The 279,003-nt window shown below is 37.6% G+C and overlaps 2 protein-coding genes across 6 annotated transcripts; one reads left to right on the top strand and one right to left on the bottom strand.

Moving 5' to 3' along the window:
• Positions 1–331: 331 nt before the first annotated feature.
• On the bottom strand, positions 332–178,067 carry STK32B (serine/threonine kinase 32B). Of its 3 annotated transcripts, XM_084516685.1 has the most exons (12): positions 177,942–178,067; positions 144,470–144,525; positions 134,828–134,979; positions 80,024–80,197; positions 54,649–54,686; positions 45,832–45,921; positions 31,248–31,351; positions 26,654–26,770; positions 25,411–25,536; positions 20,895–21,026; positions 20,046–20,110; positions 332–1,511 (listed from the first exon to the last, which is right to left on the bottom strand). In XM_084516685.1, exons 1-12 carry the CDS (start codon positions 178,003–178,005, stop codon positions 1,373–1,375), a joined length of 1,257 nt encoding a protein of 418 aa, XP_084372811.1. In that variant the 5' UTR covers positions 178,006–178,067; the 3' UTR covers positions 332–1,372. The 3 variants fall into 3 exon arrangements, with proteins under 3 accessions (XP_084372811.1, XP_084372812.1, XP_084372813.1); XM_084516686.1 differs by lacking the exon at positions 20,046–20,110; XM_084516687.1 differs by lacking the exons at positions 20,046–20,110; positions 20,895–21,026; positions 25,411–25,536; positions 26,654–26,770.
• Positions 178,068–188,554: 10,487 nt separating this feature from the next.
• Positions 188,555–206,192, top strand: CYTL1 (cytokine like 1). 3 transcript variants are annotated; one of them, XM_084517100.1, is made up of 6 exons: positions 188,555–188,655; positions 188,739–188,983; positions 203,605–203,757; positions 203,865–203,909; positions 205,248–205,376; positions 205,537–206,192. In XM_084517100.1, the coding sequence occupies exons 2-6, from the start codon at positions 188,807–188,809 to the stop codon at positions 205,609–205,611; spliced, it is 579 nt and encodes a 192-aa protein (XP_084373226.1). In that variant the 5' UTR covers positions 188,555–188,655; positions 188,739–188,806; the 3' UTR covers positions 205,612–206,192. The 3 variants fall into 3 exon arrangements, with proteins under 3 accessions (XP_084373226.1, XP_084373227.1, XP_084373228.1); XM_084517101.1 differs by lacking the exon at positions 188,555–188,655 and adding an exon at positions 193,075–193,250 and having other exon boundaries at positions 188,857–188,983; positions 203,495–203,757; XM_084517102.1 differs by lacking the exon at positions 188,555–188,655 and adding an exon at positions 193,075–193,250 and having other exon boundaries at positions 188,857–188,983.
• Positions 206,193–279,003: the final 72,811 nt, after the last annotated feature.

The following is a 279,003-nucleotide window of genomic DNA, read 5'->3' on the forward strand; positions in this document are numbered from 1 at the left end:
ACCATGCTCATGACAAAAGTAAAATATGTACCTTAGTGCATTAGTAAACTTCTCTGTTGTTGATAGGAACACCATATCATTTCACGAAGCAATAAAAATCTGTATTTTATGAAAATTTTGTGAAAAAAATTACATATAATGCTAAACCAAATTTAAAAATTGATTCATTTACAAAGAACTTTGTTTTGTAAAAGATAAAATGGAAACAATACAGTAAAAACAGATTACTACAAATAAAATGCTTATCACTTCCAAAAGCCTTATTTGTTTTAAAAAATTGAAATGAAATTTGCTTATGAATGATAACCCTTTACAAATAAAAGCACAATAAGACAGAACAAATAAGCATTTATTATCAAAACGTGGATGTACAAGTTGTAAAATACATAGATGTATGGATACGTGGATGCTCTTAAAACAAACAAACAAACAAACAAACAAAAGCTTTTCAAGTCAGGAATACTTTGGATAAAGTATTTTTCTTTTCAAGACAATCCTCATCCAGAATAGAACCATGAAAACAAAGACACATGTAACTTCTTCACATTTTATAACAACTAGCTATGAGTCTGAGAAAATTCCTAAAGATTTTAGCTCTCCTTTCTAAGTTGCTTTTCAACTCTGGCTCGGTCAGCTTATTCTTACAAATAAAAAGGTCTTTCTTTGTCATAATTATGAAACACTGCTAATGTGTCTAAACTCGCATCCACAAAAGTCACTAGTAAAACGTTGACTTGGCCAGGGTCACATCTCTTACTACAAAGCAGAATGCATGAAGTTAAACAACAAAGTGAAGACATTCACGCTGCAACATTTCCAATGGGTTTCTGGTAGTTAAATGAAATTATTCAGTGTTTAGCCTATTTGACACTACATTCACGTATTTACATCATATACATCTGTTATAAACTCAACAGCAGATGTTCAGAAACAGCTGTGTTTAGCAGTTTCACAGAATTCCATACTGGACCATTTTGATTAACAGAGACAGAGAGGACAATGTAAAGCCTTCAAGATAAAGCTGGCCCCAGGATAACCTTGTCTCTTGCAGGTAGCCAGAAACATGGCAATCTTTGAGAGGCTGCCTAATGAATTGTTTCAAGTTTTCTTCCAGGATTTTGAAAAGGAGAGTCAAGCCTATAAAACTGTATTTTGTTGCTGATGGTCATTTTTTCCAGTGGCAGAGTCAAAAGAGCGGGGTCTTAGGTAGACATTCTCAACCAGTGTGCTCCATGGGCTTGTCCTTGGCTGGGGATCCTGCTGGAGAAGTAAGATTGCTTGGGATCCAACAGGCGAGCATGAAGGCATGCATGGAGAGGACCTTTCCTTGCCCCTCCCCCCGGGGTGAAAGCAAGAATAGGGCTGGAGCTCACTAGCTGCTGCAGCCTCTTGTGCATCCGTGTCCAAGTAAGTTGTTGTTACATCCGTCTTGAAGTTTCCCGTGGCTCTGCAGGGATGCTCTGCTCTCTGTGCTGGAAGTCTGTCCACTTTGATCCTGTTGTCTTCTTAGTCTGCCCAAGGTTAAAAACATCAAAAGGTTTATAGCTGATATGCAGATAACTGCATTAGAATAACAGCCATTGTCTGTTTTATAGTGAACTACATACTCCTGCATATAAAATAGACTCCTGCACCATTCAATCTCTACTAACTTCCCTATCTTTATTCATCTTTTAAACACCGATGAATTCCTCCTCCTAAATATGTGAGGTTGAATCTTGGCTAAATCCTGCTCCCATTAGAGCCTATCACAAAGAGCTAGCAGAGGATTGTGCTTTCCCTGGCTTTGACACCTTTGCCTGGACATAAATTGAAAAAGCTTCCCCCAGAAAAGGAAAAAACATGAGGTGAATGTATAGTCAGTGTTCTTCTTGTTGTTACTTCATATGTGGTCAAAGCTTCCAAGGTGGTTTCAATGGACAACAACAACAAATAAATCCTGCATTGTTTAAGGACTTTGCAAAGTCGTCTTCTGCAGGCATTATTTTCTGGAGAACAGCCACAGCCCTGGTGGCACTTGCAATCCCCAGCTTTAATTTTATCAACAAATTTCTCAGCCTTGCTGTTCAACCCTAGTATCAATGTCTATGATTTTACTGTGGTTCTTGTTCTTACTTAATATTGGTCTCCAAAAACAAAAGGCACAATGTAAGTATTTTCATGAGGAGGAGGAAGTTTCATGGGGAAGCTATGGAGCAGAGGAGAGGCCAGTTTTTGGAAAATTAACAGCTGGGATTTATTTATTTATTTTTAGGAATTTTTCTCCATTTGTTTTCTTAAAATGGGAAACAGCCGGTGATGTATTCCCCAAAAAATGCACAAAGAATTAGCACCAGAGACACTGTGGAAGAAACTGTTTGTAAAAGTGACTATAAGTGGTATGTATGATGTATTGAAAAAAATAAAAATAAAAACACTTTGCAAGTAACATTGAATACATAAAAATTATTCAATAATGAAAAGCATGCAAAAATGAACTGTAAAGGGTCAGTTTAAAAAGGGTAAAATAGATACACAAACTGAAGACTCAGAAGAGAATGTAAAATTCTCTTGAAAATTCTGAAAATTCTGTCATAGGTAAACAGAAGTATTAAGGAGATTATTTAATGTTAAAATAAACAAAATACTATCCAAATAGGTTGTTTAAAAAAGGACATACATTGACATGTTAAATAAAAAAAATAAAGCATACTACAACCAACCAACCAATCCCACCCCCCAAATAAAAATAAAAAAAAAAAACAACAACAAAAATAACACTGTGTTAAAGGAACAAATTGTGCACCACAAATGAAGTCTACCGGTGAGTCTATAGGCCAGTGGATGACTGAGTCATTAGAGGATAGCACAAGAAATATTAGTCCCTAGCTGAAAAGACAATTAATTATCTTCACCAAAACTCATGACAAATGAGCTGAGGGACATTCCTTTCTTTATGAGAAACTTGTCCATCATCTCCAGTCAAACCATCAGCCAAACAGCTTAAAACTGTTTTTTTCAAATGAATGTTGACAAATGATCAAGACAGATTTTCTCCAATGGCTCTAAGAACACTGAAATATATAATTGCACAGCTGAATGGAGTATGTAACTTACTGTTGAAACTGTCTTGGCACTACTGATTGCAAGGCAGCAAATGTGATAGTGTGTTTGTTTGTTTGTTTTTTGTTTGATTTGTTGTCTTTTATTTTATAAGAGTTTCAGAGAAGATCCATGGGACTACCAAGGGAGCAACTGAATCAGACAAAGCCTTGAAGCTCAGGGTCTGAGCTAATGGCCCTTACAAGAGCAAGGTATTTGTAGGTGTTGTGGTTTAACCCGGCCAGCAGCTAAACACCACGCAGCCGTTCGCTCACCCTCCCCCCTCCCTCTCTGGGACAGGGGAGAGAAATGGAAAGTGAAGCCCGTGAGTTGAGATAAAGACAGTTTAATAAGACAGGAAAATAATAATAACAATAATAACAATAATAACAATAATAACAATGATAATAATAATAATAATAATAATAATAATAATACAATGGTGATAATAGGAAAGTAATAATAATATGTACAAACAAGTGATGCACAAAGCAATTGCTCACCACCCGCTGACCAATGCCCAGCCTAACCCAGAGCAGTCCGGCCCCTTTCCCCCAGCTAGCCACCCCTATATATTGTTTAGCATGACGTCAGATGGTATGGAATACCCCTTTGGCTATTTTGGGTCACCTGTCCTGGGTCTGTCCCCTCCCAGCTCTTACTGCACCCCCAGCCTGCCTGTTGGCAGGACAGAGCAAAAGGCTGAGATGTCCTTAACTTGGTATAAGCACTGCTCTGCAACAATTAAAACATCGGGGTGTTATCAGAAGTCTTCTCATCCTAAGCCAAAACACAGCATTCCACCAGCTACTAGGAAGAAAATTAATTCTGTTCTAACTGAAACCAGGACAGTAGGCATTGAGACAAAAGGCTACAGTGCTTGGAAACTAAGAAGTCTCTCAATAACAGCATAAAACAGAAAAACACGTTTATTGGTTTTGTTTGTTGTTGCTTTTTTATTATTATTATTTTTATTTTTTTCCAGATCACTCAAACTGGCTCAAAGGCAGCATGTAAAGGTTCAAAAAACATGACAGACCAGCCTTGAAATTCCCAATCTTCACAGAGAGAGTTTCTATTGTTGTTTTATTTCCATTTGTTTTCTTTTATCCTATCGCTGCTCCCAAGGGTTCTTATTATTTTGCCAATGGCAATTATTATCATAATTGGATTACGGGAGGTTGGAAGTGGTAAAAAAAAAAAAAAAAAAAAAAAAAGTATATTGTTTTAGCAGTGCTTCATTGTATTCTCTTTTCAGACATTTTTTATTTCTGTATCTAGATTCATTACACATATTTATAAACTATCAAAGTAAGCAATAGGCTATCAGATCAAAAGTCAGTCAAAAATTTAACTATTTGGCTATTTAATAATTTATAAATCACTTTATTCAGAGTTTAAAATTATGTTAAAGATTCCGTTATAAGGAATTATTATGGGCATGCTAACAACTACCTACTAGTGTGTCTTGGAGAATCAGGAGATGCTGATTCTACCTCTGTCACCCTGTGGAGAAATTACAGCCCTTTTCTGTTCCTCAGCCTCTCTCCCAACACGTGGAGACAATGTAGGGGAGTGAAGCTGAGACGGAATAATATCTGTCCAGAAATCTCACATGGACAGGAGCTAGCCAGCTTTTGAGCTGGATAAATTGTGGATAAGAACTAGCAAAAAAGCATGTATAGAAATACAAAAGCAAAGAGAACAGACTGGCCAAAGATTTGCATGGGAAATATGAAAAATATGAAAAAAAAAAAAAAAAAAAGATTGAAACAACTATGGCAGGTCAGAGTATCATGTAATGAAACCCAGTAGTAAACTTGGAATCCCCAGGAAAGTGCTTAAGGCTTAGCTTTGTTCACCAGGTGAATAAAAATCTCAAAAGTTTGTATTTAGGCTGTATAATAAGATAAGTTTAATAGAAAAGGAACAGAAGTTGCAGATTCAACATGACAGTCATAATTTCAGATTTGTAAAAGACTAAGGCATGGGAAATTCCAATCATAAACATCTAATTGGTCTCAGAAATGTTAGTGGAGAATATTTTCTTTCCCTTCAAACCGCTGTAGTGAAAAAGTAAAATAAGGCAATTGGTTTGTATTTCCATCTAGCTCTAAAGTGCAAAGAGACTCTGGTCAAGACCTAAACAAATCTCACCACAGTAGGAGTGTGTGAACAAGCAGTCTCTTCAATTAAAAGGTTGGGACATTTTCCATGAGAGTTTCTCATCTTTACAAAAACATGGATAGCTCAACACAGTCCCTGTGATCATTGCAAAATAAATGCACTCTAGTCCATTCGCTTTAAAAATAGCACTAGTGCAATAAAACATTTGTCAGAAACTGCTTTCTAGTGTGTGGCTTTTCTTTCCTTTAAGTTGATGCAGCTACAGCCTGCAATAACTTGATAAAGGACCAGGGAAAATTAATGAGTTGATGGGGATTTAGCTGTTGTGGATCCAAACCAGGTAGCTATTCTTTTGCTGAATGTTATGAAGAGAGGTTAAATAGTGAAATGTCCAGCTGTGGGTGAAAAAAGTGAACAAGTGGCTCTGGTGAATAGTTACGAAGAAAAAACCCACAGAGAAAAGAGGTTGAAAAGGAGTTTGCACAATGTCTATTACATTTATGCCACAAAATTCTGTACAAATAGATAAGTAAGCTCAGAGACAGTTATGCTGGGAATTAAGAATGGTTCTGCTGCATCAATGAATAAATAAGCACAGATTTCCTCGCCTTCACCATAGATTCATGCAATATCAGTAATGTGTGACACTGAGCATAGAGCAACCTCCTCTCTGGCAGCGAGGAAGAAAGAGGCTGTACTAACCACTTGGGAATGCATCAAGAAAAGTAACTGAGCCCTCAGTCCAGTCTTCGGCTTCATCAGCATTTCTGGTTAAGGAAAAGTGTCTCTGTCATGTATGAAAGGTTTTAAAGATTCTTATCTTGATTTCCAGAAATTATAGTGGAGTCCCTGCAGTGCTGGTTTCTAGTGCTGGGTCTTGAATCAGATATTGGTAAGTAGAAGATTCAAAGAAGAGGGAAAAATTATTGGCCCCCCAAAAAAAAAGAACTCTGTAGCAATGCAAAGCAGTGGCATCAGGCTTGCAAAATGTCCTGTTTGAGAGCTTTAAGAAGTCTGTAATGCTGTCTGTCACTTGCTTGTTCTAGCCAAGCCATACCTTGTGTGTGATAACACCTTGGTGCAGCCAGTATACCCATCAGTGAGTGCTGCCCAGCTGCCAGTTTGAAACCAGAGCCTCAGAAGTGTTTCAAAAGGTGGTAATGCACTCAACAACTCAACAAGAAAGGATTTCTATTGACAGAAAGATAATTTAAGCCAGCCAGAAATTCCACTCCATGTGTACCAGGTCCTACAGGACACTCTTTTTATTACAGCAAATTTACAAGTGAGCTTGCTGGTTTTGCAAATCAGTGTCCTGGGTGTGTAAGAAAGAAAATGGTGTGAGTGGGTAGTGGAATTTGCTTTAGCATTTCTAGATTTAGCATTTTACCTTGGCCTATTGATATTTCCACCCCCTTTCCAGTGAAACCAGATGCGTTTGCTTGTGTTTTGGGGAAAAGTTGAGCTTAATAAGTCAAGCTTTAGAAACTGGGAATAGTAAATCAATCTTTAGAAATTGTAGCTTTATTGCAGTAAAAAGAGTTCCACTAAAGGAAACTTCTACATCTCCTGAAAGAAACCCTTAGGAGTAGATAAATCTGTGGAACATTTTATCCCAGTTATTCTTCACAAGGGAGGAGGTCTGAGGTCAGAAAAGAGCAAGCATACCTATGCTAGCTTTTCAAATTCAAATATCCTGGGGGACAGATTGCTAAATAGTTAGAAACACACCTCAGTTCTATGATTTAGTAGCTACATGTAAATAATGCTGATGTCTTCTGCAGATGGCCTTTCTGGAAGGCTAATTACAAACATATCCAAATCAGGAGAAAAAAAAAAAAAAAAAAAAAAGAGAGAGAGAAAAAAAAAAAAAAAAGAAAAGAAAAAAAGGAAAAAGTAATGATGTACTATGAAAAATGACAGTGTTAAGAAAGGCACTATTTCAACTGTATTGTCTCTATGCATATCAGTCTGGTTTGCCTACTGGAGCACAGATACAGATGTTACAAGGGGGATTTCAGAGCAACAATAAAGACACTCCAAATACCATATTTTTAGAATATCTGTCAGTAAACATAAACTCTTTGTAAGTCAGTATCCTCTCAATATACTGAAAAATTTCATTCTCAATAGACAATATCTATCAATGACAATTTGTAAGGAAAAAGAAAGTTACAGACACAGGTGTTGTTTTGTTATATTCTGGTCTTAAAAAAAATAGAAATGTGGAAGTTATGCAATATAACTAAAACTGATGGGTATTCTGGAAACCATCCAGCAGTGCTGCAAAAATCCCAACCAAACTGAAAAAGATTTTTACAGAGTAATATAATAATGTAAAGGTGGACCCCATGAATCATGAAATGTCCTCTTCTCTCTTTTTTCAGTCCCTTATTTAAGCTTTATAGAAGCTGGTACCCTTCACAAAAGTGTACATACTAAAAAATCAGAGCAGTTATTTGGCAGTAATATGTAGATCCTGCAGTGTGCACACGTCTTTTTCAAAAATAATGGGTTTTATGCGTGCGCATCTTATACCCTACTTTGAAAACTTTCCCTGCTATTTTTATGCCATCATTTTAACATCAATTGCAGGCAATGGTTGTAGAAATATTGATAACTGAGCATGATTTCTGGGACAATAAGCAGCTTGGCTTGTCATCTGGCTGCCACTGTGGGAAATAAGAATTGAGTTTGATATATGGACACTTAATAATTTTCTGCCTACACTTTTGAAAGTTTTTCTTAAGAACTGACTCGCTGTTTCTTATTTTTATAAAATTGAAGAAGCTGGCAGTGTTTTGCAATTGTAAATGAGTTATACTCTTTCTCTTATATCTCCATTATTCTGCTTATTAGTTCTCATCTGCCAGTTTTTTTCATTCAACTATATTTTTTAGTGAAAAGATAATAAAGAAATAAATAAAGAAGAAGAAAGAAGTGAGCAAAACAAATTTTTAACTGAATGAGTATATTTGGAAAGAGTACTTTTACTTTCTAAAACAAAGTAGCCACCAAACATATCGGAAAAGTGTTAAAATTCCTGTCTAATTTCTTTTCTGAAAAGCTAACTAAAATGAGTTTGTGAGTAGATTAGAAGTTCAGGAAAGTTGCTTATTTTATACTTTTATGCTTAAAAAGGGAAACACTACCTTTTTCCCAATGTAAATATTAAGGAAACATGTTAACAGAAAAGAGCAAATAGAGCACTTGTGGATTGTCCCCACAGGAAGTCCTGTTGGTGCGAGCTACAGATCCCATTGTAACCTTTCATGCTTAGTTCTGCTTTCCAATGGTGTAGGCTGAAGAGCTGGCATATGACTAGAATACATGAACAGAGATAAGTCCTGGTCTTCAGTCTCTGGTCTGAGTCTTAGAAATTTCTTATTTGTAAAAGAAGAGTTTTGATTTCATTACAATATGTATCAGAACTAATTGATATAATAATCCATCATAAGATTAAGTTAACTGGTAACCCGAGTATCTGCCAAACTATTAATTTATGTCATAACCCCCAGTGATATCCAGGTTCTTATGACAAACTGCAAATAACATTCTGGCTGTAAATGTCATTGATTACATTGACTGCATTCATACCAGAAGACAAAATGGTGGAGAGATAGATCCCTGGAATCCCTGGAAGCTAAGTGGCACAAGGTTGCATCTTTTTGGATAAACTCTCTAATATCCAAAATACTTTTTTTTTTTTTCTTTTTTTTTTTTTCTTTTTTTTTTGGTCTATATTAATCTTTGAAATGTGAAGGAGTTTGCTTCAGGGAATGATTTTGTTCAGGGAAAGAAATATGCCAGGGACCATGGAAGACTGCATATATTCTTATATTGCTTATATTCCTCTTAAATATTTGATAATACCAGTTTAATGATTGTGCTGCCCTTTACCCATTTGGAAGAGACATAGGTAGACATGAAATACATAGGAAAAAATGTAGAATAAAGAAGTAAAAGTAGATAAAATACAACAATGAAGGTATAAAATGAAGAATAAGAAAAAGAAAGGAAGTGGAAGTGGAAGAAGAAGAACTAGACACCTGAAAATGAGAAAGTATTTAAATGAATGCCGGATTTGGAGATCTAATTTGAAACTAACTCCTGAGACAGTTGTAATGTGCTTTTTTATTTAATGAAGTTTTTACACACAGGGATGGTTAATAGTGAGCTCTTTTCTTTAGTCTGCGTACAGCTTGTGTTGTGTTTTCATTAAAACAGAAACATCTGACAAGTACTTGAATTTAGAAAGATTTTCAAATAAACAAAGAAGGTTCAATCTTACTCTGTACCAGAGGAGGTTTGGGACAGACCAGGACAGGCTTAAGGATGGGCTGGGGCAGACTCAACACTCATCATGCAGCAACATCAGTGTTGAGTAACACAACTTCAGACTGGAAAGAAGAGCCTCCAAAGTCAGATAATTTTTCTCCACTCTAGATTTTGTATAGAGGACCGACTAATACACAGCAGCTTTAAGTGAAACACAATAGTATTGTTTGCTTATGTAATAGTGGGCACACATTCTGGGAGATCTGGGTCCAAGAAGTATCCTCATCAAACCAGTAGCAAGGGTGAAAGTCTCATAAGTCTTTAGTTCTACTTTAAAAACATTCACTCTTGTAACTTGCTTGTTCTTGGCCTGCTCACATGGCTAGGTATGTATAGCTCAAATGCAGTTGCCCCAGAAGTGGAGTTTAGTGCCATATGAGATGCCCTCGATTACCTGACCGACAGAGAGCAGATACAACAGCAGACCACAGAAGACCACAGAAGTTGGACTGGCAGCTAGGCATTTATTTTCACATAAACGAACTGAGCCCACAGCTGTGGGATAGATTTTATGCCAGCTAACTGTAGACAACTGAAAGATTAGTTCAGGCTCTCTGTACAAGATAAATAGAGGCTCTGACATAGAATAATGAGTTCCAGCCTAAGTTATCTGATACATGTGTCACAGACCAACCTTGAGAGATACAAGTCTCTCCTCACTGACTACTAAAGGAGCTTAAAATAAATAAATGATTTTAAATTGATTAGTTTAGAAGAATACAGTCCTGTTGCTTCCCCAGAAAAATAGAGATACCCTTCCCTCTCTGAACCACAGACTCAAGTCCCTTCCTGTCTAGCAGCTGTATAAACTCACTGCATGCTGCACTGCTTAGCAGAGGCAATTTGCTTCTGGATTAGAGCTAATTTATACCCACAATGTTCAGGCGAGCAGAAGCTGAATAGTCCCATCAGCCTGGCACATATCACAAGCTGATAAACACTGCCAAGGGCTGGGTAAGGAAGTCACTCTGAAGCACAGGGGTGCAATTACCTGTTCATCCATGCAGACATGCCATCTAATTCCTATTTGTTTCAGATACCTTTGAAAATTTTGCACAAACCCTTTGAAGTAGGAGTTGTTCTGCATCTAACCAATATTTAACGCAGTCTGGTTTTGACCCTAAACATGTCCTCTTGGTTTTGACTGCTTCAGTAGAAACAAGCACATTCTCAGATCTGTTTTCCTAATACACTGTGAGGTATGTGTTTTGATTGCTCAGTAGATTACCACGTAATCATTCAAATAACTCTGTTTTAACTCCATTTAAATTTAAATGACTGAGGCACAGACTAAAAGTTATGCTTTATTACAGCTGAATGTGAAAAGTAAAATTTTGGAGAAGTATCCCTGTGTAGCACAGATGTCTTCTTGCACCATTGACACTCATGACATTTACTTCTACCTTTTCCAAAAATCCTTTGGGAAATATGCTTGCACTATGGGTAATTGATTCAGGTTGATGGTTCCTGCTGAGTAATTACACTCACTAAATGCCTGTGAATATAATTTTCTATCAACCAGCAATTTATAATCAAGCATAATGGGTTCAGGTGCACATATGGAGTGAGTGACATGTGAAATACTAGTATGTGGAAGTCAAGTAACAAATTGTACTGAATGCTGCAGCACGTTGGCCTGAGACGTGTCTTGAGATCTCAGGTTTACCTTGGGAATTGAAAAGCAAAATAAGAGAGAAGAGATGAAGTAAATAAATAAAAACAACAAATGAGATGCAGGCATTTAAGAAAATGAACGTAAAACAACTGATTATCACTAACATTAAAACCTTGCTCAGACTAGAAGCATAGGTGTCTCTTAGAAATGTGCTATTGGCTGTCCAAGACCAGATGCATGTCTTGTTCATTTCAAATTCACATTGCAAAATGTAAAATATTTTAGTTTAGCGGTATCTACAGATCCATATGCACAAGCAACAGGAAAGCAGCTCTGAATTTTCCCAGTAATGTATTGTTTATTAGACTTTGTGGGAACACAAGATTTTTTTTATTTCTTATTTTTATTTATTTATTTATTTTTATTTTCCCCAATTTGTTAGAATCCAGTTTATAAACTGCAAATACTTGCCCATGAATAAGGACATCTCTCAGCTGTGTGAGGAAAAACACATTCTCAAAAAGGACACATGCTTCCTAGCTTGCCTCAGGTGTATCTCCTCAAATACACAGGGTAACCCCGTTGTTAAACTATCAGCAGTTAGGAAGTTCACAGGAGTTGCTTTGACATATTCTCTTATTTTATTCTTTTGATGGAATCTTCTAGGTAGAGTGATCCTTTTGGTAACATCAAAATGCAATGTATGGGGAGAAGGACAATTTCTTGCTGCATCTAGAGGGAGATCTACTTTACAACAACAACCGTCTCCACCACGGCACTGAACATGTTACAGAGGAGTTGGAGTGAATCACAGAATCACAGAATCACAGAATGACAGAATTTCTAGGTTGGAAGAGACCTCAAGATCATCGAGTCCAACCTCTGACCTAACACTAACAGTCCTCCACTAAACCATATCCCTAAGCTCTACATCTAAACGTCTTTTAAAGACCTGCAGGGATGGTGACTCCACCACTTCCCTGGGCAGCCCGTTCCAATGTCTAACAACCTTTTTGGTAAAGAAGTTCTTCCTAACATCCAACCTAAACTCCCCTGGTGCAACTTTAGCCCATTCCCCCTCGTCCTGTCACCAGGCATGTGGGAGAACAGACCAACCCCCACCTCGCTACAGCCTCCTTTAAGGTACCTGTAGAGAGCAATAAGGTCACCCCTGAGCCTCCTGTTAACAAAGAAGATGCCTGTTAACAAAGATGCCTGTTAACAGACTGCAAATCACACCAGTGAGCATAGTTCTACTAACAGACTGAGAACTTAAAGACAAAAGTAATGTGGTGCCTGTGACATGCCTGCTGCCTCTGGAGTGATGGTGTCTGCAGCTCTGTGCCAGTGACTCAGTATGGTCGGTTGCCATCACAAAGCAGGACTGAACAAATGGACAGCCAGCCATCACTGTTATGTTGTCATTCAATCCCTTCTCATTACTTCTCTTTCCCTTTTATCCCTGTCCACTACTGCTGAGGAGAGGACCCTGGTTCAGAGATAAGTGAGGAGTGTCATAGCTATGACATCTTTTATTTTATTTTTTTTTTGCATGGAAGCTCCAATTTCTTTAATTTACAGCTCTAATTAAAACTGCAGCTCCATAAGAGCCATACACTCAATAATTTAAGAATTAAGATATGTGGAAAGCTAGTCTAGCTCTGCCTAATTACTGGGACTTGACAATAAATACTCTCAGACTGGAATAAATGCCTGGGAGGTTGCTGGTTCAGTCATTCACTTCTTCTCTTGCAACAACAAGTTTCCTGGTATCATTCTGTGAGTTTCCAGGGAACAAACCCAGCCTGCACTGACCTCCCTGCTGTCTCATGTCTCCCTATCTATACTTCGTTTCCTCTGCCGAAGTCCAAAACTTAGAATCATAAGAAGTCTAGGCCTTGTGCAGCTTTTTATTCCCTGAAGGAGAGACACCCTCACCAAAAGGAGACTTAGCAGGTAGCTCGCTTGTGATCACACAGCATATCAGCCTTCAGTAATCACCAAACCTCCTTGCACAATGCATGGAAAGTTGTTGCCTAACAGAGGGATCGACAGAAGCCACTGTGTCGAACACAGCTGTCTGAGTTAGTCTTTGAGTTATACCCACCACAACACTATGTATTATGCCCCAGATGGGACACAGGAAAATGATCTCCAGCTGGGTTTCACAACCTTGAGTTCTTCCAAGGTAGTGTGTACCAGACATTCCCTAAAACACAGCAGGAGACAAACTGAATCTTACCTAAATCTCTTACTGTCATAATTTTTCTTTACTTTCCTTATTTCTGAAAAGAATATCTATATATATACACATGCATATATACATCCATTTATATATGTATGTACATTTCACTGTAAAACTTGTGCTAAAATGAAGACTCTATATGAAGATGGAGACATTATAAGCAGTGAGATAACATAAAACACATATTCATCCATCCCATCTAACATAGATTCCTGTCTCAGACTGGCCCCCTTCTCATCTCACAGTGGACAATGTCAAAGAACAAGTCAAATGGAGACAAATGTCTGCTGTGGCATATCCTCCTCTCTGCTGAAATTTCCAGACATTCCAAGCCAATGACCACACTGGTGTGTGTGTGTGTGTGTGCGTGCGTGCATGCGTGCGTCATGGACCTTGACGGATTTTTCACCACGAATTTCTCTATTTCTTTGAATCTTTTCATACTTCTAGTATCAAAAGCACCCCTTGCTGATATGCTGCACTACACTATAATACATGATTTGTATTCTTTTAAACCTGCAGCCTGACAATTTTTTGCCATTGAGTTAATAGAAAAAGTAAATATTAATTTCTTATCCGTCTCATCAATTACTTTCATAACGTATTATTATTTAGCTAGTTTCCTAAACTAGTTTTCAGTTGTCTCTTCTCTTCTCCAAGTTTAAACTACTTTGAGTCTATGAAATTCTGCAGTGTAAGCCCTGACACAATTTTTTAATCCTGTTTTTTTTTTTTTTTTAATCATTCTGTCTACAATATCTTTTTTGAAATAAGGAAGTGAAAATTGTGCAGATATATAGATATATATTTGAACATATACATGTACACAATAGCATTTTGATGTTCACTTGATAGCATCATGATGTTCATTTCTTTACAGCTTTCTTTGCAATTTTGAACAAATTAACAGCTCTCATATGTCCACTAGACATTGGGCTATCCACACATTTTTCAAAATCTCTCCCCTGCATAACTGAAGCTAAGTTATACTCTAAGATTTGCTGACCAACAGTGCTGAGGATCTGTATTGATTATCCTGAACTTTTAATCCTCTCTACTGCTGTGATGGTGAGAATGCTCTGATATATGCAACCTTCCCTGGATGTTCACTTGATAAAGTGTATCTACCACAAAGATGTGCCAACTTTCTTGGGAAAACTTAGGCCATTTTCCTGGGAGGCTTTGAAAATAAGGTTCCAGATATTCATTAACTTTTCTATTTTCCTTGCATGAAGCTGCAAAAGGAAGACAGTATTGAAACAATGGCTTTTGCATGACTCCTGTTTACTCAAAACAGTGAATTTGAATGTACACTTACAGAAAAATAATCAGCTTGGTCTTGCTAATGCTTAAATCTAGGCAGGTTGACTTGCCAAGAAAGGAGGCACATTTGGATTGGTAATTCTAAGCCAGTAAAAATGAGTGGGAATCAAAGGCAGAAGTGAAAAGGTCTGTGTGATCATGCAGAGGTTATTAGCACTGAAAAACAAGTTAAATTTAATCATGTTTAGTAAGGCATCTTTCTAATTAGGTGAGATGGCAGGAGCAATCTCCAAAAGCAGACATATCCATTACAAAAGCGACAAGAAAGACATCAGTGAAGAGTAGCAGAACCACTTGAAATGCTCAGATAGAGATGGATTTAAGTTGAATCAAGGTCAGGAGAAGTGGCAGGAGAAGAGAAGTTGTGCTGTAGCCCCAGCCAAAAAGCATTCATATATTATGGGGACTGAGAAAATATAAATATCTTCAGAGATACTAAATGACATAAAATATCTGTTAAGAAAAGCACACTGAGAGAGGTTTACTGCAAATCATTATGAATATTCTGTTCCAATCAAACTAAAATGAGAGAGGGTTCTCCAGAACTCTGGTTTTGAATCTGACAAGACAATTGAAAGGAAAGAAAAGGAACTACAGGAAAAGATAGAATAATTTTGATCTTATAAGAAAATGCAGAGAATATTATGTCAGTTTTTTGCATGTGATATGGACAAAATCATGCAATGTGATTTTAAACATCATAATATGCTTAAAATTTGGCCCGTCACCTTTTGCTGTTTATTCTGGAAGTAGATTTCTGTCTGTTCACCTAGAGTTGTTCAGCATCTTTTAGGAAAAAAATAGGTATGGCCAAACAGCACGTACTGTGGCTGGAAAAGAGGAGAAATTGTGAAGCAGCCGTCTGGCTGCTTCAGTTTCTGGTATAATTTTTAGTGTGTTTGCTTTGAATTTATATTAAGAAAAATAAGGTGTCCCAGGGGTTTAAGAAAGAGCAAGATTTGAGCAAGACTGCTCAAATCAATGGAAATTAGAAAGATGAATATCATAGCAGTGTTATTACAGGATATTAGTATTAAGTGAAAAACCTCCAACTTTAAAATCATTAGAAAGTTTTTGGAAGTTTCCACTAAGACTGATAAAAATATGGATAGTTTGCTCATCGCTCCATCCCTTTTATTAAAGTGGCTCTGCAGAATTTGAATCCATTTTCACATCCATTTTATATATGAAATGCTTGTTCTGTTCAGTAGAATGTGGCTATATGATTTTGCTTTCATTAGTAGGCTGATAATTTTGATGACAAGTTTGTGAAGCATTCAGCTGAAGGATTATTCCGCCTGAGATGCAGAAATTTCCTGTGTTTTCTCTGCTGTTCTTTGTTTGTTCACCTCTTTAATCTTAAAGACATCTTTCAGGGAGAGGAAGAGGCTCAGGAACCATACAGGGTAAGAAATTTGATTCTACTACAAGCAAATATTGTCTCTATTTCTTCATTTTTGGCTATTTCAGGTTTTGGATGTTCATAAACAAATGTAGTTGTACATGAAGATTTGTTTAGTGCTAACAACACTAAAATAGAAATATAATCTCTGCTCAGCTTTTTAATAAAGCTATGAACAAACATTGTGGCTTTATCTGTGCAATTTTATTTTATTTTATTATTATTTTTTTTAACCCTGAATAAAATATAGCCTACAGATTCTAAAGAAGATCAACTTCTCAAAAAATTGCTGGCAATATTATGGGAATACATGTTCAGATAGTGCAGAACATTCGGTGTGTCATTTCTAGATACAATAAAACATTTATCTGTAGAAATATATTTAAAAACAGATAAATTCCATGTGTCATCAGAAAGAGCCAACCAGGCCCATGAAATCAACATCAGATAATATTCTCCAACTAGGAGCCAGTGCACAGACCATTTTAGATCACAATTTATTTAGTTTACACATTCAAAGTTAAGCAATAGGTTTTACTGACACTCTTGCAGAAGAATAGAAAACATTGGCTCCACCACTTTCAAACTTGTATTGCAAAAGGCTGTTTTTTATATTATTATTTTACTTTGCACTGGGACGTTGTGTAACTCTGTCTTAAAGGTACTACACAATAACACCAGTGTGTACAGATGACATACACTTGTGTTATATCTTAGTTTGTATCTCCCATTTAGTGACATATTGATGTTAATAAGAGTAAAGACTTCCATCTAGAGGTACTTCAGCCACTCAGTTATCTGAAGCACTGGGAAAAATAAAATCAGGATAAAACTGATTTACAGTGTAAGAGATTATATTATGTATGCTTCATGTTTTCCTGCATAAATGCAGATGAAGGTATAAAACTACCTCTTCAGAAAAGCTTTTTACATGAAATAGAAAACATTTGCAAACTATGTACATTGCACACCCCTGAAACTGCTCCTCATCTGCTATTACATTATTTGGAGCTGTAAATAAGTGTCCCAAAAGTAAAGGACAGACATTGGGTTTGGAGGCTGAACATGGCTCAGATTCAGTTTTCATAAGCTTTTTCATTAGAAGAAATGGAGTATCATAGGAATGATTGTTGACTCAATCACAAAAAGACTGGAGTGTTCAGGATCCATTTCACGGAAATGAAGGCTGCATTCCCATCAGATTTCTGTGTCATCAGAAGTTTGTAGGTAAAGGCACACAAATCTAACTTTTGTTACCCACTGATGACAAATACTGACTACACTTTACTCAGGAAGCCATGTACAGTTAAATACAATATATAAAGAAAACAGCTAACATTGTGACTCCAATTCTTTCTTTCTGAGTTCTTATTTTAAGAAAACACACCTATCCTATCATTCTCTAGTGTATGCTTGTGCTTTCTGTCTGTATACAACATCTTACTTTGCAATTCTTCAAATCCTTTCATCCTCTCTCATTAAGTAGTAAAAGCAAAGATATCAGCTACATAGTTAAACCACAGTCCACCCAAATAAATTAAGGTCAAGGACAATTCATGTCTTACTGAGAAGGTATATTACTGAATGCTGCTATCTGGAAAAACATTAGTTCTTTTAACTGTGTACTCATTTGACTGTATGGCTTACTGAAATAGACTCTTCCTTTTGCATTCTCTCATTTTGCTTAAAACATTCCCCAAAATACTCATTACAAATTACCTAACTTCAGAAAGCAATAGGAAAATGAAAATGCACATTCTCTATTTGCCAGTATTAATTTGCATTGTTAAGTTATTTCGTGTGGTCTCTTTTGATTTTTTTTCTGAATTATTTTCAGCATAGTGAGACTTTTCTTTAACCAAAAAGTTCAACTTTTCCTCCTGTACTTCTTTGAAAGGAAATTAATATGGCTTATTCCAAGATTTGTAATATCTGTTGCGGGATGAAAGATACAAAGTTAAAAAGAGACACAGCTTGGGATTATCAACAAAATGTTCAATAAAAACAGAGTCTGCTTTTCACAGGAGACGTTTAGCAAGTACTGCACTGCAAGATGTAGAACTGCAATGGTTAATACTGCACTCTATCAATATGACATTACCACATGACTCTATGTTGCTCAATTAGAAACACCTGATTATTTATTTATTTATTTATTTCCTAGCCTACTTCTAGTTTGGAGTTTCTTTTACATTGAAAGATGAGCTAATTTTTTCCATCTATGATTTCTTACTATTTATGTGCTGTTCTGTGCCACTGAAGTAAACTGAGTGGAAGGCTTAAATCACAATGAAATGTGACTTTTTAAGATGACTGTAATGAATATCTAAGTAAATATGCAGATATTTTCGAACAGCTAGATTATATAACCAATTCTGCTCTGTGTGGAGGAACAGGGACAAATATCAAAACATCCAGCTGTGTTAATCTCAGACTAATTTAAAACTAATCTGAGACTTCTATGCTAATGATATAATCACTTACTAGCTATGGTTTTAATAGGAACAGCTCATGTCTTTGGAAATCCACGTAAATGCATCCTCAACCTGTACACCCAGTCCTAAGCCTGTACTCACAGGAAGCTCTAAGGAAAGCTCTAAGGGTGAGTTTGTACTGGCATACACTGTATAGCCTCTTCTCTCCACTATGATATGTGTATCTGTTGCTCTTGTTTTGCTCCTATTAACTTGAATTTACTTTGTGCTTCAAAAATTTTACCTCTGCTTCTCCCCAAATTTGTTTTTCTTTAACTTTTTTCTTTTTGTCTTTGAAAGATATTACAGACATTTTTCTGTGTCCTTCTTCAGCTCTAAGACAATTTAAATAGATGATAGGGATCTGGCATAAGACAACGCAGGATCTGTTGCGGGTCTATACAAGATATTTTTCCTTTACCTTGTCAATCTAGCAATGCCTGAAACAAATTCTGAATGAAGTGCGTGTGTTTTAGCCTTCTCTTTCATTTTACTGGTACTTCATTTAAACTTATCTCTTATCAGCCTCTTAGAGTCCTTTGCAAGAGAAAAACAGGGTGCTAATTTCTTTTATGACATTGTGTCAACTGTGCAAAGCTGACAATGCCTTTCCCAGTTTTAATTACATAAAACAGTAATTACTTGCATTATAAACATTAAGTAAGATATTTAGAACTTTTACATTAATTTCTAACATTTCACAACTCCATTAGAAAAGCTTGCAGATATAATTAGGTCAAATGAAACCACAGAACATACTAGGATGAAATGGAGAAAAATGATCAAAGACACAAACAACTCTCCTGTTACAAGCTATATCCATAATAAAAACAGGTCCAGAGTGGCTCTAATACAGTAAACAATCTGAAATGTGGTGTATTAATAGGACTAGGAAGATTATTGACATCCCTGGGATTCAGACATGTCTCTACTGATTCTGGCTGATGCCTAAAATATGAAGCATTTTCTCTCTGTCTGATGTAGTTTTAATATTTAGTCCTGTTGAAAAAGCCTATGATGAAATAACTTGTTTCATGGTGATGAAATATGAATAGGGTTTCCAAATCAGAACACTGGAGTTCATATCATTAAAATTTCATGAGGTATCATGACACCTTTGGTGTTGTCTGAATTGTGAAAAAGCAGCCTTGTATATCATTCCCTTTTCTTATTTGTTAATGACTTCTCTGGAGAAGCATTGGTGACATTTACCTTCTCTCTATAACATGCTTTCACCATAAGCACTTCTGCTTGCTTTCAGAGATGGAACTACAAAAGTGTCACACCAGAAACTAAGAGGAAGAAGTCAGTGGAAACCCAGCCTTCTAGTTGTTGGTGCTGTGATCATTAATCACTTTTCTTTACACTGGAAGAAAAAAAAATCACTCTCAAATTAATTTCAGTAGTGAATGCTAAACAGGTGTTTAGAAATGCACTTACTTCTCTCTGTTGAATATGATGAATTCTTTCCTAACGGTTTCCAAGCACTGCTGCAGGTGTACGTTCTTTAAAAGACAGCATGAATAGGTTGATTAAAAGTGACAGAAAATCATAGACAAAATCACAACAACAGAAATGATACTGAACAAAACATCTTATGAATGAATACTACCAAAAGGCATTTTGAAGACTGTTCAAGAGTGGGCCATGATAGCACAATCAATCTTTCTTTCTTTTGGGAGATGTTCCCCACAAAGAATTCCTGAGGATTTTTAAGTCTGATAGCTCTTCGAAGAACAGTTCGTGTGAGCATTCAAAATTATCAGGAGTAGCAACAGAAGTCATTAAAAAAAATCACTGAATTGATATTTAAAGTTTGGAAAAATGGTTATTTTGTAATCTCCTCAGAAGTTTAGGCTGTTTATACAACAGGTCTTTCTATGTGAAACACATTATTCAAGTCCATGAGAGACAGCTTTAAAACATTTATAAATAACAAGCTTTTCACTGCATGCTTTTCATTTTTGGTACTAGCAGTGAATAAATACTCCTAACTATCTGTCCATGTGTGTGGAGCATATTTTCTAACTGGCAATGCTTCTTCATACTTTAAATGAGCATCTGTGAGAATCTTTAAATTGATTATAGCTACAACATACTGTTAATATTTGGCTGAAATAAATGGTTGTTTTTCATCTCGCTTTGGAAATGGTTTATGCAACTATATGTAAAGAGACAAACATGGGGACCAAGACTATTTTCAGAGATGGTAAAATTGAAGTTATATCATTATGCCTATTAGAAAATTAAATTAAATACCACTGTCTGAAGCCACAGCCTACAACTTACCAGTGGGCAGGTTTCCTTAGCTCCATCCTTGGATTTATTTTTGGCAAGTCGTTTTTTCTTTTTATGGAGAGGCTTGGACTCTAAAATCATTTCTTCAAGTTCAAACGTTGGATCACAGTTCAGTCTTCCTTTCTGGTACAAAAGGATTCAAAGTTACACTTTGAAGAGCCATTGTAGTTTTTTTAGTTTGTCTGGCCAGTGTTAATAGCATTAATAATTAGCTGGCTTACCATCCACAACTGTAAAATGAAAACTATCTTTTTTGGGCCTGGAGTCATGGCTGAAGTTTAAATAAAGGCAGTAAGATAAAAAATATATTATAAAGAAAGAATAAAGAGTTAGATCCTCTGAGTGACTAGAATTATGCTATCACAATGAGAGGAATCTGATGCAAGGTCTTCATCAGAATATAAGTTAGTGTCATAGAACTTCAGTGGTAACTATAATGGTGCAGGAAGAATCGGAAGTACCCCTGAGACATGAGTTATAAAAATGTGATTTTCTGAAGAGTTGCAGGTAGATTCTGCTACCTGGATCCTACATATGATGCCTAAGGAAGAACTAGTAGTTTTTTAATTGTTTGGTTTGTTTCTTTGTTTTTCCTGTTAGAAACATTTATATCTCCATAGAGTAAACTCAAAAACTGACTTTATTATTATTATTTTTCATACCTATTACTTACATTACCTAAATATTCTGGACTCTCCATTTTTACATTAATTTATGAAGCTTTAACCATATCTTAAGACTTGTTGTTGTATCAGGGAGTCCTTGATTAAGAAGGGTGATTGGGAATACCACTTCTATATGGTCATTTCCTTCCTTGATTTTGAGATCTGTTCATCACAAAAATTTACAGGAACATAGTTTAGGTCTTGAATTATTATTTCATTATTATTATATTTGTTAATAAAGTATAGCTGTCTTTTCACAGCATTTGGGATGAACATCTCTTATTTAGGGATAAAATCTAGGTTAGGTTCAGAAAATTTACAGAAAGGCTTCAGCAGAACCCTATACACTAGTTGGCATCCAGACTACTGGATCATTGTTTTGTTACTGCTACAATCAGAATAACATGAGCTCCTTTCTTTTCCTCATGCTCTCAGAACATTTCAAAAAATTTGCAAACAACTTGAACTGTGTGATGGATTGCTTCAGGAAGTGGATCTTAAAAGCAGACTGTTTTCCTCTTGAACTTCTGGGAGTTCAAGCACTCTATTTTCACTGTCAAGGTGGAAGGACTAAAACAAGTCACATATATGTGGCAGATATTATTTAGTGATCAAAAATCTTAAACATTAAAATCACATTAGAAACCATTCATAAAATGTGTGGTGTCCTGAACTGAAACATTTGATTTAGAGATTGCTCCATCATTTTTATTCCCAGCTACAACTGTAAAATCAAACTAGAATATTAAGCTCTATGCTTCCTTTTCCTGCATACTACCCAGTAAGATTAAGTCATTTTTTACATCAGTACAAGTTTATAGCTTATTTATATTGATTTATAAATAAATAATTATTTACTTTTGTTCAATCTCAGTTCTTTTTGTGAGCACATACAGTTTTAAGGTTTTGTTTTGTTTTGTTTTTGTTTTTGAACACTTTAAAATTACATTACTTCTGAAGTTTAAAAAATAAAACCAAATTACATTTAAATAATTTCTTGCTTCCTTTATCAAATATTTAACAATACAAAAAGCTATAAATGATTTATGACACCAAGGTGAATATAAAGAAACTAGGTAAGTTATAAAGAAACACATGTAGTAGTTAAACAAGAATGGTGTCTATGGATCAGACTACAGAGGGAAAAATTAATCTATGTGGGCCTTCCTATATGCCCTATATGCTCCTATATGCTCCCCGTATGCCCTGTTGCCAGGCAAGCTCCTGTCTGAAATACCAATCTAATAAAAAGGTATAAAACTCTACCCTGACCACATCACATATTGACTTCAGCTCACCTCTCACCTCAAGACTAGAAACCAAGAAATATTTTGTTGCACGGCCCCAGTTAATCAGTGAATACTTTGCTTGGCCAAAAGAGGGAAATGTTCTTGGAAAATCCCTGTCCAAACCTGATCTCCTGAAATAGCAAAGCATACTATATAAAGATGTGTAATCCTGGAAAAGATACTGACTCTTACCTTGTCACTGATTTTCCTAATATACCTGTTAGATTGCATGGAACAAGTCCTGTAATATCAACCTTGACCCTGAAGTTTCTAGTAGTCTTTTTAATAGGACTTGCAGTTTAATCTGTGTAGATAAAAGTCACTGTTTTGCTATTATTTGCTTTTAGACGTAGAATATTATTTTCCTAGCACCAAGCGAGGTCCAGAGTCTTCCAAACTAAGCCTTAATCTTCAAATTTCTGAACTATTCTGGCTATTAGATTTTACTGGTATAGTTTTCCCTCTTGCGATTCTTCTTCAGTTCTAAAATGAGGAATACAAAAACGAGTAAATCAAAAAATCTTAGGCTTTGAATCCTTTTCCATCTGATTGTCTTTAGTGCCACAAAGTTGTTTGAGCAAATTAACTTTCTCAAGACCTACTTCTGTAATGTCTTCAAAATATAAGTGAGACAAATTCCAATATGACAAGAATATATGTCTTTGGATGCATATTTAGTGGCAGACTGTTCAAAGTATTTCAGGAAAGCTTCCTCTTTTCACAGTCTCCATTATGTTCACCATTGTCAACAACAGCCACAGAGAAAAGCGACTTGGCCAAAAGAGCAGTACCAGACTCATAGGCTCCACAATTCCTTCTGAAATTGTATCTAAAATGACTTTTTTCAGCCTCCTGGTCTGAAAACTTAGCTACACTCTCTCAGGAGTAAAGTACCCTCAAATAAGTCTAAATCCAAGTGGAAAGAACCAAACATCCACATAAGAACTGTGAATTAAGGAGTTTGAGATGTTCCTCCATGGCCAGATAGAGACTGTTGTTTGTGCCCAGACTCTCAGCAGACTGGGCATGAGCCAGCTGTATAGGGAAGAGTTGCAGTAGCACTATTAGTTCCTATTGCTACAGTCAGGCTACCACAACTCACTGTTCAGCAGGCAGGACGAGCAGAGTGGCAGACATCACATTAGTTGTCTGTACACCCATGTCCAGTCCTCAGAAGAAAGTGAAAATGGAGGTTATGGCCCTCAAAAATCAAGCATGAGTTGAAGCAAGAAGACAGGGAACGTTTTGGGGGGGAAGGATAATGCTGGGACAGCATCAAGAGCAGAGAACAGGTTTGTCAAAGACAGGTGTCAGTACCTGATTTTGCTCAAGCAGGTTGAAGTCTTTTCTCTTGATTTTAAACCATAAAATATGTACCTATGCATAAATAGGCTTTGCAGAATCTGGGACTCCCTTCGATCCCCGTGTATGCTGCATATTTGGGTATGAGAAATATATAGGATATGGGAATCCCTATCCTTGCTTGTTGTGCTAGTTACCTGTTATGTTTCTGGTCTTTCCCCACACTCTGTGAGGGAAGCCCTGTTTGTTCGCCTACAGCTCTACTCCTGCAGGATGTTGCTCCAGGAAGGGCTCTGTTTACATGTAGGTGCCAAGAAACACATAAAACAGTTCTAGCATTGCCTTGGCAACCCATCTGGCTCTCTCACCTCTGCTCCATTAGGAAATTCCCTCTCTCACTCAGCTCCTGCAGGGCTGGATCCTGTCCCTATCAGATTTAGCAAGAACTCTAACATGTATCTAAATGAGGATAGGATACAGTTATTCCCCCTTTCTTGTCCTTATTCACAGTTGCATCAAAAGAAAAGAAAAGGAAATCCTTAGTATGCTACATATGTATTGTTTGGAGAAGAATTATGGTGCAATATAGCTTCTATGACTGAACAAAGTGGAGAAACATGTAAACTCCACAGTCATTGCTTTTTATTCATGGCCCTCAAATCCATTCAACTTCCAAAGGGACAAAACCAAAACATTCAGAAAATATAACAAAATGGAATCACGAAAAAAAAAATCCCACAAAATTGTCTCACAGAATCTGAATGCTTTAACATAGGAAACTTGCAGAAAAAAAGTAGGTCACTCTTTTAAAACTTTTTTTTTTCTTTCTTTCTTTTTTTTTTTTTTTAAAAAAAAGTGAAAATGGTCAGAATATTAGGATATTAAAAAGTCTTGTAAATGTTATGTCAGATACCTAAATTTCAGAAAAACAACAATCTTCTTGGTATTCTTTGGCTCAGAGTTAACACTGACAATCTGTTGCTCTAACAGCTGAAATGCAAAGTCTGGAAACTATCTTTTATTTGAAAGAGAACAAAACATGAACCAAGGTTAATTAGTTTTTATTGTGGTCTAATGAAATGGGCCAAATTTTCTTAGCTGTGACTGAGTAAATGAAAGTAGGATCCAAAGTAAAGCTTCTGTGAGAGGTAAATCACTGAAGACCAATAAATGCATGTGTAAACAAGTAAAACAGGAGTGATAATTAAAGTTGGAATTTGCAAACACAGTTCAGCTGGAATATCAACTTACGTTAGGAACAAAGCCTGGGGTCACAGATTTCTCTAGAACAGCATCCCAGTTGACATCAGCTAGATATGGAGAGTTCTGGATATCTGCAAGACTTGAAAGACGGCACTCTGCATCTTTAGTGAGGAGCTGTGATCGAGAACAAGGCAGTTTCTAAGGGACTGGATGCCATATAAAATAGTAAATGTGTCACACCCATAAATTGTATGGTACAAAATTAGAGTGAGCAAATGGTCAAGGGATCCTCTAACAACTCCTAAAAGGCACAATCTAAAAAAAAGTGAAAACAATAACTCATTTGATATTAAGCTAATTTAATTGTCACCAGAGAGCTATTGCAGGCCTGAACTGTGTACAAAAAGTAACAAAAAAGTTTGTTTGCAAATAGACAAGAGCCCAAGTGATATGAAACATCACAGTTCAATGTCACCCCAATTTGCAATTTGTCTTTAATTTATTTGAAGATATAGTTACACTGAACATCCTGGCAGCACTTAAAATTACCCACTTTGTTGCTCCATTTATCAAAAATATATTGCTCATAGCTGCAAAGGAAATTGATCTTTTGTTGCTCTATTCACATATTCACAAACATTTCCTGCTCAAAATCATCATTATGGATGATACGAAATACCTAGAAGATAGATGAACCTTGCAGCATGGCCAAAAAATTAAAACAAACTGGGATTTTAGGAAGAAAGCAACTTGCAGTGTCATGATGCATTCGGAAAGAAGCTTAGTGACATTTCCAGAAAAATGGCTTGACTTTTGTTGTTGCAACTATAGCAACATGGGACAGGGAGAAATTCAACCCTTTTCATTTCTAAACTTAATGTCTGGAAACTGTATCAGAGATTCAAGGGGCATAACAGCCCTTCCTTCCCTCTTTTGCATGCACAGCTGGGGCTGGAGATAATGGGGCTCAGGCAGAGAGTGGGAATTACCCTTTCCCATAGTTTTGTTATCAGTTTTTGTTACCAAATCAGTTTTAAAATAATAATAATAAAATAAAAGCTTTCTATTTTTTCAGGTCATTAAAAGCCTGAGTTTAAGAATAAGAATAATCTAGTTTCTCAGAAGAAAATACAGCACCAACATCTTTCAGAAAAGACTAGGAAAAAACACTCCCTTTTTGTCCTTGAAATTTTGACTATCTAATGAGTGTACTTGCCAGATGACCTGCATTGCTGGAGGGGTTTCTGGGAGAAGAGAGAAAAGAGGATGGAAGATGTTGGTCCTTTCTTACCTTTTTCAGTAATGCTATCATGCCCTTGCACCATGTAGATGAGTAGTGAACTCTTTCTATCTTGAACATGTTGAGTATCTCATCAATGGGGGTGGCTGAATGAATTTCATAGGGCCTCTGGGATAAAGTTAAAGCAATATCAAGTCAGCTAGAATGGATAAAAGACTAAAGATAATTCACATTTCCCTGAGCTCAGTATTGTTTATACTGGAAATACTGAAACACCAAAACATCTTGTAACAATTCTGAGGCTAATCCTTCTTTGTGTGCATGCTTTTCTTTGGTTATAATGAACATAATTACTCATAGATGCATTTCCTCTGCAAATTTTTCTCTTATGCTATTGTGATTTAACCTGGCAGGCAGCTAAGCATAAGCATCACACAGCTGTTTGCTCACACCCCCCCACAGGTTGGGATCAGGGAGAGAATAGTTTAAAAATAAAAATTAAAAAGAAAAAAAAAAAAAAGTAAAACTTGTGGGTTGAGATAAAAACAGTTTAATAGGACAGAAAATAAGGAGAAAATATGATGATGATGATGATGACGATAAAAGAATTTACAAAACAAGTGATGCACAATGCTCACCACCTGCTGACCAATGTCCAGTCCCTGCCCCATCCACTCAACTCCCCCCACTTTTATTGCTGAGCATGGTGCCATGGGATATGGGATACAGGATATCCCTCCTGGCAGTCTGGGCCAGCTGCCTTGGTTCTGTTCCCTCCCAGCACCCCTGGTCTCCTCTCTGGCAGGGCAGCATGAGCAGCTGAAAAGCTCTTGACTTAGCATAAGCACCACTCAGCAACAACTAAAACATCAGTGTGTTATCAGCGTTATTCTCATACTAAATACAAAACACAGCACTATACCAGCTGCTAGGAAGAAAATTAACTCTATTCCAGGTGAAACTAGGACACTTGTTAAGAAGAATCCATTTTAAATTAGGTGGCTGAATAATTTTGTTCCTGTTTCATTTTATATGAAATTGGATTTACTATTTTTTACTTGTAGCACTAGGAAGTCTTGTAATCTAAAGTGACAAAATGCAATACTGCTGGCTAAAGAAAGCTTTATCACCCTGATTTTAATAAGTAGTAGAAAGATAAATTAAGAAATGATGTATAAACATACAAAAACCTGTGTAAGAATTACAGTAAAAATTTAGACCTTCCAAATCCTTCTTCACTGCCCTTTTCAAAATCTAAAATTAATTAATTCACTGCATGAACCTATGGACTATATGCAGTGCCTAAATTCAATTATAGGTAAAGAGAGGCCCTAGACTTCACAGTGCTTTGTAATTTATCTTTTTTTTTTTTTTAATTTATTTTCTTTTTTCTTTTTTTTGTTTGTTTGTTTGTTTGTTTTGTTTTTGTTTTTTCATTTGTTTATTAAACGTACCATTTGTAAATGAAAGTACTACCTATAAACGTATTTTCTTCTTAATTATTACATATGTATTTTTTAAAGGCACGCATTTCCGAAGCAAGTTTTTAGGATGTTACTCTGTTGATGTACTTTTTAAAACTAGGATAGAGTGTGGATTCCTTGTGAATTAAGTTGTAGCCAGTAGGTAACAAATGTGTGATATCTGATATAAAATCTGCAACCAAATGCCATAAGAGCAGCAATGTGAAAATTGATGCATTATATTTCATACAATACACAGAATTACCTTGAAATCCAAGATCCTCAACAGCAGAGAGCTGACACTCATTGCCTTCAATGAGAACTGAATCACCTTGACTTTTTCTATGGGTTATTGGCACATTTCCAGGGATTAGTTATGTAATCTGATAATGAATTATAACAACTCCTCATAAAAGGCCAGCAAATATTTTTATTTTGAGAAGATTCATGTACATGTTTAACTTTGAATAAATGTATGAAACTACATCCAAGTCCAAGAATCCCACCTACTACCTTTTTTCCTTCATCCTCATTTCACTTAGTCTCCACTGAGGACATGGTATATACAGTCATTGTCTATGACATGGGAACAGACTAACGAGTGTTAAGATATGCATCACAGACTTGGGGGAAAAATAGTAAAATTTGATGCCCAGATTTACTTTTTTTTTTTTTTCTTTTCTTTTTTTCTTTTTCTAGCAACTGGCTAAAGAGAGAAATGTGCATGTGACATGAAATGCTCATACTATTATGTATTATCCAAAAAAATAACAAAAAAATAAATAAAATAAAATAAAATATAAAATAAAATAAAATAAAATAAAATAAAATAAAATAAAATAAAATAAAATAAAAAACAGACAGCTTAGTACCAGCTGCAACTGTAGCTGGAATCTCCAGCCTCATTTCCAGCAATGTGTTGCAATGCATTTGGTCAGAGTCTATTCTGATGATTCTTCTATCAACAATATTAAAGGCAAATAAAAACAAAAATTCAGATCAACAAAAAGCAACTCATCTTTTCTTAGCTCCTCTTGAACTCAGGCAGGCAACATAATATGTTATTCACAGCTCAGGGGTGGAAAATGATTTAAAGAACCTCATTCTTTTTGCTTGCTTGCTTGCTTGCTCCTTCCTTCCTTGCTTCCTTCTCTCCCTGTACACCATACTCCAAATAGAGAGAGCCATATCTTCAGGTGGCTCTGCCCATTTCCATGTTCTAATCTTTCCCCAGGGCTGCTATAACAGAAGTGGGTGGGCTGCATGGCAGAGGAGGGGGCTGCTGGCCTGCTATTTTAATTTGGAGCCTTGCATGCGCGAGCTGTCTCTTTGCAGCCATCTGCACAGTGCTACTGCTGCAGATGGAGCTTTGGAACTTGTGTTTGTTGCAGACAGTGATATGTCCCAGGTTAAGCACAGTTCCACAACCTGCCACTATTTCCCTTGTCATCAGCCCTGTCAGTTTAGGTTTCAACTAGACTAAAAAATATTAGAAATATAATTCAGGAAAAATACACCTTTTCCTAGTCTGTACAAATGTATGTGCTGCCACGTCACCCTCTGCCTTGCTCAGTGGGCAATGGCTGCTCTTCAGGAGAAAACAAGCAGCTGGCTTGGTTGACTAGAGCAGGGACAGATGGCAATGTTTTCATTTCAACAAAACATTTTGGTTCGGTCTCAGCTTTGCCTTGTCTCTAGCCAGACAGACTTGTTCAGAGACAACTGTACTGATCTTGGCAAATGGATACCCTTCTAGATGTTTTTTTTATTTATTGAAGTGACTGGGTAGTTTTTGTGATTAGTCTTGCGAGTTCAGCTATCCTTACATGATCACACATTGTGCTCTTTTCTTGAAGACACTCACTGGTGAAAGGATTGATATAAAAACATTGATGTTCTTTCAATGTGTTATATGTCCATCCAGCACTTCCCTCTGTGGCTGGGATTCAGAATGTGTTTTGATTATAATTGCCAGACCTTTGCTCTTCAGTTTAAAATTTTCCATCTTGGGAAGAATATCCGGTAAACACCCAGTAATTGTTTTGTTTGTTTGTTTGTTTGTTTTGTTTGAGAATGATAAAGAAATAATCCAAAGACTTTTGTTGTTGTTGTTTTTAATATGTTTTAAATACACCTAGTGTTTGAGAGCAGGAACTGATATTTGGCATGGAAGAGACCTTTGTATCAGAAGTGTGACTTTTGCCATTCCTATGAAAAGAAAAAAGTTTGGTAAAGATCTAGGTCTTTGAAAAATATACTCTGAAACTTAGTTTACCCTCTACAGATGGAAATAATTGTTCTTTATTCCTAGTTTCCTTTATCTGTTATCCATATGAAACTGTGAGATCTCTGAGGCATGAATTGTCTTCCATTATAAAGTGCTTAGCAGAACTGGGTAGAAGTACTGTGCTAGTGCCGTATAATAATAAATAATCCTCCCTTAAAGACAGCATACTGCAATGCAATGAAATATTTTCTCCAAAGTAGCCAAAGTAGGAATTAAGACTGTTAAAAACAAAAACAAACAACAGAAAACAACAACAACAAGAACAACAAAACCAGCTACTTTACATGTCATTATCCTTAAATGGTACCTAAATTACTGTTTTCCATAGGGAATAGTAAATATTTAAGCAACCAAATTCAGCCCTTTGAACCAAAATGGAAAAGAATTTTCCATTATCTTCTGTGATATTTGACCATGCTCAGGAATATTTTTCATTAAGATTATTCACATAATTGATTAGATAACTAATGGTTGTACTGACAGATAAGCATTTTCTGTAGTTGGGCCAAGCATCTTAGGATATTATATTAGCTCTTTTAAGGTATTAGCCAAGACAATCAAAGATACAGTAAAGACTGAAGTAAACCATTATTTGGAAAAAAATGTCATTGTTTCCAACTCGGCACTTTGAGTAGTCATTAAAACATTTGGCTCTTCCTGAGCACACACTGAAAACCTGCATCCAATTTAGTCAAACTTTATAACATAAATGAGTGTGGGGTGAAACTTTACCAAAAATGTTTTCAGCTGGGAAGAGCTCAGGACTGCATTCCTGAGCACAGCCTCAGCCTTGGTCACTCACGTTTTATCACTAAGTGCATGTTCAGGGACACTGTAAACATTTGGCCTTCTGTCAGGCAATGCACTAAATGACAACAAAATCTATCATTCTTACCCAGCCCCTCAGCAATTCATATGCTGTAATTCCTAGCGACCACCAGTCGACAGGGTATGAGTATCCTGGGCCTCCATCCATAAAGGCCTGGAACACTTCTGGAGCTAAAATAATAAATCAAATCAGATCAAACAAAAAGCTTTATATTAAGGTTAGAGTATGTATCATTCATGCTTGTATTTGAATAATGAACAAGGATACAGTGAAATAGAATTAAATACATTTGCAAACACAACATTGTCAGGATGCATTTTTAGTGCCTTGGTTCACTGGCAATGAGTGCTTTTGTACAACAGGCAGTGGTCTGGGCTTTGTGTGTTTGTTGTTTTGCCGAAACGTTAGAAGGCAGGGAAGGGTCAACTCTGGATGGGTTCTTCTACAATGCAATACTCTCACACAGTATTCCACCAAAGCAAGGTCTCTCTCTGTATACACACACACCAGGTTTTGACCAGCCACACACACTGCTTGAGCTGTGGGTTATTGCATGATTCTTGCCATGTTTCACCTAGTGCTGAGCAGAGCTAGAGCCAGGAGGGTAATCAAGGTGGGTCAGAGCTGGATCCCAGATTACCTTTATGCCTGGCTCTCAAATCAAACCCCATATTTTATCATCTGCATTATATGTTTCTGGGGAATGTTCACTGGCCAGCATTTTTCAATTTCATGTTGTTTCCTGTCTGGTCCTTTTAGATTTAATGTTTTGTGAATAAAAATGAGTTACAGCAGGGGAATTTCTAAACTGAAGTATGACTTGGAATGTTTAGGATAACGTATACATTTTCTGGGACAAATACTTACACGTGAGGTCATTCTTTGTGAGATTGATGGAGATACTGAACATGGTAGATCTCAGCCTCAATTCTACATTTGGGTAGAATTAATCAGAGGGATTTTAAAGATATTTAACACAGGAAAATGGTAATTAAATACAAATCCTGACACTGGTTTAATACCATGAAAAACTCTGTCATGACTGGAAATAAATACCTTATCAATAAAGTAATGGATTCCATAAAAATAACTTTCCTAGGGGGAAAATTTGATCTTTTCAAAACAAGGATCCAGTTAGCTAATTTCAGCAATGAAGACATACTAAATAATGCTGTTGTAGTTCTTTCAGAATACCATATATAAATAAGACAGGATATGAAATGAAATGAAATGAAATGAAATGAAATGAAATGAAATGAAATGAAATGAAAAGTTAGTCATGCTTTTCTAATTATCTCACAGCAGAATCTCAGTACACTTTGTGAAAACAACACTTTCCCTGGGGATTCTCTGAACACTATCACCAACCATAACATCATGCTAGACTGCAATTACCATGGGAGCCTCTTCTGGCCATGATACTGAGTCCAAAGTACCACATTACCACCTGATTACCATCTCATCACTTTCTAATGTGCATATTGTAATGAATAATGTAGTCTGGTCACACTTAGTTCTGACTGGCATTTTGGGATTTGACTATGTACGGCACCTAAACAAGCACCTTTAATTAAGGGAAAGGCTTTCCCTTCAGAGGAGTTTTTGCAGTACGTGCATCATTACAGATGGCAACCTAAAAATATACAACACCAGAGCTGAGTTCATTGTTCTGAAGAGACAAACCCAATAGAGGATTTTGGCATCCGTGAATTTATTGTGACAAAACTCAAATCTGAAGAATAAAAAGCAATGAGAGAATGGGAAAGGTCCTATATTCTTTACCTGGTAGAACCATCTCTAAATAGGTGTGATAGGAGAACTGCAGGTAACATAAGTAAACATTTTTATTTTTATTTTTATTTTTATTTTTTGCTACAATATGAAAAGCTAGAGAATAGATAAAGATTGAATCTCAGCTATATGTAAAGTTGTTTTGTGATCCAGTATGGCATGAGCCAACAAAATCGTAAATGTTGTCTTTCTGAGTTAATTCTGTTTCACCACCAGGTAGCTTAACCTGGCATGTTACATATTCAGATATACTTCAGATTGTTGCATTCTTCTAAGGCTCTGTATAGGCACAGCTTACTTATGTATGTAGTTTACTCTATAGATAGATGTTAAGAGGGCAGACAGGTTTTCTTGTTTTACTTTAGTGGATCAATGCACCTCAATTCTTCCTAAATTTCAAATTAGGCACTAAAGCAATATTTTGAATATCACCATAGACACCCTTTTGTGAAGGTTTGCTTTTTTTGTTTGTTTGTTTGTTTTGCCACATTTGGAATGGCTTTTGTCAGCAGTGCCTAGATGATGCATAATATCTCATTAAAGAAAATAAACTTTGTGGACTTTTTACTCAGCTAAATAGGTATAATATTCGTTTCATTCTTTCTTTTATAGCTTTAGCATTGTAATAATGTGAAGGATCACTATCTGATTTCTGTGAGGTAGAGATGAGAGTACTTTATTGATGTAACCTATGACATTGCCAGAACAGTGCAGCTGTTTTGCTAATTCAGTGACTGAGATCCACTTTTATTTTATTTGCTTGTTCCAAAAGCTTCAGAACCAATTGATTAAGCAGAACAGCAGAAAATGCTTTCTTTTACCCACTAGCCCCAGTGTTTTGAAACTTTGTTTTCTCACCTTAAGCAGATAACAGCATCCTGAGGTCAGAAAATGGGCAGCTGGGCTCTTGCTTCTTAAAGCAGATATCCAGTTTTCCCTGTGTTAGCTGTATTTAGGGTCCAGCTGGACTGACTCTTTGCATTCAGTCAGCTCCAGAGGAACTCCTTGCTTTGCAAGACTAGGAGAGACTGCTGGGAGGTGAAATATGATTTGTGGTTTCCTACACACAAGTTTATTCTCAGGGAGAAATCTCAACCCTACTGAAATCAAAAGACCTTTCCCTAGTTTAGCAAAGCTGAATACTGATCTCACACTAAGCTTGTGCTTAATGAGTCTAAAAACCTTTTGGATCTGAGACATTAGGTCCAAATGAAGGCCTCTAGCCTGTACAGAAAAATTCAGAAGTTTGCCTGCTTCAGGATCCTTGCTCAGGTCAGAAAGACAGCAGATCCTCGAAGTAATATATGTTAGACTAGACCTGAAGAGCTGTAGCTGTGAAATACAGAAATGTGGTGTTTTTGTTTTGTTTTGTTTTATTTTGTTTTGTTTTGTTTTCCTCCTCTAAGAACCAATTCTGAGTATAAACTGTATGGTGGATAAAAGCTAGTAAAAAAAATTCGAAAGTTAAAATTCTACATTGATTTTCTTTAAGATTATCATTGAAATAGTCTATTTGTAATTTTCAAAACTTGAATTTGATATCAGTTTCTGCTTGGACAGCCATCCTGCAGCCTGAAGCCTGATGTGGGTAGGTTCTTAGGTTCTTTACAAGGAACATAAAAGTTGAGCTCACCAGACAGGAGCAAGGGCAACAGCTTTGCTGTGTGCACCCTTTCTGCACGCATCTTCTCATATCAGAACTTTAGTTTCTGGATGAAAAGAATGTCCCTCATACATTGTCTTTTACCCCCATACATCTATCTAAATGCAAGGATACTGCCTGAAAAAGTTCATTCATAGGAACAAAAGTGAGAGAATGCTTGTAAGAACAAGAGTTTTTTTCTCCAAGAAAGTTCTATTGAACAAAGGTGTTTTTTGGGGGGGGAGAAGAATATGTAGTGTTAACATTGTTCTGATCCTGCACATTGTTTTGGTTGAGGTTTGTGGTTATTACCATGTACAGTCAGAGAGAAGGCAGTAGAATGGTGTATGGCACAGCTTATAATTAGTGAATCTAAATCAAATAACAGCCAGTCTAGTAGCAAGAAAGAATTCAAGATAAATGGTGAAGCAATGTAATCAGTAGGTCTTATGGATCTTCATGGCTCCCTAGGTGTCTTTGATGTAACGAAGAACCACTTTACTAGACCCGCCCAAAAGAGCATCTTCAACAGTAGAAACCTGGTCCAGCCTCATTATTCACCCTGCTTTGAACAGGAGATTGGAGTAGAGACTTCTGAGGACTGACAATGTGAATCATCCTGATTGATGCTAATGAAAGTCAAGTGATCATTTTCGTGCTAAGCTTCCTTTAGTGGGGTGATGAAGGGGTCTAAAGCTAGAAATCTCAAAGGGGTCATTATAGCCTGTTCCTCTCAGTAATAACCATAAACTGCATGGCTCTTCACCTCTGCTCAGACACATGGGAAACCTGTCACTGAAAGTACTGGGGACTTTTGAAAACCAGATCTGAGAAGCCACACAATATTTTGGCCTAGGCAGGGAATTCTTTTCACGTGTGGTAGGAGTGTGACCAGTGACCTTTCATAAAAGGCTTCAGTAACTATAAACAGAGAGCACTTCAAAACTATTGCCATTCTAAGGTGACATCTGTGCTAATTTTAACAAAGTAAGCAATATGATCGGGACTGTTCACTTGGCTTCTGTGGTAATGAACAAATGGACACTTAACTTCAGCAACACAATGAGCTAAAAACCCACAGATTTATTTTTCCTTTTCAATTTCCACTCCGTTATTTTCTCTTAGTAATATACTTTCATGTTTTCACTGTTTATCTGCTTTTCTTCTTGAAAAATAATAAAGTGAACTCACACTTTTGTTGCAGTGAATGTGTTTCAGTGCCTGTCATGGCTGTCCCTAATATGTATTTCTAGTTAATGGCACCGTTTTTTTTTTTTTTTTCCCAATATTAAATTAAAATAAAACCCTCTCTAGAGCTTTATCCTGTGATTTTTATTTTTTTTTTCACTGTGTCCTTCTATTAATACCATATCATTGCAGACTCTCTCTATACTAAGCAGATAATTCCAAGGAAGTAAATAAATGATTATTTCACTTTAGAATAAAACCATGTTAGAGAATGGCTATGAAAAAAAAATGAATTTGAAAGCAAACCTAGGGAGTCTACATCCATCTCAGAAACAGCAGTTTCCTGGGATACCCATCCTCTTCTTCTGGGGGTTTTCCCATATTTGGAGCTCAAAATAATTTTGTGAAAAATAGTAATTTCTGACAAATCAGTTCATAGATACAACTACCCATTGCAATTGTCACAGCAGGCAGATGATCTACATTGTAAATGATGTAGAGGATGGATTTCTTATTGTATGCATATTTCCCAAAAGATGAGTTTAAAAAAAAGTTACAAAACTGAAATTTTTGTTAACTGGCTGGTAACACCATACCCCACTTTTGGAAGGTTATCAGTATCAACTGGTATGTTTCATAAGCTTGAAATAAAAGAGAGTATAGCTGTAAATGCAAACACACTGAACCCCATTTTAACTTTTTTCTTGCTATGAAAGATCATTTTGTATATAGAATAAAGTGCTTTTAACTAGGGTTTTTTAAAAACTGCTAGGTATATATCATAGGTATCACTGAACACCATGGTTAAATAGTAAGTGCTCTAGGTCTCTGAAATTCAAGCCATTTTAATTTGGTTTCCAATGGTGAGTTTGAAAAGGCTATCCATGGTAAAATAGTCAATTAGTGGCCCATCACTTATAATGGTTGGCACAGAGAATAGCTGTTATCATTTTTGATGGAGCATACTGGTTTAATCATAAAGACAATTCATCAGGCTAAAACATAAAATAAAAGGCTTGGAGTGGCTCTGATACAAATCCCAAATAGCACAACGTGAAGTTTTTTGTCTGATGAACTGATTTGAGGTTCACTTCCTTAGCAAGAACCTAATCAAAGAGGGCCTGGTGTACTTGCCTGTCACTACACAGGAGACTACTGAGTGTTGATTAAGAAGCTTACAGAGCAGTTATTCTGAAGCATTGCTGACTTCCATGGGCTGCCTTGAAACTTTGCAAAAACGGTGAGAGGGGAAGTGCAGTGAGATGAATGCACAAGTGAACCAGACCTGTCTTCAAGTGGCTTTTGCTACATACTAACAAATCTCCTTGTTTACAGTATATTTAAGCAATAAATTGCAAGTGATTCCTGCAGATCGATTAGCTGTAAGGAGCTAATCGTCCATGCATAAGTAAATGTTGCCAGAAGAGCTGGCTGTAAATTCCCACAAAATGCCCTGTGTCAATGTTATTAATATGACAGACTGAAAATAGATAGACTTATAGATAGACTTTATAGACAGACTTTATTTTTAATAGGCTTAAAAATAAAGGCATGATGGTTTGGCCTCATTTTCTCTCTCTCTCTCTTTTTTTTTTTTTTTTTTTGATGACCAAATTCAGATGTGCATGTCTAAAACATTTATCAAGACTGAAAGCACTGACATTAGTCATCTAGTTGGTTGGATAGAGCTCTCCGTGGCCAAATTGCATCTTAGCAGAGACCCTACATGTCAGTAAGAGGAAGCAGATGTACTTGGTGTGCTTCAGGGGCTGCAAATAAATGCATTCTACCATGTAGCAAATCATACCTCAGTAATGTAAGCTTTAATGTAGTGCCTGAGATTTAATAGATAGGAAAAGCAATTCCAGTGTCATTAACTGAGGTTCAGGGAATACCATGCTGCCAGGTATCATTCTGCTTCCACATATTACTCTCTAGGAATATAAGTAAATATATACACACACTTACAGTGTATACAGTATAAACATTTCCTTTGTCTAACACAGGATAAGCAGCAAAAAGTTTAGAGATTTCCAGTTTAAAAATGTGTGCATGACTTGATGCATATAGCATGGTTATAATTTAGCCACATGCATGTGCTTTGCTGACTTGGGTTTAATGGATGACAGGTTGAGCTGTATAAAAAGTGAACTTGATTTTTAAAATAATATTCCAAAATCCTTAGACTGAGAAGGTACAGTAAAATATTAACACCATAGTAAGAAAAATAAAAACAGAAAAGGTCAGTAATTCTTCCAGGTCACAATTTAAATAGAAAGCAGAAATCAGACTATAGTGATGACAAGTGATATTCTGTTTGCAGAAGATGACTTTTTAAGAGCAAACTGGAAGAAAACTTCTCTCTTCCTGAAACTACACATGGACTTCATAATTGATAGTAAACTATCAATTTACCTCCTAGAATTTACTTTCTCATGGGCTAAAAAGGTCTAAATTATAACGGACAACTTTCTGACTTAGTGCTACAGCCTATCATACTGCTAACTTCTATCATACAAGGTGAAGTGCTGCTTAAAGCCTGACCATGCTGGGCTGGCAATTTCCTGGTATGAAGTCTAGAAGTGTTACAGCAGTGTAACTGATTTTGTACCTTTATTCACATAATACACCTCAATAGTTTTAATACTCATATTTAGTGCAATTATTCAAACAGTTTGAATCAAAATTATTCAAATCAATTTTATATACCACTGTCTGAATATCAATACTGCATTCAGAATGCCTTGTTGGTTTGCTCTGTGGTCAAGCTACCCCACCTGCCCTCACTCATAGAGTGCTGTCCTCATAAAACCCTCTGCTTTACTTACCCACTGAACAGAATCCAATTCTTGTCCTTGTGTTTGTGTAGAGAAATCTGAATTGATTATTTTTGACTAAAATAGTCAAATAAATGATTACATTAGCAGTTTCGCTGGAAGAAAAGAGTAGTAGCAGGTTGGAGAGCACAAAGAGGAAAAAAGTGGCTGGAGACAGGAACATCTTTCCTGATCTCCTAAGGTTTTACAGCTACTTGTGCATCTACATTTAATGCCAGAGCAGAACTAAAACCTGAATACCCACTTGCAGCTCAGTGCTTAATCCCCTCAGTTGTGGTGCTGCTAGCACAAGCTGAAAACTCATCAGCACAGAGGAGTCTTTATTTGAGCACCTCCAAGCCTCATGTCTGCTCTCAGTTCTTGCTTATCAGAAGCAGCAGAAGTTGTGATATTTCTCTGAGATCAAAAGGGCAGGTAGAGACATCACCAGAGAGACTCTGTAGATAGGCAGTCAAACCCTCCACAGGAAAAAAGTTTTTTTTAAAAACCTAAACACTGCCTTTACTGCATGCCAAAAGCAATGACCTGCTAAGCACTGTTTCATTTCAGAGCATTGCTTATTATGAACACAAATAAGCCCAGCGTTGAACAATTTTGAAAATCCATCTCCAAATTTATCCCTGATATACTGCAGCTACCTCAGGAATAAATTTGGCCCTACAGAATATTTTTGCTTTACCTGTATGGTTGTTATCAGAACATCCACTAGTTCTCCTCTGACTCCAAATAGTACTTCCACAAAGCATTAATTAATAGATATAGATGACTCACACATTTTAAAAGCCCAGTGGACCTCTCTGTAAATCCACATTCTTCTGATAATCTCAAACATGCAGCCATTATTCACACTGACAACAACCTATGAAAGCAGCTGTGAAAATCTGAGATAATAAGTCTGTAAGGTAGGAAGGTGTAGCTGAAACTTTTCAAATAATTTACTGCTGATTTTACATGTATTGGCTTTGGTTTATTATTTTTTTTTCCAGGTGTATTGATATCATAAAATGTATTTTATTAGTTTGATTTGAAGTTAAGACATGGTGCATTATTTGGATAACTTCAGTCTCTACTGAAGAAAGCCCCAAAGCCTCTAACTCCCCTACCACCAGAAACAGAACATAATAGAAAAATATGTCACCTGTGAATGGACAGTTTCTGCAACACTCCCAAATAACATACAGATGTAAGGAAATACACCATTCAAAAGGAAACATTTCAATGAGCAAAAATCATACGCTATAGGACTCTAGTACTTCTAAATTACCCAAGTATGAGGAATAAGCAAAAGGTACTATCTGTAATGCTTTCTGGATGTATATTAGTATTTAACATTTTGCTTTGTAGTTTGTCAGCCTGCTCCAGGGTGGAAGGTTCAATATTTCAAGTTGGTGCCCAGTGCTCCATGACACAAGCATATTACTTGCAACTTGTTCTTTTAGGAAGAACTTCTTTACCAAAAGGGTTGTTAGGCATTGGAACAGGCTGCCCAGGGAAGTGGTGGAGTCACCATCCCTGGAGGTCTTTAAAAGATGTTTAGATGTAGAGCTTAGCGATATGGTTTAGTGGGGACTGTTAGCGTTAGGTCAGAGGTTGGACTCGATGATCTTAAGGTCTCTTCCAACTTAGAAATTCTGTGATTCTGTGATTGTATGAGGGGCAATATAAGAAACTTCTTTTTTCGTGATAGTGTTCCAGACAGACAAATGCAGACTTTCTTTAAAACACAACAGCCCTAATGAACAGCCCTAATGAACAGCCTTCTGAAAGAAAGAGCCAAAACATAATATCCCAGGCACAGGCTGATACCAGGGACTTCATCCTGCCCTGTGCTGGCTTTCCTGATCCATGCTACCAGTGCAGATTGGAGGGTGATACACATACTTGTTGGCAATTGTTGATAGAGTGTGCATGTTAAAGGTCAGCTGCATCTCAAAGCACATTTTGCAATGCTTGCTACACAGGAGTATGACAGCCTGAAAACCTACGAGTTTCCAAAGGCTGCTGGTACAATAAAACCTTTGACAGCACCCACAGTCACTAGTGGTGTAGAAGATTTGAGCAGTAAATTTGAAATGATAAAATCAGGCATGGGTGAGACACAAAAGTTTCTTTAGCCCAATTAAGGCACACACTGTATTTTATGGCTGCAGCCATATGAAGAGTATGAAACAGAGAGTTTAAAGACCCCTGAATGTTAAGAAGCTGAATTAACTTCAGCATTTCAAGTCAATGGCTTTGAGAAGTAAAACTGCAGAAGTAGATGGAAATAGCTTGTCTCACCACGCTGTTGGTCTCATTCCTTCCAGATTCACTGTTTCCATGTTTTTGTTGCCTATGTGTGGCAGGTATTTTACTTACCTGGATGAATCAGCTGGAAAGGAGGAACATAGAGAAACCACCAAGGTTTCTGGAGAACTGTTCAGGTTCAGATACATCATGTTCAGTGTAACTATTTAGTAAATAGGTAAATAAGCATGGAAAATTTCAGGCTGAGAAAGACTTAGGGGCAGAAAGGCTAATATGAAGTGGGATTAAGAAAAGGCTATGGGAGCTGACTCATACAATGCTTAGAATTACAAGATAGGTATCTTAATAGGAACAGCTAGTGCATTTTTACAATATCAATTCACTGCATTTTTTCTTGATACCATTATTATGCAGTCATGCTGCATGCAAGTGAATTGCTCCCTAGCAATTTCTCAGCCTATTCCAATCAGATTTCAAACAGGAACAGAGACTTTAAAGATAACATTTTCCTATATATTTCTTTAAATTGACCATAGGAAGAAGTGAGAAATCTTTAAGTACTTCTAGTAAGGAGTGAACCCTCATTTCTGATTAAATGTAATAGGATCCACATGGGAGCAAGACTTCATAAATATCCCAGATGGGGAAACAGCTTTCATCACATCTCATACCCTCATTGCCATAAAAACCAGCACAGAATAAGGCATGTCTTACAGGAACCACTAAATTTCCTTGGTTTTGGTGCTCAGCAAGTGACTTGCCTGAAGGTGACTTTGTCTTCTTGCAGTGAGATTAAAGTATGATTTAACCTCCTTGTAATCTTTTCTCGGGTGCTAAGCGATAGGGAGTGAGGAAGGGGCCTCAAGTTGCATCAGAGGAGGTTTAGACAGGATATTTGGAATAACTTCTTCATGGAGACAGTGGTCAAGCACTGGAATGGGATGCCCAGGAAAGTGGTGGAGTCCCTATCCCTGGAGATATTGAAGAGATGGGTGGACATGACAAGGTTTTGTGATGGGACTTGATAGGTCAGGTTGATGGTTGGACTTGATCTTGAAGGTCTCTTCCAACCTAGATGATTCTATAATGAAAGCTTGTCACCAAACATGGTGCCACACTCCCCATGCCTTTTTTTTCCACCTGTTTTGGTCATTGTCTAAAATGGCTTATGTAAATCCACGTTTAAGTCTGGGATACAGCCTTAAAGCCAGAAATCATATGGACTTAAATGAACATCTTGACTGAAAACAAAGCTTTTCTAATTTAAACACTGTTGTTGAAGAGTACTTGTAGCATTTCACTTAAAGATATAATTATTCACAAAATTAAGAGGAAAATAAAAGAAATCAATGCTTTTAGAGAAAACAGTACCATTGACATGTGTCTAACCATGCCTGTCAAGCTCTTTGCTGATGCTTTGATACCCAACTTGTGCAACAGAAAATCCTCACCCATCACTTTTCACACAAAGCAGAGGAAGTTAACAGTTCTAAAAGCTTTTCTGCATTCTCACAGCTCCAAATAAATGCAAAGATGACTCTTCTGACTCTTTCTGAGTAGCAGAGACTGAACCTGTGACTTCTGCAGTATTTTTACATTTCCAAGAGGTGAGCAAGGTGCATGGGAGAGAAAGTGTGCTGGTGGATGGTGCTATAGTCTCTACAAAAAGGGAAAGAGCATTTTTCTTTTACTGTTTATTTTGTTGTGAGATTGTTGGATATGAGGGAGGAAGGGACAGAATAGCTCCATGAACTGAGGTGAACCTAGATAACACCTCAGCAGCTTGTGAAGGAAAAGTCTTGCTCTTACTCTCATCTCTCCCCCTCTCCAGCTCTGTAACACCTTGGGTCAGCTTGGGATTTCATGGGAATACTCCTCTAGCTCATTTAGCACCTAGGAAAGGCAAAAACCCACCACAACCACTGCCAGGAAAAAGGAGATAGCATTCTGCCATAATAAGTTGCACTGGCTCAGTGAAGGTTTCTGACACACTCTATCAAGAAGGAAGAGGATGAGGCAGTGAGAAAGACAGGTGAAAAGGGAGAATGAATGAGGAGAAGATAGTGGCAACCCTGGCTCAGCTATTGTGGCACTTCAGACTTAGGTCATATAAACTATTTGTCACAATGTTAAGATGGGGAGGTGATTACAAAGCATGTTTCTAAGGACATACCTAAGCCAGAGATTAGCATTTCCTACTGGGTACAAGAACTACTGAATTTTCTAGAAAATGGGCAATACCACAGAGAGGGATCTAAGTGGAGTTTAGGCAGAATGGATGGGGCTTGAGAGTTTCTGCACTGAATAGACACTTTTCTTAAGATGAATCTCAACATTTCCCTTCCTTGTACCATCTCTTTGCAAATATCAACTCAACAAAGAACAGGTTACTCTTCCTCCTTAGGGTGGAGTTGGAGACTTGGAATTCAAAAAGGATGGAGTTATTTCTTGCAATTTTATCTCTAAAATAACAAATTACTTAGCACTTGCTAAAAATTTTTGTGCTTTCAGTTGTTAAAAACTAGGTTTTTCTTTTTCTCTCATGAGAAAAGTCTGCAAAAAAAGGCCACTAATGAACAAAAAGATGGTGTTCACCTATGAATGCAGATGGGCTGAAAGATGCTCCAAAAGATGTTAAGTTTCCTTTTAACTCTCAACAGAATCTTTGAAGAATACTCACATTTTTGTACAGCTGCTTTAACTAATCTGCCTCTGATCATTAGCAGCCAGACGATCCCTTCATTACACACATTCAGACGGTGACAGACAGATGCTAAAATGCTAACTGACCCCTAAGCAAGTACTCAGCTTTCTTCTGCTTTCATAATAATTATGCTTTCTAATGTAAAACTGTGCAATCGCTTCAAGATTAAAAATGTAAGGCCATCAAAACAGTCATTTAATTGACTACCAAATTAAATCTCAGAAAAGACTCTATTGTTATGCCTGCTGTCATCATCACATTTAACTGTGGAAAATGTCTATTCTGAATCTGAGCTGCTGCAAAATGTCTATTATTCAAGACTATTTTTGAATAACCTATGTAATAAGAATTTGCACATCTAATGACTATGTCTACTAGAAGATTGTAGGTAGCTATTTAAGCAGAATGCATGAAACCTTAGACAAACTTTTCATAGAAATGCAAAACTACAATCCTTAAAATTTTTGAAATTTTTAATGTTCCTCTCATCCTACGTGGAAAGGCATTTCAGTGAGTGTAATCAGTTGAACATGTAAATTGTATGGCTATTTGTCTGTAGGTTTTGGGGTAAGGTCTAATTACTTAGAGAGAAAAATTGTTTGTTCTCTGAATATTTTTTTTTGTTTATTTTCCATGAATAAAACCACCACATGCTGGCAAAACCACTCAAGTGAATTCTTTAAAATTAAAGCTCTTGATGTAAGTGAGGTTGCAGCATCTCTCCCCCTCTCATTTCACCACATCCAGTAGGGAACCTGTGGTGCAGCATTGAACACTCAGGTACTGGCACAGATCTGGTCTCCTCACATTCTATATATGATGCCCATGCCATGTTGGCCATCTTTTCTAAGTAAAGGACATCAGACACTCAGCTAGAGCTAACCAGTGCAAAACACAGAAAATTTGTCTGAAGTCTTGTTCTCTGCATCACTTAAATGCTTGAGTCAGGACTACATAAAATATTTCTTGGCATGTTTTAAGTACATTTGTAGAAGTAAGCTGCCCAGCATCAGGTCAGCACTCTGGGCATAGGGGCAAGTGGCCAATTCTGGTCACATGTATGGTGTTGTATCCTATTAATCCCCCAAACAGGAGAGCTATTTCTGAAAAAGACAAGTCTGCTCCAGTGCCTGGGACTGCTTTGACATGTTCACAGCTGGTACAGAGGTGTCCTGAAGCTGCCTGCCTGATTCATCTACATGAAGGTTTACACAGTGCATATTTTGCTGTGAAAATGCACAGTGGATTAATTCCAATTTCTTGGGCAAACACTTTTATTCTATGTTATTATGCATAAGTGAGGTAACACAATGACCTTCATTTCCCTGAATGACATTTTCAGAATATGGTAATTTTCTGATATTTTGCCATTGTGTGGTTTTAACATGTGCTTTGAGCATGCCTGTTAGAGAAAGTCTCTTGTAGACACACATATCTGTTTTCTAGAACCAAAATATGTATAGTTTCTAGCTAATCATCTCCTCATGTTAGAGCAATTCTGCATATAGAAAATTAAAACAGCAGATGTGTAGGAAGTCACAGGTAGGACAAATCACTCCTATTCTTAGTCATGGAAGCTAGTGGACAATTTGGTGGGACAAACAATCTTTAGGAGATGCCTTCTGTCCTTCATCTGCAGGGGAAGTTTGAATCATTAGCTTATCCAAGATGCTTAACTTACAGACACACAAAGACAGATGAACTGCATTTTACTCTCCCAGCCTTCAATCTATGCATTTAAAATATGTTATTAAAATGTATAAAATGCCCCTTAACACCACAGGTCAAACACTTAAGTGGGTAGTTACCTAGGACTCTAATTAAGCAGACAATTTTTTTGAAGAATTCAACAAAGCAATGCAATTAAAGATGTGCCTAAATTCTTTTTAAATGACATGACATGTTCTCTGCTAGATCATAGTGAGAGCAGTGCAAACATAATCATGTATTCTTGTCCCCAGCCGTAGGGGTTTGCACAAAATAACAGATGAGCCTCTCCTGAATTTGCTTCACAAAACCAAACAGAACCTGACTAAAAGCACTGTAGAGACCAAGTCTCTGTCCAGTTCCTTCCTCTCTGATATTTTCCATTGTCAATACACAGGTGCTATAAAAATAAATAAATAAATCACATTTATTATTTATTATGTGGTTTTATAAGTTGAAATCCTTTTAAAATACCATTAGTTCACATTAATATATGAAATTTCTTTTATCTTTTAAATTGTCTTGAAAACTTACCCATATATGGTTTTGTGCCAGCCATAGAAGAAGCCTTTTCTGAGCCTTTCACTATGGTTGCAATGTTGAAGTCAGTGATATGAACGTGTCCTGCAATTACACACAATAAAAACAGAAGACAAAATAGTATATCATACAAACTTTCCTTGCTTTATTCATTGTTTAAGAGACAATAGAAATAAAATAAATTGTCAAATTAAACAAATTACTATTAAACATTGTTCACAGCTAGAAAAAATATAATGACAACAAAATGATGTTATGCTTCTTTTCCTGTGCTGTTCCTATTATTTGTTTGCATGCTGAACCTTATGTGCTGGTCACCCCTGAACCTCCTCCTGCTGTGAACAACAAGGACAGTAACTGCCTTTTCAGAGCAGTAATGTGCAGGAGCAGCACTGAATTTGCTGTAGTGGTGTGTGAAATCTCCCTCACCTTATCTCTAACTAGAGCTATCCCTCACAATCTTATGTACTCGTGACACCTGTCTGCCATCACATTCACTTTGGGTTACAATCAGCCTGGCGTTTCACAGTCTCCTCAGGGCAAAAAAGGAGCTGAGAAGAAAAAGGGTATTTTTATAATACAGTAACTACCAAATTAGATTCATGGTAGCAGAAGAGCATGTATGTAACAACGGCAGGTCCCAAATGATCCTTCATTTGACAACGGATTACTAGATGAAAGTTATGTAACACAAGGCAGCCCATGGGCTTGCTACCTGACCAGCAAGACAGCTGATTTAAACTCAGCTAATCAGGTTGGATAGCCCCAACCTGCCATCATTATTTTTTCTCTAGGGTAGTTTATGACAAGTGTAGGTTAAATTACTCCACCACAGTGAGGCAATAGTTGCTAATCCTGACTTGCCCCAAGCAGGTAAATAAATGCAAATCCACCCTGAAAACGCATCTGCAGACTTTTAGCCTGATAATTCTGCTGGTAGGTTTTGCATCTTCTTAGGGCTAATTTCATTCTGTGGAGAGATGCAGACATTATGCTGCCTGTGCTGCCTGTGATTTCACTTGGCAATGCCATTGTGGAAGGTGGAGTACAGAAAATATGGTTAATGTGGAGCACCAAAGGTGCTCCCTTCCTCAGTTTAACCATGCACTCAGATCAGGATTAAGACATTTTGTCTTTAGCTAGAATCTTGAATGACAGGTTCCTCTGAGTTGTTTTTTTGTTTGTTGTTTTTTTGTTTGTTTGTTTTTGTTTTTGTTTGTTTGTTTGTTTGTTTCTGATCAGGATCTCATCCTCATTCAGTCCACAGAGTGGAGCAGGCTTTGGGTATGATGCAGTTATTGAGTGAAGGAGGTTGTTATCATGTTTGCTGCCAAAGATGAAAACTGTAACAAATGACTTGTTTTTGGTCCTGACACTGCACATTTCCCCAGTGCCTGACTGAAGAACAGCAATCTTAACAGACGATTATGCTGCTCTGACAGTCTAACCTAGAAGTCTGCAGTGTCTACCTGCCAGCCTCTAAGAAACCTGCAGTCACCCATGTGTGAACTTAAATTCCCAGTCCCCTCATTTGGCCAGGTCTGAGCTGGTTTTGAAACTAAAAAATAAGGCACATCCCATTGCCAAAATTATACCTTTTATTCAAATGTGAGATACAGCATGCTTTTTCAGTTTTCTCAAGAGCTTCTTACATTTTGGTGAAGCTTTCCTTCTAAAGACACCCTGCCCAGAATATATTCACACAAGGCAGGCAAAAACTGTGCGAAGATGCAAGCAATCACTTCATAAAGGGCAGAGGGAGTAAGGTTCCCATAACAAAAATTAGTGTGCACAGCCTGGCCTGCCCTCAGGTTTCAAAATGGCATTTCTCCTTACTGGTGGCTGCAATTCATGGCTAGTGAGGAGCATGTCTGCAGACTATTCCTGCAGTAAACACCACAGCAGAAAGCTTCTTGAAAAAGATAATTGAACCACATACAGCCACCTCATGGTAGCAATGTTTTAAGTAATTCCATGTGCATCATACAATGAAAAACTATACGGATCCCAGCAGTCTAATAATTTCTTCTCTCTCTCGCTCTTTTTTTTTTTTTTTTGACAGATAAATATGAAGTTCTGTCATTTAAATGACACCACTGTAAGTGATTCTCCCTATTAGAGTGCCAGCATGATAGCCTGTTGTAAAACACCTATCACATAATATCCGTTCAGACTGATCCAAACAGTTGATTTGCAATGAAAATTGCTTCTCCTGCAGTGCATTGTTTTCTGTCCCTTTTATTAGATTTGTTTTCATTTAGCAAAACCAAAATAGCAGACATGTGAAGTGTTATATATGCCATGTTGATGTTTCTTTGTAAAAAATGCTTTCTGCTGGGCAAGGGGTAGATCCTACAGAGCTCCTCTTCATTCTGCTGCAGATACAGCAGCAATGCTCTGCTCCTGTGCTCATGGCACCGCACAGGAAAACCACATCTATACCGCTGTGGAGGTGGCTGCTGGAAAAAAATCTACCTTTTTTCTTCCATGGCCTATGGGCTGCCTGCAGACAACCTTTGCCTGTGGCTCAGAGGGCTGCTAATTTACTGTGGAGTACAAGCAAGGTGTCCTGTGCTGCCATGGGGACACCAAACAGCACTTGGTGGGAGCTGGGGGAGGGAGAGAAGCTGTGTCTGGGATGAAGCTAGAGCAGGGGCTGAGTGGGAACAAACCCTGGGATAGAGCCAGAGCAAGGGGTGATGGGGAACATTCCCCCTCCTCCACTGCCAAAACCCTGCTGAAGTTTTGGCAGTGGAGGAGGGCTGGAGGGATGGTGAGGCAGAGTTCTGCCCGTCTGCACACAACCTTCAGTAGTTTCAACCTCTTTGAGCCCAGGGATTTGTATTTTAAAAAAAAATAAAAAAAAAAAAAAAAAAAAAATTAATGGTGTAAATATTTCAGGTGACAAGAAAACTCCAGTTTTCTATAGGAGTCTTTCTAATCAGCCTCTAAGACATTTTTACATTGACTGTTGCATGTAGGAAAAAGAAAGATAGCTATTACTGCAGTAAACATGCCACAATACTGGCTACTTCATGCTGTTTCCAGTATTTCAGTTCATGGGAACATTTTCCCATCTGAGCTTCACGTCTTTGTACTTGATCTCCATTTCTGGATATTATCTTGAACAACAAGTGATGACCAAACCCAAGCCCAGTACCCTCACTCTCTCCACAGGTGTCAGGTATTGAATTGGGGAGCACATCAGTACCACTTGGGTTTAGTTGTTAAGGGCTATAAAGACCAGGAGCACACAGCAGGTTCAGCAATACTAACTAAATTCAGATATCACAGGGGAAAAGCTCATTGCTTAATCTCCTTGACTGCATGACCCCTTTTGGTAATAAGAGGCTGGTAGAGAGAAATGAAGACAAAAGACCACATTCTTCTGGTTCTCTGCGGAGTGTTTTTTATAAAATTTCATGTATAACAACGCACACATACTAAGCAGAAAATATATCAATGGCAGTTGTTTTAAGAATTGCATTCATCTAGAGGGAGAATTTGTAAGTTAATACCTACAACAGTGTGTGGCTTTTAGAAGCTTTATGGATGCACCTCAGAAGTGCCGAATGCATATATACCTCACTTCTCCAAATCCCAATATCTGAGCGAAACAACTATTATTATTTTTTGTTAAATGAGAAAAAATCAGAATTACAACTAAAACAGGTCCTTAAAGGTGGCTGAGGCTGGCTGACTAACATTTAGCAGAGAAAAAAAGTACATGATTTCAAACCTTATTGAATTTCCCAGGGTAAGAAATTGAAGGGGTGAATGTGAGGGCAGAGAGAAAAAAATATCAGACTAGAGTTAATACTGCCAGCTCAATATGCATCAGAGCTGATGGCAAATATCAGCATAGAAACGTTTTGGAGCAAATTCAGATCCAGTATGCCCTCAGAGGGTCAAACCTATGAACTATTTAAAAAACACCTCTTTGGGTTCATCTGTACCATGCACAAGAGCATCAGCTTGTATCCTGGTGAACTTGGCATGACTTGGCAGCCTGCCACTTATCATCAGGGAGACTGTTAGAAACCTGATGTTTCTCTTATAGGTGGATTCAGAAAGGCTGTGTGTTTCAAAGGGATAAGCTGCTTAATCGCTGTGTAGGCATGCAAAGCTTTCAAATATATTTCCAAAGTGTAGATAGCTTCAGGTTAAAGAGGTATGCTCAGAACACTCTGTTAATCAACATCAGAGGGTTAAATGAGATAAAGTCCCTGAATATTGTCTGTGGATATGATGAAGATAAACCCTACTGCAGACACACCAGGTACATCTTCAGTAGAGACTTTATGACTCCCAGACAATGCACAATGTTGCCAGTTATGCTGTTCAGAAGTCAGTAGTTCAGAAGTCAGGGATCAAAGTATTGAATTTATGTGTAATGTTGTAATTTTTTTTTTGTTTGTTTTTTTTGTTTGTTTTTGTTTTTTTAATTATTATTTGTTTTTGTTTGTTTGTTTTTGTGTTTTTTTTTGTTTTGTTTTGTTTTGTTTTGTTTTGTTTTGTTTTGTTTTTTTCATCCTATTTCTGGTTTTAAGGCCAAGATTGCTTGTTGGTTGTATTTTTCAGCTTTGCTGTTAACTTTCAAATGAGAGATGAGATTCTTATATAACCAAGGAAATAGAGTTTTAAGGAAAGCTTTGATGATCATAAAATAATATGATCATACATAAAAAGGCACATAAAAATGCCAACTTTAGTCTGCCTTACTCCCTCATATGAGAAATGATTACTAAATAAAATTATCACTATTAGAGATGCAAAAATCCAATCTATAAAAAGAGATTGCTTTTTTTTTTTTTTTTTTTAATATCATGAAGATGGAGAATAAGGTAAATGTAAGATATTATTCATCAAATTCTGCAATTTTAGAAGCAGGAGACACTTTTTAGAAAGTAACATTTCAAAACAGATAAAAGAAAACTCATTTCTTTCATGAAGGATGGTGAACTTCTAGAACTTGTTTCTCCATGTGGTTGGAGCAATAATAGCAGCAACTTCAAATAGGAAGTAGATGACTGCATTAACAAAAGACCATCCAGATTCTAACAGGAATATACAAAGATAAAAAACTATTAACAATGTGGATAATACGGAGTGCTGAATCATTTGATAACTAAAAGTGGCAAAAGGCACTCCCTGTGATGAGTATCTCCTTTTGCCAATGGCTGTGACAGAATGCTGGCTGAGATACTGTGTATGATCCTACAGGGAATTCTTCCTTGGTAAGCCATGCAGGGATCTTACAGGGTTGTGTGAAATAATGCTTTGAAATGCTTGCCCAGGAGGATATAAAACCCTTGCAAATTTTCTGTAAGTAGAGCATAACAATGGTGTGGTCACCCTGCACAATACTAAACCTGGATGCCTAGAGCAGAGCTTTATGATTTCTGCAGGATGACCAGAAATGTTAATATCAATGGTACTACCACGTAGCTATAGAAATAGCAAGTAATCATCACTGGAAAAAAGGCAGTGTACCAATCTGTTTGCCATATTTTTTCCTGTGTTTTAGCCATTCCATGTCTCTTCAGATGACATAATAGCTAATAGATCCTTAAGACATTTTAAGGCATCTTTAATTTCTTTGACAATTCAAGAAAAATACAACATGGATGAGATTTGCCAGCGCTCAGTTCTAAACACTGTCATTTCAGACATATTGATCTAAACCATTAAAGTGAAAGGAGTAGTGGGGGAAGCAGAATACTGTTATTATGAGAATTCTGTAATGTTTTTTTGTACAACAAAACTGTGTTCTGTACAACACAGTAATAATAGCTCTCCTGAACCACAAGCTAGTCCCTTCAGCTATCATGGAATAACTATTTCAGATGCATGTTAGCAGAACAGAGCACTACTACTAAATTCAGAGATTAGTGCTAGTTATAAGAGAGCTTTCTGAGAAAGTAGAGAGGCAAATAAAATAGAAGAGCTTTATGGGTGGTATTTGTTTCCTTAGCGAGGTCTAATTCTGGTTTAGAGAGAGAACTGAAATGAAACACCACACTGCTTCTGCTCCAGCACACTGAAAACATTCTTAATCTCTCTACTCAAGGAAGATTTTTCTATGAGGGAGTAAATCTCTGCAGGAGGTCATCTTCTGGTAGGGGCTGGAACATTATTTTCAGCATCTGTTTTCCCAGTTCTCATATAGCATTACACGTCTTGTGTTCATCACACATTTATATCCATCAATGCAACAGAACCTCTGCTCAGCAATGTTGAGATGTGGCTTTGCTGAAAAGTACATGGGAAAATTCAGGCTTGGTCTAATAGAATGATTTTAAACAAGATACATATATTTCATGATTTTTTGCTTTGATGTTTAGATTAACCTTTTTTATGGATTGAGAAAAATCTCCTGGTTTTGCTACTTTCATATTCCTGAGGTAGGTTTCCTAAGTCATACAGATAAATTGTAGACCAAACTGTAGACCAACTGGTGAACCAGAAATATCTATGATCTTAGTGTAAGTTATGAAAGTCAGTCAGCATAATGTGATTCTGTGATTCTGTAACGGCTTGAAGATGTAAAGCAATGTGAAAGGATCTTCAGCCAAAACAGGTTTCTTTAGTGAGGTCAAAGAAATTTAATTTATTGAGACAAACTCTCAGTCCTAGATTTTATGCATATCCAATTCCATAACACTTTTGGGTAAACATGGTTGTTTTATAAACTGTAAGAAAGAATGAAGAGTACAGTGAAGCATATGGGAAACTGTTATACCATCCTGGAGGCCACAGGCTAAAATAAAGTTCCTGTGCACCTGGTTAGACCTGTATCAAGTGAATATGTTATGCTTCTTATACAGCCTACCATATTTACGGTGCATATATTGAGCACATTTTTCTGTTAAGTGAAAGCTGATGGTTCCTTAAAAAATATGTTATTGTGATATGTTGCAGCGTAATTGAAGTTTTTTGGACTTCAAGGATAGGATTCATCTGGCTAAATGCAAATCTATGAGCTGGTTATCCACACAAAACTTCCTAAGTATTATTCACTGAAGAGAAATACATGCTAGTGTTTAGTTCAGACATCCAAAATAGATCAGGTTTAATCAGATTTAAATCAGATTTAAGTGTGTCTACATATTTCTGTTATCTGTAAAAGAAGCTTAAGATGACTAGCATGGTACAGATGCCTGTCCTATTGGTGTCACATCATATAGTGAGTGCATGAACTCTTACCTAGGTTGGGAGAACTACATTTCCCAGTCACATAATTGGTTTGTGAGCCAAGGATCTGTGAGCTGATTAATTGTGCCAACCTAGGCCTATCTGCAAGCCAGGAGAAGCATGGTTATTACATCACTTGTCTGCAGGTGTGCTATGAGGGAGCAGCAGAATGCTGCTTTGCAAAAAAAAAAGGGGCTATCCATCCCCAAATTTCCAAGCACTCTATAGATATCTTTGCTGATCATTTTATAGTCACCAAAAATGATTTTGCAGCATATTACTGACTCTGGTATTGCTTCTTCTCTACAATACTTGAGCTCCCATAGGAAAACTCTTCCAAGAGGCTGATTTTATGCTGTAATTGATCTTGATGAGGGGCAAGAAGAGATAAGGGTAACAGTACTTCAAAGTCTGTCAATCAGAGATTTAACACTCTCATAGTCATTTCACGTTGCCTTTGACATCTTTAATTCACCCAGGACTTAAAGACAAGAGATTTCTATTTCATGCTTACTTGCTGATATTTGTGTCTAGGGAACATTAACTCTTACGAGTCAAACACTGAATACCCAAAGTCCTAGATGGTTTAAAACTCAAATATGATTTAGCTTTATTGGCTTCAGTATTCCCAGGGACAAACTCCAGCTGTTTGAAATGTTACCTCTTTAATCAATTTTAACTTGTATACCCAGCAGCTCTGCAATAGATTTTGAAAAATAATGGTAACTTTGGCATCATTTCAAGTCTGTATTTTCTCAGAGATTAACTGTTCTTAATCAATTTCTGAGGTGTACAAAGCAAAACAAGGCTTTCCCACAGCAGCAAACACACATCTTTTTTCCATTTTGTCTTCCCCTTGTATTTCTTTTCTAACCGATACAAGGTTAATGTTTTCATTATTTTTATTTTCTCATGTCCCTGTTATGAATAATTGCAAAAAAATGCAAGACATTTTAGAAAAATGCTTCTTATATTGCCTATATGTTTACATTGGAAAAAAAATAGTATTTCATACCACTTATACCCCAAATTTTTAGTTTGAGATCATGGAATTAGTGTTTAAACTTCAAAGCTGATTATGTTGCCTAGTCATTTTTAGACATAATTTGTGCCAAAACAATATATGGTACCTCAAAAATGTTACAGAGACTTTAGATGCACATTTCCAAATTCCATATTTAAATTCAGAAAAATAATTTCAGATACGTACATGAGAAATAATTTGTTATTTTAAATTTTCTAGCCCTTCAGGAGTTCAGACGAAGAGAAAATAAGTACTTAGTACTGTTCTACTGGAAGATCCCTAAACAGTGATTGCAATGACTTTAATTGTGTTATTAAAATATTAACTTTGTTTTGCCAGATGTCCCTTGTGATCTCCAGTCATATTAAATTCCTTCATGTTCAGGTCTTTCAAGTGTCAGATCAGCATTTTTTTGGTTTTCGATAGGAAGGGATATTACAAAAGGTCCAAGATGGACAGAGGGACATGCAGAGAACATCCAGATTTAGATCGGAACCCATCATCTCAGGCTGAATGACAAAGCATGAGCCACCATGTTACAGAGAGCCCACAAATTAGAGATATCTGAAAGAAAACAGTCAAAATGCACTTACCGTGCTCATCCAGTAGTATGTTGTCAGGTTTGATATCCCTATAAAATAAGGAAATTAATACATTATATTTCATACCAAAAGAAGACCTGTAATTTTAAAGGTTTTACCATCTTGTTATGCAGGCCAAGTCATTTAAATTATTATAAAACCAATGAAAGCCATGTCATGCAAAAAGGCAAATGATTTTTATCTGCATCTTTTTACTGGCCTGAAAAAACATGCATACTAAAGAGGTTTTCTAGGTTTCCATTTCATGTGGTTTTGTTTTCATATGGTTAGCATTGACATGGATTTGGTTTTCAAGATAATATACATTATTCGTTATAGCAGTCACAACAATGAAATGGAAGATTTGCATCTTGGAGGTGCCTGATTGCCTCAGGGACTCTGCGTTTGACAGACCCAAGAAATCACTTAATTGGAAACATCAGTGATCTAACCTTTCTGCCAGACCCCACTAATCTGCCATGCTCATGGACATGATCACTCACATTTTGTAGAGTCCAGCTAGCTATTTTATACTGCCTGGGTAAGTCTAGCAGATCCCTTTTTAGCCCTTGAATCCCCGTTTAGTTGTCTATAATGGCAGGTAGCATGTAGGGGAAGGAATGGGTCTAAAAGGAAGGGTGGAGATCATGATTTACAAAACATCAGCTTAACTCCGCAGTTCTTGGCACAAGGAAAATGTATTGCCTTTAAGATCAGTTGACCTACATTCAGGCTGCTCTCAAAAGGGATGGAGACAGCTTTTCTCCACCACTGCTGGGAATTCACACCCTTTCTTGGGCCAGAATTCCCCTTGACATGGAGAAATTCAAGGGAAAGTCATCTCTTCCTTTTGCCAGCCTGGCTTGTTCTCTCATTTGGCTCACCCTGTGGCTTGGTGAGGGTGTTGTGGAGCTGGTACATGGCATTGTCTTTTCACTGCAGCTTGCACCTAATGCGATTTTGGAGCAGTGTTCTTGCTGTGGCACTGCCAGAAGGGGAGATGCATCAGTCCACCTTGAGCAAAACATTTGCCCCTTTGGCTAATTTCTCCACTGATCTCAAAAGACAAGGCACTGCAAACTGCCAAAATCCAACAAATGAGCTTGCAAATGAATTCCAAAGACTTTTTTCAGTGTGTCTTATTTTAGCTAAGGGATGTCTTGATTATTCCAATTTAAACATTTCTCAATAAAACCTCTCCTGACTGAAATATATACTTATATACACCTAGACTTCACTAACAAGTTTTGTCCAATGTTCCCATAAATGGAATAAAATGGACTCTGCACTTCTCACATGGGTAAAAATAATAGAGTCACAGCCAGGTACATTGAGATCTTTCTGTGGCTTAATAATATCAGCGATATGTACAAAATCACTTGAAACTGTTTTCCCCAACTTAAATAAACAACAACAACAAAATAGAATTGGAATAGTAAAATCACTAGTACTTCACTGAGAATAAAACTGAGGAAAAGGAGAAATTCAGCTTTAAGAACTACTATCATATCTATAGCAATGCTATTCCCAGGGATTGGTCATTACAAGCCCATGATTTTTCAATTTTTTTTTTTATTTTTTTTTTTTAGGAAGAGTTTGAACAATATGAATATGTGCTATGATTTTGCATTATAACATAGAGTATATATTTTTATTGCCACCAGAAAAGACATTGACAAATCTACTTGATGACTGCATATAACATCAAATGTATTCTACATGCAGTTGTATCTGCAACATTCAGAAAGTCGAGCAGTAAAATTAGATCCATGCTTGTCTTTCTGTGACTAACTCAGGCAGTAGCTTATACTTGGTACAAATGCACACAGACCATAGAGACTTTCCTAACTAAAGGATCTTTTCCACTACTGATTTTACTCATTTTGCTCTGAGGCAGGTACAGCAGGGTGTATTGCCTTGCAGTGGCAACCTGATAGACTCATAACCATGTCTCAGATCTCAACCTATTTTACACTGCTTTTACAGCAAGCAAATGTCATAGGTTAACTTAAGCCAGAAGGAGAACAAGTTTCCTATGTATGTTTTCCCCCAGAATGTAAGATACTGCTGTTTTCGGATCACGTGCTTGGAGATGCATAGATTTACATGACAAGTGAGAAAGCAAAGCACAGATTAACAGTGAAGAGTGTGCCTGTGTGCCTTCCAATAGCAGTTTGTAATGTGCTTATCATCAGTTTTCTGCTCAGTGCTAGATCAGAGCTCCAGAAGCAGCTTGTTGAAATCTCCATACACTGTAGAGGAACAAGCCCACAGCCACAACTTAGCACTTTTGAGGCCTTTGAGTGGCCAGTGGGAAGGATTCAACAGACTCGGTGTGAATACTTGGCAGGTCTAGGAGCATTGCAATTATAGTTGCTGGATATATTCAGAACTGAGAGCTTGCAGTTTTATCCAGAAGACAGATATTTTCTTTAAATAAACACTTCGGTTAAATTCATTTAAATAGTGAAAACACTGTTTATATACAAAGGTGGATTTAAAAGATAAAAAACTCTTTAGTTAAGCAGTTTAAATTCAAAAATATTAAATAAGTGAAATTCTGTTTTGACTACACACCAAATTTTCAGAAAACATTTCCCATCTTAGCAAGCATGTTCAAACATGCACAAGCAGTATATGAAATCCAGTGCCTTAACTTCAGGGTTTTCCTGCTATGCATATCCCCAGCTGAGAGGATGAATTGAAAGACTTGTTTCATAATCCAAGTATCATGAACTAGCTCACAAGAGAAACCTAATGACCTTTGCAAATAGCAAATTAACTTACATTAGAGATTCAGAAGAGCCCTGGGCTGCCTTCAAACCTTTCATTTACAGCTGTCTTTGACACTGATTTCACAACCACAACTTTCCCAGTCTGTACTGTTGCTACTCCCGCTCTTTTTTTTTTTATACACAGAAAAGTCAGACACTCATAGAAATGGGATTCAAGAGGCCTTCAAAGTCTTCACTCAGTGACAGGACCAAGCAATATAACAGCTGAACCAAAACCTCACAGTTGAAGACAGATGAGAAAAATATTGGGGGGAAAAATTATTCCACTTGTTGCTATTGCCTGTGAAAATTTTTATAGCTTTCTTCAATTGCCCAGCTAAAAATGTCAAATAAAGCTGTCTGGAAGCACATTAAGAAGGTGCTCCATATACTTTCTAAGTAATAAAGAATGATTAATCATCTATTTGTATCTTCTATAATGTCTAGACTGAAGGGAGATTCACTGCTTTAAGACATTCCCTCTACATGGAGGAAAACCAAGAGTGTTGCTCAACTCATATTGTCTGCATATTGCTAATCAGGGTCCCCCGAACTCACTTGAAAGGCTCACAATGATTATAAAGGATTAAGGTTCAAGTATTTTCAGTTTAAATTGCTGCTTCTATCCATGTTCCTTTCTGGTATTACTAGTTGGGGTAGAAGTGACTTTCTAAACTGAGAAATGAAAAGGTTGTACAGTCTCCATCCTTTGAGGTTTTCAAGACCTGACTAGATAAAAGCCAAACAACCAGGTCAGATACAACTGACCCTGTAGTGAGCAGAATTGTGGAGTAGAGGCCTCTGGGCATTCCTTCCAACCTGAATTAGTTTGTGAGACTATGAAACAATGTATCCTATTGTCCATTGTTCTTTTTCCTCCTCCATTTAGCTGCAAGGAAGTTCACGAAAGATATAAAAGGGACTTGGAAAGGGACTATATATATGTATTCAGTGAGTCTTTGATATATTCCAGTGCAATTGGAAGCTAGTCAGAACTCCTACATGTTAAAATTTTTCCTGGGGCTTGAATACTCATGAGGAAAATAATAGGAATAAATAGCCTATCTCCAGAATGAAAGTAATTTAAAATTCAAATAACCTGCAGCTCATTATAGGTGTAACTTAATATTAATTTTTACATGTATCATTTGCCATCCAGATGTGTAGAGATGCGGTCAGGAAAGCCAAGGCACAGATGGAAATGAACGTGGCAAGGGATGCAAAGAATAACAAGAAATTATGTAGGTATATTGGTCAGCAAATAAAGGCCAAGGAGAGTGTACCCCTCTGATAAGTGAGAAGGGAGAATGGTAACAACAAACATGGACAAGACTGAAGGTACTCAGCAACTTCTTGGCCTGTCTTCACTGCCAATCAGGCTTCCCGTGTCTCTCATTTCCCTGAATCTGCAGATGAGGACTGGGGAAGCAAAGTCCCTCCCACTGTAAGCAAAGAGCAGGTTCAAGACCACCTGATGAAAATGAACAAATCCAAGTCCAAGAGGCCTGATGACATGCATCCTGAATGAATTGATGGATGCATGATGACATGCATGTCCTGAATGAATTGGTTGGTGGAGTTGTCATGCCTCTCTCCATCATATTTGAAAAGTCCTGGCAGTCAGGTGAAGTCACTGGTGACTGGAAAAAGGGAAACATCACTCCCATTTTTAAAAAGGTTAGAAAGGAGGACCCATGGGGACTGGCAACCAGTCAGCCTCACCTCTGTGCATGGCAAGATCATAGAACAGATCCTACTGGAAGCAGTATCAAGGAACATGCAAGACAAGGAGGTGATCCATAACAGCTACCACAGCTTCACCAAGGGCAAATCATGCCTGTTCAATCTGGTGGCCTTTTATGTTAGAGTGACTGCATCAGTTGACAAGGGAAGAATGACTGATTTAATCTACTTGGACTTCTATAACGTCTTTGACACAGTCCCACATGACATCTTTTCTCTAAACTGGAGAGAGATGCATTTGAAGGGTGGACCAGATTTGGTGGATAAGAAATTGGCTGGATGGCCACACGAGAGATCAATGGTTCTATGTCCAGGTGGAGCATGGTGGTGAGTGGTGTTCCTTGGGGTTCTGTCTTGGGACCGGTACAGTTTAAGATCCTTACCAGTGACATAGACAATGGGATAGAGTGCACCCTCAGCAAGTTGGCAGATGACACCAAGCTGAGTGGTGTAGCTGATACAACAGAAGGAAGGGATGTCACCCAAAGGGATCTGGGGGCAATCTAGAAAAGTAGGCCCACGTGAACCTAATGAAGTTCAACAAGTCCGAGTGCAATGTGCTGCACTCGTGTCAGGGCAATCACAGATATGAGACTGGGAGAAGTACTCACTGAGGGGGATATGGGGGTTCTGATGGGTGAAAAGCTCAACACGAGCCAGCAGCCCAGAAGGCCAACTGCATCCTGGGCTACAACAGCAGAGTGGCCTGCAGGTGGAGGGAAGGGTTTTCCCCCTCTGCTCTGCCCTTGTGAGGCCCCACTTGGAGTGCTGCAGCCAGGTCTGGGGCCCTGAGCACAAGAAGAGTTTGGAGCTGTTAGAGAAGGTCCAGAAGAGGGCCACAAAGATGATCAGAGGGCTGGAGCACCTGTCCTATGGAGAAAGGCTGAGAGAGCTTGGGATGTTCAGCCTGCAGAAAGGAAGTCTCTGGGGAGACCTCATTGCAGCCTTTCAATATTTAACGGGGGCTTATAAAAAAGACAGAGTGCAAATTTTCGCTTGGGCAGATAGTGATAGGACAAGGAGGAATGGTCTTAAACTAAAAGAGTGTAGATTTAGATTAGATGTAATATGGAAATTCTTCACTCAGAGGATGGTGAGGCACTGGCACAGGCTGCCCAGAGAAGCTGTGGATGCCCCATCTCTGGAGATGTTCAAGGCCAGGTTGGATGAGGCCCTGGGCAACCTGGTCTGGTGGGTGACATCCTTGCGCATGGCAAGGGGGTTGGAATTGGATGATCTTAAAGGTCTCTTCCAACCCAAGCCATTCTGTAATGATTCTGCAAAGACTGCAAAGCATGTGGTGATGGTATGTGCTCTAAAGCTTGAAACCCAGAACAATTTCCAAAACGTTTTACATGTACTGCTACAAAATACCAAACAGGATGTCACTTTTGTTTTCTATTAATCTTGCCTAGACTTCAAATACTGATCTAGAAATGAAAGGCTTGTGGTTGGTGAAATCAATAGTTTCCTGAAAGAAATATTGAAAAAAAATATATTTTGTTGTAATTTAAAACAATGGTAGGTCTTTCAGGTTACCTGATTTCATGTCATTTGAAAGAAAACAGACAAAAAAAAAAAGGTGTGGGGAAAGCAAAACAAAAAAGTCAAACAAACAAACAAACAAAAAAAATGCTGAGATTAAACAACAAATAGACTGAATTGTTTAGTTAACAGAAGAGATCTGTAAGATGTTATGTGACAGGTATATCAAATAATAAATAGTATCTAAATGGTCAGTAGAGCTTTTCTATTTGCTTTTGGAACATGAAAGCAAGGTTCATATTTCATAAAAATGAAGTGAACTAAACAAACAGGGTTTTATTTATACAACTGAGAATTAAACTCAAGTTGATTACTACAAGACATAATTGCATAAAAATGCTTAGGAAGCTTAAACAAAGATTTAGCCATTGATGTGAGTAACAGAAATACCAGCTAGAGCTCCTCCAGCTGAGATTAATCTAATTGATTTAGGAAAGCACTTCTACAGCAAGTACAGATGCTGGCTTCCCCTCACCTTTTTGAAACACATCAATAATAATTCTAAATGCAAGGTCTATGCTTGTTCTTAAACCTGTGAGAATTGAAAAACTAACATTGCCCATCTGTTTTATTCTGCTTTTGTATTTGCAGCAAACATACAGTCACTACAGACTAATTTTCTGCCATTAAAAAAATTATGATTTCCTTCTTCTGCCTATGTTTTCTCTTTATTTCATCAAAAGATTTCATGTATTCTTTTGTTTCCAACAAACGGACAGCTATTCTTTGCCACTCCAGGATACTTTTTAATACAATCAGAGGAGTTATTTTAGCTATAACAGTTCTGGATAGGTCTGAATTTATATGTGTAATAATCTTTAACCCTTTATTTGTATCAGTAAAATGTAAAGTACATTCTTTCAACTTTATTCAACTTTATATCTGGTGGATTTTATTCTTTGTCTTGCTGTCTCAGAGCAAGATTTAATGTATTATCGCATTTCTATTCTCTTGAGCTTCTAAAATCCCATAGTAACATCTATGAGCATTTTGGTTGATAGCAGTTTTACCAGCATGACTCATTAGAAGTATTTTCACTTTTAGTGGTGATTGGTTTTCTCTGAATGTGGAATGTTGAGGTTTCAACTCTTCTCCAACCTAAGATAACTTACAAAGAAAGCTCAGCTGTGTACCAATGCACATGAAGTCTTGGATTTTTTTTTTAAGCCACTCTTAACTGCTTTCATTTGGATAGAGAGAAAACATATTCACTCTTATTCAAAAGACAGAAATTAACATACAAAGAAGAGGTATAATATAAAACAAAAGAGGTTCATTCTGGATATAAAGAAAAAATATTACTCTGAGGGTAGCCAAACAGTGAAACAGGCTGCCCACAAGGGTTGTGCTGTCCGTCTGACATGGCTACATAAAGCCCTGAGAAGCCTGGTCTGATCTCATACCTCATCAAGCTTTGAGCAGGAAGTTGGTCTACAAACCCCTTAAGGTCCCTTCCAACTTGAAATTTCTCTATGCTCCTATATCTATAGGTGAGTTCTGCAGGGAGCAAAGAAGGTTTTCTCTATTCAGGTTGGCAGCAGCAGCTGAGTAGCTTCATGTAAACTACCTTACCCACTTACAAACCTCCTCCAGGAGCACTGAGGATGCCTGCAGCCTACTGACGACAAGCATTAGTTGTACTCTTGGATATAGGGAATGCTAGACAAAGACTTGTAGTCTGCACCATTAGCTATGTGTTAAATTCTAGAGGACAGCTGCTATCATTAAGAAACACAGTAAAGAAACAACAACTTTAACAACCTCAAGTCACGCAGGGATAATACAATAACCTCAGTTTACCGAGTACCTGATTCTCTCAAGTATTAAATTATTCTCAATTATTTTCTTATAACCCTTTTATATGGGTTACAGACTATACCTGAACAAAGCCTGTTATTTTTTCATTTTATTTTATTTTTTAAAGTTCAGTTAGTCACACTAATGTTTCACATTAAATCACAAACATATACCTGCCACATCATGGTAAACTAATATGACATGAGTAATCCTGGACAATTTTCATTAAGATTAGTATTAGCTGTAGAACAGTTCTTAACAGCCATAAAAATTGCAATGACTTGGGAAATATAAGTTTCAGCCATGGAATATTCAAGTCCACATGAGACTTATCATTATATCTGAGATGTGAAGTGAACCATATCAATATATTATAAACGGGCTTCTCCTGATTATAGAAAGAAAAGTGAACAATTTCTGATTTTTCACTGATAAGAACCTCACTTCCTTCTGATTTGATATTTAGATTCATAAATAATACACATGTATAAGGTATGTAGTTAGTAAAGGCAGCGAGTGCATATATAATGATTATATAAGGCAAATTTGTTGAAGCTTTGGATGAAGGAAAACTGAATATTTATGGGCCACTGTACAGAAAAGAGAGGAATTTAGTCAATGACTCTGTTTCTATAAGGGTGGCATAGAAATGATGTATCCTCAGGAGCCAAACCATGCAGAGTTCCTACACAGAGTGCTTGTTCAAAAAGTAGTCTTAATGAAGTCTTCTGTGTCCTTTCTTTCTGTCATCGACACCTTATCACTCATTTATTTTTTTAGCTTTTTGCTTCTGACCAACATCCTTCCTAGTTTCAAGAAACATTAAATTGTATTAAAACAAAATCACAGTAAGTACCTGACAGTTATTTGCTGTGACTTCTATCAGATGTATGGGAATAAAATGCTCCAGATCTCTGATTGCCAGCTCATGTACCCCTCACTTAGCTCTCACTAGTAATTGCTGCTGTGCACTGTCTATAAAATGACCTTCAGAGCCGTCTGTTCTTGCTCTAATGAACACTATGGCATGACATGACTCTGTGAATCACTGTAATTTTGAAATTTAAAGTCTTCAGTATAATTGGAAATTAGCTGAGAACATGTGGTATTAGATTATGAGAGATCTGGACATATATATATATATATATATATATATATATATATATAATCTTGTAGCTGTTTGTAAAAATCAAGATATGCTTTCACAAGGTGCCTGCCACATCTGACACCAAGACCACCAAAATACTTAAGTTCAGAAATGGACATTCCCAGATCAAGGTGTCTGAACAAAACAGGAAGGAAGAAACCATTTCTGTTAATAAAAGGCACTGTTTATATGTGTGGAAATGAAATGCAGAAACAAGCAACTGAGATGCTGAAATCTCAAAGTCCTGCACTTTACATATTTAGACTTAGGCTTATTCACTGACAGCCAGAGACAAGTTGCAGAAGCAGGTTATTTGGTGTTACATGGCTTTTGCTAAGCTGAGCTATTTATAAAGAATCCACCTTTTTAAGCTATTTCTCCCTTGAGAAGGGAGTAAACTCCTCTACAGTTGAGATTCAGTAATTCTGCCTGAAAGCAAAATAAACTGTTATTTATCAACAGGATGTGCATGCATGAATTTATCTTTTAAGAAGCTAAGGGCACAATAGTTCATTCAATCAACTATGCTATTTCCATATGCACCTTCTGGAGCCTGTTATGCAGAGAACTTGCAATGCCAAAGGGCATCACTTGCAGTGTCCCGTTCTAGTTTGAAATATCAAAACGCCTAAAATATTAATTGGTCTAAATTCCACCCAGTAGAACTTACAGTCAGTCCTATTTCCATCCAGGAATAATAATAATAATAATAATAATAATAATAATAATAATTAATATATGTATGATTTTAATACTCCAAATAAGTCACAGAGATAAATTTACATTTTTGCAGTGATTTACCACCAGATATGGTTTCAGAATCATCAAAGTCCAGTTAAAGATTTTTTATATGGATATACACACAGATATGAATATGGATAGATAGATATTAGATGTATTTAAAAGATTAACTCTTTCTTTCCCTGAAGAAAGACTCAGACTAACAAACACTCAACTTTACAAGTTGAAAAATGGTCTATTTTATCACTGTGTTTAAATTCATTCTTTTATGATAATTTAATTAAAAATTGATAGAATCACACAGAATTCTGTGTAAAAAATAAATCAGTAAAGATTTCAGGGTTTAAAAACCATTCCATAAAACTGAAATGTCTTTTCCAAGATTCTATACATTTAGTCACAAACATTTATCACCAAACAGAAATATGTAATTCTGTTATTAAACAATCTGTGTCATATTACTTGTGAACCTGAAGTACCTAAAAATTCAGTTGCCTTTACAAAAATAAACTGATATTTTATTGTGTTTTCCTATTTAAATGCTTCTGCGTTTTTTGAAATCTTTTGTTTTCACTTCAATTCCCACTCCTGGGGCTTTAATGCAGAAAAAAAAAAAAAAAATCCATAACTACTTCCAACTAATTATTTATTAGCATGCAATCATATGACACTAATCAGAATCCTATCACCTAGTCCATTATCACACTTTGGGGCTTCTTCCTTTGTGTGACAACCTGTGTGGCAACATGACAGTTTTCTGGTTCAAATGAAAGATATAATTACTGCAGTAATTATCACAGGATAAGTGAAAAACGCTCACTAGTGAAGGACTCTAAGGACCCTACCTCTCCCTGCACACCTCTAAAGAGAGCATGGGGGATTGGCTGCACGTTTGGAGTTGTATTATGTATGGAAATAAGCTACTCTGATGTTGAGTGTTATGGCACCTGTCATTCCTTTTGGTTTAGTGATATTTTTTAGTAGGTGTCCATGAAGATCTTGAATTTTCTTAGCACTTGTAATAGTCAATTTTTAATAGATCTTAAGATAAATCTAGGAAAGATGCAATCAAAGCATGCTTATTTACAAATATTTCAACTGGAACAAGGTTGTTATTTTCCAATTATATTTCCATTTGAAAAAATGTAATTATGAAAATATGTTCAGTTCTCTACTTGTAACAATAGGTGGCAGTAATGATATCTACATTTGTCTGTTCGGCCAGTGGTCTTGGGAACACTGTATTTGTCAAGTATGATTTAGAGAAATAGCTGTAATAGATATTGTTATCATAGATTGAAGAAAATGGCCTTTTTAAGAACAGGAATTCAATATTGAGACTTCCACTTTTCTGGGCACATATCGGCAGATAGCAATTGTTTTTGGCTAGGTTTGGCATCTGAATTTGCATAGATACTAGATTAAAATAAAAAATAGCAAATACAGAATATTTCATTATATTTTTCCTCCTGAAGATCCAATAAAATTTTATCATAAAGGTAGTTATATTCTTCAGCTGCAAGAAAAATCGATGAAGATTCTTATATGCTGTAAAAACTAGAAAGATTTGACCAAAGGAAAATGCGAACCTGCACTTTGACTCCTTATTTCCTTGAATAATGTCTCAGAAAAGTACCACTGTGGCCATAGAAACTGCGCTTTTACATTACAAAGCCCAGACTATGGTACCCAGGATTCCTCTTGTGGATGCAAATGTTATTTCCCAAGTGAGCATTACCCAGCCTAAATGACTGGCAGGCAATTCAGCAATTAGCATCTTTCATGAAGGACTCAAAGCAATGGCAAATGTGCTGCTTCCTTTGTTAGAACAACTTTCTAGAGCTAACACTGGACATGCCTCACATCTAAAGCTCTTGGGCTTTTAGGTATCTCCGGGAGGAACCTTGAACAACTGTTAGCACTGTTGTGATGCCAAAACATCACCACATTTCAAAACAAAAAATCTTTTCAGTCAAATGTTTCTCCAGTGTGCATGGAGGAGACATGAAGAAAGACCATGTAGCAATAACTTGTTGATAACCTCACTGCCAATGACTGTAACCTTTTCTGTGTTGTAGCTTCAAGCTTTTCTGACACATTCTGTGCATATAGGTATCATACCCTTATGTGTGAATCAGCTTTCAAGAACAGGTGACATCTCTGATAACCATGGGAAGTGCACAGCTCATTAGACATTAACTAGAGAGTGGCATTTAGAAAGAATTATCTGGTCCAGCAGAAAAGTATATACATTCTAATGGGGACAATTCTTTCCTCAGAGATACCATATGAGAGCTTTTGACTGGGAATAAGGGGAAAAATGTCCTCGGCATGTACTCTGCCAGCTGTTGCACAAGTGTTGGTCTGCTTCCAGTAAAAGACGCAGGCTCTCTCCTAATTTATACAGGCAGAAAATCATGTATGAGAGCAAATGAGAGAAGGAATTGATGACATTTGTCCTCTGCCTAAAGATAAATCAGGAGAACATTGTTACTGATAAACACATTTGGCTTTGTCTGTTGTAAAAAGCTAGAGTGAAAACTGGTGTTTTGCAATGACTGAAATACTTATAGCTCTTCCATCATTTTCCACTGCTTGAAATATGGAATAGATACTTTCAGATGTATTAAATCTCCCAGAGTTTGCTCAGCTTATCATTCAAACTCAAAATGAAAACAAATACCAAGCACACTTGCTTAAGAGACTATACCTAAGTCAACCGCTGCTCACAATGTACAACATCTCTAAAATTTGCCTTAAAAACTCTATAGCCATCTCTATATAAAAGTTAATCAGAAGTTGTTTGAACCGCATTATACACAAAAAAAATAATAAAACATTGTTTAACAACTGTTTACTTCATGCATATGAAAGTGCAAAGCAGACTACACAGATTACAGACAATGTGGCTGGTATGTCTTATATTTATTATATATATATATATATATATATATAACATGGTGGACTTCCCGCCTTCCCGCACAGGCCAAGGAAGATCCAATGGTTTCAGGCTGTTATTGAGTGCCTCAGCAGTCATCCCTTTAGTGTAGGTGTGAAGCATCCCACCAAGCACATTTTCTGCTAATCTGAGTTTCAGCACTACAATGTATTGGGGAGAAGGGCTATTGACCAGCAAGCAGAAAACAATATTTCTGTAAGCAATGCTGTCTTGTTCTCCCTGATCCAAAACCCCAAATACTAGCTTGAATGTAAGATACCCCATCACCCTCACCACCACCATCATTTGCTGTTGAGTTGTGCCTATGACAAGAAAAGCATGGATATAAGTAGCTGAGCCTTTATTCCTCAAACTGACCATCTCAGACCCTGTGATACACACGATCAGGAGACACCATAAAGAGAAGGCTGAATATGTTCCACACACAAATAAGTTTTGGCTTCCTTTTCATGGTTCCCCTTCTGAGTGGTTTTATAGATTTAATATATGTAAAAGTGAGCTGCAGTAATACAGGCTGGTAGGTACATGAAAATCATATTTGGTAAATGATTAAAAAACCTGACCTATTACAACCTGAACTGGCAGTTGCAGCTGCCAGGTCTTCTTGTGAAATACACCAACAAATGGATTAATTCTATGGAGTAGAGGGGTTGATATCTGACTTTATGCTGCATTTCCTCCCTCCAACCACTCTAACACATCAAACACAAGTTTCGTGACACTTTTCTGTCTTCAGCCTCACCTATCCTGGGAAGAAATGTAATAAATTATTTCTAAGAATAACTGGATGTTTTTAAGAAGGAAAACTTACTAAGAAACTCCCACAGCAATAAATATGTGTATTCCTGCAGACTGTTGTTTAGGATAGTTGAGGTTTGACAAGAACCATTTGAATCAGTATGCCACCTTTTTAAAAAGCCTCTCTATTCTAAGAGACACAACAAAATGTTGCTTGTAATCAATTACCTAATTATTCCAAGTCTTCTTGATGACTCTAGATAAGGAATGAAAGATCTGCAATATTACTTAAGTTCACAGGCTGTAGTAGCATCATACTATTTAAGACCACTAGGCAAGAATAATATACAAGTGAAGGTACTTTTAAACAAGACTCTGCAAAGAAACGGTTGTTACAGTAACTCCTAGTAGGAACATTACTATGAGGAATATTCTTGCTACTTATTCAACTGAAAATTGAGATGGGAAGCAACCCTTAAATTCAGACACTTGGATTAGGTTCTATTGTGAATTAGGTGTTTACATTCCAATTTTTATTCAATGGATGTCTAGACAATCCAGTCACTGGAGTGTAAAGAATCAGCCAGATGACTAAACGTTTATTTTTGGATAAGCTGAATAGCTTTTTATATTCTGATGGTTGTATTGACTAGGTATCCATTTGCTTGGACAGCCAATTCAAATATAGACTCCTGCATTTAGATCTTGGTGAACTGAGGAATAAGTTTATAAAAACATAAGAAAAATCTTGCATGCAGCACAGGATTATGAAAACAACTAGGAATGTTCTTGAGTCAAATTATTGTAATGTGTTATCACAGAAGCACAGGCAGGTACTTAAGCCTCTTGCAGGAGTCACGCTTCTGGTGCTCATCTCGTTTGACGTCATCTCACACCACAAAGAGCTCAATCCTTCACACATGATAAATTGAGCCATAGCTAAAATAGGTTGTATGGCTAAGAATGTTCTTAACTGGTGCCATCAAATAAAATATCCTCATCATTTGTGGGATGAAAGACTGAGGTTCTGCATGGCTTTCTCCCAGGGTATGGTTAAGAGAGGGATTTCCAAGCCTGCGGGTACCTTGGCTCCGTCCTAGACAGGTGGCCATCACAAGCCCATCCGTGTCATTTCAGGGACCTGGCACTGCTGCACAGAGCTGCTTTCAAACAGTTGGTGACACATTTCAACTCTGAGAGATAAAATCTGGCCTGACGGAAGGAGACTGGTAACCCAGAATTTCTTAGGAGGGAAGAGTAGGCAAAGAGCGAGCACTGCTGTTCTCACTAACTGAAGAGTTACACTAGCTTGATATATATATTCAAAAATCTAGACAGCTAGGGCATAATAATTCAATTTCTCAGCTTTAGATCTCCTATGCTATATCTTTTTGACATTGTTTCTTCCAAAAGAAAACATTAAATAATAATGATTGGAAGAAAGTGTGTTGACTGCAAATGGAGATCTTTGCCTGTATGCTCATAATTCTTAGTTTCAGCAGCTGAGGTACTCTGGGACTCAGGGAAATAAGATGGTACTTTAATTAGTGTTCAACTCTCCATACATATGTAAGTGCATGTGTCTGCATCATGGTCTGTCTGTAGAGCATTTCAGTAGCTGAGTTGGTTTGCATAGAGTTGAAGGAGCACCATCATGGGAAAATTCTGCAGTGTCTCAAATTAAGAGGTAAGCTACAAGTCCCTGTAGATCTTAAAGGCAGAACTCTAGATAGTTAATATATTTAATTAACATGAAAGCTGAAAAATGCAGCTTTCTGGAAAAAAGGTTTTCACCTCAGCATGTCTTGCTAAGTGACATATTAGTATTTGTTATTGATTATTTAGAGTAAGTCTTAATAAGAGTAAGTCTAAATAATCAATGTCTCAATTGTTTATTGACTTGAATTCAAAATAGACCTATAAAACACATTGAGTAGACACAATGATCCGATCTTTTTAAGACCATCTCTTAACTTTTGTATCAACTTGAGAGAGTAACAGCAAATCTAAGACTGTGTTTCCCCACATCAGCACTTTTCCTAAGTATACACATACAATTTTTTTTTCCTATTTTCATGAAGAACTAGAGGCAGGGTTCTTCACAGCTGGCAAATAAAGCTGTTTGACCAAGACGTATTTAAAACCAGTCAACCTTCATTTAGCCTTACTAGAATTCATATACTGATAGGTATTCCCTATTTCACCTGTTATGCATCCCTCCACTTCATAGTAGCTCTTGTACATTCTCCAATCTCCTGGTCACTCCTGAATTGGAGTTTCAAGGACTGTCCCTCTCCCCAGAATGTTTTCCTTGCCCACTTCCTAATCCGTGCTCTGCATTCCCTGATCTCTTCCTTAGACCTCCCAGAGACTGTCTGGCCATCTCCTCCATGCTTAATGCAGAAGTTCCCCCCAGGATATTAATCTTTTATCCACTCTCTGGAAATGCTTCCAAATTGCCTTTTTCTCCTGCCTAGCTGCATCATCAGTGTTCCCCTTATCATTTCCCTGGTTATTTCCCAGCAACTTCCCCAAACTCTTGAACAGGGAGATGACATCCTTTTTCTTCTTGGTAAGCTATCTTACCCCCAATTTTGTCTTTCCTTGTTTTTGACTCTACAAAGAATTGCTGCTCATCTGGTTGAAAACTTGGCCACTTTCACTCTGAGCACATGGGCCAGCCATTCAGAGTTCAGAGCAAGACTGTTTGTCAAGTTTGTTTTTCTGACACTGTTAAAAAATTGATATCTTCTGCCTGTTATTTTCCTTATTTATTTATTTATTTATTTATTTTAATTTCTGAGGTCTTTTGTCATTCCAGTTCTATAGCATATCATTTGATGTTGAATTATAACAAATACAAACAAACAAAAAAGCAGTGCTGCTTTTTACTAAAACTTAACAATTTGAGAACTGTATAAAGCCATATAAAATTATGCTTTGAACCTCAAAAGACGATCTGAACTAAAACTAGCTGTGTATAGATATAGAGACAATCTCTGTGCATAGGAAGAGGGCCACAGTTTTATTATAAGTAACTCATACTTATTTTCTAAAGAACCTGTGCTCAGATGTAAACACCCAAGACAAAAAAAAAAAAAAAAAAAGTGTGAAATATGTTATATGACTGAAATAAACTTAGAGACTTTCATCTGATTAGATGCAGAATAGTCACTGTGAAAGAAAAAAAAAAAAGAGAGAGAGAGAAGCTGAAGCCTTATATTATTTTTATCATTAGACTAGAATAGAAAGCACCTCCTCTGCATCCTGCACCCAGAACTGTGCCAGAGTTCCATATGCATACCAAAATGAACAAATAAATGAGTGAACAAAAAATGATAGCCACTGGGGAGACGTGGTTTCTCGTTCTTGTTAGTCTGACTGTGTACAGATGACCAAATTCAACAAAATCTCATTTGATAAATTTTGGTTCACTAATAAATTTTTGGTGCATCAGTTACTAGCTACCAAGTGCTGTTCTCACTTTACAAGGCCTTCGTTCAGCATCATATTTTAAGGTATTTCCCTTCTGATAACATTTCTGCATACGTGAGAACACCATGGCTGCTGAATCGCAGGCTTGCCTTGTCTCCCCTGCTAGAGGAAAATGTAATTGTTCCCACTGGGTCAATAGGAAATTCCCATGGGTGTGAGCATACATACATGTTGGGAGAAGCAGTCTTGTCAATAAGACTGTCATACAGCATCAAAGCTTTGAGCTTCTGTATATTCTCCTCTGTAAAACTTATCTGGGGAAGTCAGGACAGAAAGTCACAGAGGATATAGGTATGTTTGAAAATAACCTCAAGGGAATTTTCCTGAGGAGCTCCCATGAAATATATGAAGAATAAATACAGGAGAAAAAAAAAAGTCTAGAAGGCAACTTCAGCAGAGCAAAACTCAGAAATCTGTATCTTAATTACAGTCCCTGCCTTTTGTTTTGAAAGGGAAAATTCTACCAGATGATCAGTGTTATAACTTCCACTCTTTCTCAGCCCTCTGGAGGGTGTATCTAAGTCAAAAATTATGCAGTTCAGACCACATCTCACCTGGAATATTAGAGTTGTTCTGAAAGCTCCTGAATGCATTTTTAAGCGAAGAAAGAAGCTAAAATTGGCAATATCCTTTAATGAAATTCTTTCTACTGCACTATGGACAACCTTCTAAATTCCTGAGATATAAAAGACTACAACATTCATGAAGATTTAACCTAAATGTGCATTTTTTGCCTTAAGTCTGTGTTATTTTGCTATATATTAAAATTTTAAGGAAATCTCCAAGGGAATGCTAGAATATTCTATATATGTAATGCTCATCCAAGCTGAAGAAATGATGCAGCCATTAAAGCTGAAACTGGAGAAAGAAGCAATTGTCCATCTGTTGCTATTGGTTTTTACTTTCCTCAACCTGAATTTTACATTCTTTTTCCATATTACCACTCTCCATCTACCTACTTTAATCAAAGATTTTAGATTTCTTCATAGTTTACAAACAAATATAACTGCATGCAAATCTGCCACTATACTGGCAGATTAGTATTATTATATTATATTTAGTAATGTTAGTATTCCAAGACACTAATAGCAAACATATGAGAATACTTTCAATACAACTTTAACACCAAACCTTCCCAAGGAAGAATCAATCAGATTCTTTCTCTGAAAGAATCTATCAGAGAGTTTTGTTTTGTTTTTCCTCTTATGACATCATCCCTTTTATTAAGATCTGAATTCATTCTTAATTTGATCTTGCTGGTAAGAGGAGACTTCATTCCTCTTCCAGCTAGAGCAGGTAGGTTGAAGCAGCAGCACTGCTGTGGGATGGGGTGTGGAGGACCACAAAACCAAGTTAAACCAGGCAGTGCCACATGAGGCAGGTAATTAATATTGTGGATACTGTTATGTCTTTCAGAAGTATTACTTAATCAAAGTTAACTAAATATAGTTATTAGTACTTTTGATTATTATATTTGGAATTATAACAATATGCTATTAAAACAATGACCCTTGCTCGTACACAGCAGTTGTGGATGTTGGCTCACACTTAACTGCAGCAGCAAGCTCTACAGCAAGGTAATTGCTTAGTAGCATTTTGTTGGTCATTTTCAATTGCATTTGTACCTCCTGACATGTCAAAGAGTCTGAATTCACCTGACCCTCAGTTTCTGTATACCCTCAGAGGTGAAACTACTTCAGATTGAATAATCCAGTAGGATTGCATTCTGCTGGGGTGTAAAAGCTTTTCAGCGCTGTCCACAACTGACTCTCCTCTAGTAGTTACTACTTATGGTTCTACTTCTTTCCAAAAGTTTCTGGTTCACAAGATGATTCAGAATTGTAAAAAAGGGTGTAAATGGATGGTGACCTTGAGCAGCTCTAAAAACCTTCAGCTGGCCCTCTTCCACTGACTTAACACTATCTACTTTTCCTGTGTTCTTAGGTAGAAACAGCATAACATACTGATTCCCTCTATGGACTCTGGAATGCTTTATTCAAGGTAGTTGGGTTTTCTGTCAGTAAGGAGTATGGATATACAACTAATAAGAGCAAGTCAGACACAAAGGAGTCCACAATGCCCTAATTATGGTATTGGGATTTTAGAGTTTAAGAAAAAACAGGATTGTTTGTGTTCACTGTATTGGTAGCAGGTAAATGTCAGAGAGGTGAGGCAAGAAGGGATTCAGAAAAAAAACACCAAATGTTTATAAAAAAATAGAATGCAGATAAAATTATTTGAAATTTTTTAGTTGAGTTATAGAAGAATCAGTAAAAATGATACTCAGCATTAATACATAACTTTCTTCTAAATCTAAATCTAGTTCTACATTATATCTGTGCTTGTTTGGATGTCTGTGATTAAGAAGAGAAATAAGCAATAAGAAAACCAACTACAGTGACAAAACAGTTTTATTTTATTTATTTATTTATTTGTTAGTGAAGGACACTTGTTCTCTAGAGCTCTATACAGCACCAAAAAATAAAAATAAAAAAAAAAATCTAGGATTATGTTGGCTTAAGTTGTGTTTGGTCACTGGAAATTTGTCACCTAATGCAAGATAGTTGGCCAGCCTCCATCTGCAGTTCAGGCTTTCCCTAACTTTTTTTGAACAGCCACATTTTAAATGATGTGGTGCTTGTAAGATGAATTTTCTTTGGCTAAGCAAAATATTTCATGTCAGCACATTGTTGCAGCTTCTCAGTAATGAGAATAAGGAGGATGAAAGGACCAACAGTTCTTCATATCTGGTGAATAGACTTAATTTACTCACTTCAAAACTGTAAGGAACCAAACAATCCTCTGTCGACTGTAATGTGAATCTCTCAGCAATGGGGTAAAAAAAGGGTATGATGGTTATCTTCTAGTGTTTGGTGTGAGTGAGGAAGGTAGAGTACACTTATATCCATAATAAAAGGGTATATCAGTGGTGGTGGCAAGACTGGATCACCTGATGTTGCAGCATATATCTCTGCATGCTCCCTCTGTCTCTTTCCTGACACAAGAATTTTTACTTCATTAGTAATGTAGTCTCTGGATATTGAAGTCTCAGAGTGTTTTCAAACCAACTTCTTTTATTTGCAGTATGTCATCTGAGGTATCTAATAATTTATCTTTTACTCATGCCAAACAAGCAATTTATTCTTGTAGGTAAAGAACTCTGTTCAAAAGTTGAAAGGCTTGTTCTCTACATATTCATATCTAGTGATATGTAATATTTTTTTTCTTCCTAAGGACTCAAGTAAAATCCAAACATCTTTTGTGCATAAAATTTGTAAATCACTTTCTTTTTGATCAGTGCTGGTTCATAAGCATTCAGCAGATTTTCTGTGCTCTGTGTTTACGTATCTTTATTTATTTATTTATTTATTAGCTGGTTTTGAAAAATTTTCTGATTTGATTCTCTTACATAACTTGTTGTGCAGTTCCTGCAATTTGTCCTTGGAAATAATGAGGGTTTGCACTTGGTTAGAGGACATAATACAAAGAAATGGAAGAGACATGGGGAGACAAATGAAGAAAATTCAATGGACAGGCCTCTTGACCTGTCATGATCCCTGGGAGTACATGTGAATAATAGTGACATTATGGTTGTTGGGTTTTTCATTATGTCTACTTCAGAATTTTATTCAGCATTTTATTCTTTATCTGCACACTCTTACCAGAAATGAAAAGACTACTATCATGAGCTGAAATTGGTAAGGAATAATGTCCTCTTAACTTGTCCTGGTATACCTCATGTTGTAACTATTCTGCCTGCGACATCTGTGAAAATCAATGAAATGAGAAGTCTCTTGTTCTCAAATAATTTCCAAAACTTATTTACTGATTACATGCTAAATGGACAGCATTATGAAGGGACCATTTTTAATACCAGTTTGTTCTTCTAGGTTGTTAGTTTCACAAGTGAGACTAGGAAGGCCTGTTTTAATGAGAGAGGTTTTTATCATTTGGACACATTATCTTGCTTCACTAGACTGCTGGCCACCTTGAAGAGCTCAATGGCCATGAACAAACTGGAATCTCCTATACCGTAACACAACCTAGCAGGGTTAAATGAGAAGTACCTCTTGCCTAGCTGTTGGTATCAAGACACTCTTACTCTGCAATGGAACACCATGCTCAATTTGTCACTGTTTTCCATTAGTTTTTGTCCCCTCTGCACTGCTGCTGAATAACTGTTCAAAGCTCAAATGACTCCTGGTGCTAGTCTCCATCTCTTGTGGGGATAGAAAGTAGAGCAGTGATCACAGGAACAACACTGCACAGACCTGCCACCTGCACAAATTCTGGTCAAATCATGCTTCAACCAAAGATTTAGATGTATACTTACATACATGGTTTTCCAAACAAACAAACAATAACAACAACAAAAAAACACTGAAATAAAAAAGTCCTAGGCATGTAGATCAAACGGGTAGTCCAGTATCCTAAAATTGGGCTGGAAGGTTCCTGCATTTTCTTTTCCAGACATCTGCCACATCCAGCCTCCTTTCTGACCAGATGAAACCAATAGAACCAAACAATGATGAAAAGTTGTAAGGGAAATGCAGTTAACACTTAGAAAGAAAATGTAGTGTTATCAGCACAAGCATGTTACTTGGGTTGCAGCCGCTGTGTTGCTCCGAGCCAAGGCTCTGGCTGCAAGAGCATCCTGGGAGGGACAACTGCACTGCTACTGCTGGAAGAAATAGCTGAATGAAAATGTGCAGCCTACTTCTGTAAGGAAGCAGGTGGTTTTATTGAAATGTATGAACAGCAACATTTGTGAAAGGAAGAGGTTGTGTTGCTCATGTCTGAAATAAGTTTATTCAGCCTTTGATGGGAAAACTTTTGTCCAATATATTATTCACTGGTATTATACAAGCAGCACTGGGAAGAATACATTTAGTCATACAGTCTTAAAACTTGATGTCAGCTAATGCAGTATGCTGGATTTGATCCAACATTTTGGAGCAAATGAGAGCACATGAATTGTCAGAAGCCTTTCTGTATGTACTGGATCCAAGAGTCCATAAGGGTCCACTCATCCAGATTTTAAAGAAGTATTTTCAATTTTATGTGGATAAGATATTATGGCAGAGCTGTGGGAAAATACAGGTTTGTGATGTAGCTGTTACCAATAAGCAACAGAGATATCTCAATATTAAGTTAGCCATTGTTTAAGGTAAAGTGAAAAATTTGCCCAGAATAGTCTTCAGGTCATAGCCTGAAACTTAGAGCATTTTTTTCTTTTAAAGTGTTTATAATTCTGGCTGTTCATCTAGATAAATGCAGACATTTACAATACAGCTGCAAGTGACAGACACACAGTGCAGCATTTGTTATAATGCTGCCATAAGAAATGAAATCACATTTGCAGGATTGTGTGTGACAAATATGGGTTTATATACAAGTATGTAATTAATAAAAATGGCAGTTTTAATAAACAGCAGAATAGTAGTAGTTTTACACTACAGATTAAGTTGTCCCTGCAGAAACACTATTTGTGTTGCTGAAATGATTGCCACATTCAAAATGCACAAAACTAACCACATCAGCAAATGCAGGAACATTGTATGGCAGCTCTGATGGGAATTGGTATACCACTGACCTAGACACTCCTACACCTATTCACACATGCCTGATAATTCCTGCCTGCCTCATTCCCACCTCCTTTTCTAGTAAAATCCTGGGGCCACAGGTTAATCTTGAAAAATCCCTTCTGTCATGATGCCGGATGTTATAGTAATGGGAACCTGTACATGTTTCACACACATCTGTAAATATTGAGGAGGACTTAAGTTCCTGACTCACACATCATAAATTCAGTTCTTTATAATAGTGTGATTTGAAAATCCACCTACCCAGTCTGATGAATCATTCAACTATTCTTCGTAGAACAGATAAAATCTAGTAGGGGGTTCTCTCAATGACTCTCTGACTCACTAACTTTCTTTTTTTCGTTTTTTTGTTTGTTTGTTTGTTTGTTTGTTTGTTTGTTTGTTTTTTTGCTACCAATATGCTCATTTAAAAGTGAAAGATCTAATACAGTATTGTAGGTTAACATGTGAACGCTGACTAGAAGGGCTCCCTCATAATGATAGTGCTGAGGTCTGCTACCACCAAGCGTAAATACCAGCCAGCTCATTGGTTTAATTTTTGACTAAGATGGGGTGTTTGTGGCAGGAAAGTAATGACAACACATTTCCCTGCTGCGCAATGCTGCTGGCTCAGCTCCTTAGCCAATGTAAATCAGCATTGTGCTTGTGATGTTAATAATGCTGGTGACATTCATGTCAGCTGAAGGCCTGCCCCACAGAGTGCTGCTCCAAGCTGTGGCTGAGGCCTGGTGGACAGCAGAACATGACAGGATAGTCCTGAATAAATAATGCCCTCCATCTGGGGTTTTCTGGTACCTGGTGTGAAAATGAAGGACAAAAGGCTCCTTGTGTCACAGTTGGATGATTTGGGCAGTAAGCAGTGAAGTGGGAGAGCCACATGCAGGCCTCAGGTCTGCTTCTTTCCAATAGCACAGTGGAGTGGGAGAGCCAGATCCTTCATATCCTAAACAACAGTCCTAACACACCAGCCAGTGAGACCAACCACAGGCTAAGAACCAGGTATTTTAATATGTCTGGTTTTGTGGAAACTTCCAATGTACGTTGAATGCAAAATTCCAGTTCCAGACCTTGCCACCAAATGGAACACCAGAACAGCTCCAGCTGCTCCTGGGGTTCCTACACCTCCCACCTGCCTTGGTGCAAATCAACAGCTAATTTTGAAGTCAGTGGTGTTACTACAACCAGTGCAAACCAGAAAATTAAGTAAAATTGTTTACCAGCCATGATAAATTAATACAGAAAAGAACAAAATAGCATTGCCCAATGTCACAGGTGGACCATGGAAATGCATAGTCAGAAAAAAAAAACCCTACAAACTACATTGACTTGAATCCAGTCTTCCATTCTCTTAAGACATCTGCCACCTTTCAAGGGCTTTTCTGTGAAACATTTTTAAGTCACAGGCTTGTAATAAAATACAAGTTTTGATTACAAACTAGATTCTCTCATGAATGTTTTGACAGCCTATTTGCATAAAATGTCTCATCACTAAAATGAGGGTGAGAAAAATGCTCATCAATTTGTTTTTCACAAAGAACATTCCTCAAGGCACAGAAACAAAGGTCAGCTGAAGTTCTGAGCTCAAATTTTAAAATATTCACTGAGAAAGGAAAACGTATGCAGAATATATGAAACTGCACTGAAATAATAACAGTGTGCTGAAGACACAAAAATTCGAAAAATGCTTGCAACATTTGCTGGCATTTAAATTGCAAACAAAACAACTGTTGCAATGTTTGCTTGATTTATTATTTTTTCTTACACAGTTTCAGTAATACAGGACACACAACTACCACTGTACCTCAGATGAAAGAGATTCTCCCTCCCTCTTCATAAAGTTGGATCACACTTTTTTTGTTTGTTTGTTTGTTTTTAACTATAAAACTGTCAATTAATAAATTTGGAGGTGTTTATTTATACCGGCCACTGTAAGATCTATTGCAGTCTAGTTCAGTTTGCTCACTGAAACTCACAGCCAACTTTAGTAACACACAAAACTATTTATTTTTTAATTATACTATTTATTTATTTATTTATTTATGTTTCAGGCCAGTGACCTTTAAATCAGGGAGAAATATCGTGAACTTAGCCTAAAATGAGTAAAATAGAGGAAAAGCCTATCATTTTATAATTTCATAGTTGTGCTAACATAAAAAAGAATTTACTCCACTGTTAGACTTAAATACTCAATTGTTCAACAAAAACAAACAGACCCTGTTTCTTGACACCTTTTTTGACATTAATATTGTGATTGCCATCAGTTAGGCAGTAAAAGTAATAGATTGTTGTAATCTTAGAAGTGTAAAAAGGATACACCACCTATTCCTGTCCCAATTTATTTCTACTATTTCTCTAGTTTCCCCACCTCTTCTCCCTGTGACCTTCATGCAGATTCTGGAAACAAACAAATTATTCCTCATTCCCAGCCTTTGATGTTGTGACCTTTCCCTGATGCTGTGTGAAGTTATTGCCTTGAATTACAATTTTTGTGTGTTCAGGAACATTGTAGCACTGGAGAATTTAAACTAAATTAAAAGCAACCAGGAGGCTCTTACATGTTATACTTAGTGTTTAAAAAATGTACATCATGGTATGAGATAAAAACAAGAACATGAAAAGGACGTATGGAAAGGGAGCTACTGAATGAATGGGGGCAGAAAGAAAACACTTAAAAACATTTTCAGAGTCAAATTCTACCCTAGGACACACCTGTACAACAATGATAAAAACTTTAAAAAGGGGTGCATAGTTCCTGAATAAACAGAGCCATACAATCTGAGATGTGATCAAATTCCTCTAGTCTGTGAAAAGTAAGCAGCCCACCCCTCAAATGAAATTCTCTCACCTGTGAATGATGTGGTATCTCTGCAAATAATCCAGGGAAAGTGCCAGCTCACAGATGTATAGTTTAACAGTTCCTTCGTTAAAGTGGACATTCTGCTGCAAATGGTAGCGCAGGTCTCCTCCAAGTAAGAGATCAACCACCATGAACATGTCTTCTTCATCTTGAAAGGAATACCTGGAAGAAGGAGTTACAGCAGAGATTTCAGGGTCAGTGAAGTAACCACAGTTGTGCCCTAGGGTAGCTCTCAAATGTAGATCTGCTCATTGTAAATCCATGATTTGTTCAAAAGGCAAATCTGATTTCTCCACTGCTGTGGTCCAATCCTACGGCCAAACTTTCTTTGATTGTGATAGAGATTGTATTCAAGGCAAGCAGAGCTTGGACTGCTGCTGTGCTACTAGGAACTGTTTTAACCATAAAATAATACCTGGATGTTGATAAAACAGTGTTAAAAATACCTTTCAGGTTTATACATTTTAAAATAGCTATATAGACATTCACTTGTCAAAATGGCTTACTAAGTAGCAGCAATAAAATGGAAGGCCTTGAAACACTTGGTATTCACACACATATGACTGTGGCTCAGCACCTACAGAAAGTATCCTCACAGAATTGAGAGCTGCTGTCCCAGGGATACATTCCACATTCATTAAACATATGCAGTGTTCTATTAGCTGAGTATTTTCAATAGTTTCCAACATAGTTCCAAATTCAATAAGAAATAACACTGCAACTTTACTGTAACATACATATTTTTTCAGCCTGTAACTTACATCTTACAAAATGACAGAATCTTGGTTACTGACTGAATTCTTCTGGATCCTTTCCCAGAACCGCATGTTGAATACTCTGAGGACCGAATTCTGATCTGATTTAAATCCTGTAAATCCAAAGGTGTAGCCAGCAAATGTATAATGTACATAGTGCTTGGGCAAGCAGGAATTTCCATGTGTTTCTACTTACCTTGGATAAGCTGCCATTACTCTACTTTCTTCTGATCTGAGAAAACTGACAGAAGCTCACTGGATTTCATTTCTGAATGCAACTATCTAAGACACAGTATTTTAGATTTCCCAAATAGGGAATGATGAATACCTTATTTCTAATACAAAGTCAATCTTCTCTGAGAAATGGTTTTAGAATTCATTTAGTTGTGAAGCTTATATCTGTTGTGGATATGAACTACTGAGAAGTGATCCACAACGACAGTGCCTCTTCCATCATCTTTTATCCCATGAGGTGTGTAACGTATGTTGGTTATAGATTAGATTCAGTTGTCCTGAACTGTAGAATATATAAGGAAATTAAAAAGAGTGGATTTCCAGAAAATCTGTACTAAAAAAATAAAAAAAAAGCAGAAAAGTCAATATTAAGTCAATATTAGATTATTTTAATTGACAGTTACATACAGTTTCACTTTCATTCCCAGGTTTGTATTTTCTGAAATGAGGCACTGCTTAGGGGTTGTCACAAATGATTTGTTTTGAATTTAAATGCTTTCTATTCTTTCTGAACACCCTTCTGAGAAGTGAGTGTCTCTATGTACTCTACTCTTCTGTTATGTTTCTGTATGCCTGCCAAATGCCAGGAGGGGAAAGCCATTTTATTTGCATTAAGCTTACTTCTCAATAAGTCAAATCTCTGAAACAAAATCGTAAAGTAGGTGGCACATGGTGTCTGCTCACCTCCAGAGGCTCAGAATTTCATAACACATGCTAAAAAAGAGAAGACTTCAATTATATTCAAATTACATAGAATGTTGCACATTATTAAGCCTGGAGGAATTGCAAAAGAAAGATTAAATATATAACTTTATTATTTTTATTATTGACACCAGTATGTTTTTAAATAGAGTAGTTGTAGCTTTGAGCAGATGTAATGAAAGATGCTTTTTTTTTTTTTTTTCTTCAATTATTACTAAGTGAAGTGTAGATTATGTCTGGTTACCTCTTACAATTAAATATATATATATGTAATGAAAAGTCATGGATTGAAATACTGTGTTTAGTCTGGGACTACAGAGCTCTTATGGTGTCTAGAATCATATGATCACATGCTTGTAGAGATGGTTATGATGATAAGACTCTGATCTCAAGAAAGAAAATGTCCTGAGTCATTTCTTTACTGACTCAGCCATCATGAGGCAGAAGGTGAAGGCAAGGTAAAGAGTGACTGCTGTGAATTGTTTTTAAATGCAACAACTATTCGCATTTCTGAGAGAAAAATGAATATGTTAGTAAGAGTATTCATAAATATTTAGTGCAAATAAAAGAGTCATCAGAACAATCAAGAAATAAATGAAATCTTGTGCATATCCAGGTGAATGGTAACACTTAGTGGAACTGGGTTTGCACTCCAAGCTTGTGGAGCTTGTGGAGATGCTGAGGCTCTTTGGTTTCCTGTGGGAGAAATGTTTCTGGGTGGGAGAATGGTGGTCTTACATTATTTCCCAAGTAGCCTTTTGGCATATCTGTCAATCATGAATGATTTTAAAAAGAGATAAAAAATGAATAAGAGATAACAAATAAAAATAAGAGATAACAAATGAAATAAGAACAAAACCAAACCAGGATTCAGAAACATAGTTAATATTTCCATTCACCAGCCTTCCTGAAACTGTCACAACCTCTAAGTGGTTCAAAGGCCAGTTTTATTTAGACATGAAAGCTAGAATGATGCAGACTCAGACGCATCTCTTAAGGAGTTCTGTATATCCTCTCTTTCACTTGGAGCCAGAATTTTCTTCCATTTTTTGATTATACATTATTGATGTATATGTGTGGTAACTCTGTTGATCCTGTCAGCAGAGTTGTGTATTCATAGTGGTGTAGTAAAAGATGCGAGCTGCATAAGTCCAGTTAGAAAGAACAGATGCTGTAAATGTGTATGTTCAGTATACAGAGCAGACATTTTCACCCATGTTACATTATATTGCACCTGACACACATCTCTATGCTAAACACACAAATACATACTACAGTGATGTTTTCCCCACACAGTAAGTCCAGTTGGCTCAAACCCATGTAGATGGAATTTCTCTGGCTATCTGGATCAGACCAGTGTGAGATAAAAGGTGTTGGAAACAACAGGAGATTTTTTTCCAGGAGATTTTTTTTTGAGGGTAAATGAGTTGATCATAGAGAAATTATATGCCTACAGCCTAGAGAAGAGCTTGGACATGAACAACAGCAGAAGGCCTCTGGAGCCAATGACCACTCCATTAAGTAACTCCTGCAGCTACAAATTGTTAAGCTGATGAATGCACAGAAGGAATTGCTCCAGGTCTTGCTGTGCAGCTGATAGTACCAAATACTGTGGCTCCTGCTCTGTGTTAAGGATTCATAGGACTTGTTGTACCAACTCCTGACTGGTTTTGTTTGTCATGATCACAAGCAGTTTTGTCCTCTGTCTTTCTTCCTTATACAAATCCAATATTCTTTCTTTATACAAGAAATGAAGTATTCCCTTTTAGCGTCTTGCTTTTCAATATTTCAAGAAATAAGTGGGTTTGATTTATTGGTTTAAGAATTGAAATTGACAGCAAGTGAAATATTAGGAACCTGAAAAATGAATCTTTGAAACTATTGCTGTAGTCTAGGGAGGGGCTGGTGGCAAATCGACCCGATGGAGATTAGTTTTTTGAATAAGCACTGTAATTTTACTTATGCAAGCTTCTTATCTGATCAAAGGCAAATGACACACAAAAAGACTGATTGGTTTTGAAGTAAAATCAGAGGTTATTTGGGATCTTTATGTTAACCAGGTAGCTGAGAAATACCTTACTGAATGTATTACAGTTTTGTGTCTCATATTGAATACTACATTACTAAGTTGGTGTAAAACCCAAATTTTAAACCTCAGTGAAGTGAAAGAATAAATGGCTTGGAGTATTTTTTGTTGTTGTTGTTTGTTTGTTTGTTTGTTTTTTAAAGTAGTGTCATGAGCCAGTTGTAGGAAAATTGTTCTAATTACAAAGCTAGACTCTGCTTTCTTTTGCTTGAAGAAAAGTTTTAATACATTAGAAAAAGCTTTCTTCAAATTAAGATAAAATAATAATGCCCCTAGCAAAAGCAAATTGGATTTTTGATTATCTTCAGTCTGGAAGATAAATTACGATTGAACAAAATTCTCCATGGAAACAAATTTAAACAGAGTACTTTCTGAATAAGTTATATCTGTTCTCATATTTATATCTGTATACTTGTTTTAATAATAAATATTTTATATTTATATGTATATTTGTTATTTATATTTCTGTCTCTTCACAAAAGCAGTTACAGATGAGTTATTTAGGTCATTTTTCCCCTTTACACTCCATCATCTTAGTTAGTTAGGGTATTTTTTTGCTGAAGTCCTACCAGATGAGGTACTCACTATCCAGAGCTTTTCTTTCATGTGTATTACCTGGGGAAAAGGAAATCATGATTGATATTCTGTGTATGACTTTAATTTAAGAGTAAAAAATACATTACATAATTTCAATCATTAAGCCCAAGCCAAACTTCATAAATCTGAGTTAATCAGTTAAAGCAAGATATATACAGTTCAGATATTCAGATAACACCTTTGGTCTTTATTGAATATGATAAATGATTAAGGCTGTGTAGCTCCTAACTAGAAATTTAAAAGGGATCATTTTCCATTTTTGTGCTGGTAATATTAAGAGGAGGAGGCAATGTTATCTATTTATTTATTTATTTTTGTGACATGAAGCTGCTAATAAGTGTAGATTTTCCTGTGTGTTAGAAAAGTAAACAAAACATACCAGATCCTGACATTCTCTTTACAGACATTTTACATTCCAGAACATTGCAAAGCAGAGAACTGCAGTAGTGCACTGGTTCCTAACTTTACAGTCAAAACAAGTAATGCAATGGGCTTAGGAAGAACTGGCCTTGTGTCCTGGTGTTTTTTGGATTCTCTCCGTGAGCTCATCTCAATACTTGTTGCAGAGCTGTTCAGTCTTGGTCTGGATTAGCAAGGCCTTGAATAATCTTTCAGACACGTACAAATCCCAATAAGGATAACTCATCTCTAAATTGTGTAAGCCAGCTTGTCCAAGAGGGGGCAGGCAGTTAATGGCTTAACCCTCATTAACTGGTCTCCTTCCAAGAAATCATGTGGCTACATCTGGACTGCCTAGTGAAATCTCATAGAGAATTCTGAGATGGGTCTGAAGAAACCACCTCACCCAGACATACCATTAGTTACAGGACCTTGGTGCTGCCCCTTTTGTGAAAGCAGAATTTATTACCTCTGTCAAAGCATGAGGCTAGTCTAATTAGGCTAGTCTGGCTTCCTGAACCTAAACTGGCACCTCTGTGCAGTGTTGTGTGAACAAAGCAACTTCTCTGGGAAGTCAGCTCTGTTTACCAGTGCTTCACTAATGTTGAAGTGTTTTGAATTGCCTGAGTTACCACTAAACCTGTCCATGAGTAAGAACTTCCCTTCTGTAAGAACCTTCATCACTATGTTAAAAATGGTTCTCATCTTTAGAATGAAAAGAAGAATTTCAAGATTCCCATAGAAGGGAAATTCTGAAGAAAAACTAAATTTTCTAATTTCAAACAGATTGTTCAAAAGCTAATTTTCATGCAAATTTTAGAGCCATTAGCCCAAACCAGGCTCTCACAATTTCTAGCTCTGGGCTAGGAATCTCCAGATGTTTTCAGAGATCTGCAGATCTAATAGCAGCTTTTTTCAGAACCAGTAGAGTGTTGATGTTAATACCATCAACAGGATGTCAGTAAGAAGTGGATCCCAAAGACCTGGAAAAACATCTTGGAAGGTACAGCAAAGCTGAAAACTGGGACCTGACCTTTACTTAAGGACAAGCTCTTTTGAACACTCTTGCTTTCTGCCAGAAAGCCAATGTGAATCCTCACATTACCACTGCTTATTCTGCTTGGTTTTCATATTGGTGAACCAGAATTTTTTACCAGCATAATTGTTACTGACTTTGTTTTTACATTATGAATAATTCTACATGAGTCCTAATGTGAAGAAATCATCTTGCTACACAGCAAAACAGAGGATGTTAATGCTGCAGTTGTATTTGCCTAATAACACAGTGAATGTCATGTGACTACTAAAACAGGACTTTGGCTTCTGCAGAGCTTGCATGAAAGAAGCATGAAATAGAAACAGCCTGCAGATAGAGGACAATAGAAAACACAGGGAATTTGAAACTTCCTGGCTTCCTGGCTGCACTGCCCTTCCTCCCTCCAATGCAAAGGAGCTTTCCCAATTCTTCTACTTGTCCTCCAAGCTTTTGGGGACAGGAGAAATTCTTCTGTACTGTCTGCATGATAGATGGCATAAAGAACACACCAAGGCTAGAGTACCTAGATGTTGGTAACAGAATAATATTCACTAAGATTTGTGTTCTAGGTAACTATGACGCCATATCTAACTGCCTTGTAGTTTGTATTTTGACAGAATAGAAAATACATATTTTATCCTTCCTTTACAAAGTAAAACATGACGCTTTATGTTTGTTTACCTGAAAAAGAGCAAAGAGTTGAACCAAAAAACAGTTGAAACAGAAAGACAACATATCCTGGGCCACATCAAAAGAAACATGTCAGGCAGGTCAAGGGAGGTGAATCTCCCCCTCTACTCTGATCTTGTGAGATCCTACCTGGAATGCTGTGTTCAGCTCTGGGGCACAAGAAGGACATAGACATTAGAATGAGTCCAGAGGGGGGCCATGAAGATGATCAGAGGACTGGAAGGCCTCTCCTACGAATAAAGGCTGAGAGAGCTGGGGCTGTTCAGCCTGGAGAAGAGAAGGCATCAGGGAGACCTTATAGCAACTTTCCAATACATAAAGGGGGTGTACAGGAAAGCTGGAGAAGGATGCTTTGTCAGGGAATGTAATGATAAGACAAGGAATAATGGCTTTTAACTGAAAGAGGGGTGATTTAGATCAGATATTCAGAAGAAATTCGTCACTCAGAGGCACTGGAATAAGTTGCCAAGAGAAGCTGTGGATGACCCATCCCTGGAAATTTTAAGGCCAGGTTGGATGGGGATTTGAGCAACCTGGTCCCTGCCCAAGGGAGGGGGTTGGAATAAGACGATCTTTAATGTCTCTTCCAACCAAAACAGTTCTGTGATTCTGTGATTCTGTGATTCTGAGTATGCAGGTATTATGGAGGCATATTTGAAATGTTCCTTCATAATGTCTGTTTTGCTTACACTTCTGTAGATTTTTTTTTTCTTTTTGGAAACTGGGTAAGCATTGGTTATTAGAATTTGCAATTTCTTCTTGCAGAACATTTAATAGAAGTCTATTGTTGCAAAGAAATTGAAATACATTTATTTTGAAGCACAGAAAAAAAAAGTTATTTCTCCAAATGCTGTTGAGAACAAAGGAAGATTACTTCCTTTATTTCTTTATAAATATGTTAAAAATACCTTTCAAGATTATTAAAAAAAAAAAAAAAAACTTCTGAGAACAGGAAAACAATTCCATTAAAATTAAGTTGTTTATGCTTATTTGAAACACCTTCTCCAATTCTGTTTAGAGCAGATGTGACCAAAGGGGACAGCTAAGAAAAATGACTACATAAAAAATAGCCTGAAATGAAGCTGAAAGTTGCCCTGAATTACTGTCTCAACAATGATAGTAAGAAATAAGTAAGCAGAGTCATTAGAATGGTATATATTCATATAACCAACACCAATTAATATTAGCTCCCAACCAGCTAAGTGTTGTTAATTAGAGACAGTTTAGCATTCATCCACATGTGGAGAAAAGTCTTTTTTTTCCCTCCAGGAGGATGAGGTGAGGTCACAAACCCTCAATAATATGAAAAACAACTGCTTGTCATTCCCATGTGCACTGCCATAACATTTGTCTCAGCTCATTCTCGGCACACTCTCCAACAATACAGCAGACAGACAGCAACAGTGATGAACTGAAGATATACAATCAAAATGCAAAACAAATAACTAGCGTTTACTGCTAGTTATGCGCTTTGGCTTCACCTAATGAAACAAACCTCATTACTCTACTTTCATATACATAAACTACAGGTTATTAATAAATCTGTTTTGAACTGTTCAAGTGTTTTGTAAATCCTGATTATTTGAGATGGTGTACCTCAGAGCTGCTTCTATTTTTGTCCTTCACCTGGCTGTAATCGACTGATAGTTAACTCCCTCTAAAAGTAACTTAATTTCTGCCTCTGATTTTGCACATGCTAGCTGAGGATGAGGTTATTTAAGATGTGAGTTATGGTGATAACTATGGATATTTTGCCTGACCACAATCCTGATGTCCTCTCCAATATGGTAGACAAATCATGTGATCAAAATATTTCTGGTCATGTTCTGTACTAGTGTACATTCTCACTGTTTTCTGTTCCTCTAGACTGGAGGCAAAGAGCTTAAAGCCAGGTATTGCTTAATACCCACAGTCAAGTGAGATACACGTTTTTTTCTATTGTTTTTGAATAGTGTTCACTGAACATTAAAAAAGACTCATACTATAATTTAGATTTGAAAGGTTCTCTGAGGGTCACCAAGTTCAACCTCTTACTGTATTACTCAGGGCTAATTTCAAACTTAGATCAGGTTGCTCAGGGCCTCACCAAAGGAATTTTGGAAATTTCCAAGAAAGGAAGTTCTGCAGCCTCTGCAAGGATACTGTTCTGGCCAGTCACTGAGTTTTGAAGAGATTTTCTTTTATTCTATCCAGCTGGGATTTCCCTTGCTGCACCATGTCACTTTTGCCAATTGTCCTCTCAGCGTACATCTCTAAAAAGGGTTTTTCTCCATCTTTAGATGTTGCTATCTTTATGTCATCACCATCACCCCCATGGGTAGTGAAAGATTCTAATTAGTTTTTCCCCTCATACTCCTGTCCTCTGCTTCTTTGTTCTCCAAGTTTAACAACCTACCTGTATCCATTTGAACATCAAATGCTCCAGCCATCAGTCATTTTAGTGGACCTCCATTGGACTCCCTCCAGTTTGCTGACATCTTGCTTGCACTGGAGGACCCCAATCTTGACACAGTTCTCCAGATGTGACTCACAATTGCCAGAGTTTCCATCATGTGCTGGCTATGATTTTGCTACTGAACCTTAGTATGTGCTGCGTGGTCTTCCCAAAGACCATGAGGACAGGCAGAATCAAAGTCGGAGCTCAGCAGCATCATGTCCCAGCTGTGCTCTCTAATACAAAAGTGACAGTGCTTCTCCAAAACTTAATAATCTTGTAGACAATAACATTTTCCAAGAGACACCCCACAGGAGGTAATTTTTGAGATACACGACATTTTCTGAACCCTTCACAAACATTTATTAGGGGCTTATAAAGTCTCAGACAAATAGAATGAACTTTTGGAACACTGCGAATGACTGAAAATGGAAAAACTACCAAGCGTCCACAATTGACAGCAATTACTACGACTGACAATATTTTTGTGCTCATACACTAAGTGATCCATTTTTTTCAAGTGGTCCATCTCTAAAAGTACTTTCTGATAATTCGTTTTTCAGGAGAAAATTAATTACTTTCTGGCTCATTTGCTCATATACTCGTAGACTTAATGGCACGGTAAAGTCTGATAAAGTCTGTTTTCTCAAATATTATTAGACCCATGATAAAGTAAGACTTGCAAATGAATGCAAAACAGGCTCATGTCTCAGACTATTTGTTTAGGATATTTAAGCAGACTTGGGTGCAATATCTTCAAAGCTCATTTTACTCATTTTAATTGGCCTGTTACAAAGAGCACTGCAGCTTTCACCAAGTTCACTTAGTTTCATTGAGTCCCAGATTAGCTTCATTCTTCATCAAGTTGTTTTGCTTTTGTGTTTGTTTTAATTTTTGTGCCTTTTTTTTTTTCTTTTTTCTTTTTTCCCCAAGTGTTTTATCTTTCATATATATTTTGTTAAGGGGATTAAAGTCTCCCCTATCTTATGTTCTGTGTACAGCATCCTTTAGAGTAGGTACATTATAATTACTCATGAAAGCTCCATTCCAGTTGAGTGAACAAGAGCATATATAGAAGGTACTTTGAATTTGCTGATCTGAACCTAATCTTTAAAATCCATTCAGCTGTGTCAGAGATGTGCTGTGACTAGTTATGCTTGTTGTACTTAGTAAATGTTTGCCAAGTTCTTCGTTATAATTTTGTGTTATTACCACTGTTAATTTATATCACTTCAATATGCACATGACATTGCAGCAGTAGCAATTCTTTGTACAGTACTAGATAGCTGCTCTTGTCTACTGTTTGTCACAAACACACCCAAATAAAGCAAGCAGCAAAGAGCATATATGAAGAACTCAGGAAAAATATTTCTCAGACAATGCTGCATTATCAATGACCCTAAAACCGCACGGAAAACCTGGAGCAAGAATTTACCCTGGGAGGAAAATGACCAGATTAGGAAGCAATTTAACAAACTGGGGATATATAAATGGGTTGCACCCATTATAGCTGAGAGAGCTGGCTGATGTCTTTTCAAGTCTGCTGACAATTATCTTTGGAAGGTCCTGGCACCTGTGAAAGCCTGAGGACTAGAGAAAAGCAAACATCATTCCAATTTCAAGAAAGGCAATGAGGATGATCTGGGGAACTACAGTCTGGTCAGCCTCATCTTTTTACCTAGGAAAGTGGTGGAGCAACTAAACCTGGAAACCATTTCCAAACACATGAAGTGCAGGAAGGTAATTAGTAGTCAACAAAGATTTACAAAGGGGAAATCATGCTTGAATAACCTGATCTTCATTAATGTTGGGACAGGGGTGCACCTCCAGCAAGTTCACAGATGATACAAACCTGTGAAGAATGGCATATACAGCAGCTGGGTGTACTGCCATCAGAAGGACCTGGGTTGGCTGGAGACTGACACCAGAAGACTGACTCTCTAAAGTGGGGCTACATACAAGAAAAGTACTGTCAAAGAATGGAGTTCAAGCACATATTTGTCTCATGGAGCATATCCTTTGCTTCCCTTCCCTCTTTCACACAGCCTCATTATCTGAGGTACGCAATATTTAATTTAATGGAAGACTTTTAAAAATTGCCATATTTCTAAATAGAGATAACTTTTAGTTACTAAACAAGAATGTCAGCAAGATAAATAACCCAAAGTTTCAAAATATTTAAGTTTTAGGTTTAGCTGGGGTAACAGATTTTTTGAAAGTCTGGATTCATACTTTGGAGGAACCCAAGGTTCAGTAAGCAAACTTGTTATAGATTACAATAAATGAATTCTAAACCTTCTCTATTTTTAACTTCAAACACTGTTCTGTTTTGGAAACAATTTTGTAAGATTTTTTTTTCTTTTCCAGGTCTATAAAGAAAAGAAACAACAAAGTTGCCATGCTCACCATTATGCTTCAATCATAACAAAATTTAACCTTCAGCACATGAAAAATGTCATTGAATGAAAAATAAACGAACACATTTTCAAATTAAGAATAGGTATAAGTCCTTGCAGTATATAACCTTAGACACTACAGTGGTTGTACACACACCTGTGTGTGTGGAGCTGCATGGGTTGAGAGACTTAAAATAGTGTTTTTCTTTTTTATTTGTTTAGTCATGAACCACGTTTTCCCTCTGAGCTACATGAAAACCTTCATTTTTCTTTTTATATGACCTAGAAAAAGCACGCTAGGTTTACCTAGCACGCCTTCTGTATCTCACTGGAATTGGCAGATTTCCATTTACAACCCTGACTTTACTGTAGACTAAAACTTCTTTCTGCTACTGCAATGAATGTTTTATCTTCTTTTTCTTTTGTTAGAAACATCCAAACGCTTTTCATCCCGTTTCCAGTAGAAGTCCTCCACTGTGATATTATTGCATTATTGCTGGTGAATAAAACCCACCACTCAAAAGGTTTCACACAAGCAGGGTTTTTTTTGTTTGTGTTTTTTGTTTGTTTGTTTGTTTTTTCCCCTAAAAATTTGTTATTTTAAAACTGAGGTGCTCAAGTGTAAGACTATGAAGCACAAGTAGATGCCCACTAACATTTTCAGTGAAACCAGACATACCTCTTAACAATATATATCTAATTTTTTAATCATGAACATTTCTAAACCATCAAAATAAATTAATGATGGAAACACTGTTCACAATGTTGAATCTGTACTAGCTCATTTCATGCATACTTTCTGAATTGGCATAAAAGATGTTTTGCAAGCTTTCCAGGCCCAAAAGACAGAGTAAAAATCTGAATAGTAATGTGAAGAATATAGAACAGAGAAAATCAAGCTTATTGTCTCACTGTCATTTTAACTGAGGACAGAAAGCTGTTTGTAGTTTCAACTTAAAGATAATTTTTTCTTCAGAAAAAATTTCTTACAATCAAGTCTTCTGGAAAAGACATAAGATAGCAGTGTGATTTGATTCCTCACACAGCACAAGCATACACAAAGCAACCTTTTATTTTATTTTTATCACGTGCACGCCAAATTTAAGAGAAAACTTTGTAAACATAGAAATAAAAAGATTTTGGTTTACTTTTTAGAATGTTAGTCATAAATTCAATGGGACAAGATGGGCTGAACTAAACTAAACTAACTATGATTGAGTACTTTAGACCTAGTTTTGCTTTCAAGCATTTTATTAACATGCTGTGGGTTAGGAGAGTAGTTTCTCTAGGATCACTGCATAGTAAGCACACAGGAAGTGTGTACTGAACTACTCTCTGAAGGGGCCTTTTTTTTTTTTTTTTTTTTTTTTTTTTCTACTGATTACAGAGGTAGCCTAGAAAGATGGGGCTGATATGAGAAGTCAACCAGGAAGAATTCAAGTCCACTAGAGTTTGTCTCTTCTGTTTTGGGAAGTCGCTAATATGAGCAGCACATCACATTCACCTGTACTTTCCACCTGCTAAAGAAAGAAGGGTTGGTAAATGTAACTGACAGTGAACTTTTTTTTTTTTTGCTCAATCAGCAAAAGCAAGACAAAAGACAACATTTCTGATTTATGCAGGTCTTACACATTCTGATTTCCTTCCTTTAACTGTGGTGCATATGTTACTTCTAATCACCTAATTGATTTTACATTTAGCTCCAGGAAAACAGACTTTCATTTATTCACATTAAAAGGAGAGGAAAGGTATTAAGTTACAAATGCAATAAATCAAAATGCATAATCCAGGGAGAAGGAAATGAAAATTTCCCTAATTTTCTGTATCTGTTCATCTTCTGAATCAGTTGTTAGTTCCTGTTCAATCTCATGTAAATGACACCTTCTTCTTTAAGAAGAATGAGATTCACTGGAAGGGGACATGGACATAATGAGGAACCCCTTAGGTTAAGGATCCTGTAGTCAGAAAAAGTGTTTTTTTTTTAAAAAAAAAAAAAATGTTTTTAAGGCAGTTATAAATCTAGAAACAAGTAGAATTTAATGACAGACCTTTTTTTTTTTTTTTTTTTTTTTTTTTTTTTTTTTTTTTTCTGTAAGCAATAGCTCCCTTTAGATTACATAAAAAATTTTGATCTCTTGTATCGCTGCCTCTAACTACAAGCATATCAGTGAAACCTAAAGGAAGAAAAGATGCTGAAAAATCACTTCTCCTTCACACATCTTACTCTTATTCAACTATATGCAACTAAGTTGGCACACAAACCAAAGTGATCAGACACACATTTGGTCACAAAATAACCTTCATCAGGTAGCATAGCTATAAAGACATAGGCTAGAACTCATCTATGGCTATTTCTCAGCCTTCAAAACTAAATTAATTTGAATACAAGCAGCCATATAACCTATTTTATTTTATTTTATTTTTTTTATTTTATTTTATTTTTTGCATTACATTTCATGGTAGTTCTCATGCCATACTTATCACAATAAGAACTAAGGACTTCTGTCAGTACTTGGTGTGACACCACTGCGTATGTGTCATACGTTCATGCCTTCCCCACCTTTTCTTAGCAAGTGAAGTGAAACATCTTCCCTTATCAGAGCTTTTGGGTCTTCTTGTTTTCCTAATTATATAGCATTGTGAGAACTGTGTTAGAAAAGCTCGTTGCTCTGAGAAAAGCTCTTTATTGTTCTCTGCAGAAAGATAAGATGTTTGATATGTCCCTCAGATTGTGGGGAAGTCTATGTCTCTAAAAAAAAAAAAAAAAGGAAAACAAAAAAAAACACTTTTACTGCATTACATTATCCAAATTCAGTGCTATGAATTAACCAAGGCTCTGAGTAAGCCTGAGCACTGTATGGTTATCTAGGTCCTAGGAGAACAACCAGCAGAATGGCAGCTGCTGAGTAGTTAGGTCTTCCTCAACCCATCCTTCAAGCAGAGCACCTGGAACAAATGTATACAGAGCATGACCTGGAGCTTGGATCACTTTGCCTAGGAATAGGATTTTATGATCTCTTCATACTAAAATAATAATGAACTTTAATTAGCTTTAATTCTGACTATTTCCTCTTTTATTTATTTACTTATATATTTTTTCCCTGGGAAATACTGTCAATTACTCACCACTCTTTAATCATTGTTACTACCAAAGTGCAACATTTTTCATATGGCAGAATTTTATTTCAGAATATAAATAATCAGATCTTATTGCCACTCTTAGATTTGGCTTTTTTTTTTTTTCTTTCCCACTTCCAAATTTAATCACAACAACAGGCAAGATTATAAAATTCAGTTACTTCTTACCATCTTAGTTTACAGTTCAGTTTATCAGGTCGATTCAGAGCAATCACAGAGAAGGAACTTCAGTTGTCAACTACAATCATTCTGTCTCGACATTTAAATTTATTCTGCAAGATTGCCTGCCAAGCCTTCAAGGTTTACTCTTTTTTATTAATTTTAACATGGCACAGTGATGTTATTTGTGGTAACAGCAGCTGGCATAACTGAGGTGCAGTGAGGAGGAGCATATCGTACTGTCAGGAACAAGAGAGAGGCCCCAGTGACAGCAAAGATCATCTTCAAAAACAACATTGCATTAAGAAGGGATCATTAACTCTGGGGCTGCACCCTGACCCTATGTCATCAGGCATCTGATCTCTAGCAGCAAACAGGATCAGATACGAAGGAGTAACACTGAAAGCACACTTACTTCCTTCTAAGCACTACTTCCCAGCTTCCACATGTAGACCTTCTTGAGTCATTATTTAAATATGAAGTGGGTATTAATTGTACACAGTAGCTATCAATGGGCTTGCTGGTGTCTTTCAGGAAGAATTCCCTGGCTGTATGGCCTGCACCAGTATAGGTCTTCTGGTAGAGGTAGGTTGTGTTATTGGTTAAGACAGCAAGATGGGGAATAAGTTGGGTGCAATTCCTGTCGGTGCCCCAATCTACAGCTGAAGAGTTACAGTTCTTTTGCTGTATTGATAAACTAAAGGCTGAACAGTTTTTTCTTCAGGTGGCTCATGATATGATACCGTAATACTTCCTTTCATGACCCATCCTATCTCATCACATGTATGGCTGGATCTTACAATGCATGTTTCTCAACCCCTTTCTTTATAAATAAAATAGGAGGAGGAGAGATTCAAGATAAATGCTTCAAAATTTGTACACCAGTGTTCAAAACATACCTGGAAATCTCATTTTTTTAAATCTTTATTATTATTATTTTTCCTTTTAAATCTTATAATTAATTACTGAAAAAGTTGGTAGAAGAACTGCCACAGCCAGAGTATAAGAGTCTTGTATTTAAAAATATTATTATCCTTGATTCTGGATACAAGTGGAGTAGAGGGGGAGAGTTTCTGGGACTATAGCATTCCTAGTGTTTCCTTTGAAGTATTTCCCTGAGGAAAGCTTGCACCAGAAGCTCCTAAGCTTACATGCTGCTACAGAGCTTGTTCCTGTGTGGTACAGAAGAGGTACTAGTGACCTGCAGATGTGTCAGACTCAGAGCTGGATAGTCTAGGCACCAACGCAGGTGGAGATCTTCTGGCTGTATGCAGGGGAAGCAGGCAGAAAGTCCAGCTAAGAGCCCATTCTTGGTCACAAACTAGAACAAGAAAGGAACCTAGATCCTTGTTGTCAAACATTCCTCCAGGCAATATGAGAAGGGTCAAGTTTCCAACAAAATTTTGTCTTAATTAGCATACATCTCCAGACTGTTTGATTCACTTTAATTGAGTTTTTCCTCATAGAAAATCCCCTGGAAAAATTACATTCAGCTCCAATAAGAGCAAATTTATCTTACTGCACAAAAAGAGAAAATAATTATAAGTTGTTTTTCTAGGTTGTATTTATCTTAATTTGGAGTAATAATTGCAGCGGATCTGACTTTTGGTGCCAAGGCTGGCAGCTGTAGCTAAATTGGATAGGACAATGGAAACAATATATTGCTTTAATAAGCTAGTGTGAGACTGAAAAACATCTTGGGTTGGGACTGGGAAAGAAATGCCACTTGTAGACATTAACTAAAGCCTCTAACAGTAGCTGATGGCAGTTTACATACTATAGTAATTGAAAGTAGAAAAATACTTTTAGCATATAGATATGTAGACTGAAATAGTAAACTTATCTTCTGACAGAGGCAAAAAGCTGAAGAAATCATCCTCTGTGAGCACATGGGCTAGTTATGGTCTTTAGTATTGACTCAGAAATACAGCAAAAACAGACAAGAAAGCTGAAATTCTGAGAATGAAGCTGGGTAACAGCCAGCAGAGCAGAGACTTGACAATTTACATCACTTCCTATGGAAAAGTAGACCTAGTCTGGAAAAACACATCTTATATGCAAGTCTTCTCACCTGTTGGGAGGTAGGTCTTTCAAAATGAAGTTCAATATTTTTGAACCAGTATTATCACTGGCTGGCATTTTGTTACTTATAAAATGAGGAAAGAAAATCAGAAATGAATCAGAAGATCTCAAAAGTAATCGCACCTGTAACACGAAATTTGTGATGTGTATATGTGATGAAGGTGCTCAGAAAGATAAGGGCAGAGCAGGAGATAAAAATTCACCTCAAAAGAACTATCAAGGGAGTAATATTTAGCATAAAAGTGTACTAGTGCAATTATTTTCCCACATGCCATACTGTAAATCACCTTGCCTCACAAATTCAAGTCTGCTGTCACAATATGGAAGAGAAATAATCAATTATAAAAATTCACATTACATTCATGGCACAAAACTCTACAGAACTCAACAAAAATGGGCAAAGCAATTACTAGCAAAGTAAAAAGTACCTTTACAAGATCTATTTAAAGTACCTGCAAGGAATTATGAACCATTTGTTTCTTTCTTTGCCACTGTTATAGCCCACTTGTTTTGCTATTGGCACCACTGATGCAGCTGTTCTCAAAGAGACAATCCAGTGGGAAAGGGAAACAGAAGAACATCAGCAATTATTGAAATGCTAAAAGGGTAAAAACTGCACAATCAGCTGATGGCAGCATGGGGCCATCAAGGCATCAGCAGTACTGAAGTTTGGTCTATGTGCCAATGGCATAAATTGTGTATGAAATGAATATTTAAAAGGCAGAGAGGAAGTCCTTTGAAGCACCAGGGTCTCATCAGAGACCACAGAAAAAGGCCACCGGATATCCCTACCTAAATATTTTCAGATCAACAGTTTGACAGCTGGGAAAGTTACACCTTCTGTATTTTCCATAGATCCCCAGCTTTTTTCCAAATCAGCAGCATGATTAACTTCTTTGCATGTGCCCACACATTTGTCAGGCCTGATGATGTGTATGTCTGAATTTTTCAAGGTATGCATTTTTCCCCAGCTACAGCAAGTCTTTTTCCTACTTTTCTAGTTATCCAGATTTCAGATTTGAAGGGAAAGGGAAGGAGAAGGGTAGAATACTCTTTTAGCAAGTTAGCAATTTCACCACTCTTACTAGCGGATTAGTCTTTTCTGGCATTTCTGTGAAACAAAAAAGTTACCAAAGTACAGTTAGACAAGAAATAAGTATTTTATTCTGCTTTTTTTTTTCTTTTTTTTTTTTCTTTTTTTTTTTTGTTTTGTTTTGTTATGACTTCGCCTAAATATACTTAATACACCATACCTAGTGTTTATTTTTTTGATTCCCAACAGAGATTCCATGTGTGTGCTTGCGCATCTGAACAATAATTCACGAAAAGTTATTGATTGATTTGGGTAGCTTTTTGCCCTCATATCTCTTGCATTTTGACATAGTGGCTCAAAATCTGAATTTCGTAGCTTAGGGCAACTCTGAATAATAAGACTTTCTAGCAGCCACCATTTCTCCTCTTTTCCATGGTCATATCAATTACTATTCCTACCAGTACCAAAATGAAGCAGACTAAGAAGTAGAAGAAAGAGATTATATTAGCTGAATCTTTATTTCATGAAGTCAAATTAGTGAGAAGTGTGACTTTAAAAATGCCAGCTCCAATTTCTAATAAATTGGCTTTATCAGCACATTGCTCACTTTCATTTCCAAACTTTATATAAATTTAAGCAATTTCTAAATGCAGTCTAGTCAATTTTGCTATCAACTCCCATTTTAGTTGATCACACTCACTGTCAGGGGTAGTACCAACTCAGGGAATCAATCCCTTGGTTAAAATTAAGACTAAAGTGCTCACAGTTCATTAGTACTTACACTGTCTATTAAATCATGATTGCTGTCACATTTCCCAGAACACCAGGACCTATTTCTTGTCATGGGAGTTATTGTTCCTCACTGCCTCTCATTCCAGAAACTATTTCTTCATCTCAAGCCATATCCTGCTTTTTGTTTGCTTCTGACTATCCAAGTTCAGCTCACCAAGTCACCAGCACCAAGAAGAGGTGCAAGTGCAAACTGCTCCATCCCCTCCTTTTATCTCTCCACATCATAGCCTGCCCACAGAGACAACATGAGGCTGTTTGGGCAGTTATTCATACAGTAATGTCAGGGGTGCTAATTCTAGCAGGGCTGGCCTTTTTTACGTCAGAAGAAGATCTTCCTGTATAAATTCACTGCTTGCTTTGTCTCCCTTTTTCTGTTCTTTTTGTCTACAGTTGTTCCCTCCCATACCTCAGGAGTCATGAGATATAGCAGAACCATACTGAGCTTTTCAAAACAAAAGATATGAGCTTCCTGCAAAAGCAAGTCTTCTTCATTTTTATGCAGAATAGGCCATTAAAGAGAAAGAATATCACATTGATATGAATTAAAAGATTAATACATCTCAAGTGCAATGTTAATTAATGATTACTAATTGCACCATAACATTCCTGTGAATTGTGTGGGCAACATTCATGTCTCCATTCTAGTAATATATATTTAAAACACTCAAATAACCTTAAGTTGCTTTATCTCGTCAGCACAGGAACATGACATTAAAAAAGACAGGATTTCCCAATTCCTATTCCAATTCTGCCATAAGAGTTAAGCTCAGCTCTATCATAAAAAGAAGTAAAGTTCAATGTTGTGGTGTGTATCATTTCACTATGTGAAATAGTGAAAGTAATTTTTTTTTTTCTAATGGACAGTTATAATTATGAACCAATTTGTTAGTATGTCATAGTTACAGTTTTTTCTTGAATAGAAAATTAGGATATTGATATTTCAGATGCTTCAAAAGCAAAAAAAAAAAAAAGCAAAAAAAAAAAAAAGCATATGATCTAAACCTCAGTTTTAATACATGTTGCAGAACAACTACCTGAATATGTGGTATAATGCGATGATTTTTTAATGCGGACATTATGACAAATTCTTAGAAGAAAGATGTAAGAGTCAGGACATTTGGAATTCACCCATGAGAAAAATGACTTGGGAAACAAGTGAGATCAAAAGTCTAACTGAAATTTGCTACTTAATAATGACAATGATGTGGTGCTTCTGTAAGCAAATTACCAGACATTTTAACCACTAGCTGACCAGTTGTCAGCTACTGCTCATAGGAATGTGAGAATGTGAGTGCTGTTCTGCCAGGATGGTTCCTGAGCTATTTAATCTGCAAATATAATTTGCTACTGGTGCTGGGATGTTCAAGTTGAATCAGGAGTGGTCATCTCATGATAGTGGTTAACTAAGATTAGCACATGACCTTGGATGAACAAACATTTGGAGCTATTTCTTAACTCACAACTCATGTGTAAGGGATTTCATAGCACAGAAAACGCAGTGAGTGTTTTTTTTTAATAAAAAAGTGAGGGGGAGGGGAGGAAGAGGAGGAAGGGTTACTCAAGAAAGTTATCCCAAGACAGTGCAAATAAACAACTAGGATAAGATGAGTAAAGAGCATCTGAAAATTTTCCAAAATGTAGAACTTTAGGGGAAGGCGTATAGGAGACCCTGTACGTTTGTCAAAGCAATAAACTATCAGTTCCACTTTTGACCACCATTAATTGAAAGAACAAATATCCATTTGATACACAAATGTCCAATTTATTCAGCCCACAAAAGTCAAAAGTAGTTTTGCATACTTTTGGAGGAGAGTAAGGGTTTAAGAGCAATAAATTAGCTGGACTTTTCTGTGGTACAAGATGCCATTTTCACTTTAAGAAAGGGATAGTTGATAGTACCATGTTCATTCCTTACTTTCTCCCTCTCTCAAAGCTCCATCTGTTTGAAAATACTCATTTAACTGTTGGAATACAATTCAGTATAAAAAGATTTCATGGTTGATTTTGTTAATTAATCAGCAGCATTTTTCTGTTAAGCCTACAGAAAGATAGTGACATTTGGGCAGTAAAGAATACTAATATTGATAAGCCAAATACACTCATGTGCCTCCCAAGCCATAATGTTTGAATAAAAATATGATTTAAAGCCAAACAAATATATTTTTCAGTTTTTTTTTTTTTTAATTAATACATTTGAGTTCTTCATATAATAGCCTCACACTAAGTAATGTGCTTCAGATGTGAATCTGTTTTCAACAGTTTCTCATCTCCAGAAACTAATAAATACATAAAAGTAGCACATGTTAAAAAACAAGCAATCAAACAAACAAAACGTCTTTCAGATTTTCTTAAATACTCCACCAGGGTGAGTCTTTCTTATTCCACTATATTTAATTTCACATCTTATGAACACTCTGATCTTTTGAATTTGCTTCCGAAGGACTCAGGCTACTCATAACTATTTATTCGTTTTGGTGAAAAAAATGCTTTGTCCAAAAAAAAAAAAAAAGTAACCAATTGAAGTCCCTGGACACAATGGGTTTACTTAGACAGAAATTAGAAATGTTGTTGAACTGTATTTGATTGAAGTGATTGCTGGTTTTATGGTGAAATACAACTTTTGCAGCCAAGATGTCAAATTTGCTAGCCACTGATTCCTGAAACTCAGACATGGAAAATGTGTAATGAAGTACTGCATATTCTGCCTTTGATGTGAACATCTAAGCCCTTAATTTGGAAGACATATATGCATGAATCAAAGAAAAGATATACCCCAGAGTTTCAGTTAATTTCAGAGTAGCAGAGTTATAGTTGCACTATTATTTCTGAACTTTTCTACTTGACTATGTACTTAATGGAATGAAAGAGAATTATAGCAGGAGGTGGAATGTGATTTGAGCTCAACTCTGCATTTTGAATTATGGATGGCTGTATTATCTTTGCACAAATAGAAAGGCAAAATAGCAGCTAATAATCTGCATCAGAATCAAGGTAGACAAGAAAAGAGAAGTTAATTTACAAGCTTTTCAATTTGTATGGAAGATTGGAAAACAAAACCTAACAAGCAAGATTGTTTTAATTTATATGTAGAAGAGTAATTTGAAGGGAAATACATGAATATGAATATGAAAATACATGAAGGGAGAGCAATGAGGACAAACCGTATCTCAGCAGAGAATTCCTCACTTATTTGTCAAAACTAGTCAGATAGCACCACACATAACAAGTCAACTATTTCCTAACAATTGGAAGATGTTCCCAAATAAAAACCAAAGTACAAAGCAATGCTGTGGGGAGAACAATATCATATGGCTGCTGAACCAACCACTTTTTCCACCTGTTTCAATGAACTTCAAATATCTCAGGTTATAAATAACACAGAAAACACAGCTTGAAAAGTCTCTTGTACACACACAGCACATATGAGTTGATCTTCATTAAATAGTGCTTACATTCCATATCTCAACCAGTGAGGCTGTGGGTCCTTCACTGAGAGTGTACATTTGCATTTCCTCTGCAGCTCAGAGGAATTGCTTCTGTTCTTTTCTTTACTGCTTTGAGACATGCTCAACGTATCAAAACTCTCAATATTTTGAAACTCTTACAGATCCTTTTGAAGAGGAGAGATGAAGATTGTCTCCTTCAAGAAGACTGTCTTCTTGGTGCTTGGTGCTTAAAAGAGGAAAAAGACACCTATGAGACTTTTTGAGTAGAAAAGAAAATCTCACCAATCTTTGTCTAATCCTGGTGTTACTCTGATATTAGATCTGCCTATGAGAACAGGCATAAAAATGAATGAGATGTGAGGTTCTGATTCATTCAGTACAATGAATATTTCAAAATTATGGCACCTATGTACTGTTAGTAGACAGCAGCTGTTTTACATTAATGGTTAGGAGAGTAGGTGTTGTCTCTTCCTGTAGAAGATAAATAAGCCTACATGGTATTAATGTCCCAAAAGGCCTTTACTATACTAGTGCCTTATACATAAGTTTCATTCATATTTCAGCTACGTTGAAATGACTTTCCACCAATCTCGCTGGCATGCAGGATCATCATGGCAGACCTTCAATGCCCTTCTGAATCTAGTAAGTACATGGTGGTGCCTTTTTAAACGTGACCCTGGGACAGTAGTGGCACCACTGAGTTCATGCCTGAAGGCACATTCATCTAGACTTGAGCTAATATTTGGCAGAAGTTCTAAACTTTTGCTTAGGAGTTTGCCAAGATAGTACAAAAGCCATTGGGTGTTATGGTTAAGAGTCGTTTTGACAAGTACACATGCAAAAGAGCTCAGAGGAACAATGGCACAAAGGAGAGAACTGGGACTGTTCAGCCTGGAGAAGAGGGTATCAATGTGTAAAAACACCTGAAGGAAGGGTGCAAAGAGGACAGAGCCAGGCTCTTTTCAGTGTTCCCCAGTGCCAGGGCAATAGGCAAGGGGCACAAACTGAAACATGAGAGTCTACATCTAAACAGGAGGAAAAACTTTACTATGTGGGTGATGGAGCACTGGCATGAGTTTCCCAGAGAAGTTATATTGTCTCCTCCTTGGAGATCTTCAAAAGCAATCTCAACATGGTCATTTGCAACCTGCTCTGTGTGTCCCTACTTGAGCTGGGGGTTGGAACAGATGACCTTCAGAGTCCTTTCCAGTCTAAACCATTCTAAGAATGAAAATGTTCCCTCACCTGGATGTTTCCAGAACTACCACAAGATCTATCAGCCTCTAGGGCTGCGCACGTTTCCCACCACTATGAGTCTATGGGATAGGCTCTCCAGATCGCTTTTCAGAGTGAACAGAAGAGTTAGTTAGGACTTAGTGGTTATAGGATGTAGGGAAAGTGAGTAGGATAAGCAGACTGGGAGCCAAGTATTGATAGAGTCATAAGTCTGGGCTGGACATAAGCACCTCTGAATGAGACAGCAAGAGTAGCTGACTATGGGAGGGTCCACAAGGTCCTGGACAACTACCAGGGAGACTGGGATAATCTGCAGGCTGACCGAGAGAGCCATTTACAGGTGTGTGTATCTTTGCTTGAGGCACCTGGAGACAAAATGATCCAGGACCCAGGTTCTGGTTAGACTAAAGTCTGCCTCAGGAGTTCATATATCCAGGTACCAGCACCTGGGGAGACTGGGATGCAGGGGAATTTACTAAATAAACCTGAGCATCCAAGCCCAGCTTCCAGAGGGATCCACACAGTGTGCATACATATATATGTATTTCTCACTGGTGGAACTTCATCCTGGATGAGGCCATTGGCGCTTTTTTGTGAGTGCTGTAACTTCTATCTGAGTTCATGTGTGTGGCTAGCCGTGTCTACATGTACATATGTATTGTAGAGTGTGCTTGTGTCTGTCTGCTGAGAATGTGTTCAGCCTTAATGCTCATGGGACCTGGAGGCATATATCCCTACTGGATTACCAGATTCAGCAGCCCATATCTGAAACAGTGATATTTCACCTTCACAGCATGGAAATTATTCCAACTATAGTAACATTTTGTGACAGTCCTCTTTCAAAATTATGTAGTGAAACATAGATGCTTCATAATGCTACTTATTTATATTTTATAGATCTGTTTTTACCATTTCCATTTGCTAATGTTATTTCCATTTCAAAATGTGGATAACAAAAGACAGCTTGTCATTTAACTGTTACTCTCCAGACTCTAGCATATGTTAATATGCCAACAGGTGTTCTGCAAACAAGGTTAGCATCATGTGAGTAGCTCATCTTATTAATTTTTTAATTTCTTATTTTCAATAAAGAATTTTAAAAATATTGCATGCCAGAAACTCTGGTTCTGACAATATTTTACAAATAATGTGATCTCATGAAAGTTTTCCCTTGAATCAAAGGTACTCTGAACAAAACACATTAAAGCTCATGCAAAGTTGAGTCAGAGGATTAGACTCCATCTCACTCATCCACTCAGACTCAGAAAAGAAGATAACCTGATCTAGTAGGCATGCAAAACATGTTACAACTAGAAAAGAAAAACACTGATTCCTTTCACCTTTAATTCTGCAGAGGACACTTATGTTATTCCCTTACCAAAGTGGTAGGAAGACGAAGAAAAAATGATCCCCAATTTCCACAAGGCACAACATGTGTTCTAAATTACTTTAGCATCTTTTGAGCTGTACAGTGCCTAATGAGGATGCCCCTGAACTAACAGATTCTTAATTACAAAACACCTTATTAGGCTGCATCTCATGAAAACTTGTAACATATATCACCATTGAGCCAGCCAACTGAGTGTGAAGGTATGGAACCGCATTCATCAATAGATGACTTCCTACCAATAAAAGGTGATTTTACCTCCCCCTGATATTTTTTTTTTTTTTAGTACCTCTGTCTTTGTAAAAATGATAGTCTTTGCTCTTCAGTCACTCTCATGGACAATTGCTGAGGCTAAATTAACTTCTAAGTTGTACCAATAAGAAAATATAAAAAGGGGAACCACTGACATATACTGAGATAGCAGTTCATATAGTTCATATAACATTACTTGTGTACTTGTTATAAGCAAAAGACTTCTTTTATGAAAAAAAAAAAAAAAAAGAAGAAAAAAAAAAAAACAGATCTGAGCAGTCTTCACATTGCATTAACAGAAATGTGAAGTACTGGTAGTGATCTCTATAAACATGTTGACAACATGATGGATGGAAATTAAACTGTAAATTTTAGATGTCAAGTATTTTATGGGAAGTTAGAAATCTTGTTTTTATTTCCCTGGTCTGAATCATAATGTGTTATACAACTAGCAAAAGATTTCACTTCCCTTGGCCTCTATATGAAGCAACTCTTTTGGTCTTACCTGTTTGGTTCAAAGACCATGTTTTACTGTACGTGTGAGCTGTGCATATGTACTGGGTCTTGCTGGGATAGAGTTAACTTTCCCTGCAGCAGCCCATACAGTGCTGTGCTCTGCACTTATAGCTAGAACAGCAGTGGTATCAAATCAGTATTGTGTCTATTTCTATTGCTGCACAATACTGGCACCACGTCAGGACTCCCTCCAATTCCTCAAGAGCCAGCAGGCTGGGGGTGGGTAAGTGGGGAGGGGACATCACCAGGGCAGCTGACTTAAACCGACCAAAGGGATATTCCATACCACACAGCAATAAATGCTGGGAAAGGTGAAGACGAGGGCGGGGGGGGGGAGGAGGAGGGTGTTGTTCTTGTTATGAAGACATCTGTCCTCCCAAACAACTTCTATGTGCATTGAGGCCCTGCTTCCTGGGACATGGCTGAATATTGCTCATTTATGGGAAGTAAAGAATTTTTTTTTTTCTCTCCATACTTCTGGGTGGCCTTTGCTTTTTTTTTCCCTCTTCTTTTCCAATTAACTAAATTATCCTTATCTCAACCTCTGAGCTCTTTTTTTTTTTCTTCCCAACGTACTTTCTTCTCTCCCTCTTCTTCTGAGGTGGGGGAGTGAGAGGGTAGTTGTGGTAGAGTTCAGCTACCCAGCAAGGTAAAACCACCACAGCATAACATGATAGGATTGTAGTGTGGTTTGTAGCTAGGTGAGATGATTACTAGGGGGTAGATAAAAAACATAGTTTTCTCTGTGTGTGTGTTTGTTTTTTTTTTTATTTTTTTATTTTTATTTTTATTTTCCTCTTTCCTGTGACTGGACTTGCAGTATGCACATTTTGTTTCATTCCTAATCATGGCAAAACCATACATTTTCTCAGCTTCTGCCAAATCAAAAATTGTGCTGAAACCAACACTCCCAATTTCACTGAACACGTGACCAAGCCTCCTGCTCTGCCAGGACTTTCCTGAGCCAGGGACACTAGGACTGCCACATACCTGAGCCATTATTCTGTGGCTTCCCCAGGCAGTCTTCTTGGCCAAAATAACAATCAGGTCCCAGGACCTCTGGGCAGCACTAGCTCTGGTTTTCTGAGAGGAGAAAAAGCAATAATGGTGCAACCTGGTGACTCGCATCCAACTGTAGATTAATTGGTCCTTGCCCCAGGGGCCCCCATTTGTCTGTAAAGATCCAAAGACACAGACTGAGATACAAACAGAGCTGCTAGCAATTTAACAGGAATTCAGGCTGGGTTCCCAAATAATGTAACACTGAGAAAAATCCAGGGCTTCCTGACAGAAAAACTCAGATTTTTAGCAATAAAAATTACTGCACTTACAGCCAATGCTGACTGTAACTTATACCCACAACTGCTCAGGGCACAAAGTTCCTATTTCATTATTGCTGCTCCTTTCTGTAACACATAAAAGTACCAGACCTGGCAAAGTCAGTAGTGATTGCTTTCTACTGCTGTTCTGTGATCTGCATTTAAAACAGGACTAAAATTCTACTTTTTCACATTTTCAGGCCAGATTCAATCAGGAAAACACAACACAATAACTCTTCATGGTACTCTTGCATGTCACATAATATTTATGATAGTATTTTTTAATTTTGTGGGAGAGATATTAAAGCATCTCAGTTTGTCTCCAAGACTACCATTTATGCTTCCCTACATCCTAAAAAACCCAATTCATAAAAATGGTCAGACTTCCTATACAAATGCATATCTTGTGGACTAAATCTCAGAATTTAATTAATTCTGATCATACACAATCACTTCTGAGATTCATTGCAATTTATTGAGATGTGCAAGTGGGAAACAGAACATCCTAGATGCCCAGCTACATATTTTCTTCAGTGCTGCTGAGCATAATTCATTATGCGTGTTCTATTTTCTTTTTTTGACTATGTGTTTAGTCTACATTCAGAAATAACTAGTGACTTATCTCCCCTAGAGTACTGCATGGCACAGGTTAGAAGAATTTCATTCAAGCTCTCATGTATTGAGTTTAGTAATCTGGATTTGACTGCGTAAGGTAGCTTCCAGGCATTAAAGTGAATCAGACTCACTCTAGATGGTTTTGATGAAAGAGTGTAGAAAGTTCTTAGGTGTGTAGAAGCAAGATTAAAATATTAAAATGGAAGTTCTTACAAGATATTTTGTTTGTTTGTTTGTTTGTTTGTTTTCTTTGAATATTAGAAGCATCCTTGTTTGTTTTGTTTCTTAAAAAAAACAAACAAACACACACACAAATGCACATACACACCAAAAAAAAAAAAAAAATCAAAGAACACCACACCACTCTTAGACTATCAGTAATATCAGAGCTGTGCTATGGGATGTGAAAACAGAACACAATGGGTTTCATCCTGCCCTGAAATTGTTCACAAGCCCCACTCCTCCCCCTCTTTTTTTTTTTCAGAATCACAGATCTTTTACAAATTAACAAAACCAAAAATCTAATCTAGAAAACTTAATGAGTAGCAAAAATATTTTTATTCTTGAGTTATGACCGCAATAAAGAAACAGTAATATATAATTATTAACACAGTATTTTACCTGTGATTTGTAGATTGTAAAGTTACAGTAAAGTTACAGAAGTTAAGATTGTAAAACAAACGCCTGCTCAATACGGAATGAAAACATAGTTTATGTTATATGATGCTATATATATTTTATAGAAAGAAAATGAAAAGGTCATTTCAACCAAATTGGTCTTCCTTGAAGTTAGGAATATACAGCAGACAGAGAGAGTTATTCTGGTTGAAGTTAAATTCTCTCTCCAAATTCACTACTGAAACAGCTTTTCATAAGGAGATATATATCAATCTGACCAAAGCTGAGTTTTGAAACCAATTTTCCTAGGCTGTCATTGAGTAACTAAAAAGTAACTTTCAGAAAACCTCAAATTTTTACTGATAGAACAACAACAAAAAAATACATATGCATGCAACAGACTGCATTGAATCATACAGTCTAGTTATATACTGTTCCTCTGTTAAAGTTGAAGTCTATACGATCAACCTCTACATTGGAAACCTAAACCATTATTGATGGAGTTATCTGTTACATTTCACTTTACCCTGTTTTCCTGGTGCTGCTCCAAAGGACTTAAAGCTTTAGAAAACCTGAAATTAAGGGGGGGAAAAGTGACATGACAATAGCAGTGGTAGTTAGTAACACTGTTTAACTAGTTTTTTAACACAGTATCTGAACAAAATCTCTGCACCCTTACCAAAGTAGCTATTAAATAAAGGTGGACAGCTACATCTTTCAAACCACTGTAGGCTCCTAAGGGAGCATAGTGGTCTGTGATCACAGAGCTTCCCAGTGAAAATATGACATTCTTGATCTTCCTCAAAAAAATTAGCTGTGACACCCTTATATCCTGCATAACAATAACACAGTCACAAACATTGCTTGAGGATAGATGTGACAAAATACTAATTAAGGGGCTGCTTAGTTACAACTCCTTCCAGTGAAAGCCAAATACACAAATGTTTTGCACAGAAGCTTTGACAGCAAATATTCCATTTGGGAGGCTGATAAACATCCGTTTCAACAAGACATTCTTTGATTAAACAAGCTTCTCCATTTCTGATTCATTTTGTAAGAAAACATATGCAAAGTGAATAAAACCATTTAATTTATTCATTACATGGGTCATTAGCTTTTCATTTCTAAAAAGCAAATACTGTCACAGTATTTAGCTAGCATTATAATTAAAATACATATAAAGAGACTTTCACTCCTGTGTCCTTTAATTTTGTATTTGAATGGCTAATGAATGAACAGCACGTTTCTAGCAGAGGATATGATAACATTATCCTTTTAGTTTGGTTCAGGACCACGTCTTACATCAGACTGGTCTGGCAGGACACAAGCGAAGTTCTTTTTGGATTAAATTAAAAGTTAAGGCAGAGTACAGTATTGTTTTTCATGTTCTCCAGCCAGTAAATGGCATTCAGTTAGGAGGACCAGACCAGAGTTAGTCCACTGTGAAATTATCACAATGGCTACAACACGGCTGCTGTTCTTCAAGCCTGTCCTGTGGGGCTATCTTAGCTTTTAACACAGACATTGACATATTTATTTCTGCATTTCCATGTATAGATAGCTTCTGGCTGAATGTTCTTTCTCAACAGTCAGAAATGATAGATTTGCCATGTTTTCATAGACAGCTGTGTATTGGTGAGTTAGAGGAAGCTAGGTCAGATATGAGAGTGCCTGGAATGGAAGTGTTGCTTGTATCACAAGCAAAGAGAAGGCTGTGTGACACTGGCTAAAATAATGTCCTTAGAAACAGGAAAGCAGAGACCTACAAGGTGATGGAATATTTCTAGGATTTGTCTCACATGCAATGACCAGCACTTTTAAATCCAAATGACTATTTCAACTGTATAGATTAATTAGTGAATAAAATAAAATAAAATAAAATAAAATAAAATAAAATAAAATAAAATAAAATAAAATAAAATAAAATAAAATAAAATAAAATAAAATAAAATAAAATAAAAAATAAATAAAATAAAACGCCACTCTAGTTTCCAATTGCTCCCATTAACTTTGGCATGAAATGAAGTAGCTGGGCATTTAAAAAACAAGCAAACAATGAAACCAATCTTACACCAAAACAAAAAGCCAACTATGATTCAGAAATACATCTTTAGGCATCTAAGATTAAAAGCGCGTAGGTAGAGTATGTGAGTTTAAATAAATACAAACAGAATTTAACTTTCTTATTTTAATTATATTTAAAAATACACATATCTATGGTCATAGTGGGAATTACTGGATTTTGATCTGGTCAAATTTTGGGAGATTGACAATATTATTTATTTTCTTTCTTTTTTTTTTTTTTAAGTTAAAGATGAAAGCTGATGAAGTTTTAACTGAATGGTGTCATGATGCAATTTTAAATATAGAATAAATAAAAGTGCTCTGATGAACAACTAATGAAAATGGACTTTCCATCTAAGATGTAATATTAAGGTTTTAAAACCATTCCTTATTTTGAAGAAAATGTTAGCATACCTGAATTTTGTGAAATGCTTTAGGAAGCAACTGAAATAAATCACTTTGGTAGTACAATATTTTAGAAATTATTAAAATCCTTTACAACCTGTACATATTATAAACTGTAGCAGGTCTGATGAAACATCTATATCTCTATTTCATTGTCATTAATACTTACATGGTTGTTGTTTTTTTCTTGTTTGTTTGTTTGTTGTTGTTGTTGTTTTTTGTTTTTCGTTTTTCCAGTAATAGACTGAAGAATGTGACAAAACTGACCTGCTTTGGTAAAAAAAAAATGATTTTTTTTTTTTTTTTATAAAATGGGGACTATAAACATTGCTAATGGACTACTTTTTCTTCTGCCAAATTTTGTCATTTACATGGTAATTGGTGCTTTCTTTTCCCAGCAGAATACGTCTTTGTTTGTTGTTGTTGTTGTTTTGTTTTCTGAAAATATTTTATATCGTACTGTTGGGAGGTGTTTGTTTGTTTGTTTGTTTGTTTTGGGGGGAGAGCAAGTTCAACAAGAAGTATCTAATGATAAAGAAAATTTATCCCTTTTTCAAAATACGAATTTACACACAAAATAAGTGAATTCATATCAGTAACATATTTTGTAGAGAGATATAATGTTCTTTTACTATTACTAAAAAAATATGTTTCACTAGAAAAAGTGTGTTTGACTTATAGTTTCTTAAATTCTAGAGATTTCTACACACCTTTTCCTGAGACTAAACAGAAAATGAGCTAACCTTAAGACACTTCTTCTTAGAGGTCAAGGACCAGGTGGCTAATGTGGCTATCGATGTTTGAATAATGAAGAGGTTACAGCTCACGAATAGATCACATAATTTCCTACTGACATAATCATAATATCATGAATGCAAACAATTCAATCCTAACTGGAGCAGTTGCTCCAAAATGCTCATTTCAGAAAGGATTTGCACATTTAACTATTGTGACCGTGGCAGTGCTATAGATAGTCTGCAGCTAAAAATCTTTGAGGGCAGACTTTACAAGTATAGCACAAGGAAAAAGTGCTACCATTTTCCAAATTCCAAGGGAGTTCAAGGGACATATGGAAGTAACAAATAAACAATAAATTTACTAAAAAGTACAAAAGCAAAACAAATCAAAAAAGCAACAACAACAACAAACAGAAGCAAAATAAAGATGTCCTTAGAGTCAGGAATTAGAGTGTTTGCTAAGAAATGAGTGGTCCAAAATCTGCACCATCTTAGTACAGGAAAATGAAGACCCTCATCATAGCAGCCCTCAGGAAAAAGAAATTTAATAAATCACGGGAGAGCACTGCCGACAGTTTGGATGCTACACAGTATTATTAGCCTGCCTTAATGCAGTGCAATGTTAATGCAAGCAAAGAAGGCCATCTCAGTGCACAGCCTTCAAATTAACTGTGACCTAACACTTTATTATTGGAAGATTTGTCAATGAATTCTTCTCATAAAAAGATTACCTAAAGCTTCACTGCCAGCTAATCACAGATCCAAAGGTTTTAGATGACGTTTTAATCCTATCCTCTTATAAAATGAAATATATGTAAAGACAAAGATGCATCTGTTTTAAAATCTGAATCTTTGTAGAGTCTGCTGGAGGCAAACCATTTAGACATTTGGGCATCTTGTATACATGTCATAATCTGTGTTACAGATAGCATAATGCAAAAGACTAAATTTTACTCTCAGAAACACTTGTACGACCTTAAAACCTTCATCTGTACGTTGTAATATCAGTAAATCTCAAATCTAAGAAAGATAGTTTACTGGTTATTTTATTCAATCAGGTCTTTCTGATATTTTTTTTCTATTTAGGTAGCAAAAATATCCTTACATTTTCCTCTTATATTCATGACAGAATAAACAAGTTCCCCTCTTGTTTATATCTATTATGACCACTTAAGTGTTCCTGAAGCAGACACAGCATTGGTTTACATGAAAAAAAAAAATAATAAAAATAAAAATAAACAACAAAAAAACTTCAGAAATTTTTAGCTCTAATAAAACCTGTCAACATTAAGTAAATTAATTTCAGTGAAACTCTACTTATAGTTCTGAACTTTACTTTAGCACTAAACATTTCTATGGATAAGGGCTTTAAGGTTGTAAATCACCTGCAAAAGTACAAAAAAAAAAGAAACCCACAGAGCAATACAGCTATAACAAATGGTCTGCTGATTACAAGGCAAGGACAAAGTCTTGTAAGTCTGTAAAGTCTAGTACTGAATCCTTAGAAACAGATGCAATGATCTCTCAGATATCTTGGTGTCTTGTACTTACATTCAATAGATTGCTTGCTAGAGATAGAACTGGTTCTTGACCATATGGAATGTTTTTAGTTAGATAACTGTATTTAAGAGATATGTATGAGAGGCTGATATACGGGTGGAAAACATCTGCAATGTTGGGAAAGTAAGGTCATATTTCCTGTGTTCTAGAAAATATTACATTAATATTTAAAAATAGATGTGAAAATAGGGGCTGTTATTGGTGCTACTTTCATAGAAAGAAAGTATAGAAAAAATATGCTAAAAAGAAGAGAAATATGAGCAAACAGCTGAAAAGGAAACAAATAAAGATCAGGAAAGAAAAAAAGGATGAAGGAGCAGGCATGGAAAGGACAGAAAAGTGATGATAAGAAATAAGGCAGAAATTTGTCAGTCCCAGAGCATGAATCTGTTACACTTGGATGACCTGAGGCTCCTCTGAAGACTGCTCCAGGTAATGGCACACAAGAGATAAGTTTGTACATGTCACAACTTTCAACTTTATAAATCCCCAGCCAAAAAGTCTTGGGACCTACTGAAGACAGAGAAGGGCAGGTGGTGACAGCTACCGATGTAATTCTGAGGTACAGCTTAGTTTCCACAGCAAGAAATTTTAATTGCTTTTCAGTCAACACCCTGGAGAACAAAAGGAAAAGGAGGATGAAAACAAGTCTAAGGGAAAAAAAAAAAAAAAAAAGAAAAAAAAAGAAAAAAAAAATAATAATAAAAAAAAAAAACAGACCTCTAAACAACTAGAAAACCTATTTCTGTGAACATTTTTACTTTCAGATTTTGATCTGAAGGAAAAAGATTAGAGAGAGTATTCTGAGCTAAGAGAGAAATTAGAGAAATTAGAGCAGCCTTGTTAACTCAAAAAATAACACTGATGTAAATCTGGTGATACAACTCAGATTTAATGAAAATATTCTTGTCCATACAGCTAGAATACAAAACAAAAACCCCAAATATATAGTAGTTAGGTCAGACATTTCCTTGTTTCCAACCTGCTGTAATCCTTTCTGTTAGCACGAAGAAGGCATGAATGGTGCTAATTGTTGTAAAAGTGCTGTCATAACCAAATGAAAGCATTTCACACCCATTCTCTATGGGAATATATATATATGATTCAAAACAACAGAGACTTCAGCCAAAAAAAAAAAGCTTGTCATATTTAAACTAATCTCTGATGTTGACAACTTTAAGTATAAAACAAAAATTACAAGTTACTGAACTGCTGTTAGTAAATTTAGTGGATTTCAAGACCCTCTTCCTGAAGTAGAAGAAATATTCATCTACATTTTAAACTTTAATTTTGAGTAGACTGAAGCAAAATCACCGTTGGGTTATATTTTTTTTTTCCTAGCAGTACCTTAGAAGGTAAGGGAAAAGTGAGATGTTACCAGGAAAGGGTAGACACTTAGAGGAAAGACAAATGCCGTGGATACACCAAGAGTACATGTGACAGCACTGACCTGTGGAATCCTGAAGCTTAGGAAATTCAAGGATAGGGGAAAGTCTAGATGAAGAGTAAGTAATAATTTGTCTCTCCACAGTCAGCTCCTAATCTTTCATCTAGACATGGGGTAGCTATTTTTTTACATGACAGATACATTCTTCTTTTCTTATATGGATAAGAACTCCAGCCCAAAGGGAAGCACAGTCACATTCGTCAAATAGATACATGCTTCACTGAAGGAAGGAGACATACTACTTTTCCATATCTGTCTGTTTATTTCTCTGAAACATAAAAAATTATTCTGATGCCCTGACTGCTTCCTGTTTAAAGAGACAGATTTGATTGCTGAAAGTGCCACACAGATGCATCTTTCATTTCCTCCCTTTCAGCTGCTCCTGTTTGTGACTCTCTATTAGCAATTTTAATTATAAAAGCCTTTAGTTATTATTTTTGCATTCTACTATTGTTACTTGTTACAAAGTACCTAACTCTAATTATGACAAGGTAATTACCATTGTGGAATTATGACAGCCCTCTATCTTTGGCTTAAAATATTAGAATTAATGATTCTGCCTCTAAAGAAGTCACCAATATAAAATATTGATCAAATAATTTTACATACATACAGGAAGGAGCAAAACGTGGATATTTAGGACTGGCAATTAGCAGGAGACTTCTCTGAACAAAATGGCATTTAAATCAGTAGTGGATGTCTGAAAGGACAAAGATATAGTTATCTGCAGTATATATGAACTGTGGGGTGTTTATCACTTAATGAGGCTTAAAGCTTTTCATTGTTCTGAACTGGGTCCTTGGAGACTGATTCCAAAACAATATTTGTTGCATGGTGCCTTATGTGCTTTAACTACTGTACTACTGAGGACCTTTAATTTCTAATCATGCTGCCCACCGTTCACTTCTAACATTTTACCTGCAAACCCCAAGGAGGCAGAGTCAGTGCCTTCACCTCAAAGAGAAGCATCCCATTCACAGAGCTGCATTGCCAGATTCTGCAACACTATGCTTGCATGTTGGCCCTATAGCTTTTATTCTGTTACCCCATACTCCTTGCAGCTTCTAGTTTGTAACCTCACAGCCCAAGTTAATATAGTACGTAATTGTTTACATATCTCAAAATTACCTAACAATATCCATTCACAGAGCTTAGCATCCAGTCATCATATGAAACATGCATATGAAGTGTTCTCATGAACTCTGAAGTGCTCTAATGGCATCATGAGCAAGAAAATGCCAGGAAGATTGAGGGAATCCTGAGGAAAGGTATGTCATTGCCATGGAAAAGTGTTTGTAGACACTTGTGCACTGGAAATAATGTCCATCTGGCACTTCCCTGCCACTTCTTCCAGCTGGCCACTACTGAGTTTTTCCCGCCTCTATTTTTCCTCCTCTTTTCTTACTGCAACAGGACACACACACACACACACACACGACTCTCTTCTCTGTGCTAACTTTGTGCCGTCAGTTGTGGACCCTGCTGCTATACCTTTCAGCAGACAAGCTTGTCTCAACTTCTTTTGCACCGTATTGGTGCTCCTTTGGACATTGGTGTCCACTAGGAGAGCTTTGCTGTTTCCTTTTTTTTTTTTTTTATAGGCTCTTGATTTCAGTGTCTAAGGAAGGCATCACAGCTGTGCTTTTAAATGTCTTCTAAGTGACATAAGCCTCCGTACTATATTGATAATTACATTGAGACAGTCAAGAGATACCACAAAGTGTGTCTAAATTACAGCTTTAGATGAGGGGCATAATTCTGAAGTGATTCTACCCACAGCCCAAGTTACTGTGGTCTGATACACTTTACTGAGCAGTCTAGAAGCCCAATCATTTTGGAATGAACTGGAAGATGCACTTTAGAGATACAGCTGGTACACATCATGAGACACAGAGCCCACAGGCCTAAACTAGATTTAAGTTGAAGTAAAGCACCTTTAAATTAATATAACGGGGTTCTTAAACCCTCAGCAACAATTGCTCTACAAATCCATTCCAAAAGGGCAAGTCATGTTCTTCTTGCTATTATAAACACAGAATTTTTAACATAATAAAATGTAGTCAGAAATTTTAGTTACCTGTTATCTACTGACTGCTGGTTGTAAAAGTTTTTCCTGTTTCTCCAAAAAGAACTGTCACTGCTGTTTTATGGATAAATTCATCTACCTCTTCACCCACCATTCAACATCATTTTATGTTTCTGTAATAAAGACCAAGATGCCCCAGTTCATTCTCAATCAAAACTGACCTGGACTAATAAGCCTGTAGGTTTTGGAAAACTAATTAAAGAGGAAAAAAAAAAAAAAAAAAAAAAAAAAAGCCTTGAATCTTTGGTCTCCTTCACAGTCTCCTACAGAAGAGATGTTAGTTTCATCTGAATTCTCAGTTCAAAAAAACAGTTCATCATGCAAAACAATCTACTTAAATGAGAGGACAGCTTCAAACTCAAATCATAGGAAATAACTCTACCTAGCTAAGTTTTCTCTAGGTCATGAAGGAAAATTTATGATTGCATAAGTAGGAAAGGATATTTACATTGCCAGTCAAGATAGAAAACTTTGCTTTTCAGTAGAGAAGGTAATGCATTTATTAGCCTAAAAATTAAGAAGAGTAGAAGGCAACTTTAATATATCATTTGCAACAATATCTTAAAACACAAACAAACATGTCTAAAGAAGGTATCCTTCCTTTATTGGACCCCAGATGAACCATAGGCCTAAGTTTAGTTGTCTAATGTGTTTTTTTCCTGTGAGTTAGTGAGGTGCTTTGATAGGTAGGTCTCATGTGGGAAATAAGGGTCAGGATATCATGAAAAACAAAGGCAAAATGTGCACAACAAACTCTTAAAAATAAAAGACTGTTTCAGACTGTACCCATTTTTTTATTTTTTTTATTTTTTTTTTTTGGCACAGAATCCCCTTTCCTTCTGCACCAGTTAGACTTCAGCTATACCCTATTTACCCCATCATGCTGCTTTTTCTCCCCCACCAATATCAAGAAGCATCTTCCTCTCTCCAGAAGAGCTCTTCTAGCTCTCTTGTGCCTGAGGGGGCTGGGAGGATTATAGAAGCCTTTGTGAGGGTTAGGAGCTATTGAAGTTACAGGCATTGGTATTTTGCACTGTTGAGTTTTTCCCTTTCTTTTTGGCAAAGAAGGGAATTGAGACTTTTTTCTTTTTTTTTTTCTTTAAGATATCTTTATATTGCTTTATGTCACATGCCAGAAGAGTGTTATTGCAGGGGAAGTTACCATTTACAAGAATTTTGATTGTTTCTATTTTTAAATTAATAAAAAAGAATTTAAAAAAAAATTCCTTTGGCAATTTCAGAGTCAAAGAGTTCTTCTGCCAAGTACTTAAGACCTCCTGCTTCCCAGCTTTTTGGACATACTTCTTTCCTTGTGTAGCATAGTTACTATTCATAGAACCAGTTACAGCTTACATATGCCTGTGTGTCACAACAGTTTGCAGCAAACTGCTCCTGTATTAATTTACATAAATGTCAATCTTGACTAAATTCAGCCAAAAAACAGACCCCAAAATACTGAAAACTTATCTTGAATAAGCCTCCCAGCGCTAAAGAATATCTACTCTTTTAAATGCAAGACACCCCCATTTCCCTGGCCCCTGCACCTCTCTACTGTCCTGTGTCTGACTTGAAAATCACTAGAACTGTATTTACTTCTCTTGTGGCCCACTTCATGCTTTCTTTTCTTTCTTTTTTAACTTTTTTTTTGGGTGAGGGAGGTGGGGACTGGGGCAGGGGTGGTGGCAGAGGTGGAAGGTTAGTGATTGGACTAAACAGGCTTGTGTTTTCTGTGGTAGTTTAATAGATACACCGCAATACCACATCCCTTAGAACTTTTATGCATATTTCCTGTCAGATCAGTCTCCTGGATCAGTAGGAGAGGATTGCACATACTCTTTCAATAACTCTTTACAGACAAAAAGTTAATCCATCCTTCATCTCCGAGACTTATTCATTTCCAAAAGCCCCATTACTATTGTCACTGTCATTATTTCTGCTTCTTCAGATGCTTTCAACTTTGTCTTATACTCAGATTATGTCAGCAGTACATAGAGGGGAAGGCAGAATTACTCTAAGATAAACTGAGCCAAAGGGGAGGGTTTTGAGTATCCCCACAAATAATGAACCAGTCTCTAACACTCTCCTGTAATTCCTTCTCTTTGAATGCAGGCTGTCACCACTGTAATCAGACTCCTATTCAACCCATCCATTTTTGTAATGACCTAATTCTCCAATGCATCCTGTATTAGGAGCTTCAGTTTGGGCTTTCATTTGTAATTCTTTTCACTCCCCATCACATCTTTACACATCAAGTCCACTTTCAGAGGTTTCTTTTTCACATAGTTACCTCATCCTTCCATCCTCAGGCTTTGCAAGGGACTTATTTTCCTCAGTAGGCAATGCTTTGCTTTCCTAAAATGTTAACAGAATCAACAGGTATAATTTGGCAAACTCATTGTACAAAGTGGACCTTTTAATTGTCAAAGGGAGAATTAAAACAAAAAAAAAATCAATTTTTGCCTGGTATTTCTCCTTAGAGGCAAGTAGTAACAGCAAGCACTTACTGAAGTCCCATGTTACCTACTCAATAGAAGCCTATAAGTTGCATCCCAATACTTGATTAAACCTTAATGTGAGACTGTTTTTCTCAAAAATCTAGATGTGACCTTGTCTTCTTTCTCACTGCAGTTGTTTTCAGTGTTTGTTTTCCTTAAAAACCCCAAACAAAACAAGCCAGTCCTTTTCCCAGCAGTCTAGCCGCCTTCAGAGTATACATCTTTGTGCTGCTTAGTGGTTTTGGTATTTAAGTCCTGCAAAGTTTTCTACCATTTGTCATATGGTCTCCCCTGTTTGTGGTAAGAGGTATAAGGTATGAAATATCATTTCTTACGGATAGCACATTACTAGTTAGGTGGAGCAGGGTGGGTACATATCAGGGCTTGCTTGTAACCAAATATCCTGCAGTCACTTGTTTGAGCATTCTTAGACTTCCATAAGAAGTCTAGAAGGGCTCAGAGTGATGGTGTGTGTGTGGAGCAGGGGACACACACACATAGTTTTTGTAGCTGACCAACATTTGCCTACCACCAAGAATGGGGGCTTATCGAGGCAGAGACTTCAGATCATCCTCTCCAAATGCTGCTATGTATTTTTCAACTGAATATGCTCGATAGTTGAATTAGGCACTTTTATTTGTTTTGTCATAAAATATGGCAACTGTCCCACAGGTGTCTGAGCCTGAGTTTCATCATACTTTGAAGCTTCTTCTGCTTTGAATTTTTCTTGTGGGGAGGGGGAACCACAAGCACAACAACTTCTCTGGCTTGTGCCAGAGACACAGATGCAACACCTCATGTTTAATTATTTTTGGAACTATTTTAGGAGAAGTATTCACAGACACTGATGCTCTAGAAAGGCAGCTGAAAATAGGAAGAGATATTCTGCATGTGTATGTTTCGATAGAATATGTCAGTGCTCTCCATCTCACAAAACAGAAATAGCATTTTAAAATGGAAGACACTGTTCATACATAGTCACCTGACCATTCTGGATAAGGCTGCCATATTTTGAAGACCTTAATCAGATCAATTTGACAGTAAGTATGCAGACAGTATTCAGACCTCTACTTGCCCCAAATTTCTTCTCTGCTGGCATTTGTGAAAATGTACATTGACTTCATTGGCTTCCCCATGGGGGAAGCCTTCAGCTATCTTAAATGCTACAGGGTAACACTCATGATTAAGAGGAGTCATATGACTCATGTTTAAAGAGGTGTTTCTCTAAACACTTCTAATGGTAAGAAACAAGTTTTCTCTAAAATATGTATGCAAATGAGACTGTCGCATGTACCTGAGCTCTACTTGTTTTTGTCTCCTGCCTCCAGTGAGCAAATGTATGACTGCAATTTGCAGCAGAACTGGGGTCAGCATTAGAGAGTCAAAATGTTTCCAAATATTCTGAGTTTTCCAGCAGAAGAAATATATTTCAAAAAATAAATATATTTTAATCAACAAGCTATTTTCCATTAAATGTATTGTTAAAACAACTTTCAAACACCTCTTATATACAACTTTCTTATAAACATGTAGTTGAGATACAGCGTGACAGCCACACTGTTTCACTGCTATTACTGCATCAGTTAGGATAAAAATCCTTCTTAGATTTAAGCATACTACTCTGTAAAGAGCAAAGAACTGGAGCTGCAGATCAACAGCCCATAATAGTTTATACTTTTATAGAAGGCTGCTGTAAATGAAGAGACAGCAGTATAACATATGACCAAACACTCAGACGATCAGCAGTATAACATGTGACCAAACACTCAGACAATCTAATTATTTAAATGTACACCACGTTTTTAAGGCTAGTGAAGAGAATGTGAATTGTCAGTTTTAATGACTGGCTTTGATTGATTTGTCTCTCTTTGCTGTCATGGAAACCCACATAAAATTAAAGACAAAGAAACAATAGAACCTAATTAATTAGGTTAATTAATTGCATCTTCTGTACACCGGAAGTACTGTGCAGTTATTCGGAACATTATGGCAGCACCCATGACATGCTTTCCAAATGCATAGTCCAAGCATTGCTTCTCCAATAAATAAAGAAATAAACAAAGGTATGTGTATAAAGTATAAAAATATATAAAGAGAAATGAAATGGCACAAGTACAGGATGGATGGAAGAGACTCCATCTATCTCTCTACCTCACGTATTTTGTGAGGTAGAATAGTGTGTAGAATTATAGGACAAAAGGTCAGTTTGAGCTGACATTTCATTTACTTTCTGAAGCCTGGCAGTTGCTCCATAAGAGCAAAAACCAACCTGGTTAGAAACAACAGCCTGTAAAGTTGCCTTGTGAGGAGAACTTGTGAGGAGGGTATTGACACTGGTAGAGGGAGAAAGCATCAAGGTGGTAACAAGAGGATGTTAAAGAAACAGTTGAAAAAGAAAGATCTCTCCTTGTTAAACATTTTGTCATCCACCTTCTCTCATTCATCTCCAATGATATCTATATATGTTATTTACAGACATGATTTTTCTCTAAGTGTTTGATGTTTGAAAATGTAGGAACCATCACATCTTACTTTTCTAGACTGGTCCTTAGAAGAAGGTTCTGCAGGTGTGACAAAGACAGGTGATGCTTTTATATTCCTGGATCAGCTTCAGGTGAAAATTCATTATTCGTTGAGAATACAGAAGAGGGTAGAGGATAGCACAACTTTTTTTTTTGCTTGTTTGTTTTTGTTTTTATTTGTTCAAGTTCTCCAAGTAAGGAAGACGGGAGATTAAAAGAAATGTGGCATGTTTTGTTGTTGTTGGTGGTGGTGGTTGTTTGTTTGTTTTCCCAAAATTACTTATTAGGTGGTTATAAGATTTTGTCTTTACCACTGATCATTGTGACAAAAAACACCACGTCTCAGTGAAAGAGACACTGTCATTTAATTTCACTATAACTATGCATTCTCCACTTTTGGAGTATGAATGAATAAACCAAAACAAAGCACCTGATTCAATTTACACACAATGATGAAATGGAGGGGAGACAGGTAGGGAGCAGGAAAAAAAGTGTTTGAGCAGAGAGCGGACCTGTTTCTGCTAACACATCACTAGAGAGGCTGACAGTGGCAGTAACCAGACCCCACTGCCCTGGATCATCAGCCTGGCTGGGAAGTCTTGGCCATGACTCCTGTCCTTTTCTGTGCACAGTGCTGCTTCTTCCAGTATGATTTGACAACTTCATTATTCTGAAGTCACTGACAGTGCCCTTACTTGCTTGTGCCTCATAGATAAAAACAGGTCGTGCCTGCCAATACGCAGAAGGTATTATACAGACAGGATTCCCTGCTTGAGCAGAGACTGATCTGAAAGGCCTCAGTTGTCTCTTGTCACTGGAAAAGAGTACAGACACCTCAGGAGAGCAAAAGAGCCTTGGCAACGTGCTAAGCCTGCAGTCTTCTCCTGAGTAAGTGAGATAAAAGCAAAAAAAATGACTTTCTAGAGTGTGAAATGAAACTGTTCTAATGAATGGTTACAGCATAATGAATGTAGGATGTCATTCAAGCAGGCTATACTTGTCAAAGATTGTGATAGCACTAATTAAAGATGTTATTTCATCTAAATATATTAGCCATTGCTACTAGTTATACAGTTAATGTATATTGGGCATTAGGTATACCAAACAGCAAAAGATGGAACCACAGGCAACTTGGTATTTGTTGATGGGGCATCCCAAACTTGGTATGTCAGAACAGTATTTAAAATATCTTAAGATACTTTTGAATTATTTATATAAAAATAGAAATAAAATGAATAAATAGTAGTAGTCGTAATAATAATAATAATAAATACTCAGGTTATGCAGTTGAATTTCAGGAAATAAAGTAAAGTTTAAAGAGTTTACCAGACATTGCCAATGTTCATAATATGAAAGAGCTCCCAGCCAGACAGCTCCAGGGAAACACGGGACTGAGGAACAAGAGAGGAAATCCGGAAGACTACAGCCAAGCAAACATTTATCTGTACATCACAAGCAATTACTATACCTAGCTGAGCAAGATAAGGCCTGACTTGATTGATCAGGAACAGAGATGCAGTTTGGAATTGTTTAGGTGCTCAGATGAAAATGAAATACAAGCTCACTTAAACAGATGACAGAGCAGTGCTGACAGAAAAGTTTTATTTCTTTCTCAGCATTGAACTGGGTCAAAGAGTCATAAATGTAGTATTTCCCCCCTCTTCCTGAGTGAATCATGTTGTGCTGTTCAGCTGTCTGAGGCAGCTCAGCTGATATGCAGTATGTTAGAGACTTCTATTTGGGATATGGAGGAAAAGCTGTTCATTTCTCAATAACACATGTGCATGAGGACACCACATCAGAGCTACTACCAAACACTCCTTTCTGTGGTTCTAGATGCTCGCAATATCATTTTCAATGTCTCACTTTCTTAAAACAAACAAAACAAAACAAACAATTTATCTTTCTACATTTTTATATCCTCACAGCTTAACCCGCTTTTTCAGTAAAGCAAAAAGTCTTCTTTCCTGTTAAAAAATGTTCACAAACAACACCATGGGTCATTCGTATTGCCCCATAATTTTGTGGTTCCAAATATTGATCAGAATCACTAATGACAGGCTTAAATGTAGGCAACTAAACCATACTGAACACAAAGGGAAGAAGATGATGTTGATATTGCTTCCCAGATCTAGTAAAAATATGCAGGTGTTCACAGACAAACCCAGATTATCCAATAAAGCTGTTTCAAGAGGTGGAAACTGTATTACTCATCATTCATATAGAATTAGTTGTATTGACTATAAAGAAGCAATGCTTACATTTCTCTAAGTATTGCACCAACAAAACTACAGGTGAGACTATTTGTTACGTGATCAAAATAACAATAGTTGAGACCAACATAACATATTTTGTCCTTCTTAGATGTTAATATCTTAAGTGACAATTCTATATTTTTCTAGTGTCCTATGAATCTTAATTCCTAAAATTCCTTTTAAATGCATATATCTTAGAATATGCTCTTCAATTTTTTTATAATTTTCAAATTATTTTCTATATGACAGAACATTTTGGTTTTGAGTATTGTCTGCAAATAGAGATTTCTCTCAAGGGAGCATTTTAAGAGTTCTGGCTCAAGGTATGCAAAAGTATTTTGGTCATTTTTTAAAAATGATTTTAGAGCTTTCAACTCTCACAGGAAAAACAGTATGTCCAGAGGTCTGTAACTGTTCTCTCTTCCTCTTTTGAGAGATCTGAAATACAAAACTTAACCTATTCTGCTGCTTTCTAGGATGATGGAAAATGCATATTCTCCAATTTAAATTCAGTAATAGCAAATTTATTTCTTGACACAAGATTTTGTTTATTTTCTCTTTAAAATTGATCTGGATGCTATTATACTTTTAAGAATAAAGGAATGTTTAAAAACATGGGCACACCCACTCAGAATCTGAGAGGTTTTCCAGCATAAAGTAGCAGATACTCATCTTGTTTAAAAACTACTAATTGGGTTATTAAATACAGTTAGATGGTATTCTTCATATACTCAGAAGAAGCTCCTAATAGTATCTACATATATTGGAGAATTTGATCTTATCAAAAAAGAGAGCAGTGAATTTAAAAAAAAAAAAAAAAAAAAGCTAGAAAAGACCGAAGTAGCTGAGTAGCGTTCAGTCTGACAAATCCTTTATGAGATTTTGATGACTAAGTTATGAAAACTACTGAATTTCATGTCCAATGGATTATTTTCAGACACCAAGTGTTTTCAGATAGTTTATTCAGTGACATTAATTTAAATCTCATTAAAATTATTTGCCACCAAAAATTTACAAGATTTATTTATTAATTTATTTTCAAATGTTTTAAAGTAAATATTGGTCTTCAAGCTCAGATATTGAAATATCTGATTTTTACACCCTTATTGGCTACATTTTGTGATTAGGCTTCCTTTTTTGTGCAGACTGAAGGGGAAAAATGCCTTCTCCTTTCATGCCACAGTTTACATCCCTCCCCAGCCTCATTATCACTTCTGTTTGCTTTCTTGTCTTCTTTCAACCTTCTACCAGGCCATCATTAGGCAATGAAAGTTATGGTATAGAATAAGAGTTATTTCTATTAGTTCTGTTTTGCTTATCAGTTGGGCATCAAGACTCAATCCTAGCACCCTGGTTTTTGGCAAGAAAGAGATTATTCCCTATGTCCTGAATAAATTCTAGCATAGATAGTTAGAGAGAATGTCATAGGCAGAAGTCATGTTCATCATGTCCGCAACTGTGTCACAGAGGAATTTAAACATTCATCTTCTTCAGAGTCCATGACATTTCCATGGTCAGGACACAGTCTGTAAAAAGTCAACATCAAGAAAAAAGGAACCCTAAATCCTCCTTTATGTGGCATATACTGATGAAACATGAGAGTTAGTCTCTCTAATGAGAATGTTACGCTGCAAAACTGTCATTAATTTAGAAACAGGATACCATTAATCATTTTTCTGAAGTCTTAGTATGAATTCCTCTCTGCACTCTGCAAGTACAATAAATACCATTATAGTTCAATAAAATTGAATTAAATACATTCTTACGTTGTAAAAGTCTGGAGTCTGATCTTAAAATAAGCTTTGATAAATTTTAATGAACTAAGGCAAAGAATCTCTTAAGCAGGAAATATTAAAACAACAATGCATCTAGAACTTTCCTTTTCACTTCAATTCTTCTATTTTAAAACTTCAATTCTTCTATTTTAAAACTACTCTGATACTTTTTTTTTTTAATGCAATGTGTAAATTGTCTTGCACTCATGACTTATTTATTTATTTATTAAGTACCTCATATGTATACAGATAGACTTACAGCTTCTGTTCTGTCCTTTTGCAAATATGTTCAAAAATGTTCTCAACTGTAATATTTGGTAATACAAGAAAATAGATTTGGCATTCTAGCAGATATAAAAAGAAAAGATATGACTCAGAGACCTAACTTATGACACAAAAAAAAACATAATTATAGAATCATAGAAAAGGTTGGAAGAGACCTTCAAGATCATCTGGTCCAACCAATCATCTGGTACAACCAATGTCACCCACTAAACCATTTACCTAAGCACCACATCCAACCTTTCCTTGAACACCCCCAGTAACAGTGACTCTACCACCTACCTGGGTAACCTGTTCCAATGCCTGACTGCTGCTTCTGAGAAGAAATGTCTCCTAATTTCCAGCCTGAATCTCTCCTATTGCAACTTGAGGCCATTCCCTCTAGTCCTATCACTAGTTTACCTGTGAGAAGAGGCTGACCCACAGCTCCCCACACCTTCCTTTTAGGTAGCTGTAGAGACCAATAAGGTCTCCCCTGAGCCTCCTCTTCTCCAGACTAGACAACTCCAGTTCCCTCAGCTGCTCCTCATAGGACCTATAATTACTATACTATTACTGAAATTATCACTGTTTTGATATTGCTTGCTAGTTCCATGAGGTTGCTGTTTGTTTGTTTATTTATAATATCAATGCTCTGACTTATGAACCTGTTATATATAAAGAGGAACTTAGCTATGTGTTTTATCTCTGCTTTGAACTAAAAGTTATAAATATATAAATTATATAAATCTAAAGCCTAAAATATATTTTAGGATAAATTACTAGGAATAATTTCAAAGCCATATTACACCACTTATAGTCCAAAAATGATAAAATTATTCTTGGAGATTATGTGTAGATCTGTAGGATCTGTTCAGTATCAGTATTTTGCAGTGCAACTATTAGGCACTTATTTTCATTCTCTAATGATCACCTACTTTGCATTCACTCTCTGGATGTCTATTTATGAACAATTTTACAAATACATGCAAGACAGTATTGCAATCTGACAACTATTCCACAATTGCAAGGCTTTGTTAACACAGTGCTGAGCTGCATCTTGTATAGTCTTCCTCTGGCAGAGCTTTTACTACAGGCTAATTGTGGTCCTTGTTTCCATAGCACAGGTAAGAATCACTTGTGCCTGCCTGAAAATAGTAGTTGTGCATGATGAACTCATTACTCTGGCACTGATTACAAGAACTGTTTTACCTATAGGACCTTGGTTATCAGTTTAATTACACACTCTAGATATCATGTTTAGCATTCGTAACCTTTAAAACAAAGAGAGATAAGAAAAAGAAAAAGAAAAAAAAAAGAAAAATTAAAAAAAAAAAAAAAACACTGCTTTCCTAAATTGGCAATTGAGGAGTCTGAAGCAATGATGTCTTCAGGGCTGTCTTTCCCACCTCATTAGGCTGAGAGTGCTGCAATCCTGCTCTCCAGCAAGGTCTCCTGAGAATACCCACTCCCCAGCACTGGAGCTCTGCTTCAGAATCAAGAGAATGATTACTGTGACTGTGTGTACCACAGACCCAGCACAGAGACCAGGCTAACCCCATATTCATGAGGTTCTGCATATGGATATGGAATAACTTTCGTCGTGAAGTCAGATTGAGGCAATAATTCTGAATTCATAAGAGGAACTTGACTAAAACTGAACACTCTTAAAGGGATTATTTATCTCAGCAGCTTGAAATTTACCAGTGTTTATAATAAAATTCCTCTTGCAGTGAAAGTTTTGCATGAGAAAAGTTTATTATGGGTCAGTAAATAAAGTCTTTGTCTCAGTAAGATTGATGCAGAAAACATGCTCTTAAGAATAGTCCCAGAATGCAACAAGACATAAATGATGTGAAATACCTGTTGCAGTACTTTTTAATGCAAAAAAAAGATCAAAACTTAAACCATGACAAAGGCCAATTCCAACATGCTTTTAGTAGGAAAGAATTAAAATAATTCCAAAGATATATATTTCAAGGTGGCAGTAATTTCTCACAGGAAACAATTAGTCAGTAGAACAAAATTCAATATAGGTAGACTCAAGACAGTATTCCAATACTGGCAGTTAGTATCTTAGGGTGCTAAAATCAGCACAAAATAAAGAATTGTTGGGTCATGCAGCTAATGCTGTCATTTAGCACAAGAATTCAAAGGTTACCAATTGGCAGTGCTGAGTCCAATATACTTTTCACAGCCAGAAATAATATCCTGAATATTTAGAAGACTGAAGACAAATCTTTCCTGTATTCTCTTCTTCCAATTAGCCTACCCTTCCTGCTGCCTTGTCACCTTTCACAGCCCTTTTTCCTCCATTGTTATCTTTTACCAGGCTCTGTAGAACAGATTATTTTTTTTTTCAGTGTTATATCTAAGATTTCTATATCTTTACCTATTCCAGATTTATATTTATTCACTGGTGAATTGATCTAGTTTTTTGAGGAAAGTACTCACCTCTACAGTGAAAGGATTTCGCACATCTAATGTCTGTGCAAGACATATTCTAAATATACCTTTCTCCATTGATTTTTAGGATTTTCTTGCCTAGAATGGAATCTTGGAGCCCATCAGATATCTAGAATGACCTAGAATTATGTGACCTGGGGTTCATGACCTCTGCTAAATTCACAAAAGAAGTAAGAAACACATGTTGTATAAGATGTCTGTGACTGTTCTCCAGAACTGTGACCAAATGGCACAAAAAAGCTTGTGCCTGTGTTGAACAGTCAGCTTCCAATACAGGCTGATGGCATGCAAGCTGCCTACTGGGAGCAGTCTATGGCTGCATCTGGGGTTTTCCTGGGAATGCTCATGCCCCAGCTCTCATCTGCAGGAGTACGTTCAAAAAAATTAGCAACATGGAATAAGCTCAGAGGAGCTGAGCATAACCAAAAGAAAGCTAAACGCATTAGACACCCTCATTACTCTCCAGAAAGACTGATTGTTTGTCAGGATCTGCTGTTTCATGACCTTTTGGGGATCCACCATATACTTTAGAAAGACAGACATCATTATGGACTGACTTTCATTTTCAGCAGCAAGCTATACCTTGCAGAGGCCGTCAGGCTAGTTGCAAACCCAGCATAGAGCCCTAACAGGAAACACCACAAGCCCTCACTCCCTTCCAAAAATATTAAATCATTTTTATGTTAGATCATGGCTTTTACTCATAGCCTTTGGATTGGAGACTCATGAAGCTCAGAAAGCTGGCCATATTAGATCTCAGAAAATAATTTTTCCATGTCTTATAAAACATTTTCTCTTTAGATTAGATCTGCTAAATCAGGGCAAGTCTCACAGCCGCAACAGTGCAGCCACTAAGGAAACTCACCTAGAACTGAACTGAACCACCTACGGTTGGTGCTCCAGGTCTCTGATAAGTAACTGGTGCACCTGTATGAGTTCTTTATAGCTCCAGCCAGCAGCAGGACGTTTGACCAGGTGTGCTTGCTTCTCTGTGTTTGTAGGTTCACACACATTTTTTATTCCAGTCTGAGGAGAAAAGCTGTGTTATGGGGCAGTCCACGATGCTATTCCTTCCTGTCTAATCTAGAGACAGCACTTTCTCAGGGAAGTGATATTTGTACATGTCTGTACATTATCCATCCAGCACTTGAGACTGAATAGACAATTTCTTCTCTCCATCTCTTTTTTCCTTCCTTCTTTTACCTTTTTTTTTTTTTTCATTTTATTTTGAAGATTGATTGGAGTAATATGTAAATTCACATATCCATAAACTTTTCTACTATGACATGTTCTTTACTTCCATTTTTCACTGTGTTCAAAACTTAGTCTTATTGCAGCTGGTAGGAGTAATATACTCTTATAGGTCTATCTTACCAAATACATGCATTTTCCAGAAACTGATGAGTAGAAAGAAAAATACTTCAAAATATAGAGCCACTCTGTGAATGCAGTTAACACTTCTTTATGGGTTGTTAAATATATCAAGTATATTGTTCTGGCTATACTAGGAAATGACCTGCAAGCTAGCAAAAGTAAATCCTCATTTGTCTCCCTCTGCTGCCTTTGAAAATGTTCTAACAATTTAAAAAAGGACATAACAGCTTTAAGCTAACAAAAAAAAAACAACAACAACAACAAAAAAAAAAAAAAAAAAAAAAAAAAAAAAAAAAAAGAACTACAAATAAGATCACTTTAATGTTCCAGAAGTTTTGAGGAATAATGGTCCACAAAACATATTTTTCTGATCAAAATCATCAGGAAAAAAAAATAATAAGCATTTTGATAGCTTTTTATTGTTGTTGTTGTCAAAAACTTTTTTTTTCTTTTTTTTTTTTTTTTTTGCCAGACTGTATTATTTGCAAAGTAGCCAGTGTATCTACTCATGTTTGAACATAGTGCCAAGTGACAACCACATTGGTAGATAAGGAGTAACTTGGATCTTGGCTCAGTCCTAATGCATGGTGTGAGAAAGATATTTAAAATATGGATCCTTTCAGAAATGCTACTTATCTTGCTCAAGGGACGTTCAGATATTTGGGGAAGGATAAATACAGTATAAAATGCTAGATCCTGGAGGAGCATGTTGTAGTCCCAGATGGGACTGTGTTAGGGGCTGACATTTCTACAGCTCATTCATCTATGCTCAAAATACACATAACATACAAAGGGTCTGATAAAAAACAGGACTGCTTTTCATTTTAAGAAGAAATCTCTATTACCAGAAATGCCTCTAACAGTGATAAAACTGGGTACAAGGCTCACATATCTTTAAGCATTTATTCAATTTCATTTCTAAAATGAAGGTTATAAATCTATCCCAAGACCTTCCTGAAAAACAGTTATCCTCCAAGCTATTATGGACATTTACAGAAGAATGATTCTTTTCTGTGTCAGATGTTATAAAAGACAGTTCATACTTCAAATAATATGATTTATAAGTTCAGACTGTGAAGTTAAATTTAATAAAGCTCAGAGAAGATGCATGAGCCTCAAAAAGCTTTTTAATAGAGAATTTTTGGAGTCAAGATGCTAACCTTGTTTTATATTAGCTGTTCTGTATTCTGGTATATACTGGGGTTACAGATGGATATTAACAGATTACCCACTACAGAAGTTTTAAATTCTTTCCTTTTCTCTTTCTTCACAGAAGGATTTAACTGACATTTAACTATGTCTCATTACCTCTTTGTGCAGTTATAAATGTATAACTACAGGGGTTTCTTGTCTTCATGTTTGTTTCTTGAGTTGCCAACTTTTCTCTTCCATGATGCAATTCCTCAAAGAAAGATCAGTGTGATTAGTTAGTATTCCCTTTGGTTCAAGGAACTGTTTTGAGATTTAATGCTATATTCATTTTATTCTATATCTTGAAAAGTTGAATGATTACCATTTGAAAATCAGCAGTTCTGGTAAGAGTCCCACAAACTCAAGAAAAACTACCAACAGTGGAATTTTCTCCAACTATGTTTTTCAGTATGAATTTGAAGATTTGACATTATATAAAATTTCTTATGTATTATATATTTTATTCTTTTAATTTTTATAGGAATCATAAAAAAAATAACTTGATGATACCGAAGTCTTATAGAAAATGATACTTTATAAAAATTGCAAGTATTTTGATAATAAATTCCCTATTTCTTCATCATCCCTTCCAGATAAAAGATGGCAAGGGGGCAAATAAGATATATTTATATCAGAAAAATGCTGTTTGCACTACCATAACTCCTGGAAAGCAGGAGACACAGGCTGTAGGTTCTGCTCAGCCTGGGCAGCCAGATTCCTGTTTGGTTGGTTGTGTGTGGTTTTTTGTTTGCTTGTTTGTTTGTTTTTTGTTTTTTGTTTTTTTTTCATAGACTACAAAACTGTTTAACTATAAGCACACAAAGTATTTTGTACAAACTTTACTACAGTTCCTAAGGCTGTTCCTTTGGTCTTTATCCGGTGAAAGTTTAATGCAAAAAAACATATACACTATGATTTAAATATTTTTGAAAAGCTGTGCACCACTAATATACGTTATAGCTACAATGTAAGCAGATTGGATGCAAATTATTATTGTATCTAGACTGCAAGTGAAAATACATTAAACAGGCTGCTAATTCACAATCAATGAAAATGCTATTATTTTAAGAGATTATTGCTGGGAACACATAAAGTATATTTAAGGAATATTCCATTTGTACTTGCAGTGTTCCAATTTTCATTCTAGTAAATATACAAAACAGTTTCAATTATTAAATAAATGCAACATGTTTAATATATTTAATAGCTTCATATGGCTTTGAACTGTTAAAACAAGTGTAACTGGTATTAATGGATCAGTTGTGATTTTTGTGTTTTGCCCTGGTAGTTCAACAACAAAAGTCATTATTTGAAGACAAGGTGTAGAATATCTTGAAACTCAGGCAAAAGTTGAGATAGAGCGTTTGAAGGTTGGGATTATGTGACTGTCATCTGCAAGAGGAGACACTCCAGAAATATATCAGAAGCTATTTTAAATGCATTTATGATTGTGCAAGGCTAATTATAGAATCATATTATGGTCTTAGTAAAAAGAAAAAGCTATTTGGGGTAGACAAGATTAATTCTGGGGAGGCTTGGTTTCAAACATTTCCTTTGGTGTAATATAGGCTCTCAAGTGGTTTGGTAGCTCACTCTGGAGTCAAGGCTTGGAAATTTGCTGGAAATTTGAATGTTTAGTGTTTAAGGTGAACACTTCAGCTGAAAATATTATGTATTTGTCAATAATATTGTTTCTGGTTAATTTTCTACAGCTCTAATTGTGCATGTCCAAATCCCTCAATCATCAATGTCACACATATCTGGGGTTTGACCACACGGTTGTCCACTTTCAGTAGGAAGAACGGAGAGAGAGCCCTAGGGTAGGGTATCCTAGAGATTATATAACCAGAGATTATATAACTAGAGATTACATATAACCAGAGTTTAGCTGCTCTGGTTATAGTAGTAGACTAAACATGCTGGGGAGCATTTCAGACCAGATGGCAGAGAACTTCTGCCTCTGCTAAGAAGTCCCTACTGCTGTGCCAGCCACACCAGGGTGATCACTGGAACGGTGTGACTCTGGAACTATCCCAAGAGCTTCTTTGGGAAATGGCTGGCTCACATGGGAGATGTGCATGCCGAGGGTTGGTCCAGCTGAACCAGGCAGTGCTTGGAAATGCTCCCAGATGCTGTTTTCCCTACTAGGTTAGAAGTACCTTGCATGATCATGTTTTAGCCATAAGGATAATCAAAGGCTGTCTACATGGACATTTCAGGCTACAAAGCACTGTATATGCTACAGCAACAAGGGCTTTATGATTGTACAAGTCAATCGCATGTCTTCACAGGACTACCCATTGAATGTGGCTAGTGCTTTTAGATCTAGATGTAAGTCTTCAGGCTATTACATATTATCTTCTCTCATATCATAAGCTTGAAAAATAACCTTGGCAATGTGTCAAGAGTTAATGCAGGTGATGAATTACAGGCCCTATCTGTGGCAGGTGTCCTGTCCCTTATTACATGATCTGACAGGGTGGGCAGGATTCTTCTGTGCCTTCTCTTCAAAGAAAAATCTTGTAATTTTCCCAAATAAGTACCCCAGACAGATTGGTCAGCTATAAGCATTGCTAGAGACACTGAATGTGGAACACTATTCATGCATTGGTATATTTTGAATAGTGTCCTTTTTGCCTGAAATTTTTTGTTAATTCTGGAGTTATCTTTCTAGTATAACATTTGAGTCTTGAGATCTTGTGACAATATCTCAGAAGCATGAGAAGAATAAATTAATTATTTGAAACAAAAATCATCATTACATCAAACACATTTTAAACCATTGCCTATTCCATGTTTAATTTTTGGCATGAAAATAGGAAGAATGAAAGTTTGTTAGCTGATTTTAATTCTGTAATTGTAATCTAGCATATTTTTTGTTTCACGATAAATATTCAATATTTAATTCTTCAGCATCATTATGCTTACTGAAGTATCTTGTCAATCACATCAATGTTTTTCTGTTTCTGCACAGTGTTTAGGTAAACAGTGGAAATCTTTGCCCTGTCTCGTTAAAGAATAGAAGTTTTCATGGGTTCAAAAGACATTATACAAACACATGAAAGAAAATTCCACAGGCTCTTAAGATCAGAGATACCACTATTTTGGTGATGAAATCCCTAGAGTATATATTGCTGGAACCTTGGAAAATTTTGTATTACACTTACAATGTGTGCAATTTTTCTTTAACCTTCCAACAAGACATTAGGTTAGCTCAAGTATGATCATCCATGTCAAGAGTAGAGCACTTGAGACATACGTATATGATTAGGTCCTTTTCAAACGACTTTTGGGATCAAATTCTCTGCTGGTATAAGTGGGTGCAATTATACTAAAACTATGCTCCCCAAAGTAAGAAAATCATTTGGCTCTTAGCTCTTGAAAAGCACTAAGATGTCTACAAGAAATTGCTCACCTGTACAGTGAAGTAAAGTAAGAGCAAAAAACAATGACCTCCAGCATGACAGCTAAAACTCACAAAACCGTATGCACTCTGACCATCTACAGCCAATCAAGCTATTCAAAAACTGGAAAAAATCATATCATCATGATTTATGTATCCTATGTATACTTTTTTTTTTTTTAATTATATAGATCATTTTTAGATAAGAGGAAAAGTCTGCATCCCATTATAACTGTCACTACATAAAAAACACCAAATATTTTAAGTTGGTGGTGTAGCTGAAACTACTCATTACTTGACCGACATTTTCTCATACTCATATGTGAATGAGGTTTTCAGTGGTTATTATAGGGAAGATAGGAAAAATTCCAGGTACTGAAAAGATGCTTTTCTGTTGTTCCAGGTCACCCATTTTTAAAACAGTAGTTGAATTTCAAATTTTCTGTGAATTGACTCAAAACATTTTTAATGGAATAGTTGGTTTTGATATTTCACAACCTTATAACAGTTGTTTAATCCAGGTATTTTCAAAAAGAAATGATGAAGCTGGACAGAACTACAGTGTACACCATGTGCTACTGTAACAACATGAAGAGAAACCACACTAGAAATGCAAAGGTGAATGTGATGTTTAAATATTCCGATGTAAAAGGGCACTTTTTAAGTATTCATGAAAAATAAAAAGCTCTTAAAAACCAAAATACCTTAAAAAAGAGGTCACCAATATTTTTTTTTCATACTTTTCCATTTTCCAACCTTCCATAGCCTGAAATGATTCAGCAATAAGGAGCAAACAAGAGACCCTTGAAAGAATTTCAGATTTTCTTACCACAGATTGACTAGGAAGGGATGCTCCAGGCCTTGCATTATCTGTAGCTCCCGAAAAACATTTCGAACTTCATCTCTCTCAATACATTTCTGTTTATTCATGTATTTCATGGCATACATTTTCTTGGTGTCTCTTTTCTGTACAATGCACACCTAATTGACAGCAAAGAAAAAGGCAAAGTTTGAAACCTACAAAAGGAAATTCAGTTGTGACTTTGGAAAAATATATATATTTTTTCACATTTTTATTCAAGATTCTAAGGAGATCTGAATACAACAACCAAAGAAAAACTTTGGAAAGTTCATGTTATAGCTAAGCAGGATTAGACTTCAATTAATGAATTAACAAAAGAACAGATGTCCTTACAGAATGAGAAACCCAAAAAAGTGGCACAATAATTTCCAGAATTTATTCTAGGAGTGATACACTTGAATTGCTTGAATCACTGTCTATTTTGTTAGTCACAGAAATTATTGCCTCCTGCTTAGGAAAACGCACAATTACTGTCCTCATTCCTACTGGTTGATACCCCCATTGTGATTATTGCTATGTTCAGAAGGCTCAATATTTAATCTTAGTATCAAAATTATTCTCCCTCATTATTATTTAAATGAATTTTTTCATACAGAAGTTCATCATGTTATTTTTGAAGTCAAAATTGCAATGACAGTGAATTTCTTTGATTTAACATGGTTTACCTTTTTTGACAAAAGCCAAAAAAATTTGTAAATGCAGCACAAAAATCTTAAGAACACCCATGTAACATGTCTGGATTTTTATTTATTTTTATTTATGTATTTTCATTTGTTATTGTGGTAGCTTTCCTTGTGAAGAAAGCTGGAGACTGTAACTTGCACCACATCTAAGAACCATCATTTTAAATATGATATTTCTCAACACAGAAATATATTATAGATGTACATCTCATCCCCAAAGGTGGTGTGAATCTTCTCTTCATAAAAGCCCTACATGCACACACCTTTCCCATTAATTGATCAGGGCTTTTTAAACTGACAGATCCAGTGTGTCTTGACAGCCAATAAAATATTAGCGGAAACATTTATTTTGGTGCAACATTTCTATTGCTGATAGAGCCTAGGCTCTAATCAGAATTTTTCATCATCAGGGTATATATATATATATGCACTGAAAGCATCTGATTTCAGTATCATAGCTCTGTGGTGCCTAAGTTCAAGAGTATGAAGAATTTATTTGGTATGGACACTATTATTATTATATATATATATGTACTATATATGTACATACACACCTACACACTTGCACATACTATAATATATGAATATATATATACCTACCTAAAATTAATGCTCAGAGATCAAATTACAACACTGTGCCAACAAACAAAACAAACAAAACAAAAAAAAAGGGTTTGGGGTACTCAGAATTCAGAAATGATCTGGAACAACTGAGGCAATTTTCAACAGCTGAAACCTCCTCTCTGACATTAAAAGATGTCGTCTGAATTCTATGCCTGGTAATGAACCACCAGGAGAAGGATGAGGGGCCTAGAGAGAGGTACTCCATTGTCACTTCTATCTTAATCTTAGAGGGAAAGTTCCAGGAACGTACAATCATCATATTTTACTTGCTCTACCTTTTTCCAGTGCCTTCAAGAGGAATTGTCTCAGTGAAACTGAACCACAATTATTTCTCTGCAACTCTTTTTCTAGGAAGTGTGTTCTTGAGCTCAAATCTACTCCAAAGATAGGAGTTAATAGAGTAGTTTAAACATATAATTATAAGATGTGCTTAAGCGGAGTTTCTAACTATGTCTCCTAGATCAGGAGGTGTTCTGCTAATTAAGTAAAATATGGATGTCAGTGTTTTGTCTTGAGCCCATCAATGTTGCACAATGGTAAATACCAAAATTTTGTTTCATTTTCTTCCCTGGGACTATTATGGAATGTCCGAATGTTTGTGATGTGCTTAAGATAAGTAAATGTTAAAAATTATATAGAAAGAAGCCAAGCTGTGGAACTATTGGGAAGTGATGTTGGACTTTTTATGGAAGAGACAATATGTGGGTCTGAACTGAAATGGAGGGATGGAAAGGAGTAGTTGGAGCTTCCACAAGTTCTTAAAAAGTGTAAGCAGAATTCATTGTGGCAATTCCTGATATCCTGTCTGAGATTATGTGGACACTCCAATTTAGTGAATCACATTATAAAGTATAATGTTTCTACATTATAAAATATTATGTTTATAGATCTTGGCTCAGAACCTAAGTCTAGAACTTCATTCAATTATATGAATTTATGGTGTGATTTTCATATGAAGCTTGGCTGAGACTGAACTGTTTGTGGAAGTCTCTCCTTTCATTACATGATAAGCCTTTCCATTAAACAATTGAAGACTAGGAATGGGGCTTTAGTCAACTGAGAATTGACAAGTTTCACAAATGGGCTAAACTAGAATCATATACAGCACCTAAATAGGTAATGTAAATAGATTCAGTTTTAAAACACTTGTGTGACTCAAGAATGTATTCATTTCTCTCACCTTCCAGTAAAGACAAGTGTATTCATCACAGCTGAAAACATTCAAGGTAAAAGCAGGCTTTCTGTTGCTAGAATCATAGCAAACATTTTCTAGCAATGTATATATATACCGATCTTTTATGATTTTCAGAATCAATGGGATTTTCATTAATATATAAATTTGCTCTGTTGGAAATAAGGAAATCCAAGCTACAATCACATTGATATTATTGTGAAAAATGTTTGACATTGCTATGTCAATGTTGAATAGTAGTGAAGATCCTCCCTGACATTTTACCTGCTGGCTGTCATCTCTTCTTCTGAGCAGGATGTTAATGAGCTGAAAATACACCACTGCCGCAGGAAAGAAAGAAAAAGCCCTCCAGCTCTCCTCACATGTGCAGTCTTAATGGAGAATGTTTATGTTGTTTTCTTGTTGTTGTTTTATTTGTTTATGGTTAAAATTATTTTCAAAGGAGTTATTTAAAATAGGGACAAACAGGTGCTCTGGCACCTCAACAAACAAATTCTGTGATGACTCATTATTGTGGAAGTCTGAGCAGAGTTGTCTTATTTACACATATCAGCATAGAAGCCTGTCTTGCCAACATTACGAAAACATTCTCTTTCAATTTTTCTGTGAATATCATTTACCAGATCCCAGATTGTGCCTTGCTTGAATTGATATCACTGCTTCATCAGTCTGTGTAGGAGATACTTCAAACCCAGTATAGCTTCAGAGTCAGCAGGGATAGACAGACACATCCATCTCTGCCTAAGGTATGGGTCTAAATAGATCCAGGAAACCACCTCTAGAAGGATGTCTTCTCTTCTTAAGTCCCTCTAAAGTGACTGTAGATGACTAGCTTGGATGTAGGCAAGTCAAAATGTGTGTAATACAAATCCTCATTAATTTTCTTTGGAGTCAACTGGTCCTTAGTTTTGAAAAGTCTCATGTGAAAATATTCCCTTTCTTAAAAGGGCTATATGTCATAACTGTTAACACAGAGTTGTTTGTTTGTTTGTTTGTTTTATATATATATATATATATTTGTCAGAAAGGAAAAATTAATTGTTTTCAGAACTAACAAGTTAAAAGAAATTTCACCAGTGTGAATTAGAGCCACTTACCCTTAGAACCAGAGGAAGAAAACCCATAGGTTAGGACTGCAGGACTAAACTACACTTTTCAGAAGAAAAATATGCTATGGTCCACTTCTAACCACCATCTTTGGTTTCCTGTGATTTCACATGCAAAAAAATAGAGCACATACAGATCCAGTCTGATTTACAGATTAATAGATCACACAAGCTGTTATGGGCCCGAATTTACTACTGGTTTGCTGCCACAGGATGCAAACTGCTACACAGGAGCAACCATAGGCAGATTCAGAGAAGCTCTTCCCTTCTCTTTCTCATTAACCTCAAAAGATTTCTAGCTGTCATGTGCTCAGTCCAGAGAGAACAGGAGTACTTAGTTTCAATGAAGCCATTTTTTGCCTGAGTTTGGTATATCAGTACTTTGACTTCTCAAACTACCATATAATATGGTTTCATGACAGGTCATGAATCATATGAGACTCAAAACTGCAGCCAGAGAAAAATCCTCTGTGCAGGATTTCTGTTAGGTGGAGGGTTAACAGCTGGAGAACCCACCTCAGCCTTTCTTCTGTACTTATGCCTTGTGGATGTCAGGTCAGTAGACCAAGTGAGGTACATACAGCTGCCATGAGTAATTACAGTCCAGGAGAGGACTGTGGCACTGCATAGGCAGAAGAGACTCACCTAGACATAGGGAACTACAAGATAGAAATCAGCTGTATGTTTCACACTGAGTTTGTGAATTGACAAAACTGCTATGAAGTATGGGCTTGAAATATTGCTACCTTATTTTTTCTTACCCAGATACTCTAAAAAATTAATGATCATAGTCTCAGCCTACAGGCAGTCTTGGAAAGATATACACAAAGAAGCTGGAGAATGGATGTCATAAGTTTGGATTTACACTGTTAGGGAATTCCCTTGAAACAGGGAAATTCATTCCCACATTCCCCTGAGCAAAGCATAACAGCTGGAGAAGGGACCAAGCATCTGCTTAGTATCGTTTCATATTAACTCAAGCTAAAGAAAAAGGTGGCTACACTGACAAACAATATTAATATTCTGTAGTAGTGCATTATATTGCTTTAAGGATAGCAGCAGATTTTTATTTTTTTTCTGAAATACTTTGCATATTATTTAGTAAAGTACACTTGATCAGTGCAGACGTGATTCTGGGCTCCCATCTGTTTTACACCAGTGCAATTTCAATTACTTCAGCAAAGGAAGTCACTGTTTTATACCACCAAATTAATCAAAACTAAGTCCTGCGTCTCAGCATCTTAGACAAACAGGAAAAAGAGTCTGTACGTTCACATTATAATTTGAATTTAATTTAAGCAGGTCAGATTGTTCACTATACCTGCTCACATGAACAGAGAACTTAAAGAAAATTGGTACTATAACATCCTTTAAAACTTGTTTCACCTGAATACAAATTATTTTGCAGCAGTAAGCCTGCAGAACCAATTATATTGTTACTATCATGGTAAAGAACAATGATAATTCTTGTATTTCATTCCTATTCAGTATCATAGTTACTGAGAGGATAAATTTTCCCCCCAGTTTTGGGGGGATATTTAAGTTGATAGGAATGATGGCTCCACATATAACAAAATAGACAAATTAGCCAGATTAAATGTAAGAGAATGGTTCTAAATTATGACATGGCATAGAGAAATATCTGCTTAGGCCAGTGTTTGGAATTTCTGTTTTGAGGATTTTAAACTGTCCACTTTTAAATTTACTTAGAAGAAAAACATTTAATATGTGAATAAAAGCTCTTTGGAAGAAATAATTTCTGACCTTGCATATCTCAAATGAGTTTAGAAATACTAACAGCTGAACTATGTAAAGCATAATCAGCCTACAGGTCTTCAAAAAAAATTATATATATTAAAAAAAAAAAAAAAGAGAGAGAGAGAGAGAATTTATTTCCAACACATTCAATGGACACCAAGGTTTAAGAAAAGAGCTATCTTCATTAACCTAGCAAAGCAAGTTCACTGAAGCCAGCAAAGACACTTTTAGAGGAGTGCCACATACCTATCACAGCCTGGATACCTCTGTCATTGTGGCAATATCTCAAAGGTCTGTATAAGTATACATATACACTGATGGATACAGATATATACACTGGGATATATACACTAGGTATGTATACATGTGCCCAGGAAGACTGGACAAGTTTTTGGTGAGTGATCATACATCATCCTGCCATAGCTTGCATGTCACTCAGTGTGAAATGGTGCTACACAGGCTCAGAGCTCAACTTCGTCATCTCCTTTACTAGGGTGCAACCTGAACTCTTAAGAACCCCTTTCCAAACTAAGAAAATCATGCCTGATTGTTTCCAGAAATTAGCATGCTCCTTTTTATCTCTTCTCTCCATGCACATTTCCTATGCTCTTCACAACTGCTGTGAAGTATCTTCACCTTCCTTAGGGAAGAAGCTACAGAGTAGAATACTGCACTGATTTAAACGTCCTTAAGAAGAGAGCATGTTCCAGGGCAGTTGCTTAGAACAGGAGACTATTTCTCAGAAAAGGCAAGCTCTTGGAATACAAAGCATTTGATACCAAATGGACCAGGAATTTGTACAATTGCAAATGTTACTACTGTGAATTGAAAATGCCAAAGGTAAAGGAAGGAAGTTGCTTTCTATAACCAGTCAGGAGGGATATAGAATAGCTGATGAAGTAATCATCCCTAATGAATGATGGAAAGTGCTGAGGATCACCTTGAGCTCTGTGCACAAATGAAAGCTGAAATGCATGGAATCTCTGCTATATCAGATACCTACTGCAGCAATATCCTGTTGAGGCCCAAGGTTGCTGTAGCAACCACAGTAATTTAAGAAATATTTAAGGACCGCCCACTGTAAGACAAGACAAGGTTCAAGACCTTCTAAGGAACCTGAAGGTGTGCAAGTCCATGAGACCAGGTTAGATGCATCCATAGATGCAAAGGAAACTCATGACAGTCTGGTGAATTTCCCACTGACTGGAAGAGGGGAAACATAACCCCGATTTTTAAAAAGGAAAAAAAAGGAAGACCCAGGAAACGACAGACCAGCCAGTCTTACCTCTGTGCCTGGCAAGATCATGAAGCAGATCCTCATGGAAACTATACTAAGGCACATGGAAAATAAGGAAGTGATTGATGACAGCCAGCATGGCTTCACCTAAGAGCAGATTGAGCCTGATAAATCTGGTGGTCTTCTATTACGGGGCTACAGCACTGGTGGATAGGGAAGAGCAACTGACATCATTTGCCTGGGCTTGTGCAAAGCATTTGACACCGTCCCACACAATATCGTTCTCTCTAAATTGGAGACATGGGTTTAAGGGATGGACCACTCGGTTGGAGATATGGATTTGAGGGACGGACCACTCGGTAGGTAAGGAATTAGCAGGATGGTTTCATTCAAAGAATTGTGGTCAATGTCCAAGTGGAGATCAGTAATGAGTGACATTCCTCAGGGGTCAGTAATGATACCAGCAACATCTTTGTCACTGACATGGATGACCTGAAGTACTGCATTCAACTGTGGGGCACCCAACATAAAAATTATTTGCACCTGTTGGAAAAAGTCAAAAGGAGGGCCACAAGGATGATCAGAGGGCTGGAGAACCTCTCCTGTGAAGAATGACTGAGAGTTGTGGTTATTCAGCCTGGAGAAGAGAAGGCTTTGGGAAGACCTTATAGTCACCTTTCAGTACCTAAAGGAGGCCTACAAGAAAGCTGAAGAGGGACTTTTTAAAAGAGTATGTAGTGATAGGACAACAGATAATTGCTTTAAACCAAAAGAGGGTAGATTTAGATTAGATCTTCAGAAGAAATTCTTCACTCAGAGAGCAGTGAAGCACCAGAACAGGTTGCCCAGAAAAGCTGCGGAAGCCCCATTTCTGGAAGTGTTCAAGGCCAGGTTAGATGGGGCTTTGAACCACTTGGTCTAGTGGGAAGTGTCCCTGCCCATGGCAGGGGGGTTGGAAATGGGTGACCGTTAATGTCCCTTCTGACCCAAACCATTCTGTGATTCTGTGAAATATTGAGAGAGAAAATGTAATTGTACCAACAGTAATAAAATAAAAGCTAGAACATACCTTAAAAAATTCTAGTGCTGTCAGAAAACAGAAGGCCACAGAGTAATCATAAAGGAATAAAGCAGTTTAAGGAAAGTGTAATACCAAACATGGCTTTTTACATGTTGTAGGATGCTAGAGCACAATATACCCCAAACAGTAAACAACAAGTCAATAGAGATTAAAGATTTTGCATCATTTGTTGACATTTTCTGCTGCCAGGTGCTTCCAAAAAGACGTTAATAGGAAAAGGTGCCAGCAAAGAGGCTTCTAAATGAATGTTAAAAGCAAGACTGACTCAGTGAGAAAGACACTTGAAATGGTGACTGATTTGCTGTTGCGCTTTTGGCTGTGGTATAATAGGTCATTTTGAAATGTGTTTCTTTCTTTCCCTGTCTGTAGAAGGAAAAATCAGCTGATTGGTTAGACACTTGCATTCATTTGGGAAAAATAAGACGGTTATGCCAAGGACTATTCTGTTGCATTGACAACTACAAAATAAGGATTCAAGTTTAAAGGGGACCCTACTCATGAGTAACATTTTCTCTCAGGGTAGTGAAACTGTTCTCACACACACATATCATCTAAATAGGTTCACAAGGACATTGCAGCCATATGAACCTGTTAGAAAATTAGAAGTTTCTAGAAATGTCTTAGTGTTTAGAAAAATTTTATGAATGTTTCTATGGAGTACAATGGGTCACCATCAAACAATAAACCTATAAAATGTGTGTAGGCTTATATTATTTTTCTGCATGACATGGTAAGATGAGGGCCCCTTTGAGAAGGCAAAGACAATAGAGGTGTGAATGGGAAGGCTTCAAGGAAAGATGGGTGCAGTGATCTTTGTGACAACCAGCATGATTTAGATATACCTTTAATAGTTTATTCTTGGTCTAACTTCAATCCAGCAATGGACCTCTGGTTTGACATGATATTCCATCAGCGTAGTGTGATAATAGACAGTCACAAATCTCCAGCTGCCCTGACTTTTAAAGGATTCTTAACCTCTATTTTGCACTAGCAGTATATTCTCCTGTTGACTTCAGAGAGGGCTTCTCTTGGAATATACTGAACCAGATAAGGACCATGCCATGAAGGACCATGAGGTTCTTCACAAAGTATTTCAGCCTACTGCAAACTGGAAGTAATTTTTATGCATGGAAGACCAAAAACCAACAAAATCCTATGTAAGAGTTTAATGTGTAAATACAGTATCTCACTAGCACTCATCTGGCATATATTGAAGAATCATTTAAAATAAGATCTAGAGAGATATTGCTTGATCAGTAACTGAAGTTATATTTCATATCCAAATGTATTCCTGCAAGTAATGGTTTCTAATGTTTTTATAATATGATTTTCACTGGCTGCATGGCCTTGTATTTACCCATATTAAAATTTAAAACCTTGTTATAGTCTTTATTATAGCAAAGAAAGGTCATCTACTCATGTGTAAACAAACCATTTATCTTCTCTGTTTCAGCAAAAGCCCATTGAATTAAACAAACATTTACTCAATGATCATAATTACAGTGTATGTCAGTTTATAGAGTCTGAAGTGCGTTGAATCTATACAAAGAGCCTTTAAAATATTTCGATTATTTTAGAGACTTGAATGAGTCCAAAGATTTCAGAACAAGAGCTCTCTGTTGGACTGTGTAAAAAAGTAGTGTGCTCTTACTTTTTTGTATATTCTTGTCTTGGGGACTGACTTCTAAACTTTCCTAATCCCCGTTGAAAAGGCTTAATTATTATAATCATTTTTTAATCAATTAGCTTAGTGAATACATTGCAACAGAAATGGTTTAATGAATAATGACAGTCAGTATGGTTGTGATGAGAAGTTCTTTAGAAGTAAAAGACTACAAACGTATGTTCCTTTAACCTGATCAAGGATGGAAAAATACAAATGAATTCTCTATTAGATTTTTAACTGCTACAAATAAGTTCATTCTTACCTTTCCAAAACTCCCCTTCCCAATAGCCCGCAATATTTGAAAATGGTCAAAGTTAACTGCAAAACAAAGGAGAGAAGAGGAGTACAGTTTGTAGAGTGCTAAGTCAGAATCAGAAATCAGATAACAAAAAAAAATGACAATGATTCCAATTAATGTCATTTTACCATGTGATATTTACCTTCTACCCTTAAAACACCAAATATATTTAATAGCTAATAAAAAGTTTCCATTAAAACAAGCTCAATTAATTTTATTCATCAGTCCATGCTGGCCCAATGTATCCAATGCCCAGTATCCCCAAAAAACCCATATCCCTGCTTTAACCAAGAAAAAAGATAATTAACCTGTCTTAACCATAACAAGACAAAGTTACAATTACATCTATAAGAGAAAACTGCCCAGTGTTTTTTAGAACAAGTAAGATCTTTTAAGTGGGTATTGAATAATAAATTAGTAATAGGTAGTAATAAATACTACCTGCTAACAGAATATGTAGCGATATAAGGATAGTATTTTTCAAGTAATCACTGTGCAGTGATTCCCATATTCTTTTGTAGTGATGAAAGCTTGCTCTTAGTAGGATCATCCCCTCTAGACTTTGCCACCTTAATACAGTACCTAATTCTAATATTTTTAGACTATTTTGTAGATGTATAATACAATTGTTTGGGAAATTTTCATTTTAGCTTGTCAGTAGAATGGATTTACTCCCATTTCATGAAAATCTGACAGAGTCTGTCCTAAACATTGAAGTGGTTTGCTGTGAGAGTGAGCAAGAGATTTCATTTCTCAGAAATGTCATTATGTTTGGTGTTGTATGAGACTGAACACAGCATGACCTTCAAATCTCTGGTTCATTGGTAGGTCTGGTGGTTAAAAAAGTCCAACAACATCCTGAACAGAATTGATTTCGAGTCACTGAAACACAAACATGACAATGTGTGATACAGATTTTACAGTCATTTGTCAAAAAAGAATCTCACTTAAAGCTAAATTCAGTGAACTGGAGTTGACAACGTTCACTGCAACTTAACAGGATTTTTTTTCTTAAAACTTTCCTATGTTCCTGGTTTTGGTCATGTACCTTCAACTATATGCCTATTATTGCCGTAAGAGTAATCAGCAAAATTATGTAAACAGACTGTCACTGTAAAAATGTGGTAACATGAACAAATACAATAAAATATGACTGACATCATGATGAAGAAGAAAATAATATAAATCTAATAATAGGTTAAATATTTATCAATATATATATATACACTTATATAATATATGTAATATATATATTATAATATATAATATGTAATGTATATATGTAATATATATAATATGTAATATATATATTATATATATGTATATACAAGCTACATCATGAGTAGAGTGTTATAAGGTTGATGTATATCAAGCCACTGAAAGAGGCAAAAATCTTATTTTCCCTTTTGCAGTGGTATCTCATTTACACTATTAATATCGCATAATATATTTAAACATTTGTTTATTTATGCTTGCTTACACTGTCTTCAAGGAAACATGGTTACCCCTTTCATTACTGCATCTATAGCAACCATCTTCCTGGTAATTGCTGGAGACTAAATCAAATCCAGAACTAACAGATCTGAAAGCAGATGACTCTCATCTTGAGCAAAGATGTTAATTGTGAATACAGCAGTTTTAGGATTTGGTTACTAAAATAAAATAAATAAATAAATAAATAAATAATGCATAACTTTGCAAAGGATTAATAAGCTGTTATTGCTGGAAAGCAAATTTTGTGCTGAATCATGTAAGAGTTAGGGTAATCCAGATGTTTGAAAGAAGCAAGATTCTCTGTAAATGACTTGCTTGTTTGTTCCCAGCCCAAAGATTTTAACAGTGCAATGCTGTCTTGTAGATTCTGTTGGTCATTACTGGTGTGATAGGCAAGATGGTCAGTTTAGGATAATGCCTTCCACAAAGTCATGTCAACTTAAATCTTGTTCCCACAAGTCATCCTTCCCAAGTAGTGACTGCAATCTTTAAGATGATCATTAAGTTTTCACAGGACTTGAACACAACATTGAAAACATGTAAAACATTATGTTCATCTCATTCACTTATTCAGTGTGGAAAATTCAGCAGCTTTTCCCTCCATCACCAGCTGGTGTTCTTCAGGTCACTCCCCTGCTTTCAAGCCTCTGATGTTTCCTGTTCATCTTACCAAGTTTTAACAAGAATTTTAATTAAAGAAAGCTTATTTTGACTTTGTCCTTTACCTTGCAGGCATCCAGTTGAGGCCAGCTCCCACGTACAACTGGAAAATCGGTGATGCAGTCTATAATTATCTGGTTTTAATTCAAGTCACATTTCAGTAGAACCTGACCATATTATTGAGCTGAAGCCTGGCTGGTTTTGAAATATATCAGCTTGATAAATTATTTCATTTTTTCATTTTGATTTTTTTTTTTTTTTTATGAAACTGAAATAAAGCATTTATTATTAGCTATGAGAAGGACATTTTTTGTTGTCTCTGTAATTTCTATTCTGTTTATCTGTATTTCTCTAGTGGTCCTTATTGCTCTGAACAAGTAGAGCAACTTCTTTTGTTATTGGATTTAATTATAAATTGGACTTCCATAAGAAAGAAATTATTAAACAATGCATTTGGCCATGAGTTAGTTATATGGCCATGGATTATTAGTAAGTCATATAAGTGGTTAAAAAACATAACTATAACAATTGATCAAATTTCTCAGTTTTTATATTTAACATGGTTAGAAAGTGGGATGTAACATTTTCAGATCTTCATTAAGAAAAAAGAGTACTTTCTTTCTGTAGTTAACTGTATCATAAGCCTTATCTTAAATCACAGTACAGTGATTGCAGCATGTTTTGCATAAGGAAAATGAAAGGGATAATTTTGCACTTGAGACCAATGTGAAGTTCAGCTGAGGCAAAATTAAGATGTTTTAAGAAACAGTTCCATCAATGGCATATCAGCCATGTAGAAATCATGTTAGCACCACAATCCTAATAAAGAGTGAACGGTCAAGTTAAGTTTACTGACACCTTGTTGCTAAACTAATCATTCTCTTCAGGCTTTTTTAATCTCCAACTGTCAGATTTTATGGCATATTTTGTTCATCACAATTTTATTTTATTTTATTTTATTTTATGTTCTGTATGTACTTTTTCTCCCTTCCAGTGAAAATTCAACACCACTGGGTCACCACTTATTCTCAGAATTACAGCTCTCTGTGACCTCTACCATTTCCAATGTTCAAAATATCATCAAGATCAGACACTGCCTTTTCCTCTGTGTAAATAAGATATCACAAGTATTGTATTCTTGTCTTCTAAAACATCACATGTCCAACTCTCTTGTGGAGCCTGGTGTTGTAGCTAATGACATTTTCCTAGCACAAAGCCCAGCTGAGATAATGGTGTGGTTTCAGAAGGACAATTTCTTCAGTAACACTAATATAACTATTACCCTTTTAGAAATAGTTTGTCATATTTTACTCAAGAAGAAAAAAACATATGTTGCAACTTCCTGATAATTTCCTTAATTTTACTATTACAATGTACTTAGGTGATCTGAGATATTATCTTTGAACTTCAGGTTTAGAGAATAGATATTTTTCAGAAACCAAAATCAGTTTTTATTGTCTTCAGCTATTTTTTCATAAAGACAAATCCACAGAATGAAATTATGTGTGATCCCACAACAATATGAGGGAATTTCCTTTCAGTTTCATTGATTTTCAACATTTTGGAAAAGTCAAGAAGAACCATGTTTTCCACTTACCATTTTCCACCCAAAAAGTCACTATTAATTAAAAGCTGAGAAAGACTATGGAATAAAACAAAGATATTAGGCTAACTAAGGGAGAAAATAGATCAGTATTTATGGTGTCTGTTGCATGATACAGTATCAGAGTGACTGACACTTGTTAATTTCAGTAATGAGATATATATGCATATAAAATAAAGAATTTTGTTTCTTTCAGTTGAGTTGCACTCAAATAAATCAAATGAATTCCATTGCACAGCTCCAAGTCTTTGTTAATTATTGTAACTACATGTATACCTTGCTTTTATTATTTTCATGGTTTTGAAATAACCTTGTGTTTCTTTTTCCAGTAGTTTAATATAGAACTAATAAAATCTTGGATGATGGTGATGGAACTTGCAACCTGAATGAAAGTTTGCACCCTGCTTGCCATGAAAAAGTGAAAAAAAAAAAAAAAAAAAAAAAAAGGTGGTTCTAGCTAGTGCAGATACTTGATCAAATACATTATTTCTCTCAAAAATATCATGAATATTTAGAAGGATAGCACAGTGGTTTGTGACCAGCTTGGTGTGGTGTAATTGCCTGAGGTAACTAGGGAAATAAAACTAACCTTCACATTTTAAAGAAAATGTACAACATTGAAGAAGCTTTCAGGGTAGGACATAGCTGCATTACCTGAGCATTCCCTAGGCTTCCAACCTTAGATGCTATCGCACTGGGGAAACCTGGTGTGCTAGCTCTAAGGAACAGTACAGAGCATAGAGTGGAGTGGAGACACCACGGCTAGGCTCTGTAACCAGGTGGGGACTCTATTGTTCTTGTGCACACCAAGACCGATAAGCTGCACTTTTTGCCACCCTGAGCCAAGGACCTGTCATGTTTTGACAAATGCTGTACCCTAGTGTACTTTTTGCTCATTATAATATCATTATAATACCAAAACACACCTCCATCCCAAAAGCTACCCGCCTCCAAGGTGCGACCACCCCTCACAGAGCATGTGCTCTGAATTTCTCAGAGCGTATTACTTTAAACAGAGATGGGAGAACTTTTCACCAATCATAACTAAGATATGCTTGACTAGAGTCGCTCAAGCTCCACCTAAAAGATAGAAAATAATGTAAATTGGCCTAAGAGAGAGGGGATGTTAGGGAAGATACCACCATCAGGGGAGATACCATCCTGAGGGAATGCAACATCCTTAGGACCTCCTGACTCCTGGGATCAGTCAACGGGCTGAGCTTCTCTTCCCCCCCCCCCCCCCCCCCCTCCACTGGGACACCTTTGGGTGAGATTTGAATACTTGTTTATAAATCTTTCTAGAATCTTTGATTTTTTTAACATGTTAATTTCTAGGCTGCGCACCTGTAACACCTGTAACACCTGTGGATTTCATGCGTGCTAACTTGCTTTTGCAGACAGTCGCTATTGCCAGCAATCCAAAGAACCTGTGTACCTGTTGCTGTAATAAATCACACTTGATTGCATTGTTATAGCTCTCATTAAGTGCAACTAGGGTAAGGGTAGTTATATGTTATTGGTGAATCCGTGACCGTGATAGTTCAGTGTTCTGAATCCAACCAGACCCCAGATGGTTAACACGTTATTGGTGAATATCCAACCGGACTCCAGACAGTTAACACGTTATATGTGAATCTGACTGGACCCCAGATGATTAATACGTCATTGGTGAATATCTGACTAGACCCCAGACGGTTAATGCGTTATTGGTGAATCCGACTTGACCCCAGATAATTAATACGTTATTGGTGAAATCTGTGATTGTGATAGTTTAGTACCCTGAATCCAACCGGGCCCATAACGGTTAATCAGCTACACTCCTTAATGTGACACTTGGTTACAAGAGGCCCTTTTCTGGCACAGCCTTCTCACATGACAAGTGCTTCAATACCTTCTTCCCCTATCTATAGAAACAGCAATCATTACATTTTTAAGCAACTGTAAAATTAGGTATAGGAAGTAGTTCAGTGCTCAGACACACAAGTATTCAGGAGAGTAGTGACAGTCAATCCAGGTAATAGTGCTTTCCCTACAAAGACTGAAAGCAATTTTCAAAGTGATGAAAAGCATATTCTGCTGTGGAAGTGGAGGTACAGAAATAAGTAGATGATTGACTCTAACCACACATGTCAAGTTTCTGCAGAGCTGAGAACAGAACCTAGGTCCCTCTTCAGACCACACCATTTCTCAGGCACATCTTTCCAACTGCATGAGTTTTGATGGAGCAGTCATTTAATAAAAAACTTTCTAGTGAAAGATAAAATCAATGTTTCTTGCTCAACTAATAAATATTTCTTCCTCAAGGATAACGTAAACTATGGGGAAAATTTGCACCTCAGAGACTATTATTTTTTTATAACTATCCTACGAAAACACTGAGTAGCTTTAATAGAAAGGACAAGTATTCTTTTTCTTTTTCTATTTTTTTTTTTACAAATTACTCACCATTGTATGAATAATGATGTGTCAAAATAATTATTTTATATGAGTTTACTTCTGCTATGTTATTCACAAACAGTACAGTGATTTGAATGAAGCCAAAACAAGCAAACTGTTACTTCATTACAAATCTTTATATTTAATTTATGATATCACACAAGAACCCAACATTTCTACCCTTTGAATTGTAGTTTTACTACTCTAAAATATTCTCAGACTACCTAGCATTTGTTCAAGTGTGAATTAAGTCTAGCTCAAGAGGTAATATGTATATCAGGTGGATGCTACACAGAGCTGTTGCTCTTCTTGCAGCTGAGGGATATTGATAGTATACTTATGTGATTAGTCCAAACACAATTAATAATCATTACCTGAAATAATCTTGTATCTACAAGAGCAACTATCCAATCGAAAGTGGTCAAAGGAAAAATGCAGACTTACTTTGCACCACAGAAAATAAATTAGGAACTTTATTAAAAAATAATAATAATAATTAATGAAGATAAATAAATAAATAACTTAATAAGCTTCCAGAGCTACATCCAGCTTTTCTTCTCTATCTGATTCCCACTGACTTATTTGGTCTCTGTGGCAGTAGTCAAAACTGGAACACAACCTCTAAAGCATTCGGAAGTGTACAATAAAGCCATATATTTCTTCTAAATTTGGCCTGTAAAGTTTCACCTGCTGTAGACCTGCTCTACTCACTGAACAGTACTGCTATTAGGGTTTCAGACTAGTTCTGCAGTCTTCTTTATGTGTGTCTCCTTTTCAGATTATCCAGCCTTTCCTAGAGAGAGACACTATGCTACGCTGGCAGAACCTGAATATCTCAGCAGCCTTCACTTGTTAAAATTACTATAGTACTTCTATACAGAAACACACAAGATGAATAACCAAGTAGATACAGTCAGTACACATGCTTTAGTACTCAAACTGGAGTCACCAGCTTGAATGGATATAGACAGGAGAAACATGAAGAGTGCTTAAAAATTAGATTAAGGGACATAAAATGGTTAAGGTAGTTATAAAGAGTCACATTCCATCATACTTTATTGATGGGAAATGTAATAGTGAAGAAAGATTCTGTTTAAATTAAGTATGAAATGAATTTTTGTTGATGGAACAGAAAAGCCAGCTGTACCTTTGAGGCTAGCAAAGAATACAAAATCTGTGTAGCTTCATTAGGTTTATGGGTGGAATAAGCCATTCCTATATACTAATTGATTGGGGAACATGCTAATTAGAAAGAGTTACATAACTGAAGGACAAGAAAAAAAAAATAGTTTCAGAGCTGATTTTATCTTATTAATGATAGAACATGGCATTTTTTATCATTGTATTTAGGGGCCTTGCATTCAAATTACATTACAATGGCTCAATTCTTCAAGCTTAATGAGTGTTTTAGTCTCAGTATAAACTATTTCTAATTATTATGTTAATCATTTTTTATAATTATCCAGAGTTTAGTTGCAATTAGAAAAAAAATGAAGATCTTCTTATGTTAGATAAATGTAATTCAAAATTCAGCTAATTTTGCTTTGAATTTAAAAACACATTTCAGCCTGATCATATTTGCAGTCTGAACATATGGAAAGTGTAATTTCTGTCTCATGGAAAATTCTGATACTTGAATGTTAGTCTATTCTCAAAATAAAAGTTATTTCAAATGGAGAAGAAGAGTTATGACTATTGATTTTTAAAAGTAACTTTCCTATTAACATTTGAAATAAACTTTTCATTTTGAAATGATACCATTTTTTGCGTTTTAAAATATCAGAAGCAATAATAATCAACTTTCACCCTCTACAACTCCAGCTGAAGAAGTTCAGAAGAGTTAATCTTACAAAAGGAAATTATTTCAGTTTCCTCTATCAAAATGAAATGTTTTCATGATAGCGAGAAACTTCCATTTCATACTTCCTGATTGATCAAGAGTGATTTCTTTACAGTTTGTTCAGTACTAAGATGTATGCCTTGTGATTATGACTGTGTCCAGTCATCTATGACAGGAGGTCATTGACTGAACTATATCATCCATAACTTAGGTATACTCTTAGCACTTGCATGATGCACATTTTGTTCACTCAGAGGTGGTAGTGTGTTGGATAATGGAAGATGTAATCAGGTACAAGATTTGGGTCTTTGTAAAGGAAAGAGAGTATCAGAATTGAACATCTTTGTAGAAGTGTCCTATCACAGAAATGTAGTATAGCTTTAAATGGACCCAAAATGAAATTAGCTTGAAAATACAAATTTGAATTCCATTCAAAAACCAGCCTTGTTTTCCCAATCTAAGACTTAATTTTTGTAACAGAAATTAACAGCATTTTAATTTTGCAGTGTTTCCCATTTTCCGTAAGTTTTAATTTCCCATTAAAAAATTATTCAGAGGAAAGTTCATTTTTTTTCCAAAAAATTACTTCTCGGGGGAGGGGGAGCGGGGGAAGGGGGGTTGTGTGGACAGAGGGATGGAGGGGAGTGATTGTCAATATTTTTTGATATCTCCCAGCTATCTCATCTTTAAAAAATAGTGAAGTGTAACAACCTCTGCTCTAGATTGCCAGAAACCTGGATAAAACCTTAGTACTATGGGAAAATATCATTCTATATCTCTTATTTTTGTATTCTATTAAGAAATATCTGTTACTATAGATTGAATATAAAATAACATCTGTTGTGATGCATTACGGGAATTCTTATTTCCTTAGGTTAATACTCTTCCAAAGTGACAATTCACATACAATTTAGCTACATATCAAATTCATAGAATAGATGATGAACAGTTTTCTCATTTAAACCAGTGCCCACATCATGGCATTCTACACTCAGTTTAGTGAAATTGACCTCAAATTGTGCTGTTAAAAGTGTGTTTTGTTTTGTTTTGTTTTTTTTTGCTGAACAGGTGGCAAATTTTCTGGATATATTAAAGCAAATACTGAGAATAACTACTACACTACCAGTTTCTCCTGATGAAATCCTCTGAAAACTGTATAGAAGAATTTGGTGAATCAGCTAATGATTTACACTGTTAGAGAAACAAATGTGTTGCCACAAACAGAAATTAATTTGAAATCCCAAAGAAAAATCATGTTTGAAAACAACCAAGTTGCCACAGGAAAAGATGCTAGGATTGATACTCAAAAGCTGGTTTCCTTTTTAATTCTGTAAAAGAATATAAAACCTTTGGTAAAGTTATTTTGCAAATATTGGAAAAGAAGCAAAGATGCAGTTTTGCATTCCCAAAGAGGTTCTGACACCTAGGAAAACAAGAATCTGCTTGAGCCTAGGATTTAAGTGAAATAATTTCTCTCCAGAGCTGTTTACACTTCTGATAAGGCAAAATAAAATTATATTGCCATTAAATATATCTAGTTTGTAAAATATATCCAGCAACAAACTGAAACCTGTAAAATAAAATGTGCTCCTTGGGCAAGTCATAGAAGCTGCAAATCATTACAGCTTTCTGAGAGGAGCTTAAACTGAAATTACTGAATGCCATTCTACAACCTGAATACCTGTTCTGTGGAATTTGAGACATGTCATCCCATCCCCACACACACACACACCCCAAAAAAAAAAAAAAAGTAATAGCTACTAGGAGGGATTTACAAATATCAGAGACTTGTCCACAAGTCACTAAAATCAATACAAAAAGCCCTATAGCCATAAACCATAGTAGCACTTTGATTTGAGAACTGCCATTCTTTTATGCCTAAGATCTTCTCAAAGTTACCTTGCTAAGGGCTTCATCAGAAGCTCCTGGGATGGCAGGGATTGTTGTGAGCATTACACAAGGGAAAAGCAAAAAGACCCTTGTTCTGTGGAAGGTGTGGGAATGTTCAGTGGTTGCATTGCCCCATGAGAATTTTAACACCAATTCAATGAAATTAGCTCCTGCATTCTGAATGATTGAGCCCATAGAGGTGTTTAATGGCACAAGTTAATGGTATCGATCAGAAAAGCTCTTGTGACTGAATGTCTCTGCCATAGTCTTTCTTAGGAGCATTAGATTAAGAAATAAATATTTATTGGCTTTATGCCTCTAAAACTTATCCAAAATTTAGTCATTATAAATCATATTCAGAGCGCTTGGTATGCTGTGTCTGTGGTCATCAGACAGCTTACTGTTTCAGCTTACTGTTACAGCTTACGATTCAGCAGCACACACAGATTGAGGTACCTGGGAAAAAGAATGTAATTGAAAAGCAAGGGTTTGCTTGTGATGGTTTGCTTGAGCAAATATAAGGAGAGATTACAGGGAAAAAAAAATAGTTTATTTTAATAAATATTGCCAATGTGATGCATGCAAAAGCAGTGTGAAAGTTTTGATCTTTTGAATACAAATTCAATTTCATCTCCAAGGAAAGCAAATAGAAAATTATCTAGATTTCTCATCATTTTGCTTTGTGACTGCTTTCCATTTTACTTCTTTTTCACTTGAAAAGGAAGTGAAGGAATTACAAAATGAAGAAGTTTTGGTCTGAAAATCAAAATTCCTCACTGTTGAATATTTATGATCATTTTTGTTTTTCTGTTATTGTGCATTTGTCTATATTGAATGTGAGGAGAGCAGGAGCTAACCACTTCTCGTGGCAGATGGAGTTTTAGATTGGATTAAACTAATTGGGGGCACCTCGTGATATACTACAGGGTTAGTTTTATCATAAGTCTACTTTCAAGGGCAGTAGAATGAGATAGTCACCTTCATAAGGAAGTTTTTTTCACTTAGTACTGTAGGAAACCTTATGAAAGCAAATGATCTGTTCTGCCGTGTACAAAGGGAGTCTGCAGGCAACTTCTCTATTTAAGCTAATGAGCAACATGTCAAAGCTGAACAGTTTGAATGCATCTAGAATCCTGCTCACTTTGCACTATAGAAAACATTTTTTGTATAGGGGGAAAAAAAATGGTAAATCAGCCATCCAATCATTTCCACAGAATTTGTAGTAGTATAAATGATCCTCTGTAGGCCAACGAACTAGTGTGGGGAACTAGCTCCAGTGTGGGGGAAGAGTCATTCAGATGGGGCAGAAACCTGTGAAAGATACTGCAAAGGAGCTCCAAGAAATTTTATTATAAAGAAAGTAAATCTGAGATGGTCTAATTTGATTTTTGCTAATTTATATCTATCATATAGACATTAAAGTCTGTAAAACATGCAGTTTATGTATTATACATTTACAGGGGTTTTTTATGCAAAAGGAGGGATCAAACACTCATCCCTCTTCTATTAAAATATGCTGACTATCATTCCTCCATTTTGTCCTCAAACATAAAAAAGCACAGGCAATAAAGTTAAAGGCAACCAATCTGACTTCTGAAAATAAATAGGAATGGTGAAAAACATGCTATACCAGAAAGATTTAAATTAATATAGTCTAATGTACAACTGCTAATATTTGAAAACATTGTTACCAATTTAATCTAATGGATTTAAAATTATTTCTTATTAACAAAACAAAACAACAACTACAACAAAAAGCTGAATAAACCTGACAGCTAGGCAGAAAACAGAAGAAACACCAAATTTGTTGTTGTATTTGCAAAAAGTCAGCATTCCCATCTTGTAGGGATCAATCCCAAGCTGATGTCCTCATGTGGAGTGCAGTATAAAATAGGAAAGAATGACTACCTGTTTAACGTCACCATTGATGATGTGAGCTGCAAAAATTAGCACAGAGTGTGATATGTTTTACTTGTCTTTTTTGGAGGGATCAGGCAATGTCTTCAGAAATTCCAGTGATGAGTAATGGTACAGGCAACAACCAAGATGAAGCTCCCTTGACGGCTACCTAAGATTTAAAATAGCAGTGGCTGAAACAGCTCCAAAAGAAAAAAGAGACAAAATACAATAGTGGCACGCATGAATGGAAAACAGTAGTGTGTAAAAGCAACTCAATTTATAATATTTCCTGATACAGGATGTCATTTAAATGAAAAGGCATCTACAAGTTCTGAAAAAAAGAAAAAAGTAGAAATATAGGATAATGCAGACCTGGAGTGGGGAAGAGACTGAGACTGTAACTAAGAGGAATCTCTTCAGAGTCAAGCCCTTGCAGGGGAACCACAGACAAGACATTCTTCTAATGCTACTTCCATACCCATGGGGGTAGAGGATTGTTGATTAGATCAGTCTGAAAATAGTAATTTGGTATCTTAGACTGAGAGCAAGAGTCTGATGATGGTCCTTCTACCTAGATGGTCTTGATCCTGTCAGTCAAATTAGTGTAAACTTTTTGCAGCTTTATTTTGAAACAACCTTTCTCAGCAGCTCGTTGGTCTTCTGACACAATGACTGGTCAACCACCCATACATTAAGCTGAAAATATAATTGGACTTCAAATACAGGGACTTTCACTTTTAGGTTTAACATAAAAGTTAGGTTTAACATAAAAGTGAAAGGAATTTGCATTACCAAATCAACTACTCTTTTTCAACAAGCAGCAAATAACCACAGATTGTTGTGAAAGGCCTGTAATGACTGATCATAGATTTTAAGTGTTGGCATATAATTTAATGTTATGAAAAATAACATCAGAAGTCAGATGTTCCTTAGGATGGACCGATATGTAAAAATTCTCACCTTTGCCATATAGCTATTGTTGGTATTTATCAGTGGCCAGAGCCTGTGTAACCACACCTGCCTAAAGCCCAGAAAAGTTTTAGATGTAGCTGGGAACAGTTATGTATTAGTACTGTATTAGTGGTGTAGGGATGTTCACTTACTGTGCACAGGATTCATTGTGACTGGCCACATGAAAGCACGTGATTCTTTCTCCAGGTAAGCTGGCACTGGAGTTATATGACATGAAGAATTGAAATTATTAGGTTATTGGGCTTGGTGCATTGGGTAATAATGGCCTTCAATTGCAACTTAATTCCAAGTCATGACCTCATTGCCAATTCAAAATAACTAGGATTTAGTTAGGCAGTGTCAAATCTTCAGGATAACCATAGGTTACTTTGCCTCAACATAAGGTCTTGCAACTGCTTTTGTTGTATCTACATTCTGTTAGCACATAACATTCAGGTAACCTTTTTCTAGTGTAGAAAGGTTTCTTTTGCATAGACTCATCTGTTTAGTGGAAAGTAATTAAAACTTCTATTATCATCTTAATCACTCATCCAGGTATTCTATTATAAAGTAATAACTTATACAATTTTACTATTATAAATTCACAAGTCCGTAAATTTATTTTTTTTTTAAGATCAATGAACATTTTAATTAAGTTATTATGAAAACAGTTCCGTTTTGCTACAGGACTGAGCTTTAATTCAAAAAAGCTATAAACTTAGTAGCAATAGTGGAAACATCAAAAATCATCAAGGAACAACAGAACTGACGTAATAAACCTTATCGCTGCCAGTGAATAGGAAGGAAGCCTTTCTGAGACTCATGTTGTTCTTAAGCTCTTTCAATGTGTAAACGTGACATTGCAACTAAGGAGAAAAGTTTCAGGACTTGCTCAGGTATAAAATGCCTTTAAGATTTTTCATAAGTAATGAAAAGTATCTCCCTTTTGTTGAGAAAAGAGGGTTTTTGACTGATGGTATTGCTTACTTATGAATGAGCTGACAAAAAGAATCTCTGAAATCTATTGCTAGGAGAAATAGGTTGACAGGTATGTGCAATAGAAAAGGTAATCTTTAAGAAAATGTATTGCTAAAATACAGAAAGTCTAAATTCCACTTTAGCTATAATAGACTTCTCCATGAGATCAGTAAATACACAGTAGACTATGAAACTTTTTTTTTCAACTAGAAAGTGGGAATATTCACCTCCCTCAGTTACTATGAGGATAACCTCATTAATAACTGAACTGGAAGGCTGAGGGAAGTTGCTATGGGAATAAACTGTCAAATTTCAGTGGACCAAATTTCTCCTACAATAAAATTCACCAGAGTCACTTTCAGGTGAAGAACAATTCTTTAAATGAAGTTATTGACAAAATCATCAGCAAGGCATCAGTCAGTCTTATCCAGATGGAGGCCTCTATAATGCCAAATGGGGCAGGGGGGGCTAAGAAACCTTGTTGCTTTAGGATTCTTTGTGTGTTGGCTCCAAGAACACTTTTCTTGCAGGTAGGTTTTCAGAAAATGAGTCTTAGTACTATGTTTGTAGAAGGCTAGGAAACCATGTGAATAAGACTTAATCCAAACATCTAGACAAATTATGAGTTGTTGCCCTCTTTTTCTTTTAAATTCAGGTCCCTTTCTGTCTTTAAATTTGAATATGGGAGAATTAATTCCTTTGGTTATTTGTTTGTTTATTTTTAATCATGATTAGAAATGAAACCCTGGGGGCAAATAAGGACACAAAAATTAGAAAGATGCACATTTCAATTGACATTACTCCCCATTTAGTGTTTTTAAACTCAAGTAAACCCCATGGATTTCAAAAGAATTTTGACAGTTCTAACATGTAGCAGGAGTGTGCCTGAAATATGGAGCAATGGACTTGTTTTACACTTGTCACTGTAAGATTACTGTTCCTCAGTTTGATACCAGAGATGTTCCCTCAGGGAAAAAAAAATACTTTCAAAACAAGTAGGAAAACCTGCCAGAAGTAAATGTGGCTGTCTAGGTCTGGTTTACCTTTTTGGATTTGAAACTAATATCAAAATAGCAAAAACTTCCAGAACACTGAGATTCACTTCTGTGGATGTCCAGGCATTTCTGTCTCATGGTTCTTCCTCATCAAAAATGTTACAAGTTTTAACATGAAGAACAATCTATATGTCTCAGAGTTGTGAAGGCACCAATTAAACATACTGGCCATGAACTTCTTCCCCTGCTCCCCCACTCCCCATCACCACACTGACCATGGGCTCAGAAGCCCCACTGCAGCTGAGGCCTGGATCAGGCCACTTTATGAAAAAGAGCTGCAAGGAGCTCTGGGCTGGGACCTGCCCTGGGACCTTCCCTGCCTTTGCTGAGCTGTGCGTCACCTGAGCTGGGCTGCAGTCATGTCCATGCCTGGCCATTCACCTCACCTACTGTTCAGACTTTTGGCTGACCCTGTCCTTTCCATCACTGACCTACCCTGCTCCTCTGGCTTGGGGACAGCAGGCTGCACCTGCATTGAGGCCACCACCCCTGGCTGCTCCTGCTGTGCAGTGCCATTTCCAGTCTGGGCAATGGTTTTACAGTAATGACATCTAACTGCAGGTAGCAAGGCTGCACAACGGTAACTGAGGATAGAATGGGGACTGGAAACAGGAAAAATCATCTCTCATTATGGAAAAGGTCAGTCTTTATTTAAATTAACAGCACATATAATGAGTACAATTAAGTGCTGGTGCTCCCATATGGAAGAATTAAAGAAAATTTAGAGTACTTTGTGCATGGGCACAAAGAAGAACCTTAGAATACCACAGACATCTCTTATACCAACCAAATTTTCATTGACTTTTAAGGGGGCAATCTCCTCCATTAACCCCACCCATTAGCCCATCATCATCCACTATGTTGTGCAATGAAATGTTTTTCACTATATAAATTAACACTTGAGTTGTATATTACTTGTAGTATAGGTCTCATAAATATTTAAAACTAAACTGTACTTCTAAACAAAAATAAAATCCATTTTAGGGATGGAACCTCAAGGCCAAACCTCTGAGATTCCAGGGAAACTGACCTGATTCTATCTTTACAGTTTTGGTTTTTGAAATGATCTGGAGTTGAAAAGACATATTATTACTATTATTATTATTACTACTACTACTACTACTACTACTACTATTACTATTGTTTATTATATTATTGCTAGTATTCTTACTATTTCATTTTATGAATAATTTAATTTCATAAGAATCACTTCACTTTGCTTGCTGTTTTGGAATATAATTTCCTGTGGGACTCCCAAAGTGGTTTTTTTGTTTGTTTTGTTTTGTTTTGTGTTTGTTTGTTTGTTTGTTTGTTTTATCTACATGTTCAAGATAAAACTTGTTGAATTTGAATCAGTGTTCCAATGTGATCAATTTTTCCCAACTTCAGTTGAAGCAACAACCTGAATTATTAGTTAGCATTAAAACACTTTTTTTTTTCTTTTCTATTTTGATATTTCATTTTTTGTAACTTTTTCCTTCAGGGTGCATAGAAAAGGAAGAAAAAAAGTCATGATGGTAACAGCTATGTTTAATTCATAAAGAAACCGCAGAATTTCAGTGCAACTCAACTTCCTTCATCTCAAGGTTTACAGGTAAATATTTAATGATAGAATTGGTGGTTTTGGTACTGCGACTAAAAAAGACGGTTTACTTGCCATACATACAGTGGCCACCTAAATGTAACAGTTTTTTTATTTCAAGCTCATTATTTATTCTCTCATCATTTCTCTACCTACCTCTGGGGAATCCTTCCAGTGGAGAAGCTGAGATAGTTCCAGCCTAATAAAAATATGCTTATTTACACACCACAAGCAATTATACCAAAGCTGATATGCCCAAGCACTGTTGAAAACAGTAAATATGAGTAAGAAAATTGTCTTTGTCTGATTTATCCACTGGTACATGAAAGATTTAATGTAAGCATAAAACCTCACAAAACAAACAAAACAAAACTGACAAAACAAAACAAAACAGAACAAATCCACCCCATCTCTGCTCATAGGCTCCATGTCAGCTGGCACAGGGGTGACTGAGGGGAGGAGGACTTCAGACCAGACATGGTTCCCAGATTTATGTCTGGGGGTACACAGTAACAGGAGAAACTCATTTGCTTCTTTAAGTCACAACTTAACTTATAAAGACTTACCTTATATCACCACACAAAAGGAATGAATAAAAAGATTAATTTAATCTAGAGGGTGTGTAGCTAACAGATATTAATGGAAAGAACATAACTTCTAATTTTAACAACTGCAAAGCACAAACAAATAACAAACTGCGGAAGATAAAATTGTTCAATGCAGCAGAAGGTTTGTTAATCTTAATGCCTGAAACATTTGGTGCTATTGTGTGCTCATACTAATTCTGTATAAACACAGAAATAGAATCTCAAATAAGTTTAATTATAGATGTTAGATGAAAATAAATAATATTGGTAACTCATTTCTAGTGTTCCCTGCCATGTACACTGGGTTTGTTTTGACGAGTGAAATGTACATATAAAAAAAAAAAAAATCTATGGAAAGAGAAAGATCTATAAATATACATGTATCTGTATCTATATTTTCTTAACTGGGATAATATGGTAAATTGGTAGATCAGAGTTTCGTCTGGCTGTTTATAAAAAGAATATTAAACACTCTCGCTTTCTTCACATTTCAAAAAGAAAAACTTTCAGAATAGCAAACAAACAAAAAAAAAAGTTTATTTCTCACCACCAGGTCTATCCTTTTGTGTTTGTTTCTTTCTTTCTTTCTTTTGGCTATTTTAATCAACAACCACAGATGGAAAAAGGTCAGGAAATCAGCTTAAAATCATTAGAGACTATAAGAAATACATCACATATGATAGTAATCAGCAATCACAGAATCACAGAATCATCTAGGTTGGAAGAGACCTCCAAGATCATCAAGTCCAACCTATGACCTAACACTACCCAGTCCTCCATTAAACCATATCACTAAGCTCTACATCTAAATGTCTTTTAAAGACCTCCAGGGATGGTGACTCAACCACTTCCCTAGGCAGCCCATTGCCCATTCCAATGCCTAACAACCCTTTCAGTAAAGAAGTTTTTCCTAATATCCAACCTAAACCTCCCCTGGTGCAACTTTAGCCCATTCCCCCCCGTCCTGTTGCCAGGCATATGGGAGAATAGACCAATCCCCACCTCGCTACAGCCTCCTTTAAGGTACCTATAGAGAGCAAATCTTTCCCAGGTGGTCTGCTGGGCTGTATTTTTCTTTTCTAAATTAGAATGTAGCACAACAGGATGTTCTTTGCAACATCCAGGATATCCTGTCACTTGAAACATTAGGATGCTCTTGATCCACATATGTCTGTGGATCAAAAGATGTGTATGATCTACCCAGCAGAGAGAGGCTAGGAGGCTGAGAGCACATCCTGTAGCTGTTCATTAGCATTTTTATGCCCAGGGAAACATTCAAAATTCTCCACATCTCACTGGAAACAGTGAGAAAACTGAATGCCACAAGCAGTATCTTCTCTTTCTAAGAGACAATGTCTATACTGAAAGTGTGGCTTTCTATTCAAGTATTTTGATTATTTTTTTTTGATCCCCTATTTGATGAGGGGATCTCCTCAATGTATATAAATATCTGAGGGGTGGGGGACAGAAGGATGTAGCCAACCTCTTCTCAGTGGTTTGTGGAGATAAGACAAGAGGCAATGGCTGTAAGTTAGAGCACTGGAAGTTCTGCACTGATATGCAAAAGAACTTTTTCACGGTGAGGGTGACAGAGCATTGGGAGGTTGTGGAATCTCCTTCTCTGAAGATATTCAAGGCCTGTCTGGACCTGGGCAGCCTGCTCTGAGGAACCTGCTTTGGCGGGGGGGTTGGACCCGATGATCTTTCGAGGTCGCTTCCAACCCCTACAGTTCTGTGATTCTGTGACTTAAAACCTGTGACTGTTCTCCCTTCAATACCTGTAAAATAGACTGATGACTCCTGGTTTAGGAGAACCAAAGGTCTGAAGTCAGGGCAGTACTCAATATAAGTGCTCAAAACCACTGAAAACATGGTATTTCTTCACTGTCATATATTAGTTAATCTTTTCTAAGCAGAAGACATAAACTCCCAGAAAAGCATTGTAAAAAGCTGTTCAGAGGGAAGATGCAATCCTAGTGACAACAAGAATTTGCATGACCACCAGACCAGCTCCACTTGCATGTCCTGTCTCCCACAGCCAATGTCTACAAGCACCTACAACTACTTTCAAGCTGCTCTCTTCTCTGGTTCATCAGTACAGAGCTCCCTAACTCTACAAGAACAGGGGCTTCCCTGATGAAAGTTTGGATCATCAGAAGAAAGTTCCATATTCTCTGACTGTTTGCTAGCAAAATCTTACAGTACTTAGTGGTGACTTTTCCTCGCATTATATCCAAATCTATTTTAGTAAAGGCTAACTTAGTAATACCCTACACAAGGTATTGTATAACTACCTCTGTAGTCTTCACAGGCAAAACAGTCAAATGTGTAGCTGAGCATAAAATAATAACTTTTTCCTACTTCTTAGAAAGAATCTTTTGATTAGTTTGTTCTTTGACTTCAAGTCTTTTGTAGCAAATCACAGTGCTTAAGGTGCAGTATTGTTCCAATAGAGTTTGCAGGCTTTACAGGTTGAACAAAGATTTATCTAAACCTAACCCCAAAAGACATAAACACAATAGTTATAACATAATGAGAAAGCAATCCAGAGAAAAGCAGAGGTTGGTTTCAGAGACATGGAGGACACTCAGGAGGCTAATGGCAATTTCACTATTACATTACATCTCTGTTTTATCAGGGCAACAGCTAATCAGAGGAAACAGTGAATGAAAACTAAGAACAGTTTTTATCGCTCAGCAAGAGAGGCAGAACAATATCATAAGGAAATAATAATTACTGGGGGGATTAACTCAGTTTGCATTTTTAGATCTTAAATAAGGAATGGCAGGTGTTCCCTTACTATTATTTCAATTGTGAGGAACAAAAATAAAAAATAAAAATATTTTCGTGTGATCCATTGGTGTATATTTCCTCGTAGATGTATTTCTCTTACTTAATACAGCAGTCATTTGGAATAATGTTAGTAATACATTGACACAGCTAGCACTCTATTTTCCTTGGTATAAAACCAAAAAAATGGTTGGTAAACCATTGCTTGGTAAAAATGACAGGACAGAAAAATATATCAGCTTTAGCAGTTATCCAAAAGTTTTCAAACTTCAAAGAACTGAAATTTAAAAAAAAAAAAAAAAAAAAAAAAAAAAAAGAGAGAGACAGAAAAAGAGAAAATATTGTCAGATAGAAGTGGGAGGCTAAAAAGTGTATTATTAATTTATATTTAAATTTGAGTCAGATAACAAAAATTTAGGGTTGACTTGATAGAATATATACAAAACAAATATTTTCAAAAACTGTAGAAAAGGATTAATGAAATATAAAATACAGACTTTTATGATATGATACTATGAAGAAAACACTTTCAAGGATATAAAATTTGGGAAATAAATTACAGTTTCATCAACCATGATTAGTTACTATTAAAGCCTTAGAAACCTGAATAATAGATTGTCACCAACTCCAGTAATGTTGTGTAATTATATTCTAAGAGGGGTTCCTTTAATTTAAAAGGAAAATGTCTTTGTGTTGATTATAGAATAAATGAAAGTAACTTATGTGATTTTTAAGAACATTTTTAAGAATAAAAGATTTATAGAACTTAATAGTCTTGTGTCAAGACTTGTGACAGAGATCACAAAAAAGGGATGTAGAATAAACATTGATTATAGATAGAAAGAATCTTCCATGAGTTTGAGAACAAACTAAACATACACAAAAATGAAAAAAGAACCTTGATGGACTGCATACAAGTACAATAAGCTGCAATATCCAGTAAGCTTTCATGGGTGCATACTGCTAAATCTCCTGATGGACAGAGAAGGCCAGATTGGAAAATACTGAAAGCTGACGGTCTCTAGATCCAGGTAATTTAAGTAGAGATGTCAGACTTTTTCGAATTTTTGGGTACACCTGTGTGGTGCAGGTGTGGGTCCCTTCCAACTTGGGATATTCCATGATTCTATGATTCGATGGATGCTTTTTACAGAGTTCTAATTTCCAACAGTTAAAACCAAAATGGTCAAATTGCCTTATAAATCCTACCCTGTTCATTTAGACTGCTTGACTTCCTTAAGAAAACACATGCTTTAATAAGAGTCAAAGTGGAAATATAGAAGATAAAGATAAGGTCAGACTGATCAGCTGATCAGATAATTACAGTGCAAACAATTCTGGCTCTTGGGGTAGAAAATGGGTTTGGGAATAAAAGGAGGAAAGTCCTCATTTCTGTGACATGAAAGTACAACCATATTCTTAGAGCCCCTTGTTGCTGAACACTTCAGAAGAATGTTGACTCACTAAGACTTTCCTGAAAACAGGTAACGTGTTGCACTTTCTTTATTTTTGTAAGATTCTGTTAAGCAAAGAATGTGAAAAGGAAAGACTGGTAGTACTCATCTGTGAAGCAACAGGTACCTTTCTTCTTTCCTCTTTTCTCTGAAAATTTGTTTGTGTTTTATAAGAGTAAAGTGTTAGTATCTATCCAAAATCTCTCTGTACACAGGAAGTACAATAAAAGCCCATCTATTACATCCTCCAAAATATTAAAATAAAGATTAAGAACTTGAAATGTACAGTATAATGTTATACTGTATACACATAAGGTGTAATATATACAGTATAATGTTAAATTCTCATAATTTAAATCATATGTTCCATGAGACACAGTATTAAGAGAATCAGCTCTAGTTCCTGATAGCTATATTATAAATACTCAGCCTCCTTGCATACTGAGATAGTATAGGCGTCTTGAGCCTCATAGGCACTCATCTGAAGATATTGTGTGATATGAACAAGTATTTCTCATAAAGTAATTTTGAGAAATATTGGCATCAAATGCAGACAAATAAAGCCAGTATAATTCTTCAGAATAGTTACTGTATGAGAGATTGAACCCCAGACAGCAAGACAGCTTTGTTCTTCTTTAACAAAAAAGGAAAATACACAGACGTTAGCCTATTCTGTTTCTGAAAACACCCCTTATTTGCTCTACTTGTAAAAATGTGATTGAGTCAAAGGAAAATTAGGATAAGATTTAGTTAGGAAAAATGTTTATTGCCAGCACAAGATTTTGATCTTTATATAATAATGATCTTTTACCTTTTCCTGTTTTAGGGAAGCTTATGTATACATATGTATATAGTGTTCAGAAATACATCAGCAAATTCATCAACAGCTAAATATAGGCTTACATTAGGCGTTAGGTAATGTAGCTTAAGGTAATTGACTCAACTAGTTCATGAAATTAAGCAGAATTTTGCTCAAGAGACATCAGGTCAGCTGAACTGGCCAGTGCACACTGCTTACTACTGCTGGTCTATCCCCTCCAGAAATCCCTGCTTTTTCTGCTGAATTCACTGGGTAATTCTGCTGAGCTTTGTCATTTCTCCCTTTTCACCATGGTAAAATACTGTTGAGCTCCACTAATCTGATCTTGAAGTTCTCATTCTTTTCTCTTGCATACACCCTCAGAAATTTTTGTTTTGCGTGGATTGAACATCTTTTTCTCCTCTACACCTTCCCTGCCACCTCAACATTAGCTCACTCCAGCTACTTCAAAATACTGTGGAACCACCAAAATGAACCTGGCAATCTTTTCCTCTTTTCTGCCTTGCAGTACTTGGTCACTGATTCCACTGCCCACTAGGTTTAGTTAGCATCAGGAAGGTTTCTGTTTATGCTTTCCCAGCCTTGTTGTTTCAGGAAGACTCTAGATGAAAGTAAGCGTCTTGTGTTTGGCCAGCAAAATCCCTCCCTTCTTCATTCTCACACAGAACATTCATTCAGAACAGTCTGTATAATCCTGATAATCCTGATGGAATTCAGGCCTATTTTCTTTGAGTATTTGTGAGTAAGATCATAATTCCTCATTTTTTCTCCAAAGATTTTCTTGGTCTCCTTTTGAGGATGGAGAGTGGGAGAACATTTGTGCTGGAGTTTAGCTGTACAGCAGAGTAAAACCACCACAAATGGTACTCAAGATTCACAAGAAACTGCATTCTCATGTTATTGCTGGCTTTGTAAGCCATGTCCACACACCCACATCAGGGAAGTCTTTTGCTTTTGTGCCAAATGCAACCAATGACCCACTGGATGTCACAGTAGAGCCTGCTGTGAGGAGGTACACCTTTTTCAGCTTGCCCTATGGAAAGATGTCAGAAGAATGAATGCAACCAGCCTGACGATTACCCTGGCAGAAGATTGGTCTTTTGAATGCATCTAGGAGTGAGTACAAAATTGTGGAGTAGAGTCATACTCTAGAGTTATATCTCCATATATTCAAACACCATATGTCTGTGAGAAAATCGAGCTTTTTCAGATACTTTTCTACAGGCAATCTCACTTCATAAGAAAGTTTTCCTAAGACAGCTTTCTTCTGAAGTTTTGCACAGAAGTCAACAAAGAGACATAGAATCATAGAATCATAGAATATCCTGAGTTGGAAGGGACCCTTAAGGATCATCAAGTCCAACTCTTGACACCACACAGGTCTACCCAAAAGTTCAGACCATGTGACTAAGTGCACAGTCCAATCTCTTCTTAAATTCAGACAGGCTCGGTGCAGTGACCACTTCCCTGGGGAGCCTGTTCCAGTGTGCAACCACCCTCTCTGTGAAGAACCCCCTCCTGATGTCAAGCCTAAATTTCCCCTGCCTCAGCTTAACCCCGTTCCCACGGGTCCTGTCACTGGTGTTAATGGAGAAAAGGTCTCCTGCCTCTCGACACCCCCTTACGAGGAAGTTGTAGACTGTGATGAGGTCTCCCCTCAGCCTCCTCTTCTCCAGGCTGAACAGGCCCAGTGACCTCAGCCGTTCTTCGTACGTCTTCCCCTCCAGGCCTTTCACCATCTTCGTAGCCCTCCTCTGGACACTCTCCAACAGTTTCATGTCCTTTTTATACTGTGGTGCCCAGAACTGCACACAGTACTCGAGGTGAGGCCGCACCAGCGCAGAGTAGAGCGGGACAATCACCTCCCTTGACCTACTAGCGATGCCGTGCTTGATGCACCCCAGGACACGGTTGGCCCTCCTGGCTGCCAGGGCACACTGCTGGCTCATATTCAACTTGCTGTCTACAACGACCCCCAGATCACTCTCTTCTAGGCTGCTCTCCAGCGTCTCATCGCCCAGTCTGTACGTGCAGCCAGGGTTTCCCTGTCCCAGGTGCAGGACCCGGCACTTGCTCTTATTGAACTTCATGTGGTTGGTGATCGCCCAGCTCTCCAACCTATCCAGATCCCTCTGCAAGGCCTTTCCACCCTCATTCGAGTCCACAACTCCTCCAAGTTTGGTGTCATCAGCAAACTTGCTCAAAATACCTTCTATTCCTACATCCAGATCGTTTATAAAAATATTGAAAAGTACCGGCCCTAAAATGGAGTCTTGAGGGACCCCACTGGTGACTGCCCGCCAGCCTGACGCAGCCCCATTTACCATAACCCTTTGGGCCCTGCCCGTTAGCCAATTGCTCACCCATCGTATGATGTTTTTATTTAGCTGTATGGTGGACATTTTGTCCAGTAGGATCCTATGGGAAACCGTGTCAAAAGCCTTGCTGAAGTCCAAAAAAATCACATCAGCTGGTTTCCCTTGGTCCACCATACAGGTGATCTTATCATAAAAGGAAATCAGGTTAGTTAGGCAGGACCTACCCTTCACAAACCCATGCTGGCTGGGACCAATGACTGCTTTGTCCCCCAGGTGCGCCTCAATAAGTTCGAGAACCATCTTCTCCATGATTTTACCAGGCACTGACGTGAGACTGACAGGCCTGTAATTGCTAGGGTCTTCTTTCTGACCCTTCTTGAAAATCGGCACAACATTTGCCAGCTTCCAGTCTACCGGGACCTCTCCAAATTCCCAGGATCGTTGAAAAATAATTGAGAGAGGTTCCGCGATGACGTCCGCCAGCTCTTTCAGCACCTGGGGATGAATCCCATCCGGACCCATGGACTTGTAGGGATCCAGGTGGAGTAGCAAATCCCGCACACGTTCAGGGTCGGTTGGGAGTTTGTCATCCCCACCGTCCCGGTCCTCCAGCTCAGGGCACCCTGGGTCCCGAAGCCCATCATTGGCATTGAAGACAGAGGCAAAGAAGGCGTTAAGTGTCTCTGCTTTGCCTATGTCATTGTCTGTGAGGAGACCTTCCCTATCAAGGAGCAGCCCTATGTATTCTTTAGTTCTCCTTTTTCTATTCACATATCTAAAAAAAACCTTTTTATTTTCTCTCACAGACACAGCCAGCTTCAACTCTAGGTGTACTTTGGCCACACGAACTTTCTCCCTACAAACACGAACAGCATCCCTGTATTCTTTCCATGACACCTGGCCCTCCTTCCAGTAGCGAAACACTCTCTGTTTCCGCCTAATCTCCATTAGAATGTTCCTGGTCAGCCACGCTGGCCTCCTGCCCCGCCTGCCTGACTTGCGATATTTAGGAATTGCCTGATCTTGTGCTTCTAGGAGGCATCGCTTAAAGAGTGACCAGCACTGGTGGACATCGAGGCCTTCAAGAGCAGTTTCCCAGGGGACCTTGCTGACTAGTTCCCTGAGCAGCCTGAAGTCCGCTTTCCCCATATCTAGGGATGAGGTTTTGGTGGCACTTTTCCTTCTGTCACCGTAAATTTTGAACTCAACCACTTCATGGTCGCTATGACCAAGGCGGCCACCAATCACCACATCTCCCACCAGACCCTCTCTGTTTTCTAGCAACAGGTCTAGGAGGGCACCTTTCCTAGTTGGCTCCGTTAGCACCTGCACCAAGAAGTTATCATCTAGGTGCTTCATGAACCTCCTGGACTTGCTCGTGTCAGCCGTGTGGCACTCCCAGTTAACGTCTGGCAAGTTGAAGTCCCCCATAAGGACAAGGGGAGTTAATCTCGAGGCCTTTCTTAGTTGTGTAAAGAATAATTTATCGGCGCTATCGTCCTGGCCAGGCGGTCTGTAATAGACTCCCACAACGACATCCCCTTTATTTGTTCGTCCCTTGATCCTTACCCAGAGGCTCTCAACTTTGCCATTGCCGACCTGAAGTTCCACACAGTCCAGCCCCTGCTTCACATACATTGCCACCCCACCACCTCGCCTACCCTGCCTGTCCCTCCTGAAGAGCCTGTAACCATCTATCGCAACACCCCAGTCACAGGACTCATCCCACCAGGTTTCGCTTATGCCGATGATGTCGTAGTTGCGGGACTGGGCCAGGACTTCTAGCTCATCCATTTTATTCCTCATACTGCATGCGTTCGTGTAAAAGCACTTCAGGTGCGTCTCCTTACACTCAGCACCTTGTGGATCTGACCGAAGGACCTCACTGGCACACAGCCCCTCTGATTCTAGCGTACCAACCCTTAGGTCTTCACCGGCGTGCCTGGTTTTAGCCCCTTCCCCCTTCGACTCTAGTTTAAAGCCCTATCTATCAGCCCTGCCAACTCCTGACCAAAGATCCTTACCCCTCTCGAGAGAGGCGCATCCCATCCGGTGCCATCAGGCCCGGTGTAGCATAGACCTTCCCGTGATCAAAGAACCCAAAATTCTGCCGGTCACACCAGTCTCGAAGCCACGAGTTTATGTGAACAGCACGCCTTTCAGCTTCAATCCCCCCTATCGGAAGGACAGAGGCAAACACAACCTGCACCCCTGATCCTCTAAGTAGTCACCCCAAATCCCTAAAGTCTCTTTTGATCGCCTTCAGACTTCTCGTTGCTACTTCATCGCTACCAGCCTGAAAGACCAGTAGCGGGTAGTAGTCAGTGGGCCATACCAGGCGCTTGACTTTCTTGGCAAAGTCTCTCACCCGAGCCCCAGGGAGGCAACAAACTTCTCTGCGGGTTGGGTCCGGTCGGCATATCGGTCCCTCTGTCCCTTTCAGAAGGGAGCCCCCCATAACAATAGCCCTTAACTCGACACTCGAATGTTGATTACGTATTAATTTCAGGTTAATTTAAAACTTCTAGTTCCAGCTCATGCTATTCTTTGAGCTTATAAAATTGACATTACAAGTGCCTAAGCCTGTTACGCTGTTGGTTCTCTCCCCCACAACCCTCAGTCCCCTGCAAACTAAAAGCCAGTCTGGGAACATTTATTTTTCCAGTCTGCTGCTTCTTTCACCTTTCAGCTTCTCTAGTCCTGTAGAACCCAGCTCTCTGAAAGCCTGTTCTTTTGGCACAGAACACCACAGCAGCACAGCTGCAGGAGCAGGACTTGCAACTGTCATCCATGGGCAGATATGGGAGACATAATTTATGAATTTGTAAAGGAGTGATTGCAAAAGAAGTGGTGCTGATTTAGACAGCAATCTTGTTTTATCACAGTTCCTTTAACATTCAGAGTTTTGTCCTGATCTTGATTTGGATTCTCTAAGCTTATCTTGATGCTTGGTTAGCCTTGAACTATTTATATTCATTTACCCCAAAAGTATATCCTGAGTTCCAGGCACACTATATAACACGCACATCAATAAATGCTACCTAAATACCGTCCTAAATACTCACACTTCTTACATAACAAGCCACAAAGAAATTCTGTAACACTCTCGGAGGTAGGTGCCACACCAACAACCTGTGTAAATTCTGGAAGGCTACAAAAGCAGCAGCAGAGACTGGCACAACACCTTTATCTAAGACAGAGGCCCTAAGAAGCATCAGGGTTTCTGAATTATATTGTACTATATGAATTGAAGTTTAAAGTTTGATAAATAAAAAATAAAATTGCCTAATCCAACATGGTCATAAAACAAAATGTAAAAATCAAATGGTTTGGATTTTGGTTATTAAACACTTTCATAAAATAATGACTTCAAAATCTGTGGTTAATCTTTAATTTTATTTTTTTATTTTTTTTTGGACATGGAAGATTTTTAAATGCCAATGTGGTATTCCTACCCAATTCAGTTCTAAAAGGGAATTGGAATGTTCAGCTTTCAAAAGGACAAATTAAAATGCTACATAACCTGCTGTAGCAATTGCATGGGCAGATCCCATATATCAAGCCTTATTTAGATTTTGAACCCCTTTTTTTGACTTGTTTCACACATAACTGTAATGTAGGGCTATATCTTATTAAATAGTTAGAAAAAAAAAAAAAAAACTAAGTTGTTCATATTGTGATTTGGGCTCTTTACAGTTATTAGGTAGATGTATCATACATTATCTATTACAGCTTTGTGGTGGCAGGCTGAAGAGCTCTATCATATCACTGACAGTAACTGGACACTGCATACTCTGTTTTGAATCTAACTCATTTTGACATTTAACCATGGCTTTAAATTGGTTCCAAGTGAAACCCTTGTGTGTCATTTTTTCCCTGTGTCACGTTTATAGATCTTCAGCTTCCACAGTACTTTATATAAACTCAGACATTATGCTCTGAATTTAGCTACCTGAATCTGTATTTGCGAGCCTTTTCATTAGGATATGTATCTATTTTTTTACACTGCTAGTAAAAGACGGTCTTTTGAACAGCTGGTCATTTAATAATGACTTTTTCTGCAACTCAGCAACAACTTAAAATTCTTCATTTAAGTTGAAGGCTTTTCTAAGCAGGAGAGGCTGAAATCAATTTGAAATTACAATTTAGAATTTAAAGTTCCTAACATAAGATTCCTATTGAGCTCTATAACTATGACACTACAGCAGAATGAAACCCTATGACTAAGGGGAGGTAGTGGGACTTCAGCATTTGCTTGAAGTACATACATAAGCAGCACAGGGAATCATGGACTGGCCATGTAGAAATAAGTCAAGGCATGGTGCTATGCCTCATTTCCCTCATATGAGATTATAGTACTGAGGCATAGCATGACACACTGACCTCTGCAATGGAATGTTCAAGCTTTATAGCTTCGGGATGCTTAGTGAAAGGTTCTTTGGAAATACATGTTTGCTTTAAATGTAAAGTGACTTTTTCTGAAATAAAAGCAAGCTTTTAAAAAGTTCAGCCCACTTGTTTATAAAAGCCACTTTAGCAAAACTGACTTGTTAAGCCCCAAATAGTCAAACACAAATGCATCTGCCATATCAGTTCACTTTCTAGATTCTGACACTTCTGTTTCTTATCCTTCTCTGTATATCTTCCACCATCACATAGGCAAATAAGTGTTATTACTACTTGTTAGTAGTAAATGACTTTTTTTTACTATTTCACTTTCAACTGTTAAATATCATTAAAGTTTTAATAGAGCACAGTCAAGCAGATCTAACATGAAAGATATTCCTTAGACTCACCAGGTTATTGCTAACATTTTTGTTACTTATGATATTTACTGAAAATTTGCAAGTAACATTTACCAATGGTGAATACTCCTCACAACCTTCTATTGCTATTCTTATGAACTTATTGTTATTTCCCAGGAGCTGAATCTGAGGAAAGATATACTCCTTTTCCTTCCCTCTGGAAACACATATTCCGGAGAAGATAGCTGTTCTGTTTTCTTTATGAGGAAATATTCAAGATAAAGGGAGTCAAAGTTCTCTTGCTTCAGCAACATTAATCAAAATGAAACTGTTTTCCTTTTTTCTGCATACTGAGCTGAGTACACAACTGTGTAGTATCTAGCTTGAAGACAATTTAAAATGTCTGGGGAAAAAAAAATCTTGCAATTCCAACCCATTAAAGCGTTTAGCTTTGAAAAGAGGTAGTGGTGCTGCTACACCAAACATAAACATAATGGTCTATCCAAACTATACAGTAATGAAAATCAAGAAATGAAGCATATTTTTTTCGTTGACCTTTCTTAGCAAGGGTGTAAATTTTAGGCAAATATAGTATTCTGTTTACTGGATTTTTCTAGCTCTTGTTGTGCTTTAACCTAGGCAAAGAAGAAAAAAAAAATGAGATAAAATCAGCATGAGTCTACAAAATGTTGATGCATGAGACTAATAAAATACTTTTATTTGATGAGAAACTCATATCATATACGGTACATGTGTCTTAGATTTCATTTTTCTGAATTTTAGTAGAGTGAAAGCATAAGCAAGGCTGAAGAAGATGAGGATTATCTGACAAAATACAAGAAGACAGCAGATACCAAACACAATATTATTTTGAAAAGAGAATTATCAGGCTGAAGAGGGTTAACAGCAAAGATGATGGGGTCTGGAAATGATACAATTTAGTATGTCAACAAAATATTCGGTGGACTTGAAAACTGCCATTGAGTTAGTGAGAGTTTTGATAATACAAAACATTATTAAAATAACAGACAGACAGAGCATCACAAGAAAGGAAGTTGAGGTTAGATTCAGTGAGAATCTGAATACGAGAAATTGACTGAAATTTAGTCCACGTCAGTGCAAAGTGCAAGGTAACATACATAGGAACACCAGAAATTCCTGCTGTAGATTGGAGCTCATCAGTGGAAATTACTGAACATGGTACTAGTGAGCCAATTGTTCACAATGACCATGAACTATCCATACGACATGTCCATGCAAAGGGCATATGTTGTTTTAGGCCATACTGGGAAAGTAAGTTCCAGTAGAGATCAGGAGATACTGTTTCCAGTACAAGGTTCCGGTGAAAACTTGCCCATAATTCTGTGTATAATTTAGCTTATCTGTGTGTAATTGAGATGAGTTCAAGTACATGGAGATGCGGGACACAGAATGAAAAAGAGGGAGAAACAAGAGAAAACTAGGAGAGGCTTTCTTACAAAACAAAGAATAAAAGAAGACTTTTACTATTGTCTGTCAACAGAGTAGTCATCATGGAGGGTGAAGAACTGTTTAAGCTAACAAAAATAAAGGTGAAATAAACATAAATCTTATATATAGGTCAAGAATACTTTTAATCGAGAAAGCAGATGTTTCTACCCATTTGAAGAGTGAGGTTCTGCAAGATTCTTCTAACAAAAATAGGACATAGAGAACAAATATAGCTAGTTTAAAAATGCTGTATTTTGTGGCCTTTGAAAAGATCAATGTACAATAATGATAGGTTACAGTATAACAGATAACTGGGAATGGAACAACATGGTTTCCAGCATGCCTTCCAGCTTTCTGGGTGGATTATTTTTGTCTATCATAAGCACAGTGGGAAGTCTACACACAATTTATATTTTTCAGCCCTACTCAATGGATCAACACCTATTCTCATTAGACAGAAGTCATGAGTGGTAACCCTGGAACAGGCTTGTCAGGCTGCTCTTCGAGTACTATTTCCATATACTTTGTTAAATGGTACACTGAATATGCAACTTTTCCTATGATTTACAAAGTGACAATAAATTGTTTTAAGCCTCTTCCAAATTTCATGTTTTATTCCACATCTGTCACTGACATATGATGGATACATGTTTTATGTATGAACAGAAAATGACAATATTATTTTCTGCTCATTTTTCTCATTGAGGCAGCTGTGACATTGCACACTATACTTTAAATAGCTTGTTTTTTATTATACCTACATATTCACACACAACTCATTTATTCTAGTTTTATTTGAATTGGTAAGTATTGTCACTTGAGCAAAATTATACTGTCTCAAGAAACAAATCTAGTTTCTCTTGCTACAGTGTTTTTTGAAATTTTCATACTGAGTCCAATGCCATGAAATACAATGACTCTTGTAGTTGCTAGGGGGAATATGAAATACTGTTTGGTTTTGGACTAAAACTTGCAAGATGGATTTTAAAAGAGGAGATATTTTCCTATATCATTTAGGCACTTGGAAAAATTCCATCCTGAATAATAATTCATATGTAGTATAGAAAATAGGCTATTTTTTCCAAAACAATGGTTTCTTCTGTACTAGATGGTTGTGCTAAGGATTATATCTTACAAGCAAAAAGAGACAATGTCAGGAATATTCATAATGGGGGGTGGTGGTGAACAAGCAAAGAATAAATAATGACCTAATAGAAATCCATAAATACTTTATGTTCTTGTTTTTATTAGGTCTTAGTAATGGCTGCACTACGGTAATGTTTTCCTGAAGATAAAAGAACAAAGTGGCAGGAAGTCTTCTCTGTAGTAATTCATTATTGAACTTTGTTCATTCTGTTCAAAAACTGACCACAGCCTTGTCTCATTGAAAAAAAAAAAAAAAAAAAAAAAAAAAAAAAAAAAAAAGAGGTAATAATTCACAGAACCTGTTAACTCAAGACAGCTCAGTCAAAATACAAAGGCAAAGGAGGCAGGAGGCATGGCTGTTTTTTTTACCTTAGGGTATCTAGACAAGATTAACACTGCTTTCAGTCTTGGGTTCTGCATCAAGATTTACACTACTAATTGTAAATGATCAACACCAGAATTTTATAACAGGGGATGGTTTCTTTCTCTCTCACTTGTTTACATAGCATGACCTATAGTAAATGACTGAAATTTTATGTCAGTACAGGAAAATAACAGCTATGGCATCACAGTATGCCACTACTGAACAATCTGTCCCATTCTCTACACAAATGATGAAGTAAATGGTAAACCAAACCTCACCAAATACCTCTTCAAGATTTGTCAAACATTAGGGAATGATAACTGTGTTTTAAATACAAGTAAATATGCATTCGCATTTTTAAATATTTTAAAAGCATTTAATATCTTTCCTCCACAGTAGCAAAACAATACAATTGTTTCCATATGTCCTGAATTTATAGGGAAGAGCATAAATATTTCTGAGTTGTTATCAACCTCAGAAAGGCAAAACAATGTGATAGTCTGCTGAGGCACAACCACCTCTCAGTAAAATTTATTAGGAACTATGTTGAAAGGAATATATTCAGAAATAAGTCTTAATTGTCCAGATCTGCAGCAACACATATGTCATAAGTAATGTTAAAAACATTTCTACCGATAATATGCAAATAGCTGATTCTTAAAAGTTCTGTGTTTTCTTTGCTTTAAAAGACAAAATGATTGAAATTGAAACAGTCACGTAATCCCAGATAAACTTAATCTTTATATAAAAATGACATGGAGACACATAAAAGTGAAGAGACAACATGTTTTATGCAAACTTTCCCATTGTTTTCCAAAAACTTTACAGGATACACTTTCTTCTGATATATTATCTAAGCGGGGGGTGGGAGGGGGGAGATCTCAAAGTAATTGCACAAGCTAAAAAAAGTTTCAGAAAGTAAAGGTGGTTGTAGAAGTACGGTGACTGACACCACCATTTAGAAAGGGAAGGTGGGCAAAGACTCAACTACAAATTAAAACAAGAGGAGGCATCCATCTCCAAAACAATTCCAGTTCACAAACGCGTTTATGAAGTTACCTGCCATGTGCTTAAAACCCAAGCATAGCGTGATAGACTCCGGATTAGCTCGGATAAAAGCAAAAACCTACGCAATGAGAGCGACTGGCTAAACAAAGGTGGGTTCTCCCTCCTTCGTCCCCAGGGAGTTTACCCGGGAGAAAACAGTCCGCTGGAGGATCTACCCAAAACGCCTCACCGGAGGAAGGCTGCCGGCACCCTGCTGAGGGTGAGGATGCTGCCTTCGTCTCCTAGGATAACCCAAGGCCGGTAGCACCCGGGCTCGGCGGGGTACCTCGGACAGCTCCGCACTCACCGTCCTCGTTCTCGTCGAACACGGGCGCCCTGTGGGAGTGGCTGCCCCCCATGTTAGTCCGCATCCCCCGCCGCCAGCATCCCGCGGGGCGCGCCGGCAGGCACCCCGGGGCCGGGGCAGCTGCCCGACCGCCCGACCGCCCGTCCGTCTGTCCGTCCGCCCGCCGCCGCCGTGGTCCCAGCCCGGCTCGGCCCGGCCGGGGGAAGCCTCGGTAGGCAGGGTTAGCGGTCACCCTGCGACATGCCAGCTATCCGAGCGCCCCTGGCAGCACTCGCTGCTGGCTCGGAGGGAGTTGGCCCGGCTCTCATCGCGGAGGGGCAGGGAAGGGAGGGAGTTAGGGGAGGAGGGAGGGAAGGAGGGAGGGAGGGAGGAGGCGGAGGTCCTGCTGCTGGTGCCTTTTGGTGAGCGGTAAAAGCTGGATCTACCTGGATCCTCGCGGATCCTCCCTCTGCTTTTTCTCCTCCCAGACCCCCTCTGGGGAGCGCGAAGCCACCCGCAGGATGGCCGGCATCCGTGCCCTACGCTGCCCCGGCGGCACCGCCTGCTGAGGAGGGCATCAGTGCCTCCCGGAGGAGCTAAGCACCACCAGCACCGCCACCTGGGGGCTCCCGGCACCCGAGGAGGGTGGGGGGTTGTGGGGTGCAAGCGCTGCGTTGGGTCGAGATTATCTTTTTTTCCCTCCCCGCTAAGGATTGGGAAAGTGTGTGTTGGGGGGGGGGGAGGTAGCAGCGGGGCCGGTTGGCCGAACTTCCCCGAGTTCATAAAGGGGATGAGGAAAAGAGACGAAATTTCCCTTCCCTTTCTCCTTCCCCTGGGACCAGCCCCTGGCTCTTGGGGAGCGGCGGCTGCAGGGATGCTCCGGGGATGCTCCGGCACGGCACGGCTCGGCACGGCCCCCTACCGCCACCTGCCGGCCGGACATTCCCCCGGGATGTTCCCCGGCGCGGCGGCTCCGGTAGGCCCCCGGCAAAGAATTGCTGGTGGTATTTACAGAGGGAAATAGCCCGCCAGCCCCCGCTTCTGAAAACGTTACTGCCATTCACAGCTTTTGAGGCGAATAGGAACGATTTCTTGTGAAATTTGTGCCAAAGGGAAACAGGTGAAAAGCATATCTACATTGTTATTGTATTGAAGTTGAAATTTGGGCAGTTCCTGTAGGATAAACCCAGAGAATAAAAGCCAAATGGGAGTTGCATTTGTTGCATTTTTGGTTTCTTCACAATGGGTGAAGAGATGAAAGTGATAGGAGCCAAATTATGTGTATTTTCATACAAATAAGTAAAGAGGCTCTAATGCTCTCCTGTGGTATCTACCACCATTCTTTCAGAATAACTGATTTTGGGGGGGAAAAAAAAAAATCTATATAAAGTATGGGAAATTTCAGTCTCTCTGCTTACTATTTTAACTACCTGTGTTACTTGCATCACTATCTTTGAACCCAATATAATCCTTCTGTAACCTTTCAGGGAAAGATTGATTAGAATTGAATGCAGTGGGTGAGACCCTGAGCTGTGTGGCTGTGAGCTCAGAGCTTGCAGCATCTACAAATCCAGACAGCTGATAAATTCAGACCTAGTGAAATTTTTCCATAAGTAGACATGGACAGATTGTATCACCAGCTGATATCCCATACTTAATTATCTGGATTGCCACTATTTACATGTAAAAGTGTGTGCAAAATAGGGAAGCTTTCAAAACATTGATCCATAACTATTCTATTCATCTAAAATGTTGTCTGGAAAGCGTCACTTGCTCTTTGTTATTCTTTTGTTTATTACTCACCCATTCAAAGCTTTAGTCATCCAGTCAAAAAACAGAAGTAATATCATGTTACTGAAGTTATGTTCATTCAAGCAGACGATAGAAGTAGCATATAGAAATCACTGCCTTTCAGCATGGTGCTTTAAGTTAATCCATTTCCTTTTGCATTAGCAAAGGAGAACAGCATTTATAGTTTAACACATTTCAACTGCTAAGAGTTACCTTCTAACTGAGCCAAGGGCTTACATCCTGTTAATGTAATTGCTTAAATTCTTGTGAAAGGACTTTAAAGTGACATTCCAAATACAGGGAAGAATAACTAATTTGCCAGTAAACCCTCAATCTTTCATGTGATTGTTTTGTGCATGAGAAACACATTCGTAGAATATAGACATGGTATGAGCAGGAGCAGTTTGGGATTGCTTTGCATGCAGAAAATATGAAGTCATAAAAAATTACTCCAAATAGCATCCAAGAGTTGTCTTTTACATCTGACTTCCTCCTTATGGACTGAGAACCTAATGAGTCTTCTGAAACGTCTTTCATGACTTCATATGACAAGACCCTCCATGAACCGAAATAGTTCTAACAACTTGCAGAGCAGTGGGTTGTCTCTGTTCATTAATAGTCATTCCTACTAGACTGACATGTCTTTTTGACTCCTATTTGGATTATTACAGCTTTTCAATCCATTTGCCCTTCGTTTGTGTAAACTCCTGATTTATGTTTAAACATCAGCATAGCTAGGCAGTTAAGACAAACAGCACACTGTGTTAATGTAAGATTTGAAAAATTAACATATATTAATAAAGTATGGATGAGCTATTCATTCACAACTTATTTACTGATAACTTTATGTTCCTCTGTAACTCCTGCACTTGAATATTGACAGATATTATCTTCACAGTCATCTATAAAAAACACACCAAGAAAAGATCAATTGACAAGAATTGTGCTGTTCTAAAGGCAATACAATATATTCACTGCCACAGTGCTTTTGTTCCAAACAAAGATTTGTTTGGACTACACTTACCAGCTTCCTGGTAGCATCAGCATTTCTGCAGCTAAATCAAATGTTATTTTCTTAATGGTGTCCAATGGAACAGAGGGCATCAAGGCCAGATATGTGCTCAAGGCCCAGCAAAGACTCAAGGAAATCAATGGCAATTTTCCAGTAATTTCAATATGAGTAATATCAAGCCTAGAATATATAAACTGCTTCACATAGTTCTGGATTCTGACCAGTCACATAACTTCAGTATTTCTCTCTCTCTCTCTCTTTTTTTTTTTTTAATGCTATTCAAAACAATCTGAATGCCATTGCATCTTCTCCAAATTTAGCAACAATTCTTCGGGAATAATTACTCGTGTATTTTTCCAATTGCTTTTGTAAATCAAAAATAAGTCTGAAATCCCATATCAGAACAGCATATGTATCAACAAAACTCTCTGAAGCCTCATTGATATTTTTTTTTCAGAATAATTCAATATTTACTCTTCTGGAACAGAGATTTCTAAGCTACAAGAAGTCAAAATTTGTAAGTCTTTGAAGACCAGAACCAAATCCAAATTCCCATGCTTATCTGCTCTCCTAAAAGATCACCAGGTTTTACTTGAGATAAACCAAGTTCTAATCTTAAAAAGGTGTTTTATTTTTAGCACATAAACACTGCATAGTATATGCAGAAACACAGTAGGAAAAAAGGACATTTTAGTAGACTTTCTTTTTTCCCCGTAAACCAGAAGCTGCAATCAGCATGAACATCATTTTAAAACATTGTTTTACATTTTCATTTAAGGCCTATGTTATCTGGCTTAGATTAATAGTGATTTTTTTTTTTTCCAGATCTCCATGCAGAGTTAGCAATAAAGAAAATCAAACATGATTACACTCCTTTGCACTATAAAACTTCCCTTAGGGAATTTAGTAGTTTAAAGTCAGTAATTCTGTGATTACAGCTTTTGTATTAAAATGCTTCTGATGAGACTTACAGGGTGACCTTACGGTTCTTGATTTCAAAGCATATCCTGTTGATATGCTAATATTTGTAAATTGCAGAGTGTTTACGCCGACATTTTGGAGCTTGAATACTACCTCAGAGTTAACAAACAAGGTATTAAAAAATATCTTATCTTTATGATTATGACTATTTTAAAATGAAAGATGATGGGTTAAAAATAGTCCCCTTCTTGGAAACCAGTAGGGTCCCCACATGGAACTGGTTACCTCTACTTGCTTCTTTTCTGAAAAGAGTCAGAGTAGCTGCTGTAAGTTCTTATTGACATAGCAGAGAAAAAGAGCACAGCCATGCTCATCAAGAGGAAGTAGGATTTTTAAAGTAGGAATCTGTGAGGGAGGAGCACAAATATTACTGCTTTTCCAGTTCACCAAGAACTACTAACTGGTGATGTTGTCAGCTTTGTTCTCAGGAGAAAGTACAAGCAGGCTAAGGAGTTAGAAACCTTCCATTGTAGTCAAGTTTTCAGTTCAGCATGAAAATAGGACCTGCAGTTTAAACCAACTCCTTTTACTTTGCTCTGGAGCACAGTAAGCTTGCTATAGCTACTTACCAGGGGGCAGCTAGGGCAGTGCTAAAGCTGCCAAACTCCTTCCAAATCACATCTGCTGCTCCACCCTATTCAGCCCACTAAGACGTGATTAAAGTCAGAAGATACTGAAATCAGAAAGTAAACCTCGATCTTTTTTGTAGCTCACTGTTGGAACATGCCCTCTACCCTTTACAATGTGTGTTTTGAGAAATTTATGTATTGGGATTACTCACTAAAGAAGTCAGCAATAGACAAGAACCTGAAATATACATTGTCAGCTCTTCAGGGTTGCTGTTCCCAAGAAACGTCAAAACCTATGTAAATTTCATATTTCATCCCTGGATGACTCTGAAAGAAATTGTTTCTCCTAAGGTTCTATCAGGAGGGTGTTAAAACACTGTAGCTTTATTGAGGTTTACCATGAGCAACAGTGAATCTAATTGGCATCACCTGGTATGCTCACACAAATGTCAAGCTGCAAGAATTGGTCAGAGCACAGATCAAAGCTCCCTTTACTTTGCTAGAGTTATGACCTTGCAAGATAGTGGTTTCATCTGGCTTCCCAAACTGCTCTCCCAGCTGCTCGTTCCCCAACAGCTTTAACTCCTATCCCCAAGACACAAATGTAAAGCATAATGAAGGTTTGAGCAGAGTTTGAACCAATCCTCCTATGGGTCATCCAGGCATGCATTTGCAAGAAGACTTAGAGAGGTTTGAAACTTTTCCTTATAAAAGTTAATGGAGTATGGAATAGACTTGTAGCCATGTTGTGCAGAAACTAATCCCATGGCAAGATTGTGAGTGTGTCTGCTCCCATCCTCCATTTTACAGCAAGACCAACATTCAGTAAGTTTTCTAAAAAGCTGCTAGCCAGCTGCTTCACTTGCATTTCATCAGTGTGATCTCAGCACAGCTTTAGCCTTTACTCAGAGACCTTCTGTATACTGAGACTTATTTCAGGAGAGAAAGAAAGTGTCTGATCCCAGCTAAGCTTCTGCTGAAAACACCAGGGTTCACTGATCTTATGCAGTTCTAATATTTCATGCCAGCAGACTCCAAAAAATCCCTAAGGGTCAAGGTCTCCCAGATGCAACAAAATTTCTGGTAGATCAAAGGAATAATTCCAGCTTTTCTACTCTGCATTTTGTTTACAAGTTCCAGAGAGTACGAGGGTTTCAGCTGCTTTGTGTCCACAGTGGTTAAGAGCACTGCGTCACAAACATCACTGGGTTGGGTTTCTTCCTCACCTCTCGCAGATGCACTATGCTCATGCTGCACAGTTTCCTGGAGAAACTTGGGGTTTCCTGGAGAGCTAAGCTTGGGAAATCACAGAAGACCTTGACCTCAGCAGCTTTACAATACATTGGACATAAAGTGATGTATTAGAAACCAGAACTGTTTCTTTGTACAGAACCCGAAATTGTTAAGGAAGGGAGAATACATTCTGCAGTACATTGGATACATTGGGGTCCAAATTGCAAGAGCTTTTGGTTTGGACTTCTAAGTTTTAGTCTTATCATACATCCTTTATCTATATAATACTGTGATACCAGCCAAGTAATCAAAACTGAATACTTTGCCTGTAATGCACAGTAAACACAATTCCAGACAGCATCAGCTCTAGAAACAGTCTTCAAACCACTGGAGTCTCTCAGAAAATGCAATTGTCTGTGGAAATTAAGTCAACTTCCTGTGTGTATTCAAGGAGTGAAAAGAAATTGAAGTTACTGGAATCAGAGATCAGGAATGACTGCAGCTCCAGAACTGTTGGCCCCAGTTCAGATACATTACTACCAAGTCATGCTTTTGCAATTGACTTTAGTCATAGTCTGATCAGGTCCCTTATGCCAATCTCGTGATTTGACACTGTTACACTAAATCACAGATAAACCCTAACAATTTTTACTGCAGTACGTAACTGAAATCACTTAAAATATAAACATTTTTATTCATTTCTAGCTTTTACCCATTTCTGTAAATTTCAGTTTAGTATTTATTATGTTTTTTCCTCAGCACAGAAATAAGATGGCAAAGTTTGTTTTTGTAAAAAGACGAAAGTTTTTTTGTAAGTTCCTTCCTTGGTATGACTAAAGGTTTGAAGACCACTTAAAGAGAAGGCAAAATTCTGTGTCTGTTCTGTGATGGGAGCAGGGTCAAGATGTTAGCAGTGTTAAGCAAAAAAAAAAGATAAAATAAAAAGTTGATTATTGGTCTTCACTGCATGTAGGTACATCAATAAGAAGCAGGGCAGAACATTTTATGTCTGTGCGTGTATTGGTTATAGCCTGTAGCTTTATGTTTTGGATGTCAGAACAGGATCATTCTAAACCAGTTGAGGATGTAAAAACATATATGATAAAAGACTTCAGAGACCATAAGACCTCACTGTGTTCAATTTACTGCGACATCTTGTGCTTGAGCATGACAAAGTTCAGGTTGGGCATGAAACTGAGTCCAGGGACTCCCAAGTTCCACTCCTGCTGCTCATGATCCGTGACCACTGCAGACTTTGTCTTTACATCAGGGATTTTTTTGCACTTTTTTGTTTGTTTGTTTGTTTGTTTGTTTTTTCAAAGCAGAGTACTTACAACTGAGGAACGAGCAAATGAAACACCTGAAATATCTTCCCTTTCTTTAGGGAGGCAAACTGTTTCCACAGACTGGTCAGGAAGAGTATGTGTTGCTGGAGAAGAACAGGGCAATGCAAAAGCAAACAAGATATATACAGCCCCTGAATGTCTCCTGAACAACACAATGGCTTGTGCCCAGCATAAATGCTAAAAGAACCTGTCAGTAACCCATCATACCTCCTGCGTCCCCCCACAGTAATTATTCCAAAGGAGGTCAGATTAGACCAGTGCTTCCTTGAGCAGTCTGTTCTGGGTGCCCTGCTGCTCTGAGCTGCAACCATTTTCCTGCAGTGAAACAGCCCAGCTGCTCTCTTTCACAACCCATACTGGCCTCATGTAGTTTATGTTCCCCTCAATCTTAGCTGTTTAATAAGCTTTACTGCTTAATGATTTTTTTTTCTTCCCTTCTTCATTTAATAAAGCTATATCTGGTGCACTGGGGATTCTCTGTTAATAGCTTGTCCTATTGTATTTTGTCACATCCTTTCTTGTGACTGGCAATTTATCAGTAGTATTGATTGATGTAAAATTATAGACTTCCCAATCTTTCCTAGCCTGCAGAGTGTCTTTCAAGAACTCAGAAAGTAGCTCAAGTGATGAAGAGCCCTACTTAGCAGAATAGTTAAGAGGCTGTTCTTTTAGAGCTATTACGTTTGGGCTATTAAAGCAAAACATCAAATAGAGGTGCCGGGGTGACTTACAGCTCTCCTTATTTCTCAGGATTATAGCATGTTCTTTCTTTCTTCCTTCCTTCCTTCCTTCCTTCCTCCCTTCCTCCCTTCCTCCCTTCCTCCCTTCCTTCCTCCCTCCCTCCCTCCCTTCCTCCCTCCCTTCTTCCCTTCTCTCCTTCCCTCCTTCCTTTAATTTAGACATAAAGCACTAAAACAGCTCAAGATATGCATTCTCATCTCACAGATGAGGTCTGAAGGTCACACAGAAAGCCCATGTTAGTTGACTTTTGTCCAAGGGGGTATGTACTGAGCCATGATGATTTTGTAAACCAAGAGTTGAGCAATAAAAGAAAGAAAAAATGTTTTGTTTTTTTTTTCACAAAAGTGGCACCTGAAGGAAATGTTATCAAAATTAATTAGATTTGTCAAATAAGTAAAACCATTATTTGCTGAATATCCCATTAAAACTATTTGCTAAAATCTGTCAGAGTGGAGTAAAGCCTTGACAGATGTGTTCATGAATTGTTCAAGCTTGTAGCAAAGGGGCAAAATTCACATTCAAATCTACAGAACCTTTAGACAGAGTTTGAAGGTTGCTACGTGTTTGCTGAGCAATATGGATGAGAACCCCAAATTGTCTAAGTGTTTTAGAAAGTAAAAATTTTACCATTTTTCACTACCTTAATTGCCTAGAAATTAGAATATTTATAATAATACTTAATATTTATATTTAATAATATCAATATTTATATTTATAATAATACTTTATAATAATTTTCAGAAAAAAAGCTACAAGACTGTAGCTGAAAGAAAGATGTTTAAGAGATGTATATTTTCCTCTGCTTTGTTTATTTTACCAGTCAGATTTAATCACATCTCTCAGCCCTTAGAAAGAGATTTGCTGCATTTAATACATGCACACTAGAGCATAATCAGTGCAATAGGATGGCAAAAGAGGCAAGGTAGGAGGGATAGACTTAAACATGCTTTGTGAGTGAGGCCTACTATTGCTTGAGAGAGACATGGTTTTAGAAAGTGAACAATTAAGTTAATTGCACCTGGTAAAACTAGCAGGAGTTACATATCTGGCACCTTGCAATTTACCTTGGATCTGCCCTGCACCACTTGCTAGTTCAGATATAGAAGATATCTCCAGGCTTCTTACTGCCTGGCTTCAAAGAGGCCTTATCCCCTATTTCCTGTGTTGTGTCTTGTTGTTGTTGTTTTGGTTGGTTGATTTTTTTATTTTTTTTATTTTTTTTTTTGTCTTCCATTGAAATTTCTGCCATTATATCATGGACATGCAGCAGCGTATCAGTGGGCTGACTGTAGAATTTACTGTTCTTTCTTTTTTTCTTCCTTCTTGAAAAAAAAAAAAAAAAATCCCAAAACACAGCTTATGGAAAAAAAAATTGGTGTAGTCTCTGGTATATACAGACCACTCAGCATTTGGTTCTGTGTTACACTACAGGCTTACCTCAAATTGTATTCAAAAAAAAATTGTTCAAACAGAAAATTGCATGGAAGAACCAAGAGCAGCATCCTTTTGAATGTCTTCAGTACGGTCCAAATATTCAGGCCACAAGCAGACTATATCTGTATCCATCAGCTGGCCTTAGCAACCCATCAGCTGTGAGAAATGAACCTGACCCCTGAAGATAAACCTGCAGGATAACATACGTTCACAACTGCAATGTTTTTTCTCATTAGAGTACAATTGGACACACGGTTTGGAATAGTCATGCTTAGTTAGTAAGGGGAAGGAATTTTTTCCACACAGTGTAGTCAGCGCAGAAGTGGAAAATCAGTTATGTCCATCACATCTGTGGTTTTCTAAGATCTCCAGTGTTTGCAGCCCTGTAGATTCCATTGATTTGATGTTGTCACAAAATCTTATTATTTAAAAATTTATTTTAAAAAATGATTTAGATACAACAACATATTTTTGTCTGAGAAATCTGTGATGACATTTTAAAGAAGTAAATTAAACTCAAATTTAATTCACATTTTAATTATGCTTTTGTTTAAAGATAACAATTTAGATATTTTAAAATATTTTGTCAATTAAAAAGTAATTAAACTTTTAAATAATAATAGTCTGTTAGAGTGTTTTATATATCTCATATTCTTCCAATTCTTCAAGAGGGAATCTGTCAAGACAGAAGAGGAAAGAATGCCAATACAGAATGGGCTCATGCCGAGTTTCTCCTGCTCTGATATAAATATTAGACTGATGACAAACTGGTCCAGATTTTAATATTCTTCAGACCTACTGCATCCTTCACAGTTGTCCTTATCACCCTTTATGTTCTACATATTTCATGTCTTTTCTGACATTCTTTTTTTTTTTTTTTTTTTTAAATCTTTCTACGCCCTTCTATAAACAAGACAGGAAGAAAAGCAGTGCAGCCCTCTGTATTCTAAAGTATTTTCTACATCTGGTGGCATGATGTAATGTGTTATTTTTGTATGAATTTGTGATTTTACCTCTTTTTAAGTATAATTTTTGTAAATAGCTTCAGACTGCATTTGTGAGAATAATAGCATTCATGGGCAATTATAAATGCTTCTATACCCCTAGATATGTCATGAACTTCTAGCAGTACCTTTTTGGGGTGCGTATGTAAATGTCTGTCTCTTCTGCTTCTCAGCAAGTATTTCCTAGCAGGGAGTTACTAATGATCTCACTGCTCAGCAAATGCCAATGCTCAGAAGTAACAACGACCTGCAGCATCTACTCTGTCTCTCTGTCTGTTTAATGAAATCCCCATTGTGCCTTCAGCTGGAAAACAAGGCTACAGCAGTTAAACAGATTGTGAACTGGAAGTTCAAGAAATAAGGGTGAAGAAACCATGGTTCCTTCCTTCATTGCTTGGAAGAGAAAATTTGATTAGTATCAATGAAAGCAGCTTTTCAAGGCTGTTTCCTTTGGTACCATGGTTCCCAAAAGTCAGAGTCTCTTCATATCTCCCAAGAAATGTGAAGAATTCTCAACTTCCAGTCAGAGAATGGTTGTGTTTCCCACACCATGGGCCTGGGCCCTCAGCCCAGAGAAAAGAAACAGTACAGCGGGTCCATGGGAAAGAGCAGAGACTACCACAGGTAGGCAAAGTACAAGTATTTGGGTTATTTTTCTGCAGGAAGAAAAATGTTTCAACTTGCTTATCTGTTTTCTCTCAACTCAGTTTGCAGCCTTTGTCTTGCTGGGCTGGGAGACGGTGATTTGGGATTTGGAGCACATTTGTGTGCCTGAATGAAGTCAGAGCATGCTTGCTTGGAGGGAAACGTGTTACTTGTGTTGCTTGCTGTGACGCTGCTGCTGTTGATTGAAAGGAGCCTGCTGTGGCTTACTGCTGAAATTACGGGAATCTTCAATAGAGCGGCCGACAGCCCTCACAGGGGGAAAAAGCACAGAAGGGAAAATGCTAAGGTAAAATTATGTTGGTGGCAAGGCATGTTGTTTATATAAACTTCCTGCTATGAGCCCAATAGTGACCTTTTCTTGCATCAGTCAGTGGGGCTTATTTCAGGCAAGGAAAGTATTTTTGAGTGTGTTCACAAACAGGGATTTTGCACAAGTCCTGGTGGGGTCCCCATCAGGGTCCCCACCTGAGGACAGAGTAACAGCAAGAGTGCTAGGAGCCAAACCACTTCAGCTCCATAGATTCACTGCAGCTTATGGGGCTTGGCAATAATTTGAGAACCAGTAAACACTGCCTGTGCTCTCACTGATCTTCCACATAACAGAAGTTCTGTTCCTCTTCTGTCCCTATTCCTTCTGATCTCTTCACATCACTAAGTACTCGATGCCTTCCTCACTGGAGTCCTCAAACACCTGTCTGACACAGACACTAACAATCATACCAGTAGTTTTGCTAGAAAATGTCATCTTGAAACCCAGCACAAAAGCATTCCAAATATCCCCTTTTTCAAAAAGTCTGACAATCAGGCTTTTTAACTGGTTTCAAAGCAGTTTGGTTTCAGCTGACCACTGAAAATTATTAGGCCAGAAGACAGGAAAGAAAAATGGTCAGTTTCATAGAAATCATAGTAACAAATGATACAATATAAGAAACAATCAGCTCATTTATTCTTATCTTTTCTTTATATACCGCCCAAGCCTGCTACCTAGTTCATTACCTGCTACCAAGTGAGCTAAGGTATGTTCAGTTACAGAATAGATAAATTCTAAAGCAGTGGAGTTGTGCATGCTTAAAAGACTTAAAAGAATTAAAAGAACGTGGTAGTGTATTTTTTCCCTGTATTTTGAGCAATCATTTACTCACTTGCCAAAAAGATTATGTACTTTCTTTAGGCAGTGTTGAATGTATGTCTAGGGCTTACTTGCTGTATTCATGCAATATTTGGTAATTTACCAGTGTGGCTCCTCTCTCCCAGTTCTTTCTGTGCTCTCCCACTTCCCTGTGCCCTCAGGATCCTCAGGATAACTTGGCAAAGCACCAGCTCACAACATTTCCCTTCAGTCATCAGTGCCATCAAGATAGAGGCCACCACAGAGAAAATAATTTTTGTCAAGTATGTGGTATGTACAGTCCAGTGGCTGGCATTGGATAAAAAGTCCAGTGCCAGACAAGCGTCTTATAATGTACCAGTATGATGGACATCAGTGTGACAGCTTGCTAACAGCACAGACTGAGCTAGGGCTTTCTGAAGCTGAATACATGAGCAGGGGCAGGACAGCTAAGTGCTGCATTTGGGTTCTGAAAAAGCTCTCTCTTCTCTGGGCCAGGTATCAAAGAGAATTTGCTTCTCAGGTTTAGACCCCAACAGGAGAAACTGTTCAGAAACACTGACACAGTGAATGTGCTGTTTAAATGTTGGCAGATAAAATAAATTACATAGGCAGCATTTGTGCTTCTAAGAACTGTTGGAGGAAAAGCTGGCCAGCCCAAGTGCCCTAAGTATGAAGTACGAAAATAAAATAAAATAAAATAAAATAAAATAAAATAAAATAAAATAAAATAAAATAAAATAAAATAAAATAAAATAAAATAAAATAAAATAAAATAAAATAAAATAAAATAAAATAAAATAAAATAATAAAATAAAATAAAATAAAATAAAATAAAATAAAATAAAATAAAATAAAATAAAATAAAATAAAATAAAATAAAATTGAACAGCACCCAAAGCAGATACAGACTTTTTCAGATGTTTGTGAACTGCTTGTGTGAATGATTAACACCAGCAGAGGTAAAACACCCAGAAACACAGTGTTGGGAACAATGCTGTCTTGGAAAGGAGAGATATTTGATTACATTCTAAATCTGCAATTTGAAGTGGGAATGATTCATTGATGCCAGTAGATGCAAGAGCAAGGAATCTACCATGTTAACACAGACATTTTTCACTTATTGATCTAATGAAACAAATACTAAGCAAGCCATGCAATTTCCAGACAAGGAAAATCTATTGCTATTAATGGATGTAAGAAAATAATCTTGGGAGAAAAATGACAGTATGCTGAACAAAGAAGTGTGCAGAGGTAATACCAAAGTTCTGCAACACAGAGATCATCTTTTCACCACATATCTCAGTTTACCACTGAGCACAGCTTCTATCTCAGTGGGTGTCTTGATCTATGACTTTGGCCCCTAAGCTGTAATCCGTATAGTAGTGGTAACAACATATGTCATCTGGAAATTAGTCTCAAGCAGCATAGTAGATAATCACATTTAATATCTTATCCTGTGCTTCAAACATCCTCCAGTAAGTTACATTAACACTACACTTCATTCCCTTGCTTGAGGCTGTGAGCCAAAAGACTAAAGGAATTAAGAAAATAAAGTATGCATAAACATAAAAAAGCAAAAAATCATTACATTCCTTACATTCCCTAAGGCATGTATGCTTCAGGAGGGCCAATGGCCACATGGCTTATTAAAGATGATTCTGAATTATTCAGTAACGTCTCCAACACAGAGTCAACCATAGCATAACTTGTTTGACTAGGCAGTTGCATGTAAGTATTTGTCCACAATGTTTTCTGGGCATTTTTTCCTACCACCTATGCTGTAGGCACATGTTTGCATACAGTTTTAAAGAAAAGGGTACTCTTACTGAGTTCAATAGTATGTCTAAATTCATGTTGGCATAAGTGTTTTGCTGGAATAAGTGTTTTCCCCCCAAAGAACATTGTCTTCTCCTTTTAACCAGTGAGTTCTTTAAAAAAATAAAATTAAAAAAAAGGTCAACATCAGATGCTTTTCTCTGACACAGCTGAAACTCCGTGTGTTGCACTGGAAGTTCAAGCAATATCACCAACTCTAGTTGAAGAATCTCTCAGTACAAGCAGTCTAATCCAAAAGTTTGTTTCTTCTTTGTTTCTGTGTTTCTTCTAAGAAAACAATTCTCACACCTACTGTTTAATGCCAGTTTAAGCAGCAGAATAATCCTAGGGGAAAGAAACACCTTCATTCACATTAGTCTTACCCTAGTTTTTAAGTATCTGCTGTCTAATTATTAGAATTGTTTACAAACAAAAATTTGAATGTTCAACACAGGCATAGTCCTTCCCTCTCTTCTGCTACCTATTAGTTTTACCAAAGTGACACAGTCTTATTTACTAAAAATGTGTCTTAAAAGAGGCAAAGCTGTCATCCAGAGGGAGAATGTGAATGATGGGTAAAATAAAGCCATACAGTGTATTCCCCCTCTTCAGTGGTCATTCAAGAAAGAACCTTCTGGCTCTTCCTCTGCTCTGCTGCCCCTTGAGGCTATTGGTAGTGGAGAGAGCAGCAAAGCGGACACTGACTCTTTCAGGCATAACGAGAGGTCCTCACAGGCCTTTTTTGGGCAGCAGAGGTAGGAAGGCCATCACTGAGACTGGTTGCAAATCCATGTGTCATGGTTTGGCCTCACATTTGTTCATCCAAGCTGTCTGTGTCCAGCCCACAAGTCTGTCTTGTCTTTCTTTCCTGTGGTCGGAACCCACAAATTAAATAAAGTTGAATAAATAAAAAGTTCAATAAATAAAAGCTAAATAAATAAAAATATAAATACATAAATAAGAGTTAAACAAAGTTTAAAAAGTAAAATGCTAGAAGGACATTCAATTTAAGAGCAGCTCTGGCCTAGGAGTAGCTCTCTTTTAAGGCAGAAGCCGGCTCCTAAGCAGGGGTCAGACTCCGATAGTTATAATCATTTTGCCCTATCTGTTGTCCTATTGCTGACACTAACTGCTAAGGGGGTGTCAGAATCTGGTTCCATCTTGGCTGAAAATAGAAGATGACTTTTCTCTTAGCTCTACTTGCACTGAGCAAAAAGAAAATGTTGCTTAAATGAATAAACACTCATCTATTTCTTCTCTCATCTCCCATCTTGCACAAGTTTTCCACCAGTCATATGCTAGATGTTCACATCACAGAAAATCTTCAGTATTTTTTTAATTCTGGTTCATGTTAACAATTACTGCTGGCCATGTCTGTCTCACGCATGAGGAAAACAAATAAGTGTTGGATATGCAAATCATTTTCCTTTTTTTTTTTTTTTTTTTTTTAGCTCTGACATGGCCAGAGAATGTAGAGCTGTCCTTGGGCATTGATCTCCATGCTGGGAAAGTGCCTGTGTTGGTTCACTGCCTTGGCTAGTAAAAACAAAAAAAAATGTGAAAAACACAATCCAACATGCCCTGAAGTTCAGACTCCAGGCCCAGTGCTGTTTGTTTCCTGTTCAAGGTTTGAATTCTTCTAATACGGTTCCTGTGTGTGTGTGTCGGGGTGTGTAGTTTGGCTTCAATATTTCCTGAAGGAATGTGTCTGCACAGCTAAACAAAATACCTCCCTCTGGGCAGCTTGTGCTTTACAGTGCTGCAGCATGGAGAGAAAATCAGATTTTACAAAGACAGAAAAGAGTACATTCTGCTAGGGTATAAAAAAAGCTTCATGCTTGACATCATTAATGGTCAAATTATAACATCAAAAAATAGTGTTTTACTCTAGTGCATATAGATCAGAAGCCTTGAAACCTTGCCTGTGTGTTTTGGAAAAGAATGGGAAATAAATACAGGAAAATAATCAATATCATCTAGCTATAAAAAAGCTATGATCAGGCACCTTTTCCAAACCGCTATTTAAACATGTTCCACATGCTTTGTAAGTTGCTCTCTTCCCCTGAGGTTTGGTCTGTTAACAAAGAGGTGTATTAAATACAAATGAAGAAAAAGATCATCTCAGGGCTTTTCCTCATGCTTGCAAATGCCGATTCCTCTTCAGGGCTACTCAGGCCAGACACCAGGCCTCTCTCAGTGAGGACTCAGCATCCTCAGAGAGTAAAAAATGCATTTAGCCTTCTCCTAGCAAGTTCAATTGTTGATAGCAAGGCTTAGGCAATCTCACTGAAGATTTTGTTGTCATTGTTCTTGCTCCTATCAAAGTATAAAGCTAAACCAAGACAGTTTATTGGCATCAGGAACTGACACGCTGTGTTTGGAAACGTAACTCTTCCTTCATAAGTATGTGTAAAGCAGAATCAAAGAGTCGGCTTTGATCGCTTTCATACTTCCCTGAATGTTGTTTAGTTTCTTTGACTTTATTCACTCCATTTCTCTTTGGTGTCAGAGTGAAAGTTGTTCAGACAATGCTATCATTCTCTGCCCGGCACATTGTTTTATCACAGAAGCGCATGTACCTAAATTATGCAATAGGAAGAATTGAAACTGTGTCTTTTTGATGTGAACAAAGTTGATGCCATCCTTTTTGTTAGTGTACAATTAATGAATAAAATGGGTTGACGTTCTGAGTGTGGTTTGTGGTGTGGCAGCTGCTGTGCTGCCTGTACATGTGCTTCTCACATTCCCCGGGAGCAAGCCCACCCTTTCTGAGAGTGCCGCGTAGCTGTGTACTGCTGCTTGCACAACAGTTTAAAGCTGTATTCAGACTAGGCTCCAGCAGGGCAACCATAATTCTCTGGTCAGTGCATTACCAGATCCTTCTCTGGGCTGGACACAGAGGCCTCAGACTCTGTTTCAGGCAGGTGTGAGATCTCTCCTAGAAGACCATGGAGGATTGCTTTATGCCTCTGGAGATTCTGTTCTCATATCAGCCAAATTGATGTCTACTGGTCAGCACTCGAGGCAGTGCCAAACTCAAACTGTAGCACAGCAGCAGAGCTTCCAGCTTTCCTGGGCTCTGCAGGCCTTGTGTACTGGAATTTCTACACTTAAGAGTGATGTGTATGTGTATGTGTGAGGCTGTCTAAGGGACCACCTCCCTTTCTGTCCCTGTTACAAAACTTCCATGTGGCAGCTGTAAAGAAATGGACAATAAGAAAGACTGGGATGGGCTTTGAATGCCCCAAGCCAAGGAGCCCACAGCCAGCTTCACCAAGAGAGCAGGACAAGGACCCAAACATTGGAAAAATAACAGGGTATCAGGAAAATGCCCATGTTGGCCCATTTTTTCCATTCACTGAATATTCTTGTTCTTCTTTCTGCCATTCCCAGTGGTCTGAATTTTTCTTCCTTGACCTCAGGTAGTCAAGAGTGTGTACTATATTCCAGATGAGCAGACACCTACTTCTACAACATTGACAATATATCCCTGTCCCTGCTTGATACAAAACTTTTGACCTGTCCTGATTATACTCATCTTTTTCACTGCAATTCTGATTTAGTGGCTTATAGTCATCCTATGAATAATAAGTAAATATGCTGTAGTAAGCAACTTTTTTTTTTTTTTTAGTCCTCTACCATTGCCAGATAATGAGCTCTTACATTACAGGAAACACTTTATGCAAAAAGCACTTAGTCAAACACATAATAATGTTGGATTTAATAATTTCCTTTAATTCAGTCTCTACTGATCTTTATTTATTTATTTAGGATAGTCTGATCTTCTGCGTTGATGCTGGCTCCTATTTTTTTGTTTTTAAGCTAAGTCAGTGGTAGGATATATGGTAATATATGTCACAAACATAGCACATAATTAATACAGTAAAGATAATACTTATGACCATTTAGTTTTTGTGTAACCAGGAAGTCATTATTTCATGCAAACTGCTTGATCGTGAGGTAGACGATGAAAACATTAACTCTGGATAATTTAAGGTAAACAGACAGGGTTTTTCCTTAATATTTACACAAGGTTATTGGAGAATTGGGCAGCCTTTTCTCCTCTTGAGCACTCACACATACTCTCACCCTTTTGGGGCTATTTCACTCGAGGAACACAACAAAGTTGTAACAAAGAACATTTAAATTATCTCTGCAAACTTTAGCATGAGTTTACTCTTGTATACTCTATGTATATGTATATCAGAAGGACACTTTACATTTCAAAAGCAACACGTTTCTCACAGTTTTTTGAAGACAGCTTCTTATTTCACAAGAACTTCTCATTTGCAAGGGTAGCCTCAGCTCTCAGCAAGAGAGATCACTGCAGTGACTCACTAGTTCTCATTGCTGATAAGATTGCTTTTTGCCCCAAATGCAGTTTGCTTAGATTTCAGCTTGGGAAACTTCTTTAAATTCACCAGTGACTTTGCCAGCTAGACAACGACAGCATCAGAGTGTGAATCACACCATTTCAATGGGCTGATTGTGAAATAAATATGAACAGGAACAGCAGGGGGCTGGCTTTTCTTTAGCAGTCACAGTTTCCTTTTCACTATATGCCCTTAAAATGCCCAGGCAGCCTATTAGCAGAGGGAAAGATTGATAGAATTACATTTACATTTTAAATCAAGCCAAGTTCTCACTTCCCCAGCCATGACCCTTCTAAAACATCAAACTAACAAACAAACAATAAAATCAAAACAAAAAGAAAAAGCAGCAGCCAAATAGAAAGGAAAATAAATGTTAATTTGCTTAGTCTTCTAATGGAAATTAGCTTAATGGTCCCAAATTAAAAGTATCTGTTAAATATAGTGTCTTGTTCTGCACATGAAAGGCATAGTACTGCAAATGGGGTGATTCGTCACTCAAAATATTCCTATTCATGCAGTCCCTCAGTGCAGACACAGCTGTGTCAGGTTTGTATCATTATTTCTCTTTTGTTTTGGGAATAATTATAACGGAAAACCCAAATTTTCTAAAACTGTGCATATGAGTAGGTACACTGGTGTGGAGAAAGACCCGCAAGCTATCTTAGAATCCTTTATCCAGCCTGTGACCATGAACATCGACCCCTTTCCTGGCACCAGCTGCTCTGGACACCCCAAGCCAAAGTGTGTTGGGTTAACACACATGGCAACGGACGGGTCCTCTCTGGGAAGCCATCTATGAACCAGCTGTGCAGGTAGGAGTGGACCAGTTTGGCACCTCATACTTGCAGACTTGCAAAGTACCTGTTGAACACTACCTCCACCTTGCTGGCACGCCCAGCTAGAGCATTTTGGGCATACATTTGGGAGCTACATTTCACATATCTTCAACTTTTTCTTTTCTTAGCCACCTAACTTAAACAAACACAAACTAAAAACACACTTGTAAGGACATTTAGTCATCTGGGAGTTCATTGCATGTGGTTCAGAAACAGAAGGAGTGTATTTTTCATTTTTTTATTTTTATCAAAATTTAAAAGAGAAGAGTCACGATGAAGAATTAAATTCAGGTTTAAATGATAATTGCATCTGAAACTCAGTCTGCGCTTCTGACGTGCTCAGATAATTATTTCTTCTTTCTTTCAAGGCAAGATGACAAAATATAAATATAGTGATTAATAAGTTTAGTAATTTTCTTAAACAGAATGAAACTCTACTTATTTTTATCGCTTCTAGATTTTACCAAGAAGAGCAGATCACCAGCAATATCACATTATTTATATATTTCTGTGCCACAGAAGAGTATTTACAGCTGTACAGCGTATTTGCCATGTTGTTTAGTTTTAGGGCACTGACAAAGATGGCTTTGAACCTGTGTCATATCTCCAACAGACAGGACTCTGAAAGGTAATGCTTTCTGTGAGAAAGGAGAAATAATGCATCTGATGGAATGAATGTAAGTTTAAATATAGGGTGAGATTGCGCATCTGAAGGAGTCTGAGACTTGTGTCATTGATTTTGGTGAGGGAAGGATTTCTTCCATTATACTTAACCATAAAATGTGGAAAGCACTGTACAGAAATGAAAGCGCTATGGAGACGCATTGTATTATAGGGACCCATGCTTTACCTTCTCAGCCAGCTGAGACAAGAATTTATTTTACCTTGCAGTTGTGCTAGTCTGCTGGAAGAGCTGTTGTTTTTGTCTAGAAATACACACAACAACATAAGCTTTGACGTTTGCAGGTTTCTAGGCAAGAATAAATAGAAAACTGAGTGTGCCAGCATGCTAAGGAGCTACTGAAATGCTCCTGTGCAGGCTGTAGCTCAGCAGAGAAATCTCTTTGGATTCCTGTATTCCTGTAAGGGCTGCACTTTTGGTCTCATCCATTTATTTTCTTCTAGCAACATAATGCTTCTGAAAGGTGCAGGAATACCAGTCCTAGAAAATGAAGTCCTTCATTTCCTCACAGATTAACCATGTCATAGACAAGAGCTCCTTGGAGGAACACTCTCTGAGAACAGATAGCTCAGACCTTGTCTTGATTCAGCCCTGGGATTCCCCAGTGGGTTGGTATGGCAGATAAATTTGGTAGATGAATATGCTTAGTCACGTGGCTTTTGATGCATTCCTTGCAAGCTGACATCATTTTTCATTGCAAGTGTAATTAGGGAGGGCGGAATGCTGACCAGCAATGATAAGACCTGGAGCCATCTACCACATGTGCATGAGTAAGTGGAGAGAAAAGGGTAAGAAGGGAAGGGTAGAGAAGAAAAGCATGAATAACTTGCTTTTACTGCTGAACATTGCTCTAAATCTGAACAAGGGTTTCTTCCCAACATCCTGCTTCTGAGGTTGTAATTTAGGATAGCTCACACATCAAAACCCAGATGGAGGCAGAGGCATGCTCTGCTGCTGAAAGCATCCCTGTTATTGCACTGGAGATGCCTGTAAGCCACTTAGAGGTAAAATAGGCTTTTTCTTAGCAAGGCAGTGAAGGCTTAAGGCTCTAAATCCTGTGCTACTTGAATCAACAAGCCTTGCAGTCACTGAAAAGAGTATTGTTGGCAGGGCTAAAACCACATAATCTCCTGTCTCCCTGTCATTAATGGCCACATTCTCACAGCCTCCCAGGGAAGTGCCATCATCCCCATTACACAGGCAGGAGCAGGGACCCAGACAAGCCCAGGTGATGACTGTACTGCCATGACAGCAGCTCAGGAGGACATCTCTGGGCCATCCTGCGAACCATGCTGACATTTCACCCAGGGGACAGCAGGAGCTTACTGCGCCAGCCCTGCTCTAACGCAATGTTTCTTTGTCCAAGAACAGGCTTTGGGGTCTGTTTCCTCAATATACATGTACATTTTGAAAAATAATATCTGTATAGAAAAAAGAAGCCCATACCACTGAATGAACAAAGAGGACTTGTGCTTAGCAACTACAGAGAATTAGTGTTGCAGCACCAGGCCAGAAGCAGCACTGAGGTCCTGCCTGCCTTGTCCTTCACCTGCAGCTCGGCTGAACTACCCAAGCTACCTGTAGGGAAGAGTTGCTTGCCTGAAGGAGATGCGTTGAATCATCCCAGCTTAAAATGTGGTCATACTGTGCTGCTCTATGCATCTTGCCATCTGCACCAGGGCAATGTGTGAAGATGCACAACCCATATCCCAAATTCTGTGCTGATGTCTACAACAAGACTCTACAAAGTGCAATATGGATAATGCACAGGCAACAGTGAGAAAAACAAAACAGGGTCTTAGCCAAAGTGCCAGGCCTTCCCAGAAGGCTGTGAACACCTCTTTTGTGCTGAGCTGGAAGCTCACGTGGCAGTTCAGCTCTGCTCTGAAGCAAGAAGTGGCACCTTTACCACAACAGCAAGCTGAGCCATGGGCTTTGAATCACTTCCTAAATACACACAAGGCTTTCTCTGTAAAGCACTGTTTTGCTTTTCTTTTCCTATTTTTCAATATAATCAGAAGCCGGTTTCATGAAGTGTCTCATGGCAACCCCAACTATTTTAAAATAAACATTTTCATTAAACAAGTGGATTTTGGTATTAGGAAGGCAGTAACTTGAAAGAGCTTTTGTCAAAAGTTGGTGGAGGCCCGGGTACACTGTTCAAACACAGGAGGAATTTCTGACTGCATAGTGAGTCCTTTGACTTTTAGAAAAATATTATTGTTTGAGCTCTCAGTAACCTGGAAGTAAGAGAACAACACAGCTCAAAAATTAAAAAAAAAAAAAAAAAAAAAAAGTGTACAGTTATGTCATGATAGGCTTCTAGTTTCCCTCTTAGCCTGTGTCTCTGCTTTTGCTGTGGAATATTCCTTGTAAAAAAAAAAAAAAAAAAAAAAAAAAAAAAAGAGTAAATATATGCACTGTAAATAGCTCTCAAAAGCTGTGGTGACATCATCAGCTTCATGAGCTGACATTAAACTCAGAAAGTATGAGTGTGTTCTCAGCCTTCAGAGCTTTTGTGTAGGAGGAGTATGGTAAATTATGTCCATGGTGGAGATGTCCATGTTGTGATGGTCATCCCAGATATGGTGGTACTGGTTTCCTCCTGCTGTGCTCCCTTCTCATGCTAGCCTGGACATCACCCCACAAACTAGAAGGGCTGTAAATAGAAGCTTCTCCATAGATGCAATCCTGAGGAGAGTTTAAATTGTAATATATTTTGAACTTCGTCCCTTCCTGTACGGTAGCTTTTGGGGCTATTTCCATGTCCATTTTGCATATCCCCTCTCAGATCCTATTAGCATTTGTGAAGAACAGCTTGTGTCTCCCCATTAAGGATCTTTTCTGCCCAAGGCAGGATATGCACCAGAATTAATAAGTGACTTTTCATAAGTGACAGGATAAAAACAGTCATCACAAAGAGTGTCTGGAATTTCAAGGCCTTTAGTAACTGCATATCTGGTTCAGAGTTGTATCAGGTGCCATAGACTGAAAGACTCCCAATGCCTGGTGTCACTATTGATTTCTCCTGAAGTCATCAGTGAGCTTCTTGAGAGGTTACTTGCCCATATGTGGACCATAAACTGAACATATTCAGAGCTCAGGAATAAGCTGATAAGCTACAAATAGAAGAACTGAGAAGAAATTTTGCCTTTTTTGAATTGAATTGCATATTCAGCAACAGAAGTGCTGATGAGCTAGGAGACATGGAAAATATCCATCTGGGTCAGAATCAACTATGCATGAAATCTGGCCCAGAGAAGGGAAGATTTGGGTGAGGATATTAAACTCTAGTCCTTCTTTTATAGCTCTTTTCTGAAAGAAGAAAAAAAAAAAAAAGTCTCTCCCTAATATTTCTGAATATAAGGATGCTGTAGCTGAGCAAAAACTTCAGAACAAATTGATCCAGCAATTTTGCCCCTCCACAAAGCAAAGAAACTTTTTTTTTTTTTTTTTTTTTTGGTTGGTTAAATATTTTGGTAACGTCTGGATCCATCCTTTGCTTTGCTTTCTGGACCAATATCTTGGTAGCTCAGCAAGTCATATTTCCTCATTCTGCAGAAGAAGCCTTGATGAGTGGGTGATTTCCTTGCCTGCTAGTAGCGAAGCATCTCTATAAGTGCATGGGGATGAGGAAATCTCATCTCTCAAGAAAAGGATCATAATGGGTATGCAAGCTGCACGTGTGGTGGGTGGCAGACCTTTCCTCTCCCTTCCCTTTGTGGCTACCTCAGAACAGGACCATTCTTTGGGACAAAAATCATAAACCCTTAGTGCTATGTAAGAGCTGGGCTTTTCCTCCTCTGGATGTCTTGGAGCTGAGGGCTCTGACTGCAACAGGTGCCATTCAGCACTTATGACAGGCTTCCATGGATGTGACCACTGGGTGATATTTTTGTGGCACGGGCCTTGCACCCCAACTTGGGAGACAGGATATTGTGTTAGGCCACAGGATGCTAAATGCTCACCTCTCTCACCCTAGGCAACCAATGTATAGCTCAGTTTACAAAGTAATTCCAAAACACTGTTGGCAACTTTAACATTAGCCCACCCTAAAGAAAGGGGCTTTTAAACAGCTTTCATCTGCCTGAATCTGGCAAATATGCAGGACTTGGATAATAGTTTAGATGGCATATGACTCCAGAGAAAGTGGCCATGAGGCCAGGCTTGTCACAGGCACTCAGATACCTCTGTTAGAACACAATCCACAGTATTTCACTGTGGTTTCAAATGAAATAATCCCCATAGGCTTAGCATAGGTACAATATCAGGAGAGAGATTAATGCTCACAGTAAAAATAAATAAATAAAGAAGGAAATGCTTCATTTTGAAGACACCCTGAGCAGCAGTTGGATTGCTGACTTTTTGTACTGAGAGAGCATTTATGCTGCTCAGAAGACTGCTCTTCTGGCAGAGTGGCTACATTTTAGCAACTTGCCAAATGAGAAAGAGATAGAAGGATAATATTTCACCACTAGCTTCTGCTACTGTTTACAGTAATGAGATGGAGATTAAGAGCCTGTTTCTTTATGGGCGACACTCATGCAAAGAAGCATCCTTTCCTTGGGCATGCAGTAGGTAGCTGTGTTCAGATCTATGATCCAACTGCTTTGGGTCATCTTGTTTTCAAAGACAGGTTTTATGTCTTCCTCTCACCTCTTAATTCACTTGTTTAAGCAACTCCCTTTCCTGAAAATAACACCCAACAGCTCATTTACCAAGAGCAGTTCTAAAGTCCCCACTGCCAGGACTCCCAACAAATGAAATATTTCTTTCTTCACTGGGTATTTATCACATTGCCCTTCAGAAGTATGATGTTACTCAACAAATCATCCTTTATAAAAGCAAAGAAATATATTACAAGATAGTACAATGCAGCTCTATTTCCCTGTTTCCTCCAGGTATTTGGGGGGATTTCAGTCAGAGTCCTCTGCAAAATACAGAATTCTTTTCACAAAGCTTGCTTTCAAGGCTCTGATCTCTCCAAAAATGTCTGGTGGAAAACCCTTTTCTCTTACTGGTATACTGTCATTTCTCCTTCTCCTGTCTTTGGATGAACCTTGCAGGACTACTTCAATTCCAAGGGAATATATCCTTTATCAGACACTTCCCTATTTTGGTTTATACCAAGCTAGAACATGAATTTGAAAGATGTTGGATTTTGCTGACTTTTTGTGGGGGTAGGGGAAGATGGGGGAGGATAACTTGTGAAATAAACAGTTCTTCATTCAAAGGTAGCCCCTTTTTGCAGGACAATTAATTTACATGTATAGCAACATATGTTCAGCCCCATGTCTGCATCCCAGGATGTCTTGGCTCTATCTCAGATCTAATAAAAGAAAGAAAACTCATAAATCCAACCAAGAAAGCAAAATGGTGTTTATACATTTACATTTACGACAGCCATACAGAGATGTATTAATTCTATTTGAGACCACAAATGTGTAAATATACAAGTTTCCCCAAACAGCCATAGCAAACATTATTGTTTTGATTTAGAAATAATGAGTGTCTGCATAGGTTAAAAAGGGGAAATGATACAAAATCTGGGATGTTTCCTTTATAGCAACAATGTTTCAGACCTGCTAAGTACTGATTAGTACTGTCAGTGTAAGATACCAGTGCTGGAAGGATACCCCTCATAAGCAGCCTATGAAGTCCCACAGCTGTACATTATGTTTTCAAGAAAGAGACTTATGTGCCAAAACACATACAGGATCGAGGCCTATGGCCCTTTGCTAACCCCATGCTGTTTCTTACACATATTTCTCTTGCTTGAGATGTTCATTTGGTTATTTTCTTTCTGGAATGCAGTGTGCCAGTAGTGTTTGTTTTTGTTATCCTTGTTCCCTCCTTACCCTGCTCCCGGGCAGGAAAGTGCTAGCAGCCTTGCTTCATAGGTTGGCAGGAAATTTAAAACAGCAGTAAGCTGCTCCTCGGACCACCCCCAGACTTTTTTTTTTTTTTTCCATTGATACAGGAGACTATTTAATTGAGGGCTGACTTGTCAAACTCTCCCATTGACGCTTACCAGTAGCTGCCTAACCACTAACGGTGATTTTTTCCTCCCTTACTCCTTCTTTGGACGAGCTTGCCACAATGAAGATGCTGCTGAGCCTGATCGCTCTGCTCTCTGCTGCCCTGCTAGCCTATGCAGCCCCTCCAACTTGCTACTCCAGGGTGTTGTCTCTGAGCAAAGAAATCACAAAGTCTTTTAAGGAGTTGCAGACCTCCAAGGATGTGGTGAGTCTATATAAAAACTGTTCCTACAAAGACACTGTAGGTTGCTTGCTTTTGATACAAGTTGCTCTCAAAACAGAATTGCAACAGGTCTTTCCTCTTTCCTGCAGGACCCATGTGTGGAGACGCTGCCCAGGCTGTACTTGGACATCCATGTAAGTTTTCACATTTCTGTCTTACCGCTGTGCAGGAAAAACAGCTAATAACTCTTAGAAGAGAGCATAACTCTTAAGCTTGTGCCCCAGAAGAGTAGTTTGAAACTAATTTTTAAAAGCTTAATTAACTAGAAAGATGAGTCACTAAAAAAAAAAAAAATTCATTTTGAATCTTATGAAAATCCCTATGGAGTTACAGAGATTTTACTTGTTTAAAAATTCAGAAATGAGGAAATCAATATTTTGAAGTGATTATCATTTATACATTATTTATTGTGACAGAAAATTTTCAGAAGTTAAATATGCACAACAACGCTTGAAATAATAGTTTAAAAGAGAAAATGCAGAATATTTTTTTTTCATTTAATATACCTACTTTATTTTATATTATATGTAGCTTCTAGCCTGCAGATTTAATTAACAGAAGGGTACAGATACTTTGCTTGCTCTTCCTGTTTTAAATAGCCACTTGTTGAATCCAGAAAGAAAAAGTAGTCTTGAGGATATGGAAGTTAAATACTGAGAAAAGACATCAATATCATCTCCCAGCAAAGACAAAATAGTCTCCTGCATAAGTAGTTTATATAGTTTATATCTGTGATATCTGACATACTTTGTTGCTATTTTCCATGCTCTGCTGAATAACTAAAAGGTAAAAAAAAAAAAAAAAAATCCCTGACATGTTTTGTTGGAGACAATTACACTGTCTTGCAAGTCAGTAAAATTCAGATCCTAACTCTGGAGCTGACAATGCTTCTCCTCATTGCAACATTGCAAAGCAATGTGCCTTGGCTTCCTTTGCTTTAAAATAAAAGATGGAATATTTATCTACCTGCTTTACAAAGACACTACAAAATTAATATTGTCTCTGCAAGACATGTGGTAAAAATTTGAAAATTTTTACTCAGAAAATTTCTGTCTGGTGTTCACAGTATTGTATGGGAACTGAGGAATTGTGTGTAAGACCTTGATAGTCTTGTTCACCAGCTAAATGAGGCACTTTCATAAAAGGAACGTAGTGCACCTATACTGCAGGTACCCCACCAACTGCAGGAGCATATGGGATTGTATTGGCACATCTGTCTCCTAAAGCACGTGAGAAAGAAGTCGGCAGACCAAAACTGTACTTGTGAAATTTTCTGAGCACTTATTTGGACCAAGCGTCTTTGTTATGAAATATCGATGGTAAATTTTCCTCACTAACGGTTACATAGATTACACATACACAGAGGCAGGAATTCAAGGCAGAGAGGCAATAAGAATTTTGAAAGTGGTGGACCAGGAACATAAATCTCCATTTGTGTGCTGTTACAAGTACTTCTTCTGCATGCTTTGCAGAATTACTGTGTGCTGACAAAACTCCGTGATTTTGTGGCCTACCCCAGATGTGAGAGAGTGATTGAAGTGAGTGATCTGAAGGAAAAAGCCCGTAGCCTGTACACCATTATGATCTCCTACTGTAGAAGGGTAAGTCAGGATGCATCAATAGGAACATAGCTTTTACCTCCCTCCATCTCCATCCCATCCCCTGACTTCAGCAAAGGCTGATTAGGGCCTGAGTTTCTCAAACTTACATTATCTTCTGTGTTCCTTCTTATGACATTAGCCATCTCTTTTGTTTCTCCAGGACTTGGTGTTCCTCACCGACGACTGTAGTGCTCTGGAAAATTCTGTTGAGACCTCTGATGAAATTGACAGCTAAAATGGAGTCAGATCCAAAGTTGTACCTGGGAAATTTTCTCAGAGACCAAGAGACAAAATATATACACACAGTCAGCTACAACGTTAACAGCTAAAATATTTTTCAAGCACACTAGCAATATTGTCTCAGACCTACCCATTTTTCTCAGCCTTGGCAGGAAATGAACTGCATGCCTTACATACCTACAGAGCTGCTAGGAAAACTATGGTTAGAAAACATTTTTTTTCATTCGGCAAGGTATGATATTTCAGCTTAGCCAAATGTATAAAGTATGTTTTGTTTAAACATTAGGTACTAGATTTTAAAACTCTTTTACAAATAGCTCATAGAAAATGTATTATGATCAATATTCTATCCTGACTTAGAGGTTCTTTTATTAGATGGGCATGGAAGGGACCATTCTTGTTTTTCTTAAAGGAGGAGTATAACTGTGTACTGGCAGATGTATAGCTCATATATGTATGCTGATAGTTTTTGATGTCAGATTTGTAAGAACAGAGGTTAAAGTATCTCGTCTTGGTGAAAAATAAATAAATAAATAAATAAATAAATAAATAAATAAAAACCGCCTTCAAACCCAAGATACGTGTGTTACATCATGTCTTTCAAGATCAATTGAAAAGGTGTGATTTTTATAAACTTTTCACAGGCACTTGCAAGTTGTTTTTCGCAGCATAAACCATCTTTAGATTTGTTTCCATGGCAATGCAAACTTTGCTGTGTCTGCATGATTCGGCAATGTATAAGTTTCTACTTGGAGATTTGTTCTTTACTGAAAACAATTTCTTTAACAAAATTAGTGGATTCTTTTTTAAATACTGTTTCTGTGTTATGAGAATGTAAGCTGTGAGGCAGTGGCTCAGAATTGAGTTTATTGGCTTATTCAATGTTTGGACAGATTGCTATGCTTCCAAAACACAACTGATAAACTGAGCTACTGAGATTAATAAAATTTCCAGATGGTAGTAGTTCAAGAGTCATGGGTCCCTTCAGCATCTTCAGGACACGAAACCTCCACATCTGGCAGTTCTTTGGTGCCAAAAATAGAAAGGAACTTTCCCATATTCTCGGAACTAGTTGAAATTAACCCATTGGGTCCTGTCCAAGTGGTTCCCCTCTCTCCTGTACAGTACTATATAGTCTGGTCATGCAATAGTACAGTATTATAGTCTGGTCATTCCTCTGCAGAATTGTCAGCTCTGGTGAACTGGTGAGTGGTTCCACCATGTTTTATAAAAACACCATCTTCTGCAAGGTTAGGGGATTATGTAGCAATCACAGCTCCATTATTTTCTGCTATTTCAGTGAATATCTGATTCTATAAACAAAATGACTAACAACTTTTATGGAAACAAAATAATTATAATAAAAAGGTGTGGTTTTTTTTCCTTAATTTTGGAATTATCTTAGTCTGTTGAAACTATTAATCATTTTTTACCTATAGTTTTCTGATTTTGTCATCATTCTGATATAAATTATCTGAACCATTCAGACTTATTACAACTATTGCCTATCCAACTTTTCACTTCACTCCTGAAGCTCAAGTCCTCATGTGTTAACCCTATCAATCCTCTACAAGAGTTACTCTGCCCCCAAGCAGCTCACCAAGGCTCCCTCTCACACAAAGATTTCTCTGTGTCCATGTGGGAAGAGAAAGTAGCAGGCTCAGAAGTCTGGTCTAGCACCAGGCTGAACTCAAGCGCAAGAGCTCAGATAGTCCTACTCTCAGAAAAACCATTGCTTGGTTTCCTTCTAGGATTTAACTCCTCTCCAAGCCAGCAAATTCTGTACAAGATCCTGCGCACTCTAGAGATACCAAGATCATTTTTTCTACATCACTTAAACATATCCAAGGCCAACTCCCTCAGCAGCAACCATATCCTGGAATAAGGACATGTTGGCCATTAACATTAACATGTTGGCAGGGAACCTGGTAACCACACACAGAGCGTGTAAGCGCCAGCAGCTCCCTGGCTCAAGGAGAAATGCAGGTGAGGTTGAACCACTCACTGTTAGCATTCGTATTTTCCTCCCTCTAACCAGGGGATCCTCTACCACCTTGGGAAGCAAGCAGTGCTGGGAAAATATTAAGGCCTATACACTTCCATATGAGTACTAAAACCACATCACAGCCCATGCTGTGATACTTTTGCACAAAGACAGCCATAGATGTACTTTGCAAGAAAGTGCATTATGGTCACCACAGGCCACAGCATTTGCAGAGCCAACAAAGGGACCAGGCGGTTCTCATGCCTGGAAGCTGGCAGCAGGCAGCAAAAGCTGCTAATTTTTTGGCTGATTTTTCCACTTCCAGCTGTCATGGGTTTTAAACACAAGCCTGTTGTAAAGCTAGCATTGTGACTTGGCAAGCAAACTGCATGTTTCTTTCCTCACAGAAGCCCACACTGCTCTGTCTCTAGAACTGGATCTTGGTTAAGGTCTGAGCAAGTAACCATGGAATTTCTGTCCATGCTTCATTCCTGTCTGCAGGGACACCCACTTTCTGAAATAAACTGTTCGACTAGGATTTTCTAATGGTTCTTCTCAGAACTCCTCTTTATTCTGCTTTATTGAAATAAACAAGTCTTCCCTAGTCCATGTTCATGAAACTCTTGATCCTAGATCCAGATTTCTCCTGTAATGTTCCCATTCTTTCAAGCATCTCCAAAACATATTTTCTTCTGCCTTAGGCTGATTAGATTCATGAGGAAAATCTAACCTAAGTTGCCTACAATTCTACAATATTTTTCCCCCAGGACAAAATATCTTTCAAGAAGCTTTTAGAATTGGAAGCAGGATAGAAATCATTACTTTCTTTTCATTTCTTTATTTAGTAACTTTAGTCTCTTCATGACTGACAAGGACACACATCATCTTCAACAGAGTCTTAGTACAGTTACTTACTAACAGCTCTGTTATGTACTGTTGCATCATAATTCTGTAGAAGATGAGAAAAACAACTAGATGCTCTGGGGACTGTACATACCTGAATGGGCTTTAAAAGCTTATCCTCCATTTGCACATGTTGTATATTTTATTCTCAGAATCAGATTTTCCTGATCGTTGGTATGCTTTTACACCAAGTATATTCCCTATGGTTTGTGTTGTGACTCTTTTCACATCTTGCATGTCATTTTTAATGGAAAGTGTGCTGAGAGAAAAGCTATGCTCTTTCAGTTCACGGTAACCTGCTGTCACTCAATCTTAATGAGATTTGTGATTTGATGAACCCTTTTCAGGAATGACATCTTTTTCCAGGTTGTCACAATCCTAGGGGAAAAAAATGATAAACAGAGCTAATTCACTTGTTTGCCAAGAAATCATATACCCTTTCAGCAACCCAGTAACTTTACCAACTCTTTAATTTACCATTATACCAGTTATACAAGGAGCAGTGGAGCCATCCATCCACACAGCCCATGTTCTTGATGGCCCTAGCCAAGAAGTAAGACGGAAACCATGGAGGTATTAAGAAAGGCACATTTATTGTCATTTGTCACTTGTCTTCTTGCCTATTTTGTGCAGAATGCTACTAAAGGCACATCACTGAGAAACTGCAATTAGTTTGTATGGTCATTAGGGAAGAACTACAGAAAAACAAATCATCTGCTCTATTGTCTTGCCTGTTACATAATGAGGTTTTTGTAAGGAAGCAGTCAGACCCAAGACTGTTTCCTTTTGCAGACTTCTCTCTGTGTGCAAGAAACCTCATGAAAGAACAGTTTTAGGAGACTTCTAGGGTTTCCCATATCATATTGAAACTTAAGGAGGTCAAAATTGCACGTTTTGGGGTCAGGCTCTGCAAAATTATTCAAAGACATTAATTTCCAATTATGCCAAAATATTTTATTGTGAATGTAACTAGAACAAGTTCCATTGTCATCTCTTTTGTTCCAGTCGCAGCCACCTGGGCTTTCCTTAAGTAGACACTTTGGTCACTTATTTCCTCTTGCACTGGATTTTGGAGCCAAAGGCTAGCAAATGTTTAATGCCTAGCCTCTACCCCAAGTCATAAAAGACAGCAGCATTCAAGTAGATAATTATATAATTCAAGGTGACAGGGTTTTACTGATGTTCCATAGGTATTTGCTACTAATTAATAGGGCATGATTAAATGTTGGATTATGAAATTATATTAAAGAAAAAAAAAAAAAAAGCACAGCTGCAGTGGGGAGGAATCTGATGTTTTGCCTTGTACGTCTTTTGGTGTGTGGTGTTAGTTTGTCTAAACACGAGAATGAGGAGCATCTGTTTGTCCATTGCAGCTTTTGCTATGTCCGTAGCATCATTGGGTGGAGCTAATGGGATACAGACAGATTTCCAGAAATTTGCTACAGTGCTGAGGTCTTGTACACAATATTACCTTATAAATGTTTAACCACTGTACTTTAACCAGTATTTTTTTCCACATTAAAATCTTTTAATTTTGTGAGTTTATGACAATGCAGGTAAAAATTACCATGAACAAGCTCCACCAATTGCATTTTTGCAACTGTTTTTGTATTTACACTCTTTCTTTAAGATTGCTATGGTCAGGAACACATGTGCTACCCAAGACCACACTATTAAACTTCCAGCATCGTAAATAATAACAACAACAACAACAACATCTTGCAAGAGCGCTGATGGTAGCTAAGACAATATTCAAAGACAATGTCCAGAGGAAGAGCATGTCCTCATTATCAAATTCACATTCTGCCTTTCCTTAGCATAGGGTAAATGCATGTTCAGATGAATAATATAGCATAACCAATTAAGACAATAATCTTCTGAAGAGAGATAATTACATAAACATACAAAACATATACCTTGAAATCCTATATATATACCTATATACCTTGAAAAACCTGAAGAGATCCCTACGAGATGTATTCAGACAGATAGGAGGATTTTGAAACAAAAAAAAAAAAAAAAAAGCAAAAAAAAACAAAACAAAACAACAAAGAACAACAACAAACACCTTCAAAAGATGTTTTGCAATGGGTGGAAATATATTGACTTTAATTCATTATTATTCAAACCTTATAGAAGAAAAAAATGTCAAAGTCATAGAAAAAGAAAGAGGGTCAAGACCTCCTAACTCATCCCTTCAGCACAAGGCAAGCCTGGCTATCCCAGGTCATCTTGATAGCAGTTTGCCTGGAAGCACTTAAGAAGTTCGTGTTGAAAGTCCCCAACAGTTCAAATCAATCCATTCCGGAGCCCCACTTTCCCTTTTGTTGCAAAGTTTTACCTGGTACTCTATTTGCCCTCTGGAAATTTAAGTTCATTGTTTCCTGCCTTGTTCAGCACAGAAGTGGGGATTAGATTGTTCTTTTTTGTCTTTGCTGTAGACCTTAGTACATTTGAAGACTTCTGTCTCTCTCTCTCTCTCCATTCTAAAATCCAGTCCTTTCAATCTTTCTTCATTGCTGAGAGGTCTAAAAAACATGACCCTTCAAATTGCCTTTCTTCTATCTTTATTCACTTGGCCCACACCATTTTTAAAATGTTGTGCTCAAAGTTAAATATAGACATCCAGCTGAGGCTTTATCAATGTCAAGTAACGTAGTAACATTACATTCATCAGTAATGTTCTGACAACAGAAGATTATAAAAAAAAAAAAAAAAAGATCTTGAAGCATCTAAAGACATTGTTATACTGTTTAATTTATTTTTTAAAATGAATGTACAAGTTGGCTTTACTGCTCTATAATGAAGAAAACATTTGGGGGAAAAAAAATAAAAGCAACAGATATGAAATATAATGGCTGCTCCTTTTGCTATACAAGTAGATATAAATCTTAGTAGAGTCAGTGGCAGTTTTTGAATAGACTGTCCAATGAGGAACCACATTTGTTAAATTCATATGAACTCTACAAAGCTCAAACCCACACCTCCTTCTTCCCAGGACACTGTCCAAGTTCCCAGGCTGCTGAATCCTGCCAAAACTGAGCCATGGTGCAGCTGAGGACGTGAGGTGACTTTTAGACCAATACATTAAATGTTCTTGTGCCTTTCTCTGGAACTCTCTGACATGAGGCTGTTCATGTCCTAACTACTAAATAACCTACCTGAGACAGCTGTGGCCAAATTGCCTTTTGGCAATAGTCTCTGACCCATGCTATCTCCCCAAACACATCCAAAACTTGTTTGGAAGAGTGGCAGCTGCCCCGGGTCAAAACTGCACGCAGACCTGTTCTAACAATTTCCCAGTACAGCCAGATGTGTTTCAATACCTGGAAATGTTCCTAACGGTATTTGAGTAAATAAATAAGAGACAGATTTTGGAACATAGCAGTTCAGTTGTTATTCTGGGAGAAGAACCACATTTTCCAGATTGTTAACACACTTCATATTCTTATTGAAATAAAATACAAACACTGAAGGAATCCAGGGAACAGACCCCAAACCTGCTCAGTTTCCATATGACTTTTGCATGAGATAAATAATTGGCAAACAAATCAGAAAGGTGTTATTCCTATTGAGAGAGAAAATGAAACATGAATACATTTTTTAGTAAACTAAGGTCAGATAGAAGTACTTCCAATGACATAGGAAGAGAAAAAATATTATTTAGAGATCGCAATTTTTTGTTTGTTTGTTTTCTACTGCTTAATAAGGAGGAAGCTTTTTCTTGATTTGCAGTATGGTCCAATAAGTGTTTTGCCGTTGCTGTCTTCTTTGACAGTTAGACAGCCAGAAGATGTGAACTTGGAAAGCAGGCTGTTTATTGACAAAAATTTTTCTTTGATCAGGACACATAGTCCAGGTCAAGGAAGCGAAGAAATACACTCACGTTGTTCTAGTAGCCTTCCTCTTTGACTGGATAGGAACTGTCTCCCTGTATATAACCCCAGTCACTAACCATACATCTGGGAATTATTTTCATTTTATACCCCTGAGCAGTTCTGTTTGTCCTTTAATTGCTGTAAAGTGTATTACTTACCTTAGTATCCTCCTCTGAAATTTCCATAGCACACCATAAATTATTTCTGCATGATGGGACAGAGCTAAATTATTAAATATATATATATGTATATGAAGAGCTAGATAAGAAGCTTTATGAACTCAGCTGAAGAATAAAACATATAGAAAGTATCTTTTGTTCAGCCTTTTTACAACCTTGGGCCTGGCCCTGGCCCATGACCAAATGCAGCAATAAGGAGCTGGGCTAAGCCACAGCTGCTTCTGGGAGTACATCAGACAGTAGCATTATGTATGACTTTCTTCACTTACATCCTGGTTTCAGCTGAGATAGAGTTAATTTTCTTCATAGAGGCTGGTATGGTGCTGTGCTTTGAATTTAGGAGAAAAATAGCACTGATAACATACTGATGTTTTAGTTATTGCTGAGTGCTGCTTACACAGAGCCAAGGACTTTTCAGCTTCTCATGCTGCCCTGCCAGAAAGGAGGCTGAAGGTGCATGAGGATCTGTGAGGGGACAGAACTAGGACAGCTGACCCTGACTGACTGGAGGGATGTCCCATACCATATGGCATTGTGCTCAGCAATAAAACTGAGGGTGGGTGGGGGAATTGAATAGGGAGACTGATGCTGCTCAGGGACTGTCTGGGCATCAGTTGGTGGGTGGTGAGCAATTGAATTGTGCATCATCTGTTTTATATATTTTTATTCTTATTCTCCCTTCTTCTTCTTTTTTTTTTTTTTTTTTAATTTTTTTTTCCTTTTAAACTGTCTTTATCTCAATACATGACTCTTACCTTTTTTTTACAATTCTCTCCCCCATCCCAGCTGAGATGGGAATGAGTGAATGGCTGTGTGGTGCTTAGCTGCCTATTGGGTTAAACCACTTTAATTCCCTTTAAACACTACTGTCTTATTTTTATTAAGTAGCTATAATGCTGGAGAAGTACTAAGAGCCTGAGCTTTTCCAGGCATTTCGTGAACACCAGGCGAAAGCCTGTGACCAAATTATTTGCAGCCTCAGGTATGTATGCTATCCTTGAAATCCTCTGTATCAAAGGTACAAGATGGCATGAAGTGATACAGGAAAATAATAATAATAATAATAATAATAATAATAATGCCACAACATGACAATCTGTAAGAGGGGCAATCTGGGCTAACTTCCACCATGGCCTTGAAGAAAAAACATGAGGTCTGAGACACATCTGCCTCCAGCTTACTATTGAATACTTGTGAGAACAAGTGGGCTTATCCCTTGGCCTAAGATAAACCCAATATAACCCTTGACTTTCTGCTATAATCTTCATAGCCAAAAGTTCTTAGCTGATCCCAAGGGTCACTTGGTCACTTTGGCTGAACAGGAGGAAGAGAAAGAGGATGGGAAGGAGGAAGAGCCAGGCCGAGTATCCTGAAGCTTTGTTTGATCAAAGAAATATGGTTCAGTTTCTGCAGAACTGTTTTCCTCAATCAACTGCAAATGCATCAGACTTCCTCCAGACTTCTGTAATGTCATTTTATCACTTATGTCCCCACAAAACAGTCTTATTCAGAAGATAAATTATGCAAATAAAATCATTTCTAATCATCACTGTCTTCAAAGGGGACAACAAAGAGTTGCACTCAAGAAAATCTATTGATAAGGGTAATTAAGCTATTAGGCTTTCTCAGTCATCTCTTCATACATACAGTAGTTACTTTCAATGGAGAATCTTTCATCAGCATGGCATAAAAATCTGGATGAAGATGTAGACAGGTAAAGAAAAGATTGTGAAGTATTATGTACATTAATTACACCTCAAAATACCTCTGACAACTCAGAAAGAGATTATTAAGTTTAGACATTGATGCCTCTAAATCAGACTGCTTATTTAGCTATTTAAATGCAGTTTTGAGGATCTATGTATGAAATGCAGTTTTGAGGATCTACTGTAGCAAAACCAGCTTGCTTAGCATCAGACAGCAAATTGATGATAGTGCCAAAAATAAAACATATGCCTTTTGAGCCTTCCCCTCTAGCATTCTGAGCATTGCCTTTAGTCACAGATTCTCACATAGCTTTTGGATCTACAGACCAACATTTTACACAGCAATCAAATAGATTACTATTTCATTGTGCCTGGCGAGCTTTTGACTAAATCTAGATTTGTGGTCCAAATTTTAAAAGGATTCCAAATACCAGAACTGGTCTAAAGCATTTGCTCTCTGCTAAAGCTTTTGTGAAGCCAATGAAAGGCTGTTCTATTCTCTGGAACAAGTATCTCCCAGGGACATATAATATTGAAAAGCAAAGACCTAAAGGTCATAGTAAAATGCGTTATGCATATTGTTCTTTGGAAAGAACATTATCCAAAATTCAGCAGCAAACAATAATTTCAGAACAGTCTTATACTCCTAAAGCGAGTTAAAATCCTGAAGAACGTTTAGAGACTTTTTAATCTGGATCTGCAAAAGCACAGTGATTTCTTATTTTCTTCAAAAAGATTCTGCAGTCACCACTGCAGAGACTGTATAATGAAAGTGCCTCCATATGCTTTGCTTGTTTAAAGTCAAACATCAAGCTAGACTTTACCTTAAGGACTCACCCTTCTCTCTTTTACTTGGGCAGTCAAGTGAAGCTTTGTGTAATAACACCACTGAACAGCTAGTGAGAGTCAAAAGTTCTGTCAGGATCAGGAGCCACAATACTAATTCAGAAATGAGGGAAAGGAACCGATATTTTCAGTAAATGATAGTTGCGGTATTGAACACACTAATATTTAAGTGGGATTCCTACTCTCAGTATATGTTATCAAGAATCTAGGGAACAGATCATATCAAAGAATTGATGCTAGAAAATCAACATAAGTTCTAGTAGGCAGTGATATTTTCTTTTATGTAACAATGTAGAATAGTCAATACCACAATCCTACACAAATATGTAGGTCAATTAATAGTAAGTTCTGCCATAGTTAGATTGCTGTAAGACTAGATGCATTAAAGAATTAATTTAGTAACCTATATAAGAAAACATATGAAAGAAGGATGAAATCAAAAGGGTTTCATTCTCAAAAGAAGACCTCCAAGAGAAGATACATCCACAGATCTTTCCCTTCACATACAATCTTGCACGATTTGGCACCATGCTGAGATAAAACTTACACAAATCTCCTCGTGTACATATATATATATACATACATATATGTATGTATATATATAATAAAATATAGAGGTTTCCTTTTATTGTTGCTGTTTGAAGCAATTTGTTAAACTGAAAGTAACCCATGTTCACTGCTTCAATCTTGAAAATAGACACTGTTTTAGCATCAGAGTCACCAGAGTGAGTCCAGAGGAGGGTTACAAAGATGATCAGAGGACTGGAGAACCCCTCCTATGAATAAATACTGAGAGAGCTCAGAATGTTCATCCTGGATAAGAGAAGGCTCCAGGGAGACGTTATTACAGCCTTTCAGTACTTAAAGGGGTCTTATAAAAAGGATGGAGAAGTACTCTTTACTTGGGTATATAATTGTAGGACAAGGGGGAATGGTCTTAAACTAAAAGAGGATAGATTTAGATTAGACATTAGGAGCAAATTCTTCACTGTAAGGGTAGTGAGGCACTGGAACAGGTTGCCCAGAGAAGCTGTGGATGGCCCATCCCTGGAGGTGTTCAAGGCCAGGCTGGATGGGGCCAACCTGATCTAGTGAGTGGCATCCCTGCCTATGGCAGGAGGGTTGGAACTGGATGATCTTTAAGGTCTCTTCCAATCCAAGCCATTCTATGATTCTATGATCAGTATCAGTGAGCTGGACCTAAAAATAAAAACAGCAAATGTGTTGCTATCACCTTTTGAAACTAGTTGAGTACTAAATAAAAAGTTTGAACAGCATATTTATAGTGAAAACAATGAAGCCGGTAACAATAACTCACACCTTTCAAGGTTTTTTGTTTGTTTGTTTGTTTTAACTTTAATTACAAAACTAACTGTGCTCATTGGTTCAAATACTTTGCAATCAAGCTTTTGGTATTTCACCATTTTATCTTTCTAACTCTCCACAAATGTATATCTTCTAGTAATGATGTCAGACTGCAATTCAGAAAGCTGCTGAGTGGACTATTTTTCTCCTCCCCATTCCACTTAGCTTCATTGATTTTGAAATCTGCCTCTTTGCAGCTGACTCAGGCTTTATTATTAACAATAGCCAGACACATTTTGATGTTACTTGATGCTTGAGAGTTTTGGATAAATTGGAAAAAGATTGCTGTAACACAAGAAGGCAAAAGGATCCGCTTTGTCTCTGTAACCCCGGAATATGAAAAGTTTATTGCCAAGTTTAATTTATCTTCACTGGAAAATGCATGAACTCTAAGAGATAAATTCATCTGAAACATGCAGAAAAGAGTACAGCTCATAAAAGCTGTGTACGTTTATGCTTTCAGTCAATTCTCATAAATTAAAATCCCAAATTGTAATTTATAAATATCCCATTGTATTATGGAAGCTGTAGATAGTATGTCTATTCCCCCTGAAATTACATACCCTACACTTTTTTCTTTTCAAAAAAGATGTCATTACCCACACAGGAAGTTAACCAGGGCACTGAGAGACATGTATAAATTAACAAGGAGCTCCTGACAAAACTAAAATATGAAAGACAACAAGTATAGTCTACATCATATGACCCATGAGGAATATAGAGACAATTCCTGAGCACCCTGGGATAGGGTTAGGCAAGCCATAGCCCACCTGGAGTTGAATCTGGCAAGGAACATCAAGGGCTTCTACAGACATATCATCAGCATGAACCCATTGCTGGAAGGAACAATGGTGATGAAAAATGCTGTAATGGCCAAAGTCTTCACTATCTTTTTCACCTCTATCTTTACTGGTAAAATCCAACTTCATGAATCCTGGGCCCCACAGACCTGTGGGAAAGTCTGGAGCTGTACCCCAGGGAGATGTACCCTGGGTAGATAAGGGTCATGTAAGAAACATTTAAACAGTCTGTACATATACAAGACCATGGGGCCTGACAAGCTGCACAAACAAAAGTTGAGGGCTGATGTCATTGCAATACCACTCTCAATTATCTATGAAAGTTCACAGTGATTGGGAAATGTTTCTAAGGACTAGAAGAAAGCAAAAGTCACTCCCATCTGCAAGGAGGGCAAGAAGAATTTGAGGAACTACAGGCTGACCAGACTCACCTCTATCCCTAAGCAAGTCCTCCTGAAAATGTCTTTCAAATATACGAAGGATAAGAGTGTGCTTGGGAATGGTCAGCACAGACTTATGAAGGGGAAAATTATGCTTAACCAACCTGATAGACTTCTACAACCAGACAATGAGCTTGGTGGATGAGGGGAGAGTAGAGGATCTTGCTTATTCAAGTTTAACAAGGCACACTCTTTCCTACATTGTCAAGACAAACTGAAGTACAAACTAGAGAAGTAGACAGGGAGGTGGACTAAAAACTGGATGAAATGCAGGCTTGGGGGTTTGTGATCAGTAACATGAAATCCAGCTGGATGCCAGTCATTACTGATGTACCTCTAGGGTTGGTAATGGAACCGATACTTTTGGCTTGTTGAACAAGTTCTACACCTGGAGAGGAGTTTCCCCAGGCATATGCTGGAGGCTAAGAGGCTGGAAAGCAAAGGACCTGGGAATACTGGTGAACACCAGGTGGAACATGAGCCAGCAGTGCTTTTGTGGGAAAAAAAAAAAAAAAAAAAAAAATCACCTAATAGTATCTTGGACTGCATTAGGAAGATTGTTGCCAGAAGGTCAAGGAAGGTGAGCTTTTTATTCAGCTTAGCACTAGTGAGATGCATCTGGATCCAGTGCTGAGCTTCCAAGTACAAGGCATGGGCATACTGGAGTGGGCCCAGAAAAGTGCCACAAAGATGGTTAAGGGCATGGAACATCTGACACACAAAAAGCAGTAAGAGCTGGAATTGTCCAACATGAAGAGAAGGCTCAGGGGTACCTTTTCCAATGTGTCTAGATACCTGATGTGGGGTTAAAGAAAATGGAGCCAGAGTCTTCTCAGCAATATCTAGTGACAGGACAAGAGTCAACTGGCACAAATGGAAAGACAGAAAATTCCACTTAAAACATAGGGACCAAGGCAGGGAGAAACTCTTATTGTGAGGGTGGTCAGACACTGGAACAGATTGCCCAGAAAGCTTGTGGAGTATCCATTTTTGTGGATATCTGAAATGGTACTGGATGAGGTCCTGAGCAACCTGCTCTAGAGGGATGGACTAGATTTTCTCCAAGTCTGAACCATTCTGTGAGTCTGCAGTTACATACATATGTTTTCGCAGGTGCATGTTGCTATTCAGCAACACTAAAGGAATATAGGTTAATAGAGCTCTACCAAAGGTACCTGAAAGGTATATTCAGTTCTCAGAAGGGAAAGATCTCAATTACAACTGAGTCTATATAACAGACCCAAGTAGAGTAGTTTTTATTCTTGCAACTTTTCTCCCAAAATGATTAGCTTCTCTGACAGAAAGATTAAACGCAGACTTGGTCAGAAATATAGTTTCAACACGAAGGAGGGACAATTGTTTTAAACAACTCTGCTGGAATTTTCCATTTACAAGAGCTCTTCACTAATTTTTACACTTGCAAACAATTTTTAGTTAAGTTCCGTTTCCATGAGTAGAAACAGTTGTTCAGTTATTTCTTTTACAAAAGGGGGGGAGAGAGAAAAACCTGAATAATATTTATTATTTGGGTGACAATCTTCTTCCCTGAGGAAGGAAAAACAAACAAACAAAAAGATCCACACAAGTATTGCGTAAGGGCACAGAGCTGAGTCGCACTTGACAGTATGGAAAAGCCCTGGCAGCCATTTCAGGAGCTGATACCTTCCCATACTCAATCTCTTCCTTTTTGCTTCTGGTCTGTGGCCACAGAGTCTGTCTCTAGAGAAGACAAGCTATTTTCTTTTGTCTCTCTCTCTCTCTCTCTCTCTCGTTTTTCTTTTTTTTTTTCTGTTTTTCTTTTTTTATTTTATTTTTTTTTAATTAAATTCCTAATTAAGTCATTGCAAAAAAAGAGATTTGAGATATCAACAGTAAAACCATCACCACCTCTGACAAAATGGGATGAGATTAAGAGATGCAAAAAGCCTTCTGATGCTCCTAAAGCCTGGATTGTATCTTTTCCCTCATAAAGAGGAATAAGTTGTTGATCAGTAAGTATTCCCTATCTCCATTGGAAAACAAGAATTTGATGGCCCACCAAACATAATGTTGTCAACTATTACTGCCTTGTTTAATGACTGTGGGCTCAATCCAACAAATTGGATAAATATAGATTTAATGAACACCTATCTAAGTGTTAAATTGAGAGGGAATGGATTTAAACACACTCCACAGAACAAGGTGCTAAATGGATCTTCCAGTGTAAGAACAGTTTTGCAGGAAAATGTGTTCCCAGGCAATGCAGCCAAGTAAAGTGTGCCTATTTTACTTAATCCCCTTATTAAAACCAATGGTTCATGCTGTTCCAGTAAGAGAATTATAACAGCAAGCTTACGTAAGGTGTTATCCTGGAGGATATGAATCTTTGTATATCAAGGGAAATCAAAACCTATTTCTCCAAGTGCACAAATGCTAATTGAAATCTTACAAAGACCTATTCAAAAATTAACCTTTATGAGTACTACCAATACATTGTAGAGCAATATATTAGAGGAATCACCCAGCTGAACCTTACCTTGAAGATATTTAGGCACAAGCAAGTTCATTTGATTAATTCCTTTGAATTCGAGAGATTAGTCCCAATAGAAAACTTATCCAGTATGCTTAAGCACCAAGCTCTCCAAAGGTTAAATTCTCAAATACCTTGAAGAAGATTGGGCATAAATGTCGGAAAAATTGGATCAATTTAATAGAAACTGTAAGGAAAGCGGGAATAAAGCCAATACCCACAGTAATAGAAAGGAAACAACAGTTTTAAAGGATTTAGAGAATATTTTGTGTTCTAGCATTTAAAAAAAAAAAATATATATATATATATATATATATATGTAGGTGTGGCAAGAAATAGGGAGTTTGCACAATAATTACTCTGTCAGGTAGTTCCTACAGTCACCAACAGAGACTCCCACTGTTCTTATCAAATCAACTTATGGTGTAAACAGAATATCTAATAAAAAACTAATGGATGGATTGACTTCTGCTTTAAAGCTTTCCCAGAGAGGTTTGTTTTCTGAGAATGAGAAAATTTAACCCTGAATTTTGGAAAATAATGGTCAGGATCATTGTATGCTCAGTTGCTATACAAGTGCAACAGATTTCCCTCTCTTTTCTACTGTCCCCCATCCCAGACAATTCTCCCAGCCTACCAGTACTGATACATACCCAGATTTTGGAAGGAATATCTGCAAATGTACAGTCTGTTACTGCAACTATAAACAAAATATCCAATCACTTCATCAAGTCAGGTATCACAGAGGTAGATGTTGCAGACAAAAATAAAGCAATAGCACATCAGAGAAAATGAAAAACAGCATCCAGCATCCAAGAGGGAAGAAGAGCCCAGGCCACATTATGCAAAGACCCAGACATAAAGCCACCCAATCATCGTTTTGCTTTAGCCATTTTCAGAGCTACCATTCTGTGGGCATCGTGCTTATCCCCACATAGGCTGCAGTGTGATTGTTTCCTTTGAGTTTGGTCAATGTTCAAAGCAAGACCAGGCCAAAGTCTGGATGAGTCTGGCAAAAGCATAATTTAGATGGATGAAAAGCTCTTTTTCACAGAGAGAGGAAAAAAGAAAAAAAAAAAAAAAAAAAAAAAAAAAAAAGAGGCAGAAAGAAAGAAATAAAAACAAACAAACAAACAAAAACGCAGGATTTGTAATCCAGAAAACTGGATTCCATAAACATAAAACTGAGTAACTGGAAGTTTCTTCAAATCTAATCATTAAAGACAAATTTTTTAAAGGTCAAGTTGCAACAGCTGAAGTGAGAACAGTTCACAGATTCCTGTGCACCACAGTAGTTATCTTTTTAAGTATAACTCATTTTCACTAATTGGTCTGCGTTAAGGAATTTCCAAATAAAAGAGCTTGATTCTGCTTAGGAGACAACACACCAGTGGCAAGGATGGGAATCCTATTCTAAGAAAGAAGGTCATTATTGAATGACTGCAGTTCTGCCACTTAAAGCTTCCTTTTTTCTTTTTCTTCTCTGAAATAATGACTTGAAACAGTCCCATTCTGCTTTCTGAATTTATGAAATTGTATATATCACTGGCGACTTCGCTTGTTGAATATCTTGATTTATGAAATTATTGCTTTCATAATTTGAAGGCAATTTCTCATGACTTGCAGATACATGCACTCATCTGACTGAAAAATGAAAATATGCATAATTTATAGTTATCTCAGAATGTCAAAGGCTGGGCAAAGCAAGAGAAAACAGCAGTATCTTTGTGCTAAGCAACAGATGATAGGGATAAAACTAGAGGTTGGGAAGAGGGAAGGCTTCTCTAACAATAAAATTTAGTAGAGAAGGAATCCAGTTCCAATGCTTGTCCATCCAAAAAAACAGGCTTAAGTTCAGAAACTGCCCAGGATCTGGTGGAAACAGGTCTGCATGTGCCTGACTGACACATGCCAGCAAGATCTGGTGGGTAAACTTTCCTGTGGTCATCATCCTGATCCTGAACAGCCTTTGAGCATTCAGTCCTTCCTGGACCACACAAATGTGTCTATGCATTCTCCCTGCTATCAACTGCCACCTATACCCCACCCCCTTCTCATAACATTCCCTGCCATCATACATACAATATGTCAGCTTTGTTCCTTGTTGCTGCAATGAATTATGTGATTCCTTCCTCAAGTACCTGGCATGGATGTTGCAAAAACAAATTCTTCTCAGTAACAGATCCAAAAATTTCTATTCTTCATTTACTTGTGTAATGGTTTTGTCTGGGGTAGAGTTAATTTTCTTCACAGAGGTTTGTATGACGCTGTGTTTTGCATTTTTAATAAAAATAATGCTGATAACACGTTGATGCTTTCCTTGTTGCAGAGCAGTGCTTACACAGACCCAAGGACTTTTCAGGTCCTCATGATGCCCTGCCAGCAAGGAGGCTTGGGATGTACCAGGAGCTGGGAGGGGACAGAACTAGGACAGGTGACCCAAAGTGACCAAAGGGATATCCAATACCACATGGCATCATGGTCAGCAATAAAATCTGTGAAAAATAAGGAGAAAGGAGGGGACATTCAGAGTGATGTCATTTGTCTTCCCAAGAAAACATTTTACATGATGAGCCTTGCTTTACTGGAAATGGCTGAACACCTACCTGATGATGGAAAGTAGCAAATGAATTCCTTGCTTTGTTTTGCTCGTGTACATGGCTTTTGTTTTACCTAGTAAACTGCCTTTATCTGAACCCATGTGTTCTCACACTTTACCTTTCTAATTCTCTTCCTATCCCCCCTGGGGAGAATGAGTAAGCAGCTGGGTGCTGCTCAAGTGCCTGCTGGGGTTAAACCAGCATAAACATAAACATGGGATGTGATGACTCTAACTCATGCTCCCATAAAGCATCATCTTTTTCTTCCTGCTTTATAAATGAAATTGAAATTTGGAAAAGAAAAAAGAAAAAAAAAAAAAAAAGTAAGAAATCACATAGAATATGCAACTCAAACACAGTATTTCCCTTCCAGGCTTTCTTTGAGCTAATTTTAGAACCATCAACAAATTTCTACTAGCTCAGAACAATCAGGGAAAAAAAGTCTCCATCTGCTTCCTGACTTTCTAGTCTTCCTTTTTCTGCCAAGGAAACAAAGTGTTATTGTTGGAAAGAACCTGCATTGCCCCTATAGAGAAGAGAGGCAGGGCATGCATGTTTATAAGCATTTGGGATATTCAGCTGTCATATGGCCTGAAGCAACTTATTTTGCTTTCCTGTCCCATCCCATCCCATCCAGTTTCTTTCTGCAACTCATTCCTCAAGTCAAAGCTCTGCTCTCTTCTGTATTAAGGAATCCACCTCAGGCATCAAAATGAAGCCTTCTTTAAAATATTGCACAACCCCCCCTTCATTTCTGTCTCACCCTCCCTCAAGTCTAAGTTCTGTCAGACTATTGCTTTCCAAGCCACCCTCCAGCCCACATCAGTGGTGCTTTCCTCCACATCTCTTTGTCTCCACTGTCAGAAGAACTTTCATATTCTGATATTGAGCAGCAATGAGATTAACGCCAGTGAGGCTGGGCCTATGTTCATTTATCACCAGGCCTGAGTCCAGAAGAAGAGCATATGTGCTTGTGGAGGACTCGAAGCACATGCATCCAGTTAACCTCCATGGGATTTCCCACCAGCTGTACTTGAGCAACACACAGAAATGCCAACTAGACCCAGAGCAAACGCATGCAACCCTGACATGGCTGAAGTCCTCCTTCCACCAGTGGCTGAGGACAGCCAGGCTGTGTGTGTAGTACGGGTTGGCAGAGTTTGGACTGGAGTAGAACACAACTGTGCACTTGCTTTGTTCTGCTGCAGTAACACCAGGAATGAAAGCAGTAAGTAGACAGGAGGGATGCTAAGATCGCTGTGCACAACCATTTGACTTGTGGATTGGCAAGTTTTCCTGTTATTTTCCCCCACACAGATGTATGAAAGGTGTGTTCCTGAAAGAAACATCCTTACAGTGCAGCCATACACACTTTCAAGTTGCAGGAAGAAAAAAAGAAAAATTCCTATAAAAACAATTATAATAAACAGGGCCTAGGCACAACCACACATGGCAACACCAACATTATTTCTGGTTAACACAGTTTTAAAACCAGAGGTATTCTAGCTTGGGAGGCACTGTCAAAACTCTCCTAGCATACCAAATTACTAAAGGTCATGGGTGGTTTTCACAGTGATTATTGTCTGGTATATTTATCAAGTATATTAATAAATCTCTAAAAGAGCTACTTCACTGATACTACATGTATATAGAAAGACATCTGTAGAAAACTGGAATTTCTTAGTATTCACATTAGATTTTGGAATTTAGTAGACATTTAATTTTTTACTACACAGCCATCCTGTGTTCTGATATTAGTGCTCACATATATAAAGTAATAACAACCCTTTTTCTGTTGTCAGTGTACTTCCTCCAATCTCTGATAAAAGATCACAGCACCCACTCCACAATACCCTAGATTTGTCATCCAGAAATCTGGTCATCTTATTCTCAGAGCAAGGGAATAGTTTATTGTCCTGCTTTAGGGGATTGTGATTCTATTTTTAATTAAAATAGATTTATAACCTCCTGTTATCACCAGGTTCAGACTGCATTTTCTCAAAAGGGATTCAGGCCACAAAGCAATGTGGAAACAAGCAATGAATCCTATTAGACCTGAAATAGGGTGTTTTGGTTGTATTCACAAGCCAGCCTGGTTCTGAGGTTTAACTCAGCTCTTGCAAAGAACATCCAGTCCTTTCTGCATTATCAAATTTATAAGGTGCCTGCAGATTTAATACAAAACAAACACACACATTAAAAACATAAAAAAAAAAATAAAACATAAAAAAAATAAAAAATGAAAAAAAAAATCATTCTCAGTCACAAAATTGTGTGTGTTTTTGTTGTTTGGGGATTTTTTTGGCTGTTTCCCCTCCACCCCCCTGCTCACCTTTTGATGAATACATCCTATGCAATTGATCTTTGAAGATGTTAAAATTTAACTTAAATCTCAAAGTTTAATTTTTTTAATCAATTAAGAATGTTCTTTGAAATTCAAATGTTTGAAATATGCCCTTAACTGCTCTCTTTGAAAAAAAAATCAAGGACGATCAGTGCTATACAGGCCTGTATCATCAAGCAAAACCCCACAGCTGCTCTATTTGAAATGTATCCAAAGAGGGCCGTGTCTTCGCAATAAAGTAATTCTGTTTTCTTGAGAGTCAGGGTGACATTTAGGTCTCAGTGAAGTAAACAAGGTCACTTATTTCTGCTCCCTTGAAATTAGGACTTCAGCCCTTCACATTATCCACTAGAATAGACCATTGAAAACTTAATTTTCCTAATTTAAAATAAAATTGCCACCCTTTCATTTCCCTTCAAACCCAATGACTCATTGCATCTTACTGCAGACCGACACAAGTGAAACAGTTATTATTTTGCCTTCCACTATCTGCTTTCTCCCCTCCAAGATCTTTGGCAAGTGCTGCCCCAGCAAGCAAATTACAGCTTGCACTTGGAGTGCTTGTGCAGTGATTCTGGAATCCTCCTCTTTTCTCACTAGATCTGCTTGTTAAAGTTGTAGCAACTGAAAATGTCTCTCTGCCTCCTTTTGTGGGCAACAATTGGAGATTAAGTGCTTTCAGAAAAGATGGATGCGTCATTTCAGGTGGAAGATTCGTGTCTTCTTGGCAGCATTTAATCTCCCTTTGATGCTAACATGGGCAGCTGGCTTTTCATTTTTTGCAAAGTTCAAGTGTTGGATAAGTATCTGAGGAATGGGGATTTCCTGCATGGGATGGAGGGAGACACTGCCTCAAGTCCACAGCCCTGTTTTCTAAGTATGGCAAATCATGCTCCTAGAAAATCCATATAGATGCAGGGAAACACATTACGTGTTGCTGCTGATTGACAGAGAGGAAGCACAGAGTAAGTCTGTTCGACATCCTCACAGATGAAAAAAGCTTTTCAGAAGCATTTATAGAGCACACACCTCCCAAGAATGCAAGTCCACCTCTAGACCTAAAGCAAGAATACTGTATTACCTTTGGACATCATGTCTTGCCTCATTTTACAATGTGAAGTGATTTAACTCCTTGTCAGGCTACAGGGAATAAGCCAATAGCACAGATGTTGGGCAATTAAAGTAGAAGTGTATATGAGGTGAATATGACTAGTGGCTGGTTCCTTGCTGGTACCAGGTGGAGCACATCATTTCACTCATGGTTCAGTGGTAATGGCACTGTGGGTAAAATGCTGCCACAGCCAAGATTTAATACCCCACCTCTGATGTTTGCCATCAGTTCAGGAGCCAGGCACCACAGGACTTGTAAGTTCCACTCTTTCACAAACAAATATTCCCGTGTGCAGTGCATTTTGTTGTGGGAAGGGGTTTATAGGCCAGCACTTAGAACCATCTGGTCAGTGTTTAACAAGAAGCTGAAGCTATAATATAAACATATTTTATTCATTCAAGGGCTCTCCTCCTGGCTAGCAGCCAACACAGGCTCCCAAAACCATTTCCACCCTCCCCAACGTGTGCTTCAGAAACTAGTGCAATATGTTAAACACTGAAAGAACAGGTTCTCAGATAAGTCATCTGGCTCACCTTACATATTGGCCCTACAGACACTATTCTTCTCTTCCTCACCCCAAGGCTGTGTACATGGGCAATAGACATGCTGGTGAGCACAACTCCCCCACCCGTGTCGAAGCCATCTATTCCATCTATTTCAGGCAACTGAGATGGAGGAGCTGGTTTTAAGGCCATTTCACCTGATCCAGTGGGGCTGCTGTAGTCCTGCTGTTCACCTGGACAGACATATCTGCCACATCCTTTACAGTTGTTCATTTTTACACGAGTCCTTTCTTTGCACTACCTCAGCCCACAATTACCAGTGTGTTAGTGGCAGGGTAGGAGGCAAAGTCATAGAGCTAGTGGGGAGAAGGGAGTCCAGCTTCCATCTGCATCAGCTGCAAAGGAGTCATGCTCTTGCCTCTGCTCCAAGCTGCCTTGACACAGGAGCTGTCCTTAGGAGAAACTAACAAACCTTGATGAGAGGTAGAATAGATTAGGTTTTGAATGAGGTCAAGCTAACAAGGATGCATGACTTATATGTGGTCAGGGCAAATGTATGTCCACTCAGGTAGAGTGCTCTCAAGCTGTTTACCAAAGCTAGTGTAGACATACCCATAGTTTGGCTTGTTTATGCAATACTTCCTGTGCTCTTCAAGCACTCTCATTCCCCAGTGGTACCTGCTCTACATGTCTGAACTTCACCTACTCAGCAGGTCAGTCTGGAAAGCAAGCCACTAACACAAGTCCATCCTGCCCTGATGGATCCTGAGGTCTACAGGACTACTGGATAAAACAAGACCAGTCCAGGTTAAAATGAGAAATGCATTTGCCCAAGGAATAAGTAACAAATCACTAATTATCCTCCTGCCCCTACAGGAACAAAAGGATGGTAGAGGTTACTCCCACTGGTACATACAATAGAAAGTCTGCCTTTCAGCTTTTCCACAATCTTTTGCATAAGCACAGTCTAGAAGACTTAAGAAACTTTAATAATATTTAGAAGAGATTCCTTGACAAAAAAAAAAAAAAAAAAAAGAAAAAAAAAATTGTTTGTTTGTTTGTTTTAAATTGTGACTGCAATTTTAATATGTCATTTCGCATGGGGATTTCCAGCCATTCTGTGTTTGGAGCTTCATCTCTCCTTCCTTGAAATCGGCCCGTTGGCTGGAAAATAGTGTCTGTAATTTAATTAGCTGAGACATTACCTCCTCAGTTTTGTACATTTTTGAGCCCCAGAAAATGTCCTTGTTCAGAAGGAATTTTCAGTCATGAAAATTACTTCTTTTCTATTAGTGTTTATATTTATACATATATATTTACATATATATATTTAAACTAGTATATATACATGTATATTTAAACTAGTGACTATTTTCTCTAAAATACATGTACAGTCAAACAAGTAGGGTCTCACAACATTTGGAGGTACCTCGTCCTCAGCAGGAACACAGCAGATTGCTAGGTGGAATGAGGATGTTTTTCTCCATAAAAGAGGCTCTCCAGAGAGTGACTAAAGTAACTAGGTCAGGCAAAATGTGAATTTAGATACCTGTGGGTTTACTCAGACCCTAAAAGCAGACAGAAGATGTGGCTGGGATCACATCTCTACAACCCACGTAAGTCCTCAACAGCGATGACTGCATTTTTTCCCAAGTTTTTTTCCCTTCCACATCAGTTGATCTGTGATGAACTTGTATTAACACTAGCTGAAAGCTAGTAAACAGGCAAACAAATTGCTGTTTTGTGTAACCAAGTTTTTCACTTCCTTTCTCCTCAATAGCCTCATTCATACAAACCAAGAAAGAGCAAAATCCCACAAAACTATTTAAAATACTATTCCAGCCAACATACTGGCTTTGCTACCATGTCTACTACATCTAGACTGCCAGTAATGAAAAGTGGAATTTGCCTCATCAAAAGCAGTCTACAAATTTACTGAAGGATAATATGTCATTAAAAAGAAGCAGATAAATATTTGAGACCCAAAGTAAATACCAGTGTCCAGTTCTTAACACACAGTCACTATTATAGGTAATGTTTATTAGAAATCCTAGCAAGCCTCAACCTAAAGATTTTAAATATTGGATTTAACTTTTAGTCCATCTGACCCAGCCTCTCATGTTTGGCAAAAAATCTTACTTTGTGTTTCAGATGAGTTGGCATTCACAGTGCTGTAAACAGAAGGGACCTCTGGAGATCTGAGACCCAGAAACAATCAATTTATGCTCAAACACTCTGGTGTTGCTCCCATTAACACTTAAATGCCTGTTGATTTCAGTGTGGCAGTACCATATGCTTAGTCATAAAATGGCTTTTGTTGCTTTAGAGCCAGAACCTACAAGCCCTCATTTCCTTTGGTGTTAATGGCATTAACTTTGATTATACAAGCTGCTCCCATCTTGGGTGTAAGTAGAGTCAGGCCTTATCTCATGTACCAAATGACCAGGGCTTGTGAAGGCAGTTATGGACAAAGTCCATCCCTTTGCCTGGAGAAGAAAAAGTCTGTTGCTAGAGACTTTTCACTCTACAAGCCTGACCAAATATTCAAAGGTTGGTATGAATGTCACAGCTGTCTATACAACAATAAGGGAAGAGAACTCCATGACAGTTAAATCATCATAGCAGAAGCTCTCGCCATCTTACCATGCTTAGCCACAGTTACAAGTCTGCCTGCACCCCAGGATATGGCCAGGGGCTGGATAACCCGGCCCTATGCAGTGAGGCAGCATGGACCATCAATATCAAGTACTTCTGTCAAGCTCTAGGAGCAGTGCTACAGCAAATTCTATGTAATTCATAAGGAAGATTCAGGAACAAGAAGGAGAAATAACTATGACAGAAGACATAAGTTAAAAAATGCAGGATTTTACTGCTGTTTTGAAGAACAAAAGTTTAGGGGCAAGTCTAAGTGCATACTTCCTTCCCTCCATAGCTGATATGAACCCATAGGAGGGCTGAGAGCAGTGAACATTCTTCATAAAGCAGCAAAACAGTTTTGCTTCAGTTATTAAGGAAATTCCTCTTCCTTGATGTATCATGGCAGCTGCAATCTAAGAAAGATACTCATGAGAAGAGTCACCCTGAATTCAGAAAGTTGCTCTAATTTGTCCAAATGCAAGTATATTTTATGTCTTTGATATAAAGTGACCTTTGGGTTTCAGCATTTCAGATTTAGCCCAAATTGACAGTAAGTGAGAGGCATAAACTATATAAAGATGAAAGGTTTTTCCTGTGGTGACATCAAGTGCAGTAAGTAAGTTCCCCTTACCAAGAATCAGGCTGTGTTAAGTATGGAACGTCTGTTAATCCCTTCCTCAGAGAGGAGGGTGACCAAAAGAAGTGACTGGTTGAGTATCTTGCCCTACATGTTACCCCAATATTCAATACAGCCATGTCAGTACAGTTAGTGCAGCCTACACCAAACAGGTGTCCTCTCTCCTTGGTGCAGGAGGTCAGTTTATCTCTCAGAAATATCTACAAGTAATATTTCTTCTCAAAGCCTCTCTGCTAGACCTGCAGTCCCTCTCCTACCTTTTACAGAAACAAACTGACATAAAAAGAGAGTTTGCAAACAATTTGGTTCACATCAGTCCCACTGGTGAGATGTACCTCTGTTTTACAAGTCATACTTTAGGGTAGAAAATGGAAAAGCATTCATATCATTTTCCTTTTGGGGACAAAATCTTTTTTTTTTTTTTTTTTTTTTTTTTTAATACACCAGTATCACTGTATGAGCCCACATCCGACTCCTACTTTACCTGTCATTAGCTGTGATCTTTTCCTTGAGCTAACCAATATCTCCACTAAGTCTTAGAAAGTCTGGGATATCAAAGAAGCACAGACGGGAGGCCACTGCTGGAATTTTAACTTCTCCTTTTAATTTTTCCCCTTAATCTAGCTTCAAATATTAGAAAATGGCACACCCTTGCCCTTCAATAGCTATAAATTAGCGTAGGTCCAGAGGAGGGCCATGAAGATGATCAGAGGGCTGAAGCACCTCTCCTGTGAAAATCGGTTGAGGGATTTGGAGATATTCAGCCTGGAGAAGAGAAGGTTCTGGGGAGACCTCATTGCAGCCTTGCAGATAGCATCCCTGACCAAGGCAGGTGGGTTTGAACCAGACAATCTTTAAGGTCCCTGCCTCCCAGTTTTGCAGGCCCTGAGACAAGGAGGATCAATGTAGTCCACTCCTGAGCAACATCTACTGTGACCTGGAGTCCTCACCAATCACCCTCCATACCCTTACTGTGCCTTTGGAGAAGCAGCTTCTTTGTTTTTTTGTCACCCAGCAAACAGCAACAAGGAAGATTTTTATAAGGTGAATTGTCAAAAGTAAGCCTGAGCCAGGGCAATGGATGCCATCTTTTAAAACAGCATCTAACGACAGCTTTGACATGCTCATGCAGAGATACAGAGCTCGAACTCTGATGTGGCTCTAAGTGCAGCTCAGGGCATAGTAACAGTTCCCATCTCTAAAAGGTTTGCAAAAATCCCCATTGGGAAGTATATTAAATTCACTTAGAGAAATTAACATTATTGGTAAGATAGTGGGTGCTAAAAATAAATAAATAAATAAATAAATGGCAAAAAGCAGTGGAAATTCTGTACTACCTGCTAGAAGGGCTAGAAATGCCTTCTGCTCCACCAAAGATTTTTCACTTGAGGTAAGGGAGATCGAGGTAAGGAAGAAAATGCTTCTTATAGGAATAATTTAAAATCTTATTAAAAAGAATAGAGTATGTTTTTCTTAATAAAGATCCTTACGTAGTATCCTTGTAGTGTCAGTATGATGGACATAATGACCTCATTGCGGCAAGGGAAGAAATATCACCAGTGTGCTCATGTGTGCTGTAAATGAGCAGGGTTATTCACTTCATCGTCTCACAGTGATAAGGATGTCAAGACACACTGACAGACAAGCAGAAGATGTAAAACTGCAACATGAGGTCTGTGTCACGCTCAGCCTTGCTGCTTTGTGGGCTGCCAGAGGTATCTGCAGTGACAGGGAGCAATGGAAAAGGGAGTACACCGCAGTCACTAGGGTGTTTGGAAAGACACGGGAACAGCACAGGGTCCCCCTGGATAGGGCATCCTGGTATTTACTAGTTGTTCCCCGGTCTGACATCCCTTCTCAGACTGGCTCAGTTTTGAATTCAAATCCCTGATCAGTTTTCACTACACAAATAAATTCTACCAAATCAATCTAACCTGGTCCCTAGCCAAGGTGAGATGAATCATCTGTAAATTAAGATAGATGCACATCTGGTGTGAGTTGTTGTATTTCTCTAAAAACACATCTGCTCTGTCTCCTCTAGGGACTAGGTTGCAATAAATTATCATAGAGAAAACAGTGAAGCAGGGGCACATCGGACGTAAGGACATGATGATGTAAGGCAGAAGCAATGGAGCTCACCAGCGAGGAGCTGGGGAAACTGACACCCCTCTATGTGGTTCAAATGTCTTTGAAGAGTTAGCCTGGTTTCTCTGCTAGTCAGAAAGCAGAGGAGAAGGTGTGAGATGGCCTATCGTGTGGTGGACACACCTCAAGCAAAACGAGCTGAGTAGCCACAAGTGCAGAGCGCTCCTTAGCGGAACCCCATTGCTTTGAAAATAGGATCATCTCCTCTATACTGGCCAGGACAGATGGCACAAGCAGTCAGGAGGGAACATGACACTGAACACAACATGTTAAAAGCCAAAGGTGGAGGTCAGACACCATTGAAGAAGTCCTACCTGAGGCTGATGTCATGAAATTCTGTGTTCTCAAAAAGAAAAATCCCTTGGCTGTGGTTCCTGCAAGGACAGACTTTGCCTCCTGCAGGTCCCCAGTGTGGACCTTAAACGAGGATGCATTTCTGGGTATGGAGTCCCACATACAGCTGGCTGCAGTCTACAGAGCCAACACCATCACCAGCAGCCTTTGCAGTTTTCCTCACCTTCAGTTTCACCCTTTCCCCCCAAGCTGTTGTAGGAAACAATATCTGGGCTTAACCCTCTTGTGCCCTTCAGAGCAAGCACTGAGGTATTCTGAAAAAGTCCTTCTACAACTCTGTGTGTAATCCCAGAGCAGAGGACAAAGAACCCCTTGTATTATCTTCATCTTACCTTTTCTTTTTAAGACCTCTTGGTTCATTAATGATGCAGGCAATTGCACATTTTTGAAGTTGAAACTGTGACAGGAAAAGAGCAGCTGAGATTTAAAAAGAATAAGGAAATATTTTCTCTGCTTTCTCCTGCCATTTCTCCCTTGTCTGCTCCCTGACTTCGGGTGAATGCAATGCGTTTAGTTACACAGCTATTTCAAACCACCTCCGTAAATAGCATTCATTGCTACATACTGCTCTCTAGTGGTAAAGCTGCAGATGTTTGGCCATGGAAATGGGTTTCTAAATATCCTCCTAAATGAAACTCGTTTTATACACTAAACAGCTCTGCTATGGCAACAGAATCTGTGGCCCTATAAATATTCGTTCCCCTTAAATAGCTATCACAAGTAAAAGAATCCATTTCATGGAATAGACCCATTTTTAAAAATGTACTTTGTATACTCTATATTTTAATACTCATGAAGGAAGTATTTTCCTTTGGACCTATATGTGAGTATGATTAGAGAAGATGAAATGAGAGGCTAATTTGCAGAGATTAATGAACTTCCTTAGGAAGGGTGACAAAAATAACAGGTAAAAAAGAAGTCACAGACCTCTCTTTCTTTGGGTATTGCTCTTTGCAGGAGCAGAGCTCCTATTAAATTGTAGCTACTGTGGATCACGAGTCACAGAATCAGAGAATCACAGAATGGCTGAGGCTGGAAGGAACCTCTGGAGGCTATCTGATCCAACCCCCCTGCTCAAGCAGAGCAGAGCAGTCCCAGAGCAGGCTGCCCAGGACCATGTCTTGGCTTTTACATATCTGCAAGGATGGAGACTCCACAACTTCTCTGGGCAACCTGTGGCAGTGTTCAGTCGCCATCACAGAAAATAATGCCAGATGAGATTTCTGCTCTGTCACTGTACAGCCTCACCATTACTTGCAGAAAGAGCATCTGAACAGCCTTTCCATGCTCTAGCTCCAAGAAAGAGAAAAAAATGCTTTGCAGTCAGGAAGTACTGCATTTTGAGGTTCTCATCCTTATTCCACTGAAAAGAATAATAAGTTGCCTGTGGACAACTCATCCAACATACATAATCTGAAAAGTACCAGATATTAATTGAACTGAGTTAGTAGTCAGGATTTAGAAATGAGGGCACTTAAATTGAATTATCTGCCAAAAAATTGGATCACTGTCATTTCTCAAACCTCAGTTCAGACTCTTGATCTGTATTAGTGTAATAGCCACTAATCATCAGTGAGACATTATCCTGCAACTTAATAGAGACTTCTGTTTTTTTTTTTTTTTTTCTTGGATATAAAAATACTGCAAGAGCCATTGTTTGGTGCAAGATCTTCTTTCTCACGCTCTATAACAGTACACGATGAAGAAATCATTACTGGTTGGAAACAATTTTATAAAGCACCTGAATTTATATAGCCTCATGCTGTTCTGTTAACTGTTGTTTTTTCATTGTTCCTAGGTTCTCCACATAAGTGACTCCCTTCTCTCTGTGCCAGGTGTTTGTAATGCCATCTCTTCAAAATAAAACAAAATGCAAAAATGAATGGAAGAGAAAGAAGGAAAGAAGGAAAGAAGGAAAGAAGGAAGGAAAGAAGGAAAGAAGGAAAGAAGGAAAGAAGGAAAGAAAGAAGGAAAGAAGGAAAGAAGGAAAGAAGGAAGGGAAGAAGGGAAGAAGGAAGGGAAGAAGGGAAGAAGGGAAGAAGGGAAGAAGGAAGGAAGGAAGGAAGGAAGGAAGGAAGGAAGGAAGGAAGGAAGGAAGGAAGGAAGGAAGGAAGGAAGGAAGGAAGGAAGGAAGGAAGGAAGGAAGGAAGGAAGGAAGGAAAGAGAAAGGAAGAAAGGAAGGAAGGAAGGAAGGAAGGAAGGAAGGAAGGAAGGAAGGAAGGAAGGAAGGAAGGAAGGAAGGAAGGAAGGAAGGAAGGAAGGAAAGAGAAAGGAAGGAAGGAAGGAAGGAAGGAAGGAAGGAAGGAAGGAAGGAAGGAAGGAAGGAAGGAAGGAAGGAAGGAAGGAAGAAAGAAAGAAAGAAAGAAAGAAAGAAAGAAAGAAAGAAAGAAAGAAAGAAAGAAAGAAAGAAAGAAAGGAAGAAAGGAAGAAAGAAAGAAAGAAAGAAAAAGAAAGAAAAGAAGACCTGAGAACTGAAAAAAAAAAAAAAAAAAAAAAAAAAACCACAAGCTATTCTTGGTAGGCTCACTGGGAAATGAAGCAGGATGTGCTTCTCTGCATCGCTTCAACACTTGGGTAGGAAAATAGTTTGGAGATGTTGTATGTCTTAATCAGTCTGCTAACAATGTGCATCTGAAGATGAGCTGCTGTGTAACACTGGCTCTGCCATGACATATAATTAAGCAGAAGAAAGATATTTCAGGTCTAAGATGAGCATCTGTTTTGATAATGAGCATCAGGGTGATTGCTCTGGAGCCAGTTAATCAACACAGTCTTCACTTAACATCACAGCCATGTCAAGTGGAAATGGGAAAGCAGGTCAAAACAGAGCAGGAGATTGGAGAGAAGAGTATAAATGGAAGTCAGTTGTGGCATGGGAAAGCTCAGCTGCCTAAAACAAAAGAAAAAGTGGCAGAAAATATGAGACAGGAGTTAATGAAGAAGTATTTCCTACAGTGGGTTATTCTTTAGGTCCTACCAAACTTATCAGGTAAAGGACCAGCCATATTTTTCTTCTTCCTCCAGCTTTTAGTTTTCCCATCCTTGCTACAGCAGTCCTGTCACAATTATTCCATGATCTCTTTAATCAGAAACTCTTTAACCAAGGCTAGAAATGATCTAGCCAATAAACTGTTATTAGGTGCTGCTGCTGACGATAAGGCAATAACACACAATTGACCATATGATTTTACCATACTGTTTACCATACAACTGGAGTGACCAGAATCACATTTCTTCCTTAGACTCAGTACAAATCCCAAGGATGTGTCTAGAAAGAACATCGCATGCATACCTGAAGCATTGCCATAGTCTCAGGTCTGAGTGTAGTTCACAAAAATATTATCATAAAAAGTACTAAAGGATTTTAGATCTAATTAAGCTTCTTACCTTTGGATATAACATTATACTCAATAGCACAGAGAAGGTAGGAACTCAGGTGGTGGCTTTTGTTTTTTCCCAAGCCTTTTCTTTTTGTTCTGCCTTCATGATTTTGAGACATAAAATCAATTGTGTTGTTAATTACACTTCTTAGATTGAACTTTTTGCTTAAGACACAGGTACAGGTTTGTTACTGCTGATGAACTTTTCATTTCATTATCATTATTGATTTATTGGTGTTTCCCCTTTCAGTATTTGAGGCCTCATAAAGTAGTTTCAATTAGGGTAAGGAATAACAGGCTATAAATCAAGTGGGCTATTGGAGTCATTTGATCTAAAAAGAATGTGCATGGAGTCCTGTTTCACTGAAAAAGGGCAGGTGAGAACTTGTTTTGCTCCAAAATCTCAGGACAGTAGCTCTGCCTCCATGTCTTCTCTGGAGTCCACGTGAGCTCCATGGCCAGTCCTGCCACCACACACAGCTGGTGGGAGCAGGACAGGTGGACTCTCCCATTCTCCTCTCCATTCCCAGCTAAGGAAAGCCTTTTTCAGGTGTCCTTTAAAGGCAACCACAAACTTTGCCTGTGCTCAGAGTTAGCATAAATGCATGGTGTGTGCACTTGTTTTGGGAGCTGAACATAGAAGTAACAGTAAAACTTTACAGAGAGGCTGAAGAAAAGCTGTAAATACTAAAGGCCTACTGGCACAGCTGAAGAGATTTGAAATCTCCATCAAACACAAGTCGTACAAGTAGTACAAGTAGTATAAGTAGTACAAGTATCACAAATAGTACAAGTACAGAGGACAAAAACCTTCTTCACAGCATTACAAACTTGAATTCAAAACGGAAAGACCCTGTGGTTCTCTTGCTTCATTTGTTATGCTGTTACAGATATTTGTCCTACTGAACACTTATACCTCTGAGTCATTAAATTAAGCAGGTACATCGTAAAACACCGATCTGTCACCCAGTGTGGAGGGCAGGGGGTGAAGGGAGTGATGGCAGGTAGTGCTCTGGCTGGAGCAGTCAGGAAAGCATGTGTTTCTCAGTACCCTAATAACTGCCTTGCCCAGTTAGCTGGGAGAACTGCCAGGGAAGAGATTCAGGGTAATGCAATGAGCAATGAATAAATGACATAAACCGTATTAAGTACAGTAATTCATTTGAGTTTTGTCTGCAAGATGTTTCACAGCAGTGTCCAATATAAATGAATCAGTATCTGCTAGCATGCCTTTCCCGGGGGGGGGGGGGGGGGGGGGGGGGGGGCAGTCATTAAATCCACGCTGAGTCATTGTCTTGCTGTGGTTAGGGCTAAATGGTTTAGGATTAAAGTACATTATGTTAAAAATGATTTTATGGTGCCTGGCCCAAATTCTACTCTTGGCTACAGCAGTGCTACATCATAGAGTGTGTGGTCACTGTGATGCTGCACTGAAGAAAAAATTAAAATTTTAAAGATAAAGTAAAGCTTAAGCACAACATTTCCACTTTTTAAAAATATTGCCAGTTCATTAGAAACTTTTAACTTGCTTCCCTGGCATGCACATAATCAAATATGATTTCAGCATGGAGAGTTAAAAGGATAAATCTTTAGAAATAATAGTGGCAAAAACCACCCAGATAGTGCTCCAGTATTCCAATACTGGCCTGATTTCCATGTTTGGGGAGAGAGGAATCACAAGTCTTTCTGAATGCAAGAAAGACTTGAAAAGTGTGGGCAGTTTGTGGATTCATGTGGAACAACTCAGAAATCAATTGGACTTTGAAATGCAGAACAGAGGATTATTTTGTCTCATTTGAACTGAAAGTCCTAAAAAAACCTCAGGCATGTCCTGCACATTCAAAACATCAAATATAAAATAAAATTAAATTAAAGAAGGAATGTGAAGATTTGAAATTTGAAAATTTGTCACAGATTCAGACCACTTTTGAAATAGAGACCTAAATACTTGTCAGAGTGTATTGCATATTATAGTTTGAATTAATGCAATTTATTTGAAGTTAATGGAGTTATGTTAATGTCTACTAGCTGATCATGTAGTTCCATCAGTGTACCATACAACCATGAAGATCTTCAACTGTTATGTTACAAAACTACCTCTGCAGTTTACAACAAGTACTTTGTTTGACTACTACATTTTCCTGCTAACAATCATTTTCATAGTGTGCTAGGCTGTTGAATTTATTTTCAAAAACAACGTTTGTTAATTATTTAATTTTTAAGTTTAATATTGATCAAAAAATAGAAAGACACAAAAATAGGCTAAAATAGAGAAAGTAAAAGCAACTTTGTTAAATTAAAAACACATCTGACCTCTAGTGGCTGCTTTCAAAACTGTTGTTCAAATACTCCTTGAAGAGGAAAAAATGAATTTTTTTTGGATTCATAGATTTTCTCCTTCCTTTCTGTTTGAATTGTCTCTTACTCTTTTCTTCCTGTATTTCTCTACCAGTTTCAGGCATTCTCCAGATGACATCCAAGAATCTGAGGAGAAAGGCAAAGATTAGAAACCTAAATGTTTCATCTGCTTTAAAGCAAGTTTTAAATGCAAGGTTGCAATTTTCGCAAAACATATTTTTAAGGTATAATTTCCATTTTACTGAAAACAATTTGGATTTTAAATCGGGATTTGTCTTGCTTGGTTTTATCTTATGAAGTATTGCATAAAATTGGTTAGTCAGAAATTAAACGACAATTAAAATAATAATTAAAAAAAAAAAAAAGTTTGCAGCTGTAGCTAATATTATTTGTTTGCCTAAGAGTTTTTATAAGGAGGTTTGCATGTTTGTATGTTTTTCATTAAAAAATTCTTTGTATATCTGTGAAAGTGAAATACCTATATATTAGCATGCATACAGATAAATACTCGAACACTTGTAATTACAATATCAAGAGTCCCTGAGGTCACTCCTCCGTGGCCTTATTTCCCTTACTCATCACATTGAGTCCAGGCAGAAAAGACTTCCACAAGCACATTAGCCATCTTGCACTTGATGTAGGGGTATCTGTTCACCCATTCATTTAAAAACAAAACCTTGAAGCACTTGCATTCTTTTTGGAGACAGGATGATTTTCTTCATAGAAATTCACTAGTGGCGTCCCCCAGGGCTCGGTGCTGGGGCCGGTCCTCTTTAATATCTTCATCGATGATCTGGACGAGGGCATCGAGTGCATCCTCAGTAAGTTTGCAGATGACACCAAGTTAGGTGCGTGTGTCGATCTGCTTGAGGGTAGGAAAGCTCTGCAGGAGGATCTGGATAGGCTGCACCGATGGGCTGAGGTCAACTGCATGAAGTTCAACAAGGCCAAGTGCCGGGTCCTGCACCTGGGGCGCAATAACCCCAAGCAGAGCTACAGGCTGGGAGATGATTGTTTGGAGAGCTGCCAGGCAGAGAAGGACCTGGGAGTGATGGTGGATAGTCAGCTGAATATGAGCCAGCAGTGTGCTCAGGTGGCCAAGAAGGCCAACAGCATCCTGGCTTGTATCAGGAACAGTGTGGCCAGCAGGGCTAGGGAGGTGATCATCCCCCTGTACTCAGCTCTGGTGAGGCCGCACCTCGAGTACTGTGTTCAGTTTTGGGCCCCTCGCTACAAGAAGGACATCGAGGTGCTTGAGCAGGTGCAGAGAAGGGCGACGAAGCTGGTGAGGGGTCTGGAGAACAAGTCCTACAAGGAGCGGCTGAGGGAGCTGGGCTTGTTCAGCCTGGAGAAGAGGAGGCTCAGGGGCAACCTTATCGCTCTCTATAGGTACCTCAAGGGAGGCTGTAGCGAGGTGGGGGTTGGCCTGTTCTCCCACGTGCCTGGTGACAGGACGAGGGGGAATGGGCTTAAGTTGCGCCAGGGGAGTTTTAGGTTAGATGTTAGGAAGAACTTCTTTACTGAAAGGGTTGTTAGGCATTGGAACAGGCTGCCCAGGGAAGTGGTGGAGTCACCATCCCTGGAAGTCTTCAAAAGATGTTTAGATGTAGAGCTTAGGGATATGGTTTAGTGGGGATTGTTAGCATTAGGTAGAGGTTGGACTCGATGATCTTGAGGTCTCTTCCAACCTAGAAATTCTGTGATTCTGTGATTCCCCTTGTTCCTTGGAAAATACCTGTGTGGAGAACACTTGTTCAGTCTTTTTCTTAATTCAGTGGGACCCAGGGATAGCAACACTTCTGCAGTGTCAGAGCAGCTTCATTGAGTGTTAGGCACATGAAAGGAGTAAGCCTGGCCATGGAGATCTCCTCCACATGCATGTTACCCTGCACATCACAGGTAAGAGTGCAGAGGCAGACTCAGCTTGGAGCAGCACTTCAAACCATAGCATCTGCCTCCATACACCTTGCTCTCACACCAGGGTGAGCACAGAGCAGTTGTAAGAGAGGATGATAGCTCAGCACAGTGTCCAAATCTGGGACGGGACTTATCTCCTCACATAGAGCCAACAGAGAGCAGTAACTTCAACATAAATAACTGGAACAACCTGTGCATGAAGAATTGTCTTCAAAGATAAAAAGATAAAATTTAATGTCATCTCCAAATAGAAGTTTGACCTTAGAGATTTTGTATTTTTATAAATTTGTCTTCAAAATAAATTATATCAACAATCAACACAGGGGCGCAGCTATGATGGTCTAAGGATTTAACTGCGTAGCCTTCTGGGGGGAGATAATAACTATTATTAGAACAGGTGAGAAGCTGGTGCACTCAAGAGAATCTCTGCTTTTTCCAGCTCTAAAGTTTGGCACTGTAGTGCTTCAAAATAGAGATCTGAAGAACAAAGAATTTATGCTAAAAGGTATTTTGAAGAGTTATATGTTTTCTTCCCTACTATATTGATTTATGCTTTCTGTCTAGGTGTAGTTACAATTTTAATACACATTTATATTATTCTCCTTAGAGCATAGGAGTCCTGGAAAGTGACTGCATAAAAGAGGATATCTAACTGATGAGATAGCCAAAGGACTGTAGAGTTTGAAGCTCTGCAGTTTTGTTTCAGTGTGGTCGGACATGACTAAAAGACAGTGCTGTTCAATGGCTTTTACCTGACAGAATCACAGAATCACAGAATGGTTGAGGTTAGAAAAGACCTCTGGATGTTATCTAGTACAACCGCCTGTTCAAGCAGGGCCAACCACAGCAGGCTGCCCAGGACCACATCCAGGTGGTTTTTGAAGATATCCAAGGAGAAGACTCCATAAACTCTGTGCTACCTGTGCCAGTGCTCCATCACCTGCGCAGTGAAGTTTTTTTCTGATGTTTAGACAGAAGCTCCTGTGTTCTAGCTGATGCTCATTGCCTCTTGCCCTGGCACTAGACAGCACTGAAGAGAGCCTGGCTCTGTCTTCTTTCTATTGAAATCATTGTGTCCCTTCCTAGTTCTTCTCTGGACTCCTTCCATTCTGTCAGATACCAACTGACCATGTCAGTTCTTGTAACACAGACAGCCTTCTCACTATATGGGAACTTCCACATTGCAAAAACAGGCAAAAAAAAAAAAAAACAGAAGAGCTAAAGTTAAAGCATTGTTAGGGTGTCATGCATGGAGTGCCTAATTCAGATGATATGCTTGAGATCCCTGAAAGGACTGCTGGTTTCTCTGGGTGAAGGCACTGCTGCAGTTGTGATACTTAATTTAGTAGACTGAAGATTGCTCACGTCAAGATACCTGTACTGCAACCAAACTTCCACCCAGATGGGCAGAGGTCAGTCGCTAGCTCACAGGCAGCTCGGAGGGAGCTTGTGCTGCCTCTGCCAGTGATCTGCTCACAGCAAAAACTGCAAATGATTTGGGTGGGCTTCAGATCAAGCTTTAACAGAGAGCCTTGCAGGCTGTCAGCTGGCACCCTTTTATGCATATTGACATTTTTTAAAAGCCAAGACAACAGAAGTTTTTGACATGGAGCCTAGATGCATAATATTTTTCTTGTAACTCAGTCTCAGAAATTGCACTGGGCCTGTACAAACTTGCAAAATGCTGAAAACTTGTATTGACGTGTGTTTGAGAAGTTCCAAATCAAGTCACTGTAATACTGCATAAAAATAGCTAAAATGGAAAATCATCAACAGAAAAACTAGAGTACTAAATGATCTATGTTATTATTCCCAGAATGATTAACATACTGCATTTTCCCAGCCTGTTGCAATTTATTAGTCCATGTTTTTCTGTATCAGTATCAAATATTATTTCATTATAAAAACTTGTGTGCTTGTTAACAAAAAAAAAAAAATCCAAATTAACTGTCAACATATGTTACTTTCACTTTTTCAAATTAGAGCAAGCAAACTGGCTCTAATTAGTTTCCTGATTAATGAGTGGATGGTAAGCAAAAGAATTACATTAAGAACAATTTCCAGTTTACACTGGTTAGGAGGAGGTAAAAAAATAATTTTTCAACAGGGATCAAATAAATCTACAGAACCTCATTTTTTTACAATGCTGTGAAAAAATGCAAGGCATCACATTGTAAATTGCTGGTTAGGTCACTGGAGCAGGATGAATAAATACTCTTGGCCATATGAAATTGACTAGTTAAATGAAGATCACAAAATTGTTTGTTGCTATATAAGGCTCATTTTTGCTATAAAAAGAGCAATTTTAATTTACAGGGGCTTAAGGCAATTTTCCATCTAATTTTATGTTTTATAATGTCTGCTAAAACACTGGTGCCTTATTAGTTTGTGTGGTCGAATATACATTGTTTCCAAATTTTAAGGCCATCAGTTTATCTTTACCAAAGCAAAATTTGGTTAAGTTTTCCTCAAAAAAAAGGTAAGAAAAACCCATGCAAATCACATCAAGACAAACCTAAATTAACTATATCATAGATATATCTCTTTTTGTGACTGATGGAAAACACCGTGGTCTATCTGCATATGAGAAATGGCAGGTTAACTTCACTGGTCAAAGCTATAAACCTTTCCATGCTGTCCTTCACTGTGCAACCTAAAAAATAATAATAAAACTGAGGTGAACCAAATGGCCATTATAACACAGAAACAGTTAGATAGACATGAAGCGTGAATTCTTGAATACCTAAGGTCTGTTTTCACCATTAAAAGTACTGGCAACCAGGTCAAATTTGTATTACAGCATTTCCTCATCCTGCAGTTCAGATGTTTCAGTTCCACATCCATCTGCACAAGAGTAACACCACAATCTAGCTGAAGCTGCTATAGATATGCTGCATGAATGCAAAACAAGGCAAACTAAAAGATGTTTCCTCCAAAAACTTGCTCTGCTGACACATCTTAGCCATTGGTATTGTACACTCACCATTCCAGACTTTTTTTTGGGGGGGTACAAAAGTTTCTGTTCTTCATCTCTGCATTCATCACACTTTTTTCTTCCTTTCCTCAGTTCTTTCTCTCTTATGTCTGTCTAACTTTTTATCTTAAATATGTACTAACCAATTCTAACTCTACTGATTTTTTTTCAGATGGTGTAGTTGTATACAGTGAAAAAAAAAAAAAAAAAAAAAAGTTGTTTTTTTTAGAGAAATAGGAAAAAAAAGTTATAAAGTGGTCAGAGAGTAGCAGGCTGGTCTGCAATAATTAGCTCTGCAATAAACTTGCTGAGATGCATCAATGAGAAAAGAGAGTTCTCACCACTTTGCAAAATTAAAATATTGTTATTTTCCATCTAAGTAGAGAGAACCTCATGTGTGGAAACTTGATAGCAGCCACGAGACTATTAGAAGAACCACTAGGTTGTCTTCTTCCACACTTTCCACTTCTGAACAGACACTGAAGCTAAGAGAACTCTGTTTCTTGACCCATCAGCCCTGCTTTGTTAAATGTTTTTGTATACTGAACTTTCATAGAAAGGAAAGCATTCACTAGAAGTTTTGCAGAGGACTCTGCCTCACCTTCACATTATTTTGAACTGAAGTACCCCCAAAGAGATGGAATTGGAAACTGCCTTAGCAAGAGAAAACCCCATGTCATATTTGGAAAGAGGCAGCAGAGGTGAGTGTTGTGTTCTCTGCCTGGCCAAGGACAACTGGATGCTGAGATGAAGATACACGATGGAGAGTGTCCAAGCACAGCTTCAGGGGGAATAAGGATCAGTGGCAGGCTGGCTGTTGCACAGGGAAAGGCTCATGGCAGGGGAATATAAATTTCTGCATGACACTTTTAGCAGTAAGTGAAGGAACTGAGGCTTCCAAACACCCCACAAAAATGACTATCGGTCTTAGAGCTTCTTTTGTGGCAATAAAGAATATTTGTATTTAGTCAGGGAGAAATGCATGATCTAGTGTCCGAACAGGAGATGTTCCCATATCTTTTCTGCCAGAAAAGCACTACCATTTTGACTGTAGTGTGAACACAGTAACATGGTAAGTGTTGCTCCTCCACAACAGAGCAAGCTCAGATAGGACATCCTGTATAGACAAAAGAATAGTGATGTGATTATCCTAATAAAGAGCTTTATCAGAGGTTCCAAATAATTATTTCTCCTTTCCGTAATCAAAATATAGAATCGTATAAACATAAAAAGAGACTTTAATTTTTTAAGCTAACCAAGATTTGTGGTCATAAAGAATAATGGCAAAGGCAAGGGTTTTTCCTTTGCAAGAAAATTCTTGGAGCAGCATGTAAACAGACCTTCTTGTGGTATTAATATTAGCCCATTTTTGCTGAAGCTATGCAAACAGAGACATATAAAATTGTGCTCCTAAAACCTAGGTTGCCAATAAATATTTTTACCACTTTTAATTTATACTGTTTGCAACTTTGCCCCCTTGCAGAAAAGTGATCTCAGAATGCAAGCTAAGTTATTCTGAAGTTATTGGAGCCATCAAATATTTAAAATAAAAATCATTTCTATTCTTCTGAACTTAACCTGTAGATTGTTTGGAAAGATTTGATTTGGCAGTTTGCAAAGCTTCATCTCATGAGATGGTGACAAAAGCATAGAATTTTTTTGACTTAAATTGATGGCAGGCAGTCTTGTTTAGTGTCTCGGAGGCTTTAAGTTCCCATCATGACCTTTCTTTATATGACCTGACTCCAATACTAGCTGTATTTTCACAAGGTTACTGCTTTCCAGTTAGATATGTCAAAACCAAAAAAGTCTCAACATTAAATAAATTTAATGTGCCTTGTTATATCAAGATATCAACTTATCTATTAAATAAGTAGAACTATTGTATTAAAATAAAAACATAGCTTCAGGCTTCCTTTAAAAGATTATTAAATTAATGGAAATTGCAAATTCTCACTGTACTGTGCAATCAGTATGAAAAACCAACACTTTTATTCTGACACCTATATAATATCTGTCAGTTTTAGTACCTAATTTTGCTAGTGTTTAAGGTGATGTATATCTTAAAAGGTATAAGTTGTGACTCAAAATTTGTTTTATAAATAAGAAATTATTTTGAAATAATAAATTCATACTTTTTAAAGTTTTTCTTAAACCTTTTGGGTTCAAAGTCCATAAGTTTTATCCATATTCACTACAAAAAGAAAAAGGACAGCTGAAGTTCTCACAAAATGTGAACTGGGGCATTCAAATGAAAAAAGACAATTGTGACAAAAGCAAGAGAGCTGACAACTCACTGTGCCTCAGGGACTGTTGAAACTACTTCTCAGCTATTATCTTTAGAGTTAAGTGAATGGAAAAATTTAGAGAATATTTTACAAGGTCATGGACAACCTGATTTGCATCATTTTCAAGTGTTCTACTTAGCATATCTCTGACTGTACTTTTAGACTAATATATGAGTGAACAAAATTATATGGAGGCATGGATAGAGCACCATTTTCATTTCTGTTACTTTCTTATTTTACAGAGATGTTAATTACAGCAATTTTGATATTGTCTGTTCTAGTATTAGCTGTTTACTAAAGAATCCAATTATTTTTTATTTGGGAGTTCCTTTGTTTTTAAGCAGCATTCAAAACACTGATTTAGCTCCTAGATGAGTGACTTAGATATGAATGTTTTGGGACATAAGCCCATAAAACTTCACGTGTTGGCAAGCTTCTGTTCATTCCAAACCTCTTCTCTTTGAGAAGAAAACAAGACAGAAATATTTGCAATTATAATGCCGTAAACCACTATTTGCTTGTTATATATTTTCAGCTTTCAGGCTGGAACCAGGGAGGATGGATTGAAATCTGCCAGCTTGCTAACAAGACAGCTTAGCCTTGGGGAGTAGAGAAATCTAGGCAAACAGGTCCAACTGCCTGGAGTCTGCTGCCATCAAAGCATCCGCTCTGGGGATGCTGGTGGTCCTGGGGGTGGAAGCACCCAGGTGCAGGCACTTTGCAGCTATGGCTAGGCAGTATAAGGGTGCTGTGAGGTCCTAAGAGTTATGTGCATACCTCCCGGAGCACGGTCATGAACTGATCCTGCTCAGCTCTTAAAACGAGTCATAGTGACAGAAGTTTGTAACTGTCTTTAAACTTTTTCTCAAACCAGCACAAGTTTTCTGCATGTGCAAGGGATAACCAAAAAAAAAAAAAAAAAAAAAAAAAAAAAAAAAGAGAGAGAGAAAATAAGTGTACATGACAGAAACAAGCAAAAAGAGGAAGACAAAGCTCAAATGCTGGCAAATGTTACTGTTGAACAAAGATCAGTAGTGATGAAGGTCGGTGAAGTTGGTTGGCAATTAGCCTTTGGCTGTGTGAAGAAAGAACTTTTGACTAGTTAGACAGTGCATTATTCTGCAGAGGTTAGTGTTATATACACTCACAATACAAAAACTCCTCCTATGCCACCCAGCTTGAAAGCATAAAGCCAGGAATAAAATGATACTTTTTGCCAGTTGGCTATATAATTTTCAATGGCCAAATGCCAACTGGCTGCTAATTGTTATTGCAGTGAAACTGGAAACAAAGCTCTTGGTATGAATACTTGGACTGTTTGTTATATTCTCCCTTGAAATTCTTCAGGAAGTGCTACAAACTACTGCTCACACGCACAGCTCCCAGCGAAGGCAAACTGGGTGCCTGGGTCTGCGTGCAACACTTGGTCTGCAGCACAGTGAACACTTTCAAAAGGCTTTTTGCAGCTGAGATTAGCTGGATGCAAAGAAATTCATTGATTCAGCCACTTTGCAAGCTTTGAGCATTTTCCAAAAAGCTAGTGTACATAGGTCCATGGAGGCCCCAGCAAATGTGTGAGGGGAGGGAGCTGATAATAAGGGAGATAACTTACATCTATCCTATTATTTGCAGGAGAAGATCCTGAGGCAAGGGAATATCTCTTTGTTCAATTATTTGTGTCCCAGCCAGCACACAGGAGTGCTAATTGTGACAGGCAGGGACAAGCACTGCCATCATTCAAGCAAATCATCATGGTTATTTCCACAGGTGCCTTAATAGACACTAGCTGCATCACTTGTGCTCACTCTCTAAATCACATTCATAAAAAGAAAAAAAAGGGACAAGGAAAATGTCTCAGATTTCTCATTCCTCCTGTCTGCAATCCCAGTCTACAGGATTGAAAAATAAATAAACAAACAAACAAATAAATAAATAAATAGATAGATAGATAAAATTAGACATATTCGTAGGCACCTCCATGCTTAATTGATTGATCCATGGATTAGCTTTTCATTACAGAACTGAAAGGGTATCTGTGAAACAAAGTTTTGTTGATAATTGTAATATTGGTTCCAAATATGGATTAACTTTCACCTTTCACAACTTTTGCTCTGCCTACCAAGGATTTTGTATTTCTTAAAGATGTGCTTCAAATTAGCTGATAGGCAACATCCTCTGTTGGCAAGTGCTGCACTGACTGAGGTGTTCTGCCAACCTACTTACACCAACACAAAGCATGCATGGAGAGAACATTTCCTCTTTCAAAATACGTGATGTACATTAGATAGCTTCAAGAGCACCTTTTTCTTTTTTTTTTTTTTTTTTTCTTCAGAGCTATGTGAAAGATAAAGCATCAAAGGACACATAATTTCAGTTCCCCTGTCAGCCAGCGTAAATGCACCAAGAAAATACACACCGTTCTCAGACTTCTAGCTGCTAATGGTCTTTCCCTGTGGGTGTCACCACTTGCAATGGAAAGAGAGAAGAAAAATAAGTGAACTCGTGAACTGGAGCTGGGGACAGTATGTTAGAGGTGAGCAATCAACAGTGGAAATGGTGAACTTTAGAAAAATAAACATACAAATCAACAAGCAATAAATAAACAAACACAAACAAACAAAACCTGTGCATTCACCAGGAAAGGAAAGTTGTGGTGAAACGTTCTGTGATTGCTTACTCACAATGAATCAGGTCTGTCTGAAGTCCCTCAGAAGAGACTAGACCTCTGATTTTAAAGGTCAATTTAACTATGTCATATATGCTAATGCTTACTATTGTTCACAAAAACATCAGACTGAGTCATATATCAAAATCACATGGAAACTTTCTTAAAGTTAAGAAAAAAATGTACTTCAGAATATCTACATACCACATTGATTTATGGATATATATTTTACTATTAGTATAAAATTATTAGCTAAACCCTGCACATGCATGGCTGGTACACAGAATCAGCAGCTGGATCCAACAGCACTGGTCACCTTGTAAACACATAGCGAGACACAGTCCTTTCCCAAGGCAAGTCTAAGACAATAATTAGCAAACACTTATGCAAGTATTTCTGCATGCAATAATTGTCTGATTGCATGACAGAGGACGGCACTTGGTAGGTAAATAGTTTGAAGACATTTGCAAGATCAAAGCCATACTTAGAGCAATTCACAGCTTGTGAAACACAATGAAAGATATGAGGAAATAAAGCCTGAACACAACAGTAAGAGAAACATAACATGACACATTAACATAATAAACTCTTTTGAATGCAAAAGTGTCTTGCTCTAAAAACTATTAATCTAATCTAATCGCTGTAGTATATGTGTTTACCACTAGTCATTAACCAAAATAAATATATAAAGAGGCATATATTTATAAATGAAAAAACAAATTATCATTGTACATAAGCAAAAGACAGAAATGTCGTTCATTCTTTTGCTAAATTACTAAAGGGGCAATTGCTGTTGTTGCTGTTGTTATTATGAAGAATTAAGAAATGTTGTAGACACTGACCAAGTTCAAATCACACGGGACAGAATGATAGCCAGTGCTGTGTCCCCAGCTCTCCACACTAATCTTCAAGGGCTTGCAGAATGCATTGCCTCGGGGAACCCCTGGGAGATTTTTTTCTCCCCAGTGAGAAAGAAAAAATGCTTCCCAGACCTTGGCAACTGCTATATGCAGAACACTCGATATAATTTTATCTTGAATCATGGTTTGTATCCAAGCCTTTATTAGGTTGTTTTGTGCCCCCAGCTACTCTCTTCAATCGCTGTGGTGAGAAACTGGTAACTTAGGCTGTATTTGTCAACCTCAGGCAGTGAAATATTTGAAAGTCAAGCAAAAAATGAGAGGTCATCCTAATCTGGGATTTTGAAATAAATATGTTGGGAATTTTCATGAGTAGAAAAGCCTTTGGACTTTTATTACTGAAGGGAATATGTTTATAGGTTTATCTTGGTGAACAGCGTGACTAGGAGTTAAACATTTGAAACTATAAACTACAGTGTTGCCTGTATCACAACTTCATATTTTAGTAACTGAGAAAAAAACATCCAACACTATCAGGTTCAGAAAGACTGTTCAAATCTTATGGCAAAACTACCCCTCCTAGATCAGATATCTATAATAACCATATGCAAGAGCTGAGAACTCAGAGATTTCACTATGGCCATAGAAATGTGTTGGTTACATATCTTGTTAGAAGCATTCTTTCATATAGGAATTTTCAAGATCTTTTTTTACTTCTGCCAATATTGCTGCAAACCAAGATTCTTAACATGAATTGAAAACAAATAAGAAGAACAAGAAGAATAGTCTAAACAAATGTGTTACAAATCGAAATAATTGCAGCAATTTCTTTGCAAGATTTATTCAACTATGGATCTGATAATAATCCCTTGACTGAAAATGTGTAACACTTATGCTATATAATTATGAATGGTTTTAGAAAGGCTACTATATAGCGACTTCATTTCTGGTTTCATTTCTACATTACATAAATAGTGAGTCAAATAAAAAACATGGTAAAGTGAGGTACTTGAAAGCCAACATTTCTACAGCAGAATTTTAATTGCCTAGAAAGAAACGTATTCAGGTCAGCACACAGAGAAGCAGCTTGAACAGTTTAACAGTTATTTAATTTTGTTAATAGCTCTTATTGCTAATGCAAGTTTAAAATTCTCCGCTGTTATTATTGTTTGTTCACAGGGCATTTGCCAGCAATAATACATACTTTTATTTTACAATTTTAAGGCACGCCCCAAGCCAGGCTTCAGTGTCAGAGGAGGGCTTCCAGGGTGGGGCTGGCCTTGGGAGAAAAAAACAAATCAACTTCAGAGCAGCTGCTAAAAACTGCATTTTCTCTGAGTTATAACGTATTTATTTTTAGCCAGTGTTGTCTTATTTAATGGCTTTAGAGTAGAACATGGCAGATGGGCTGTGGACCTTGTAAGTTCAGACCGGAATTCCAACTTTCAGACAGCCACAAAGCTGAAGGGCCACCTCCTGGAGATGTTTGTGGTGTGCAGGAATGTGCTGGGAATTCCCACAGCATTGGAGGGATGCTTCAGCCAGACTTCCTGGAAGATCAGGCTAGGTTTTATGGAGGACACGTTACATCAGAGCCACCTTACAGACATATTTTAAACCCAAAGGTGGAGTCCCATGTGCACTGAGGGCCTGGGGATTTTACACGCAAATCACTGCTTGTCACAAAAATGTACTCTGGAGTTTTAAGTATACTTCCTTAAAGAAGAGTATTAATACTCTTCATGAATGAAGAAAAGCTTGAAAATACAGAGAAGTGCAAAGTGGTGTCTGTCTGAGCCTGCACATAACCTTTATGCACCCATGAGCAATCCTAGTCTTGTTTCCTACAATGCCCTAAAACTCAGCAGTGTTGGCACAGGCTAGTTTGCTCCAGTCAGACATCACACAGCCTGTTGTTTTCTGTCCTCTTCTCTGTGATGACCTGCCTCTTGCTGTCCTACTTTCTCCACAAAGAGGAGTTAACAGGACAACAATATTTTCACTTTCTGCTCTGTTTTGGGCAGACGGGCAGCTGGGGAAGAGAGAGCCAAGGATAAACTCTAGCGAGCAGCCAGGGACACACGAGCCAAAACTGCCATCTGAGGACTCAACAGCCAAGGGACAGCCCTGGGGACACGTTGCTTCCATTCACTCAGGCCACTCTGCCACCTACCACTGTTTTCTCTGGAGAACAAACTCGAGGAAACTTTTATGAATAGCTCAGATGTGAAGAATTATATTGCAAAGCCTCATTAGCATCCATATTTAAAATGTGCTTGCCCAAGATATAGTCACAGGAACTGTGGGGATATACTCTCTGTTTCTTAATTTGACACTATATTGCATGGAAGTGAATGTATCTTGCCAAGTTATTGAAATAAAAGACCTTTCATCTTGAAACACGACCCTTATTTTACAGAAGAAAGGAGAGATGGAGAATTTCTATGAAGGGAATTTTAGCAACATTTATCACAGGATAATGATACCACTGGAGCTAGCAGGCATTATTGCTCTGTCAGAGCCCTTCCTGCTGGTGTAATTACATTACATTGCATATGTATGATATAATTACTTTAGACAAGTACATCTTTTCTGATCTACACTGATTTGTTACTAGACCCACTGGAAGCTCCTGAACCAAGCACTTATCTGTGTATCAGCCTTACTCATACAGTCCAGGTCTAGCATAACTTCTGTTTTTTCCAGAGCTGTGTTGGAGGTTCCATCTATATAATGCCAAAGTGACTGATGGTTTTTCTTCCCGTATGCAATAACATCTTACAAGTGCTTTTAAAGTATGAAAAGTAAAAATTAGATCTATATTGCACTGTTCATTAATCTTGTGCATGCTCTTCTTAGGCAACATCTTAAAAACATCTTAAAAGTGTTTTAAAAGCAGTGCCTGGATTTACAAACTTCTGTAGCAGCCACATCTCACCATTTCCAGACATAGTACACAATTTTCAAATGTAATATTTTTTTTTATAAATCTCTTGTTTGCAACAGAAAGACTGCCTTGGGTCTTCAATCTTTCTACAGACAATGACACTAATTCCTGCAGTATGCTTTCATGATAACCCCTTATAAGCCTGTTTCATACTAAATTTTCTTGGTGCACCATTTTCCTGCAGTGAGTAATGTAGAATTGGGCTTGGAAACATATCAGAAGGTATGCCAGGTGAACACAGAAGACCAGTCCAAGTCCTTTAAACCAAATACACAGTGACACTAAGACTGACATCTAAGGCAATCGTGGTGTGTCTGCAGAGCTGCCATTGAGTCTCATGCTGTGCCCATCTTCTGGGGATCAGGCAAAGCCTTTGGGCTTTGCATATGATGTTGCTCTGTGAGAAGGGGCCACCAGGACAAAACTGCATCCCCTCACCCTGGGGTGTGTGGTGGAAGTCAAAGAATGAAGTCAAAGAATTCTTGCATGGAGAGAGATAAGGGGAGAAGTAATTCATTATAATTCCTAAATGGCCAAAAGTATTTCTGTTTTCATCTAAAATATTCCTCTTTTTACTGCATGTTGAAAAATTACACTTCTCTGAGTAAGAAGTTTATTCTTCCCCCCTTTTTTTTAACCTTCTCAACAAAGAAAGTTATATTTTCATAGCGGTACTTGCATGCTTCTGAAAACCCAACAAAAATACCAAATATCAAAAGATACCTGTACTACATCTAACACAGCACCAGATGTTGTTGTTGTTGTTGTTATTGTTATTACTATTATTATATTTTAGCCCAGGAGAGATCCTTGTGAAGAACTCATTAAAAAAATAATAATGATGGTAATACCTTACAGGGCTAAGACTTTCCCCAGTGTCTCTATGTTCAAGCTATTCCTACATGCTCTTTTGCTTCTTTTGCTTGATATTCAGGCAAATTGGGAACAGAAGGGATGTGATAGGGGATAGTGAGCAGGACAGGGTTTTCCCATTGAGTTCTTAAACCAAAGAAGTTTGGTTTAAAGTTTGGTGAGGTGGGGCATTTGGAAAGAGTCATCAGAAGCGAAGCACCAGTGGAGAAATTTTGTGCCTTACCATCAGAGGAAGTATAGAAAAAAATGAGCAATGACTGATAAGGGTAGCCTGGACTCAGTGGTCACTTACCTGTCAGGTCATGTTTTCTGGTATAACCTGAAGAACCAGGTATTTAAAAGCTTTCAACATCAGTGCTTAATGCTTTTTCAGAGACTTTTGATCCTCCTCTTCCTTTTTAAAGATCCACATCTTTTTTTCATGGGACTGGGTGGGGGGGGAGATGAGGAAATTAGTTTTTCTCTCTCTTTCCTTGATGGGAAAAGGTGTGAGGGGATTAAGATGGTTTTTCACCTCCCCTCCATCCAGTCTGCCTAACAGAATTGTTCCAGTTGTAAACTCCAGTGATTACAAATACACCCAGTAGTTCTCAGATCATCTGACATGTTCATTAGGAAATCAAAGGTCTTTTCTAGAAAGGAAGAAGTCTTTGCATCAAATACTAAAAGAGAAGCACTCTGTAACAGACCCTTACGCAGAGACAAACAGGGTTCCAGGTTTTCTACAGAGAAAGGCTAACAGCTTTTTACTGAAAAAAAAAGCAAAACACGAAGTTCCTGAAATATCTAAATAGTTTCTGTCTTTTCCACAATAAAGCATTTCACACACCTTAAAGCTATTTGAAGTTCTATGACTTTTGTGTGTGTGTGTGTGTGTGTAATGTGATACAAAGTAATAGATTGTTTTGTTGTTGTTGTTGTTGTTTTTTCAAATTAATCAGACCTCTCTTATCTCTGTGCCCCCAAGTCAGTGTAGCTAAACATGGTGTCCATTCTGCACTGATTGAAAAATATTTTTAGATTTCTCCTTTTTGTATTTAGTAATAACGATGTTTTGATTTTAGCTATCAACACCTCCAAGATAGAGTATGGGCTTACAAACATGCCACAAACATAGCAGCCAAATCCAGATATTGGCAAGTTACTGAGTAAGCATAACTCACAGCACACCATGCATTTCTATTGGCCTTGCTTCACCTCTTCAATAATGGGACACATTTGTCTTGGACAGTCTTGAATTTGAACACATGCTAGGAAGGTGTTAAGTAACATGGTCAAAGAAAAATGTAGACAACATGTATTTGGGTACAGCACGTTACTGAACACCACTGAGCTACAGCAGCCCCCATGATGATTTTCAATCAGTTAGTTAATTTTCACTCAATCACATTGAATTGCGATTCTATGTCCATAGACTTCAACATGTTTTGACCACCTTGAGTGACTTATAGCAGGACTAGATAACATGACTGCAAAGTTGTTAGCACATAATGTGTCAAGTACTGTTTCAGCTAAGACATACCCAGCCAGAGCAGAGCTTTTTCTTCTTGATACATCACTTTGCTCCGCGGGACACCAATCCCAAACTAGATGTCTAATCTCTACCACAGTACAACAATACGTAAGCACAAACAACCCCACAAGGTAATGGGTGCACTAATAATATTTCATATGACCTTACAAATTGGTGTGATTTAATATTTTTTTTTTTAATTTATAATAGAAAACTCTATTTTTGCTAAGGAAATTTGAGAGGCAATTTGTAGTGTTTTTTACCAGAACCTAGTAAATCACAGGCATGATCTCAGATTGATAATCCTAGTTGCTCTCCTGTTCAATATCTATACCTCAGGGAAAATGCTTTAAATGACCTTTGTATGGATTTCTGACTCCATAGCTTTTTTCATTCCATATGAACTGTCCCTCTGATCTCTCAGGTTTATGAGGAGTCAGACTTGTGAAGAATCTCACTTTAACAGCTGCTCCCATAAAATGGTATATACAAGCAAATGAGTAGAGACCTGAATCTTTCCCTACTTATCCATGAAACTATTGTAGCAAAACCAGGAAGACTGAGATATTGCCGTCATCCTAGTTGTTTCTTACCACCACTGTAATAGAGTCAAAGGAATAATGTACAGAGGTACCTATGGGCATTTTAGGGCAAATCTAATAGAATAAACCACTTCCATGTTGCTAAACATTGTGCTAAAGCGGATTTGTGAGTGGATTTGTGTTTCTTTTATCATGCTAATAACTTCTTTGGAAGCTCCAGTGCAGAGCTTTGTGCTGAGTAGCATTTCTGATGTCAACAAATTCCTGTAGGCCTCCAAACAGTCACCGCAGAAAATAAAATAAAATAAAATAAAATAAAATAAAATAAAATAAAATAAAATAAAATAAAATAAAATAAAATAAAATAAAATAAAATAAAATAAAATAAAATAATAAATAAACGGCATCCACTGGTCCCTTCTTCCCAGCATGTCCACATAAGCCATGCAGTATAGCTGAACGGAGACTTTTTCCACCATGGGCTGAGTGTTCGGAAGCTAACTTACTGGGGAAGGTGCTGTGAGAGTTCACAAAACCAATTAATATGGAGTCAAACATTCAGGTTCATAGTCCTTCCACAGTAACCTAATGAGTAGGAAAGCAAAGTGCCTTAGCTCATACTTAACTAGAAACTGTTAAGGAACCACTTAAAATTACCCCTTTGAATTTCATAGCAAGGACATAACTAGAAAGTGTTAGTAGAGAATGTCTGCCCATGGCCCCAGACTGATGGTTTATGGTCTTTTTTCTTTTTATTTTTTCTTTTTCCTAGGTAGCAGCTCCAATCTGCCAGCATCCTTCTTATTTTCTTCCAGGTTTTGAAAATAGGTCTTTCCTTCTAGCTCAAGCTACAATTTTCCCAGCAAGTCAGTGCTGGTAAGAAGGTGTCTGACTTCAATATTTCTTAACAGAAACAGCACTTCTAGTTTTACAAGACCCCAGAGGAGAAAAATCAGGCTTGTAATAAGAAAAAATCTGCATTTAACCAGGTCAGTCTCTCTTGTAGACAGTCTATAAGCAGAGCTGTGAAGTCTCACACTATGAATATGGGACTTACCCCCCAGCTTCTCTCTGACATCCCCCAGGATAAAGCCCTATCTATACTGTGCACTGCCCCCCTTATTCTTCCTCAGAAATACAGCAAACAGCAAAGCCAAAATCTATTAATGAGCTGCAATTGGCACAGGGTGATGGAGTGAGAAGTCTGGGGCCAACACGGCTGCCAGGGGCCTCATGGCCACAGGAGCCATGGAGGAGACACGTTCCTCAGCTCCAGCCATGCACTACATTCTTTCCTCAGTGCCTGCCTGAACAACGTCCCTTCCCATGATGCTATTCCTAGGTCCATCCTAGCACACAGTCTCGCATCCCAGACAGATACTGCCCCTCATCATTTGACTGGAAATAGACGATTAGCCTGTCTGACTTGTAGAAGCATTGAAAACCAAGGCAGGGGTTGCCTATAGCAGTTTGTGAGACCAATCTGATTTGAAAATAATTTACACCCAAGAGCACTGTGGTAAGCAACTACTTCAGGTTCTTTGAGCACACAAACCTGAATCCACTGTTGCTCAGATCAAATACTGACTGGGACCAAAATACTGGCACACACTGCAATCATGTCCGTTAACAAAGCAGGATGGGTTTTCTCTTTCTGTCCCCATGCCTTACATCACCACTTCCACTCTCCATCTCAATTAATTGAATAAAAGCTTCCAACACCTTTACTGTTCATAAGCATGAGGACTTTTCTCTGTTAAAATTATGAAGATCTGTGATTTTAATAAATTATATGTTAAGGCAGCAACTTGATGTTAATGAATTACAGAATGGAGGTTGGCAGCAGAGACTTTCCATAAGTTGCAGTGTGCCCAATTATACTAACAGGCTGGGTAGCACAGAGTGAATTATTCCAACATAACATAAACCAGCATAATTGTTTTCCTGCAATTTTTATATCAAATATCACTTGTTTTCAAAAACACATTTCTTCTTTCTTTTACTGTATTCTCCTGTTGAGGAGAAGCATGATCTGTATCTGATCAATTTGTTGAATACACTGGAAAAAAGGCACACGCTGGCTAAGAATGGATCAAGCTGTGTTTGTTTCCACACTGGTCTTCTCTTCTGACCTCCTTTTAGGAAAGACACTTGATGAGAACTTTCTCCTGGGTACAGTCAGAAGTGTTGACTTTCAGTGTGGGTAGGTTGCTACAAACCCTGATCTGATACAGCTCAGACTAGATATGATTTTGAGCTCATCTACATTATAAAACCTATTATGGTGACACAACACATCATGGGAGAAAAAGGGGCATCCTGATAGCACAACATTGGCACTTCATCACGCAGGTAAGTTGCAGTGACTCCGTGCTATGTCTGTAGGAGGGATTTTGCTGCACAGTTCTTCTGGTTAGTGCAAGTACAAAAGTTCTGCTTTTGTGTTTTGTTGTTTGGTTTTGCTTTTGTTTTCCACACTGTATATAGATGGAAAAAAAAAAATATATATATATATATTCACAGCTGAGACCTTGTATTTCACTGAGCCTGTTTGCTCCAGTTCTAGGCAAGGTTAAGCAATCGCTGTATATAAAACAAAGTTTACAGCAGTTTTGACTTTTTAAAATAAGGATTTGAAATGGAACAGATTTATAATGCCTGATTTCTAACCATAGAGGTCCCCAGCAGAGATAGTTAAGAAAAATGAATTCTTCAGTACTGATTTGTACTTGGATAACATTTGGAGTGAAATTTTAAATAAAGGTCATCAAGGAATAGGGAGGTAAAATAAGTCTTTCACTTTGATCTCTTCCAGAGGTATGGCTTATAAGGATATGACCATTGTAGTGAAAAGACTTCCCATATTTCTCACTCCAGCAGCTTGTAAAAGTAGTTGACTGGGGTTTATTTTATTTTACTTTACTTTATTTTATTTTACTTTATTTTATTTTATTTTATTTTATTTTATTTTATTTTATTTTATTTTATTTTATTTTATTTTATTTTATTTTATTTTATTTTATTTTATTTTATTTTATTTCATCTAATTTCTTTTATTGGTTTATTTTCACAGATTTTGTTGAATACAAAGCCTTGAAGTGTTTTTCAGCAGTATGTGATCTCTCAAAGAGGCCATGAGCTGTGGCTCTTTAGGAGTTGCAGTGATGCACTATGACATTCCCAGACTGCCTCAAACCACACAGCATCTGGCAATGACCCCTCTAAGCGCCAAGGCCTGGACTGGACGATGCCTACAGCACCAGGAATGCACGGACAGTGCTTGACCCCATCTTGGGACTGTGCAGTGCCATGACCTGAGAACCCTGCAAGCCATACAACATCCTGGATTAAGGGTCAAGATTTTTAAGGGTTAAGATTTTTCTCCCACATGTAGCAGGGAATTTCTCCCCAACATCATCCCCATGTGCATCCCTCATTCTGCTTGGTTGGAGGCTCATTTTAGCAAAGAATGTGCAATCAAGACCTGCAATTCAGATCCAGGAGCAGAAAGTTGTCTTTAATTTATAAAGTATGTACGCATAAGGAATCCTGAATCTGATTTTTATGGTTTGTCCACATTAGGCTATTTTGTTAGTATCAACATAGCTTTATGTGTGTGTATATATATATATATATATATTAGTTTAAAGACTTCTCTTCAACTCCTACTCGACAACACCCTTCCTTTCTGTTTCCTTATTTCAGTAACTTTGAATGTGCATGCACGTGCTTGTACATGCACACTCGCACACAAAGAAACCACATTCAATCTTGGTGTAGTATTCAGGCTCCTAGACCACGCATTTCCTATTGCCCAGAAGTGCTGAGCCTGTAGCATGAGCCATCATCAGCTAAAATTAAATTTCTAACTACACAAATGTTATTTCTAAATGAGATTTCCTCCATCGTGTGAGAATTATTTCTGATTAAGTCCCCAGCAGCATTAGGAATGTCAAATAAGAAGGGACCTCAGGAATGATTGCAGCAGTCGTTAATACTACCTCCATCACACAGCTGCTTTCAGAAACTCATGATGTCCCACCACCTCTGGTGGTAGTCAGAGAACTTAAAAAACGTGATTAACCAAATAATTGGTAAGAGGCAATAATATTTGATACTAGGATCAAATACAAGCAGTGGTTTAAAAATAAAATAAAATAAATCCTTATTAGTAAGGCAAAATACTAAGTGTTTTTACATACCCCAAATCTAGGAGATATCAGATCTACCTGACACATGCTTAAACCCTGAAGTGAGACAAGCCAAGTAGGTTACTATGAAATGTAATTTTGTTTTGGTACGTAATATTATAAGCAATAGTGAAAATTGTTTTTACCTCTAGAAAACAAACTAGAAACAGAAAAAAAAAAGTCTATGCTTAATAAAATATTGTAAATTGTGGGTTATGCCATTACCTGCAATTAATTGTTTAAAGCATAACTTGGATACTTTTGTTACTAACTCTTCAGTACACCATACACTATTAAACTAGGCCTCACTGTGACTAAGATGTGGCCTTCAAGATGTCTACTGATGGCAAGGTAGATCAATGCCATCTGCTTCCCAGACTGAAGCCCAATGGAGAGCTCCCAGTCTGAGCTCCAAAGAATGCACCACAGGCATAAAGAAATCCAATTTAGACATGGGACTGAGTGGCCAGTGGTGCAGAGATGACTGGTGAAAGAAAAAGCCTTCAAGGATCAGAGTTTCAAGGGTGGAGCTTGGCAGCCAGGAGCAGGGAGAAAGCTCCAAGGGTAGGAGTAAGCAAGAAAAAAATTAAAAAGCCAAGTGTGGGAAAATGAGCCACAGGAATCAATAACAATGTATGATCAGAAGGGTATGGCACAGGAGACTCGGAGAAGGGGCGGAAAGGCTTTACCAACTTGTTTGTGTAAAAACTGGAAGGAATGTCTGCCATCCTGAGACAGTGTCACTTTTCCTTCTGTTGTGTATTCTGGATGGTTTAAACCTTGAAGTTTTCCAGCTTTTCACAGGAAAAGATTTTAGGATTTTCCTTGGGGGTGTTGGAGGGGGAAGGGGTCATTTTTCATTTAACATTTTTAGTATTCAAATTAGAAGACTTTCAGCATCCTGGGGTGAGACTCAAAAGACTTTCCCTAGGAAGCCTGGGAGCATATCAGAAATCAATGGCATGAAGGATGGAAAAAGTTTCAAAAATGTGAGACTGGCAGGAAATACTGGCACATTTCTGTTTGATATTTACTTTCTTGGCATGCGGTGGCTCTTTTAGCGCCAGTGGAAAATCCTTTAGTGCCAAGCCACTCTCAGATAAATCTGCACAAGAAATACACTTTGAATTGGCATGTAGCATTTGAGATTGAGGTTTAACCCTTGCCAAAATATGTATTTTGGGATTCTACCATCTCTCCAGTAAATTAGGCAACTTCATAATACTAAAATGCTACACATGACTGCTTTGAAGTTGATGCATCTGAGTTCAGCCAAACTAAATGAATGGGGAAGAGTGAAGACGCCTGACTCAGAAGGTAAATCAGCCAACCAAACCTCTGAATTACATGTCCACTTTTATACCAACATCGAGGAAGTTGTAGACTTTCAACCTACACTACTTAAACCTAATATCCAGTGATAATTAAGGGTCTTACTACAAGAGTGGAGGTATTCTTCATGTGAACAAGGAATGTAAAGGGGTTGAGACACACGAGAACACCTTGCATTTATTCTTGCTAATGAGTTTTAAAGCCCCTTAGTCTTCCTTATAAAATCTATGCTTGCATTATACCCTATCCAAAAATACAGATTTTAAATTCCAGTCTTTCAAATGGACCGTTTGTACAATCCTGGGGAAAAAAAAAAAAAAAAAAAAAAAAAACACTTTATGCTATGCCAGAGTTCATGGGTTTCATCTCATCCTATGGGATGAACTGACTAAGAACCTCAGATCAGCAGTTCTCCCTGAAGCAAGCTGGGAGCTATTCCTGGTCACAAACATAACTGCATGGCATTCTAATATGATAAAGTCATCTATATGATAGTTCTCGACTACACAAAAAGATGTCATGGACAAGGGCCTGCTAAGTCTATCATTGTGAGTAGTGCCATAGCTGTTGGAAAAGAATGTATGGTCTAGATCAGGAGCCAAAATCAGTAAGCACAAAGAAAGATCTAAAGAGCAAGACATATCTAGATGTTAACAAAATAAGATGGATATTAGGTTATGCTGCTGAGATCAGTAAAAGAAGAAACCCTTGCGCTGGATTTTATATCCTTTTCCACTTATTTCTTCTCCTTTATTCATCAACATTATGCAGAATATTTCACCAGAATAAAAGATTTCTTACAATTTCTTTTTCTTTGCAACTTTCCAAACCCCATTGCCACCTTTGGGGAGCTGGAGAGTATCTGCCTTTGATGTGCCAGTGGGCCAGCCATAATTCTTGAGATGCATGTGGGTTTGTTTTGTTTTATTTATTTTTTTCATGACCATATGAAGACAATACAAGGCATCACAAAGAAATTAAAAATATGACAACATAGATTAATCCAAATACTCCTTCTGTGGTTGTTTTCACATGGAGTATAATTAGTCAGTTTTAAAAAGACTATGCTGTACACACCCAGCTACCCATATTCCATAATCGTATTATTATGTCTCATCACAAAGCAATTACTTAAAATCTTTCTCTTTTTAAAACAGCTCCTTTTGGCAGTAGTAGAATAAGAATTTTAAACCTCAGCTGTGTTACCTAAGACAACGCCCAGCTTTGCTAAAAACTATAGTTAATCAAGGTCTTCCAGAGAAAGGAAATACAGTAATGTTAACTTAACAAAATATGATAAACAGCCTATTCAATATGGTGCAATAGACTTTGTTTATGCCATTTCTCTCTTCCCTTGTTATTTCTTTGACGTCAAAGATGTTATTTCAGAGATGTACAGAGAACTCTAAAACAAAGTCTCTAGCATGGTATTTCTAGGCCTAACCAACCCACTGAAAGCGTCAGACTCTAGATTATTCTGATTGCCCATTGTAAAATAGCTTGAAATCATGGTCTGATGAAAAGAACATTAGCATCAACTTTCCAGAATCTGACTAACTCACTTGCACTTTGTCAGTGGAAATAGGTTGTTATTAACAAAGCAGGCACTCAAAGGAGTTGCTTAATCCTGTTTCTTAAACACACATTTTATGGCATTCAGACAAATTTACTGAAAATGTACTGGGCAGAAAAAAGTTTTTTAATATATTTTCAGATCAAAGATCTTATTATCTAAAATACTGGCAGGTTGTCTTTTATCTTCAGAGCTGGCAAGCTTAGGAAAACATGTTGCAAATAAAAGCAGCCTTCCAAAATGTCATACTGATTACACATTCAAAACTCAGCTACTTGATGCTTAGCTAGATGACAAATACCACATGAGTTCGTTACATGGTTTAGCTGTATTTTTGTCCAGAGGCTGGACAAAAGCCTTCTCCACACATATTACCGAAAGCCTTCTCTACACATATTACAGAAACAACCATGTTGTAAAAGACATATCCACTGACAATATTTCCTAACCTATTAACTGCCCTAATTTCTTTTGGTGGTTGATAAAATACAGTAAAGTCTGACATCCAGCTACTAGCTTTTTATCACATTACTTAGTTCACAGGACATATGTTGACGCGTTCTGTAACTTGTTCCATTATTTTTCCCATTATTTTTCTGTACTTTGTCAATAATAACAACCTATGACTCTATGACTGCCCAACTCTAGAAATCTAGAAAAAAATATTACATAGTTGAACACATTTTGTGCATGCAGGAACTTCTTCAAAGTTGTGAGGTGCTCCCCTGTGTGTACCTTTCCAGCATTAATGAGATGCTGAGCAATAAAAGGAATGCATGTCAAATTGTAACTGATAATGGGCAATGATTTATTTCCACTGACTTTACTAGTTTTTCTATCTCAGGAAAATATTTAGTGTATATTTTTGTTAGTATGCTATTTTCTGAAGAACAGGAAAATTGAGACTCGTTAATGTCTCTTGAAAGAATGCTTTCAACTGCTGAGAATGGAGGAGAAAAGCCATGGAAGTAATTTGCTACTGAATTTCTTCATAATTACAGGGTTACAACACATACAAAAACAATGAGTCTCCTTTTGAAATTTTACGTGGGTGAAAGGTGAAGACCAAGCTGAATTGGGTCACTTGTTTATTCTTTTGATGGTGACAAGCTTGAATATATAATAATCAAGAGAAGTCAAGAGCTACATTGACATAGATGTCAATTAACACAACCAAATCACAGAAAAGCCTAATATGATTCAATCTTTCTTATTCAGAAATAGTTTCTGCAGATTCTAATAAATATATATATAAATAAACAAATATTTAATTGTTCACATATTTATTAATGTTGATATAACTTATGTCAGTGCTCGTAATGGTACTGCATTCTATATCTTGTCTGCTTGAACACATCATGACTTGGAAAGCTAGCTACAAGTTAATGTTTTCTAATACAAGAAAAACTAGACTGAAATAGTGTCTGCTATTTTTTGAGGAAGTTATTATAAGGTGTACAACTGACTTCTTAATCCACTAATGTTCTTTTCTGCATACAGATAGGACAATTCCAGTTAAAATTAGAATCTCTGGCAGAAAGATTGTGAAGAAAACATTAGAAGTCTGATGTCCTGCACAGACCAAAGAGTGTCACAGAAAATACCCATATTTGGGTCTCTTCACAATATGCTACTGATAGGCTATCCTCTTTTGAATGAGAATCGTAAAGCATTGAGACAACAAGCCACAGTGTTGTTTCTAGGACTCTGTACATCATCTCTTGTCCAAACACCACAGCCAGACATATCATCTACACATTATCCTGCAAAGAAATGTGAAGGATGGGAAAACACAACCGCTTTTTTCATCAGATGAACATGTCACTAAAGCATTTGTTGAAAGAGCTATTTCTATGCTGTCTAATTAAGCAGGTCCTAGAAACTAGAATGAAACTAGAATACTGTTTGTCCATGTCACTTAATTACCAATATGCTCCCTGGTATGGCTGTGCTAGCTAGTGCTCTCAGGTACAGTGTGAGGGATAGACAAGACTCTTTCTATCAAATACTGTGGACAAAATACAGCAGGTTCCCTCCATCTCTCCTAGTCCCCACGGCTGTCCAAGGTGACTTTGCCTCCTAACTGTTCTTCAATGCACTCCTTGAGCATGCAACACATAGCCTTCATGCTTTGCAAGAATTTATCTAATGGAAGTACCACATTGTTTCAGACACTGTGAGCTGAAAAAAGACAGCATTTGTTTCACTAGAAAATGAAATATCTGAACTTCCACAGACTATAATCATTTAATTATGCCTGCTTATTACAGAACATTCAAGTAAATGACAAACACATTGAGTACTCCCATCTTTTGACCCCAATTCAGATCCCATTACTTTGATACTTTGAAATCACTGGATACGAGTCTCTAAAAATAATGTGAGTCAGCAAACTCTTCTTCCATTGGAAAGAAGATCTGGACTTACAGTACTACAAACAAGAACAAAGCCTGGCTGACCAGGTCTAAAGTGAATGCAGACTTTGTATAACGAAATTTTTAGGACATAATTGTGTTAAGTTCATTCTTTTGTTCCATTTGGTAAAACAAGTTTAAATATGGCAGAAAACAAACCTATTTAGGTTCATATAGACTTAAATTTTAGGTGTTTCTTGGGGATGAAGAAGTAGGTTTTAACAGTTTTTATAGAGTAAAGACTTACATCCTCCATACAGCCAATGGGAAAGGTCTCTGAAGACCTCCATGGAGATTCTCTGCACCTGAATTAATCTTGTTGACTCTTCAGTGAAGGTCAGTAAAGATTCATTAATGACACTGCAGAACAGAGCAATTTAGTGAGTGGTGTTTCAGCATTACATTGGAAGGTTGAAGCCAAACCCAGTTTTATTTGGGCCCCTTGGAGCCAAATTATTTCTGTGCTAGATCTTTCTTTTTCTTCAGCCCGAAGACCAGAATCATGATTAAAAGGAAATATAGGTAGACCTATAATGATAATTAGGGGTAAGACTACTTCTTGAGAACAGCTCACAGGTGATCACCTCAGACAAAGAACTCATCAGCATTATTGAATAGAAAAGAATACCATTTAAGGCTGAAAAAGGGTATCTGTTATGAATCAGTGAATTAACATTTCCTTCTAGACAAAATATAATGGCAGCATGCCCAGTTTGTCATGGTTAACAAAATGATCTAATAGGCTTCTTTCACCTCTAATTTTAAAAAGTCAATTATCTACTTTAACAAGATGCTTTTTTGGCAAGGGCCAACAATAACGATGATGGACATACCCCTTTCATTTACACTGGTTTTTGTAATTTACATATATAACATTTTTCATAGCATTAACTGTATTCAGAACTATGCTGAAAAGGTAATTGAAGCATGTCCAGATCTGTCTTTTATGTAAACATGCGGAGTGCAAATACACATAGGATGATTATCAGTAGCTTAAGTGGTTTTTATCATAATGGCATTTAAGCCTTATTTCATGTGCCATGGGGTTATTTTAAAAAATCTCTTGTCTAAGATGACAAATCACTTCTTGGGAGTTTTTCAACCATTCGATTAAGAACTACCCATCACACCCAAAAGCCCTGCAGCTATTCTAGCAGAAAACTTAAAGGCCAGGATATTATAAATATCAGGAATAATCTTGCAATGATTAGATTTAAAATGCATTTGTTTACTTGTTGGGATTTGCTACATTCCAGAAAACATAGTTCTTAGAAACTATAATAGGAACTCATTTATGTAGCAGCTCAAAAGGCGAAGAACACAGTTCTCCTCTTTCATGCAATATATGTTTGTTTTTCATTTTGCCGTATGAAGTATGAAATGAAGCCTGAAGTATAAAGATTAAAACATCTAACAATAACAAAAACATCACTTTTGTCAGTATATCATTTCCTGTTTCTTTTGATTTCAGTGTTCTTTTCACACAGCAATTTCTCTGATTCTTTGCACAGATACCTGGGCCTATACGTTGATTTCTCAGCGATGGAAAAATTAGTGGTATAGTGTCTAAGTACATGTGAGAAAAATCTCAAATAATTTTCTTCAAACAGGATCTTATGTGAAGCTGTTTTATTTGCAATTGCAATGGCAGGCATCCTGTCAATCAGGAGCACATTTTAGAAAACAAATCATAACCTTCTTTTCCGTATTACTCAATGCCTGATCACCTCCCCTGTTTCCTCAATGGCTGAGTACTACAGGTTCACAAGCTACTCGATGCTACTCTATACTGTATATGTACAATTTTTCTTTTTTCTACCCTTTAATTTCTCCTTTCTTATGTTTTGAGAACTTGTGATCTTTGTTTTACTGTTCTCACACTGCTCATCCTGTTTTTCTCAAGCTTCTACCTTATTTTGGAACAGTGAGGCCTTCTACTGTCCACTTATCTACTTAGCATTTCTCCTTGTTATGACTACACAACTACCTTTAAATACAGAAAATTAGTTCTGCAAAAATACAACTTTGTTTCTCTTAGTACATTTCTGTTGCAATTTATTTTACTTATCCATATACATATCTACCCACAAGTCAGGCAATAAGATCGTCAAAACATTATGCAAATATATCCCTTTTTTGAGAAAACTCAGCCTTACAGTAATCGTGAGTTTGCAAGCACAACTCTGTCCCAAGAATTGACTTAATCAGAGCCTAAAGCAAATAGCCATTTTGACTACATGGCTACCTCTTCTCTAGCTATTCTACACATATCCTTGCACATCTCAGAACCATCCTCATCAAGGCAAATGGTATTTATGTATTAATTAGAACTGGGAGACTATGCTACACTGATCCACACCTCTAAGTGTTGTATTTAGCGCATGCTTGATGACAAAGACAGAATATGGAACCAAAAGGAATTCCTGGAAAGTGCATTAAGAGGCTGAGAGGAAGTTTTCTGGTACAGGAAAGTGATGTAAGGTTTCAAAGTGTTCACAATCAAATATATTGAAATACAGAAGCAAAGATGGTTCTTAAGCTTGCAATACCATGAGGCAAATCTGAGAATTTTTGCATTATGACATCAGCAATTTAGAACAAGAGATATACCCTTCTAAAGATATAAATCACGGGATGAAAACTGAAGATAAAAATAATTTTTTCCACAATTCTCTGTTTGCAATTTTTCAGAACAGACTTTCTATTAAGCCTGCCATTTGTCTTGCTAGATGTGAATAACAAGATTAAAACTTCAAAGACTCTATCCTCAGCCAGTATATATTTGCGTACAAGAGTCGAGGCTTCAGACTAAACTATTCAAAAGCCCATTTGTGTTTTAAAAATTCAAACAATTTTAATATTTTAATATTCCCCCTCGGGTTATTGAGAAAAATCAGATTTAATACTCACCAACCATATGATTTATATAAATATCTTATAAACTTTAATACTGGTGCCTTTGCTCACTTAAGAGCCACAAGGGATATGAGAACAGGGAAAAGTTGCATGGAAAGTCAGTGGGAAAAGATCTGGTTTCTTAGTTATAAAGCAATAAAGGGCATGCATTTAAAATTACATATTTTAATATTTCACATAACCTATACTGGATGCTGCAGAAAATGAGTAGGTTGGTTCTGAACTATGCATATGCTTGTTGATCGTAACAAATCCAGGTGGGGGGCCTGAGCTATGTGCCCAGGCGCTGTGTGGTCAAGATGGAGGAAAGCTTACCCTTCTGAACCCTAACTGTGACCACTCATGCTTCACGTATTATTCCTCTCTCTCATCTGTAGGATTTGCCATCAGGGAAGGTAACAGGGATATGGCTCAGATTAATGGCAGTGATTTGCTTTACAGCATTAGAAATACAGAGCTTCCTTAGTAGAGGTGAACTGCTACCTGTCTTACCACATTGCATCTCTTTGGAGAGAGGTTTATAAAGTACAGAACAGGGAACGTTCAGTCACAAACATATAGACTTTATTTATGAACTATGTTGATAATCTGAGATTAATGTATCAAAATACATTATATTTCTATGTTGAAACAACTGCTATATAATGAAGGTCTCATATTTAAATGAATTAATTCTATCTTCAAGTCATATCTGTAGGGATTGTTTTGCTTGAAAGTAGTCCTGTGGTGTCAGGTTAGTATGGTTTTGTTTAGATCTCTGGATAAATTCAATGGTGAGTTAGTAGCTGAGACGTAAACTTGTTTGTTTGACTGAAGGAAAGAAGTGGTGAGCAGTGATGTATTTTATTTCTGTTTATGGCTTTGTGCAGAACCTCTTTATCAGCACAGGATTGCTAATACACTACCCTCAGAATGCCCTACCCCACTGTGCATACAGCTATTCTGACCAAAATCCCATTGGTCTGGGACAGCAAATCCCCATCCTGTGTGCACACATATGGTAGTGGCAGTGCTACCATGCTGGGGACTCTGGCTCTTTACCCCGTCACGCTGACAGCAGCCTGCAGTGAAAACATTATGGCTGTTTCTCATCCCCAGGCACAAAGTGACCACATCTTTCATTAGGAAGTGAATCCCTCTAGCTTAGGGAGTGTTTCTCAGGACTATACATATTTAGTGAACAATCATAAAAGATAACTTGGTTCCAATTCCCATGAACTTCACTTGAATTCATCGCTTGACCTGAACAAAATTGATCCCTGCACAGAGTGTTAATGTGAAGTTAATGTGCCACATAATTTCCAGTTAAATCTTCAAAATAAACAGCTGTAGAAAAGAAGCCACAGTGACAAGGCAAGTAGGAGCAGAGAGCAGGACAAGGTGAAAGCAATCAGCAGCCAGCTGACATGAATCCCTGAGGAACACAAAGTGGTGATCACTCCTGGTCTAAGGATACCTCTAACAGACTGGATGTGCAGAAGTAGGGCAATGATGAGCTAAAGGGGGGGCTTGCTGCCGGGGAGAGTGGCACAACAGGAGCTATAGAAGAAAGACAAATAATATTATCTGATATGGTCATTTACTGTAGTACTATAGTATTTCACTTTATTGTGCAAGGATTTTTTTATTTTTTTTCCCAGGGTAGGCCATGTTATTTTATGCTTCGTGAACTAGTGGGCAAGCTCAGGGCCGTGTGCTGAAAGCTGCCATCGAACAACAGTAAAAAGGGAAATCAGACGCAAAATTCTGAAGGCCACGAGACATGATTAGAGTCCCATGGTAGTGGCTGGACCCACATAGGCCCCTGGCTATGTTCCAACCAACACTGAGCCCTTTGTCATTTTTTAGTGACATTTAAAGTAAGCCAAAAGAAACCAACTCTTATCACAGAACTAGAGTATCCCCAGATGGTACTCTAATGATAAAGCCCTGCTGGAGCCATGACACAGGGGTAACAGGCAAAGTTCTCCTCTGCTAACAAGCCCTTGGCTTGACTCTCTCCTGGAGCACTCAACTGGGGGGGCATGGAAATCCAGTGTGAGGAGACCAACAGAGAAGCAGGAGCAAAAAGCAACCGTGTTTATGCTGCCTTTGTACGTTACCCACCTGCCTGGCTCCACAAGGGCTTGGTAGGCAGCCAGGAGTGTGCTCCAGCTGTCCTCATGACACCACGGCTCGCTCACTGTGCAATGAAGACGAGAGAGTGGCAGTCCTCTGGGCTGCCAGCTGCAAGGGCACCTTCAGGTACAGTGGGCCCAAAGCAGGGCAGGGGAAGCTGCAGGAACAACAGCTAATTTAATAATAATAATAACAACAACAAAGATCATAGAACCAACAAAAATGAAAAGGACCTTAAAAAGACCTTTAGTTCACTCTCCTCTTCCCATTTCAAAGGCAGGATCAGATTATAACCTATTCATGACAGATGCTATTCTGCATCCTTAAAGAATTTCTTATTATGGACACTGCACAGTTGCCTTAGTGATTTATTTCTGTCTTTCTTCCATTAGACATTTTTTTCCCAATATCACACCTAAATGTCTCTTGGGCAATTTCAGCTCATCATTTCTGATATTACCCACAGCAGGCAGAGAAACATTTCTTCCCTTCCTTGCTGAGGAACCTTTGACATGTTTGAGACCTATAGCATGTTTTCTAGCAGCCTTAACTCAAGACTGGGAATGGCAGGCAGATGGCAAATGACTTATGCAGAAAGCTTATGCATGGGTCCATTGCATCCAGGTCTGTAAATATAACACAGATATAACATCAGGATAATCCATCAGGCAGAAAGCCATCTGTTAATACTTGGGTACTAGGAACAATGATCTAAGTGGTGAAATTGAGCAAGTGGTGAAAAAATTAGAAGAATCCCATTGTTTTGTTGAACTATATGCTACAGAACTGACCTTAATCTCATTCATAGAATTTCTCTGTTGCCAATGGAGTAGTGGTGTATGATCTTTAACTTCCTAACAGAGTTATTTATCAATTTCCTCTTCCACAGCAGTGAGTGTTGAATGAAGAGAAACTGATTCTATCCAAAAAGCATATCTGGGCATTGTTTTAATGGAACTTATGATCATTATCCATCTATCTCAGCTTATCCACAAAAAATATGGAAATTGCTTAGTGGCAATAATTATACCAAACTTATTAATATGCATTCCTAAAGAAAAATGCAGCAAATTTTCTATAAAATTTTCCATTCTTTCTTCCTAACATCTAAAATTTTTCTTCATGTTTTAGTATAATTATTTCTTGAGTGATTTCAACCTTGCTTTTGATTTAATTCTTATAAATTTTCCAAATATACGAAGAAATTACATGGAAAACCCTCAAGTATGTACAATTTTTCTTGCAGGCATTTTCCTGGACCAGCAGCTAAAGGGACTGAGAATGAAAACGATAAACTACTGCTCCTTATCAGGTTTTGTATGTGACACTCTTGCTAGAGCTAGGCTGAAAGACGGAAGAGAGAAGAGGTGACTAGTACACAGGCCAAAGCTTTTGTCCCATAACAGTAAGTGTTTTGTTGGTAGATAATGTCTAAATGATTCTGAAAACTGAGCAAGAATACTAATTTGCTATAACTTCTTAGGAACTCAGATGTGTCTATGTGTACTGCACACTGAGACCTAGATTCATCTCCACTGAGTCATCAAACTGAGGTTTCTTATGCAGGCACTAGGGAAATATAGGACCCTCCAGAGGGTAGCATGGAAATCATTTAATAATTGCCCTAGGCTTAGCTGAGGAATTAAAGGTGATTTTATTCCTAACTTGCCACTTCAGCTAACCCAAAACTCTAATTACATAGCCCTAAGAGAGGCATTTAAAGGCTCTGTTCCCCTATGGACACTTCTGAGGCCCTTAGTCTACATACAGTGTAGACTAACAATTTTTTTTTTCCTGTATATCTTGTTTTAACTCCTGGTCACAGCTTTTCTATACTGACTCATGCAACAGCTTACCAGTTACAGCCGTATCCTGACTACATTGTATTTAGTCACACAATATGGTGATTCAACACTTTTCTTCCAGAATAGTTTCATCATTTTGAGTGGCAGGAGGTTCAGCTCTGAAGCAAAAGAAAACAGAAGCCATTTTAAAGAAAATTTCCCTCTCTCTACAAAATAGTATGAAGAGAAAGAATGCAGATAATACCAATTATGTAAGCAACTAAATGATTTTTACAGGTTGCCAACAGGTATAATTTTGCCTGATGAGCTACCTTCACATCTTGAGATTTAGTACAAACAAGAGACAGGTAACTGAATATGGAGTCTCACACAGCAAGGTCTTTTCAGAAGTGGTCCACACTGACAGTAACCCAAAGTCATCAACAGCTGGCAATTGATTCAGAGGCCTATGAAAAATATGCAGATGGTCTCATCTCAGTAGCTAATTATAAAGTGGCCATAGTGTGGAAATCTCTTTTATACTTAACATTATTTTTCAGCTACACCAACAAAACCTCGGATGCTTTCCCAAGAGCTAGACAGGGATGGGAAGAGCATTGTCCATGGGTGGTCACAGATAGCTTGCAAGCAGCTGGCTGCACCATGCTGGTCTTGGAGTAGTACTAACCAGTAATGTTTGCCCAATTTCCTTGCAAATGCAAAGTTTGAAGTTTTACTATTTATTTGCATTTACAGCATTTATTTCTCAATGTTCTGAATACCTGAATATGCCATTCCACCACAAAAAAAAAAAAAAAAAAAAAAAAAGGAAACCTTAACTTCATGAAGGAGCTTTGTTTTATGTATTTCCACTGCGTAAGAATAAAAAAAGACTGAATACTATCAGATGTCCTAAAGAAAATACAATGCAGACTCACAAATTTGGCAGGGAGCTTAGTTTGTAAAAACATTACCAAGATAATACAAGTCACATTATTTTTATAGCAAGGATATTGCATTCTGCTGTTGAGGCAGCTGCAGTCAGACTCCGCTTGGACAGCAGATGGTGTCCTACTGTAACACTATGCAACAGAGCTCAAAAAGGAATCTTAAAACAGCCTTTAAAAGACTCTTCAATTCTTATTTAATTGGCTTAATAGACTATGGAATAGAAATGAAGGATCTGTTTAAACACTACATTGAATTTTAAAGGTAATCATGTCAAAAACAGTGACATGGTTCCATTTCTGAGAGTATTTTCCAGTATTTAAAGGAGCTTTTGAAGAATGTAATCATATCACTTAGGTGCCTAAGTGGCCCATTTCAAAGTCAACATAGGCAAATAAGCATTAAAAATCACTCTGAGGGTCAGCAAGAATCTCACATTTACCTGCACCTTTGAAAATTTTCCCCTTTCATTATATATTATCTGCATATAATATAGAGACATCTAAATTTACATATGTACTGGCAAAGGTAATGCAAAGACTTATGAGCTTACAATAGCAAGGATCGTTTTTTTCTTCTGTGTTGTATAACATCTTGTGCAGTGGGCATCTGGTTCATGCTGGAGCTCTCAGACACCAACTTCGTACAATTAAAAATCCATATGTATTCAATTTAGCCCTGGTAAATGGCACACTGTCACAGTGATATTAAACCTAAAAGAAAGAATTCAATGCATTCAGCCTGCATCCAAAGTCATTTTCCTTACATGGTTGTCTTTTCCCCAATCTTTGAGAGTTGCAGAAGCTTAGAGTACTTGGTGAATAATGAGGTGAATCGGATGGTAAGCAGAAATATGTTGCAATAAGATCCTACAAGTCTGCTGATGACATTGGACTTGATGCCTCAGGAAGCAGGTAGGTAAAGATGAAGGATTTTTCCAGGATTGGAGCCTGTAAAAGTGTAGCACAGAACCTGACTCATGACAAAGCCTGCTTTAAAAGGACTCCTCTAATGGTTCCCTGTGTACATCAATTGCTGAATCATGGCTGTGGCCACTTCTGGGTCTGATGCATTGCTGAGCAGGCTGGTGTGACTCATCTCAGGGTTATCTGGAGTTTGCTAGCCTAGATTGAATTTACTGTCACTGGGAGGGCAAAATTTGTTGGGAACAGTTTTGTCATTCATATTCTGAGATGGTGAAATCTTTGCCTGCTGGAGCAGATAATCATCATTTTTGTGTAGCCAAACTAGGGCTGGAGCAGAGGAGTCATAAATGGTGTTATTCACATGATCATCACTGAATCACATTCTTCCTTTTCACAGAAACCCCTGTAAAATGCTACCCTGTTTTTGCTGCTTTCATAAGAAAATAATTGTTCCTGTAGCCCCAAGTTATGGGAGTAGTCTCCACTGATTTTTGGTGAGACTCTTCATTTGAGAAAGAACTTTTGCCTCAGTCCTTTACAGAAACAATATTGCATTAGTCATATGAAGGAGATATCTTCTTCTAAGGAAATGTTTTAGTTTTCTTCATCATCCCAGAATATGATAGAGGATGCAAAGGTCAATATTATCCAAAAAACATTTACATAACCTCTCCAAAAGCAATAAAATGATGAAACCCAGAATCTGCAAATTGTGGTGATTTGTAGCTCTTTGATTTATAGCCCTGTTGGGTTCAGAGTGAATGATTTCTACAGAGACCAGTCCCTCTAATCGGAATTTTACAAGAAACGGATGTGCTAAAAGAAACAGAAAGCTAACAGGGCTTCTGGTTACATTTTCAGCCTGATTTATAGAGCTGTAAAACTCTCTGTATCAGGGAGCTGACACCAATTTCTAGAGAGCTGTGAACATTTGTTTTCATCTGATTTTCCTGCAGGGTTTCTAGGCCCATTTCATTCACAAAAGACCCTGGTGAAATCCACATCAGGTGTTAAAGAGCATAGAAAGCTGGTGTCACAAGCGAGGTGGTGGTAAGGAAGGACAAGTTTTGTAACTGAGCAAAAAGAAACTAGCTCTGGGAATGTCTGGTTTGGGGACAGAAGTCTACCTTTAAGGAGTCAGGAGTGGAAATATTACAGATGTTACTTGGTTTGAAATGGCTCAAAGTGATGCTGGTCCATTGTGGTGAGGGAGGTTGTAGAACTGAACAGTCTTGGAGCAGAAGGTGAGCTGGTGGACAAGACAGAAAGCCAAAACCTTCACACTCACCATCAGAGGTGAATGTCACCTGCAGAGGGTCAGGTGGCAGCATGCCCACCAAGACAAGCCACCAAGTCCTACAAGCGAAGCACATTGCCCAAGGTCAGAGAGCAAATAGAGATGGGAAGGACAAGGCATGAGTCAGGCACAAGGGGCAGGAGAAGAGTCAGGTGCAAAGGCTCAAGTCAAGAGCATATACATGACCAGGAACTGTCCTTCTGGATCTGGACACAATAAAATCTCTGTCTGCCTCTGTGAGGGTGCTAAACTGTTAGGTCTACAAACAGGGGAGAGCTCCATGTCTTGCATCTTGGCAGGTACGCTCCTTGTTAGAACTAGAAACATGTAGAAGTGTTTGGCTTGAATTTTCATGCCCAAAACAAAAACAACATAAAAGGTAAAGTAACATGAGGTTTCTTCTGAGAGGATAAACTGTACCCTTCCAGAAACCCAATTGCTCATCGATCACAGCTCATTGAGGGTGCTTGATCTAGCATCCCTTTCAAAGAGAGCTGCAACAGATTCTAATGGAAAGGAAAACAGAGAATTATTTTAAATGAGCACTTTCAAGCCTACAGGATCTTCAGATCTAAGGCCCTGATCCAACCACTTGTTGCATTCCAGGACACTTAGCGGGTTGTGGGCAGGCACAACCATGCCCAACTGGCAATGGTTTTAGGATCAAAGCCCGGCGCATTTATGTGCTGACTAACAGGCTAACACATACAATGGTAACTTCTGTGAACATAGCATTCAAGAGTGTTATGCTGATTGAGCTCTGATGCTCGTTTAATATGTCAAATTATTAAATATTAAATATTTTATTTAATGGTTTAGTAACAAGTCAGTGTTGCTTCATTTTTAGTGTCAAATTAAAAATAAAAAATATATTAATTAGTAAACCATGGTGCATTTTTCGTTAAAATGTGCAGCTCTAAAATTTATTGCCACTTTCCAAGGATTTGGTTCCTTTATTAAAAAAAAAAAAAAAAAAAAAAAAGTCTTAAATTAATTTTAAAGATTTAACTTACAAGGAGAGGCCCTGATCTAGAAAACGCATACGCTTATGCGTAATTTAACTGCATGAGTAACTTCACAGAATTCAGTGGGTGAGAGAGAAGCTGTGACCCGTGGAGCTCCTAATGTGGGTAAAGTTATTCATGGGCACAACTGTTTGCAGGACTGGAGCCAAATATAACACATACAAATTCCTATCTAGAAGAAAAGGCAAATTAATACATAGTAAAAAGCAATTACATGTTACTGGATGTTCTAACAACTATATATCCAATAATAACTGCATGAACAAAAGTATGGGTTCAAAAACAGGCAGTGGGACAGGAGTATAATTGAAAGATAATGAATGTTGAGCTAGAATAAAGTGGAAAGATGAATTGAACACAGTATAATTCTCTTCATGTTAGAGTTTCTCTCTGAGTTGTTTCTTAAGTTCAATAAGTGTACACAGGAAATAGTTAAATGAAAAAAACATGGTTGCAATCAATGCAATCAATGACCTTCTTTGGAAACCAAATACAGATATTGTGCTGCCTAAAAAAAAAAAAAAAAAAAAAAAAAAAAAAAACCTTTTTTTTTCTTTTCTTAAGGTGTTTTAGAGCAGAGCACCTGAGACAGATGCTTAGATGCCCAGTGTGCTCAGTAAGTGGGAGGAAGGCACCTTTATGGCTAAATTAAAAAAGCCTTGTACCACACTCAGAACACTGCACTTTATATTAGATAACCTTTGAGCTCTTCAGCCCTTCCTAGAGCCTGTCATTAAAATTTGCATAAACACTTCAGTCCCCCTGGACCGGGCTGTGGATGCGTTAAGCACTCTGGAAGTTCTCCTTACAAATTGCCAGTAAAGTAGTTTGTTTGCCAATGTTTATGTTCATGCCCATGCCCCACTTATTTTGCCCATACTAAATAAATGCTGCTGCCAGGCACAATACAATGTGCACGGTGTCTTTTGCACAGTTCTTGCTGCTCTTCAAGGCAAGCTGCATCTTTAGGGATGTGTTTCTAGCTCTTCACCTCCCTCCCTCCACCTGTACTTTGGCAGATACTGTGATACTGTGGAAGATACTGTGATTGCTTTGGTCACTTTGGCTCCATTCCATGCCAGCTGGCTATTTTCCCTTTTTTATTTTTTTTTTCCCCTGCAAATATCTGGCTTCTATTCTTGGACTCACTTCTCAGCAAACTATCTCCCCTCTGGCTCTGTATGGCTCTTGTGCAGATCTCCTGGAAGTGCTTCTACTCTGGATGCTACCACAGCATGGTAGGAAAATTACAAAAAATTGCAATTATTTTAGCAAATCTTTCTTCTGGGTGCACAAACAGAATGCACACTGTCAACAGTTGGACATTTTTTTCATGTGTGTATCATGTGAAGTATATAAATGCTTTCTTTCTGCTCACATGGAGGAAAAAAAAAAAAAAAAAAAAAAAAAAAAACTGAGTAAACCCTTATTTACCAGTTGCAATTAGATAAAAAAAAAAAAAAAAAAAAAAAAAAAGTAGGAGAAACAAAGAGAGAGAGATCCTTCTCATAATAGAGTTTTGCAAAAGGGAAAGTGCCACTCTCCTCTTGGTGGCATTGTCACCTTACAGGCTTCAATCCCCTATGGATTTCTAACCATCCCTCCCTGCAGCCTCTGTTTTGCCACCACAGCCATCAGCAAGGTCACAGCTCTAAATGTCATCAGGCACCCGATCCAGCTTTAAAATGCGGTAATATGCTTTGTGACACGTAGCCAAGAGGATCCTCTGTCACCTAAGGGAAGAAATGAAGAACAGGGGTTTAAGGCCAAGTAGATAAGCCAGTACCAGCTCTAAATGCCTCCAAATGTGAAGCCCCCTCATCAGGCACAATACAACCATTTTGCAGGTTAATCAGGTGCTCACTGCAGGCCTGAACCTGCATGTCCCTGTGTAAACAGTGGTGTTGCTGTCACTCAGTTTATATTCAGGCTAAACTCTCATGGGGGCTCTGTCTGAAGGGAGCAGCCAGTAAAGATAAGGGTTAATCATATCTGGAACAGACAAGAGCTGTATTACTTTCTACAAGACCATCCAAAATAGTGCCCCTTCTGTTTTTCTCATCCCTTTGTGCAAGGGATTGCTTTACTGTTTTTTTTGAATGCGAGCTAACTTTAGTTATCAGTACCCAAAAACCAAGTCCCTGCAGGGTCCCCACTGACAAATGCTGCCAGGCAGTCGTGCCCTTTCCTCTGCACTGAATGCAGTAATTAGAGAGATGCAATTTTCCAGTAGTGCTTGACAGCCTACATCAAAGGCACAGAAACTGTTTCTGGACATTGAAAAGATAAAATTCTAATACTAACTGATGCCTCCTTCAGTTTTTATTGCAGTTCAATGTAAACAGATGCTGCTGTTTCTGAAACTGTATGTTCAGATCTGTCAGGGTATATACATTGCAGCAGTGATATCTACTGCAGTAAACGCTGATATTTACCATCATGTGTATATACTTGAGTCAATCATCTCCATGCCATTAGCTGTATGTGTGCTTACACATTCACAGATGTCTGCCCTTACATGTACATGCACACAAATACAAACACATGCATATGAATTAAATGGAAACCATAACCCAATCTTAACTGGGGTTTTAAATTAATCATAATACATACACACACTCACAAACACTGGGCTATATTTAACTTTCACATAAGCAGTGTAGAACTATTATCTTCTGTGGAGCTCTACAGTTTATGAGTCAGACCCAAGTCTGTTAGTTTGCCTGTGGAAAGACGCCACTGACTTTATTGGGCTTTGGACCAGACCCGAAGCCAATGGTTAATTGTCTGATATAATATAACTTTCCCTTCCAGAAAACTTAAGATAAACTTAGATTCTAATTCCAATAACTCTTCTATGATTTTTTCCAAACAGATTCCTTATGGAATGGAAATGCCCATTCTTGTTCTGGGCATTTTTCAATACTTTTGCATTTCTTTGTTTTGAAAATCAGTTCAGTCATGTTAAACATTATACAAGCTTGAAAAAGATCACAGCCTCCAACTATCCAAGTGAAATTCTCAAACATACATAGCTCAGAAATAAATGTCATTAGAAACTTCAAACTTGGCTGGTATTAAAGCCATCTTGGAGGAAGGGAAAACAATTCACATTTTAAGAAATTCAGCCCTGTGTTTTAAAAAGTAAGAATAGTTTAGGATTACGAGTCCATCTCAACTTTCTCATTTTATTATATGTTCTGTGCAGCTTTCTATTTTCTCTCCAGTTCTTTATTTTTTTTTTTTAACTTGGATTGATGTTGAGTATGTACTTGAAAGATGTGATTATTTAAAGGGAAAATTAATGTGCCTGCACCAAGCTTCTTGAGTTAAAGGGAGGGCTGACTAAAGATCCTCATTTGAACTCTGAGCTAATAAGGATGTTAGGTTCATTCTAATTCAGGTATCATAGCTGAAAAAAAAATACAGTTAATGACATTTCTGTTAAGAAATGACCCTCAAAGAGTCTTTTGACTAAAGATGCTGCCAATCTTCCTTTGAATAATGTCTAAATTAAAATTCTGAATTAAAAGCTCACATCTAAGCTTTCTGAACATAGATATTGGATACACAATTAAGATGTGGCTAAAGTGTCTGAGCTGTGCT

The sequence above is a fragment of the Aythya ferina genome, assembly GCF_964211825.1.
Source record: "Aythya ferina genome assembly, chromosome: 4".
Lineage (NCBI taxonomy): Eukaryota > Metazoa > Chordata > Aves > Anseriformes > Anatidae > Aythya > Aythya ferina.

Bases quoted from the DNA above. Each gene is read 5' to 3' on its own strand.
- STK32B (XM_084516685.1), bottom strand. From the start codon at position 178,005: ATGCGGACTAACATGGGGGGCAGCCACTCCCACAGGGCGCCCGTGTTC. The intron at 20,111-20,894 runs GTAAGTTGTAGG...TGTCTTTTAAAG, and splicing joins CTAAGGAAACCTGCCCACTG to AACGTACACCTGCAGCAGTG. The intron at 1,512-20,045 runs GTAAGTGCATTT...AACCTTGGGCAG, and splicing joins ATCATATTCAACAGAGAGAA to ACTAAGAAGACAACAGGATC.
- CYTL1 (XM_084517100.1), top strand. From the start codon at position 188,807: ATGAAGTCAGAGCATGCTTGCTTGGAGGGAAACGTGTTACTTGTGTTG. The intron at 188,984-203,604 runs GTAAAATTATGT...TCTTTGGACGAG, and splicing joins ACAGAAGGGAAAATGCTAAG to CTTGCCACAATGAAGATGCT. The intron at 203,758-203,864 runs GTGAGTCTATAT...TCTTTCCTGCAG, and splicing joins TGCAGACCTCCAAGGATGTG to GACCCATGTGTGGAGACGCT.